At 39.4% G+C, this 288,358-nt stretch overlaps 5 protein-coding genes across 15 annotated transcripts; 2 read left to right on the forward strand and 3 right to left on the reverse strand.

Annotated features, from left to right (window-relative positions):
• Window positions 1-4,899: 4,899 nt before the first annotated feature.
• cftr (CF transmembrane conductance regulator) lies at window positions 4,900-54,218 on the forward strand. The gene is made up of 27 exons (XM_028449134.1): window positions 4,900-4,952; window positions 6,878-6,988; window positions 11,894-12,005; window positions 14,034-14,249; window positions 14,425-14,514; window positions 16,184-16,347; window positions 16,810-16,935; window positions 18,602-18,848; window positions 18,927-19,019; window positions 23,169-23,345; window positions 23,425-23,616; window positions 30,619-30,713; window positions 32,368-32,454; window positions 33,908-34,697; window positions 34,799-34,927; window positions 35,015-35,052; window positions 35,638-35,924; window positions 36,152-36,231; window positions 37,006-37,156; window positions 40,789-41,016; window positions 41,728-41,828; window positions 44,978-45,208; window positions 47,189-47,344; window positions 49,188-49,277; window positions 50,338-50,510; window positions 52,621-52,726; window positions 52,943-54,218. The coding sequence occupies exons 1-27, from the start codon at window positions 4,900-4,902 to the stop codon at window positions 53,156-53,158; spliced, it is 4,539 nt and encodes a 1,512-aa protein (XP_028304935.1). The 3' UTR covers window positions 53,159-54,218.
• Window positions 54,219-60,502: 6,284 nt separating this feature from the next.
• Window positions 60,503-175,400, reverse strand: cttnbp2 (cortactin binding protein 2). Of its 2 annotated transcripts, XM_028448957.1 has the most exons (24): window positions 175,188-175,400; window positions 159,821-159,928; window positions 116,562-116,792; window positions 104,398-105,787; window positions 99,396-99,662; window positions 94,313-94,412; window positions 88,833-88,983; window positions 80,739-80,927; window positions 79,065-79,182; window positions 78,243-78,548; window positions 78,032-78,115; window positions 74,315-74,410; window positions 73,027-73,106; window positions 70,805-70,891; window positions 68,227-68,326; window positions 67,607-67,774; window positions 67,167-67,339; window positions 66,902-67,080; window positions 66,499-66,731; window positions 64,596-64,778; window positions 63,389-63,440; window positions 63,208-63,304; window positions 62,883-62,981; window positions 60,503-61,818 (listed from the first exon to the last, which is right to left on the reverse strand). In XM_028448957.1, the coding sequence occupies exons 1-24, from the start codon at window positions 175,308-175,310 to the stop codon at window positions 61,531-61,533; spliced, it is 4,902 nt and encodes a 1,633-aa protein (XP_028304758.1). In that variant the 5' UTR covers window positions 175,311-175,400; the 3' UTR covers window positions 60,503-61,530. The 2 variants fall into 2 exon arrangements, with proteins under 2 accessions (XP_028304758.1, XP_028304759.1); XM_028448958.1 differs by lacking the exon at window positions 78,032-78,115.
• Window positions 175,401-188,079: 12,679 nt separating this feature from the next.
• On the reverse strand, window positions 188,080-193,395 carry LOC114464201 (high choriolytic enzyme 1-like). The gene is made up of 7 exons (XM_028448257.1): window positions 193,318-193,395; window positions 192,336-192,384; window positions 190,800-190,952; window positions 190,009-190,126; window positions 189,660-189,838; window positions 188,891-188,972; window positions 188,080-188,378 (listed from the first exon to the last, which is right to left on the reverse strand). Exons 1-7 carry the CDS (start codon window positions 193,390-193,392, stop codon window positions 188,252-188,254), a joined length of 783 nt encoding a protein of 260 aa, XP_028304058.1. The 5' UTR covers window positions 193,393-193,395; the 3' UTR covers window positions 188,080-188,251.
• Window positions 193,396-195,285: 1,890 nt separating this feature from the next.
• On the reverse strand, window positions 195,286-214,569 carry gtse1 (G-2 and S-phase expressed 1). 4 transcript variants are annotated; one of them, XM_028448255.1, is made up of 13 exons: window positions 214,536-214,569; window positions 210,208-210,388; window positions 209,924-209,965; window positions 209,788-209,845; window positions 208,121-208,718; window positions 206,430-206,591; window positions 205,090-205,213; window positions 202,613-203,014; window positions 202,476-202,530; window positions 200,356-200,592; window positions 198,746-198,974; window positions 197,497-197,613; window positions 195,286-195,556 (listed from the first exon to the last, which is right to left on the reverse strand). In XM_028448255.1, exons 3-13 carry the CDS (start codon window positions 209,943-209,945, stop codon window positions 195,470-195,472), a joined length of 2,091 nt encoding a protein of 696 aa, XP_028304056.1. In that variant the 5' UTR covers window positions 209,946-209,965; window positions 210,208-210,388; window positions 214,536-214,569; the 3' UTR covers window positions 195,286-195,469. The 4 variants fall into 4 exon arrangements, with proteins under 4 accessions (XP_028304056.1, XP_028304057.1, XP_028304054.1 ...); XM_028448256.1 differs by having other exon boundaries at window positions 209,924-209,998; XM_028448253.1 differs by having other exon boundaries at window positions 202,679-203,014; window positions 209,924-210,388.
• Window positions 211,672-236,863, forward strand: LOC114464199 (bromodomain-containing protein 1-like). 7 transcript variants are annotated; one of them, XM_028448251.1, is made up of 12 exons: window positions 214,745-215,036; window positions 219,189-220,582; window positions 220,656-220,812; window positions 220,918-221,046; window positions 221,177-221,305; window positions 221,390-221,702; window positions 222,142-222,873; window positions 224,045-224,192; window positions 226,943-227,067; window positions 233,200-233,294; window positions 233,606-233,760; window positions 235,391-236,863. In XM_028448251.1, exons 2-12 carry the CDS (start codon window positions 219,207-219,209, stop codon window positions 235,581-235,583), a joined length of 3,552 nt encoding a protein of 1,183 aa, XP_028304052.1. In that variant the 5' UTR covers window positions 214,745-215,036; window positions 219,189-219,206; the 3' UTR covers window positions 235,584-236,863. The 7 variants fall into 7 exon arrangements, 6 of the variants coding, with proteins under 6 accessions (XP_028304049.1, XP_028304047.1, XP_028304048.1 ...); XR_003674173.1 differs by lacking the exon at window positions 235,391-236,863 and having other exon boundaries at window positions 233,163-233,504; window positions 233,606-233,712; XM_028448249.1 differs by lacking the exon at window positions 233,200-233,294 and having other exon boundaries at window positions 235,391-235,540.
• Window positions 236,864-288,358: the final 51,495 nt, after the last annotated feature.

Genomic DNA, 288,358 nt, shown 5'->3' on the forward strand with positions numbered 1-288,358 from the left:
TTTAAAGAAATGTAATATATGTTTCATTTTTATCAATAAAACATTTGAATTGCAAGTAAATCTTACATTTATAAAAGCTTCTATAATTGATGTAGTTTTACCTTTTTTCCCCCCAGTACAATAACTGATTAACTGTCATAGTGTAAGTATAAAATACAATAATGAAAATTTTACAGCACTTGTAAAATGTAATAAAATAGGACCATAGGATACATTTGTCACAATTGGAAGATTTGTTTAAGTTTAGCTTCAATCATTTGAGTTTCTGATCGTTGTTGATCTTCTTTACCAAAACGTTCAAAAATATTCAGCAAATATCAGATTACAAAAGAGTGAACATAATAATGATTCAACGCTTTCTAAACTTTAAGAGCTCAAGGACACAAAAAACAAACTCCCACCACGAAGTCATTAACTTTTCTTTTAATTACTTGATTAGTTAATATAAAAATTTGATTTGAAGTTTTTTACCTTTAACTGTCAAAGAGAATATTTATTTCCCAGATAATCTTTTTGAATGCTTTCCCTGTATGATTTTACTTGGAAATTAATAACATCATGCTTACTGTGTATCCAGTGATATGTCCTTTTGTTTTTGTTTTATTTATTTTTTGTTTTAATTTGATTTTTTTTATGCTGTCATTGGTCTGATTTTTGTCGTTGCATTATGAGGCCAACTTAATGAATGGCTATGACCTGAACAGTATTTCAGGGTGAATTTAAGTGAGACATTTCAGATGGAATAAGGGGTTAAACTAGATACGTTTTTTTACTTCTTTCTACACCTGTTTTCAAACAGAATTTGGTTTTGAAAGAATGAACGGTAGTAGAAATATGTTGTTACAACTACCTGTCTTTCTTACTATCATATATATATTTTTTTACTTTCGTTAATATGTATATATGTGTTTTTTTTGTTTTTGTTTGTTTTTTTCTGTTTATTTCGCTTTCTTTCCCTCATTCAGGTTCGAAATAAACACACTTTTAAACTTTTCTGGATTCATTTATTCACCCTTTTGAATTGCATTTATGATATAGTGATATATTGAAATATTGTGAATTTGCACAAGCATTCTGATTCACGTTCTTTGAAAAGTGAATAATTTCCCCTGACACTGTTCCCTATTGAACATGTAGACATTCTCTTTTAAAGATCCCAAACATTGTACTGTTGTATGTTTAAGGATTGGCTTGTTTATCTGCAGAGAGTTCTGATATAATCTACTCAAGTAGAAATACTGTTACTTTATTGAAGTTGTACTCAAGTACAAATACAAGTAAGTCATACATAAAATACTCAAGTACAAGTAAAAAGTAGCTCGAATAATTAGTACTCAAAGTAAAAGTTACTAGTTACTTTCACCCCTTATGTTTATTGTTGGTAATAAATCTTGCCACGGTTCCCTTCCATACAGTAAACATTTCATGTATAAACTTAAAAAGGAAGAGAGCAAATCTTGCACAATTGCTGTAACTTAATGTATTTTCCACAAAGGCGTCTATATGAAATAAAAGGTTTGTCAAAATGTACAATTCTTTTTGAAAATAAAATAACACCAATTAGATTCATTCAAAATTCAAAAATAATTCTTAGGCTCTAAGTATAGATACATTTATGAAAATAACCGGTATTCAATGCTGTTTTGGTGCTGTGCATTACGTTCAATCTGATTGGTTGACTATGATGTGATACATTTGATTGTCGTCTGGACATTTCATTTTTTTTGTAGTTTCACAATGTCCGTTGATCATTTTAAAACAACAACAAAAAAGAAATGTACTCAGTAATGGTTGGGTGTAGAAATGTAATGAATAACTTTACAAATTTTAAAATGTACTTAAGTACAAGTAAAATGACTGATTTAGAAATATACTCAAAAAAGTACAAGTACCCATAAAAGCAACTCAATAACACTAACGTGAGTCTTGTAATACGTTGCTTTCACCTCTACCTATAAGTATATGTGTGATGATGGGAGTTTATAGCTTGTCAGGTTAACCTGAAAAATGGTCCTAATCCTGACAAATATAATTGTCTGACAGCAACAAATGTGTGTGTATTCCCTATATAATACACACATTTATTCAGACTTGAATCCCACCACAGTGCTGCACTACTTCACCTGCCTGCTATAGTTTGTGTTTGATTTATGAATTTAACAGTTGCTCGTCGTCATCGGTTTTTCCCACACGCTGTAAAGTTCAGTAGTCGAGCTTTTATCTTTGTTCCTCTCAGGAATGTCTCACACTTTTGATCCTCCCTCTGGTGATACGGTGTGAGCTGAAACTGATATAAAGTTCATTCAGACATGGCCAGGACTGTTTCTACTGTTCTCTGATTGATGGCAGTACATGTGCCGAGGGAAACAAAAGGCTGGGACTGACAAACCTCAAACACAAATACCATATTAGCACTGAAACTTCTTTAGACTGTAACATTTATCATCAGGAAATACTCTATATATACAATTGATAAAAGATATCATCATTCCAAAGATTTGTTTAAACTATGTTGATGGTATAAGGCAGTGGTTCTCAACCTTTTCAGTCCACCGCCTCCAAAATAAAGGTTCCAGAGACCAGGGACCCCCACTGTACGTGAAGATGGTTGAACATGAACATTGAAGAACAGTCATGTGGAGACAGCGCCATCAATAAAGGGGAATAAAAGGGAGAGCTTTTTGGGGCCCATCCATAAAGTCTGCAAAATGATGGTCAATTGTTCTATTAATTTATTTATCTGAATAATAACCACTGTTATCCAGGAAGTTTATCATTATTTGGGCCATAGTATATAGTCATCTTAAAAATGTAAATCCTTGTTTTATTCAGAAATAAAATGAGTTAAAAGTGACCAAAAATGGTGGAAAATGTGGAGAAATGGGACTTTAAAAATCACAGAAACTAGTTAAACGTTGCAAATTAGAGTGGGTACAAACGGACAAAATAAAGTGTTAAAAAAAAGGGCTCAAACTGTCAACATTGGCTTAAAAGTGGCAGAAATGGGGGGAGGGGGGTTGGAGTAATGTAATTGAAAAAGTAGGAACATTTAGTTTAAATTGGCAAATAATGGGTGTGACAAATGGTGAATGTGATTAAATTGGCAAAAAGAGGTAAAAGTGAAAATAATGGGTCAACATATGTGACGCTAGCTGGGAAAAGTGCTGAAAATGTCTTGAAAGTGGAAAAATGTGCAACAAAGGCATCAAAATTTGATGGAGAAGTGGCAGAAATTGGAGTAATGTAGCAAAAATGCATTAAAAGGAGCCAAAACATGGCAAGAACAGGTTAAAATATGGCAAGTTTGGTGTAGTTAAAGAAAAAGGGTAAAAATAAGCAAAAATGGGCTCAAATTGTTCTAATAATATTCTGTTACTTGATGGCATCTGGTGACCCTTTCCCAGTGTCTTGTGACCCCAAATTGGCTCCTGACCTAAAGGTTGAGAACTCCTCACCACCAGCCGTGGTGTACGAAACAAAGTAAAAATATAAGCTTCACCTTATTTTACTACTTTTTTTCTCAGTCAATTGTTACTTTTACTTCATTTACTGAATAAAACAGATACTTTTTTTGCTTTATTGTTTGTTACTGCAGCCGATAATGTTGGTTCATAGGTTTTTCAGGTTAATCATGTATAAGGACTGTATAGGTCAGAGGACATTTCTGTTATGGTACCAAACACCAATTCGTTTATATGATAGTGCTGCTCTGAAATGATCTACTTCAAAAATGTGCAACTGGTGGTCTGTGGGCCACCTGTGGCGATCAGTCTAGATTTGATCAGCGCACAAAACAAGCACACAAAAGGACAACAAAAATACATGCAATGACACAAAAAACACACAAATTACAGTAAAGAAAATTACACAAAATGGAAACAAAATTTCACAAATTGACTCCAAAAAATAGCGTAGGACAGCAAAAAAACACAAAACGATCCAATAACTTTCAAAAATACACAAAATGAGTCTATCTGCTAAAGTTCACCACAACACATTTCCTTTGTATTTCTTGCAGTTTTGTTGAGTATGTATGTATGTTTGTTTATATTGTATTTAATCTGCAATGATTTAATTATGTTTATGATTGTCTTGGTAATTTTATCTCCCTAAAAAAAAAGTTCAATATTTAATTTGATCACATAAACCAGTATACTTTGCATGCTATTTTAAAGTTTTATATAAACTTGTTAATATACCAGTTACAAATTATCCACATAGACAGACAGACAGACAGACAGACAGACAGACAGACAGACAGACAGACAGATAGATAGATAGATAGATAGATAGATAGATAGATAGATAGATAGATAGATAGATAGATAGATAGATAGATAGATAGATAGATAGATAGATGGTGTTTGGTTGTTTTTTGTTTTTTTTTAAACTTAATTTGTAATAAAAATGTAAGCTGTACTCTCTTAACTTCTACTTTGGATACTTCAGTTATACAGTAACTTAAATGCTTTTGCTGAAGTAATATTCTTATTTTGATAACTTTTACCAAAGTCTTTTTTTTACTGAGATACTATAACTTTTAATCAAGTTTGTAGCTTTTCAGGGCCTACTTTACTGTGTTCATCTGTCGCTCTTGTTGCCACAATACGCAACCTGAGGCTCGTCTTGGTGGAAATGACGTATCCTTGTGAGTTTGGCAGCCCATAAAGGATGAAGTGTCCTCTGGGTGTCACTCACTGGGAGCGCATGCAGGCCCGGGACATCCCGCACACTCAACACCCTGTGGCAGCTCAACCGGTGAGAGAATAGGCATCGTCCCTTCATCAGGGTGGAGGTGGAGGAACATCCCGGTGATATCACGCCATCATCGTCCGTGTTATCGGCTCCACGCCGATGTGACTCTCAGGTGCGGGAAAGCACTCAGTCTGCGCCCTAAGGATGCAGAAGTCACCCGTTGAAGATGCCAACTTTCTCTCCAAGTTTTTCTTCTGGTAAGTCACTGACTTTTTGAAGCTGACTGTGAGTGTAAAGTTATATAAAGGTCCTAGAGCGGGAATGAGCCATGCGTTTTTACGCACAGGTTGCGCACCTTCTTGGGGTCAAACGGTGGATGGATGTTGAAACCGCAACCTCCACATCTTTTCAACATAAACGTGGTATTTTAAATGTGTTGTGGGCATAATAACATATATCTCAGAGGCTCTCATTTATTGCCATTACGCAGTAGTCCAGTGTTTTTCAACCTTGGTGTCGGGTATGGAGGTAGATTTGTGTCGTTATTATTCAATAAAAAAAATTAAAATAAAAACCTTTTCAATAAAAAAGGTTTACTTCAATCAAAAATAAATATTTTCAATCAAAGAAAAAAGTGTTCAAATGCATTTGAACACTTTTTTCTTTGATGTGATTTTTTATTTTTATTTTTTTTTTTTTTTGATTGAAAGGTTTTTTTTTTTTATTAATTATTATTTTTATTGAATAATAAAGACACAAATCTACCTCCATAGTCAGGCCCTCTTGTGGAGTCACCTGAAATGTCTAGTAATTGGGGAAAAAAACAGATTTTTAATTATTATTATTATTATTATTATTATTATTTAAATTAAAACACACAATCTTAAAGAATTGTATATTTATACTTTCACTTTGCCAAATAGGAATAGTTTTTTAAAAAAAAAACCGTAGTAAAAATAAATGAATAAAACTGAGCTGGCACAACTTGTCACTAATCCTATAGTTACTGTATTTATAATACAGTATAACAAACTTCAAAAACTAATTATATAATAAAATGTCTTTGGGGTCACCAGAAACTCTCTTTACCAACATGGGGTCACTATCCAAAGGTTGGAAACCACTGCAGTAATCCCTATAACTGATTTGGTTTTGTGGCCTTAAAAAAAAACACAGTGGCTGAAATCAATGAAAGTTTTTGGTTCCAACATAAAAATATGCTGTAGTTATACATAATATATAACAATATTACTATCAATCACTTCAAAGGGTTGACACTGCTGATCAGTTGTTTGAAATGTATACAGCTGCAATGGTGTCACATCACACCATCTCATTATTGTTAATAATATGCTTAGTTTGACCTTCTATGGGGTCTTTACGCTGGTGTGAACATGTGTTTGAGCTTGGATTCAGTTTGGTGAGATATTTCAGGGAGTCAGAAATTCATTTGGAGAAAGTCGGACAACAGCCTAGCTGTATTTCACACGATAGGATTAGGACAAGGTGCAACACAGTTATGTCATAACACACCAGTGTGAGACCTCCACCTCAGTGCACGACTAACACACGTAAACAAGCACCAACACATGAGCTCACATGGCCAGTTTATCTCCACTCAAAGCATTAACTAATTATCTTTGGAGGAAAATAGTGAAAACATTTGCACTCCAACGTTTCCTAGAATTAGTTATAATTACTTCTTTAGCAAGTATTAAATGTTTCCCAGTATTATCAGGACTTTAGCGATCATTTCATTTTATTTGGGAATGCTTGAGCAGTTACGTGTTAACATTCACGTGCTTGTGCATTATTGTTCTTTCCCTATGTTTTTCTATATACAAAGACATTATATAGATCCATAGATAGATAGATAGATAGATAGATAGATAGATAGATAGATAGATAGATATAGATAGAAACTGATGAAGGATGGTATATTTTGTCCTTTAAATTGTAAAAATCCCAATAATTTTTGATAATTACATTTTATGATAGGAATGTCTCAAGAAAACTGAATATCGTTCAGATGAATTTGGCCCCGTGCTTTTAATTTGATGAAATCTACATCTGTATAAGGAGGCGTGGCCTACACCATAATATATGCTGAGTTTTTGCAACTCATCAGGGGTTTTAACTCTGGTTGAAAGTCAGAGGGCTGATGTTGGGTTTTTTCCCACAGTTGGATGTCACCACTGCTGAGGAAGGGTTTCCGGATGAAGTTGGAGCTGTCCGATGTCTACAAAGCTCCTTCTTGTGACCTGGCTGATGATCTCTCTGAGAGACTGGAGAGGTTCGTGCAACTAGGAGTTAGATGTGTGATGATGTAGACCAGTGGTTCTCAAACTTCTTTGGCTTAAGTACCCTCTTTCTCTAACTTTTTAGTCCAATCCCCCCCATCCTTATGCCATGTTATGATCTACCACATTTTGCTTAGAATTCTGTGAAAAAACAACTATAGAGATTAATGATGGAATGAATGATGATAACACACATTTTAAAGAATCTCATTTTGTAAATAAGTGGAAAGAAACAGTATTTAGTGCTCCATGAATAGATTTTTTATATGGTTTTTTATCATGTCTGGTTATCTCCTTCCTGATGTGGGAACAAGACTTTTCAGTTCATGTTCTAATGAAGATAATTTATATCTTCAGTTTGTGTGTTTTTGGTGTCATTTTGTGAATTTTGTTGTTGTGTGTCGGTTTGTTTTATTATTCAATATATTTTTCAATTATTTTGTGTGTTTTTGTTGTTGGTATTACTTAAATTATTCTGTCTCAGTGTGTGTGTGTGTGTGTGTGTGTGTGTGTGTTTTTGTGTCGTTTGGTTGTTTCTTATGTCATTTTGTATGTTTTTCTGTTATTTTTCTGTATTTTGTAGTGATCTTGTGTGTTTTTCTCTCATTTAGTTTGTCTTTGTTGTCGTTTTGTGTGTTGCTGGTTAAAATAGTGTGTTTTTCTGTCTTAGTGTGTGTGTTTTTGGTGTCATTTTGTGTATTTTGTTGTTGTTTGTCTGTTCTTTTTATTATTCAGTATATTTTTCTCTGATTTTGTGTGTTTTTGGTGTCATCTTGTGACTTCTAAGGGTTTCATTTGTTAATTTTCTGCTCTCTCAAGTACCTTCGGTAGTGCCGTTGCGTACCCCCATTTGAGAAACTGCTATTGGCCCCAGGAACACAATACCCTGAAAGTCATGCTTTATGCCACTGGGGAGTCGAGTATTTCTCTTTGTGGGACTTTATACATCACTTTGTACACCAATTAAACACGTACCAGGATGCGTTCTCAGGGGAGGAAGTTGATGCAGAGCCTTACCTCTTATCCAAGAAAGAAAAAACAAATAATGATTAAAATGAATCAAATGTGGTGGCAGTAGGGCTGGGCAATATGGAACAAAACTCATATCTTAATATTTTTTCTCAAAATGGTGATATACGATATTGATTTAAGTCAATTCTGAGTAGAAATTTGCTAATGAAAAATGCCAAACATGCACATTTATTATCAAACAGCTGCACAATATATGCTACTTTTGGCTTTTTCTCATGTTAGGGACAGCATATGTGAGTGAGTTCTAAGGGAAGGTCTGGGTTAGGACTCAGAAAACAACCTGACTGAGCTTTTCTTTATGTTCTGAGAAGTATCGAAAGCAACGACTCCTAAAACTAGTTTTTCAATACAAAATAAGCTCTAAAATAAAAATATATTGATATTGGCGATATTGTAATTTTCTATAATGCCAAAATAGTAAACTCACACAAGACACAGACAGGAATCCTTTACCAACAGACAGACAAAATTAAGAGCTGAAGACATTTAACCAACTAAAAGACTAACAAAACTACAAAAACAGCCCAAATGACACTTGAACCAATAACCCACTAACAACATGACGGAAAGTATCTCAATTCACCACTAATCCTCCGATAAAAACATTATTAAAAATAAATTCCAAACACACCCATCTGCCTGATCATGACAGTTATGGGGTGATTTGATAAACTCAGCAATTCACTGAGATACATTCTGATATGGAACACATGGACAGAATCATCGAACACACCCACTTCCGCAACTTTTATTTCATTTTAAGAGAATAAATTAGTAATTTTGTCAGCAAATAAACATGCAGTGGGAAAAAAACAGACATTAGAAACAAAATGCATACATTTGTTTATATAAACCAAAATAATAACCATTGATTAATTACTAACTTGTGTGTTTTTGCACTGTATGCTATATACATGTTAAGCTATAACCAAAAAATATGCAGTATATATGTAAATACAGATATACGTACATAAATTAATACAGTAAAACGGTAAATCAGTTATTTTAAACAGTTACGGTGCAAATATTAATGTGAGCCTATTATACAGACTTCATCAGTGTTTCTCAAATGGGGTATGCAATGGCACTACATGGGAGAGAGAGAGAGAGAGAGAGAGAGAGGGGGAGAGAGAGAGAGAGAGGAAAATTAACAATGTTTTAAAATGTTTATTTTTAGTTAAAAATGATGATCACACTGAATATTACTAGCAACACACAAAACGACAACAAAGACGCACTAAATGAAAAAAATACAGAAGATCACTACAAAATACACAAAAATAACAGAGAAACGTACAAAACAACATAAGAAACACACACATTGAGAGAGAATAATTTAAATAATACCAACACACAAAAACAACAACAAAAAATGAAAAATAACAGAAAAATATACTGAATAATAAAATGAACAAAAAAACAATTAAATACACAAAATGACACCAAAAACCTGCAAAACAATGATAGAAAAAATCTTGATTAGAACATGAACTGAATAAAGGTTAGTTTCGATCCCACATCAGGAGGGAGATGACCATAAATGATAAAAACTATAGAAATAAATTTATTGGGGAGGCTCTATATACTGTTTTATTCACTTATTTACAGAATTATTCTTTAAAATGTGTGTTATCACTCATTCATTCCATCATTATGCTCTATAGTTGTTTTTTTTTCACAGAATTCTGAGCAAAATGTTATAGTTGGACAAAGGGGGTACTTGGATTCAGAAATAAGAGAAAGGGGGTAATAGAGCCAAAAAAGTGTGAGAAACACTGACTGGACTATATGACAAACTAGAACTCCAAAATGGGGTGTTTTTCTTATATCATGTTTGATGTGTTTACAGTAGCAGGCAAAGGGCTGTTTTCATCCTAGTCAACATAAAATATGGGCTGGCATTTAAAGTCGGCTACACATAAACTCACGTCTGTGTGGCAACAAACAGGCAGCAAACAGCTGATGGAAAACGTGAACCTCTCTTGTTCTGCTTTGAGTCTCCAGTCCTTTAGTTTCTAACCAACAGTCTGTATTTTGCTTCAGTAATTCTGTACCAGAGTTAATTGTAAGGCAAGTATCCGTATTGTCAATGAAGTAAAGGATGTGTGTACCGCTGCCACCATGTTGCCGTGGTGTCAAAGCAACCCACGTCACACTGAATGGTGCCAACCAGCCGGTTAATGTACCCTGGCGTTAAAAAGTCAACCTTTAGAAAAGGCTCCGAGCCGAGCCAGTGATAAATGAGAAGTACTAGCTGATGTTTCTTTCATTATTCCGATCAGGCACAACACTGAGGACTTCTGGGAATGTGAACTTTAACGTCCAGATTAGGGCAAGTTGGGTTTGGGCTGCTTTGTCACAAAGTGTTTGGATCGAAAACGGTCAAAACGTTTAGCATTTGCAGGTCTTTACCTCCCAAGGCCTGAAATACATTTTGTGCAGAAAACAAAACACTTCCTAAAATTCCAAAGTAGGTTTTAGATGGAGATGGAGACAACAGGATTTGGGAAGAAGCTGTTCAGCTTCCTAATGGGTGGGATGCCCTGGGTGGGTGGGGTTTGGGAAGACATGTAACCCCACAATTCACTACGCGGTCTTTTCAATGTGCGCCAAAACCCCCTGTTCTCAGTGGGGCTGCTGGAGAACTAAGCCATGCTGCAGAGGAACCGCACCCTGCTGAGGTATGAGTGCACTATGCTGTAGTAGAACAAAGTAGTCCAGCAGTAGAACAACACCGTGGTGCAGTAGAACAACACCGTGCTGCAGTAGAACAACACCGTGCTGCATGAGAACCGCACAGTACTGCAGCAGAACCATACCACACTGTAATAAAACTGCACTGTGCTACGGCAGAACCACTGTGTTGCAGCATCATTGCACCTTGCTGGAGTAGATCTCTTCATCGTGATTCTTTAGAAGTTAAGGAGATCAAGGTACTTGATGTTACTGACATACGTAGATTTTACAGAGGAGCAGGGGGAGCATTGCCTCTCCTCATGGTCAAAAGATTTCATCACAGTTTTCCCAAATTCATTTAAAAAAAAAAAAATCTAAAATAGTTTTCTGCTGCTTTGATTCAAACATATTACTGTTAGTTTCATGTCACATACTGTGTGTTAGTTCTACCTCAGGTGTGTAGATTATAGTTTTCAGTGAAATGGTCCCAAACTTTTGAGACTTTAGGTTGGTTCTTCTTCTGTTGCGCAATTCTTCTTCACAATGTAAACGGTGAAGCAACACTGCACCCAGCAGTTCATGTTATGGTACTGCAGCAAAAATGAAGCAGAAAGTGGCCGCCAGTCTGATTTTATCATGAATTTACAACATTAAATGACCCGTTGATTAATTTTTGTCGTCAACATTATCAATTATGTTACTAATCATTTTTGCATTAATGTTACACACATTGTGGTTGGCGCGAATCTTGAGACGGTCTATTTATTTAATTCTATTTTTTCTTTTGCCCCTCCTGGCAAGAATCTCAAGCTCCGCCTATGGTTACTGACCCTCTCCTTAAGATCAAGATATATCGCTTGACAAAATTACAAGCTCTTAAATGTATGCAATGCTTGTGTTAAAAATGAGTCCAAAACAACTAGTAGTCTCAATACAATATCTGTTTTTTTATTATCTCTACTGTAATTTAGAGAAGGTTTAAATTGTCACAAAAATGACAAAAATATCAAATGGTTTATTTATCCTGGGGCTGAATCATGCAGATACTTGTAAAGCAGACAGCTGGTACATTGTCAAAGCAGTAGCAAACAAATGAAGGAGTCCCTGCCAAACCACATGGCATTTGACTGCTACTTGTGCTTTTCTCCAAACCTGCTCTTTAACGGTGCTGTAACTCCTTCTTCCTGCAGAGAATGGGACAGGGAGGTGGTGTCAGCCAAGAAAAAGCCCAAGCTGATGAGAGCGCTGGCCCGTTGCTTCTTTGGCCAGTTTGCCTTCTTTGGTGTCCTGCTCTACCTCGGGGTGAGTCTGTTGTTCTGCCTTTCCCAAAGCTACAGATGTTTATTTTTAATGAACACCAATTCATGTCCATTATTTACCTATTAATGCATTAATATAAATGCTCCCCTGAAAATGCCAATCCAGGGCTAAGCTACAACTTAGTTAGAATGGATGCTCGTCTTGCTGGAAACTATTTAATACGATGATCTTTTTGCAGTTTGTTGGTCAAGTGGCTCATTTTGATCATATGAAGGGATGGACTTCCTCCAACATACAGTATGGTCAATGTATTGGAGAGGTTATGTATTATATTCACCTAAAAAATAACATTGGCATTTTATGGCACTTGGCAGCTATTTATCTACTTTGTAAACACGTTTCATGTTTGATGAGTGAAGATGTGGTGATGAACCCATATGCACAGGGAGTGGCAAGTAGAAATACTGCTCAAAGCAAAGTCCTTTTAATGATATATATATATTGAAAAAAGTTAATGAAACCATAACAATTTGATGCAACAAACCATATGGCACTGGGGACCACAAGTAGAGAGAACCAAGACAATCTACTAGTAGCCAATCAGTGTGAAAGCCCTACCTAAACAGTGAGGGAAATCAGGGGGAGGGGCTTCACCTGTGAGAGAACAGAGCGAAAGAGAAAGTGATTAACACACAGGGTGCGTCGGAACAGTCCCTCCTACCTCCTTGCCTATCTACTTTTCCTTAACCCCCGGAAGTGGCTGCCATGATAAGGAGCGCTCCAATTCTCTAAAAGCTATAACAAGAATGGACGATAACCCACACATAGACCAGGAGACCAGGAGAAACACGGAGAAACAACAAAACAGACCAGGAACTAAAATACAATATTGTCTTTTAGAGTTAAATTCAGTCTGTGTATTGCAACTCATTTCCCCTTGGGAGTAGCTTTGGGCTGCCGTATTGGGGGTACCTGGGGAGCATTTCCAGGGTTAAAGGTCTTGCTTAACGAATCGGTATTTCAGCTGTATTCCAGTCCTCTTCTTTGACCTCCATCTCTCATCTGAAACAAAAAAGGTCCTCAACTTAAAAAGAGCCAGACCAAGGCTTAAACCTACGACCATCAGACTTCCATCATCAGTAAACACAGACAGGATTGTTTTACTATTGTATAGTTGAATGGTGATCTAGGGCCAAGTATTGAGAGGCGGGAGGTGGGTTTATTGGACAGAAACGTAATGCAACAGTTCCACGTTACCCTTAAATCCTTACATGAGAACCATATTTCAGAAATGCATGCAGCACCTGTATCAGCATCCACATCTGTTTACAGTGTCGTCTCACCACAGTGGTTCAATAAAGCCACAGCGTGATAACATGCACATTCACAGGTATGTCGCACTTCAGTGGCGCTAACCCTCACGCTGTCACAGAAGAATGGAACAGAGCCAGTTTCAGTCTCTGCATGAGTTCAGAAAGTCGTCAGGACAACCCGTATGCATTTGTTTAGGTGATGAAAGTAGAAACACTTGGGTTTGTGATGGGATGTGACATTATTTATCATACATACGTAGTTGATAACTTACCCAAAATGTTTTTGATATTGGGTGGACACAATGCACATTAATCTTTTAGTTAATGTTTGTGACCCACAATGTTTGATGACTTTTAGCAACGTCGCCATGTTGATCTTTAAATGGTAAATGGACTAGATTTATATAGCGCCTTATAACCACACTGAAGCAGTCCCAAAGCGCTTTACATATCAGCTCATTCACCCAATCACTCTCACACCAATGGGACAGGACTGCCATTCAAGGCGCTAGTCGACCATTGGGAGCAACTTAGGGTTCAGTGTCTTGCCGAAGGACACTTCGACACATAGTCAGGTACTGGGATCGAACCCCCAACCTCTCGATCAGAAGACGACCCTCTACCACCTGAGCCACGGTCACCCCAAAGCTACTTGTTGGAGTTTTGGCTCTTAATCACTGTTCATCATAATGTTATTTGAGTATTTTGAGTTGAAGACTGAGGTGATGTGATGTTTGACTGTTTGTTTTTCCTGCAGGAAGCTTCTAAGACGGTGCAGCCTCAGCTCCTGGGACGAATCATTGCTTCCTTCGATCCATTTCATGCTCCAGAGAGAAGTCAGGGATACTTCTTGGCTCTGGGCCTCTGCCTTCTTTTTACAGCCCGCTTCCTCCTGCTGCAGCCCGCCATCTTTGGTTTGCATCACCTAGGAATGCAAATCCGCATCGCACTTTTCAGCCTCATATATAAAAAGGTCAGAGAGAGCAATAACTGACAACTGATGTACTGAAAATTGATTTTTAAAAGGTACAGTTCAGATTCTTAAAAACCCATTCCAGTACAGTAAAGTATTCAACACTGTAACTTCCATCTCTGGATGTGTTCAGAGGTCTGAGCTTTGAATGACCCCTGACCTCTGACCTTTACAGACCTTAAAGCTGTCCAGCCGAGTTTTGGATAAGATCAGCACTAATCAGCTAGTCAGTCTGATGTCCGCCCATCTCAACAAGCTGGACGAGGTAAGAAATAGTCCACTATGAGTTTATATTGATTGTTGTAGAAGAAATGCATGTTTAAGATGCAGCAACTTTAGTTTTCTTTGGCAGTAGGGAGATTTACTCCAATGCTTTGACAACAATATACACGTGGATTTGCAAAGCTCCCTAAAAAAATTAACCTTGCCTGCAAAATGGATTCTCTTGGTGTTCACAAACACCAGAATCCATCTTGTACTGTTCCCGCCTTGGCCTTTTCAAACCGAACCGAACCGGTTTGAACCAATCATAAGGCAGTGTTGTGGTTTAGGGTGGGATATCCGGGTGTGATGAAGGCAGAAGTGCCGAAGCAAAACTAACCCATGCACAGTTGAGGGAAGAGGAACTAGCTGGGCTACCGCTATTAGCATAGCTCCGAATTAAAATAGAAAGATGTCTACGCAGGAGGATGAGCGTGTGGAAGCTGCTATAAACTCAGCTTTAGAAGAATCCAGCATTCCAGCAACAGCGAGAGGCGTTGCTGGAATGCTGAATGCTGATTGGCTGAAACAAATCATGGTGGTCAGGCGCTTTGCCCCAATCAGCTTCAAGCATTCTGTTTATGTTCCTCCCTGGTTCCAAAAGGATTCGCCAGACACAGACACAGATCGATGTGGAGAACTCGAGTTAGAGGGAGGGGCTACACATCAATCTGGCTCTTGCCAGTGTGTGGGTGTGTGTGTGTTTCCTAGAGGTTGAGGTACGGATGTCAATAAGTCTTCGCAGTATTGTTTTTATCAGTGCAATGACAATAAATTATTACTATTTTAAATTTTGTAAAAAGATCCAGAACAAGCCCCCATTATTATGTTCGGCCTAATACCCAACACAAGAATAGACCCAGGACAAGGAAAGAGCTTCGATATTGATTTTGGCCGAAGCATTAACTACGTGGCTGTTGCTGTTGTTGTTATTGCTGAATAAAACAGAGACCAACTGAGTTCAGAGGCCAGCCTAAAATAGGCTCGGCCCCCTAGCCAGCACAGGTATCAGGTAATGAAGGGCAGGATCATCATCACAGCAAAAACACAAAAACTAAAATATACACAGGATGTAACAATAGAAATCTCTAAATCTACAAAGACAAAGAACATCTTCTACATCAGGGCATTTAAGCCACCAATCGCCTTCGCTCGCGTCATCCCTTAGTCGACAATATTTCTCTGCTGACATATATAACTTTAAACTCCTGGAAAGCTGAAAAACGACCAAACAGACAAAGTGACCACAGGGTGTTGGATGAACCGCGTCCATCCTCGGACTCTCACCCAGCTGTTGAATGTGAAAACATTCTGTGACCTGGTTTAAGGCAATTATCACCATGCTTGGAAGTGCTCTCCTCATCTGTGTGTATGTATGCGGGTAATGTGTGTGTGTGTATTGGATTATATGTAGCCAAAAGTAACGGAGTAAAAGTACATATTTCTCACAAATTTACTTGAGTAAAAGTAAAAGTATTATGCAAAATAACAACTCTGAAAAGTACAATTTATCAAAAAAAATTACTCAAGTACATGTAATGGATTAAATGTAACACGTAACTACCCACCACTGGTTATAGTGAGCAGTGATTGTCATCCGCTGAATGGCGAGTAGAGGATACTCTTTACACGTGTGTGATCTCTGATCTATGTTGTGTGTGTGTGTGTTGTAGAGTCTGGGTCTGGCCCACTTTGTGTGGATCACCCCTCTGCAGTGCATTCTGTGCGTGGGTCTTATCTGGGAGTTGATCGAGGTGAACGGCTTCTGTGCGCTGGCAGCTCTGACCCTGCTGGGCATCATCCAGGCTTGGCTCGCTCAGAAGATGGGTCCTCACAGGTATAGCATATACAGGACACACACACACACACACGCAATTGGCCAAAATGACAAAATGTGTTCACCCTCCCTCGCGTTTTAGAGGTCCAACACACTTGAGTGCAGTTATTGGTTTGTAGTTAGGTCTTCTACAGGATGGATGCACATTTATCAGATTCAGGCAAGAATGGAGACGTTTGATATTTGCAGAACCGTATACTTGAAGTCAACATCCAATGGGAACATTTCTAAATCCAAGATAAAGGCACTCTCTTTCTCTACTGCATATGACTGAGAAGGAGATTTTAAGTCATATCCTTATTGTTTTAATGTTTTTACTGCTGATTTTAATGTTCTTATTCATTTTAAAACTGTTAAATGTTTTCTGTTGCTCTTTGTAGTCACGTAAAGCATATTGAATGGCCTTGTGTATGAAATGCACTAAACAAATATATTTGCCATGCCTTGCTTTCCTGTAACCAGAGTGAAGCGAGCAGGGATGATCAGCCGCCGCCTGGCTCTGACCTCAGAGATCGTGGAGAACATTCACTCTGTGAAGGCGTACGGCTGGGAAGAGGTGATGGAGACCATCATCAAGAACATCAGGCAGTATGACATCACACATCACACTCAAGCTCACGTTAGACAACTTCCTGCTGACACAACTTTACGAAATGAGAAGCAAAAGTATAACTGATAACTTTAAAATCCTGATTTGTCTCAGTTTGCATCATTTCTGAAACCTGACAGGAAAACCAGAGCTGCTGGTTTCTGATGCTGTGACTCACATCAAACACTTGTCAGGAACAATAATGTATTATAGTGAGTTCTGTAACATTAATACATTATCTTCAGCTCAGGTAAAGGTTCAGTGGACACACATATGTACATGACAGGTGTGAGGAAAAAAAACGGCTGTAAAGGAAATCATTTAATCTTCTTGCAGCACATTGCTCCTGTCGACTGGTGTGTGTCGAGCTGGGTTTCCATTACAGATTTTTTTAAAATAAAAGCAATATTTCTAAATGTCAACAAAGTATAATTGCGCATTAAATGTGTTTCTATTGAATGTTGTTTTGGACAGGGGCCTCGTAACTCCTATGAAATCTCATCCTGTGAGACTTTGCTGCAGGAAGATGGATGCTCCAAACCTCCTTATAAAACTCTGTATTTCTTTATTGTTTCACGTCTAATGTGGCACTAATAATTTTTAAGTATAATGCTAAGAAATGTCCCGGTCTTCTCTTTTGTCTACACGTACCGCGTCATGTTTTCTCGGAGAGAAGTGGTCATGTGACCAGGTATAAAGTGTTTCCATGGCACTTTTGCGACACATTTCATTATTGAAACATCTGAAATTCCTCCTCATGAAAGCGTTAAAACGTTTTAGTGACATTTGAGTGATTTGCTTGAAATTCAGCTGTTTCCATTACCAGTTTTTATTGGCTATTTAGATTTTGTGCATTTCTAAGAGTAATGGAAACAGTTTCTGTCAAACACCAGTGCCAGTTCCAGCCACCGATATAAGATCAGAGGAGTAATTAGCCACTTTGCTAAAGCTGTGACTGAACAACCCCTATACCGCCCACAAGATGACTTTTGCACAAATACGTCTGATCTCAGTTAATTAATGAGTGATTTTTATTTATTTTTTTGCTCAAGCATAATAAGGAGCATAATCAGAATAATTTATAAAGGCAAGTTGTGATAAAAAAAAAAAAGGAGTAGAAAGAAGTTCTCACTTTCTGTTGAGAATTGTGTGTAGTGTTTTGAAAAAAGTTTGTTTCACAACTGAAATGTAAATGTAAAGCAGAAATAGTGCTTATAGTTTAGCAGAATTGGTTCAGGGTGTTGGTGCATGAGTTATCGCGTGCCAGTGTTTGTGTGTAAAGTCACGAGTCATTTTTCAAGTCGAGTTGCAAGTCCTTTGTGATTTTGTCAAGTTGAGTCAAAAGTCATCAAAATTGTGACTCGAGTCCACACCTCTGTAATCAGGAAATGAAGTGCAGGATCGATGACACAGGAAAAACACAAAACTAAAATATACACAGAGGATGTAACAATAGAAATCTCTAAATCTACGGCAGGGTATTTAAGATGCCAATCACCTTCACTCTCGTCATTCTTTTAGCCAACTATATTTATCTACTGACATACAATATATAACTTTAAACTCCTGGAAAACTGAAGAACGAGCAAACAGACAAACTATCCACAGGGCGTAAACGTGTTGGATGGAGTTCTCACTTTCTGTTCATCTACCATCCTTCCTCAGAGACGAGATGACGTTGACAAGAAAGATCGGCTCTCTCCGATACTTCTACAGCGCAGCGTACTTCTTCTCCGCCATCCTGGTCATCGTGTCCGCCATCGTGCCGCATGCCCTCAGTAAAGGAATAATCCTGCGTCGGATTTTCACGACCGCCTCTTACTGCATGGTGCTACGAATGACACTGACCCGCCAACTGCCAGGCTCCATCCAGATGTGGTATGACACGCTGGCACTCGTCAAGAAGATTGAGGTAGGTTGTGATATGAGCAGTGAGTTAGATAAGACTTCATGCTGCTGGACAATTCTCTCTCTTTTGTTAAACCCTCAGGATTTCTTGACAAAGGAAGAATACAGAGTGCTGGAGTACAACCTGACCACCACTGAACTAGAGCTGGTTAATGTGTCCGCGTCCTGGGATGAGGTTTGTTAGTTTATCTCCAATTCGATAAGCAATTAAGTTGTGTTTCAATATCATTTAGAGCAGTGGTTTCAAACCTATTTTGTCCTGTGTACCTCCTTTGCATTTTTGTCAAATCAAGTGTACCCCCTCCTAATATCATAAGTAGCCCCTTTAATAGTAAGTAAATAGTGTCCTTAGTAAAATATAGCTAACTAATAATTGTGAAATGTGATTAAATGGCCTCTATAGCAGTTTTTTGGCTCAAGTACCCCCTTTCTCCTATTTCTGAATCCAAGACTACAACATTTTGGTTAGAAAACTATTTAAAAACAACAATAGAGCACAGTGATGAAATGAATGAGTGATAATGCACATTTTACAGAATCTCATTTTGTAAATAAGTAGAAAGAAACAGCATTTAGTTCAGTGGTTCCCAACCTTTTTTGGATCGTGACCCCATTTTGATATCAAGAATTTCTGGCAACCCCAAAGACTGTTTTGGATTGGTTGAGCTCAGATATTTATTTATTTTTACTGCATTTTAGTTCAACTAGATTTACATTTCATAAAGTGAAAGTATAGAAATACAGTTGTTTAAGGTTGTGTATAGCTTCTATAATTTCTGGTGGGACAAACACTGACACTTTATTTGATAATTTTCCACTCTCTCTTTCAAGTACCCCTAACCCCCCTAGGGGAACATGTACCCAAATTTCAGAAACACTGCTCTATAGCATAAATTTATCCTGTTTCAATAAGTTACAAGAAAGGCAGTATTGTATTGAGTGATATAGTGTTTTGTTTGTTGTAAATTTGTCCAAAAAATACCCAAAGAAGGCAGTAGGAACGTTTTTCTATTATTTTGAAATAAATTGAGAACTGTTTACGAGTATCGCCTGCAATGTGCTCCTGTACCCCTTGGTGGGTTTGCTGGAAATCACTAATTTAGAGCATACACATGTCAAACATGTTGGTGGTTTCTACCCCTTCTGAGTTCAGCAAGGGTGTAAAACGTACACGCAACTCATAATTCATTTCAATATATCTGCATCTGAATGCATATGTTTTGTACTAATTAATTCCTTAAAGGTGTAATTATTTAAAGCAGAGAAATCAAACTCGCTCTCGTTGACATTAGTGACCACTGTAGTGATGGATGGAGTAGTGCAGAGAGAATGGTGCAGGGATTGATGGGGAGAAGAGTAACTATTGATGCTTTCATCTCGAAAGGCTCCAATACCTTAGGAAAAGTTACTTTTTGGAGCCTTTTTAGTTGTGAGCAATGGTTGTTCTACTACATAGGCAAGGAAAGGCATAATTGTTTAATATTACGCAATTCATGCACATGGTAAATGTAAATTATTTCTAAAATTGTCAAATCTGATGTGAAATTAATCAGTAAAAACAGAGTTTACAATACGATGCAATAGACGATAATGGGCTCTCATTAACGATACGATACGCTATATTTGGAAAGGAAAAAAGAGGAAAAAAATTGTAGCAGAAAATATAGCCATGCTTTTATTTGACGTTAACTCTGGACATATACCTACATACTGTACTTACTCTGGGTGTGACCTTTTCAACTCAATAGGAACATAGTTAAAAACATTTTTTTACCTGAGCAAGTTTGAATCACTTGTTTCTTATCTTATTTCAGATATTATATCAAAATTTCATCACAATCTATTCATTACTTTTTGACTTAGACAAACAAACAAATAAATAAATAAATGCCAGCAAAAACATGACATCCTTGGCGGAGGTAATGACTAATAAATAGTGCTGTCAAACGATTACAATTTCAATCTTGATTCATTGCATTTTTTTTTTTTAGCTGAATCTGTGTATTGTGTCATGGCAATATGGAATGTTGTGACATATATAATCTGAGCTAGGGACAGTATGTAGATCTTAGAGTCACATGACTGGGATCACCTGCCTGTTATCAGCTCTACAAGTGTGACTAAACAGCCCACGGTAATATATTGACCATCAGTCTGGGGTTGACATGCGGTACCGTGAGAAAACCAGTGTCCAGAATTTTGTTTTCCTCCTTCCCTGTCCATGCTTCATCAAGATCACGTCTCTAATTGTGGCCTTTGCCGAGAACTCTCAGGATCTTTGTTCATCACCTCGTGCCTAAATTCTCCACTTGTCTTCTCCTTTTCCTGGAATGTGCCATTTACAGAAGAAAAGAAGGGGTGTTTTTCTTTATTTCCAGCTTTAAGCATGAGCGTCATCTCATTAGAATCAGAATTGTGCCGGTAAAGCCTATACAAACCAAAAACCAACACTGGACATTAAAGGAACGGTGACCCATAAAAAGTCATCCAGGGCAATGATTAACCCTGTGAGACAAGCACAGTTCCCCTTTTCCCGCTATGAGATGTGTGAACTATCAGTCTTTACAAGGGCAGTGACAGATGAGGTGAAACCAGGCTGTTGTGCAACCCAGGGAGGCTTCTCCTAACTTTAAAGCATTCTTTGTTTCTCACAACGAAGACAAACTGTGACAAACACACACAGCACGGAAACATTTCTTTTAGCACAGCATTAACTACCAGTGACAATAATACACATCATGCTTGTTCAGGAGACAGAAAAACATTAAATCCGAGGACCTGAAACAAAACCCAACATGTGTTTTAAAAGTAGAGGAAAATACAGCATTAGAGTCTTCAGCAACAGTAACACCTAAGCAAAATAGTCATAGTTTTGGTTCCTTTTTAGCAATTTAATTAAGTTTTAGTCATAGTCTTTTAACTAAAATACAAGGTAGTTTCAGTCAAAATGTAGTCATTAGGACTATTTCAACTATTGTCAAGTTTAAGTCAATGAAAATCTATATTTTAGTCAACTAAAATATACAGCATAAGAGTTTATGCATTTTTTTAAAAGATTGAATTACAATTTATCAACCTGATATTGGATTAATGTTTGTAAATACACATACAGATGAGATTACATATTCACATGAGTTCTGACTGGATTTCCTCTCGTGTGACAAAATTACAGTTTCAATTTTATTAGTCGACAATAATGTAAATATATCATAATATAGTGTTGTTAAAGCTGTTATCCGGAGTTTCTGAGAAACGTCTCAATGTCCCGTCCTAAACAGCCTCACTTCCTCCCACTGCCTCTCCCAAACTACCAGAAGCAACGCCTCTACTTTTCTGCACACGCATTGCGGAACATAACAAGGTCACATCGGGTCATATTGATATAGGTCTATGGGTCAGGTAAGAGCCAAAATCATATTTACCTGTTTGCTGTTGTGACGCGGCTTTGTTTCCGTAAACAGTTCTGTATTCACTTTGATTGACAGTCTCAAAAACAGGAAGTTGAAGCCTATTGGCTGGGCACAGTCAACGATCGTTTCCATTTGTATAGAGGTCTATGGGATGAAGGAGGGACGTATATACATTAATGTACTGTATATGAAAAACCACCGGCAGTAGATCATAGTAAAAGACTAGTTAGGTATTTTTTCACATTTCAAAAGAATCATACATAAACATATTTCCCAGAAACTTCAGATATCAGCTTTCACATGTCTGAAGTCTGAAAGTAGTGAAAGTGTTGGGAAACCGTACTAAAATTGCTGAACCTTCTACTTTTAGACTCTCGGGAACATCCAGTAAACCAGCAACCTGAGATAGAAAGGTTCTGTTGGGACAACAGTGCACCAACAGGTCTTTAAGATATACAGAAGCTGATCACTGTCAGTGAATGAATGAATGAAAAGAAGCTAATACTGCAGAGGTCTGCTCTCTCCTCACTGTATCTGTTTGTACTTTATGCAGGACACTCACTGTCTAGGACAAGAACGAGGAACCCTACTGATCTCTGCAGATTATAGAAGGAACATGTTGGTTCAGATTGGGGCTGAAAAATTAATCCATGCGTGTATTGCGTCTAGATTTATAGATGACTGAAAGTCGTTTTTGTCAGGATGTCCCCGTGACTCCAGCTGATTCAAAATGCTGCAGCTCAAGTACTAACAGGTAGAAGGAGAGCATGCATTTCTCCTTCAAACTCCAAAAGACCTGTTGGGGTATTTTCCTCCCAGTAAAGAACTTCATTCCCAGTCAGTTCCAAGCATGATATAAAAGTTTTTCCTCTCTATTGTCGCTGATGCATTTGGCACTTGTAACTTTTCAACAGGGGATTGGTGAGCTTTTCGAGAAGATCAAGCAGGAGAACAAAGCCAACGGACACCTGAATGGAGACGCTGGGCTTTTCTTCACCAACCTCTACGTCACACCAGTCCTCAAAAACATCAGTCTGCATCTGGAGAAAGGCCAGATGCTGGCTGTGGCTGGGTCCACGGGCTCCGGGAAGGTGGGTTGAGTCCACCGGCATCCCAGTGCAAGGGTTCCGACTTTGATGTTTCTGAATCAGGTTACTGTGTTTCCTCCAGAGCTCGCTGCTCATGATGATTCTTGGAGAGTTGGTGCCGTCGGAGGGTAAAATCAGACACAGCGGTCGGATTTCCTTTTCCCCGCAGACTTCTTGGATCATGCCGGGAACAATACGGGACAACATCCTGTTTGGCTTAACTTACGACGAGTACCGCTACACCTCCATCATCAAGGCCTGCCAGCTGGAAGAGGTACAGTCCTAGTCTGCTTTATCAGATTAAATCTGAGGCTGAATTCATACCCACTTTGGCTCACTTTAACAATGCCAGGGTTTGATTCCCTAGAAAGTCCTTTTTGTTTGTGCAGATTGGAATGCACAACCGGACCTTGGTCTAGGCCTGGAATGTGGGATTGTTTATGAACAGGGTGGGTGATGGTGTACATTGATTAAAACAAAACATTCATGACTATCACCCATTTAAAGAGGAACTAAACCCCTGCCTTCTCCTGACCTGCCACTTGGAGGGAAATTTTAAAAAAATGCCTCGATTATGGGCGGGGCTCCTGGAGCAGTTAAGACACGCCCAGTCTATACTATAAAATTTCAAATGAACAATCTCTGCTATGCTAACTAGCTACTCATTACTCAATATACGTCTTTATTCACTTTTTTCTCAATCTAACCTACTCATCACAGATTGCAGAGCCCACAGGTGCTAGTTTTTATAAAAGGGGCGGGGCTAACAGTGTTCGTTTGTGACCCAAGATGGTCCCAAAACATCACATGATCTTGTTCTCAGCCAATAGCAAAAATCAATTGTAATAGCCTGGTTTCAACCCATAGAGGGCAGTCACTCTGACATCTTACATCTAAATATAAAAATTGAAATACTTTGACTAAAATGTTGAGAGTTGGACCAGGATCAATCAACAGCACTACTTCATACCAAAATACATTTGTATTCAGCAGAACAAAGTGGTTTGGGGGTTTAGTTACTCTTTAATATATGTGTCAACTTCAGGCAGTGGTGAATCAGAAGAGCAGTGACATCCTATTTTAGCGTAGTAATGCTAAATCCAGTCCTTTTGAGTGTTTTGTTGTACACTGCTGTACTTTTAGGTCTCTTAATGATCCAGTCAGAGTACTGAATGCTTCTGTCAGCACTCTCATGCTTTTAGATAATGTTAGAACGTGGTGTTTTTTTCTGAACATGTGTAGTTCCCTCTTATCTGTGACTCAAAGGCAACATCCAGTAAACAGCTACTGCTGGCCTTCTTTCTTTTTTTATGAATTTGTTTTCCATACAATTTGAAAACGGCCTTATTACTGTCTTTAACTTTAGGGTGGGCTGTGATGTAAGGGCTGTGTTATTAGGTTGGGTTTATTTGGCTTGAAGTATATGAGGTTTAGGTGAAATTTTAGTGGATATTTAACTGTTTGTGGGCAGAATTACCAGCTGTATCTAACAGCTAGGGATGTCCTGATACAACTTATTCACTACCGATACGATACCGATATTGCAGCCTTGAGTATTGGCCGATACCGTCATCGATCCGATGCAATATCAGCGCGAATCATACATACTTTTATTACTTATTTTGTGGTGTGGAATGTTAGAAAAGGCTTGATCATGTGATGTTACTCAAACAGAGAACAATAGTCAGCAACAGTAGGTATGAGAAAAACTGACTTATTTATTATTAACCAATTGGTTACATAAATTTTAACCTTCAACGTAATATCTACAGTATTCTACAATTGAATAAATATAATATAATATTTATCAGAGATTTTAGATGCAGTCCGATAAAATCCGATATTCGTTTTCTGACTGATATTGGACCGATATCCGATATCAATATCGGTTTGGGACACCCCTACTAACAACACAGAGCAGACAGCTTTCTGTGTAAGATATTACATAAACATAGACACATTGGTGGAAGAAACAGAGGAGAAAACAGACATTATAAACTTATTAAAGAGTTAATTTAGCGCTCTGTGATTTAGAATAAAGTCTTAGTAATGATAACTTAAAGCTCGGTATTGATTAGTTTATTAGCATTGGTATATTGAACAATGAAATATTATTAATTTAATGTAGTTGAGCCATTTTTCAGTTGGTTTTGTTTAACAGTAATTTGTGCCGGATGTAAAGAGGCCTACTTTAGTTTGTTTTCTGGGTATTTCTGTAACTCTGTTATTAAAGTAAAGGTTGTAAGCTGAGGATAATGATGATAGTGTTACAGCATCAGCGCAGTAAAGTTGTCCTACTATGTATCCTCCTGAAGGTAAATCGTCCTTGCGAGAATCTGTTTCATCAACCTGTTGCTTTCATTCATCTCAGGTTCCCTGTAATGGCCCATACACACACCTTCTGTCCCTTCCACTCACTCACTCACGCACACACTCACATTTTCATAAGCCTCCGTGTTGAGTGACGGCACCTCACCACAATAATGTCTCCTCTGTTGCCATGGAAATCTCCAGTTTTTGCTAATGGGATGCAATATGAGCTGGTTAGCTCATCAGAAGTGGATGTTCATCACTGAGCTGGAAGGATCGAGAGAGAGAGAGAGAGAGAGAGAATTGTTGAGCATTACAAAAAGCATGACTCAAAACACTTCACATCCAAACATCATCAATAATCAGAGATATAAGACAGGCTGTGTGACAGCACTGTTGAGTGTAGGGGCCCCTGACGTTGTAATTTTGCACCCCTACGGGGTGATGTCGCCATCTACGGTGGCAACGTTGGGGTGATTTTCTGTAGTTTTTTTCCTTTTTAATCGGTACCGCCATAATAATTGTTGCACACTCGGACACAAAAAGGACTCCCAGGCATGCACGGGTTGTTTAAACTCTATTTTTAATCTGCATAACCCAGAAACACATACATCAGCCACACCGTCTATTTAATACCGGCGATTTACTCGGATGCTCTCGTCTTCACCCGAGGACTCCGTGGACCCCTGCCGCAATTTAGCTGCCCCAGATTTTGCCTGTGTGCATCCTCTGCATGGTACCTGAAATTACCGTCCAATATAAACAATGCTTCAACCAGACGTAGCGTGTAGCGGTAGTGCTGCTCAATTAATCAAAATTCGATTACGATTACGATTTATACACCCAATGATTACAAAAATAACATAATTGAGAAAAAACTATATTTTACATATGTTTTATTCACTGAATAAAACAAACCCACGATTTCGGACATCTACAAATAATAAAGCTTTGCACACACATTTTATTAATACTAACTTTGAGTTGTTTAATCCACGCACATGCAAGCTAATCCCCTCCGCCAGGGTTTGAAGGATTTTATTTATGTTTAAAGAATATTTTTTTGTACAAAAAATAAATAACTTTTTGGTTGACAAATAATCATTTGAATAATCGTGATTTCAATTATGACTAAAATAATCATGATTATAATTGTTTCTATAATCGAGCAGCCCTATGTAGCGGCACATGAAGCTGCTTGTCATGTTTCTAACTTGTAATGGATCATTCTACATGCGAGTGCACGGATGTGATTACCTGAAATGTGTCTGGGCTTAAAGAGACATTATTTGGGGTGATCCACATATGCTGTGAAAAACTCCTGGTTCAGATGTATCAGAAGTCTCACATACAAAGCCGTCTGCTCTGTGTTGCCAGATACAGCTGATGATTCTGCACATAAACAGGGAAAAATCCTCAAAAAGGCCCATTAAACATCCTCCATCAGACATGATTAATCCCACATGGAAACTTTTGTCTTTTCTCACTGCATTGGTTTTTCTTTACACTGCTGTTACTTTTCATCTTTGGAAACCTGTAATACCATCAGCATGTATCGATGACCTTAGAGTAGCGCTGCACTAGGTTTGATGAAAACACAACATGTTATCACATCAAACAGGGCCGCCCTGTGATACTGGTTTGTCCATGCAGAGGAGCCTGTTGTCTGGCCTTTAAGCAGCCAAAGCAACACAATTTAATACAATGTGATAAAAAAAACCCAGGCCGTTAACATTATTTACATAGTGGGGGGGTTACAAAAAGATTTTTTTTTTTTCACAGTAAGAATTAGAATTCATTTAAGACATTAAATTACACCAAACTAATGTTTTTTTTAATGACATTTAGGGAGATGAAAATGAAATACATACAAAATAAATTGATAAACATGTAAAAAAATAAATAAAAATAAAATTGATATGAAAAATGTAAAAAAAAAAAGAAAATTCACAATAGAAGCTTTTTAAACAAATTAATGAATTTAGGAGGAATGTGCACAGGTGCATGCTAAATAGGTGGAGGCTAAATAACTCATAGTCTGGACTACACCCGGGTGTAGTTTGGACCCGTTTACACCCTGGAGAATAAACTGTCTGAGGCTAAATTAAACCCTGTGTTTAAAATAGCCCAGGTCAGACATACACCTCAGGTGGAAAGTTTGTCCGGGTCACAGGGGCAGATTCCTCAGCAGAGAAGCCCAGTGTGCTGGCTCCCCAGTTAGGGTCCGCATCACTAAGGACTCCCATTTAATCCAACTGTCACTTATTAACAAGATTTCAGGGTTCTTGAACTCCTCGACCTAAGGCAAGACCTGTTCTCCGACCTGGAGTTAACCTTGACTATAATAAACCTAGGGTATATTCTATTCAAGGTCCCTGTAACCCCATGTATTGCATAGAATGGGGGGTGAGTGTGGCCCATTATACGGGGCCTCAGGTGTCACCAGGATGTAATGATTACCTTCTGCAGGTGTTACTGGATCATGAGATACCACACGTCACTTACACCACCAACAACCCAGGGCTGCTACATTCCTTTTAAAGAGTAACTAAACCCCATTCTGCTAAATATACAAATGTGTGTGTGTTTAAAGTAGTGCCATTGATTGATCTAAATCTCAACGTTTTAGTCAATGTATTTCAATTTGGCTTATTTAGTTAGAGTTTAGTTAGCTAGAGTGACTGCCCTCTATGGGTTGAAACCAGGCTATTACAATTTTTGCTATTGCCTGAGAATAAGATCATGTGATGTTTTGGGACTGTCTTAATAAACACTGTAGCCCCGCCCCTTTTATATAAACTAGCACCTGTGGGCTCTACAATCTGTGGTGAGTAGGTTGGATTGAGAGAAGAGTGAATAGAGAAGTATATTGAGTAATGAGTAGCTAGTTAGCATAACATAGCATAGCATAGAAGAGTGAATAGAGAAGTATATTGAGTAATGAGTAGCTAGTTAGCATAACATAGCATAGCATAGAAGAGTGAATAGAGAAGTATATTGAGTAATGAGTAGCTAGTTAGCATAGCATAGCATAGATTGTTCTTTGGAGATTTTATAGTATAGACTGGGCGTGTCTTAACTGCTCCAGGAGCCCCGCCCATAATCAAGGCATTATTTGAGTTTCCCTTCTAGTGGCAGGTCAGGAGAAGGCAGGGGTTTAGTTATTCTTTAAGCAGAAGTTTAGTTTATTTTTGGTCCTTTTTATAGATTTATCATCACCACTTTGATTCACTGAACGTGATCTCAGCTTTAAAGTTTTAAAGTTTGATTAAAATAAATATGAATTACATTTTTTTTTTCTTGTTAGGGTTGCATCTTGTTCTTGAGTCAGACAGGATGAGGATCACGAATCCTATGTCTGTGTCTGTTCATCATTGTTTCCTCTGTGTGTGGTCTGGTCCTCCTCCATCAGTAGCCTCTGCTCTGCCACTGCTGGAGCTCTTTGTTAAAGTCAGACACATTAGCTTTTTCTTCACTGTGCTGCCTTTTTTTCACAAGCTGTTAAGCACCCTGTTAACTCTACCCCCTCCATGCGCTCCTATCAGGACAGCGGAAGTTGCATTGAAAAGGTAGGACGCTGTGACAGCGGCGACCTCATGCACTCGCTTCATCGTGGGATGAACGTCTGTTGTCATCAAATGAACCTGTTTGTGTTTGTGCCATTCATCGACACATCATCTCCTTTTTGTATGACTGGAATGACTTTAGTCCCTATAAATAATAAACACACAAAAAGATTGAGCTTGCGTAACATTTCAATAATAATTTTGCATTTTTCAAACTATTCGTGTTAAATTGTGATGCAGTATTTTGCTACAAGTGTTGCATATTGTTTTTCTGACAGTTAAAATCCATTGATTTCATTCTTTTTGGCTCTGCTTATTCACATCATGTTAAAATTTATGTTAATTATCATTGTCACGTAAAGAGGAGAAAACTGCAACAAGCCCATGGTCCTGTAGCAACAAGAGAAACCACATAGTTGGTGTTTGGTTTTGTATTTCAAAATAAGTGAAGGTCATGTTGTTGTGTTTCTATGGGGCGCCGATTGTAAAGTGGCACATGCTAAAATAAACAGTAACTTTTTGCAACATTTAGCAACTATCCAAAAATATGTCTGAATTTTTTATGTTACTTTTGACCAGATTCACAGCAATATTTGTGAAATTTGTAATTTTTTTCTCTCGTAAAAATATAATATCAATGTAAAATCTAAATCTGAATGTAAAATCTAAATCTGAATGTAAAATCTAAATCTAAATGTTAAATCTAAATAACACGAGTGAAACTAAATATTTAGCTGATATGCAAATTCACTGGAAGTACCAACATTGAAGCTCATTCTGGTGAATTTGCATCTTAGCTAAATATTTAGTTTCACACGTGACATTTAGATTTAACATTTAGATTTAGATTTTACATTTACATTCAACAATGACTTGTATTTTTAGGAGAAAAAATCACAAATTTTACAAGTAAATCTGGTCAAAAGTAACATTTAAAAAAATTCTCATACGTTTTAAACGTGGTTTGTTGCTAAATGCTGTAAAAAGTTGCTGTTTATTTTAGCATGTGCAACGTCAATCGGTGCCCCATATGTTTCCTGTTGCTTTAAGTTAAACAAAAACGTCAGTGGCTGTAACATTGTTTTCTAACTTGCACATTGTTTAGCTTCAGTTTTGTTTTTTGATTTAGAAAATGTATTAATTTGTTTACTGGTTTATTTAACAGGGACAGTGTACATGTAATATCCATTACATTACATTATATCCATACAGAAAATGTACCACATTTAGCCAGAAGGCTATTTTTCATCTGCAGTCCCTGGACATGATATCATATTATTGATGGAGTCTCCATCAATTTACTTTTGGTTAAATATTTTGAAGTTGAAATGCTTGTATTGTCCAGCAGTGCCAGTCTTTTTTTTTTCCTTCTCTTTCTCACCTCTCTTTCATCTCTGAAGGACTTTGCCTTGCTGCCAGAAAAGGACAAGACACTCCTGTTGGAGGGAGGAGTGACTCTCAGCGGAGGACAGAGAGCACGACTTGTCCTTGCCAGGTAAACTAACAACAGGGGCGGAGCCTAGGGGTCGGCAACCTGCGGCTCTTGGGCTATACCTGGTTCATCGGTCTCTCTACTTCTGCGAAGTGGTGGAAATTTCTTGAGAAATTCCCATTCTAAAAGAGGAAACTATCTTTTTCTCTGCATGTCAAAGAGAATTCATCTTACATCATTAAAGGATCTTTGGCAGTAGAGCTACAGTGAAGCCCCGCCCCCTCAGTGACAGCGACATAACTCATGCCATTGAGTATCGACTAGTTTTCTAGTTGCATTTGAATAGAAAACAAATAAGGTTTTTAATAACTTAAAGCTGCAGTGTGTGTTTTTTTTGGTGTCATTTGGTCAAAATTCCGTGATCATCTTGGAGCATATTGTAATCCAAAGTGTTCTGAGTGGACATTGAATCTCTGCTCCTTCTCATGGCTCTGCAAATGAAGTTTTAGAAATACAGGAGCGTGACGCTTGATTTCAGCCAATCAGAGATCTTTCTACCAACAGGGTGATCCATGAGTTGTTTTAAGCATTACTATTGGCTGTTTGAGCTCAAAAGTCAATGCGCGTTCACATTCTGAGAGTAGTCTCCACTTTTGGCACAGCGGTTACACGGTAAAGCAAGAGGAAAAAGTGAAAAAGCCACAGTCTAAACCCACAAATGTGTTTGGGAGGAGCACACTCCGCGGAGGTTTCTCTGATTTGGTATGTGGGGGACTGCGCGCGATCGGCTTTCAGTCCGTATGCAGTCTGCCCCACAAAGCCAGTCAGAGAGAGAGTGATAACAGATGGGATAAATTGCTTATAAACCTAAGATAAACATTATTTAAGGTGGAGAGAACATTTGCAGTCTGGATGTGGAGTCTGTCTGCTCTGATCAGCGGGGCTCGGTGCAGCTGCTTGTGTGTGGAGAGGCTGTGTCTGTGAGTCTCTTACTGTCCTCACAGCAGAGAGTGATATGTGCTTACATGTCTCTAAAACATCAGAAAACTCTCCAATAACACAAGATAAAGTCACTACATTTGATACTAGTCTCTATTAAGAATAAAGTCGCTACGAGCTTTACAGTTGTGCGCGTTTGCACAATCGTTAACAAGAAGACCAGTAAGTTTCGTTCAGGAGGGGAGGGGGAGTGTGGAGCATCTCACTATTCTACATACTGCAGCTTTAGGCATGAAGTATCCAAGCCACTACATGGCCAGATGAGACTTATTTGTTGGTTTGTCTAAAAACATCATCTAATTACCGCAAAGTGACCTATACTCCGGTCTAACATATATGTTGATTGTTGAATACTATGGTAACTAACTGTAAATGCTTAACACTTACTGTTGCATGGATATAAGCCTTTAAGGCTGCTAAGGATGTGTTGTGCCTTCTACAGCCCGAGCAGTGTTTTTATGTCTCTCTTAAATCTCAGTGAATATTACACTGACCTGACACTTCCTGTATTTGTGGCATTATTTACTGCTTATGCACCGTGGCATCAGTTTGTGGCCGGTAATTGCGTGTTTCTCTATAAATTTTTGCTGAAGGTTATACTCATATTCCCATAAAGAACCTGCGACACCTCTTTCACACCCATAGAATGTTCAGTTATTTTTCTTTCATTCTTCCTCTTGCTGTATTTATTTTTTTTCCGTGTGTTTTTGCATGACAGAGCGGTGTATAAGGATGCAGACGTCTACTTGCTGGATGCCCCGTTCACCCACCTGGACATCGTGACAGAGAAAGAGATCTTTGAGAAGTGAGTACCACAACACATTCTTTCAGGGATGGGGAGTGGGGAAGTGTGAGGGTGGCTGGGTGGGGGGGGGGGGGTGGGGGGATCAGGGTCATTGATCGTTGCTTTTCTCTTATGGCTGAGTGAAAAGCCAATTAATCTAAACATACCTCAGATGGGTGATGAACGTTTTCTAACGAAAATTCCCTGACAATATAAAGCAGCAAGAGGGTTAAACCACATTTTAAAGGTTGTCGATGACATGACAAAACATAGAAATATTAATTGTTAATTTAAGTTTTTTTTCAATGAAAAAAGGTGTTGTCTTCAGAATAAAAAGGATCAGACGTTTGATCGCACTAAAAACTTGGCCCTGGTTCTATAACAGAGGATCACCTCATGGAAGAAGAGTACAGTGTATATATATAAATATACATGCATTTTTGTCTTTGCAATAACCCATCCCTAAAGAGCAGTGAGCAGTCACAGTCAAGGTTAAAGGTCTTGCTCAAGGGCCCACAGTGATGGCAGATTTGAACCTGTGACTCTCCTGTTAAAAGTCCACTTCTTTAATTTCTAATTCAGATGGGTTAGGGATGTCAGATATTAGCTTGTACGCTGATACAGCTCTACGCCTAATTTCCAATTTCTGTATCAAGTGATACTGATATCTCTAGCTCTTGGAATGACCAAGATTCAGTGGCGTAAATATTGACGATGCAGTCGGTGCGACTGCACTAGACGCCGTCAGGGGCCCATGAAGGGGGAACAAATTGCAGCTGTGCTAATTTGCCACAGGCCCCTGTTTTTGTGAATGGAATAGCTTAGGGCAGGTTGGTAAGGTTACGCTGAGTAGCTGGCGTTACGTGAGGGGATGAAGTTGATGAGGAGCATCATCACGTTTGGGAAGACCAAAGAAAAAGGCGGTGCGTAAAAGTAAAAAGGAAAGAAAAGGGCAGGATGAGAGGAAGAGAAAAAATACCACAATAAACATGTTTTTAATCAAACACAGGCAAAAGCTATCGGATCCCACTGATGGTTATCTGCAGCTTGCCATCTAGTTCCATAAATGAAGCGACATTGCTGCTACTGCCGTGTCCTGCTTCTCTGGGTGGCCAGAAGGGGATCCTGGAGTAGTTAAGACATCCGCAGTCTATGCTACATAATCTTCATAGAGTAATTTATGCTGTCATGCTAACTACCTACTCAGTCCACAGGTGCTAGTTTTTATTGGAGGAACGGGGCCAACAGTACGGTGTGTGATATAGGAAGCCACCAAAATGTCACAAACTACCATTCTCGGCCAATAGCAAAATTTGATTGTAATAGCTAGATTTCAACCCTAACTTTTTTTTTTACATCAAAATATGCCAAATTCAAATACTTGGACAAAAATGTCAAGAGTTGGACGGTAATCAACAACACTACTTGTACAAACATCTCATACAACTGTGGTTTTTTTTACTATACTCTACAGATGTATCTGCACACTTATGGCCTCCAAGACTCGAATCGTGGTCACAAACAAGTTGGAGCATCTCAAACGAGCCGACAAGATCCTTCTGCTGCACAACGGGGATTGTTACTTCTACGGGACCTTTTTTGAGCTGCAGTCCCAGCGGCCAGACTTCAGCTCACTCCTGCTAGGACTTGAAGCGTACGACAATATTAAAGCAGAGCGGCGCAGCTCCATTCTAACAGAAACCCTCCGAAGGGTCTCAATCGATGAAACCGCTGGTTTCCGAAGCCCAGAACCAAACCGCCAGTCGTTCTGCCATTCGCCACCTTCAATCATTAACTCTGGGACTCCAAGCTCTGCGGTTAACGACTGCCACCCAGAAAAACGCAAACATTCCCTCATCCTCAATCCTCTGGCAGCCGCTCGCAAGTTTTCTTTTATCGGGAATTCTCAGACAAACTCAAACCCACTTCAATCCACTACCATCGATGATGGGGTTCGAGAACTGTCAGAGAGAAGGTTCTCTGTTGTGCCGGAGGATGATCAAGTGGAGGAGGTGCTCCCCAGGAGTAATCTGTACCATCACGGCTTGCAACATCTCAACGGGCAGCGACGCCAGTCCGTGCTGGCATTTATCACTAATGCTCAGGATCAGGAACGAAGGGAGATGATTCAGTCGTCCTTCAGAAAAAAGCTGTCCATCACGCCGCAGTGCGACCTGGCCTCTGAGTTGGACATCTACGCTCGCCGCTTGTCAAAGGATAGTGTCTATGACATCAGTGAGGAGGTGGATGAAGAAGACATGGAGGTAGATCATGGACACGATTGATCAGAACAATAGAAACAAGGAAATATGATTATTCAGACAAATTTAGTGCAACTGAAAAAATAGCTGGTGTTCTTTTCCAGCACTGTTTTGCCGATGATCGTGGGAACGTGTTTGAAACCACCTCATGGAGCACTTACCTACGTTACATAACTACCAACCGGAGCTTAGTCTACGTCCTCATTTTCATCTTCTTAGTCTTTGCCATTGAGGTATACCCACCCCATTACTCTCCCATTAGTTGTTGGTTGGGTTTGTGAAATGCATTAGCATAAAGCGTGTTTTTCTTCTATCAAAAGGTGGCTGGGTCAGTCATTGGCATTTTCCTCATTACAGAGTAAGTACCATGTAAAGTATAAGAAAATAATCATTTCTGAAAGATTTGTACTTTAAGTGTTCTTAAATAACCTTCATCCTTAACATCTCCAACAACAGAAAGTGTTTACAATGTATTTTAAAGTTTTCTTCACTAGTGATGCCCCAATATGGATTTGTGTCCAACCGATACAATAATTGATTCAAAGATCAGGGGGGGTGGGGTCTGATCTGAAATGCTGGTCTGATTACATCTCTCTTGAAACCCTAAAATGTATTTGTGTCTATTTAAAAAAAAAAAAAAAAGACGGAAAATGACTCTCTATGAACAAAATTGTTTAAAGGTTATGAACGAAATAGTGTAAAGATGAATGCGTGATTAGCGCTGTTAACAGAAAGAAGAACCAATATCTTTGTTACGGTTACTGTTAAGGACCCGAATCCAAACTGGGCCATCACTGTGGGATGTTGAGCAAGTTTGATTTTTTGTGTTTAAACAAACAGGTTAGAGGAAAAGTTAGAGATTAGGTCTGTTGTGTGTGCAGTATCTCAGAAATAAACCCACTGTGTGTTTTCTATGATTCTGCCCTTTGCCTGCTTTCACCAGTACAATTTGGAGGGACGGTGCAAACCCATCGTCACCCAACTATATTGACGAGCAGCAACAAAATGCCTCGTCCACGCCAGTCCACCTGGCAGTGATCGTCACACCTACCAGCGCTTACTACATCATCTACATCTTTGTGGCGACATCGGAGAGCGTACTGGCTTTGGGTTTCTTTAGGGGTCTCCCTTTAGTGCACACTTTACTCACCGTATCCAAAAGACTGCATGAGCAGATGTTCAGCGCTGTGTTACGTGCACCCATGGCCGTGCTCAATACCATGAAAACAGGTGCTTGACTTCTCATTTAAGCCTTTTCTTTTTGACTTTGACTCAAGTAAATGTGGGCCTTTTTTATTACCGTGGAAAACAACAAATAGGATGTAGTGTTTAGATGTACTTTGGTGTAAGTTAAACTACTGGTTAGCCTTCTTGAATTAAATAAAAAGTGCATGCTTGATTGTATTTTCAAGTTTGACACCTCTTAACATATACAATGTTATCTGATCATCCTGCAGGTCGCATCATGAACAGATTCACCAAAGACATGGCCACAATAGATGACATGCTCCCGCTGGTGTTGTTTGACCTCATACAGGTAGATATTATAGTACAATAAACATGATATTTGTGACGCGCCATTGACGCACCATGCAAAAACCAGGAATAACTTCAGATGAGAGAAATGGTGAAAAAGGGGGAAAAAAAACCCTTCATTTTGTGAGAAAATTTTATTTTTATTTTTTTTATATATGCTAGTTGAAGTTTTAAAGACAGCACTACATGCTTCAAACTAGAGTATTGAAGGTTTTTAAACAGTAAACTTTGTGTTAGCTTGTTTTAGTGCAGAATCCCACAGCTGCAACTTACCGATTTTCTTTGGTTATCCCCACACTCTTATGGTTTTTAGCCAATAAACTGCACGTGGAAGTAAAACACATGGCAACTTAAGCATCTATTCTGATTATGAGTCCGACTAATGCTGCTTTATGAAGTGTGTGTGCAGCAGCAGTTTAAGTCATATAACTTAATCCAGCTGTTTCAAACACTCACCAGAGCTGCTCAGTCGCTTCCCTTGTCTTCCTCATCTCTTCTAGCCACAGAAATAGTACATTTAGGATGATAGTCCATTGTTTTTCCCTACCGCTGCATCACATTGAGTCACAAACAACACGTCAGCTCATACGATAAAGGCAATACGAGCAGAATTTGTAAATCTGTAAATAACAAAAAAATGCCCCCTGGCCGACATGTTTCTGTTTTTTTTCGCAAGAAGCTCTTCTGTGTCTAAAAAGAACCATTCATTGTGTATGATGCAGGTATTGTAAGATTAACTAGGATCTAATTATAATTCCCTTGTTCTCTGGCACAGCTGACGTTAATTGTCGCCGGAGCGATCTTCACTGTGTCCATCATACGCCCGTACATCTTCATCGCCGCCATCCCATTGGCTTTAATCTTTGTAGTGCTCAGGAAGTACTTCCTACGAACCGGACAGCAACTCAAACTGCTCGAGGCTGAAGGTATTTCCTTACAATGGTAACAAAGGCTTGATTTGTTTATCACAATAACCTGATACATAAAATGTCCAAAGATGTGGTCTTTATTTGGACCAGGAATATTTAAGGCTGAAATAATTTGTGGTTTGAGAAACTTATATTTTTGTGCATATAACATTAAACAATCCCTTCATCAATAAATGGCTCCATGCAACTCTGATGAGACATTAATGAGTAGGCCTTGCATTGCTCGGCATTGAAAAAGGGTGTTTGGATCTTGGTAGACTGATCGTCTTATGGTTGAGGTTGGGCTTGTTTCATTGAGTGGATTAACTTTCCCTTCCAAACGTCTCCAATAACGCTAGAAAAAGTCACAAAGTGGGCAATACTTTGTTTACCACCGAATAAAGAGAGAGGATTGGCAGCATCTTAACATTTGGTACAGTTCAGGGGTGGACTGGTCATCTGGCATCCCGGGCATCATCTCGGTGGACCATCAACCTGAAGTGGGCAGGTGCGGTCCGCGATGGTTTTTTTTTTTTTATGAGCGAGTGGAGGCAGACATGGCAACGCGTGGCCAACAATGGTCCAAAGGTGGCAAAAACATGGCAAGAAAAGAGTGAAAAGTGACTAAAATGAGCCAAAAGCAGTCAAGAGTGGCCAAAAAATGAGCAAATAAAGATGAACCAGGTTAAATAGGCAAAATGTGGTAACAAATAGTGAAAAACGGCAAAAATGTGGACCAAAAAGAGGCAAAATGTAGGGTAAAAAAGAAACAAGTGGTATTTATTGGGCAAAAGTTAGCTCATTTGGATGAAAAGCGCCCAAAAAGTTCAAGGACAACTTGCTAAAACTGACAAAAAATAGGAAAGAGTATTTTTTCCTAGAAGGTAGCCAAAGTCTGAAAAAAGTGTCAGGCAAAAATGGGACAAAATGAGTATCAAAATGGCCAAAGGAAATAGTTAAAAGGGGGTGAAAAATGTTCCCCCTTTTAAGGTTTTCTGAGGGAATAATAATTAGAATTAAGGCATAAAGAGCCACATGTTGAGCATCACTGACTTATTAACAGCTTCTACATGGTGTCTCTGATATTGTATTGGGCTGGTCTGGATAGAAATGTTTTTTTCTGAAAAAAGAAATAATGTAATTTTGATGCATAAGAAAAGCTGGAAAAGAATCAAAGTTTTAAAGGGTTCAAAAGTGTTAAAGACAGGACAATAAACCAGCAGAAAAGATGGCAGGAAGAGGGGGCAGACGATACAGTCATCTGAGCTGGTGGCGTCGCACCGAGAAATAAAAACATCAGGTCTGCTCAGAGAATTTGAAAACAGGTCAGTGGACTGTTGACGAAAATCCAAGAGTATTCTCCGGGCTTTCCTGCTCTGCCCTCGGTTCAGCCTCTGAGTGTGTGTGTGTGTGTGTGTGTTTGGGTGATGACAGCCGAGGTGTTTCCGGAGTTGCTGGAAGCATGTTGGTGTCCGAGAGATGAGCTGAGCTGGGATTTCCTCCTGCTCCATCCTGATGTCGCTCCGAGCCTCACGCCAGACCAAAGACCACAGTGAGAATGATGTGAAGACTGCGTATTAGTCAGCATAGCTCTGTTTGTGTTACTCCATCATATCCATTTAAATACAAGTCTCAGCTGATGCTATACATTCCAATGAAACAAGTATTTTCCTGTTTTCTGAATTCATTGTGTATAGGACAGTTCAGACCTATGATCACATTTCCATTTTTAATGGATATTAATCACACTGACAGCTAACGTAAATGTGGTTATCTGGCAACCCCCTGCATCAACGGATGAGCAAAAAGCTCTCCACAGAAACCACCACTTTAAGACAAAAACACAAATGGACACTAATCCTTATTGGAAACAGTCCCTTCAGCTTAATGGCACGTTCAAAGCACTGCGCATCCCGTGCCTCCTGCTTGGCACGTTTTGAAGCTTTTTTTGCGTGGCCGGCGCTGTGTGTTTTTAGATTTTGAGCTTTTGACGTGCGTCCGGCGCCTCCAACGCAGCCGACGCTGGAATTGGGATTGTTGAACTTTTGGAGCATATCGTGGCACGTCGACCAATCAGGAGCTTTCCCCAACCGTGACGTATTCAGAACAATGAAGGAGAAAAAAAAAAAAGAAACACTAACCGAAGGCAGAGACAGATGGACAGGCTCTTCTGCTGGAATAGAGTGCCCGTAGTTGTGTCCTGATAGGGGATGCGAGGGCTGATGCTGGTCAGCAGGTCGTCAAACTGGGCACAGGAGAGGCGGAAGTAGTGCTGAAAGTGACTCTCGTCCGAGCGTGAATCCAGAAACGGCGCAGAGGCACAAATAAAGCCAAGCCACTCTCTGGATAATGTAGAGCCGATGAACGGGAGTCGGAGGCGGCGTGTTCAGCAAGGAACTCCAAACTTTATTCTCCATTCAGCCACACTTCTCTATAACCTCTAACATCACAGTGCACACACAGAGTCACACCAAAATACATCTGACCGGAAACATCGCCTTCAACACAATAATGTTCCACCACTTCACACTCACTGGGTGAATTATGAACGTAACTGATCGCCACAATATCATCCATTGTATGAACACCACCGGCAACAGAGAAGCCCCTCCCTTCCCCAATTTGTTTGGACGCGTGTCCAGAGCTTCTTCGACGCTGGTGACAAATGTCTGATTCAATGAGCACTGAGCGACTAACTACGGCCGTGAGGCACGATTTTGACACTCGAAATGCGTTTGGTGTGAACGTACCACAACAGAGAGTCCTCTGTCAGTGCGCCAGCAGAATCAGCTAATCTGAGTGGTACCAACAAACCAGCGTCAACCACTAATCAAATGGATCACATGGCCAGTCTCCCAGCAATCAAAATCTGAGTACTAACAAAGAACCATACCAGACAAAGCATCCCGGACAAGCCCCCACTAGTCATGACTCGAAAGGGAGACAAGACCAAACAGTTCAAAGCATCTTTATTGTTTAATTAAGCCAAAAAAATGTGTATATCAGTAGAGTCAGTAGTGTAAATGTGCATGAGTGACAATGTTGTGAGTGTTGGAAGGTGTAAACCAAGCTAACCAAGCTAACATAACCACATCAAACCAAGGTTGGTTTGTACCTACTGTATGTGGAGGCTGGAGCAGAGAGTGAGTGAAGGAGTCTGGGAGCTGAAGTACCCTCAGCACACTGGGCCCAGGTGTCTATCAGCAGGCTGGAACACTGAGCAATCAGCACATGATGCCATGGGCATCACATTACCATTTAAAAAATATGTAAATCAAGGTAACCAATAGATAGGAAACAAATTAGATGTTAGTTATTAGTTTTTAGTGATTTTACAGCTGATTTAGGACCCGTTATCATGAGAGATGCTAACAGAAAGCTAACACAAGAGGAAGGTTAACTTTTATTAGGTTATTTATTTCAGGCTTAGTAATTGCGATTAATTGTAATTCAACTTTAGTCGTTGAGAATGTAATTGTAATTGACTTTCTGAGGATAAAATTTTTTTTAAAATAATAATAATAATTTAAATAAATAAAATAAATAAATATTTTTTATGAAACCTTACAATAACACTGGCCCTATTGATAGACCAGTGGGTTTTTGTAAAACTATAGTAATGTCCTCAATTGGTGTTGTTTCTCCTGCAGCCCGAAGCCCCATCTTCTCCCACCTCATCACCTCCCTGAAAGGCCTGTGGACCATCCGGGCATTTGGGCGTCAGACCTACTTTGAGATGCTCTTCCATAAAGCTCTGAACACTCACACAGCGACATGGTTTCATTACCTGGCCACGCTGCGCTGGTTTCTGTTCCGCTGCGACATGATCTTTGTTCTGTTCTTCACCGCCGCTGCCTTTATCGCTGTGGGCACAAACCGTAAGTCATTTAGTTTTTTCACTGCAGCTTGGGCTTGAAGCCATTTCTAGTGTACACGCAGACACACACAGACACACACATGGTGGAGGAGGAGGAGGAGGAGGAGGAGCGCTTGGCTGTTACCCTGGAGATGATGGCTTCTTCTGCACGAGGGACGACCACAGTGTTCCAGAGTCGGGCAAGCCACCTATGAGAAAACCAGCTCCAGGGTCAGACCGTGATTCACCATAGATTTATTTTATTTACACCTCAACTGTGCCACACGTTGGCCCTTACACACACACACACACACACACGCACACACACACACACACACACACACACACACACACACACACACACACACACACACACACACACACACACACACACACACACACACACACACACACACACACACACACGTAATGTATGTTGGCCCTCAAACACACGTACGTTGGCCCGTGCCCGTACACACACACACACACACACACACACACACACACACACACACACACACACACACACACACACACACACACACACACACACACACACACACACACACACACAGCTGTTGGATGCAAATCAAAGGATCATTTCACAGCTAGTTTGTCTCTAATGAGGTTATAGAGCCCTGACTTGACAGAAGTCATAACGTGTGTGTGTGTGTGTGTGTGTGTGTGTGCGTGTGTGTGTGTGTGTGTGTGTGTGTGTGTGTCTGCTCTGTAGAGGACAAACCAGGGGAAATCGGCATCATTGTGGCCCTGGCCATGCTCATCCTGGGGACTTTCCAATGGGCTGTCATCACCAGTATCACAGTAGATGGACTGGTATGTGACACACGCACGCACGCACAAATAAATTCCTATCTTTTTGTGGGGACAATGTCATTGTTACCTAAAGTTGAATAAACAAATAGTCTGGCATTGAAACTGCAGCTTTACAATGTTATCAAACATAATGATTTTTCTTGTGTCACAGTCTGTCCTTTCTTTTCACTTTCTCCTCCTGTTCCAGGGTTGGGGCCATTTATAATTGTAATCGGGTAATTGATAATTAATTACAATTATGGTGTAATTATAATTGTAGTTGTAATGTAAAAAGCCTGTTGCTGCCGTAACCGTTATTAAATTGTAATTGAGTTTAGATAATTTCCTTTGTAATTGTAATTGCAATGAAAATTCTATGAAACTTGTCAATTATAATTTAATGCTAAACTAGGGAACCATGTTACAGTTCTATGTACAGTTTTACACATACGTAGTTAACAATTATTAAAATATTTTTCATATCAAGCTTTCCCACATTTTACTATTTAAAAAAAAATGAAATCTAGAGCTACACTGACACAAAAAGAGCTCTGACACCCACACCAAAAATATTAAAACCTATACTTTCATTGATTAGGGAGCCTAACAAGGTAAACAATAGATGGGAAAGAAATCAGATGATAGATATTTGAATCACTTTATTATAGGGAGAATATAAAAAGAGAGGGCAGTGTTACACCTAGGTGGGGGGAAGGGAACAGGGAAGAGGGAGTCAGGGTAGGAAATGGAAAGGGTGGGAAGAAGTGACTGCTTTATAGTGAGAGTGAGCTGTGATGTTATAGTTGTGCATATTGTGTTGTGTAATCAGTTCAGCCAGTCTGGTGACAAGTGTAGAGCTTAGGTATAATGGTGGTGGTCGTGAACAGAGGGAAGGATTGAGTGGTTATACCTAAAATTGGTATTTGGGATCAACGTGTCTAAGGGTAAGCCCAGTACGAGTTTATCCCACAGCCCAAGACATGCCAGTGCAAGAACCGCTTCTGCAAACCAAGCGCTGCCCTAGGCCCGAGCGGGGGCCAAGGAGCCCCAGGCCACCCCCCACAATCGAGCAGCCCACCAGACGCCCCAGAGATCCCAAGCCGAGAGGCAGCCACCGCCCCCCACATACACACCCGAGAAAGCCCCAAGGAGCCGAGGACCCATCCAGCCACCGACCCCAACCCCCAACCCCAAGGCCCCTCACCAACACCCACCCCCTCACCCCCACCCACGCTCCAGCACCAAACCCCCCAAGGGGAGGGCCCAGAAAGCCAGCGGAGGAGCAAAAGCCGACGACCAGAGCCACGCCGAACAGGCAGCCAGCGGGCGCCTGAAAACGTAATCGTAATTGACCCCAACCCTGGCCTGTTCCTTCTGTCTCCTACTACTCATGTATTGGTACGATGTGCTCTAGGTTTCCCTAGTTTTTTGCCTAAATGCTCCTTGTACGTCTGCAGTACCTGAGTTAACTCACTGCCTGTCAGCCGTGATCCACCTGCTTTGGATGTTTATAATGGTTGGACAATGACATTACATTCTGCCTGAAATGAAATAAAACAAAAAATAGTTTCACATGCAGTGCCCTCATATCTTACACATTTTCTTAAAATTTCCAGGATTGCTACTTTAATCAGATAAACTCCAAAGGATTGTGTGTTTTATTAGTTTTGGGTTGTCTGATGGCGCAGTGTTTCACGAACAGATAAGAGCCGCTCTCAGCCAAGTATGTTGGGATTTCTTCCTTATCTTCAGGATATTACAGCTTCTTTCTGAGGTGGTTTGAAGCTTCTCTAAGTTCTCTCTCATCTAGAGGTTGTTGGAGCTTATCACAGCACTGAACGCCTCGTTCACTCACGGTGGAGGTGGTTCTACAAACCTGGGAGGGTTTTCTGACACGTGTGAAACATGAGCTCTCTTAGTACCGAGACATTTTGTATTGTTTGCTTTAGATCTTCATTTTTGTCTTATTCAGACAGGGATTCAACCCAAAATCACAAACACAGGTACTCAGATATAGTCTCAGGGTAAGCAGTTACACACGGATGCCGAGTCAGCAGCAGGGCAAGAGGGCATTGGACAGCGGAGGCAGGAAATGAAACATACCGACTGTTAAAGATCCGTCTGAGGTTAAAACAGGCCAGACTTGGGCTGAGACCACAAATAAAGACCTGCTCCTCGGGCACAGATGTATGGGCTTTTAATGAATGTACAATACACGTGGCCCACTTTGGTCTTTGTCTCTACCCCCCAGTTTCCACCGCATTCGTAACTGCTCCAAAACTCCTGCGGAACCGCAACGCAGCTGATAGTTTTCCATTAAAGTCAATGTGCCAATTTCCCCCGCATCCGAATCTGCTCCAGCACAGCTGCGTAACTGCTGCAGCTGGAGCCCTCTGCAGCAGATATGCAGACCTTCTATTTTTACGGGATGCTGTGCTGCAGCAATTTAACAAAGATAAGCCCGTGTGGGACAGGAAGTAGTGCATAGACACAGAATGAAATATCAGGATTATTTTCAAAATAAAATACTCTGTGTTCAAGGCGGATTGTAATTCCATTGACGAGGTTCACCTATAGATATTGCACTTATCCATGGCTGAATCACATATATATATATTGCGTGATTACACATGAAATAGCGGGAACTTCTGAGTCTTTGCTGCAACAGATATGCAGCAAAACCGAAAGCAGTGGGGACTGATGGACTGCAGATTGTGCTGCAGTTATGCAGCGGAGCAGTTACAAATCCAGTGGAAATCCGAGATAAGGGACAGCACGTGTGAGTGAAGTGGGGCTTTTTATTAACGGCAGACTTCATTGTTTCGGTTGCCGCAGCAGTTGAACAAACTCTTCTTTTTGTAGCTTATTCTGCTGTTGGAGGTGCTGGAGGAGCTTAGTGGTGCTCCAACCGTCAGCAAGAACTGGTCTTCAGGAATCTCTAAGTCTAATTTGAACATAGCCTCACAACCCTGAAAAAGGAGCATGCGGGTTGAAAAATGGATAGATGCCATGCACGTTAGATCATTAGGAATGTGATTTTTTTTCAAGGAAAGTTGTTGAAATTTGAATAGTTGGTCATATATTAATATATTGATGGTTGGTTTCTCTAAACTGTAATGAACACAAGGAGCTGTGTGTAGCTGATCTACTCCCTCTCTTCCTCTCCTCAGATGCGCTCAGTAGACCGAGTGTTTAAATTCATAGACCTGCCCTCTGAGGAGCCTCTACCTGGGAAACCCAGCAGCAAAGGAGGGCCCGACCTGGTCATTGACAACCCTCACGCCCAGGACTGTTGGCCCAACCGTGGTGAGATGAACGTCCATGGCCTCACCGTGAAATACACAGAGGCCGGCCGGGCCGTCCTCAGCGACGTCTCCTTCTCAGTGGAGGGGGGGCAGAGTGTGAGTTGGAGCTGTAGCTGTGTTGAGTTGGTTTTTAATGAAACTCTGCAGAATGATGATTTTTTTCTCCCCGACAGCAAGGTCACCTATGAGACAGCAGGCGATGAATGCTGCTCTAATGAATATTCCTAATCCTTTACTCATGGATCACTTACTGGAGGTCGTTTGTAGTGACGACCTTTTCGAGTCAAAGTAAAGTTCAGAGTTTTAATAGGTTTGTGGCTCTGGGACAACAGACACGAGGGGACAATGTCCTTGCTGTGTTCACATCTTGAATTCATTTCTTCTTTTATTATTATTTTATGCCTCATTGATAGATAAACATTCAGTATGTTAGTGAGAAGAGTATAAGATATTTAGGAAAGAGCTCTCAAATATTTCAAATGTGTTCAGTTTCAGTACATTAAAGCTACAGTATGTAGAATCGTGAGACTCGTATAGAAACAACTACGCTCACCCTCCCCTCCCTGTTTTGAAACCTATCGTACTTTACCGGTATCCTCATGAACGCGCACAACTGTGGAGTTCTTCGCGACTGTTTTCTCAATGGAGACTACTGACAAATGTAGGGACTTTGTCTTGTGTTATTGGAGAGTTTTCTGATGTTTTAGTGATTCTGACATGAATGCACATATCACTCGCTGTAAGGACAGTAAGATGCTCACAGCTCTTCCTCTGCCACAAAGCTCATACACAAGCAGCCGCAGTGATCAAAGCAAAGCAGACAGACATTTCTGCAGACACGTTCTTTCCTACTTGGATAAGCTTCTCTTAAGTTTACAAGTGATTTATCCCACACGCAATCCGCCCCACATACAGAGTCAGAGGGACCTCCGCGAGTCTGTTCCGTCTGAGTATGTTTAGGACTTTAGACTTTTACTTCTCCAATGCCAGTCTTCCTTTTTTGGCTTGTCGTGTAACCGTTGTGGTTTAAGCTGCGATGGAGACTTCTGCCGGAACGTACTCGTACTTCTACTATTAATGGTAAACGTGCATTGACTTCAGTCAGGCAGCCAATAGTACCGCCTAAAACAGCTCATGGAGCACTCTGTAGAAAGATCTCTGATTGGCTGAAATCCAGTGTCAAGTTCCTGGATTTTTAAAGCTCATTTACAGGGCCAGGAGAAGGAGAAGAGATTCACTGTCCACTCAGAACACTCTGAAATACAATATGATCAAAGATGATTATGGATTTTTGACCAAATTATGCCAAAAAACACATACATACTGCAGCTTTAATTATTGACATGATAAATATCAGAGGTTAAAAAAAAAATTTGTGAAGGTCAACTATCTTTTAATACTGGTGTTCACAGATTCTTTTAATTATTTCAATAAATTCACCACATGTGGAACAGACTCTTACATTTTACAGGCAGGTAGGCCTATAACGTTCAGCTTCACGCTGCAGCAGCCTGTGAAAAAGCTCACAGTGCAGCCTGGCTGCAGAAGTGAATGAGGAAAGACGATAAAAAAAAGACAACACGAAGGCGTGATTATTGGTTGATTCAACATTGCGGGCATCAACATAATTCTTGGAGGTGTCAGTCCCAGGGCTGCGCGGCTGAGTCAGAAAGAGGCTCACAGACCCCTCACTCTCACACCAACAACCAACGCTGCACTCACTGCAACACACACAATACGACACTGTGCTCTGGTCCATATTTGACATCCCTGATCTAACAGGACCTGCCTCTCACGTTCCAAAAAAAACTGCATGCTGACTGAAGTTTAATACTTTGTTTGAGTCAAAGGAATCGATTTGGAAAAAGTGCTACTGGAGCATCTCTACTAACAACCCTAGTCTGTAAAGTTTGTAAATTGTGTGTACAGATGTTTGAGATGTGGAATACTAAATCAGGATGGAGGAATACAAGGTTATCGCTTTGAGTGGAAGCGCTACAAAAGTAACACTTGACTTTAGGGGTGTTATGGACCACTTGGTTAGGATGATTCATAATGTATCTGTGTGTTGTGTAGGTGGGTCTATTGGGACGAACTGGCTCTGGTAAAAGTACCCTGCTGTCGGCTCTGTTGCGCCTGGCCTCCACTGAAGGAGAAATCTCTATCGACGGCGTGTCGTGGGGGTCTGTGTCCCTGCAAACATGGAGGAAGGCCTTTGGAGTGGTGCCCCAGGTAGGGTCAGGGTGGGTGTGGGTGGGTGGGGGGGCAAATGGAACTGTGTTGAGTGAGTCTGACTGACTTCTGGCATGCTGTACTTTCTTGCTTGACAGTAAGCTAGTTATTGCACCATCTTGTGGTGTAATGTGGTTTGGTCCTACGTCACAGCTCAAACAAAGAGTTTAAATCCAACTTTTTGAAACATAATTTTCCTTTCCTTGTGCTAGTTTGTCCATCACTGGAGCGTCTTTCAGCTTCAGTCAGAACACATACATTACTCATATTATCTACATTACTATTATTATATGATAATAAATTGCACAATAATCTATATAATGTATTGCACCTGTCCTCTGAACATGCCATTTACGTGAACTTCAGATTAATTGAGTTTTAGAAATTCACTGAAACCCCTTAATGAGCTAACATTATTTGTGACACAAGAGGACTAAAATAAATTAAAACAGTAAAGGGAGCTATCATAAGAAAAGGGATTGGCTCTTAAAGGGATACATACTAAAAACCAAACGACAAAGAGCTCAGCTGAAAGACTATTATGTGAAACCTTTACTTTTAGAAATAAGTGGGATTTAAAACAGTAGTAAATCTGTAGTAATATGGCTAATAGTAGCATCCAAATGCTGTGCTGACTGTCATTTTCAAAGTTCTATTTCTCCATTTCAGTCAGGATCACTTTAGTCACATTGTTTATTAGATTTGGCAGTAAGGCTCTGTTGTGGGCCCTCTCTCCCATTCCAGCAGCTGCGTGGAAAGCACGATGCAAAGGGAGCTCCCCTCGCTCTTCCTTGAGCTACATAGAAAGGCATAAGCAGAGAGAGCGGTCAGCAGGACCCCCTGGAACAGAAGCATAGACATTAGATGCAAACAGAAGACGAGATGAGTAGCTGAATTAGGAGCTGGACGCTGTCAGTTATTAACAGCTACTGTCGATGATGGGATTGGGCGAGCTTGACTTCTGTGCCTGTCTGAACTAATGCGATGCTCAATGTCTAGCAAGTGCAATTTTAAAATCTATCCACCGTAATGTTTCGAGTCTTCTTAGGAATAAAGTCCAAGAAAGTGTATGACATGTACGGAAGCACTAAAACTAAAATGGCTTCATTTATGTGTTTTTAAGGCAAAAACTAGATATACTGTAAACAACTCCAAAGACATTCATGACACAAATTAGTCACGAGGTTTTATTCTTCAGCTTCAGACCTATCGCCTAGGGCAGGGTTGGGGTCAATTACATTTTTCAGTTACAATTATGTTTTTCAATTACAATTAATCACAATTACTGAGCCTGAAATGAATAACCTAATAAAAGTTAACCTTCCTCTTATGAAAATAATCTTAAATCAGCTGTAAAATACACTAAAAACAAATATCTATCATCTAATTTCTTTACTATCTATTGATTACCTTGTTAGGCTTCCTAATCAATGAAAATATAGGTTTTTATGTTTTTGGTGTGAGCGTCTGAGTCTTTTTTGTGTCAGTATAGCCCTAGATTTACATTTTTTAAATGATAAAATGTGGGAAAGCTTGATGTGAAACACATCTTAATAATTATTAAGTACATATATGTAGAACTGTACACATAGATTAGTTTAGCATTAAATTATAATTGACCAAAGTAAATTATCTAAACTCAATTACAATTGAATTACATTACAACAGCAACAGATTTTTAAAATTACAGTTAAAATTATAATTATTCCATAATTGAAATAATGATCAATTACGCGATTACAATCATAATTGACCCCAACCCTGGCCTAGAGCGCATTGATGTGATGGGTTGAACTTTGCTTTAATTGGTAACTATCCTAACACAGTCTGTGTGTTTTCTCAGAGAGTTTTTATTCTTACTGGAACTTTCCGCATGAACCTCGATCCTCACGGACGTTACAGCGACGATGAGCTGTGGCGAGTGGCCGACGAGGTAAAGCAATCAATTCTTTTTGTTTTTAACATCAAATGAACAAAAGTGACAAAGCTGACACAAACACCAGCTGGTCTAACTGTATTAGTGGAAAGAAAATACTTGACTTGACGTTAATGACTGTTTAATCAGTGCTAAGCAGTTACTGCTCAATGCAGAGCGATTTGCATTGGATAATAAACCTATTAGTTAATGAACTTAGGCACATAGCAATGATCAAGATGATGAAATGGCCTCAGAATTTAGAGGAACTTCATAAGAACTAATTCTAATTACAAATAATGTATCAAATTATACCATAAAGTGGACATGGGCAACTGGTGGCCCGGGGACCACATGCGGCCCTCGGTACAAAGAATTACAACATTGCCGGAAAATACAGTAAAAGACAAGAAAAACACAGAAAATACTCTTAAAACACACAAAACTACTATAAAAATGAACAAATTGACAATGAAAATACTCAAATTTTGTCCATATAACACAAAACGACAACAAAACTACAGAAAAATTACAGAAAATGACAACATAAACACACAATATTTTTGTTTATGTAATGTTTTGTAAACAAAAATTGTATAATAACATGAAATTATATGACATGAACAAATAGATAAATAAATTATAATAAAAAAATATACATATATGATTTAAAAAAAACATACATTTTACAGGAAAAATACACCAAAGGACTACAGAAATGCACAAAATGCAATCATAACAAACAAGACAACAACAAACAAACACAGAATGACAGAAAAACACACAAAATCTCTATAAACAATCTTTTTTCTGTCCTGTGTTAACGCTCAGATTGCTCCTTATTCTAAATGCTGACGTGAATGTTGATAATGTGGCCCTTTGATCAAACAAACACATTTTTGTGGGCCCTGCTGTGATAGAAGTTGCCCATCTCTGCATTAAAGTATTCAATAGTATTATTTTTATACTGAAAATTAAATATGTTTTTAACTGTACACACGTAAGATGTCATTCACAGCTGCGTCGCTCGTTGGAATGGAAGGTACAGTGATGTTAAAGCTGCGGTGCGTGTCCACAGGTGGGTCTGAAGTCGGTGATTGAACAGTTTCCAGACAAGCTGGACTTCCAGCTGGAGGACGGAGGCAGCGTGCTGAGCTACGGACACAAGCAGCTGCTCTGTCTGGCTCGTTCCATCCTCAGTAAAGCTCGTATCCTGCTGCTGGACGAGCCCTCGGCCTACCTCGACCCCATGTCAGTATTTATCCTCACTGGGAGAACGCTGGGATTTTAAAACACTGATTTTCAGACATTTCAGGGGTCCCGCCCCTAAGGTTGAAAAACACAAATTTAGTGCCTCCTGAATAGATACACTGAACAAAAATGTAAACGTAACACTTTTGTTTTTGCTCCTATTTTTCATGAGCTGAACTCAAAGATCTAAAACATTTTAAATACACAAAATACCCATTTTTCTCAAATTTGTCTAAATCTGTTAGTGAGCACTTCTCCTTTGCAGAGATAATTCATCCCACCTCACAGGTGTGGCATATCAAGATGCTGATTAGACAGTATGACTATTGCACAGGTGTGCCATTGTGGCCCGTGAAATGTGCAGTTTTGCTTTATTGTGGGGGTCTGGGGAGGGGGTCAGACAACCAGTCAGTATCTGGTGTGACCACCATTTGCCTGACATAGTGCAACATATCTACTTTGCATAGAGTTGATCAGGTTGTCGATTGTGGCCTGTGGAATGTTGGTTCACTCCTCTTCAATGGCTGTGTGAAGTTGTTGGATATTGGCAGGAACTGGAACACGCTGTCGTATCCAGAGCATCCCAGTCATGCTCAATGGGTGACATTATGCTGGCCATTAAAGAACTGGGATGTTTTCAGCTTCCAGGAATTGTGCACAGATCTTTGCGACATGGGGCCGTGCATTATCATGCTGCAACATGAGGTGATGGTCGTGGACGAATGGCACAACAATGGACCTTAGGAACTTCAAAATGCCATCAATATAATACACCTGTGTTCCTTGTCCATAACATATGCCTGCCCATATCATAACCCCACCGCCACCATGGACCACTACATCCACAACGTTGACATCAGAAAACCGCTCACAATGCCACACACGCTGTCTGCCATCTGAACCACGATTCATCCATGAAGAGAACACCTCTCCAATGTGCCAGACGCCATCGAATGTGAGCGTTTGTCCACTCAAGTCGGTTATGACAACAACCTGCAGTCAGGTCGAGACCCTGATGAGGACAACGAGCATGCAGATGAGCTTCCCTGAGATGGTTTCTGACAGTTTGTGCAGAAATTCTTTGGTTATGAAAACCAATTGTTGCAGCAGCATCTGTTCAGGTGGCTGGTCTCAGACGATCATGGAGGTGAACATGCTGGACGTGGAGGTCCTGGGCTGGTGTGGTTACACGTGGTCTGTGGTTGTGAGGCTGGTTGGATGTACTGCTAAATTCTCCGAAACGCCTTTGAAGGCGACTTATGGAAGAGAAATAAACATTCCATTCACGGGCAACAACTCTGGTGGACCATCCTGCAGTCAGCATGACAATTGCACGCTCCCACATCTGCAGCATTGTGCTCTGTGATTAAACTGAACATTTTTATTGTGGCCACCCTGAGGCACATCTGTGAGGTGGGATAGATTGAAGTGCTCACTAACAGATTTGTGAACGATATTTGTCTTTTGTGTATATAGAAAATGCTCATGAAAAATGGGGGAAAAAACAAAAGTGTTGCATTTATATTTTTGTTCAGTGTATATTTCTATAGTTTTTATAATTTCCAGTCATATCACGCCTGGGGTGGGACTGAGACCATCACTTTATTTGTTCCTTTTCCACTCTCTCTTTCTCTCTCCCTCAAGTACCCCCTGTAGTGCCATCGTGTACCCCGTACCCCTATTTGAGAAACACTGGTGTAGAGCGCTATTAAAAAGTGTCCTTTTAATCTCTTAACTCTTAAAAACAGTCACCATGCAGCATGAATCCAGCATGTGTAGCACACCTGTTGCTGCATACGGTGGTGATTAAGGCTGATTCCAGTAACTACTGTGTGTGTGTGTGTGTGTGTGTGTGTGTGTGTGTGTGTGTGTGTGTGTGTGTGTGTGTGTGTGAAACTGAGTGTATCTTAGCACAGAAAGCCATACTGATGGTAAATTAGACTTATAACAATAAGCAGCTCAGACTAGCAGCAGTCTGCAGCCTCAGGCCAAACTAATACATTAGTGGTAGAAATATGCTTTGATGACAGTAATGATGATGTATGTGTGTGTGTGTGTGTGTGTGTGTGTGTGTGTGTGTGTGTGTGTGTGTGTGTGTGTGTGTGAACAGAACCCTAAAGGTTCTGAGGAAAACTCTGAAACAGGCTTTTTCCGGCTGCACTGTCATCCTATCGGAGCACAGGGTGGAGCCACTGCTGGAGTGTCAGACCTTCCTGGTAAATAACACACATAAAGACACACACATACACACATAAAGACACACACATACACACATAAAGACACACACATACACACATAAAGACACACACATACACAAAAAGAAACATTCAAAAACACACAAAGACACACACAAACACACGTAAGACAGAAATAAGTACTTGAGCCCAAATAGTTTGAGAACCACTGACCTAGAGATGATTTCTCCTGTTCAGATGATCGAGGGCAGCTCCCTGAAAAGCTACGACACCATCCAGAAGCTGATGAACGAGAGGAGTCACCTGAAACAGGCCATGAGCCCCGCCGACAGGCTCCGCCTCTTCCCCAATCTTCATAGCCACAACGCCAGCAAGAGGGCGCCAACGCAGACCGCCAAGATCTCCGCCCTGCCTGAGGAGGCCGAGGACGACGTCCACGACACCCGACTATAGATAATCAGCAGAAAGCACAGAAACATGGAAACTAGACTTTTCAACAGATGTTGACCAAGAAACGAAAACAGCTTCAAGTCTAAGGTTGAAACATTGAATAATGGGGTCGGTTTAAAGTGCACGTATACAACTATTTTTATGGCATCACTAGAAAAGGCAATAATGAGATTTTAATCCTGATCTGAGGCGTCACTAGTGGAATGATGAGGAATTTTAAAGTAATGCTCCCTACGACTCACACTTACTCTGTTGTTCCCACACTGGCAACTATAGAACGTTCTCCATGGGGTTCTGCTGCAACGTTCTCACCTGTAGTCCAGAACTCGCTCCATTGGACAGAGAAAGGCTGATAGTCAATGTAGACTTGATTTGTCTGAGTTTGTGTTCAAACTGCAGGAAAAAAAAACCCGTCAGTTACAGAGCTGCTGCTTTTTAATGCTCGACTTAAACTTAAATCATACAGTGTTGATATGATTTCAGTCAGTGAGTCACAGACCTTCATGGTTTTATATCTGTGTGTGACTCCACAGCCTCCATCGACCTGCTAAACATGTTAAAAACCTGCTTATTTCTGTTGGTTTCTACAAGCATAGAGACACGCTGCTCCTCCACACTGCTCCACGTCTGCATACCAGCCTTTTGTTGCAGCTGTGTGACCTTCAGCTCCTCAACCTCTGTCTGTAAACAGACCAGAGTCACTGCTTTGATCTGCGCTACAGCCTGATTGTTTCCCGGTAAACAAACTGTTTACCACAGAGTGTGTGACAGCTGTGTGGCCTTTGATCAAAAAACACCATTATTAGATTAAAACCTTTGAAATAAGTCCCTAGTGTTGTAGTTTGACTTTAGTCTGTCAATGAAATAAGCAGCGGCAACACTGGTAGGAAAAAAAATCCAACTTGTGAACATTTCTGTAACTTAAAGGGGCAGTCCGTAACTTTCAGATCCCTTTCTCCCCCTCCCTCAGAGGAGCTAACGTGAGCCCAACAGCAACATCACAGTAATATAACATGCTCTGGTAAAAGCATGTTACTGCAGCGCTTCTCTCTCTCAATGTGCACACACCTCAGCAGCAGCAGCAGCAACACAGTGTCACTTACAGCAGCCACACAGAAGCTGCTGCGCGCACATGAACAACACATGCACTACAGAGTTCTAGTGTAACAATTACAAATCAAACGTAATGTAAATCAAACAGCAGTGATTACCTTTCAAGCAGATAAGTCACCAATTCCATCATCTACTCCTCTAGAACATACACAGTAAAAATTACGGCGCTCCAGCCCGGGAAAGGGGCGGGGCCTGTGAGCAACAGCTGTCAGACAGCCCATCAAACACCATCCTGGCTCTGATTGGTTCTTTTTGCTCGGAAGCGGTGCCAAAGGCAGCAGGAGCAGCAGGGGGCGTGACTCAATGAGTCTGTTTTTTTTAAACAAACTACTAGTTTGATGTAAAGCTGTCCTTAGATAGTGACAGCTTTAGAAAAAAAATGACAAAAAGGCACTTTTAAAAGAGTTGCAGACTGCACCTTTAAAAGTCATCTTTCAACAGTCTGAAGACAGACCAGATTCTGGAGTTACTTTACACAGGGACAGTATATTCTAACTCCATCCAGCTGCCCTTTAGTGTGAGAAAGCTGTACATTGAAACGCTGGAATTATCAAACAAATGTTTGTACGTAGCAACAGATGAGGTCAGCCTGTGTCCTTTGATGTTAGTTAAGTTCAAGGTTTTTCAGGAATTTTTTTATCTCCTCCCGACACGTTTCAATTGCCAGTCTTCGTCTGCTGATCGCCTTTAGCTGGGTTTCCATTATCCTTAGAAATGCGCGAAATCTAAATAGCGCAATAATCACTAGTAATGGAAACACCCGAATTTCTAAAAATTAGATTTTACGTTTTCATGAGGAGGAATTTTAGACGTTTCGATATTGAAATGTGTCGCAAAAGTGCCATGGAAACAGTTTTTACGCAAATATACGTCACAGAACGTGACGTACCTGGTCACATGACCACTTCTATCCATGACGAGGTACTTGTAGACAGAAGAGAAGACCAGGACATTTCTTAGCGTGATACTTCAAAAATTATTAATGCCACATTAGACGTGAAACAACAAAGGAATACAGCGTGTTATAAGGAGGTTTGGAGCGATTTCACAGGAGTTACGAAGCTTCAAAACAACGTTCAATGGTAACACGTTCAATGCGCAATCACACTTTGCCGACATCTAGAAATATCGCTTTTATTTTGTGAAAATTTGTAACGGAAACCCAGCTTTTAATGAAGCATTCTTACTCTCACTTTATTATTGATTCATGCAAACATTTGAACATTTGACACAGACATGAAGAGAAAACTTACGCACAATGTTTTCCATAGTCTAGACCAAGACTCTCCAACCTTTCTGTAACTGTGAGCTACTTCATAGGTACTGTACAGTCCAAAGGGCGACCGGTGAGAAAAGCACTTATTAAATATTACATTTTCACTTTAATTACAGGCTACGATAATAAAGTAGGCTAGCACCAGCAGTAACTTATAAAGGTAAATATGAAACATTTTATTTGTCTTAATTTATGCAATTGTTTCATTTTTATCACATTTTATAGAAAATCCTCCTTGCATTTTTTAAATTATTTCTTTTAAACATCATATTATATATATATATATATATAACATACCACTGACCATACACCAGATCTGTAACACTTAAAAACATTTGTCACAATGTTTTAGTAAAAACTTGGTCGCTTAAACGCTTAAAAAGGACATCAAACAGTAAGAAAAATACAGTAAAAAAACTCCCAAACAACTGTTGTGTAATTTGACACCTGCCTCTTTTATCTGATCAGCCTCATCGTAGCACCTGTAATATTAATGTTATTATTATTATTATTCTGATCTACAATAGGACTCCTCCTCCTACACTGCTCTGTGGATGCACTTTAGGAAACAATGATATGATCAAAAACACACACGTATAAAAGGAGGCGTGTCTTTTTCTGTGTGTGATTTTCTACGTTGGCAGACGGAGGCTCTTCATAGACACAGAGAAATAGTTTTATAAAAAGAGGAAAAATAAGGTACCATAAAAGTTGTGATGGACTGTTCTTTGTGTAAAATAATAATGAATGTTTGTTTTAGGAAAAGGACTTTGGTGTTAAAAAATGTACAAATGTGTTTTTTTTTTTGTTAATCAAGAGATTTTAATTTTAAGTAAAATAAATGATTTTAAAGCATCAACTTGGATTTTTTCTTTTTTCCACAAAATACGCCAAATGACACCAAAAACACACAATAAGAGCGAAAAATACTTACTATTACTAGCGACACACAAAACGGCAAAAGACACAGTAAATTAAAGAAAAACACACAAAACACACCAAAACACACAAAACACACACACTGAGATAGAATAATTCAAATAATACCAACACACAAAATAAGAGAAAAATACACTGAAGAATAAAAACAACAGACAACAAATGAAATCAAAAATGAACAAAAAGACACAAAATCATGATAGAAATCATTTTTAAAACATGAATTGAAAATACAAAGGCACATGATGAGGGAGTGGGAGGAAATGAAAGAAACGATTCAGGAAGCATTAAATAGAGTTTAATTCACTTATTTACAAAATGAGATTATTTAAAACAGTGATTCTCAACTGGTGGGTTGGGACCCGAAAGTGGATGGTGGACCTGTACTGGGTGGCAAACAGCTGGTCAAAAATAAATAAATACTTAAAGTCTCTCATGTTGGACTTGTCTTTTATTTTGGCGGGCATGCTGTGAAGTGCATGTTGCACAGGAAAATATATAGATTTATGCTAAAAAAAATAAAAAAATAAGAGAGAATGTGTGTTTTCAACAACTATTTTTGAAAAACATGGGTCGCGATTTCATGGACGTGGAAAAATGTGGGTCCCAGGCTGAGACCAGTTGAGAACCCCTGCTTTAAAATGTGTGTTATCACTCATTCATTCCATCATTATGATCTACAGTTGTTTTTTCACAGAATTCTGAGCAAAATATTACAGTCGGACATAAGGGGGGATACTTGAACCACTGTTTTAGAAAACCTGGAGTTACTTCACAGAAAGTTTGTTAGATTCTACATTCGACCACTAGTGGCAATAATAATAATAATAATAATAATAAACAGCAGAAGCATTGTTTCCTCAATGAAATGTGAAACCAATGGACAGATGTTTTAAGTATCCTATATACATATATAATGTGAGTATACGTACCTGGAGTGTCTTCACAGAAAGAAAAAAAACGTGTTAAAAGTGAGTTAGCTTTGAAAATAAAATAAATAAGATGAGCAAAAACTATTAATTCACTTTGAAAAAATAAAAAGTATTTTAATGAGGACATAGAATGAACAGAAAACGTATGTCAAAAATGTCCTAATTTTTGTGTTTGTTTCCTAATTTGGCCACTCCAAAATTAAAGACGATCATAAAACTGTTGACACACGTACACTTTTTTTTATGAATTTATGATGAATTAAAATATCCAAGACTTTTGACTTTTAAGCGTTTTGAGATTGACCGTTACATTAACCGTTTTCATTAAATGCTGAGAAAAGTAAAGGTCTTTTTGTCTTTCTTAAATTGAACTGTTTTTAGTTTTCTGCTCTGATTAATTTGGTGTGTGTGGGGTATTATTATATAATTAACTTTTTATTATTTAAAAAAATACATTTATGCATTTGTAAAAATGTAAATATATTTAGTTTTACAAAGACAACTAATGACCATTATTTTTTTAAATGAGCCACTCACATCAAGGCTGTTTCAGAATAAATTAAACAAAAAAACCACAGTAAAAGTCCGTTGAGTGGCTTTTTAAACAGTGTCATTTTAATGTGCTCAAAAGACAAATCTTTAAAACTCAAACAACTACTGTACAATCCATATCACAAGTTGACTGAAATCTGCTGTACATATGTATAGATATAATTATATACAATCTGTGCTCCATCATCATTAAAAAGAATCCTCCAAAATAAAAGCGTAACACAGTGGTGATGGAAAGCAGGAACGAGACGTCTTGGATTTCACTGCAGAGCCTTTCAAAGTAAAAGTCTAGACATTTTCAAACACTCATTATGGCTTAAAGTTGACAAAGGACATCCTTATGTTTGAGTTATTGCCACATTCCCATCGCTCAGGAGCGGGATTTACAAACACTATGTACACAGCAGGTTAAGTATTTAGTTACTGTACAAGCATCATATACCACGTATACACCAATCTATAGCATTTAGATCCACTACTTCTTATTTACACATAGATTTGGTAAAACCCTGATTAATTTCAACAGTATAAACAACCTTGCAACTATTTGAAGAGAAAACACTTGAATATCTCAAAAATACTTCACAACCAAAAACTAAAGACCATAACTTAAAACAGGTCAGTGTATGTTTTGGTCAGTCATTGAATTTTATGTTCAGAAAAGGAAATCGAAAAACAAAACAAGAAAATGATTGGTCATTTGATTCTTGTTTGAAATTCAAGGCATATTAATCCAGGCACCCTTCGTTCTTTGGTTATTCCGTTTTAAAATCAAATCAAAATAAACAGTGTGGTTATTTTGTTTTATTGACTTAAAACCAAAACAGAAAGACAGAAAAATCAAAAACTGAGAAAAACAAGAGCTTCATGTTTTAATCTCACCACACAGAGGGGACCCACAGACGGGGCTGGACTTTTACTCTGCTGCGTTTGATAAAATGAGTTGGTATCATGTATCAATTCCAGACTTAATGAATATTGTGCCATTTACCCAACAGTGTTACGGTCCACAAGGTATCCAGATAAACAGGTGACCAACTATCGACTGTGAGGAACAATAGATGTTAGAACTATTTTGCAAGTTATAACACCACTAGTCTCTAAAGGTCATAAGAAACGAGAAGCACCAATAGATTCATTACACCACATCTGGTTCCTTTAATCACATATCGTGTTTTACGTAACATCTTTTTATTTCTTCACATTTATTCATGTATTAATAACATCTGAATTTATCATTTATGCGTTACTCTTATTTTTTGTCTGGGAGGAAAAGTTCGCCCCCATCTGTGGGTCTCCTCTGTGTGGTGAGAGTAAAACATGAAGCTCTCGAAAATTGAAAATCAACCGATTTTTAAATCTTTGTTCATCCCTTCTTGACCCTGATAAAGAAATATGCCTTGAATTACAATTTCAGTTTTTCACTTTCAAAACAAAACTGAAATAACCAATGGCTTCTTGTTTTTCAATGTCTTTTTCTGAACGGAAAATTAAATGACCAAAACATACACTGAGCCTTATAACTGCATTCTTCCTCATTCTCTCTTAAAAAAAGCTCTCGTTTGCAGCAAAATACCAGGATTACAATATTCCACCACGCACAATGTGTAAGGATAAGGAATACCATTTTATACACTAGATGGCAGTAGTGAGTCACGTCAGTTAGACGTTCTTTCTTTTGTACACGACTAAAGATGAACCGTTTAATATAATAACACTGACTTTACCCTAAGTTACTTTAGTTACGCAACGGATCTAATAGCCAGGGTTGGGGTCAATTATAATTACAATCACCTAAAAATTGTGGCATAATTATATGGTAATTGTAATTTTAATAATCTCTCGCCATTGTCATTGTTTGTAATTCTAATTACCATGGAAATTCAATAAAAAACATTCAATTACAATTTCATTAAACGCAAAACAGGTCTATGGCTTACACATAAGTGGTTAACAAATATTAAAATATGTTTACCACGACCTGTTACACACTCATACAGTTAGGGTTTAGAGTTATGATATAAGTTTTAATCAACAATTTTACAGAGTAACAATAGTATAAATGTTACTGTTGTTTTGTACAAAGAGTTTATATCTGTTGCTAAATGAAAACTACTGTCCCTAGTTGGACTTTTACAAAAGATATTATGATAAATGAACTAAAATATAAATGTAAAGATGCTAAAACAACATCGTACACACAAAACCGCTTACAATCATCGCAACGCTATATAAATAAAAGTTTGTAAAATTGTAATTAGTAATTGTAACTGACTTTTAGGGGGAAAATAGTAATTGTAATTTATTTGTAATTGGAAAAAGAATGCTGGTTGCTGTAATCATAATCGAATTGTGATTAAACAAGAATAATTAATTACTTGTAATTGACCCCAACCCTGCTAATAGCGCTAGTCGCTAGGAGCTAATGCTACGTAGCTCTGTGGTGGTGTTTGGGTTTATTTTGGGTTCAGTATAGGAAAATATGCAAACATCAGCACATCTATTACAGTTTTTTCTCAGGGTGCAGTAACTATGGTAACTAGGGAACACGTTTATCACCTATAGTCTTGATTATTTAACTAGTTTAAATGCAACCATTCTGGTCACAAATATGCAACACATCACAAAATTAATTTTCACCAAATTTTGCCAGATCGCTTTTTGCCTCGTTAATATTCACATTGTAAGCATCCGTTACCAAAAATAGAGTCAATTACTGCACATTTCAACTGTTCTAATGTTCTTACTCATTTAGGGTAAATACAGGGATAAACTATTAATCCCCATATTTATCTTTATATCGTTAAAGTTTCTGATATCTGTGAAAGTTACGCATTCTTCGGTTGAGCAATAAAAATTGTGAAAAGTAAAGTGTGCCACCCTTTACGGACGTTATATTGGCTACGTTTTTGGTAGAGATGTTGAAAATGTCCCCGACCCCTACAGTTTAATCTTAAACAGAAAAACCATGTTATAGAAATGAGTAAATAGAGCTTTAAGCTTTAGACATCCCATAGTAAAAAAAAAAAACTGATGCTCAAAATCAAAAACTCAGATTAGGAGCTAAAAACAATGATTGTGACATACCTACTTTATAGAGTAAGTATTAGCGCGAGGACGTTGGTCCAATATAAGACTTCTGACCCTTGACATTAAAGCTATTACGATTAGTTTAAGCCAGATTTAAGATCAACTCACTACACCATCTTGTGGCAAGAAGTAGTATTACAACAACAAATGTTTAATATTATTCTATGATACTGTATATATCACCATTGTTTTGAACCAACACACTGTGCAGAGACACTTCTGTTCCTACTTTGAGCTCATTACACTTCATGAAACAAATCCTCTTTTCCTCTGACGCACTCACACTATTTAAAACACTGCATTAGAATAAATCTATGGTCCCCAAGTACACAACCGCAGTACAGTGTAATAAGTACGGATAACGAGTACAAATACTAAGAGTCAAGGGTCGTCAGGTGCAGAGTCTTTAGTCTTTACAATATGAAGGAGGATCACAGTGGAATCATGGGGAGGGGGCGGGGCTAAAAAGACGACTAGTGGTTATTGTTTTCATGCACGTCTCTGTGGAGGATCCAGATGTCCTCCACTAGATGGTGGTTGTCGTTGATGTTGTGGTAGTTGTTGCTGCTGCTGTGGGTGGAGGTTTCCTGGATTGAGCTGCTGCTGCTGCTGCTGCTGCTATTAATATTATTGTTACAGGGGGGGTAGACTCTGGGCTGCTGCCCTCTGCTGGGGACGGGGAGCTGAGACCGGCTACGAGAACCAGAACCTGAACGTGGGTCTCTGCTGGGGTCGGCTGCTGGGTTTGAGCTGCTGACAGCCTGCAGGAGGAAACAGGGAGGCTCAAAGGTGGAGAAACGCTGAGTCACTCTACATGCCTTTGAATCAGTCCATGAGTGTAAATCCTTCCTCTGATCACATGATCACAGAGACTCAGCAAAGACCTTACAGCTGTGTCTCAGGCTGACACTAGAGATGTGAGTTAGTGTTGAGTGAGATAAACGGGGATGACAACAGTGCATTTACTCTTTATATACTACGTGTGTCAAACTCATGGCCTTGGGGCCAAATCCGGCCCTTTAAAGCATCCAATTCAACAAAATTCCTCTAAATGACACAAAAAATGGTTAAGTGAAGATCCAACAGGGACTGATATAAAAAAACTAGGGCATGATTGATGTTAAAATTGTTCTTTTTGATAATTAAAGTAGCAAAAGTAAGTCTGCACACCAGGTACAGCTCTAAAAGACAGGTGGTTCTATATATATTACATTAATTTAATGATATGAATTATATATATATATATATGTTTTGCAGTGTGTTTATCTTTGTCACATGACCACACAGGTGTTTTAGATGTTTTAGACAGCTCCACTTCTAATTACTGTTTAAATGATCAACTTACGGAGTCACTGAAGGAATATACTTAGAATTTAAAGGCTTATTCAAGGGGTATGCCGTGTCCATTTTGCCCCAGTAAGGTGAAGAAGTGTACAGCGACTTTGGGCGACTTCCAGCGACCCAGGACACAAGACAGTCGCTGGAATCGTGCAAGTCACGTCACGTTTTGTAACCATTTGTTCTCTCTTCGCTTTGTTTGATTTATTTCTTTATCTTTTTTTCCTTGTGGTAGATGCACTGCTGTTGTGTTCATGTTCGAAATAAAATGAAATCAATCAATTAATGAATTTACAGTGATTATAAATGTAATATAGTAGCTAGAGTCGCTTCAGCAGTAACGCACCTTCACACTTGCAGCTACACATATACACGTGTATGGGTGAGGTGAGCTTACACACACAGTTTCACGCTTGTACCCTCAACTGTGTGCACATGCACACTCATCCTACATATTCACACACACGCACACAGAATCAACACTCACTGCTGGTGCTCTCTGATGCACTGCAGTGTCTACGTGAGGCTCCTGAGGAAGCAGCTCCTCAGTGGATGGACCAGAGAACAGGATCAGGTGGTCTTTGGCCTGTGAGATCAGCAGGAAGAGAAAAACAAAGGCTTTGATGAGTCTGTAGGAGAGATCACTACACGATACATAGGATATCAACACACTGATTATCAAAGTCCAGTGTCTACCTGCTCTGATTATCTGATGTAATCCACGTTTAATATTACTGAGAGGAAAGTCTATAATATGTTCAAAGTCAGTCTGAGCTTTGTGACAGCTCTGACACACGCACGGATACACGCACCTTAGTGATGTCCGGCTCTGACTTGCTGGTGCACAACTTCTGCAGCTCTCGGATCAAATCTGTCTCATCGTCGGAGAACAGCGACAGACCTGCAGGCCTGAACCAACACAGGAACACACACACGCTACCACAGGGACTCAATCTCAGAAGTCTTCAGTCAGTGCAAGATCAGTCTACAGACCTTTGGAGTTTCCCATTAGTGATGAAGCTGACGTCAGTGCTGGACAGAGAACCTGCACGCGCACACGCACGCGCACGCGCACACGCACACGCACACACACACACACACACACACACACACACACACTTTGTTCATGAGACATTGTGTCCATTCAATGTAAAAACTCCTTTGGTTTGAGATGTGGGCAATCAGGAAGTCTAGGAAACATTCACCTGGTGAGCTTTGGTATGGTGTAATATTATAAATGTGTGATGATGATGGTTATTCATCATTGTTTCTAAAGCTTTTTTTTATTTTTTTTACATTTTTATCGTTATCACTGAATTTCTCCACGGTTGGACTAATAAAGTATCAAATTACCTAATAACAGATGTAAAGTGACACCTTTCTACCAGCACCAGCATCTATTAAGGCTGCGGTTCTCAACATTGGGGTCACAAAACGCAGGAAGGGGGTCGCCAAATGCCTTCAAGAAACTAAGAATATTTTTTTTGAACAATTAGAGCCCATTTTTGCTTATTTTTACCCATTTTCTGCATCTACACCAGACTTGCCATATTTCATCCTATTTTCATCACTTTTTCTTGCAATATTTTTGCTCCTTTTAATGCGTTTTTGTGACATTTTTTGTATTTCTGCCACTTTCTCCATCAAATTCCAATGCCAAAGTTTTTTCCACTTTCAAGATATTATAAAGCCTTTGCACCACTTTTCCCACCTAATATCGCATATGTTGACCCATTTTTGTCACTTTTAACCTCTTTTCACCATATTTCATGCTTATTTTTGCCAATTTAACCACATTCACGATTTGTCACGCCAATTATTGCCATTTTAACCTAATTGTTCATCCCTTTTAAATCACATTAACCCAACCCCTCCCACCAAAATCATTTCTGCCACTTTTAAGTCAATATTGACAAAGAACAATTTTTACAACTTTTTCTGTCCGTTTTTGGCCACTCTAATTCACAACTTTTAACAAATTTGTGGTTTTTTTTAAAATCCCATTTCACCATCTTTTCCACTTTTAACCCATTTTATTTCTGATTAAAACAAGGAATTACATCTTTACTATATACTCTGATGCAAATAATAATATATTATATTATTCAGATGAATAAATAAATGTGGTTATCACAGATTCATAGGACAATGGACCATTATTTTTTGCTGACTTTATGGATGGACCCCAAAGAGCTCTCACCCTCTCTGAAGGAACCCCCACTGCTCCAGTTCTCCTTCTTCCGAGGGCTGGTGTTGGATCGTCTCAGCTTCCCACCGTCCCGTCCTCTCCTCCCCCCTACATTAGCTCCACCTCCTTTATAAGAGCCGATGGCTGACAGAGGGAATGTGCCGCCCTGAAATTCCAGCAGGTATCGGTCCATCTCTGAGGATTTGGAAAGGGAAACAACACTTAATTGCAATGCTCCAGTATACAAGATAGGCTGATATAAATTCTTATTTTCCATGAATGCTGATTTGCTGACAAAGTAAACGTTATATTTAGTGTCTCATCCACGCAGCATGCTCACTTCAACCATCAGTAAGCAAGAATTATTGCAGTTTATTCACGTATTTCTGATGTTTTAGCCATTTTAGATGATGAAATGTACTTTTTGATGCATTTTAAAAAGCTGCGCCACAATGTCTTATTCACACATTCATAAATGTTTGAATGTAGCCCCTGAAGTTCATCCATATACCCAGGGTTGGAAGCACTCATCTAAAACTGTTATGGGCCACGTGTGATCACATTTTATGTTCAAAAACCAGCTTTGGATAATATGGGAAAGGTGAAAGCTCTCACAACTTTAATAACAGGACGGATGCGTCCGAGTGGAGGGAGTGAGTGACAGCAGAAGTCATACATCTGTTGAATATTTATTTTTATTTTCTGGGTCTAAAATAAGATTGCTGATTGTTTAAATAAAAAGCAAATACTGTTAATAAATGGAAGTTTCTGCACGTATGCATTTATGGTTGGAAGAGCGAATAAAAAGTACAATTATGTTTAAAATGTAAGATATCTCAGCCAGTTTTTAATAGTAGGAAATAATAAATGGCATAAAGTTATCAAATCACCATAATAGGTTTATTCAGGCGTTGAAACTCATCAGAATACACGAAAATACACGGAAAACTCTGTTAAACCGAACAGAGTATAGCAGCCCGCCTACCTGCCCGTTCTGATTGGCCGAGTCATTTGAAGGGCACCCTTATCAGCCAACAGAGCCTCTGTGATGGTCTGGCATTTAAGTGGATTTTTCTTGGAAAATTGTTAAATTATTGGAATGCAGCCAATACAGCTACTGTATATACCAATCATGGCTTTAGAAAACTAACTGAAAAAACTTCAGGAATAAAACAAACAGTGATATTTTCACATCCGTTTTGCTTGTGTGAACTTAATCACCTCAAGTTCATTAAAAATGGGTTGCATTTAGTAACTAAACCCCTACTTTCTGCTGAGCTGCCACTAGGAGGGAAAATAAAAAAAATGCCTTGATTATGGGCGTTACTGCTACCGCAGGAAGACACGCCACACCACGGCCTCACTCACACACACACAAACCACATCCACGTTCGCACACAGGCAGAGACAGACGGGAATACACACACTATGTGTCTGTACATATACCTCATTGAGGCTGTCAATCAATGCTCACTGAGGGCTGTGATTGGAGAAAAGCCTCCTACCTCCTCTCAGCTTTTATCGGAGGGGCGGGGCCAACAGTAAAAGTTGATGACGCAGGGGAATCCAAAGAATACATTTCAAATTAAATTGTACTATCCCATAGAGGCCAGTGACCCTGACATTTTACAACTAAATACATAAAATTAAAATACTTTTACTAAAATGTTAAAAGTTGAACTAGGATCAACCAAGTGCACAACTTAATACCCAAATACATACTGTATGTATTCAGCAGAAAAAAAGTGGGTTTAATTATTCTTTAAGAAAAATATATTTGTAAGAAATATGAAACAAAAGTATTCCACTGTGTAGACTCAGAGCAAGAGCAGGAAGCTACCATTGCTATCTATAGTTAGTTGTCGTAACACACATTTCTATCATGAATCTGCATCTCTCACTGCTCCGTGCTCACCGTGTCGAGGCAGTGGACATCCTGGGAGCACAGCCTTGTTCAGCAGAATGCTGAGGGCGGCTTTCACCACCGCCTGCTGTCCAGCACTCAGCTTACGGCTGCAGGGTGACTCTGCTCGGGGGCAGGACGGAGACATGGTGGAGGAGGAGGAGGAGCGCTTGGCTGTTACCCTGGAGATGATGGCTTCTTCTACACGAGGGACGAGAACGGCGTTCCAGAGTCGGGCGAGCCACCTATGACAAAACCAGCTCCAGGGTCAGACCGTGATTCACCATCTTGATTTATTTAAGTTACACCTCATCCACACGTTGGCCCTTACATACACACACGTACGTAAGCCCATATACAAGTGCATGTACATTAGCGCGCGCGCGCACACACACACACGCACGCACGCACGCACCTGACAGTGGTCTGACAGTTGTTGGGAATCACTGGGCAGGACAGGAAGAGCTGTGGGCCCAGCAGAGCCTCGTGGGTCCCTAGCCGTGACAAACAGGCATTCAGCTGTTGCCACACGTGACCGACCCAAAGCATGGAGCGCTCCGTCACGTCATCAGGTGACCAGTCACCTGTTCCTCTCTGAAAAAACATTACATCTAACAGTTTATACGTTGGACTGAGGAAAACCAACAGCTTTTCTGATGTACTACACTTCTTCTACCCACCTTATGAAGCAGCTTCCTGCGGAGGTGCCGTCCCAGCAGACCGTGCAGCGGCTCCTGGTCCCAGCGAAGTGTCACCCAGCGGAAGTGCTGCTGGAGGCGGAGCTCTGAGCCCTGGAGGCGGGGCTTGGACAAGGTGGCGATGAGGAAGTTTCCTTCAGAGAAATAGTGCGGGCCTGAAAAAGAGTGAGAGAGTTTTAAAAAGCCCAGGGATAGAAAGTAAACTGTTGTCTAATGATAGTCCTGTGTAATGTGAGCCTATAACGCAGGAAATCTGCAAGAGTTCCAAACAAAGACTGTGTAGTTCACCAATTTACCACCAGGAGGAGCAAAGACTCTTGAGTGAAACTCAACAAAACATTGTTGTGCCAAGTTTTCCATGTTTTCTGAGGTCCTCACGTATCAAATTAAAAACATTGTGTCAAGCTCCTCTGTGGTCGTACCAGTATTCAGAACCAGTGGCGAGGTACAGCCTCTGTTGTCCAAGCTGTGGCACAGGTCACCCAGCAGGCCGCTTAGAGACGAAGCCTTCTCCAGTCCTTCCAGTAGAACCACCACACAGCGGGTCACCATCACCTCCCGCCCAGCACCGAGCACAGGCACCAGGAAACCTAGAGAGAAAGAGAAAGAAAGGGTTGAGTCATATTTAAAGGATTAAAGCAATATATACATCTATAGTAGGTGTGAGACGATATCTCCCACTAATAAAACGTTTTTTCCCTTCATGCTGACTCTCTTTACCCTCCATTGTTGTTGTTGTTCTACTATTAGACTAGATGCAGCAGTTCAAACTCAAATTAATTTCAATACAATAAATATGATACTCATAGATTAAACAAAAAAATTTAATCAGATTTTAGATGGAGCTCAATGGTGACTAGAGCTGCTGTTAGAACAGGCCATGGGGCCCCTCACCTGGTCCATGCGGGCTATCTGGGGCCCGCGGGCACCGTGTTGGTGACCCCCAGTACAGATAAATAGATGATGTCAGACAGACAAACACAAGCAGATACACAGATTGCTAGATGTGTCATCCAGCTGCCCTGATGAGTTTTCTTCTCACCACATGTGATGAAGATCTCCAGCAGCTGCTCTTTGGTTAGACTCTCCTCCACCTCCACCCTCACCACGTCACAGCCGAGCCCCCCTGCCTCCTGCTTGGACTGGTAGAGGGAAGAGAAAAGGGTGAGGAGGAAGAGGAGGAGGAGGGGGAGAGAAAGAGGTAAGATGGGGTCCCGTTGTCATGGAAACAGAAACTGTACTACTATGCATGGACAGAAATAGAGCAAGAGGAGCATCAGAAGGCAGAAGACGACTCAGTCCCAATGGAGGAGACGCTTCTTTGTTATTCATGTTGTGGAGTGGTAAACATGCACATTAACATTTGATCCAATTAGACTAATGTCACAGATATGGAAACCACATCCAACTAGAAGTCAAAGATCTATAGTGATGCTCTGTTATGTACAATGTTTAGTGTACAGAATGGACGTTAATGGAACATGTAGAGCTGCAGTCGAGCAGGGACTGATTAATCATATGTAGAGAGAGCTCAGGGTGATGGATCTGATTATGTTCAGGATAAATGTGCAAAATGCTAAGTATCATCCTTCATTATGTGAGACTGTGGTCGGTGTAGCCAAGCAGAGAAACACCCGCCTTCATTTGGTGGGATGTTCTCTCCCTGATCTGATTTCTGGTTTCCTTTGCCATGGAAACACCACCACCACACTGCAGTGACTCAACCCCAGCTAACAGCTAAAAGCTAACGGCTTTACAGGAATGAGGACGCTGCTGTGTTGCATCCTATTTCTGTGGCGTTGCATCATTGCAGTGAACCTGACTGATGGAGTTTTGATAACTTACATTTTTATTGGGTATATTTGGAACACTATTACACAAACAAATAAAAATAACAAAAAAAAAGATCCACTGTTTGAGAGCTTGTCTCACTCAGTTCCAGCATTCTGTCAGTTTTCACACAAATCCTTTCCAGTTTCTTCCTTCAGTCGTTGTCACTGTGTTTAGCCTTGAATAGCATCTACTTCTCCCATTTAATCTTAATTTGTGCTTCTTGTAGTCTCAAGTGATGTATCAGTTCTTACATGATGTAGATTTCCTCTACATCGTGATAGATTTCCTTGCCGCTATCAAAAAAGATTTTTACCAAATACCTGTCCCTTATTCTGATGTCCATGAGGATAATTAAAATTCCTCAGATAAGGTGTCATGAAGCTCAGTGGAATATCATACTGTATATTAGAATTTTTTTCATGTTACAGTGCAGTTTTCCAGATTTTTTTGTTGTTGTTGACATTTTCAGAAAATATGTGAATAATCTGGTTCTTGAACCCCACATTCTCTCCAGCATGGTAGACTCTTATTGAGATATTTACTCTTGACCTTGAGTGTAAAAAAAAAAAACGGACCAAATACTTCAAAGAGAATTCCCTCCATGTCTGTGAGTTGGTGGATGTTTTATGTCATTTCCATATGTCTTGCCAATCATCATCTGATATTATTAAATTCTGACTCCCATTTTCCCTTTATACATCGAGTTAAATGCTTATTTAAAACTAGTGTTTGTCTGTTTGATATAATGTAGATATGATATTAATCTTAATTCCTTTATGCAATTGTATTATTAGAGGAATCACACCATTCACTTCCTTGGTGGGATCTACTTTGATTTCCTTCCTGTAGTAATCTTATAGATAGATAGATAGATAGATAGATAGATAGATAGATATGGTATGGACAATGAGTCTGAAAAAAAGCCTATTTCTATCTATCTTACTTGTAGGTTTCTGTAGAATTTACGTTTGTGCAAATTATATTTTTTTCTTAAACTTTGGAAACTCTCCAATTCTCCATCGTTCTCTATGGCAGTGTTTCTCAAATGAAGGTATGTGTACCCCTAGGGGTACGCGATTGTACTACAGGGGGTACTTGAGAGAGTGAAAAATTAACAAATAAAGTGTCAGTCTGAGAGGACCGGAAATGATAACATCTATAGAAATAAATCTATTCAGGAGCCACTAAATCAGTGGTTGAGACCCCATGTGGGGGTCGCTGAAATTTTGGAAGAATGTAAATAGATTTAAAACAATCCAAAAGAACTGTATGCATTTCTATACTTTCACTTTGTGAAATATAAATCTAGTTAACATAAAATGCAGTAAAAATAAATAAATATCTGATCTCAAACATGATCAAAAACAAATTCTAGAAAAAAAAAATGTCTTTGAGGTCGCCAGAAATTCTTGATATCAAAATGGGGTCACGATCAAATAAAGGTTGGGAACCACTGCATTAAATACTGTTTCTTTCCACTTATTTACAAAATTAGATTCTTTAAAATGTGTGTTATCATTCGTTCATTCCATTATTATGATCTATAGTTGTTTTTAAACAGTTTTACAAGCAAAATGTTGTAGTCAAACAAAGGGGGTGCGGGTACTTGGATTCAGGAATAAGAAAAAGGGGGTACTAGAGCCAAAATAAATTGAGAACCACGGCTCTATGGTATGCCATGCAGTGATTCCCTTATTCACGCTTTCTGCGACTTTTGACAGAGCTCTGAATGCACAGATACGGACATTAAATGATGGTTGGCTCCTCAGCGTTAATATGTGACGTACCTTTAAGCAGTGGGAAACCAGAGTGGCGATGTGCTCCTGACAGCTGCCTTCCAGTCCGTGAAAGATCAGGTTTCTGTACTGCTCCACCTACACGCAGGACAGGACGGGAATAAATGAGATTGTGTTTAGCTTTGACTGTGCATCGGTAGCAGTAGTTAGTGTCCTAATGGCTGCATTGGTCATGGAACAGATCAACCAGGGTTGGGGTCAATTCTAATTGTAATCGTGTAAATGGTAATTAATTACAATTATGACATAATCATAATTGAAATCATAATTTACAAAAATATGTTGCTGTTGTATTCATAATTGAATTGTAATTCAGTTCAGGTAATTGAGTTTGTATTAGTAATTGGCATGGAAGTTCTACAAAAACTGTCAATTATACTTTCATTAAATGCAAACCTGTGGAACCGTGTTACAGTTCTATTGCTGACACATACGTAGTTAATCTTATTAAAATATGTTCCATATCAGGTTTTCCTGTCAGTTCTCTTGATGATCATTTATCATTTAAAAACTATTTTTTATCGAGGGGTACAGTGACAGAAAAAAGGTTCAGACGCCCACACCAAAAATATGAATACCTATATTTTCATGGATTGTGATTATTGTAATTCAAACTTTATTAATTGAAAACGTAATTGACACTCAGGGGGGAAAATAGCAATTTTAATTGTAATTGGACAAAATTCCAGTCCACGTAATCGTAACTGAGCCATAAATGAACATGGATAATTAAAGAAGCAATTGTAATTTAAAAATGTAATTGACCGCAACCCTGATATCAACTAGAAGGATGAAAACAAGCAAACATGGTGTTCTCTTTCCATCTTTCCCAGTTGTGTGTATCCAGACTCTATTAGTCGCACACAGAGTAAACAACATTCCACACTCAGTCACATGGTCAAAATTAAACCCTTTTTTCTAATCAGAGACTTGTTTATAGTTATCATTAGCATTAGCAAAATAGATTTTTCAACACATCTTGCAAGTTTATTGATCATTTATTGGTAAAAAATTTTGAAGTGATGTTTACTGTATTTTATGGAATGTGAGTTACATCCAAGAAAATGAAGACGTTTCTTGGAAAAATCCACAGTTGAGCTGCTCCAGCTACAAGTCACATGCCTGGCTGCTTAGAATTGGCTCAATGTAATAGTGATTAGCATCTTCTTTAGCTAATAGCATGCCTCTTATTTTTAACTCCTGATTAAACAGTCAGCCAGTCTGATTGTGTCTGCTCCATGTCTGCATATCTGTCCACTTACAACTTCATTATTGTCATTGTTTACTGTAATCAGGCTGCTGTGCCACTATCTGTCTGTCAGCTTTATGTCACATGGTGGACACTGTGTCGACGGGGTCAGGTATTACAATCTGGCTCTGATATTTAATAAATTAAACCTTATCGCTTTTCTATTTACTGTTAAAAACGAGCAATTCACATTTTTAGGCACTGCTGGCAAAGAAAGCCACACATAAGTCGCTGCAGTCTATAAGTCTATAATAATCTACATTACTTAAATGGTCAACTCTGAGCCTGAACCATTTACGTTACTAAATACACAAAGACAAAGGTTACAGCTGTGATGAATGAAAGAATCTTAGGATTTATACCAGGATATAAGCTAACCCAATAGTTTACGCTTTGAATATATACGCACTATTGCTGTTCTATAAAAAAAAGGCTTGCCTAATATTTTTCCGTCTATAACCCAAAAGTAATGAATAATTTCAGTAAAATACTGACAAACCCCGAACAAATACTGAGAACTACATTACTACTGTTCAATAAAATTGCTTTTCGTTGCTTTTTTCCCACAATAATGTTTGAAAACTACTAAAAAGAGGAAAGAATGCAATGACTAAAATTATAGAACCAAAAATGTTGTATAAATGTTGATCCGTTTGCTTTGCTCGGAGTAGAATCAAAGTAAATTTCCTGAAAAACAGTTGTGTGAATAAATGAAACCTTAACGTAGTTTAATTTCCTTGCTCGTGTCCTCCAGTTCTCTCTTCTCCGTACAGCTTTCCTTTAAATGACATGTTCACTGCCACCAGGGGGCAGTGAATCAGGTGTTACTGATCGGCCCTATTTCCTTTCTTTCTCCCAACAGACTTCAATAACGCCTGACTCATGTGACGCCTCCATCCCTCGCTGCTCTCTTTCTTTCTGTGTGTGTGTGTGTGTGTGTGTGTGTGTGTGCGTGTTGGCTCACCAGGCGGACACAGTTCTGCAGCAGCGGCAAAGGTAACAGGGTCTGCAGAGCCAATTCATCGAGGCAGGACTCGGAGAGACCTGTCAACACATGAACATTTGTCAATCAACCCAATGATGTGCCACAGAGGCTGTACGTGGTGCAGGTTTAAAGGCCAACACATCCATCAGCAGCTGATCTCGGGCTGCAAACTCTCCAAAAAATTAATAAAAGACATGTAGGTGGACCGGGGGTCTGTTAAAAAACATGGAAAATTACTGTACCTTACTAGTGCAAACGTGGCGCTATTACAACAAAAAAAGTCCACATTTACTTACAGTATACCTTAGAACAGTGTTTCTTAATTGGGAGTACATAACGGCCCTACAGGGGGTACTTGAGAGTGAGAGTGTTAAAAATTACAAATGAAAGCATAAAAAATATGAGGTTTTACAATGTTTATTTTAAGTTTTAAAATGATAATCACACAAAATATGGCCAGCAACTCACAAAACAACAACAAAAACACACAAAGTAGGAGAAAAATATTCTGAATAAAAAAAAGAATAGATAAACAACAACAAAATACACAAAATTAACAGAGAAACATACAAAACGACATAAGAAAAAATCAAAGGACACCAAAAAAACACACACACGCACACACGCACCCACCCACGCACGCACGCACACGCGCACACGCACACACACACACACACACACACACACACTAATTTAAATAATACCAACAACACACAAAAACAACAACTAAAACACACAAAATAAAAGAAGAATAGACAGAATAATAAAAAGAACAAAGACAACAACAAAATACACAAAATGACACAAAAAACACACAAAATGATTGAAATTTTCTTGATTAGAAAATACAAGGATCAGTCTTGGTCTCACATCAGAAGGGAAATGGCAGGAAACAAAAAAAATATAGAAATAATACCATTTCATTCTAGTTATTTACACAATTACATCAAATGTGTTATAACTCGTTCATGCATCATTGCTCAATAGTTGTAGTTTCATAGATTTCTGAGCAAAATGTCTTAGTCGGAAAAAGGTGGCACTTGGATTCAAAGGTTAGAGAACCACTGCTTTAGAATGATAGAGTGATTCAGCCATACTCACAAACCCAACTGAAGAAAAATATCATCCTCAACACCAATAACCACAAATATAGCCTTACACGCCGTGAAAGCATCCTAACACACACAACGCCTCGGTATTGGAGACAGTGATTCTGATTGGCAGGAAATATGAGGAGGACAAAGGCTGGAAGTTTCCAGGTGTTTACCTTTAAGCCTGACGCTGATGCCCTGGCCAAAAGGCTTTCTCAGCAGGTCCCAGGGGGACAGAGGTGGCTCCTGGCCTGACACACACTCAGTATCTCCTGCAACAGAAAGCAAAGGGAAGGCAGTGTTACACAGCAGCAGGAAGAACCTGCAATCAATACAATATTATAGACTGCCTTACATCCAAATAAAACCAATACACATTACATTAGTAGATACAGGAGGCCAGTCCTGGAGAGCTCAGATATCTCCTGAATCTAATGATGATGTCATCACAAAGCTAAAAACCAGCTACACTTTACGATCAGCTGTGGTGGAGTGGGGTTACATGTATAACAAGACAGGAGCTCTCCAGGACCAGTCTTGAACACCCCTGCAGTAAAACATCCACAACCAATGCAGGCCAGTCATTTATCATCAACTCATCTCACCATCTGCTTTAGTTTGGTTTGCATTCAAATTTGTTCTGTGTTTATTTTCATTTGTTTGAAAAAACTGCTGAGATTTTGTTTTCTATCATTTTAAAGGTCCAGCGTTATTCTATTTTTCACCCCAACAACAAAGTATTTGAGGTTTGTTTTCCCAAACTCCCCTGTTTTCTTGAGTTTTAGCCCTCTGAAAAGTCACTTTCATGACGCTTCTAAAAACAGGCTGTTTTGGGGCCTTCATGCATTTGTATGAGTGGGCGTGTCTGTAGACACATACTTCATGCCTCCTTTTTGGAGAGGGTGACCCATAGCGATTGTCTTTTGTTATCCACACACTCTTGTTACTGTTTTCATCCAAAAAACTGCACATTACAGTAAAACACATGGCTATTTAAGAGGCCATTGTGATTGTGAGTCCGTCAAACGCTGCTCGATGGTGTGTGTTTATCACATCAGCAGCAAATGTGAGCATTTTTAAATCAAAGTTAAAGGCATTCTTTTTCTCTACTGTGTATGAGCGAGAGGGAGATTTATGGTCATGTTGTTGATGTAATGTGTTTGTTGATGATTTTAACTGATTTTACTGATGATTTTAAATGTTCTTATTGATTTTAAGCTGTTGAATGTTTTCTGTTGCACTTATTGATCATGTAAAGCACATCGCGCTGCCTTGTGTATGAAATGCGCTATATATACATTTTCTTTGCCTTGCCTTACATCACTGTCTTGTCATCCTCTCCTCTTCTAACCACAGGAATAGTCCATTTAACTTGATAATCATTTGTTTTGTCCAACCGCTGCGTCGGATTGTGCCACTAACACGTCAGATCATGTCAAAGGCAATCTAACAGCTACTAAAAATAGAACTGATTGTGAGCGCTCACGCTGTGCTTTGAATTATCTACACACTGGATTATCTATATACTGAACGTAAATATATTATCTGTGGATAAAGGGACTAGTGGTTAAGGGAGCAGGGTGTAATCGTAGGCTCACTGATTCTAATCTCCTTGGTCCATCACTGTGGGATGTTGATCAGTCCCTTATATTAACCCTTAATGCTCCCTGGGTGCTACAGTGTGGCTTCCCACTGCTCCTCAGAGAGGGGTTAAATGCAAGAACACATTTTATGTATGTAGCTTTACATATATGACAATAAAGTATAATGTATATTGTTTATTAAAACGCGGTGTTTGTTTTACCTGTGAAGTAGTTTGAGAGGGAGGAGCTCACATTCGCACTTTTTTATAGGGTAGGAGGAGCCAGGATTGTCAGTAGGAGGAGTTTCTGCGATGTGACGTCACAATGTGACATTTGGAGCTGACTTTTTACAAAATGTGGAACAGCAAGGGAGGGAGGAAACAGAAATTTTTCAACTTTGGCCCTCTGAATGAGGCGAAAGAGATGTATAGCACTGTAGAAAAACCATTATAAAGTCAATGTTTCATTATAATGCCCCTTTAAATCAAAGCTTTATGATGAAGCAACTTCAGTGTACATTCTTTAAGGAGGCTTAACGAGTGTTTCAGGTTGGCTTTAATCACTCCAGAATCCAAGTGGTATCTGAGTGTGCACACCTCTGTAGGTGGCTGATAGCAGTGTCTCTGTCACAGCTCGTTCACAAAACTTAGCACAGAAACAAGACACATGATAGTTACACTGCATCAGCAAGTATTTCTGTAAATACCCGTTTCTGTATAAGACCTGATACAGGTCATAATATGGTGAGTTTAATCATCATGAAAAGCCAAAATCCAAAAAGTGTTTTTACATTCACTAAAGCATGAAACACTGAGTTATAGGAGACGCTCACTCACACTCATACAAACTAAACCCTGACACCAAAGAGTCTGTGTGTCTGTAATCTGATCCCACTTCCACTGAGAACAAGGACATTTTCACCTAAATTGGCATCTTCCTCTCCATCACTCTCTTCCCTCCCCCCCACCTCATCCATTATGTATCCGCCCCCCACGTCCCCCGTGCAGCTGCAGATGTCTCTCCTCATCATTTTTAAAAACACACAAGCTCTCATATTTCATTTGCTTAACATACAGTAAAAGACGATAACAGTATGAGCAATGGCTAGAACTAGAAGAAAGACAAGCCAGTGCTTTTAACATATCTAAGCACAAAATACACACACGTGCACACAAAGACACACGTATGTAACCTGATGCCTTATTAATGAGGCACGCCAGCAACATCTCATCAACACAGAAACACAAACGTGGTAGCCACTTATACATCAGATTAATTATTCATAAATTAAAGAAAGCAAACATGCATCATGTGTGAAGCTCAAACAGAGAAGATCATTATTCCGGCATTATGTAATAATATTGTAATAATGTAAAGCAAGCAACATAGTTTATTGATCTCATGTTAGATTTATTTTGCCCACTATCAGCAAGCTTTTCCCTCTGTGTGTAATTCTTAATATCAATAATTAATTATTAGTGAATAATATGTGCTGTTGTTTGGTGGGCGGGGCTAAAATGGCTTGTTAGATTTTGCCTGTAGCCAGGGTTGAGTTCAATTACATTTTTCAATTAAGCCTCCAATTATCCATGTTCAATTACAACTCAATTATGATTACGGTGACCAGCATTTTTACAAATTACAATTAAAATTACAATTATCATTTTTCCACTAAAAATCAATTACAATAAACGTTTTCAATTACTCAATTTTAAATAATTACAATTACTGTGCCTGAAAAAAATAACCTCAAAAAACATTTTTATGCCTTATCTCAGAAAAAAGTTCCCAAATGTTTCCATTATTATGCTTTATGATAGCCTTATTTAAAAAGAAATGTCCTACATTTTTCTATTTTTTTGCTTTATTTCAGAAAAAAATTCCCAAACTTTTCTATTTTCATGCCTTACTATTAACCTTGCCTGCCAGATGGATTCTCCTGGTGCTGTTCCCGCCTTTGCCTTTCAAATCCGAACTGAACCGGTTAGAACCAATCATGAGGCAGTGTTGTGGTTTAGGGCGGGATGCGACGAAGGCAGAAGTACTGAAGCAAAACTGGCACATGTGCAGTTGCGGGGAGAGGAACTAGCAGGGCTACTGCTATTAGCATAGCTCCGAATCAAAATAGAAAGACGTCGGTGCAGGAGGATGGTTAACGTGCCCTTAACTCACATACTCATGTTGCAAAAACGACAAAAGTCACTCAACGACATAATGGCCGCAGCATTACTATCCCAAAAATAAAGTTTTCACCAGCGGAGCCTTGTTGTTATTGTAGTAGCGTCTGAGACAGACATCATCATTTGTTACCGTGTGATTGACTAAAACAAATCATAGTGGACAGGATCTTCGCCCAATCAGCTTCAAGCATTCTGTTCATGTCCCTCCCTGGTTCTGAAAGGATTATCCAGATACAAACCCAGATCAATTTGGAGAACTCAAGTTAGAGGGATGGGCTACACATCAATCTGGCTCTTGCCAGATTACTTTACCTAACCTATAGAAACACTGCTTTACGCACCGATACAGATGGAGGTGATGCTGTTAGGGCTGAGGCCCAGTGGGGGGCGCTGCTGCTGCTGCTGCGGCTTCTCCTCTCGGACCAGTTGAGATCCCCCACAGAGGATCCCCAGGTAAGAGGTGAAGACGTGGCCGATGGCAGCGCTCAGCTCCGTCCACTGCATGGCCCGGTGGACCGACACTCGGCCCAGAACCAACGAGTTGCCGGAGAATCCTTTGTTAGCCTCTTCCTCCAGGGAGTCCACGGGACACATGAGGCCCAATCCTCCCCCTGAGAACTGGAGCCGCACCGCCACCAGGTACGTACCTGGATCAGATGAGGAAGAAGCACACGGAGGAGGCGGAGTTTAGAAACAGACAGACAGGAGTCACTGTAAAACAGGAGGATCCAACAGAACAATAGACGGTTATCAGAATCAGAATTAGAAATACTTTATTTTTCCCGGGGAGGAATTACTTGTGTTACAGAGGCTCGAGAAATATTACAAAGAAAAAGAATAAACACTAAAGAAAGAAAGAAAGAAAAAAGAGAGAAGAAAACGTACATAATTAAGTAAAAGACTGTTAATTAAATAAGGATTAAATGCAAGTGCAAACATTACAGTAGAACAAAAATAACAAGATAAAATAATAATAAAAATACAAATATAATACAGATATATACAAGAATTAAAGCTATCAAGCAAGAGTGAATGCGAAAACAGAACAGACCCAACAGGACTGTGGATTGGCTAAAGAAATAATGTGAGGGCTAATTTCACAAAGCCTGTGTTACAGCTGTGTGGTTTCTCCATCTGATCGTGGAGCTAAACGTTTCACTTACTGAGGTTTTCCAACAGATCTTTGCAGTCGTCGGTCGCCACGTCGTGAATAGTGCGGTTACAGTTATCCCTCCTGTCAATGTCCTGCTCACTGTAGCTGCACAGCACCTCCAGACACTCCTACACACACACACACACCACACACATACAAAGCTCTACATGATAAAGCTCCCGTGTATCTTAGAGACCTGTTAGTGCCCCAGGCAGAACACTGGTCTTCTGGAAGTTCCTAAAGTGTCTAGAAGTAGAACAGGAGGCAGAGCATTCAGCTACCAATTGCCTCGCCTTTGGAACCAGCTCTCAGTCTTAGTACGGGAGGCTGCAACTCTCTCTACTTTTAAAAGTAAACTCAAAACCTGCTTATTTGCTAAAACATATACCATATAATAGCGTTAACCTAACCACTTGGAAAAAAGCCCTAAACCTAAAAATAAGAACTAAAAACGAGGATTATGTAGTAGAACACCAATATTATATTCAAACACGATCCACCATCTACACATAGCTCTAATGGGCTGCAATGGGATGATGTCCAGTCAGACACAGTTGTGCCTGGTTGTAAACAACCCCCCACACTTGTTGCATAACCCATCATACTGCTCACACTGCTTCACACCATTTACACTGATGTCCACCCCATATATGATTACGTGCGACCAGTACAAGACAAATCTTTGTCTGTAGTGGTAGCATTTCAGAGCATGGAACACGTCGCAAGACGTTTTATGTTAACCTAATCACTAGGAACGAGTGTATCATGTTTTTGCTGCAGCCTGTGCCTTCTCCTCGACCTCCGAGGGCTCACTTTTCTGTTTCAGGTGTTTTGATGCTGGAGCTGGCGGTTCCTGATCAATGGTTCGTGGCTCAACTAGTCTTGAACACTTGGATGGACTATTCTTCTATCCTATTCTGTTTGTCCTTCTGTTCACTAACCACAACCAGTCAAAGCTGATGGATGCCACCTCTGAACCTGGTTCCGCTAGAGATTTCTTCCTATAAAAAAAAGAGGGAGTTTTTTCTTCCCACTGTCGCTAAATGCTTGTTCTTGTGGATCTTGTTGGGTTCTTTCTTTCTTACTATGGACTTTATATTTTGTTAAGCACTTTGTTGTAATTTGTGCTATATAAATAAAGTTGAACTGAATTGAACTTGTCATGCACACACACAACAATACAATATAATAAATAACAACGTTGCTTTTAATGCAGGCAAGTTTTTAATCTTTAATTTTCACCAATCTAATTTTCAAAACTAAAACAGGGCTCACAAACTCAATTTAGTTCATACGAGGCAGTTTGTTCTAAACTGCAGATTTTAGGTGGGAAAACAAGTAATTTTATCAATAATGTGCCCTAGTTTGCACTTCCACGTATAAATGATTATGTAAGACACTAACAATATACAAGCAACAAATTTCCTTTATTTTTAACCAATTTTCATTTAATTTAGAGATATATTGTCGAATGATTTGGGGAAAATGGCAGGATTTTGGGAACAAGAATAAGAGTTCTTTCATACAGTTTGAGATAAAAAATGACTGCCATCATGTGATATAAACATTGAACAACTGTGAGCGCTGCTATTATTGTGCAGTTTCATTGAATTTGTGTATTTGTAGGGACTGAGATATCTACAACTGAATTGGTTGGTGATTGATGTTCTTCCTACATGTTTACCTTGAGGCCTAAAGCAGCAGCCATGTGTGCAGTGGTCCAGCCATCACTGTTGGTGTGGTTGAGCAGAGCAGCAGGAAGTCCCAGTGCTGCAGGGCAGGCAGGGGCCAGGGCAACGGAGGGGTTAAGGACGAGACGCAGGGTGTCCACATGTCCTGAGCGCACTGCAGCGTGCAGGGCGGTGCAGCCATCCTGCAGACAGGGCAAGGTGAGATTAGTTTGAAATACGGTAATTCAAGGACAACTTATGGATAGGGAGCAACTCTGTATCGTTCCTCTGGGCTGACGTAGTATTGTCCTTCCTCTCACAGAGAATGTGGAAACAAAGGATGTCAAACATGTTGGTGTTTGCTAAAGGAAGCAGGGATGTTGTTACTAAAATGGTAGAAATTATACAAATTCATAGTTTGGGACAAACGCACCCCTGTAAACTTTGTCCGAAATCACTTTTTGTTACAGATAGCAGCTCCACTAAGTAATGTTTATCTCATGTGTTAGTGCTAATTTAGTGCAATAACATTTTGTGATACTAAAACACTACTCTACAATTACCTAAACATTATATTAATATGTTGATTCTCAACTTCAATACCAATATATGAAAATATGTAGCAGTTAATAGCAAAGATAATAGAGAATACCACAGCAGGGAAGCAGGAAATAAGGAATAGTCACACTATTATAAGAGTTAACACTCAAATTTACTGAATTTATGAAACAAACAACAATAAAGTAAAGTGAAAGTGCACTTTGTATCTACAAAACTCAAATAAATGTCTCGAAAAGTTCAATTTAAAAAGGGAGAAACACCCAAAATCATACAAATATATTCAATAAAACGTCCTTTAGCTTGTAAAACATAACATCTGCTGTCATAGGTAAAGAGGCCAACTGAAAATGGGAGTGTGACCCTATTTTGTGACACGATCCACGAGTCGAGAACCACTCTTGTAAAATAAATATGCAGTGAGTAGGTCAGTGAGTAACAATCATGGGTAAGGTTTGAAAACGAAATGTTATGTCTATAACTTCTGTTCCCTGAAGGAGAGGAACGAGGTACAACACATATAGTATGGGATATCACGCCCCCGCGTGGCCTACTGAAGAAAACCTCTAATCACGCCTTTAAGGCAGATGATCTGTGATGACGTAAATGAGGCTCCGCCTGCCTCATAAATACGCTGTCATCACAGTCATCCTTCAGTTCAGTAGCCGCTCTTCACCGAGCCCATCTGTGTAGCGGGGCAAAGAAGTGTTGTACCTCGTTCCTCTCCTTCAGGGAACAGAAGTTATAGACATAACATTTCGTTCCCTTTCAGTCGATTCACTCGGTACAACACATATAGTATGGGACATGTATACACGCCCCGCAGAGCAGCTATGAACCGGAAGCCAACCTCCAGCACCTCTAGTGCATGCTAGACCCAGTGGAAAGAACCGAATGGGCCACCGAAGGGGCCGTTACATCCAGACGGTAAAACCGAACAAAAGTGTGTGGTGATGACCAACTGGCAGCACGACAGATGTCACTCAAAGATACCCCCCTAAACAAAGCCCACGATGTACATACGCCCCTGGTCGAATGTGCTCTTACACCCTGAGGTAACTGAAGACCCCTGCTGTTGTAGGCCAGGGAGATAGCCTCCACAATCCAGTGAGAAAGCCGCTGTTTAGACAGGGCTTTACCCTTAGCTGGATTAGCAAAACACACAAACAGCTGGTCACATAAACGCACACTCCTAGTGCGGTCTAAGTATTCACGTAGAGCACGTACAGGACACAAGGAATGTAACCTCCTTTGCTCCTCAGATGCAAAAGGAGGAGGGCAAAAACTAATTAGCTCAAAAATCATGGAGCTATGAGCTGAAGGGATGATCTTAGGCACATATGCCATGTTTGGGCGTAATGTGACCTTAGAACCATCTGAAGTGAACTGGGTACAAGAAGGATGCACTGATAAAGCATGAAGATCGCCCACTCGCTTAGCGGAGGTCAAAGCGAGAAGTAGTGCAGTCTTATATGACAGAAATTTCATATCTGCTGACTCCATAGGCTCAAAAGGGGGGCCACAGAGAGCATCCAGCACTACAGTTAAATCCCATGAGGGGATGATGGATTTCACCACAGGCCTCAGCCGGCGAATTCCCTTTAAAAAACGCATGGCCAGCGGATGCGCACCTGGCGTCACTCCATTGAAACCAACATGGCAGGCAGATATAGCCGCCAAATAAACCTTAATAGTGGAAAAGGACAGACCTTTATCCAACAATTCCTGAAGAAAAGTCAAAATCTCCACAATCGAACACTGAAATGGGAGTACATCTCGGTCCTGACACCATTGCTCGAATGCTCGCCATTTATAAGCATATAAGCCACGAGTGGATGATGCCCTAGCACTCTGGATCGTTGCCACCACACTTGGGGGCAGACCCTGAGCCATTAAATTTGACCGTTCAACAGGTAGGCATGTAGCTGCCACAATTCCGGACGTGGATGAACCACTTCTCCACCTGCCTGCGAAAGGAGGTCCCTGCGTAGAGGAAGCTGCCACGGCTCCGCTGCCAGTAGATTGATTATCTCGGCATACCATGATTTCGCAGGCCACCGAGGGGCCACCAGAATCAGGGACAGACCCTGACGACGCACTCTCTCCAACACAGGCAGTATCATTTCTACTGGGGGAAACGCATACAGGAGCATGTTGGGCCATGGGTGCGCTAGCGCATCCATACCCAGAGGTGCATTGTGGTCTGTTATGGAAAAGAACAGGGGGCAGTGGGCGTTTGCCCTGGAAGCAAAGAGGTCCACCTCCGCCCTGCCAAATCGAACCCATATCTGAGCCACTACCAAAGGGTGTAATCTCCACTCTCTCACAAGGGGACCCCCTCTGGAGAGAAGGTCTGCACCCAGGTTCAGGCGTCCTGGAACATGAGTGGCTCTCAGAGACAGAAAATGAACGCTGCCCCACATCAACAGAGAGTGAGTCAGTTTTAGCAGGGGAAGTGATCGTGTACCCCCTTGCCTGTTTATGTACGAGACCACTGTAGTGTTGTCCGTCCTGATCAGAACATGTTGGTCTGATAGCACAGAGCGAAAATACTTCAGGGCCAAGAAAGCTGCCAGCAGCTCCAGATAATTTATGTGAAGCCTGCTCTGTACTGAGGTCCAGAGTCCTCTCACTGCTGCTCCGTTGCACAGAGCCCCCCATCCCATCAGGGAGGCATCTGTGGTCACCACTTTGCGAAAGCACACCCTCCCTACCGGGGAGCCCTGGCTTAGTAACCCGGGATCCCTCCAAGGGTGGAGAGCCATCATACAAGACGGAGTTATTATCAACATCCGCTGGAGGTGACGCTGTGGACACAGCCGGTGTGAGCGAGACCAGCGCTGAAAAGCGCGCATCTTTAACAGTCCGAGCGGCACTACAGCAATCATAGACGCCATCATGCCCAAAAGCTGCAGGACCAATCGGAAACGTAGTTTGCGTCCCAGTTGAAACTGAGCGAGGCAGCGGTGAAACGCGGCCACCCTGCCCTCCGACAGACGCGCTCGGCCGGTTAAAGAGCATATCTCCAGACCGAGGAAAGAAAACTGCTGACTCGGGGTCAGCGAGCTCTTTTTCATGTTCACTGAAAAGCCCAGAGCTCGGATATGGGACAGAACAAGAGACAGATCTGCTGCTGACTGCTCTCTCGAACTCGCTAACAGAGCGCAGTCGTCCAGATAGGCTAAGACACGCACGCCTTTCTCCCGCAGAGGAGCTAACGCCGCCTCGACACACTTGGTAAAGGTGCGAGGGGCGAGCGACAAACCGAACGGAAGCACAAGGTATTCGTAGGCTACACCTTCGAATGCAAACCTTAGAAACTGCCTGTGGTCCGGGTGTATTGCCACATGAAAATAAGCGTCCGTGAGATCTATAGTTGTGAACCAATCCCCCGGATTGATAGCGCTCAGTAGCTGTCTGAGTGTTAGCATCTTGAACCTGTACGTCCGCAGATACCTGTTCAACACTCGCAGGTCTAATATAGGACGGAGTCCCCCCCCTTTCTTCGGAATAATGAAATAACGGCTGTACCAACCTCTTTTCATCTCCGAAGTGGGCACCACTCTCACCGCTTTCTTGCTCAAAAGCGTGTGTATTTCCTCCCTCATTACAGCTGCAGCCTCCTTCTTTACCACTGTGTTTATTACAGAAGTGAAGCGTGGAGGTCTGACCCGGAACTGTAACCGGTAACCCATAGCAACGGTCCTCTCTACCCAAGGGGTGAGTGCGCATGCGCGCCACCTGGGAAGGTGGGCAGCGAGCGGACTGACCTGTAGCACTGTGGGTGGAGTGCTGCTGCCCTCTAGCGTGCTGGGGGGTAGCAGCCTCACATGACCGACCAGGTTTACATGAGTTGGAGCTTGTGTTGTTTTTCTTTGTTTTTGTATACAAAATGCACTTTTTATTGAGTGCCACATGGGCATATTTGCAGTAGGCACAGAGTGAACCTTTAAAGGGGCACCAAGAAAGTGACGAACATTGCAAAACTTTACAGTAACCTGAGAAACATTCAACACCCCCGAACTGGGGTTTATAAACAGAGGTAACAGATGTGCATTTGTGTGCATGGGGGGATTGTGCTTGGGAGACTGTGTTAGGAGAGAACAATGCCTTTTGGGATTGGGCCCCTGAACAGAACTCGGCCGGCGCCTTTTCGGCGGCAACAAAATAGGGACAGCAGCGTCTCCCTGCTGCTTCAGTCCCTCTCCACTCAGTCCCACTGCTAGGAGGTGTGTGGCTTCTTCCGCCTATGCGCTGGGCCCTTTTGGAAGCCCTGCGGCGGACCTTTGCTCCAAGCCGAGTGGTGTGGAGCATGACGAGGAACCTGCGGCGCAGGAGGCTGCACCTTCCCCGGTTGTCCGAAACCTGACGGAGGTGTAGCCTTCTTGTAGGGCGGCGGAGGTGGCGCTGCAGGCCTGCGTGCACCTGCCGCTTGTTTGGGCTTAGCGTCACGCCTGGGTATGATGCTGCGCAGGGCTTCAGCTTGTTTCTTCCCTAACTCAAAACGTGCCTGAATGGCGTCAAGAGATTGCCCGAACAAACCCATGGGAGATACCGGCTCGTCCAAATAAACGGCCCGGTCTCTCTCTGGAACATCCGATAGAGTCAGCCACAGGTGTCTCTGTGACACCACGGTAGACGCCATTCCTCTGCCGAGGGAGAGCGCTGCACAGCGGGACACCCGGAGGATATAATCCGTGGCGACCCTCACCTCGTTAAGAAGAGGAGCCAGAGAGCTGTCGGGGGGAAGCAGCGAACTGAGCTCAGCCAGCCGCATAGCCTGATAGGTCTGCAGCATGGTGACAGAGCTCAGTGCACGAGCGGTGCCTGCCTGTGCTCTGTAGATTTTATCCAGCTGCGAGGAGGAAAATCTACAGTGCTTGGAAGGAAGCGATGTGGGGCCGCTCACGCCATGGTTGTGAGAAGGCGCCAGATACGCAGCCAGAGAAGGCTCCATAGGTGGAGGGTTGACTAAGCCAGCCTTTTCCGCTCCATCCAAATCCAAAAACTGTCCATAGCCGGGCACCGTGACGCGGGTAGACAGTGGTTTGTTCCATGTTGATGTCAACTCCGAGATAAAATCCGGGAACATGGGCAGGCTATTCTTAACCACCCTAGGCTCGGGAGGGAGAAAAAATCCCGCAAACCGTGACGGTTTTTGAACCGGGGGAGGAGAGGGCCACTCCACTTCCAGCCTCTCAGCTGCACGGCGGCACAGAGAGTAGAAAGATGTGTCGTCCTGGTTAACCGGCGCAGCAGCGGCGGCACATTCTCCAGGCGACAACGCATCTAGCTCATCCTCCGACAAACCATGAACGTCCAGACCGATGTCCAGCACGTCATCGTCCTCACGGTCGGCTTCTAGTCCTACCAGAGGCAGGTTAGAGCCCTCGGAGAACTCCGGCTCGACCTCGGCCAACCCGTGCACGTACTCCATGTGGTCAGCCCAGCTAGTAGCGGGGACTTCGACCACAGGTTCCTCATCACCAGACTCGGACGAAGCCGGGTCCCTAGACTCGGATAGGAGAGGGTCATGCCGTGCGACCGCAGCTTTTCCCAGAACCTTCTCCACGAAAGTGACCCGCCTTTCCAAGGTTGAACGCCGAAGCTGGCGACAAAACGCACAGGACTCGGGCTGTGTCAACGCTCTCCTGGCGTGGACTATTCCCAGGCAGACGGGACATGCTTCGTGTAAGGAGAAGCCGCACCCCTGAGGACAGGGGCGAACAGAAGACTTCTTCCTTGCGTTAGCCTTCGTGCTCATTTTGATACACCGAAGCTTGTTAATAGAACTAGCGCTCCGCGGGCAGCAGCAGCAGCTGCTAACACCAACAGGAGCAGTTAAACTAATTCTAAGTAGGCAGTAGCCAAGGCAGAGACAGAGCTAACTAGCAGCAGCTTGTTAGCTCCACTCGGTAGAGGTGTTCTTAGCGAGGTGAAGAGCGTAAGAACTGAAGGATGACTGTGATGACAGCGTATTTATGAGGCAGGCGGAGCCTCATTTACGTCATCACAGATCATCTGCCTTAAAGGCGTGATTAGAGGTTTTCTTCAGTAGGCCACGCGGGGGCGTGATATCCCATACTATATGTGTTGTACCGAGTGAATCGACTGAAAGGGAACAGTTCTTTTTCTCTGTTCGTTCTGTTTAGCCAAACCTGCAGTTATTTGCTCTCTTTCTTCACCCTTCTGTTTACTAAGCTGACACCAAAGAAAGTGGATTATATCATATTGTGAAGCACATCTTAGCTTTTCAGAGGCGAATATTGAAGAAAATACAATAATTTAAAGTCATGGGAAATGTGGCCATTTGAATGGATTTATAAGAATCAATTTTCACAGAAATACAGGACACGATGCATCCCTTATCGGTGTAATAAGGGATAGGTAGTGTTGTGCTCGAAAAGGGAAAATCTGTTTTTCAAGGGATGGTTGGCATTGGCAACCATCTCTGCATCGGGATCTTAAAACATCCTAAAATGCAGGATAGTGACTTATTCACACTCCACATTTAGCATGTGCCCTTAACCCAGTTTGAGGCGTCCTCAAACTGTTAAATCATTACATTTGACCTGACGCACACTGGCCAACATTTTCCTGTGCACTAAAAATAGCTGAGCACTGGAGATGTTCTATACGCTATGGAGACTGTGGCAGCTCAGCAGGAGAGCTCAGCTAAATGTAGAACAAAGAAGCTAACTAACTACAATCACATGCTACCACAGCAACCAGCTACAGGACCCCTATGGTTACCGTAGAGACACAGGAAGCTGTTACAGGAATGAACATGCACGACGCAGGAGGGCTGTGAACTCCTCATGTGAATCAGGTCAAGATTGAAATGAGAGATTAACTTTATACACAAAGAGCTCATACAGCAGCAGCCGGTTCATGCTTTTCCTACCAAACAGTTTTGTTTTAGCGAAATATGTTAGTAAGAATTTTCCATGATGACTTTGAATGCACCATCATGTTAATCAGTGTTCATCTGCAGCAGATCTCCTGCTGTTCAGACTCAGTCTGATATTCTTAATGGTGCTTCTTTCATATTATGATGCCGTTATATAAACTCATACTGTGCACTGCAGTCTGAAGACCAATCAAAACAAGCATTACAACATTTGATCTGTGCACTCTTGAGTAGACGTACAAGAAGCAACCAATTTCAACGCAATTTCAAGTGAAAAAAGATGTAACTTGTACTCTGGAAGTTACTGTAAATAAAAGGAGATGAAGCCTCTATTCTCTAATTGCTACATTTTAATACAATAAAAAAAACACCAAGTGTTGCTATTACAAGGTATGAAACAAACACATTGCAAGTACAGTAATTTTCTCTTCAATGTTTAGTTTTCAGAAAATAAAATAGGATTTTATGTCTCGTTAAACCACCTATTGATAGTTTTCAATATAAACCTTTAATTTAGGAATCAAACCAATGTTTTAACGTTATGAACATGTTGGCTGGTTTGGTATACTGTACATTTGATGGATTATTATGGTTTTCTGGATGCATTAATAAAAGATTACATGTTAAGAGTCAAACATACCGCAGTGGTGAGTGAGCGGTCTGCTCCGGCACGCAGTAGAACTCGTGCACAGTCCAGTTTTCCCGCCTCACAGGCCAGGAAGAGCGAAGTCTGTCCTCGAGCAAGCACAGAGTCCACAGCAGCTCCAGCAGAAAGCAGCGTTTCCACACAGCTGGAGGGAAAGAATTACTCACATTTAATTATTTTTTATCTGTTTTTAGAAGTTAGTAATGGTTCAGAAAAGAAATCAATAATTCATTAAGTTAGAGGTTCACAGAAGGCGTAGGACAAATTAACCTCATATTATTCACTGCATTTTCCTAAATACTGTATCTCTTTGGATATTTAGAATAATCTGCTGTAAACTCCCATGCACTAACTAGCAGCAAGGACATAAACTCATGGACCGGGGGGCCAAATCCGCCCTTTAGAGCATCCAATTCGGTCCATAGGAGAAAACATAAATCATTGTATAAATGAAACTTTTTGTTTTCCCGGTGTCGTATGATTTTTACTGTTAAACTGTTGAAAAAAACTAAAAACTAACAAAATCCTGTAATTTTCCTCAAATTATTAGATACTATTGCCCTTAATTAAATAGAGATTGGTCGCAAAATCTAGGAAATTTAAATTGAAGATCCTTTTGGGACTGATATCTGTCACTTATTGCTTAGATATTGTCATTTTCTTACATATTCTGCTCCAGGGCAGCTGTGGCTACAATAGTAGCTTACCACCACACGTGTGGAGTGAAAGAATAATGCCTGAATTCTGTGAAGCGCTTTGAGTGTCGATGATAAAGCGCTATATAAAATCCAATGCATTATCATTATTATATTTAATATTTTATGTACACGTAGAAATGCAAACTAGAGCACAATAATGTTGAAATTGCTTATTTTCCCGCTGTGGCCCGCTTAAGATCGAACTGCTCCGTATTTGGCCCTTGAACTAAAATGAGTTGGACGCTCCTGACAGACAGTCCATTGTTATTTTTGTTCTCAATAACACTGGTTTACAGGTGTTTTAGTGGATAGGCAAGAGGGTGCATATATAGATAAATATAGATATATATAAAGTAGCTCTGGGAGATTTGTTATATGTATCCAGGATTTGGCATAAATTATTTACAACAAGTCAGTGTGGTTTATGTATTATATATATATTCAGAGTGCCTACTCTCCCTGTTTCTTCCCTAACCGTCTGCCTCTCACATAAACTGCCCCGCCCACACTCAGCTTTCCACAGACAACATGGAGGCGCACACGGACGACAAGTGTGTGTCCATGTGTGTCCGATGTGCAGGTTCAGTTCCAAGACACAGGCATCGAGCAGTCTGAACTAGAGCTTTAATCAGAATCGGTTTTATTCACCAAGTATAGTTTAAAAACAATACAAAAAATGTAACTTGATGGATGGTGCGAATAACAAAAACAAACCAGAAACACTATAATAATAACAATAATAATAATAATAATAATAATAATAATAATAATAATTTCAACCCAACACATCCGTGCGCGCATGTTGATCCGATGCAAATTGCTTTAATATCAGCTTTTTTTTTTACTAGTTCCTCATTCTGCATAAAACTATAAACATGACAAATGACAAATTTACGTACTACAACAGACAGTTGCAGTACATAAACAGTGTGTCTTTCTTGCGCTAATCGAAATACGACACCTGACCATTTATTTACTGTGCAGCGTCCAAACCTGGCCTAAACTTGTGGAATAACGATCGAAATTAAGCCCAAAAAATGAGCTTCATTGGGGAAAAATGTTAAGCTCTAGTCTGAACAACCCAGTATGGTTTTTGATTACCGTAATTTCCGGACTATAAAGCGCACCGTAATATTAGAATCATTCCAATAATTTAGCAACTTTCTAAGAAAAATCCACACAAAACCTGCAGCTTAACATAGGCTGCACCCTTTTGGCTGATGATGGTGCCTTTCAGACAACTCGGCCAATCAGAATGGGCAGGTAGGCAGGCTGCTGTACTCCTGTTAATGGAGGTTTCGTGTGACGGAGCACAATTTTGTGGTGACATGAAACTTGTAGAACTGGGAAAATTCACAAATTAGCCGCATCATTGATTAAGCAGCAGGGTTCAAAGCGTCGGAAAAAAGTAGCGCCTTATAGTCCAGTAATCTTATAGTCCGGTAATCTTATAGTCCGGGAATTACGGTAGTTTTTGAGATTGTGCAAAATTCCTATCCTGAACTACTAGAACTGTTGGATCTGCAGTAGGCTTCATTTAATCTGAGCACTGATCCTTTCTGACAAAGTAAAACTCTGATTAGTAAAACAGGCCCCGGAATAATTGCCAATCAACTTTGTGATCATAAAATTCTCCTACAGAAGTGAATGACATCATTAAACCAGTGAAAAAGCAGAAATCCTGCAGTTTGGATTCCCAGTGGAAATCTGAGTATACTGAGTCACAGCTACTAAAAAACTCAGGAAAACAGGCTCCTGTTTGTTTGTGTGTATGTGTGTGTGTGTGCGTGTGTGTGTTGGATATCACACTCTAAATAACTTGGTGATCAGATGTTACAACACTGCACATTCCCCGGTGGCTTCTGGGAATCGGGTTCATTTGGCAGGGCTTTAGCTCCACTCTCTGATATGGGGGGGTGGGCGGCTGGTGGGACACACTGCGGTTCGTTGAGGCAATGCATCCAGATCAATGTGAGGGATCAGAAACAAATCCTAGCCTGCAATAAACCAGCAGATATCTACATCTCCTCAGGGATTGCTGATGATGGAATGTGCCCTCATTCTGTGCAGAGTTCGCAGGTTCTTCCAGTGTGTGTTTGTGTGTGGGACTGATTGCAACCCTGGAGAATTATGATGAAATATAACTATAAACTAGAGTTTTCACCTATAATAGTATGCTTCAGTGCAGTTTTTCTCAAACTTTTTTGGCTCAATTACCCCCTTTATCGGACTACTCAGGATACTATGGAAAAACAACTACAGAGCATAATGATGAAACGAAAACATTAATTTTAAAGAATTTCATTTTGTATTATAAATGGAATGAAACAGTAATTAGTGCCTCCTGACCAGATTTATTTCTAAACTTTCTTTCCTGCTGTGGGACCAAGACTCACCTTTGTATTTTCAGTTCATATTCCAATCAAGATCATTTCCATCATCATTTTGTGTGTTTTTGTTGTCATTTTGTGTGTTTATCTGTTATTTTTATGTATTTTGTAGTGATCTTGTGTATTTTTCTCTCATTTTGTGTGTTTTTGTTGTCATTTTGTATGTTGCTGGCAATAGTAATTAGTGTTTTTCACTCTTAGTGCATGTGTTTTTGGTGTCATTTCATGTATTTTAATAATAATTATAATGCATTGGATTTTATATAGCACATTATCATAGACACTCAAAGCGCTTTACAGAATTAAGGCATCATTCTTTCACTCCACACTTAGTGGTGGTAAACTACTATTGTAGCCACAGCTTTCCTGGGGCAGACTGACAGAAGCGAGGCTGCCATAGTGCGCCATCGGCCCCTCCGACCACCACCAACACTCACTCACTCACACACTACATTCATACTAAGCAATGTGGGTGAAATGCCTTGCCCAAGAACACAATAACAGATACTGTCCACCACTGTGGCACCTGGAATTCTCAGTGGTCTCCCATCTAAATACTAAGACCTCATGAGCTCGGCCAATGACAGGCTGGCATGGCCACAATTTTGTTGTTGTTCGTCTGTTCTTTTCATTATTCAGTATATTTTTCTCTTATTTTGTGTGTTTTTGTTGCTGTTTTGTGTGTTGCTGGTGATATTTAGTATGAATATCATGTTTAACTTAAAAAAATGTAATACGCCATATTTGTAATGCTTTCATTTGTTAATTTTCCTCCCTCTTTTTCTCAAGTACCTGCTGTAGTGCCATCGCTTACCCCTATGGATACACGTACCTCCATTTGAGACACACTGCTTTAGTGCGACCCTTCTGAAGTATTTTCAACCTCATTATCTCCACGTCGTTCTCAAACTCGTAAAGAATCGGTGACGGTATGCAGCAGACACGCCGGCAAAGCTGCTGGCACTGAAACCCAACTGTGTTAAAGTCTTTGGCACCACACTAGTGTTTGACACGTGGGAGCTTCCAGCTGTGCTTGTCTCACAGCAAAGTAGGAGTGATGAGTCATGAAGTGAAAACATCCACACGCTTCTTTATTGGCTGTATCTGCCCTTGTTTAAGTGATGTTTACTTCAATAACGCTTCAGTCACTGTGTTCAGTTTTTATCTGTCTTTGTCCATGTGTGGGTCAGGGTCACTTCTTGTTTACATCACCCCGTCTGTCCTGAATGAGTAGGAGTCTCTGCTCTGTCTTGTCTCCACGCAGGTGTGTCCTACCACCTGCGTGGAGACAGGTGGTAGGACACAACACTTTCACTATCTAAAGCAGTGGTTCTCAAACATTTTAGCCCGCAACCCCAAAAATAAAGGATCCAGAGCCGGGGACCCCCACTGTACCTGAAGAACACTGAACATTAAAGAACAGTCATATGGAGACAGGGTCATCTATAAGGGGGAATAAAGGGGAGATATTTTTGGGGCCCACCCAAATTGATGGTCCATTGTTTTATGAATCTGTGATAACCACATTTTTTATTGACCTGAATAATATCCAATCCATGAAGTTCATTATTATTTGCTCTATAATATATAGTCATCCTGGAAAACGTGGTGAAATAGGGTTTTAGAAAATTTAGTAAAATGGTAAAGAGGTTTGAAAGGGTCAACATTGGAACAATTTGTTGAAAATGGCAAATAATGGGCATGGTAAATTGTGAATGTGGTTAAATTGGAAAAAATAAGCATGAAATATGGTGAAAAGAGGTTAAAAGTGACAATAATGCGTCAACATATGTGACATTAGGTGGAAAAGTGTAGAAAATGTTTAGAAGTGCTGAAGATGTCTTGAAAGTGGGAAAATGTGCAGCAAAGGCATTGAAATGTGCTGAAGAAGTGGCAGAAATGGGAGTAATGTAGAAAAATGCATAAAAAGGAGCAAAAATATGGCAAGAAAAAGTGATGAAAATAGTTAAAATATGGCAAGTTTGGTGTAGTTGGAGAAAATGGATAAAAATAAGCAAAAATGGGCTCAAATTTACACAATATTCTTAGTTTTTTGGAGGCATCTGGCGACCTCCTCTCAGTGTCTTGCCACCCCAAATGGGTTCCTGACCCCAAAGTTGAGAACCCATTATCTAAAGGAGTGTTTGAACAATAGGAATGTCTTTCCCTTTCACTCATTCTTTTTCTTTTGGGCTCCTGTCGGTTCTTTGTATGACTGTCGTTTGTAGTTTTATTCAGTTAATGAAGCAACTAGGTTAAAAAAAATGCCAATCTTTGTAGTGAATTAGGACTCAAATAACAAGCCCTCGTCTCCATTAACAGGGATTATAGGAATCCTTGGTAAGTGGGTGTTAAGAGTAAGTCAGTGAAATGCACTGGGTCTCACCTGGTTCGTCCGTGGGCAGCAGCACAGTGTAAAGGTGTGAATCCATTTTCATCCGAGACATCAGCAGGTGTTCCCGCAGACAGCAGCAGCTTCACACACTCTGACAGAGAAACACAGAGAGGTTTGAGTAGTACGCTGAAGCAGGGATGAGTGGAACAAAGCATGCTGGGTAAGAAAAGAGGGAAATACTGCAGTGAGCTGAGTAACAACTTTATTAATAATGAACACTTACAGGTTTTAGGTAAAAAACTAAATTGGAATTAATCTCTCAGAAATTTCAGTTTCTAATATGACTATTAGGTCAGTGTACAACATTAAGGAGATAAAGATAGAGTTGAAGAAAGAGAATAAACTCCTGCTCACAAACTCTTGTCTCAGGGTTTGGATCTCGTGCTTTTATTGTGCTTTTCCAAGCACGTTAATAAAAAGTGCCTTTTTAACAATAGTAAGTATTAATTCATCGTTAATACATGTAAATGTCCGCCAACATGCTGACACTAATTATTCCTAAACTTCCCATGAAGGAGAAAGTTCATCAGTATAGTTAGAGGCTAGGTAACCTAAGCTGCCGTAAACCTATTGTGCCGTCTACAAAACAGCAGAGTTACAACTGTCGCCCCCTGCAGTCATAGATTTTTTTGGGCCACGGATTTTGTTTATCAAATTTTGGTAACAAAAAAGCTTTACATCAACTTTTTTAACTTTTACTAATTTTTATAGCAACCCAAAGCAGCACAGGTTGTCATTTTGACTGAAAAATCTGCTAAATGATCCTGAATGCTTGACCTCCTATAGAACTCAATGGACTAAAGGGGCGATTGGCGTCAATGACGTCATTTCAACATGGCGGCGGCCAGGCTCTCAAATGGTAAACTAGTGCCATTTTTAAAGGTTAATAAAATGCGTTTTTTTAGGCATGTATAGGCCTTTGATCCTCAGTAGAGGATCCCTTTAAATGCTAGCAGCTGCTGTAAAAAATGCTGTTTCGCCAAAAATTGCCTGGCCTCGACCATTGTTGCGAAGTAGCTATAATTATTTTATTAACACAGCTTTACCAATGCTACAGCAGCTTTCATGGACACAAATGTACACTGTATTCATATACAGAAGTACCTCTGTTTGTGTTAGATTTTGAGAAAAGTAAGGACTGACTGACTATAAACTGTATCTAGCCTTTTTGTTGCACTTGATGAAGTCTTTAAAATTGGGTTGAATCAAAAAAAATTTCCAATTATATACTCATGTTTTAGTTATTTTGTAACAGAACGACCAACAAGACATTTATCTTCTTTGGTAACAATAATAATATATATTACTCCCATGGGTCTCCTCCACCATCACAGCCTTTTACCTACAATGGTCCTCATCATAAATCTAAGGTCCTCTGCTGACAGACGACAGTTATTAAATATCTCAGCGATGCGACACATGCAGTCTTGTGCCCCGTGCATCTGTATGCATTAACTCTTCCCCGTGTGTGATGCATGAGCATCAGGCAGAGGTTACAGTCACAACATGACAGCTCACACACGGAGAAGATGGCGCCCAGCGTGATGGGATCAGATGCAGCTCATATTGTACAGCAGCTCAATAAAAGACAGTGTATGTACGATTCTCATGTGCTGCCTTTTCTCCATTAGTGCTTTGATCTCTTTTGGTTTTATAATGAGCTTGTTTGGTCAAACTGCTTTAGAGTAACAAACTACTGATTACTAATTACACCTGTCAATAGCAAGAATAAAGTGTCAGGAAGGCTGTCATTAAGTGGCGTTCGTTACCCTAACCCAGGGGTCTGCAACCTGCGGCTCAGAAGCCACATGTGGCTTTTTGACTCCTTTGCAATAGCTCCCTATATAGCTATAAAAAAATTTGAAATAAAGAGTTATTTTCTTACAGAGGCGATTAATAATTAATGACAAATAAAATCATGATATAACAATTTGTTAACCTAAAATGAATCACGTTGTGCAATGACTCAGCACCTTGCTACTTCACCTCCTGCAACATCTACAGACCATCAACTTTCCTGCACCTGTGGCTAACCTTAAGTTTTAAATCCCTGGTACGATAACTAAAACAAAAATACTATTCTGGAAGAAAATACAGATTTTATTTGTGTGGGGACAGATTAATTTAACCGCCAATGTGCAGGTTAAATATGCATGTTTTATGTGTGGCAAGAAATTAGCAGTTAGCATGTGTTGACATGCGTTATCAAACGCCAAGTTACTTTTTGTGGCCCTTTAAACACATTAAATAAAACAAATCTTCTTTATATACCATTGTGTTCATGTAAACTGAGATTAATATAATTTGAAGATGCAAGATACTGTTTTGTTGTCATTTACATGATCAATATAAATCAAATCAAACCAAACATTATTTTATATAGTTTTAACTGTATAGAATTTAATACACTGTATTGTCTTCATTGAGAAGGTATTTTTTCGGCTCCAGGAAAACTTTGATCCAGGTGAGATGAGGCAAAATGGCTCCTTGTAAAGTAAAGGTTGCAGACCCCTGCCCTAACCCATAAGTGAGACTTTTATCACAGCAGAGCCACAAAACTGTGATTTTTCTGATCCGAGGGCCACATTATCAAAATCTGTGCCAGCATTTATAATAAATTCATTCAATATGAATGTGTTTTTTGGGTGTAGTTTATTGTTTTGTTCTTAGTGGTCATTTTGTGTAATTTCTCTCTCATTTTGCTTTTTGTTGTTTTCTTGTCTTATTACTGTCATTTTGTGCATTTTTTAGGTCATTTAGCGTATTTTCTTTCCTTTCCTTTGGTTTGTTTTTTGTCATTTTATGTGTTATGAGCCCAATTGTGTATTTTTGACATGATTTTAGGAGACTTATTTTGTGTATTCGTTTTCTACTTTTTGTTGTCATTTTGTAATTTTTCTCAAATTTTGTGTTTTTTGTTTCGTTGCCATTTTGCTTGTTTTAGCAAACGTTTTGTGTATTTATGATGTCTAGTGTATATTTCTGTAATTAGGGCCCCAGCACCACAGTGCGTAGGTCCCTATTATAATAAACCTCTTTTTTATTATTATAATTCTTCCTTGCTTTTATAAAGAGATACATCTTGCATCCAACACTGCACTGTTAAAGTACTTCACACATTTATATTTTTATTTTAAACATACATGTTTATTTGGTTGTTATAAAACAATCTTGACAAAGTTGAATCTTTATAGATTGAAATATTCCTCTTAGCAGCCTGTTCACTTATGAAAGTTATTAAGAGTTTGTAGCGCTAAGTAGATGCTAATTAATTATAGCAGCTTTCATTTATATGCCAAAAAAATAGTTATGATTTAACCAACCATCATTCATGACAATAGCGTTACCAATTGGTAAAAGGAAATCATAGGCATTATATTTGCACTGCACATTGCAGGAAAGTAACTGATATAATCCTTGAAAATGGTCAGCTACGTCTCAACACTTTCTGGCACAGCCCGACATGCAACACACCTCAATGTGTGCCACGTCCCGACATGCGTGTGGTTTCGAGGGCCCATTCATCGCTGTTTGCAGCTTTAATTTTGTATGTTTTCTTAAGTCAATTTGTGATTTTGCTTTAGGGGTCGCTCAAAACTAGAGCGACGGCCACATGTGGCCCCCGGGCCGCCAGTTGCCCATGTGTGCCCTAACCCTTAACCCTAACCTTAACCCTATATAACCCTAACTAGCCCCACTAGATCAATCCACTTAACCAGAAAAATGCCAAAATAGCTCCAATAGTGTCATAATTTAGCGAACAACACTTAATGACAGCCTTCATGGCACCTTATTCATGCTAATGAGAGGTGTCACATCATAATAGTAAGAGTGAAATGTTAGCCTTATGTATAAAACTTCAAGTAAAGTGTTACCAGAGATTCTATAGCAAACACATTAAAGTGTATTCTGTTTAAGTGCTTCTCATGTCAAAGAGAGATAAACTGTTTAACATGACATGACAAACTGCAAATATAAGATATATAACCGACACAGACTGAGGATGACGTTATGAGGTTTGCTACATTAACTGTCGATAGGAATAAAGTAATAGAACAGGTGGAGCCAGGAGCACATGCTTAATGGCCCCATTTAACCTCACCACAGTATCCTCAATTGAGTTAGTCCAGGAATATCCTGTCTGAGGTCAGAATGAAGCTTTTAGCCTCAATTCCCTCACTAGAACCTTTTCTTTAGCAGAGCTGAAACTCCAATAGAAAAGCAGGTCTTACTGCTCATCCACGAGCCACTGACAGTCATCATCGTCGTCTAATAGAGCGCAAACACGGTGACTGACCCTTCCTCAGAAACAGTGTCAGAGGCCTCTCCAGGGATCGGACACATTATTATAGTAAGAGTGAGGGAGTGGATTTCAGTCTGTAATGTGCCATAAAAACACTTTGTAAATTTCTAGAAGAGCATTTCTGCTTCTCTGGAGATCTTTTATTTTATCGCCTACATGTGGACAACTCAGTTAGCTTGAAGCCGGTCCTAGGACAATTTTATGCTCACAATGCATCATGGGGCGGTTGAGTATGACTTGTGTGCCACCGTGCATACTTAGGAAATATCCTGATAATAGTATACATCCGGGTGTTTCTCACTTTCCATACTATCTAATATGAACGCACTACATACTCGTTTTGACGTCAGACTTAATATGAGTAGCATGTTAGTCTGACATTTACAACACAGCCATGGTCTGACTATGGATCTACAGTGCCTAGACCTCTTCGTTGCTCTACAATTTCTTCTACTTTCAAGCTGTGAGCAGCTATTCTTCCTACCCACAATGCTGTGCGCTCTAAATCACATTTGATTTACTTACTATGTTCCATATCGGGAGGGGTAAAAGAACACACCAGAGTATAATTGACAAAAACCCATTGAACCCTGACACACAAACAGCATAGAACAAATATTCAAGAAGGTACCTATTATAAATGTGTGGAGACACTGCTACGTTGGGAACTATGTGTGTTGAGTTCAGATACTGTAGACAACCAAACTTCATGTCAGAGCAACCTAATCTAACCAGGTTAGAAAGCTGTAGTGTTGATAAAGAGGAACTCACCGGTATGTCCGTTTTGAGCAGCAACAATCAATGCAGAGGTTTGGTTGTGAAGGAGGTCTGGATGGAGAGGGTTGGGTTGGTTGTCCGTGGTAGTGGTAGAGGTGAATGTGTGGTTGGTGGTGATGGTGGTCGGGTCTGGTTGGTTAAGCAGCATTGACAATAAAGTGACATTTCCCTGGGAAGCAGCTTGGAAGAGCAGGGGGAGCCCACCGTCCAGGGCAGCAGGCTCACTGCCGCTGGGAGAGGGGGCTACGGAGGGACACCAGCCTGCAGGGAGGGTGGGGAGTAGGAGTGGGTTAAACCAGGGCTACCAGGAGGGACACAGAGAGGCTAGAAGTACTGAGAGTCGGAGAACATGGGTGCAGCAAGGAGGAAGGCAGGAAGAGACTCTGAGTTTCTTAAAGTATCACAGGCCATTTAGTCAAAGATAATAATAAAGTAGGGATGTCCTGATGCCAAAGTGTGTATGCGTAAAACATCCACAGTGGATCTAATAATGAGGTAGTTTGTTGGTGAGAAAGATCCTAATCAATAAAAACAGCTGCATTTGCATCAATAAGTACTTGTATAGGTACTCTGTATCTATGATAACCCAAATCCCAAAGTACACATTCTCCTTTGGGAAAATGTGGTATCAATACATCCCTAAAAAGAGCCTTACAGCGGGTTTGAACTGTAAAACGTTTAAGGCTCCTTGCTAGCTAGCACAATCACAATTTCTCTTATTACATATCGGCTGCTGGACATTAGCATTAATCACAAATATGCGGAAACTTGTCAAGTGTTAATTCAAATTTAACTTGAACTTTACGATTTACACACATTGAGGTAGACGGCTCGACAATGACTGTCAGACAGCGAGGTTTAATTTGAAACAATTATGGTGTCAAAATGTAATGGTCAGAAAAGTCCATAAAATCTCTCAATACCCATAACTACCGCTACTAAGATACTGTATGAGCAGCCTGGACTAAACTGAGTCCAGCAGCTCCAGCAGCTCGTTAGATATGTATTCATATTTTTGTGAATAATCTGGAGAAAAAAAGCACATATTCAAAAGCATGATTTTGGAACTCTACAAGACTTTGTTTAAAGGGATTCCAACCCAACACATGAATGCACTGTAGATGATAAGAGCTAAATAATGAAACTGATACTCATTTTTTCAGAAATATACCAGTATTTAGAGTCATTTATATCAACTTTTAGCCTCAAACACAGATGGATATTTCAGTCAATCAGCGCTCAAAGATTATGTTGTAGTCAAGTAAGGCTAACTCTTCGTATTTCTGCTCCCATAAAGAGTGGATGTTATGACTCATTTCCTAAGAAGACCAGGAACATTATGGTGGACAGATTTTGATGTTGCACTTACCAGGAACGGAGAAATAGGTCTTTGTAAATGCTGGAGGGGAAGCAATTGGATGCCACTATCATCCATTTTACTACAGATCCATGCATGCATTACCAAAATCAATATTGTAATCACGATTATAATCACAATTATTCATCTCGTTAGGAAAAAAATCTGTATTTCTCTTGCACTACTTTTAAAAAAAAACAATATACAGTTTACAGTGCAAAATGAAGCTTTAAAAAAAAATTATACAAAAAAAAAAAAAAAAAGAAATTAAGTCAAGAATTTAAAATGTACCAAGGGTTAATTGAATAAATACACTATTACAGAGTGCTTTCACGAAATGCAACTCATTGGAAACAATTACATCTCTCATCAATCCACCAAATTAGTCAAAGCTGCCGCTGACTAATGGTTGAGAAAGTGCCAGATTTTATTGGCAGCAGAGCACACATTTTAAATGTAAATATTGCCAAAGATGAGATAAATTTAATCTTGGCAACCAAAATCGTGATCACGATTAAAATTCAATTAATTGCGCAGCCCTAATTCCAGCTGAATAAGGAAGACTACACTACCATCAGAACTATTGAATGCCTTTAACCTCATTAAACCAGTTGGAGTAATGACTACGTCACAGTTTGTCAAACATGTCAACCTCCACAAGCGTGCGTTTACACTGCTTTTTATTGCATCTGTAGCTTCTAAAATCACCTTAAATTTCTACTTGTAAAGGTTACATAGAATAGTATTTCAGTTGAGCTGTTGCTGCCATTTAGCTTGAGTTACCCTTTAAAACTAAATATTGGTGACAGTAACTAACTATTCAGTGCAATTTGGATTATGGTTAGGCATTCGATAATCTTGGATTTGTCTTCCATCCCTCTTGTTTTTAAAAATCACATTTGACATCACTAACCATCATAAAACCTTTGTCTCAGCAGTTGACTGTTCAGACCTGCAGACAGAGGCTGCCTGTGGCCTCTTCGCTAGGAGGCACTGCTGCAAGTGTTTGAATAAAGTTAACTGCCACAGTCTAAATATAAGCTAAGGTTACTGTCAAAAGATTAATGCGTGCACACTGCATTGAAAGATTATTGCACAAATTAAAAAATTCAGACAATTTTGCAAGTTTTCATTTCAGAATGACAGTGACATCACAGTGACATTTTCTTCCTGTAAATCAAAACTACAAGTAAAGATCTGCAATGTAAATACCGCAAACATGGGAGATACGGAGCAAAGTCAGATATGGTATCTACAGATTATGTATATATCATTAATATATATCATTTAACATTTTTAAAAGACATTTATAAAGACTTTTTTAGATGGAAGCCACAGTTACAGTTTGAACGCATGAAAGGTATCTGCATTGCACATCTTAACTCGACATAATGCCTGTGACCTCAGGATGTAGTTAACATTCACAAATAAAAATCACCAAGTTGTGAAATCTTTTCAGTTGTGATATTTACATGTGAACAAACTATTAGTGCACAAATTACACGAGTGCCTGCCCTATTTGCGCATGAATGTCTACATGTGCTGCACTAATCCTGTGATACTAACCTAATCTTCTCTAATATCTAATCTTCTTTCTCTCTGGTCTGATCCAACAATCTGTGCTACAACTGTTTTTTGTTCACCTGTTTGTTAAATTATACAGAACCACATTATAGTGCTCCATTTGATTTTGATTTATTTTTTATATATTTTTTAACAACTTTTAACAAGTTCATTTTAATATATTTTTTCTTTTTAAATGTTATTATTTGGGGGCCAAGCCCGCGGGGCCTGGGGACCGACCAGTGGTGCTGGGAAACCTATTGTTTTTGTTCTGATCTTTATTATAGTTGTAACCTTTTATATTACTGTTGGTAAAAGTGGTGCTGCAGGCTAAATCGTGCAAGGGAGGGTGGTGCAATTTGGAGGGTAGGTCTAGACCCCTCCACGTACTTCGGACGCAAAAACTCACATATGTCCGCCAGCAGGTGGCGCTATAACCAAGGTCAACGCATTTTGACCTGGAACTCCCACACCGTATGTTGCACATTCAAAAACCTCATATCCACAGATTGCCTGAATAGCATTGAATCGCCTGGGCTGGGCCACACCCATTTCCGACTATAATTGGGTGACGCAAAATTGCAAAAACCTACTTTTCCGAACTCCTCCTTGGGGTTTAGTCAAATCAGCATGAAACTTGGCGCATAGAGTCTGTAGTTGGACCTAATCTAAAATTAAACACATTTTGGCCTGTAATTTTCACATTTTAAATCACATCATTTTATATCCACGTGTTCCCTGAATAGAGTTGCATCTTCGGCCATAGGCCACGCCCACTCCTGAATAGCACTGAATTACCTGGGCCACACCCATTACTATTACAACACTGCAAATAACACGTTGGCCTGTGTCTTGACGCTCACCCCAAGCCAGTTATCCTTCGTGACGTACTTCCATGGGCTCCGCAAAACCTGGATGCCGAGTCGCGCGGGAAAGTTTGGCCCCCTTTCAAAACTGCTTACAGTTCTACTCATTTTTTTTTACATTCTTTTTATATTTTTATATCCTTTAAATAGTGCTACCTTAAAAAATATGTAGGATAGAAATTAAATTTTTGTTTGTTTTTTGTTTTTCTTAGTAACCAGGGGGTGATGTTAAAGTCTCTATACAGTTGGCAGTCTATGTAGCGTTAATCTACGACCAATGATGAACATCTGCCTTTCTGTCTTTAACAATAGGATACAGGATTTTCCTATAGAGCTCCATTTGATGGGTAAAAATTAGCAACGGAAAGACAAAAACAACTTCAGGTTTGACATTTGAAAAGAAAAAGAAGCTACACAAGAGCAAAAATACTCACAGCTTAATGGCTGAGCACTAGTAGGAATGGTATAAAGGCATATTTTAACAATAGTAAGTAGTTTAAGTAAAACTCATCCTCAAATTTGAAGCTTTCTTTAAATAATTAAAACAAAAAATGCATTTATTTGACTTACACAACATCACACATCTAAAAAGCACAAGAAAAGATAGACACACACATTTAGTGTACATCCAAACAGCGTGATTTACACACAGAGCGCAGGTTAGTGGCAGCTGAGTGAAGAAGGAGTGCAAGGGGTTGATGGAGCGGTCATGACATGCTACTGGTGAATGGAAAATGGAAGGAAAGGATAGAGCAGCCTCTGGCATCAGCTTCATAGAGGACAGGGGTTACTGGTAGAAGGGCTGACAAACCAGAGGGGAATCTGTTCTGCCTCAGTCCACCCTCAACGCCTGCTAACCTCAAGCCTCTGAACAAGAGTTGGGCACGTGTCAATGCCTTCTGCTGATTGTGACATTGACATATATAACATTACAACACAGAATAGAAAAGGTGCTCACAGGGAGGAAAAAAGTGGAGAAGAGAAAAATGAATAAAGAGAAAGCGGCGAATAACAGTGGATCTTTCAAGGTAATTTGGCGTTGAGGGACATTCAGTTGCATGAACTGAAATGACTGGAGTGCTATTTTATGATTACTGTCTTTTTACCTAAATCTCTTTGCAACTTTATCACTGAGCTAAGAAAGAGAAAGCATAAGGAAGGAGGGAGCAGGGAGAACCAGAGAGGTTTGAGGTGGGAGGAACCTCTTTACCTGATGCTGTTGCCAGGGGGCTGCACGGTGAGGCATGGGGACTACGAGAGGATGGAGCACTAATGGAGGAGGGGGTGGTAGAGGGAGGATTTATGGATGAGGGGCTGATGACGGGGGGGCACTCTGCACATGCTGCTGCCAGCTGAAGCTGAGGGCCCCGGCTGGGCACCGAGGAGCAGGCACCCACCTGAGAGGCCGTCAGGGCTGGGACCAGGTCCAGGGCAGGCTTTGGCGGCAACTGTGGAGTAGCCGGTTTTAGCCCCGCCCCAGACGAGCGGCTGCTGTCCCCCGCCACCTTAATAGGTGGGTGAGGAGGAGAAGGCGTCTGGGAGAGCCCTGGTTTTTTGGGAGGTATCGGAGGAGGGTTTCCCCGGTCGATCCTGGCCACAGTGGGAGACTTGAGGCCAATGGGGTGGCTCAGGCGGCTAGGAAAAGGGCCACCCTCTGAGGCAGAGTGAGGCAGGGTTGGGCGTAGGGATCCTCCTGCTGGGGGGCTGGTGAAGCGGGAGAGGACCTGCGTGACAGTGTGTCGCGCTTGCTGCTTGGCAGTAAAGTTATCACGGTTAGTGGGCGAAAGGTCCCGGGCTGGAGGACTCTGTGACGCAGTGCCATTTTGGTCCTGTTCCTGGAACTTGTAGCGAGCCGCCTGAACTCGTGGACTGACCCCACTGGGTAAACCGTGGGGATTTTGGCTCTCTGAGCCATTCTCTGTTTGGGCTAGCCCTCCTGAGTTGCTGTGGACAATTCCTCGGCCCGTCGTCTTCGGGAGGCTCAGGCCTACATAGTTAGCAGGGGTTGGTTTGACTGGAATCGTAAGAGGTGTCTTCTTTGGACCTTCCACCTCACTGGGCGGCAGATCGGTTTGGCAAGATGCTGTTCGAGAGCTGATGGGCTCTGTACCTACTGAAACAGACATTAGAGCTTTAGGCTTAGTCGTCTTACTGGTGGTAGCAGCAGGTTCTGGACCAACAGCTACAGGTAGACCAACATTGCCCTTTGCATCGCCCCGTGCAGTCCTGAGCTGCTCCACCTGCTGCCGCAGAGCTAGGCTCTCAGTCTCTTCCCGCCCGAGTCTGGCACGCAGCTGTTCGCGCTCGGTGTCAAACTCTGACAGCTGTTTCTCCATCTTAGCCTCCATCTGCTGGCTGTGCTGGTGCTCGGTGCTCAGCTCCTCCTGCAGCCGGCCGGAGGTACGACTCTCTTCGTCCAGGCGAGCTTGAAGCTCGTCAAAGCGCTGCGACTCCTCCACCAGGCGCGTAGCGAGCTGCTTGCACTCACGCACCAGCATCATGACGATGTGTTTGTTCTTTTCCCGCTCATCCTTGAGCTGTGCCGTCAGCTTGCGGTGATCCTGCTCCAGGCTCTGAAGCTGCAGCTTTTCCATTTCCAACTAGAAAAATAAATAAAGAAAAAAGGTTGAAATGATGTCAAAGCAGTACAACACCGTCAATGCACTGGAATGAAGCTGACAAATCATGACGACTTAGAAAGGATTTGACATGTTGATGCCAGGATTGGAGTCAATTACATTTTTCAGTTACAATTTAATTTTCAATTACCCATGTTTAATTACAATTAAATTACAATAAACAGCATTTTTTTCTTAAGTACAATACAATTTTAATCCTCAGAAAGTCATTTACAATTACATTCCCACTTACTAAAGTTCAATTACAATCACAATGAATGAGCCTGAAATAAATAACCTTAAATAAAAAAAAGTTAACCTTCTTCTTGCGTTAGCATCTCTTATGATAACGGGTCCTGACTCGGCTGTAAAATACACTAAAACCAATCATCTAATTTCTTTCCTATTTATTGGTTACCTTGTTAGGCTTCCTAATCAATGAAAATATAGGTTTTAATATTTTTGGTGTGGGCATCCAAGCCTTTATTGTGTCAGTATACCCCTCAATTTCAATTCTTTTTCTAAATGGCAAAATGTGGGAAAGTGTGATATGAAATAATTGTTAACTAAATATGTGTAGAACTGTACATATAATTGCAACATGGTTCCACAGTTTTGCGTTAAATTATAATTGACAATTTTTATAGAATTTTCATGGCAATTACAATAGCGAAGTCAATTATCTAAACTAAATTACTATTTTATCACAATTACAACAGCAACAGATTGTTTAAATTACAATTACAATTATATTTAATGCCATAATTGTAATTAATTATAATTTATTTATTATGTGACAATAGTTTTAGTAAAAAAGGAGCCCCAAATAAAAATCTAACCTCTTCTGAAGAATAAACACATCAAACTAATTACAGATAAAACCTGGATGTTGGTTTGAAGTACAAACACAGAAAGTGCTGAAGTCGCTGTTTCTGACTGTTTATGGACGATAAGAGGGAACAGTGGGATATTTCGAGAGAGGGCAGCCGTCTTGATGTTCCAGGTGTATTGGAACATCAAAGGATTGGCAGATTTTGATTATCTGGCAATCCCTTGTTTGTAGATTTGTTTGTAATTTACAGAAGCAAAAGGTAAATAAACACAAGGAAAGCATTAAGCTATGTTTACAGAAGATTTAAAAGCATTACACTTCACTCTAACATGGTTTCTATTTAGGATCAAACCAACAGTTACATGCAGAAGCACCATAAGACCAGCCATCTCATATGACCTCGGATCAGAGCTACAGACTCGGACTTGAGCCGTCAGTCATTAGGACTGCTTTCAGTGCTTTGGAACGAGAAGGTATGGACAGAAGTGTAGCAATACAAGTTTTCATCTCCAGTAACACCAGAAAAAGCCAATAGATTTTTGATCGTCTCTCTTTACAAGATAGTTTTATAACTCACTGTGTATTGGTAACACTAACATGCCGTGGGGTGTTTACTAAACATTACAAGGTAGAAATCTATATAAACCACACTTCCTTCCTGCATGTTGCAATTAACCTCTGTTGACCAGCTGTCGTAAAAAAGCTTGGATGCCGTATCGGCTCAATTGTTCCAATCCCTGATCTCTGACCTTTTGTGAAATTCTGCCCTATTCCGATCAGGACATCCCTAGAAATCAAGACAGATCCCATGAACCATTAAATGCATACAAGTAAAAGAAGTACAGAAAGACTAAAAAAAATAAAATAAAACAATGCTAAAAGATAAATACATGAAGGGGGAAAAATGGAAGGAATCTGAAATAAACAAAGAAACTACCAACAATGGTTGCAAAATAAACAATACTGTATATGAAATGCACCACGACAATTTAGCTTAAAAAAATCTGATAGGCTACTTTATTAGTCCCATAATTAAATGTAGGGGTGTATTGATGTGTGTTCTTTGTAGTGGTAAACAATGTTTCAATACTCTAGTCAATTCCGAAGACGCGACAGTAGCCAAAATAAATGACATTTAATCTAATAACGAGGCCGTTTGAAAGTGAAAAATCATTTTTGTAAATATAATTAATTGTTTGCGTTTCAAGAAAAGATGAAAAAATAGAAAACCAAAAAGTCTGTTTTCTGTTCTTTACATAAGTCTGATTATTGTCATCGAGTCTGACTAAAATTAAACAGATGAAGCATGTTTTTTTTTTTTTTCTACCTTGTCTGCACATGCTGTCGAAGGTTAACACTACAAGAAGTGCAATCTTTTGACAGCAATGCATATTTTATTATTGCAATTAAATAAATTTATTTATTTCATTGCATAATTGTGACCGTCACCAGCCCTCCCTAGGGAAGGGTAAGAAATACTTTATTAAAGGGAGGATGTAAAAAAGAGAGGGCAGTGTTACACCAAGGTGAGGGGTTGGAGGGGGGTGGGGAAGTTAACAGGGAAGAGGGATACAAGATAGGATATGGAATGGGTGGGGAATAGCTTTAAGTGATGCGATGTGAAATTGTGGTTGTGTATATTGTGTTTATTGTTGTGTTGTCAAGCCAGTTTGGTGACCAGTGTGTGGTTTAGGAATAATGGTGGTGGCTGTGAACAGAGGAAGAGGTGAGTGGAAATTCCATAAAACAGGTATTTGGGAACAACGTGTCTAAGGTTGAGCCCAGTATGAGTGTTATCCCACAGCCCAAGGCCAGTGCATCCATGACAAATGTATTTCCAAGTACCGCCACTGCATAACCCAAGAGCCGCCCCCGGGCCCGAAGAAGCAGTCAGGCCAGCAGCAAGAGCAGGCAGCCTAAGGGCCCCCGGCGACCACCCCACGGCCAAGCAGTCCCCCGAACGCCCCCAAGATCCCAAGCCGAGAGGCAGCCATCGCCCCCCCATACACACCCGAGAAAGCCCCAAGGAGCCAAGGACCCAGCGCACCACGCCACCGATCCAACCCCCAACCCCCCAGACCCCCCACCCCATCGACCCCCCCACCCCCCCACCCCACCCCCGCGCCCAACCCCCCGAGGGGAGGGCCCAGAGAACTCCCTGCCCGAGGCCCCAGCGGAGGAGCCGAAGCCCACGCCCAGCAGACGACCAGAACCGCGCCGAACAGGCAGCCAGTGGGCACCCGCCGGCGAGCCCAGAGCCAGCAGGGGCCCGACCCCAGGCCAGAAGGACCCGGAACGGATGCAGCACCAGGAGCAGCCCGCCCAGGGAGGACGACCACACCCCAAGCCGCATAAGGCACCAGGGGGCCGCTGGGAGTCTCCCCGCCGGCCCCCAGGCACCCCAACCTAGCCCCCCACGGCGCCCCAGATCACCCTTCACTGATGCCGCCCGCGCCACGAGCTTCAGTTTTTTTTTTTTTTTTTTTTTTTAAAGCCAGGGCCCCCTCCAAGGGCCAAGCCAGACCGCCCCGCCGGGATGTGGCCCCCTATTCCGGCCCCCGACACCCTACCTCACGGGGCACTGCCCAAGCAGGGGCCGTACCAGTAGGTACGCAAGGGCGCGGCACGCGCCACCCGCCCCGAAAGACCCCCGCCAGGACCGGCCCGGCCAGCAGGCCAAGCACCCCGGGCCCCAGGAGCACCCCCCCGGGACCAGGACCCCCCAAGGGCAAGCCCCCGGGCCAAGCCCCCCGGGACGCATCCCCCACCCCCGCCCGGGACCCGGCCACGGCCCAGCAGGACCGCACAGCCCCGGACAGCCCACGGCCAGCAGCCCAGGGCCCGCCGCCCCCCGGACAGCGCCAGCCACGGAGCAGCGCCCCCCGCCGGCCCGCGAGCAACCGGCGATCCCCACCGCGGGGACGGAGGCACCCCAATGGCACACATCAAGTGAAGCATGTTAAAGGAGATGTGAAGAATTGCAGGCACTTCCATATTTTCAGGCATTTTGGAAACATTTGCACCCTAGTCCTCGATTATATGAACATTTGATTATGGCATAGTGCTGTACATTAATCATATTTGAGCAGAAAATAAACAAATGACTGAGCAATACCTTGCCATACTATCATCGACAGCTTGGTGAAATTGCTATTATTAGGAAATGGAGAGAGGACAATCCTCCAAAACTGGAACAATGGACACAAATCGTTGATGACATTTACTGTAAATATCGGACAAGTCAACATCACCTTAGTCTACGAGATGCCCATTGTACGGACAAATGCACAACCTAGACTAGAGAACGAAATCTGACAAAAGAACGAGACAGAGTGAAAAATTATGGAAATGTGGCACTGGATCACTTATTTTAGCTGTAATTAGTGAATTACAGGACATTTTGTACAGGAGGAAATTTCACTTTGTTGCCTGTGATTGAATGTCTTGTAGGTTAATTAATCTTCAGCCTAAAAAGGATTGAAAAACACTGCACAGCTGTCCTCTGTCTTACTGACAATAAATATGCCATGACTATAATCTTGAAAGGTGTCAAATAAAGGTGATAAAGGACCCACCTTGAATCATGAGTAATTCTCCAATAAGATAAGGTTATTTTCTCAAGAGCGAATATCTTGATTTATCTTGATAGGTGATACGTACAGTATATACCCAAATAAACAAGACGTGGAGAAGAGTTTTACTTATGCATACAGAGATGCGGTTACATTTTGACGACTTGTCAAATCCTGGGCGTCTATATATGAAGATGCTCTTGCTATTGTTCGAACAGTGGGGGGTTTCACAAAGAGTGACAAGGGGCTTAACCAAGGCTCGGCCCCCAAGTGCCAAGACCATGATGCTTTAACAAGCAAAGAATAATAGTCTAAAGCACACACCACGAAGCTTCAATCTTTAAGTTGAAGTGAATCATAAGGGAGCAAAGCATGATGCTGAGGAGGAGCAGAGAGGTTTAAATAAAGAAAGGGGAGCACCGAGGGAACACCATTGGCATGCTTAGGGAGGTGCTACGACTAGCTGCTAATTGGCTGAAGATTATGTTTGTTGTAAGTCAATCTGATGACTCAAAAGAACAAAAATCCAACAGCGGATATTCAAAAAATAATCATGTCTGCTGAAACCTAATAATGAACAGGACCCGTCTTAGCCAAAAAGGTGACGAAATCCGGAACTGATGACTTCAAAGAATATTAATGCCTCATCGTCTACACAAACAGGTTTCTCTGAAAGAAGAATTTTTTTATCGTTTTAGTCCATTATGCACTTTTTCCACAAAGATAGGCGTTCTCTGTTGAAGAGTAAACAGATGAATCTATGGAGACAAACAGGAGCGAAGAAATAAGGACGTATAGGAACATCCTGCGAGCCCCAGTGAGAATGCTACCCGACGCACTGTGGGTAGAGAGTAAGGAAAAGTTCCCGCCATTAAATTGTTGATAACATATACAATATCCCACAGATTTATAGTTTAATGTACTAAATATGAGAACTTTGTCTTTTTTTATATGAAATGGCTTACTTGAAATCTCCTGTTCTGACAACAAAGTATTTTTTCTAATGTATGCAAATGCAAAACCATCTCTTTGCTTTCTTATCAGTCCATTACAGGAATTATTTCTCTCCTTCACAAAGTATCAACATTTTGCGTCTTTTCCAACAACTAATGCTCCATATTTTATTCTCAAATTTGGGTGCAGTTGGTAAAAAGTTTTGAATAACAGACATTGGTAAGGTAGATAGAGAATGACGGCTGTTGTAGCACAGTGATTTTACTAGAATGAGAAATTGTTCAGTAATGGTGAGGGTTAGTGTTAGTGAGAGTCATTTAAATCATAAATTGTAAAATATTAAATATATGTAATATTCATGCATGTAACAAAATGCAAGACCATACACAGGACAGACAGACAGAAATTCCTTGTTTTTATAGAGATTTTTCCAACAAAATTTACAGCCAATAATAAATGCTTCATTCACCTTTCAATTTCAATTTCATTTAAATGTTCAAATGTTCTTTTCATTCACCGACAACCTCTTTGTTCTGTTAAACAGAACAAACTCACATAATGTTGCCAATAAATATGATTAACGGATGATTAACTGACGCCCTATTACTGAGCCTTGTGGAACTCCAAAGGCTGTCGGTGAGTGGTTGAGAATTACTTGTGGCCCTTTAAGCATACCAATTTTGCCAGCGTATGCCCACATAAGATAATACACACTGCTCCTGCCTAATTCCACATAAAATGTCCCAACGATGGGGAGGGTAAGTGGCACAGCTTTTCTAAACTCATGACTGATTTATGGAGAAGATGGAAGGCGTCAGTGTTACAGCTAAAGCACTTCCAGTGTGTCAGACCTCTTGGATAATTCAACAATATAGTTACAGGGTGACAACTAGAGTGGAAACGGATGACTGGGGTAAAGATAGCATGGACAGTCCGGGTCATCTTCACTCTACCCAGCAACCACAAGAGCCAGTGTTACTCAATCCATACGTCCCACCTGTTCACATCACTACGCTAAAGCCTGGGGAACAACTGTGTAATCAACAGTGACATGATGATTTATTCTGTACTTAAGAGGGTGATTTGAGGGCACCGTAGCACTTTAACACATTTTCAGGATTACATACAACAAAGCCTCTTCTGGTCAAATCTATACACCTGGGTTTGATCTTTGCTCAGAGGGAGAATACAGCTTGGAATCTTTACGGTCCTCCGAGTTCTCATCCAACAAATGAGGCTCTAGATTGTAAATCTAAAGGGGGTCTTTCTGACATCTACTTTGATATTTGCACTACTTATTGAGCCCATGGGCTGACAGATAAGTAGGAGCAAACAACACAAGGTGGCACTGTTCGCAGTCGGCAGTTTTAGTCGACTTAGTAGATCTTGAAAAATCCTTTCTGGGACTAAGCTCTCTGGCAACAAACTCAATTGTCAAACAATATGTAAGAACACGGACATAACGCTGCAGACTATGAGCATTGCAGGGAACACATTCAAAAGGTAGAAGTCTCTCTGTCATATTTAGTGTACTTTGTAACAACTGTGCTTTCTTCCAATCAACCAATCAGTCATGTTTTTGGTTTGTGGGAGAAAGCCGGAGTACCCGGAGGAAACCCACGCAGCATGGGGAGAACATGCAAACTCCACAAAAAAAGGACCGAAGTGTCCACCCCATGGCTTGAACCTAGGACCTTCTTGCTGTAAGGCGAACGTGCTGACCAGTAACCCCTAGTTACCACCACATCCATAACTGCTCCAGCACAGCTCTGTAACTGCTCCAGCATGCTGGAGCCCTCCGCAGCAGATACGCAACCCAATCTATTCCTGCTGGACGCTGGAGCTGTGCTGCAGCAAATTAACAAAAATAAACCCGTGTGAGACAGGAAGTAGTGCATAGACAGAATAAAATATCCGGATTATTTTAAAAATAAAACACGGATCGTAATTTTATCCATTGACTGAGGTTACCCCTGGAAGAGACCTTTCCATTGATACCACGTTCAAGCACGTCCGAGCATTTTTAAAATCGTATTTCACATATAAATATTGCATTTATCCATGGTTGAATCACATATATATTGCATGATTAAACGTGAAATAGCAGAATCTTCTGAGTCCTTGCAACAGCAGATACGCAGCAAAACCGGAGGTGGTGGATTGCGCTGCAGGTATCTATTGGAGCAGTTTCTGAGCAGATATGCATCCAGTGGAAATCCAGGGCTAGCCACTGTGTGCCCCTGTGCTTACTTTATTTTTCATTTTCAATAAAGTGACTCAGCAGTAAAGAGCCCACCACCAAAGCTGCTAATGACTGAGACCATAGTTGAACAATGGCAGTTTATTCCTGTTTTTAGCACCCACACTTCCCATAATGCATCATCATTTAAGGTGACGCCAAGCCTGCAACGTTATGAACTAACCTCTGATGAACCACAGACGGCTTAAAAGAAAAAAAGAACTCGATCCATCTTGAATCTCAATATATTGCCCAGCCTTAATCTGCTACTTATTTACCGAGCAAGGCGTTTAGTTTGAACATTGTGACTTTGACTTTAATTATAGTTTTTTATTTATCGACTACTTGAGAATATGCTTAATATCTATGTTTGTACAGCCATCTTTACCTGCAGGTGTAATTGATGCAATGGCAAAAATGGAAAACCACAACTCAAAGTGGAAATTGTCAAAACAACCAACGTCTCTCTTGCTTCCCTCATTTCATCCTCAGTGTGGATGTGTGTGGTGGTCACACGCTGTACCTTCCTTGGTATTATCACACAGAGTTCAGGGAAAGGACACATGTCTGCGCTGTATTGTATTTGTGGTGTTGAAAACACACATTGCTTCTGTCCGCTGAGTATTCGAAACACTTCCAAGTGCAAATCCCTCAGCACAGAGCGGACACAGGAGGAAGACGTAGCTCATCTTCAGGAGACCTGAGGCTATATAGCAGTTGGCTGCAGCAAGACCTCTCATTAATCGTCTCAATTGATCAGTTTGTAGCTTTTCTAGGGTCAATTTGTGGGAAAAACTTTACTAACGTAAAATAACTTAAGCAACATAACTACGGATTTGTTACCGGAACAACCTAATCTGGCTGTATATCATACATCTATCTACACAGAGGTTTTAAACCTTGGTATATTTGTTAATATATTTGTATGGGACCATTATAGTACAACTGGGATAAACTGCAGGTTCTTAATAAACCTTGTGGTAAGGCGAACCAGTGTGTAACAGTGCATTTTGTTCTCATCAGTAGACAGTTTATATATGAAAGTAGACCTGTTGCAAAATGGGAGATCTTGTAGGATGTGATGCAAGAACTTAATTAAATATAATAAAAAATCCACACCCATGTGAAATGAATTTCATGTCACAAAGGATGATTTCAAATGTAAACCAAATGTACATTTAAAAATTTAATCAGTCCAAAAATGTAATTTGTAAAAAAAATCCCTTACATTACTCATAATTACTTCCACATTAAATTTTATTTTTTAACTGTACGAATGCAGCTATCATTAAGTTGAATAAATACAACATCCTCTATAGGTGCTGTTGGTGACAATACACTTGGCAGTAATAACACATACTCATTATAATCATCTGTTTTAAATGTTATGTGTGAAGTCTAAGAGTCTATTCAACAAACCATGTTACCACACCATAAAGAACTTGGTTTGTAAGGAAACATCAGACAGTAGGCTATCTGTAACTAACCGCACATTAATAAGTAAATAGAGATTAGGGGCGTTGCTAACTGACTAGGGATGTAACAATTAATCGTAAGGCAGTTAAAAAGCAATTCATAGGTATCAAGGTTCACGTCGATGCTGTGAAAATTGAATCGCAGTACTTTTTTTAACCAGCAGAGGGCGCTATCCAGAAATCATGGCGGCGGGCGAAATCTGCTAATACTTTCTTTCTGGCCGCCTTCTACTCTTAAATATGTTAATAAATGATTCATTACCCCTTTAGCACCAAAAGAATATCTGTAATATTACGTGAATATCTGTAAAAGTCACGTTTTTCTATTAGCTCTGTCTGCTAGCGTAGCATCTCTTCTTCACTACACTTAGCTGCATCCCAACCGACCACTGGGTTTTTTAAGGTCCAATTGTTAAGGCACAAAATACATTTTCAGTTGCACTTTTAAAAAGAAAAATAACTATTATGCAGTTTTTTATTGTTTACTATGGAACCAGAATTTAAATGGATAGGCTTCCTCATTTGTATTATTCCTTTATTTATTTCATTCAAGATGTATTTTTAGTTAAATTGCATTGTTTGAATAGTTCATCAAGGGATTCTTTTGACAATGAAAAATAAAAGGAAAATAGTAGAGTATTTTCTAGTTTTTTTTCCCCCCAAAAAATAAAGGAATATTTTTCAGTCATTTAAGTACAGTCCCATTTTGTAAAATGAATCGTGAGCGAATCGTATCGTGAACCCAGTATCGTGAATCGAATCGTATCGGGAGTTGAGTGAATCGTTACATCCCTATAACTGACTATTATCCTTGTCGACTACACTGATGTTTCCTTATCGACTCGCCCAGTGGTTCTCGAACTTTTTTCACCAAGTACCACCTCAGAAAATACTTGGCTCTCCAAGTACCACCATAACGACGAACATTAAAATACAGTAGCGTAGTAGGCCTAAGTATTCAATAAAAACAAGGCAGAGGTTTTGTCTAGCAAGTATATTTAATATTGTTGGCCACTGTAACATTACACACAGTTTGAACAGTAACATTTTGTTTAATTATTGGAAAATAAAACACCGTACCTAAATAATGACTTAAATAAAATTAATTTGGCGTACCACTAGATGGAGCCCATTAGTGGTACGCGTACCACAGTTTGAGGATCAGTGGACTAGCCTGTTATCAAGATTTTTCTAGAACAGTTCAATTCAAGCACAAAAATTACCATGTTGAGAGTGAATAAACCCGCGAAACTGCGGAGTAGCGTCGTGTAATCCATTGATTTTAACAATGTACCTGTAATCCGATTACCAACTATTTAAACTGTAAATGTAATAGATTACAGTTACTTATAATTAGTAACATTCATTACTCCCTAACACTGACCGCAGAGTTGCAGTTGTACGCGAGGCTACACATTTGTGAATATTTTCTTTGGGTTTACATTTGAAATCTCCAGGTTCACATTTTTTCCCATCATTTTGACATGAAATTCATTTCACGCGTGTGTTAATTTTTTTATACACAAGCTCTCATCATATTCTACAAGCTCCTCCATTTTATAACATACCTACTTTCATATTTAAACAGCTAAAACTACAAAAGATAACATTGCATCATTGTTATCATGTCACAGTTTTAGTTTCACAGTCTTAAAGAAGTCACTCTCACAGGCCGCCGACTTACCCGTTTTTGGCGGCTCTCGGCAGCGGCCAGCTGTGCCGACATGCGCTCCTGCATCTTCCGACAGTGCGCCATGACAGCCTCCAGGACGGAGATGGGGCTGGACCCCAGGGGCCGTCGTTCCTTGTCCCCTCCCGGAACACCAGTTTCAAAGTCCCTCTGCAGAGCCAGGAAGGGGTCGGTGAGACTGTAGTGGCTGTAACGCTCTTGTAGAAAAACCTCCTTTCTTTGAGCCTGAGGAGAACAGCACAAACAAAGAGGGATGCGTCACATTAGTCCTGGAAAATTAAAAGGCAGACGTTTTTTAACATAAAAAGGGACTGATGATCACCCAGGGCTGGATCGCCTTGGTGAGGGTGTGAGGGTGTCACTGATGATGTGTCCAAGCTATTCCTTAAAGCAGGGCTTCTAAACTTTGGGGTCGCGAGACACAATATAGTCCCATTTTTGCTAATTTTTACTTTTTTTCTGCAACTACACACAAATTGCAATATTTTAAACTACTTTAATCAGTTTTTCTTGCCATATTTTTGCTCCTTTTAATGCATTTTTGCTACATTACTCCCATTTCTGCCACTTCTCCATCAAATTTCAACGCCTTTTTGCAAAATATTTTCCAATTTCAAGACATTTTTGGCACTTATAAACCCTTTTTGACCACTTCACCACCACTTTTCCCACCTAATGTTGCATATGTTGACCCATTATACATATATTTCATGCTTATTTTTGCCAATTTAACCACATTTACAACTTATCATGTCCATTATTTTCCAGTTTAAAATTGTTCCAATATTGACACTTTAAACCCCATTTACCGAAACACGTTTTCTGTCCTTTTTTTGGCCACTCTAATTTGCAATTTTTAACTAATTTCTGGGGTTTTAAAATTCCATTTGACTACCTTTTCCAACATTTTTAGTCACTTTTAACCCATTTTATTTCTGACTAAAACAATGCTTTACATGTTTAAGATGACTATATACTATGGTGCAAATAATAAACTTCCTGGATAACAGTGGAAATTCCTCAGATCAATATATAAATGTGGTTATCACAGATTAATTTTGCTGACTTTATGGATGTCTCCCCTTTATTCCCCCTTATAGATGGCTCCGTCTCCACATGGCTGTGTTCAACCACCTTCAGGCACAGTGGGGGTCCCCGGTCTCTGGAACCTTTATTTTTAGGAGTCGTGGCCTGAAAAGGTTGATAACCACTGCCTTAAAGTGTTGATCTGGCAAATAAATATACTTTCTTTTTTATTTTATAGTGGAATGTTATTTTATCTACAATAACTGTAATATACTAGAAGTTAGCTTTGAAGATTTCCACTCTACAATTAAGAAATACAATGTGATCCATTTATCAGTTTATTGTGAAACTGTTTGTCACGTATAACTCAAGCTTTTAATAACAAATACAGCTTAAACTTTTACATTTTTGTCATCATCAACCTTCTTCATTAATATCAGATTTACTGATGAGTATAATCAGTTATGACAGTTTAAGATCATTTTATCAAACTGTATGTGACATTAAAGGAGGGAGCTTTACTAGTGTTACGGTAGAACTGGTTTTAATGATTTAACAAATTAAATCACCATTCTTGAGAAGATTGTTCCCAATTTTAAAGGATTGCAATTGTTTTGTACTAAAAATTGTGGGATTTGAAAATATTGTTTAACAAATAAGGACTTAACTTGTTTTTTTTAATCACTAACTGTTGTAATGTTTGTAAAACTTGAAGCTACATCACAATTCTTGTGAAGATTTGCTGCAAATTCAGGGATTTTTGACTAAAGATAATGATAAAAACAGACCATAAATCCTCTGTGATGCTGTCACTCACTATTTGAGGCTTTATTTTGTCCATGAATCTGTATTTCCTTTATTGTACCTGTTGTTCAAACTATTCTTAGTGTTCATAATGGCCTCAGGGAACAACAGTGGTCGTGTTAAAGAGTCCTAGGTTACTACCTAAGGGTCTAATAGACAGATGAACAATAAAAACTGATCTCTGATGTGATACAGCATCGTTTAAATCCAAAACTCAGTTATCACAACAAGCATTCTCTTTGTGAGTTATCCTCCATCAGGGCTCAACATTCTCCCACTGCTCAGCTGCTGCCTCTAATGTTTATCATCCGTCTTCCCAGAGAATGTAAACAGAGTGCCTAATGCTGGAGCAGATGGACTCGCTCCGATGTGGAAACGTTTCAATCAGCATACGAACAGAGAATTGTTAAAAAAAAAAAAAAAAAAACTGCAGCAGTGTAAAAACCTGTTGTTTTCCCACAGTAATGAGAACCTGATACGACCCAGACTCTCCAGGAGGTCCAAACGCCCATCAGCACAAACACTGAGTGTGGATGATAGGATAGGAAAACCGATGACAAATGAACATTTTAAAAGGAATGCATCAATAGTATAAAACCCCCAAAAAACAGTCATCAACACCCCCCCCCGGAAAAAATATTTGCACACTTGTCATTTTGGAACTCCATCAAGGGATTGATACCCTGAAGCCGGTTTCTGAGAAAAGTTGTCCCCTTTAATTCGGGCAGACAAACGCATAGACGGACAGAGTTCAAACCTATATCCCCCTTCACACTCTGTGGTGGAGGATAATAATAGGAGTAAAAAAGTGACAAACTGTGAGATTTAAGAAAATCTTTAAGACTGAAACTCTGATACCATCTTCATCGCTACATCATAGAAAAGTCAGTTTTGGAGGTTTGGACTTGTTTACAAGAGATGGATGGAGGCTGACAGGAATGTGGTGGGAAAAAAATATATAAATTCAAAAGTGTATTCCAACAAAGGAAACTAACACCCTGAATTAAATACTAGCCTAAGAGCAAAGCTACAAAGTTCATGAAACAGAAATACTCAGTGGGAAGGAAGAAACAAAACCTCTGAGAGTGGGAATGAGCACATGAGGAGTGATTTTCAAAACAATTCACCAACCAACACGCAGGCCCCTATTTTGGGCAGCACAGCCACCAGCACGAAAAGATAAACCTGCCTGCAGAGAGAGGCAGAAAGGGAGCCGGCAGTGATCCTCAATAAGAGCTCATTCAGATTCAGACAATCTTGCAAATATACAACCCATGAGCACGGACTGGTACCGGTCCGCGGACCATTTTGTACTGGGATGTGCACCCGAGTTAATTAATATTTATTTGTAATTAGCAAAAACAGTCTGTGGTTGCCTGTGAAATTAACTATGCTGTTGTGTGCTGGAGTAGCAACATTATGCCAGTGACTAGTGCTGTGCAACATGGAGAAAATGTTATATCACAATATACTGTATGTAGATTTATATCTTGACGTGACGTCATCGTCAACAAAGACTCTGATTGCATTCAGCATCATTGTCTGATGGCTAGCAGTGTGACTCTGAAGCGCTGTATGTTTAAAAACAGGTTTGTTTTAAAAACTACGAAGGTTTGAACTTTGAGAGTGTTTGAACAACAGAAAAATGTTAATTCCTGTCTGAGAAAAGTGTATAAAGTGTGTGGTGAGGGGTTTTACAGCCTTAAAACATGTAGAACAATTGTAAAAAATAAAGCTGACTACTTCGCGGATTTTGCCTATTGCGGGTTATTTTTAGAATGTAACCCCAGCGATAAATGAGGGACTACTGTATAGTATTTCTTCCTTAAAATTACATGAAATTATTGGAAAATTGATACTCATATTATTATATATAAAATTTAATCATGAAAAAAAATACAAAAAATAAATGGTACTTCTCCTTCAAGAATCTTCTCAATGAAGGAATATTTGTGACTTTTGCTAGATATACATTTTAAAATCAGAACAAATGTGAACACGGTATATGTGGAAAGGCCACCAGGGGACGCAAACATTTTAAACCGTACCTGTAGTGAATTTTACTCGCTAACTCCATCATAAATCATATATTGGATAGGTTATATTCTCCTTCCTTCTAGAGCAGCAGGAGCTAAATTAACACTTCCCTTTATGAGACGTGTGTGCAGCTATTTTGCTTGAAATAGTCATAATGGCTGTAGTGACACAGTTTGTAACCAGACTAATTGATGATTCCTGTTCGCTAAGAGGAACCCAAACTGGGTGAAAAAATCAGCGTTTCACCTCCGCTTACCATAGTATCCATTTTCTGTATCTTTGTAGTGCTAAACTAAACACTTGCTCATAATGGGCATAGGAACCTATTGTTCTTACTTTTCTTGGGTATTTTCATTTTTTGCCCCTTAGAATGCCCAAAGTCTATCCAAAATTTGCACACACCTCACGCCTGCTGAACAATAAAATATTTTTGCACAATAAAAAAAAAAAAAAAATAAATCGCTAAAAAAATGCGCGCACGACGCACATTATAGATGCCAACAACACGACGGAACCGCACGACCGGCAGGTTTGCCCGATTGATACGAAATTCACTACGTGTATTCTTGACCCCAAGATGAACTAAAAGTTACCGATGACCCACGCCCAAAACCAAACAGGAAGTCGGCCATCTTGAGTCAAAGGTCAAAATTGGCAAAACGCATTTGCGTTGGCTATTTTTAAATGGATTTGCATCAAATTCACCGAGAAAGATTTTAATGTGGTTTTCTTTTTCATACTGGGTTTTTTCGACTGGCGCCATTTTGCATGCCATAATAGAAAAACCACTATAACTCTCATATACAGCATTTAAACAGCTTCATATCTGATACACATGATCCAGCCCTAACCAAGAATCAATGTGAAAATTACACATCATGCTTTGCGTTCTCAGATGGCGCACGCCATATTTGAAAACTGCGATAACTCATTTGCAAAGTTCAAATTGTCTCATATTTGATACACATGGGTTACCGATACCGGCCACTCCTTCGGACCCTACGACGCCGCTTGCGGCTTTAATTTTATTATTATTATTTTTAACATCTTAAACTGGCTCAATGGAATATTTCCATTGAATCCATCGCTGGCATTACGAATCACGATGCCCTGATATTATGGGGCATGATTTGGAAAATGGATGAATAGATTCTACAGACTTAAATTAACTTAAATTAAAGGCCTCAGCAGTAACAGAAAGCAGGTAACAGATTTTCAAAAATTCCCATTTATTAAGACCTGACATTGTTCCCTGCAGGTGATGGAATAACAGGTGGAGGGAGTCATGATTATGGAGTATTTACTAAGTCTATTGAGAGGAGGAGTGAGGAGCTTTTCCAAATAAGGAGAGCAGACACTGTTTAGATGTGAACGGCAACACACACTCGCACACGCACACGCAGGGTGAAAGATTGACGGTGACAGCTGACGCAGGCCTCTACACTGACTGCTGGCTGTGAGCCCGGCCTGTGCACTGATCAGGAGAGGTAGGTGTGTACAATGAAGAGTGAGGGCTTGATGAAGAGGACAAAGTGAGAGGAACAGAAACAATGGAGAGACTAGCGTAGGAGGATTGTGTTGCTCTGCACATTTCTATCACATTGGTTTGGGACAATTGCAGCGGTTGTTTGGTGATGCAACAGATAAATAAATAGACAAATCATCAACAGCAAAGAAAATATTACCCACACCCATATTTGCGTGGTCATCTTTAATCAGAATCAGAAATATTTTTTGATCCCAAAGGGAAATTACTTGTGTTACGGAGGCGAAAGAAAGAAAGAAAGATGCACATAATTAAGTAAAAGAATGGTAATTAAATAAGGATTAAATACACATTACAGTAGAAAAAAAAAAAAGATTATCAATAATTAAAATAATTCAAATTAATTAATACAAATATATACAACAATCAAAGCTGCCAGGTTACAGTGATGAATTTTACAGATTGATCACCACAGGCAGGAATAATTTCAGCCAAAACAAAACAAAGCCTTATTTGTTTTCTATTTAGATGCAACTCACCAAAGGGCACTACTGGCCCTTAAAATTGACCTTTATAATAATGCATCAATTTTATATAGCGCTTCTTTTGGGACTCAAACCTGCGTTACAGAATACAGAAAAATAAGTCGCACTCTCAATCTTTAAACCAGAATAAGTAGTTGTGTTTCCATTACAGATTTTCGCAAAATAAGTGATTTTCTAAATATCGACTAAGTATTAATTGCGCTTTGAACGTGTTTCTATTGAACATTGTTTTGTAGCCTCGTAACTCCCGTGAAATCTCTTCCTGCGAGACTTTGCTGCAGAAAGATGGATGCTCCAAACCTCCTTATAACACTCTGTATTCCTTTGTTGTTTCACGTCTAATGTGGCAGTAATAATTTCTAAGTACGATGCTTAGAAATGTCTCTGTCTTCTCTTCTGTTTACACGTACCGCGTCATGTTTTCTCAGAGAGAAGTGGTCATGTGACCACGTACGTCACACTCTGCGATGTGATTGCGGAAAAAGTGTTTCCATAGTGCTTTTGCAACACATTGCAATATCAAAACGCCTGTAATTCCTCCTCATAAAAGCGTTAAAACCTTTGAGCGATATTTGATTGTTTTGTCGAAATTCAGTTGTTTCCATTACCAGCTTTTATTACGCTATTTAGATTTTGCGTATTTCCAAGGGTAATAGAAACACTGCTATTGACTCAAACACCAGGAATTACAGTGAATCCCAGCCAGTGGCAGACTGTAAAAGGCAGATTTAGAAAAGGTTTTTATTTTAGCTCAAACGTAAACAAATCTGTTCCCACCTGCCTGTAACTCGATTGATTTTACATGAGAGGCAGAGGTGATGGTTTCTGAGAGAGATGTCAGTATTATTAGCATCAACCTTTATAGGCATGCAGCACTCAGTGGGTGAGAGGGTTCGGGGAACACAGCCAGAAACACAGAGAGAGAGAGAGAGAGAGAGAGAGAGAGAGAGAGAGAGAGAGAGAGAGAGAGAGAGAGAGAGAGAGAGAGAGAGAGAGAGAGAGAGAGAGAGAGAGAGAGAGAGAGAGAGAGAGAGAGAGAGAGAGAGAGAGAGAGAGAGATTTTTTTGCTTTTACAAAAACACTTTATTTTCACAGGTTTAGTTTTCACAATTCAATCCAATAAAAGTGCTAATGCATTAAAAACCCAGTATGTTTTTTTTATTTTTTAAAAACAGTTTAAGCCATAAAAACATGCATAAAAACCAACTCATCATCAACAACTGAACAAACGTTATTGTTAAAACACCATCGCTGTTTAAAAGCGTCCAAGTCTCCAATGTGTTTATAAAATCTAAAATCTAGCCAGAGTCCCGCCCTTATATTGACCAGCCATACTGCCTCAGCCTCTTGTCCTTCCCTGTTCTCTACCCTGTTCTTTCTGCTTATATAAATGGCCATTTTAGCTTCACCTGAGAGGAAATTGAGGAGCTGCCACTTTTCTTTTTGTTCTTTTTTGTACTTAGTTCCCATGATAAAAACCCTTTCAGTAAAAACCACATCAAAGAGACTAAAAACCAATGTTAAAAGAGAGAAGAAACTCGTGAGAGAGAGAGAGAGAGAGAGAGAGAGAGAGAGAGAGAGAGAGAGCAAGAGAGCAAGAGAGCAAGAGAGAGAGAGAGAGAGAGAGAGAGGGATGTCTTCGTGAAAGAACAGCAATATATGCAAAGGTTGGTGAAAAGGACAGGAGGAGCTGTGTGGAGTGCAGCCAATAGAGAAGAAGAAAAGGAGGATGACACTGGGAACTCTACATTACAAACAAAGAAGCAGTGTGTATTCAAGCGTCTCATTTAAGTCTATTCATGACTCCATTCGCTCCTCACGCAGAAACCATGTCCAGGAAATGCACAAGTGTTTTCCCTCCTAAGAGGGAAAAATGTTTCAGAGAGTGCTATACTGGAGTGTCTGACGTATGAGCCGCAGCTCCAGCGTCGAGGGCTGAGGAGAGTTGTTTTGGAGGGTTACCTAAATTTAAACAAGTGTAGTGAAAACGACAGACAGATGTGGCTGCTCAGGGATGGAGAAAACAGCTGGGCACCCAAGAGCCTCAACGCCAGGCTTTACCTCAAAACAATAAATAAATAAATAAATATCCATCCACTCAATGACCTGCTTACTACTTTTAAGGGTCACAGGAAAATAGATACAATTTAAAATATAAAATAAAAATAAAAAAATTATAGGAAAATTAAGAAAATAATAATTCTTCTGACTTGTTTGCTCCTTTTCAAAGTTGTGAAAAATAAAGCAAAAAAAAAAAAAAAATAGTAAAAATACAAAAGAAAAAGAAAAACTGATAATAAAAAAAAGAAAAGAATGATTAAAAGATCAAAATAGGCTACATACACAATTTGTGATAATGGCCAAATGGATCAAAATTACAAACAAAAACTTGGAGGTAGGGCTCCTCGATTATAGAAAAAATAATAATCACGATTATTATAGTCATTATTGAAATCCTGATTATTCACATGGTTATTTGTCAACCAAGAGGGTTTTTTTTTGTTAAAAACATCGTAAAATATATTATTTAAACATTAATAAAATCCTTCAAACACTAAAATCAAGTATGTTCACTTTTGCAAAAAAAAAAACAGTTCTTGCGCGTGATGTGTCTTTGCTCTAGGTCTTAATCATCAAACCCAGTGTTCCCATATAAGAGACTTGCCTTGCTTGTTCACCAAGCATTTCTCCTGCCATGTTTCAAAACCGCTAGCAACAACTTCCCTAGTGTTAGCCTGCAGGCTAGGCTAGCTTTAGCCCGCAGTTTGATTTATTAGGCAAATAAAAGATGAAGCTTCATCATTTTCCTTTACAATGTTAACTTCAACCTTTCAGTGGTTTGTCGTAATCTTGTTTGACTATTACAGGTACAGATATTCCATCATGTAAGAAGGTTACAAATCCACCCAGACATTCCTTAAAGAGTAATGGTTCTGATGTTAAATATGATTACTTACTTTTCTTATATCCACTTGGACCCATCAAGGGGCTCTTGAAACCTATTTCTAAAAGGCTGTGGTTTAAATCCCAGCTCTGCCCATCCCTCCATTGTAGAACAAAACAACAGTCATCAACATCCCCCGCCAGATTGGTTGTCATTATAACTCACAACCTTTTCCTATATGTGCTAAATCTAAGAACTTAGATGTACGTATACATAAAAAAATAGTATTACATCAGAATATAAAATTACTATCTTAAACGGTTTCTAAGAAAAGCTGTCCCATATGAAGATACCTCGAACATAGTAAAGAAAAACAGAAGGGCAATAACTCTGGAAAAAATAACTGCGCACGTCTCATTTTCTAACTCCATCAAGGTATTGATACCGTGAAGCCACACATCGAATTTGGTTATCCTATCTTAAACGGCCTCTGAGAAAAGCTGTCAGAGAATTTGGCTATCTTATCTTAACTCACTCAGTGCCATTGACGAGATAACTCGCGATACCTACAAAATACCCCCAACCTGTGAGCCAGATAGCAAAATAAAAGGTGACATGTAGGAGGTAGTAGCGCACCTTTGGATGAGAGATCATCCATGCTCAGCAGAGCTCAGAGGGAGAGGAGGAAAGGCGTTTACGAGACAGAAAATGGCGCTACGTACGAGAGTTAACGTTCCCAGCAGCGCACACTCGACCAGAGCATGTGTGGAACTCATGGATAGTGTGGCGATGGTGAGATAAAACCATAAAAAAACGACGAGGAACGCAGTGACACTCTGCATGTCCGGGAGGAAGAGGAAGTTGCGTTTGTGCAGACTGACGAAGGAAGGAATGCCAAAATACAGTAAGAAATCCATTCAACTCTGACCCATAGCAATTTTTTTTTTTTTGTTTAATATAAGGAAACAATGTTCAGATGTTAGAGTTGTCACTAAAGCAAAAAAATAGCTACTGACAGGGTTTTTTTTTTTTTTAGAAAAAGGCTTTTTTCTCAGCTTTTTGCTCTGAAACTGAAGATTTGTGTCAAACTTCAGATCGTCATAATAGAAAATATTTTGTGGGTCTTTAAAATGCTCAAAAACGGCTGGCACTGAAGGGGTAGAAAATCTGAAAATGGCTGGCACTGAATGAGTTAAACTGTTTGAGAAAATCTGTCCCTTTTAACTAAGATGGACGGACAGAGCTCAAACCTATATCCACCTTCCACTTTGTGGCAGGGGATAATAAGTATACATTTTACAGATCAGGGTAAACATCCCTCACAAGCAAACCAGAGTCCTCCTCTAAACAAACAAAGAACACTACCCAAGGATTGAACCCTGGCGTCGTTACAGCCAGCTAAAGAGGGCTGGCGTGATCCTGAGTGAGTTTTTCTCCAAGGTGAGAAAGCAGAATGCTGAGATCACCACTGTCACACAGACACCAAAATATCGCTGACTCATGGCAGGCCTAGAGTCACCCTGTAAACAATCTAACACACACAGCTCAGACAAGCAGTCACGCTAATACAACCAAAAATCTGAGCCGGCCTTTGAATCATGCTTCAAACTGGAGCTTCAAAAACAACAGCCGTTCAATTGAAATGTAAAACGTTCAGTGTGGGTTTTAAGGATCATTTCTTTGAAAGGTCCTTTAAAGAGCACACTGTAACAATCGAGGCAAGATAACAGGCTGATCACAATCAAAGGTCAAAGCAGACAGAAACCTGTTGTACATGGCTCTGCTTCTGGGAACAGTGAGGGAGGAATTCATCCCCACTTACATAAACAAAAAGCTCTCCTCTGTGTTTTCAGATACCTGTGAATCAGATCACTAGTACTTCAATGCAGCATAGGATGAGGCCTGTGGTTTTTAATGAACGCTTCCTGTCAGTGTGTCCTCTTGGTGGTCCCTGAACCAAGCTTGTCAATATATCGAGCCATTGCTTCCTGCTGCAGCCACATGAAGTGCAGTCTGGGAATATTTCACTGTTCTGGATTTTAAAAGTGTTTCCATGCAGGAGTTGCAAGTAGATGTGATTTTTGTGACATAACATCATTTTTAGAAAGAGAAGACCATGGTGTATGAACACATTATGGGATGTGTAGTCAATGAACTCATCTACATGGTCGCACACAGGGACTGTTAGTTCCAATGCAAGGACCTGTTTAGAAAAAGCAGATGTAAGCAGCACGTATGCTCTTTACAGAGACTGATGATACGTACGTAGAATGGTCATTGAATTTACTCATTTTCCAAGTGTCCACATTTTGTTAGCCTGGAATCCATCCTAATCTCCTTGTAATATTCAATGTTTAATACAGGTGATTAGTCTGGAAGCACTCACAAACCGTTTGAGTTCTGGGTGGCTGAGTGGGGCGGGACAAACACATGCAGTAACCAATCAAAGAGCGGACGTGATGACAATAGAGTAACAAGCGTAGATCTTTTTACCTAAACAGAGCCGGCAGAGGAAAATGGTGCGTAGTACCGTTCAGACTTACTGTTTCAAAGCCTCTTGAGCAGAGCAGCAGCTCCGAGCAGCTTCTCCGTGTCAGGCGCTATATATGTTTTGATACCGCTTGGCGCAGGACAAATGACGTTCTTTCTGTTCGGCTCTCATTGGTTCGATTTCTTTCAAACCAAGGAAGTGAGCAGAAACGGTGGCATTACCATATCCACTTTCTTACAAAAAGTAATGAAGTGTGTGTGGCTTATTGCCAGGCTATCATTTTGTAGGTGTGTTCAACAAAATCTCTTCAATAGCTTGTTCTTCATCTTCTGTGCAGATTACGGCAGTTGGCCACCAAGGCAAGGAGCATTACCGCCCAAACTCCTCAATAGCAATTTGTCTGTAACCTTGAAGGTAGGGTAGGTGATTTTCAAAAGCTAGCATGATTTTGAATGTAGCTTCCTCGTCGGCTCTGCCTTTACCCCCCTGCCCCCTCCTCTCTGTGCTCTGCCTCACTTACATGCATACGCACAGCTGCTGCAGAAGAGGAGCTCAGTGCTTGTATTGTGTAGAAATGTCATTGTCTCATGTCTCATTCAGCAATAAGTAAACAATAAGCTTCACCATTATATATGTTTAAAAAATGACCAAAAACTCTGTTTTAATTCTGTCAGCGGTGACACGCTTTCAGTTTGAGCTCGTGCATGCGAGGGGTCGTGCATGAGCAGGGAGACAGGGAGACGTGATTGGTTAAAAAAAAACAAAAAACGGTTCGTTTTTTTCTATTGGTCGAAGTTATTACAGGTTTACAGCTGCTACAAATGATGGATTTTCTTCGTTCCCTTTCCAGAGCACATAAGATCTTGATTTCTCTCAGGATATAAAGATAATTTCAATCAAAAACTTAAAAAGTGTATCTGGAGAAAATCACCTACTCTAGCTTTAAGGACTCATAGCTCTTGGAAATAGTTCCCATAGATGATTGATGTCCTTTTGATTTAAACTTAAATAATCCGCCATGTGCATTATTTGTATTTTTGCAGAAATAAGTTACAGCATCCATCCACTGACGCAGGAACACATATGGGCTTCTTCTTTTTTTTTTTTTTAGATAGGTCTATAAAATGCAATGCTATAAAAAGGTCTTTGACATTTTGTACCAAGACCACATCACATAACAGAAGTAGAGTCAGGGCAGCTATCGGACTACATGACAGCCTCCTTTCAATGGCTAAGATTGGGAAACTAAAATGGTACAGCCACATAACTGGATCACACAGACTATAATACAAGGCACTAAACAAGGTGGAATGAGGCAAAAAAAATGCTGGGATGAATGGACAGATTTACCAGTTGCCAGTACCATGAGGACAAAGACATGGAGGAGGGCTGTCAAGACGTCAGTGGTGCCCTCAACAGCTAAGGGTTGGATTTGATTAGATTAGACTAATCGTAACAGTGATAACCAACAGTTCACACTATCCATACTCAAATGTCTTCTTTTTCTCCATCAGTTAAACACAAAACGACCAGTTAGACTCAGTCAGAGCAGCCTTGACTCGACCCAATCTACACCATTCCCTTCAGTTTCTAGGCCAGAGGACGAGGAGCAAATTGGGAGGGCTGGGATAGGATGAATATTGGGGGTAGTTGGAAAAAGGATCTTTGTTGGATCTGTTTCTGCTCTCTGGAGATAAAAACGCCTCCCAAACCACTGGAGGACCCTCAGCCAGAGGGCAGGCAGTCCCTTGGGGGGTCAGCCGACCCCTGAGGAGGGATGACAACAATCCTGATGTCCATCTGTCACTCACACATGGTGCCAAAATGTTAGTCAAGAATTGCCTCTCAATGCAAGCCATTGGACACCAAATATGTTCAATAAAGCTATGATATCAACGTAGCAGCAGCAGCGTGCCGACTCTAGGCTTATTTATTCCCACGTTATTATTATTTAATTACTGTCTGTGATTACAAGGATTTGATCCTGATAAAGTCTTCATTCAGAGATTTGAAAATACCTTTATTAAGATGCCAATGAAAATGTGGTTAATGACTCATCTCAATCCTGCAGACTTCAGTTTAAAAAATAAAAACAAGAATCCTTTGATTCCTACTAATTATTCTTACTTGGTAACAAGCTACAAAAAGAAAACGTGTTTTTATTTCACCAAAAGTCAGGTTAATACAAATATAAACAGATCTTTGTGGCTTTCTATTGTCAGTGGAAAAAACTGGGAAATAATTTGAGTTTTCAGTATTTTGCCAGATTTTAGAGATTAAATCCCTTTGACATGACACAGATTAATGGTAAACAATGTCTGTTAGTAGCAGAAACTTAGTTAAGTCTGGGTAAAGCTAGATAGTTATGATACACTGAAGAAAAAAAAATGACGAGAAATATCTGTAAAATAAGATAAGGGGAGGCCCTGTTAGCATTTAACGACACAATAAGGTTTTAGAAATAAAATATAGGTGCCCTATTGTAATACCTAAAAATAATATCTAGCATGAAATATCCAAACCACTAAATTTCGGTGAGTCTGTTCATGTCCGATTGTGTAACCCGGTAAAATAGATCAGTGGTTCTCAAACTTTTTTGGCTCTGGTACCCCTTTCTCTTACAACATTTTGCTCAAAATACTATGAAAAAACAACTATAGAGCATAACAACAGATGAATGAGTGATAACACAGATTTGAAAGAACCTAATTTTGTAAATAAGTGGAATGAAACAGTATTTAGTGCCTCCTGAATCGATTTATTACTATAACTTTTCTTTATCATTTACAGTGATCTCCCTTATGTGCGAACAAGACTGACTTGTATTTTCAGTTCATATTCTAATTAAAAGAATTTCAATCATCTTTTGTGTGTGTCACTTAGTGTATTTTGTTGTTGTCTGTTCTTATTTTTTGTGTTTTTGTTGTTGTTTTTGGTATTATTTGAATTATTCTCTCAGTGTGTGTGTTTTCAGTTGTTTCGCTGTTATTTGGGGTATTTTGTAGTGATGTGTGTTTTTCCCTAATCTAGTGTGTCTTTGTTGTCGTTTTGTGAGTTGCTGGTAATATTTAGTATTATTATGATTTTTAACTAAAAATAAACATTAAAAATCCCATATTTTTAATGCTCGCTCTGTCTGTCTGTCTGTCTGTCTGTGTGTGTACTACCGTCACGTACCCCCACGGGTACACTTACCCCCATTTGAGAAACACTGTTTACTGTAATCAAGCTCCTGCTGCTAAGTGCTTTATTTAAAAGGTAATTGACTGTAAATAGGCTGATATGCAGACGTGGAACAGTGAGGAAGAGCATTTCAGTGGAAGTGCAATTAATAATCCAGAAATTACACTACTTTCCTTACCTTGATGTAAGTCGGTGAAGTATAAGTGTGTCTAATGTGTTTGTGGTCAAACGATGATGGCTTTGTGCAGCTGTATCAATCACAAGTTTTTCATTGTTTGATTTTATTGCAAATCGAAAACAAAAGTGCAAATAAAATTAATTAAATTTGAGACCTTTTTTGGCTTTGCAAAATGTGCAAACAAGAACAGCTCTGTTTGCCATCTGACTGTGGGAGTATCTGGTGAGTGGATCATGAGCATTTGAAATTAATTTTGCAACAGTGAAAAAAAAAATATTTGGAAACAACTTCAGGCAGTAAAATAAACTGTAATAGTATGGTCCCATTGCACTGTGGTACAAATTATGCAGTTAATGAGATGTGCTGTTGGATTCTTTACACACAGCTCCATGTCTAACCCACATGGACACTGTGACCAGCAACCACGGGGGATTTCTCATTGCTGAATCGATGGATGTGTGAAAAGCATTAGAGCATTCAAAGAGAAACAGATAACTGTTAAATGCAGCAGGAGCCGTGGATGGAGGAAGACTGGGTGGTTAAATTAGATTCTGATGAAAGCAATGAGAAGGGCTGAGCAGCAGAGAACAATAACAATGCATTCACACCAGCCCCTCGGTGGCTTGCTTTAGATCTCTGCACTTCTGCAATCAAACTCTAGCTTGATTCCTGCCTAGGGATGCAGCGCTGACGTACAGACAAGAGCACAATTCAATTAAAAACAAAAACCTGCTTTATTCCTAAAAACTGGATTTTTGATTACTCTATTAAATAACTTGATTTTTACTAATCCTGAAAACTTTAAAGGATTTCAAACATGTTTTTATTAACTACAGCATATAAATCAGGATTGTGTCTTTACAATGTGAAAAGTCACCACATCATGATCCTTTAGCTGGGTTCTCTTTCTCCGTTGCAGCCCGCAGAGCAACACACTGCTAATGTTAGCAGTTTTCTTACTATGGACTTTACATTTTGCTAAGCGAATCGAGATGACTTTGTTGTAATTTGCACTATATAAATAAAGTTGAGAAGTTGAGTTAAAAGTGTAATAGCCTAAATAAAAAATCCCAGTAAGTTTAATATGACAGAGTAATGTTATAAATCAGAGAAAGAAATACAACTAGAATATTGCATTTTCTGAAGAAAAAGCAAGTGAGGATGCAGGTGCTGGCCCGTGTTGCATTGGCATATGTTAGCATTTGAATTTACATATGTTAGCATTAGCTAACATTAACATTAACATAAGTTTGCATTAGCATTAACTAGAATTATCTAACATTAGCATTAACATTAGCATAGCACTAGCATAGCATTAACATTAACCTACCTTTGGCATTGGCTTAACGTTAACATTAACCATGCTTTGGCATTAGCGTAAAGTTAACATTAACCTAGCATAAGCACAAACCTAGCATTAGCATTCACCTAGTATTAGCGCTGACCTAACTTTAGCATTGAATTAGCATTAACCTAGCAATAGCATTTAATTTTGCATTAGCACTAACTTAGCATTAGCTAAGTAATAGCATTAACATTAGTAATAAGGTTGAAAAAGGTTGAAATGTATTGACCATCTTAGTTGAACATTTTAAAGGTTGAATGGTTTGTAATTTGTTTGAAACGATTTGAAAGTAAAAACTGGAGCAGCTCCACTCTAGCTGAAAAGTCAATGCAGTTTCACAAAAAATGAATAACTCGAAAAGTTTAAAAGTTAGAAATTTATTAAGTCCAAGCATAAATCTCAGGAACTTTCTGAACATTTTCATAGCATAACATTTGTCAAAATCGGACAAACGGTGTAGGAGGAGTGAACGACCGACGGAAGAAAAAACATTAAATCTTAATAATAAAACGGTTTGAAAACGAACATCAAATCAATAAAGAAATCAATGTTTATTTCTAAAAAAGCTCCTAAAATGCACCCACCCCGTACAAACCCCGTCCACCACACATAGATACACAAGTTAAAAGAAGGACAATGGCACATAGCTGGGTAGAGAGGATCTAGGTAAGGAGAAATCGGCACCAGGAGCAGGACACAGACCGTAGGCACAGGGTGCTGAGACAGAGCCCCCAGAATAACAAAATAGCAAACGCTATTCACCAACACTGAGGGCCACGAGACAGACAGCACCACTGCAGATCATGGCCCATCACAGCCCCTAGTGCAGAGGGCCCCCACCCCCAAGGAAACACTGGGATAGTAATCCTAATCATTATAAAAGATACCAATCCTAAAGTTATAAAAACAACAAAAGATAACAATAAAAACATAAAATATAACAATCCTAAAATGAATAAATAATGAGTTAAAAGAAGATTTGAAAAGGTGGGTCTTGAGCCTGTTCAGAAAATATATAAACGGTCTGTGCAGCCCTGAGGTGCTCCGGCAGATTGTTCCACAGACGGGGGCCGTAATACTGGAACAACGCCTCACCGTGAGTACGTGTCCTGACTTTTGAGATTATTAAAAGGCCAGTGCCAGAGGACCTCAGGGCCCGGGAAGGTTCATAGGGTTAAAGTAGTTTTGAGAGATAAGAAGGCCCAAGATCATTAAGACACTTAAAAATCAGTAAGAGAAACTTAAAATCAATCCTAAAACACACAGGGAGCCAATGCAGCGATATTAAAATGAGTGTAATGTGTTCCCGCCTCCTGGTCTTCATCAGGACACGTGCTGCTGAATTTTATAGTAATTGTAAAGTTGAAATAGTCTTTTTGGGAAGACCAGAAAGCACCTAACTTTGCTATAGTTTTAATGTGAGGGATAAAAGTGAGCTCAGAGTCTAAAACAACGCCCAGGTTTTTAACTTGTGTAGAGGGAATCAAAGATGCAGTTTGAAGTTTAATTAAAAGTTTCTCTTTATGGGCCTCAAGACCGAGAACTAAAACTTCAGTTTTGTATTGATTGAGCTGGAGAAAGTTTTCTGCCATCCAGGATTTGATATCTAAAATACAGTTAAAAAGAGCATCCATTGGGCTGGTGTCGTCAGGACACAGAGATATACAGCTGTGTATTGTCAGCATCAGTGGGGAAGTTCACTCCAGTGATATCATCAAGAGGAAGCATACAGATGAAATAAAACAGGGCCTAAAATCAATCTATGATGGGGGAAAGGATTAATAATAGGATAAAAATTTTGTTAATTTTACTTATTATTAAAACACTAACATCAGTATCTGTGATCTACTAGGTTTGTCTGATCTGCTGGTCTTAGAATTTGACTGCTCTTGCCTTACCCTGGAAACTCACTGTCTCTTTCCTTTTCTGAGTAAATAAATGTCCTACTGAGGAAAAGCTGCACCACGTTCCTGAAGAACCACCAGTAGCACAATAAAAACATTTAGGCCTGATGGGCATCTGTGAGATTTGCTGGTTTATCTTTCTAGGGCTGTATGGGGGGTCCACCCCTAGGGCAACGATGCAGAACACAGCTGACAGTTCACTGACATCAGTGACGATTCAGGTCAGTATTATATAACCAGTGTTGGGAACGTTACTTTAAAAAAGTAATAAGTTATAGTTACTACTTGTTCCAAAAAGTAACTGAGTTAGTAACTGAATTACTCTATAATAAAAGTAACTCATTACCAAGGAAAGTAACTATTTGCGGTACTGTAATGTACACTTCACATGCACGTTCTTGTTTTTGACCACAATTAATTTAAAGTAGTGTTTGTATCATCACCTTAAAAATGCCAACTTTTCATCAGACTGCTCCACTCTCGCCATCTCTGCTGCTTCATCCAATTTGTAGTGTGTGTGTGTGTGTGTGTTGGCACATGAGTAAAAACACTAGCTCTGATTGGCTACCATGAAACATGACGCGGCCTTAGCCAATCATAATCGCTCACCTTGTTTTTAACCCACCTCCTCACGACAGCTGAGTAAGAAGCCGGGGATGCTTTCGGATCACAGTTTATTCAATCAATGCATGTAACGCATTTAACGTTCAGTAGCGATAACGGCATAAAAAGTAATTAGTTAGATTACGCCGTTACCTAACGCCGTTATTTTAAACGCTGTTATTCCAAACACCGTATATAACCAAGCACAAACGGGGGTGGGGTGATGGGGTGGAGGGGAGGGGCGAGAGGAAATAAAGCGGTAGCACCGCTATGATTGGTTTTCACCCTGTTTAAGCTGGGATGCATCTTTAGAGGTTAGCAACAAACACAAGATAGAAAGAAAAACTGTATCTAAGAAAAAGAAAAAGTCGTAATCACAGGCTTCAGTTTCTCTCCCAGGTTGTAACAGTTTTCTTTTAGTAAATGAGTGCAACGAGATGACTTGTATTTTTCAATGTATAAATACATTTTAATTGAAATTAACGTACATTTACGAGTAAAGTATCTCACACATGAAGACATCTTGTCCGGATGATGGTTCTGCACAGAAACTGTCAATAGTCTAGGGCAGGGGTGCCCAATCCTGGTCCAGGATTGGGAACCCCTGGTCTAGGGCTGCCAACTTTGGTAATTTAGTCGACTAATTGGTCGATGCTGTCGTGGTGGACCAAGATATTAATTGGTCGACCAGACTTATTTAACATGCAGGAACTTTGACTTTCAATTTCAGCATTAAAAGTTGTTCATTATTTGCAAAATAATAAAATTACAATGGGTGACATTTGTGTGATTTTAATAATGTAGTCTACTGATATATTTTGTAGGTAAACAGGCTTTTTTTCCCTGTTAACTCTCGCCGCTGTCAATCAAGTATATGACGCAACGCCGCATGTGCCCAGTCCACACGGCAGTATCAACCTGACTCTCATCCGCACACTCATCCTGCTGTGCAAAGAGGATCCAGTTTCGACGAAATGAAGGATTACATTCAAGACCGAAGCCAATGTGACACTACAGGGCCACTGGTGTGTTGGAAACAAAATCAGGGCAGATACCCCAGGCTCCTTCTGGCTGCGAAGCGACTCCTCTGCATCCACATCCACAGAGCGCATCTTCTCCAAAGCAGCCTTAATGCTCATTTCCGATTTTTTTGTTCATCCGTTCACATTACCATTTAAAATGTGACCTGTATCAGATTCCAGTGTGAATGGTTTGTGGCTCCAATCTGACCCGTGTGAGCATTGTTGCGTTCGTCAGAGGAGATGGATAATGAATGAGCAGGTGCAGAGGAGGACGTGGGAAAAGAAAAAGAGAAACAAATATTTTGTCTTGGTTTTTGGTGGTTAAACAGACTATTTATGACATGAATTTTATTCAAGCTTTGACCCGAACTTGAAACTGAAACCTTCGGGTTTGACAGACATTAGGTATTTATATCCATGCCTGACCCAAAACATACAAGTAAAACCTATTTTTTCCTCATACAAATGACATATTTACGTTTGTTTTAGTGGTAAGCCTGCTTTTAATAACTGTTAATGTCATCATCAGATCAGCGCACGGGGAAACAAGTGCACGTCAAACACACAGAGATGGCTCTAGTTACATAATCCACGTATCAAATATAAGGAAAATACATGTTCATGTGAAGAAAAAGGATTGATTAAACAGTGGATGCTTCAAGGGTGTCTTAATTCTGTCCCTCTGCTCCGATCAGAGGACAGTGCACTGACAGCTGCAGCACGGCACTTTTTTTTTGGTCGACTAATCGCTATGTGTGCCATAGTCTTGGTCGACCAACCTTTTCCTTGGTGGGCTACTGCCCTACAATAATCATTCATTAAGTGCAGTGGATCTTCAATGTTTTCCTCTCTTTTTTCCCCAGATGGACAAAATTTCAACAGAATGGGTAACCTTTATTGAAATAGGTACAATCACATATATTAGAAAAGCAATGATAAAGTAATAAAGACATCCAATTAGGGAGAGCTGATGAAACGGAAACAAAACAGAAATGTGTAAGCTGTAAAATGGAATAAGTGATATTTTAAAAAGGAAAATAGGAGGCTCTACTTATTTTATGCCAACATCAGAGTGTCTACTTTGCATATTTCTTCCCTAACTGCCATCCTCTCACATATGCAACAGAATTGGAAAAGTCTTTGTGCAAAGAATGCTGAAAACAGTGACGTCTGTCCAGGCTCGTGCCTCAAAACAAGCCACACTACACAGCTCACTCACACGTGCTGTCCCTTAGAGAGACACTGATTTAATTGGGTCACATCATGTTTACGTTGTGCAGGCCTTCTGAGCTTACAGACAAAAGGCGACATTCTAACCATAATCAACACCTATACGCTTCTGAAATTCAGCAGCTTCCAGTTTTTTTTATCTTTATAATGTTACACTTAAAACTAAGCACTGTAGTGTATTTTAGATTGGGCTGGGTAAGGGGAATAGAAACTCCCTCTCAGTGCGAGGCTTTAACACTCAACACCCACACACTCACTGACACACAAACACACTCAGAGCTCATAAGCTTCGTAAGCCTTCAAAGTAAATCTGCCTCTTAAAAACATAATGCAGAAGGAAACAAAACACACACAGAGCCTGACTTGCAGCTGTGTGGAGCTTCTTCTGACCAGAAGAGTCAGCTCCTTACAGGCTATTTTTATCCTGAATGCCACATGAACCAACAGAGGCTTGTGCTGCTTAATTAAAGCACACAGTCCCTGTGGGCACCAGCACCAAAACCCCCCAAACATGATAGGGCCCAAGTGTTTATTACTCCATGCATCCCTGTGCATGTGCGGGCACATGTGGGCCTGGCCCTAATTGTGTCTCTGTGTTTGTGCATGCCAGTGTGTTGTGCAGTAACGTAAATACAGCAAATAAATGTGTGTCAGTGCATTATGTGCAGCTGATTTAACCCCATTCTGAAAAAAACATCCTTCCGGCACAGAGAGCACATGCATACACACACTTAATTTAGAGCGTGCAAAGCAAACAAACTCAAGACCGACGTGTGTGTGTGTGTGTGTTGTGTGTATTTACATATTACAATCAGGTCTGGCAACAGAGGCAACATGTAAAAGTTACAGGATGAAGCCCAGCAGCTCTTTTTATATCACATCAATTTAAAACTACGGAGCTCAGCAACCACACCCCCACCCAAAAGGAAAAAGCTGAGGTGTCATCCTTGTATCCCCTACAAAGTTATTACACAAGGTTATTACCCAATCCCTGCTGAAGGTCGGCTCAAACTCCTTTAATTTCATTTACATAAAAAACAAGATAGCAACAGAAGTAGGGATGTCCAATATAGATATTATCTGCCCATTATTAGCATAATAATTAAATAGCGGCACATGTCAATATCAGGTTTTCTGCCAATGATGAAAAACCAGTAATTTAACGCGTGGATTGGATAACTGAGATGTGACAAAGAATAGTTTTTCGGTTTTCGGTATTGGTTGGTAAAGCAGCACAATTTATCAAATTTTGATCGTGATTATGATTTTGGCCTCCAAGATTAAATTAACCTGATCGTCTGCGATCTTTACGTTTAAAATGTGGCATCTGATGGATATAAAACTGGATAAAACTGGAATTTTAGGGGTTTTTTTTTGGTGGAGTGCTCGTGTTGAACATGTCCAGCAGACACTTTATCAGCAGAGGCGAAGGAGAAGCAGCTGAGGAGACAAAGAAATACATGAAATAACGCAGATAAAGATGAAGTGAAAAGAAAGAAGCAAATTCAAAACAACGTGCCACAAACCCTAAACCTACACAACTGTGATAAATCCAACCGCTGCTTTAATTGTGGACTGGTGGGACTAAGATAACCAGGGTTGGGGTCAATTACATTTTTCAGTTACAATTATGTTTCCATTTACAATTCAAATACGCTTACAGTGACCAGCATTTTTTCCCCAATTACAATTGCATTACAATTATTTTTTTATCATCAGAAAGTCAATTACAATTAAGTTCTCAATTACTGAAGTTCAATTACTTTATTTCAATAACTGAGACTGAAATAAATAACCTAATAAAAGTTAACCTTCCACTTGTGTTAGCATCTAAATCAGCTGTAAAATACACTAAACACTAGGGGTGTGACGAGATCTCGTGCCACGAAGTCTCACAAGATTCAACTTGACGAGATTTCTCGTTGTGGTAAAAATCTCTCGCGAGATTTTTTTATGTTTTATTTCTTTTTTGTGAGCTATCCAAACTTCCATTTGTGACCTGTGGCAGTAATGCACCTTTGCATATGTCTAGCATGCCAGAACCTAAAGCAGGAGAAGGAAAAGAAGAGGAGGAGGAGGAGGAGGAGTACATTTTAGTTCTCATTTCAATTTGTGGAAGAAATGTATTAACAGAACATGGCTGTGTAGTTGCAGCATGTTGTTAATGACTAATACTTGGTCAGGCTCTGTTTGCACTATTTGCACTCTGTATCGACAGAGCAGAATTTTGATTTGGTTTTGCACATAATATTGTTTGCACTTGAAAAAAAATATAGTATTTAATTTATTTTATTTTAACTTTTATAAATTTTAGTTTTAGTTTCAATTTGTGGAAGAATAAGTTTAATAAAAGCTCATGCTTACATTGTGCATGTAAAGAGTTATAATAAAAAATTTCAAAATGCATGTGGTCCAGTCATATTTTGTCATTGTAGTTTACTAAAAACAAATATCTATCATCTAATGTATTTCCTATCGACTGATTACCTTCTTAAGCTTCCTAATCAAGGAAAATATAGGTTTTAATATTTTTTGGTGTTATTTCCCGGTCGTTACATCACTGGAGCGATGAAGCGAGCAAAAAGCGCGACAACGTTCAAGCGACTCATCACGGGCGATTTTAATGACTATTCGCGTTCGGTGTGAACGCACCTTTAGCCCCTCAATGACTGATGTCTCCTACATAACCTAGAGCTGGATTTGCAACACGTTGGATTAACGTTGTAATTAAGTCTTTCACAGAAACTCCTAAAGTCTACTTAGTTAGTGTTTGTCTATAACTCACTCACTCATGTCTCTGAAATGAGATGTGTATGGTTTGTTATGGTATATTTCCATATTTACCACTGAGGACTGGGATAGCTTTAGAGGGGAAGATGGAACTTTTAATGGATTTGTTTGTTACATTGGTACACTGATTGGTTAAGGCTGAGTGGTCCCTAAATTAGATAAAGAAGTGTTTCAGGGTGTTAGATTTCAATTTGCTGATGTCCTTTTTGGCACCATCCAATGACCTTTGCTTTTAAGATCTAGCCTTAAACTCAAACCATAGAAATTCAAAAGTTTTTATTACAGTAAAATTTAGGGATTTGATTTTATTTTCAGACAGAATTGGCGCGGCCCTAGTTTGGACACAGTTCCTGTAAGTCCAGCCTGGTCTGGTGCCCTGTTGGCAAGGTGAGAACAAGCGCCCGGTGTGAAACAGAAGGGTCGAACACACCAACAGGACCCAGGCAGCAGGTACTCGCTGTAATCTCTCTGTTCCACACACACGAGTTGGCACTCTGCAAAAAGTCATTCCCAGCCCGGTGTCATTAAATCCGTGTAGTCTGCCGGATTTCATTCCAGCTAGCCACCCATTTGCCTGATTAGAAAGTCTTTATCTACGGAGGAGAAGCTAATTAGTTAAATGAGCTCGACGGAGAAAATGAAGGCACACACTCAGGCCTCCAACAGGAAAACAGGAGCTAAAAGTCTCAACAGGTTTGTTCAGTTACTATGATTTTTTTTTATTATTCATAACCAGGAACATTTTTTAAATGTGAAAATTGTTTGAAAAATAGACAGTTTAGATCAGTGGTTCTCAAACTTATTTCTGAATCCAAGTACCCCCTCTTGTCTAACTACTACATTTTGTATAGAACACTAAACTCTAAAAACAACTCTAGAGCATAATGATGGAATGAACGTGTGATGATACACATTATAAAGAACCTCATGTGTAAAAAAGTGGAAAGAAACCATATTTAGTGCAGTGGTTCCCAATAGGGCTTAACGATTAATTGCATTTGTGATATTATCGCATAAAATGCGATTTTCTAAATGCAAAGGCTGCATTTTTTTTTCTTGTCCTGTACTAAATTCAGAGTGTTTAAGAAGTGCAGTCCATATGTTTACACGTTTCATGAAACGTGAAGTTTGTTAGATATGTTGAAAAGGTAAAGCCACAGATTTGTTTGCTATGTTGTTTTGCAATCTGTGCTTTAAAATTTATATTTTATATTTATTTAATGTTTAAAATAAATCTGAAATTGCTTATTATGAAACAGATTGATTAATTGCTTGTGTTCATTGAAAAATACATGACAAGAGGCCCTTGAAAAAAATTATTGCATATTAAATTGCAATCGCAATATTGACGAAAAAAAATGCAATTAGATTATTTTCAGCCCTAGTCTCATCCTTTTTGGATCTGGACCCCATTTTTTTTTTTTTTTTTTTTTACTGCATGTCAGTTTAACTAAAAGGGGGGCATGTATGGGTTAGGTCCCTCACAGTGGAGCACTACGGCAGATCTGTGAGCTGAAGGAGCTCCTGAGTAAATGTAAGAGCTTTAGCTACAATGCATTAATGTGAAGCCAGAGGAGGGACAAACAGAGGTCTCAGCAAAGGCACCATCAATTTAACGTCTGCCATGGGAAATGAAGCCCATATTTACGCTCACGCTGAAGTAACAGTCAGTAAGCATCATCAGGATTAAAGAAGAGTAGTACGCTACCCAGAATATTTAAAACTGTGAAAGCACAGGTTTCTGACATCTTTAACACTATTATGAAAATTGATGCATTTCCACATTGACTGCTTTATGAAATGTATTGTTAATAAATGTAATTTTAAACCACAGAAAACAATAAATAAAATGTTCATTGTGATTCAACAAAAGAAAACATGCAACATGCAGCCCTCAGTCGAATTTGATCATCCAAAAAAGAAATACACAACAGCTAACAAAAAAAAAAAAAAGAGTAAAAAGCTGCAGAAAACACACAAAACTACAACAAAAACACACAGTACAAACCCTTTGTTCTTTCCTAATGTTCAAAATGGTCATTATTCTATATGCTGACATTAAGACATCACGTATCACGTCTGATCTAATGCTTTATCGCAAAAGAAATATTTAAGACTTTGTACTTCGACAAGATTATTGACCAAATTTCTGCTGCCCATTATAAACAGGTGGCCCTCGCCTCAAAACCAATTACAATATTTAATTATTTTGGGATGAAAAAAGTGCTGAAAAAAAACCCCAATCATTAATGACCAGTGTTCTTCTATCCGATTTCTGGACAAGCGTAATCGCAGTGCTCAGTGTTCTTTTGGCCCCAGCCCACACTCTCACAGCAAGAACATGAAGGACTGAACAGCCCTCCATGTTTCAGTGACTCAGAGGCGCTGTTTGACATTTAGATTAGAGCGTCCAATCCACTCGCTGCCTCTCGCACACACCTCCTCTTTCGTTTCGCACGTTGAGAATCAGCCTCCATCTTTGTGTTTCACAGCAGACCAACAATCTGATTCCTGCCACAGATCTCTGAGACATGCATGGAGGTGTTAGGACTGATGACGGATCATTAATCATCATTCAAGTTCCTAATCTAGTCTGCTCCCTTTTTAAGATTGTAAGATGATAATGGTCAAATTTAGCAGCCATTGTTTAAATGCATAGTTTGAATACATGTGGCTCTCATGTTTTATTTTCTTTGGCCCCAAAACAAGCACAAAAAAAAGGTTCCAGGCATAAAACGAGAACAAAAATATACAAAATGACAAGAAAAATACACATTAGTAACTGCAGAAACACACAAAAATATATTTATGATATATTTATGAGTAGAAATGCAAAACTGGCGGCCCGGGGGCCACATTTGGCCCTCGGTCTAAAGTTGTGCGGCCTCCAAGACAAATTCACCAAAAACTGTAAATCAAGAAACTAGAATTAAAATGAAGCCCAACATACAGTAATACCCAAAATAACACAAAGCAACAACAAAAAGGCAAAAAAAAAAATCTAGAAATTCACAAAAAAAAAACCTTATTAAACAAACAAAAACAACACTTATACAAAATGATTCAAAAGAGGTACACTGTTAACACATTTACACAAAATAACTTAAAAAAATACCTAAAAGCCATAAATACAGAAAAACTACAAAAAGACACTGCAGATTGACACATTAAACAATATGCAAACACAACACGAGAAATAACAAAATGCAAAAACACAAAAATGGGCAACAATGAGCAGAAATGGGCAACAAAATTTGAAGAAAGCCCAACATAATACACAAAATAACAAATACACGAAGCATCATAAATAAAAATAAAATAAAATCACTAAACACACAAAAGTACACCAGACACACAAAACCACCACCTAAACACACAAAACAAAAAGAAATAAAAACACACATAAATACACAAAATGCCAGCAGAAATTCCCAAAATGACAAATAAATACACAAGAAAAACACACAGCATTTCTAAAAATTCAACAAACAACAACATAAGTAGACAAAAAGAGAAGAAAGAAAGATAAAACCCTGTTTTCTCATGCTTAGATTGGTCGTTATTACATGAATGTTCAGATTATGAAATAAGAGTTTCCCATCCCTGCTTATGAGTTTGCCGTCTCGTATGGACTGAGATTTGTGCCACTAGAAACTGAATTTGAATAGTTGGTATTGAATTTGAAAGTAACAACTTGAAATTGAATTTACTGTTCTGAAACTGAATTAATAACTTGAAATTGTATTTTTTCCTGCTGAAAAAAAAACACAAGTTCCAAAAATTATGTAAAAAAAATGCATATATATTTCTGCTTCTCAAATTCAATTGCACCATGCATTTTCCATGCAAATGTACTAGTCTGAAATTTTTCAGGGCTATAATAGATATAGATGATAAATGCCTTTATGATGTATATTTATGGTCACACCCTCAATGGGCCGTGAAAGGAGTTTTTGTAGATGTAAACAGGAGTTCCATGAATCAGTGCTTGATTGCTCAACCTTGCGGACCAGAAGTGTGTCTTTGTGTAGTAATTGAGTTTGAGAAGCAGAAATATACTGAATTTTTGGATTGTACTAAGATGAATTTAAAGTTACTAATTCAGTTTCAAAAGAGTAAATTCAATTTCAAGTTGTTACTTCCAAAGTCAATACCAACTATTCAAATTCAGTTTCTAGTGGCACAAATCTCAGCCCATAGTCTCTGGTCTAAACGCTGAAACCAAGCTTGGTTGCTGCTGATATAATTCATCCACTATACGTAATTTAGGACAAATCAATTCTAAGTGATACGGTAGATTACACAAGCCTCGACAACATCAAGCACAACAAAAGTGGAATATTCTAATCTATAGACTCATTTCATCTTCTCAGTGGTGAGTGATGTGTCTTTAACTCTATGAAAGCACAAAGGTGATTTCTTGTTCTGCAGAGTTCCCGTTCGCTGGGCTCCTCGTCGCTCTGCTGCCGCTGAAAAACTCCCACGCTCTTCTGTGCGCCGCCTCTGGCAGCAGCAGCAGCAGCAGCAACAAGAAGCAGGTTAACAGGCCACACAGGAACAGGCAAAAATAGTGCGATGTGTGGCGATGAAGAGGGAGAGAGGAAAGCATTGAATAGATGAAAGAAAAAAGCCCTGACTGTTTTAACATGAAATCAGCTGCAGCTCCCACACTCTTACAGTGGCGCTGTCTGTGTCGGTGGGACAGAACCAATGTGCAACTCAAACAGAGCTGGTGGGTTAAAAAGTCGAATCTTTGTACTAAATTAGGGCTGCAATCAAATTTTAATCATGATCACCATTTTGGTTGCCACAATTAAATTAACCTGATTGTTGGCATTATTTACATTTGAAATAAGGGCTTTGCACTCTGTAATAGTGTATTCATTCAGTTAAGGCTGGGATACACTGCGATTTTTTCTGTCGTTGAACTCAGCTCCAGCTCAAACTGTGCGACTCGTGTGCAGAGCCCGAATGTGCGCAGCTCACGATTCATGTTCTCACACTGTACAAACCGACACTGACACAATCTGACTGCTCACACGGTACATTCATACACGACACGTCGGGATCTTGTTCCCGGAAATGCAATGTACAAATTAGAAGAAGAAGAAGAACTCTGAAGCCTCGCCATTAAAACAGACGAAGAAGAAAAACCCAGAAGTGGAGAGACACTCGCAAATCTCAGCAAAAAGAGCTTTAAAAAAGAAAAGACGGAGATGTGATGGACCAGGAACTGGCTGGACAGACGTGGGCAGTAAGGTCCGTCAATTTTACAGTGGTCTTACGGTGTTCACGCATGCGCAGTGTGAGTTTAAGGTAAGCCGGTTTGTGGTAATGCTTCAACTGTGAGATACCCTCACAAAGAGCGACTGGATTTCAAACATGTTTGATTTCCTTACTACCATACGATTGCTGATCGGGAGCTGGTCGTGAGGTGTTCATTGCTTCTCGTGACCCCAAGTATACTACACCATGCATGACACACGATCTAGCAGAGACTCGCACGATCCCAAAAATAGACGCACGAGTCAAAAATCAGCTCAAAATGGGCCAAAAATCGCACCGTATGTGCCTGCCTTTAGCCCATTTTAAATTCTTGGGTTTATTTTTTTTAATTATATTTATTACATACATAAAAAAACAAATAAAATTTACTGGCATTATTTCATATATTAATTTCAGTGTTCACGTACCAAAGGTCTGAGGAATGCTAACTGAGACAGGAAGCACCTTTTAGTAGTGACATGCTGATACCGCCATCGGATGAAATACACAGGCAACATAGAATGGACTCTGCATAAAAGCACATAAGAGTGTTTGGGTCAGATTTACTAAAATATCAAATAAAGGGTGCTAAATCACTTGTGTGCTGCCATTTCTTCACCTGCTGCGCCTCATTTACTAAAATCACAGCGCAAATTGGTGCACGTGCACAAGTGGTTGAAACCGCCCTATTGTAAATGTGCATTTAGCAAGTGTCACATTTTCATCATGGAGACTATAGGAGAGCTGAGTGCGTTAAAGCACTAAGCCATTGAATTGGAGGTGATTGTGCAGCAGGGAGGGACGTGAACCTGCTGCTCTATTGCACAAATGTTATTTTAGTGAATACACTAAATTTCCCATCACAGATTACATACTGTGTCAAACTCAAGGCCCGGGGGCCAAATCTAGCCCTTTACAGCATCAAATTTGGCCCGCTCAAGAAAATGAAAAAGATAGAAAAAACATGAAACATTTAGCAAATAACAAACTAATTTAGTTGTAGATATCGCAGCCACTCTAAATACCTAAATTTTATTTAAATACACAATATTTGGAGAGCTCTGTTTTCCAGTTCTTATATCACATAACGACAGTCTTTTTTAATTTACTTTTTTTTTTATATCAAATTGTTGAAATAACAAAATGTTTCAAAATCTAGCACATTTTTCTCAAATTATTCCACAAAATTTCCCCAAATTCCAAAAGGAAGTGCAAACCAGGGCACATTAATGTTGAATTTCCTCTTTTACCCACCTAAAATCTGAGGTCCACTTAAACTCAAACTGGTCTCTATTTGGCACCTGAAATAAAATGAGTTTGACACCCCTGACATACACTCATCAATCCTTCACCAGGGGAGAGTTTACTGGTAGTTCTGTCATAGATTCTTAAAAGAATCAGGTCACAAAGTGATACGAAATCATGCCTTTACATGAAATGTAGATTGTTCTGTTGGCTGCACATTGTGATTGTTTTCCTTTAACACAGCGTCAGGGCAGAGCGGTTGTGCTCCAATAACTTCTTTACAGAGGGTCAGAGCAGGTTGACTATTTATATATACATTGCACCAACTCTCATTTCTTCCTCCACCTCGTCACGTGGAGCTGCCCAGTGTGTGCGAGTACATGTCGGATGGAGAGTCAGAGCATTCATGACACTTCTAGGCCCAATCTGAGAGCAGCCATGTCATCAAATCAACTGACCGAGAAAGAAGCAGCGCGAGTGGAGAGGGAATGTGAGCCCTGTGACACCAATTGAGTTCAATGCAGTCTAACTAAATTCCAACATTTTCCAGTGAAAAGAGTCGACTAAGAGAGTGGAGAAAGGATCGAAAACAAACCTCGTCCAACATAGACGTCCTTTTGTTTGAACGGAAGCTTGAGGGTTGGCATATCATAATTTAACCAAGGAAACACATTTAGGGCCAAATTCGAATTTGTCCAGTGAAAGCACAATGTCAGGGTGTGAATATTCAAGATTCTGTGTCTTTAGTATGGATGATATCTAATAACCTTTGTATATTAAAGAAGAGTTAGCTGTCTTTTATATGAATTAAAGAAATGCTTACTAAAAACTAGGGATGTAACGATTCACTCAACTCCCGATACGATTCGATTCACGATACTGGGTTCACGATACGATTCTCTCACGATTTATTTTACAAAATGGGACTGTAGACAAATGATTTTTATAATAGAAAATACTGTATTATTTTCCTTTTATTTTTCATTGTCAAAAGAATTTCTTGATAAACTATTCAAAACAATGCAATTTAACTAAAAATAAATCTTGAATTAAATAGATAAAGGAATGATACAAATGAAGAAGAAGCTTATTAATTTAAATTCTGGTTCTATAATAAACAATGCAAAACTGCATAATAGCTCTTTTTCTTTTTAAAAGTGCAACTGAAAATGTATTTTGTGCCTTAACAATTGGACTTAAAAGAAAAAAAACCGTCATTGCACTGATTTACGTCAGATATTTGTTTAGACCAGCAGAGGGCGCTGGTAACCCAGTGGTCGGTTGGCATGCAGATCTCTTGCAGTGAAGAAGAGATGCTATGCTAGCAGACAGAGCTAATAGAAAAACATGACTTTTACAGATATTCACGTAATATTACAGATATTCTTTCGGTGCTAAAGGGTTAAGGAATCATTTATGAATATATTTAAGAGTAGAAGGCGGCCAGAAAGAAAGTATTAGCAGACTCCGCCCGCCGCCAACACTTCCGGTTAAAAAAAGTACTGCGATTCAATTTTCAGAAAATCGATATCAACCGTGATACCTATGAATCGATTTTTAACTGCCTTACGATTAATCGTTACATCCCTACTAAAAACAGTTGGGGGCAATTGGTCTTTGATCAGTGCTTCAATGGCCATAGTTACATGATGCTTTTTAATTTGAAGTAAGTTATTCCGAATTAAATCATTCCGAATTAAAGTGTCCTGCTTTGTGTTTACATGGAAATAGTAATTCCGAATTGAGGTTTACATGGAAAACAGGTATATTCGACTTTATTTAATTTCGCTTTCAGTCTGGGGGTTGGGAAGGCTTGATTAGGACAGCGGGTGAACGTGAACGTGTATCACGTCAATCGGGCAAAACACACAACAAACCTTTTATTTTTGGCTACAACATAGAAGGCCACATATGAGAACTTTCAGCTTTATTTTGATTGTAGTTTTGAAGCAGCAGCTAGACAATGACAGTTTCACTTTGCTCCATGAAGCAGAAGAGAGATAGGAATTAATCAATGACAAGAACGCCCACACACACGGAGAGACAGATGGGAACGCACACATGATGTGTCTGTAAACACAGATCGCTTGATAAACCCTCTGATTAGCGCAGAATCTGTTCTTTATAGAGCACAGAGTCAAAAACTTCACCGCTGAAGAGAACAGTTCTTCATTAGAACTGTCAATAAATACTCAGTGAGGGCTGTGACTGGAGGAAACCCCCCTCCTTCCTCTCAACTTTTATAGGAAGGGCGGAGCCAACAGTGAAAGTTGATGATGCAGGGGAATCTTAAAGAATCCATTTCAGCCAATAGCCAACTTAACTTCTCATAACCGGTGTTCAACCCTTAGAGGCCAGTAACTGACATTTCACAACTACAGTAAATACGCAAAATTGAAATACTTTTATTAAAATGTGAAGAGTGGGACTAGGAGCGCTACTTAATACCCAAATACATATACATTCAGCAAAAAAAAATGGGTTTGGGGTTTAGTTTCTTTTTAAAGCAAAATTAAGTATTTACAAGATAGAGGAATTATTTAATGCGGAATTAAAATCGAAATAAACCAGCCAGATTTAATTCGGAATTACATTTGCATTAGGAATTAAGTGTTTAAACGATGTTTTAACTTTTATTCTGCTTTAAAGAGAGATTAAAGCTCTCATGTAAATATGGTCATTGAATACCTGTAACAGAATGGGTGATATCTGAATCTGCGTTTTAAATGTTTTATAAAATTCTGATTTGTAGCCATCTGGAACAGGTGCTTTTGAGCTTTGCATTTTTTGAATGGCTATTTCTATCTCTTCCCTCGTTATGAGTTTTTCTAACTGTTCGTTATGCTCATTATCGAAACAATACATTTGGATAATAATTCCTTGACTTAATATAATATTTGGTAGAAGCTTTTAATGACCTTTTCGTTCCCATCTATGCTTCTCCCTCACTTCCTTTCTGACTTATCTAGTCAGAAATTTGCACTTTTGGGCCAAAATTATCAACCATAGCCACTAAACATCACTATAACAACACATATGATGATGTTCAACCTCTACCGTTTGAATCCACTCTTCTATGATGCAAAGAGTGAGGCAGGAGAAAAGAGAAGGGACGTACGCGCTGATGTGTTTATAAAAAACCGTGTGGGAAAGGATTAAGAGAGAGACGTGCTGGCTGCGACCTACTTCCACAGCCCTTCAGTAACAGGAGAAAGATCGAGCTCATGTTAAAGAGCGAGCATGTCACAGATCAGCACACTGCTATCACTACAACAGGAGGCGGTTAACAACTCTACATTGATTCATATGGAGATTTTCACTCATTCACAATGAAGAATAAAACAGAATAATACTATAGAAATAGATCAAATGTGTATTATAGTTAAACAACAATCTAAAACGTGAAAATACATTTGCTTTGTGTGAATGAAAAAAAGATAAAATGTCTAATAACAGACAATGGTTGAACAGAATACTGGTCCACACAGAAACTCTGTAATACATTAGTGGCCTACAAAGCATATGAAAAATGCAAAAGCCCATTTCTCAAGCTGCTTCTCTGCTCGAAGGACCAACGATCATAAAAAATACATAGTTTACTGGTGTGCACGCTCACACAGCGCGAGGTATTCAGACATATTTACTTTGGCATTTCTAAGCTAAAATACACCTTGTGGTATATATTTTTTCTTTGTTCGACATGGGTTTCCTTCCTTTTGTTTATTTGTCATGGTCGTGTGTGTGCTTTTGGATTTAAAATCAATACTTTATTTAGGAATGTAACGATTAATCGTAAGGCAGTTAAAAATCGATTCATAGGTATCACGATTGACATCGATACTTTGAAAATTGAATCGCAGTACTTTTTTTTAAACAGCAGAGGACGCTATATATTTATCCCTTCTCTTGTCCAGCAGTGTACCGGCGGGCAGAATCTGCTACTATTTTCTTTCTAGCCGCCTTCTACTCTTACATGTTAATGATACATGTTAATAAATGATTCCATACCCCTTTAGCACCGAAAGAATATTTGTAATATTAGGTGAATATCTGTAAAAGTCACGTTTTTTTAAAGTCCAATTGTTAAGGCACGAAATACATTTTCAGTTGCACCTTTAAAAAGAAAAAGAACTATTATGCAGTTTTGCATTGTTTACTATAGAACCAGAATTTAAATTAATAAGCTTCTTCTTCATTTGTATTATTCCTTTATTTATTTCATTCAAGATTTATTTTTAGTTAAATTGCATTGTTTTGAATAGTTTATCAAGGGATTCTTTTGACAATTAAAAATAAAAGGAAAATAATACACAGTACTGAAAAATATTCAGTCATCATTTGACTACAGTCCCATTTTGTAAAATAAATCGTGAGAGAATCGTATCGTGAACCCAGTATCGTGAATCGCATCGGGAGTTGAGTGAATCGTTACATCCCAAACTTTACTTAATTTCTTATTTTTTGTAATCTTGTGGTTCGATTAGGGCTGGGCGATATATCGAATATACTCGATATATCGCAGCTTGTAGTCTGTGCGGTGTTGAAAATGACCATACCGTTAAACTCGCGGACTTTTTTTTTTTTTTTTTTTTTTTTTTTTTTTGAAATGTCATCTTAATGACAACATGCACAAAAGGGCACTATTTGTTTTAAAATATTGTAGTGGCATTATGTACAAAAAGTGCACTTTAATTTTGTGTTTTGAAATGCCATGTGAGTTGCATCCTGCACTAATGTCTTGTTTTGAAATGTCTCTGTGACAATTTTGCACAGAACGTGCACTTTCTGTTGACAATTTTATGTTTGAGCCACTCACTGTTTAATAAATACAGTTATGTCAACTTTGACTTAGTTGTGATATCCCCTTTTTTGCATGAAAGTTTAAAATTGGCATATATTAATGCAGTATGATCAAGAATGTTTTAATGTAGACATATAGAATCATCATACTGGTGTGATTTTGTGCATCAAAGTGTTAATTCAAGGGTAATGCAAAATATCGAGATATATATCGTGTATCGTGACATGGCCTAAAAATATCGCGGTATTTATAAAAGGCCATATCGCCCAGCCCTAGGTTCGATATTATATTACATGAATTTAACGATATGAATTATATATCATGTTTTGCAGTGAGTTTATCTTTGTCACATAACCAAACAGGTGTTTTTAATCACATTACCTTTATAAGGAAGTGTAGCCATCGTTACACTTTCACTGTCTTTTAGAACTATATATGGTGTGTGGACTCACTTTTGCTTTTTTTAAGCCAAAAGAGATTGAAATCGACCAAAACAGGAAGACAATGATTCTGATTGAATAATAAAGGAAGAGTAAAGGTTTGCGCTGTTGGTAATTTCAAATCAAAACAGAATGAGCCATCACAGAATTACAGTAACATTGATTATTTACTAATAAATATTCATTAATATTTCCCAAAAGCATTTATTCCTAGGATAAAGATTGTCGTATGATCAGCATGGCCTGTTAAACATGTCACATGATTTGCAGAACAACAATTTATAGGACAGTGAAGTTATTGATTTTATTGTTGAAAGTTCTTTACAGTGTTGCACTTTGTAGACGGTCCCTGCTCACTCTGTTTTTGATCTGCAGCTCAATTACATCACTGTATGGTTTTAGCTTAGCAGACAGACTATAATGAAGGAAACGACTCTATTGTGTTCTGTGTTACACTGAGTACAGAGAGGTGTAGCGTGTGCTTGTGCCGCCTTTTGATGGTGAAATAATGTGAGAAAATTGAATCTGTGAAGATCTTTGTGACTTATTATAACTCCGGTGCACCGCCTGGTACCAAATTGTCCATGGACCAGTATGGGTCACAGTGGTTATCTATGTGGGATGGCAGAACAAGCTCTTAATGTGACTCCCCGTCGTCACCCTTTCCACCTCTCCCCTCAGGCAGGTTAATCTTACTGAACCACGGCACTGATTAATGTGGGCTTAATCAAAGGTAACCCGCCTCTCTTTTCGTGAGAAGACACCTTCTGACCACGCCTTGAATAATGAAAAAAAAATTACCAAAAAAGCGGCCTGTGTTTTGGTTCCCTTCATACTTTGTTTATGTAATAAACAGGCAGTTGCTAACTGAACATTATTTCTTCTTGGTGCCTCATTCTGTGTTTGGGTCCTCCAATTCATCACTGCCATGACACTTACACAATAAACTATGTGGGGCAGTGATGCCTAAAAAAAAGGATGTCCTAAAACTGCTAAAGTCAAGGTTAAATCAGCCTAAAACTTAGGGAAAATGGATAGAAAAACTGCAACAATTTAGTCCATGTACCTAAAATAATAAAGTTGGCCTGAATGAGTGTTTGTGACGGCATAACAGAGCACAGTACAGTACCAGTGCTTAGTTTGAAATACAGTGGAGAATCCTTGCATTAGTTCTGGTGCCGTTTATAGATCTGCTCATACTCTTTCCCAGAGAACAGCAGTGTTGCTTTTCTGACTCATTCAGTAATGCAGAATCGAAGTCTGCACACACAGCAACGCTACGTCTGAGGCAAAAGTGGTCTTGCATGTACAGAAACAAAAGATACAGCCCCCACAATCCATTGCTCGTATCTTGTTACTGAACTCGTAGCATCTACAGCCATCAATGTGATCGACACTAGTCTATGTGTATACAGAGCCCTGTATTTTAAACATCAAGTTATTGTTGAAAGAAGAGATGCCTACATTCTAATGGCTCTTCCAACAGCTACGTAACGACAAATGAATTAAGGTTTATAGTATATACCAGTGTTTCTCAAATGGGGGTATGTATACCCCTAGGAGTACGCAATGGCACTACAGGGGGGACTTGAGAGGGAGAAGAAAATTAACAAATGAAATCATTAACAATATTGGGTTTTATAATGTTCATTTTTAGTTAAGAATTATTTCATACTAAATATTACCAGCAGCAACCCACAAAACAACTACAAAAAACACACAAAATAAGAGAAAAATATACTGAATAATAAAATCAACAGACAAATAACAAAATTGCACCAAAAAAAGACTATGAGAGAAAAATACACACACAAAAAACAGAGAAACATACAAAATGACATAAGAAAACACACACAGAGAAAGAATAGTTTAAATAATACCAACAACACACAAAAACAACAACAAAAAGACACAAAGTAAGAGGAAATATATACTGAATAATAAAAAGAACAGAAACAACAACAAAATGACACCAAAAACACACAAAATGATAGAAATTATTTTGATTAGAACATGAACTGAAAATAAAAGTCTGATAGAAATAACTCGAAATACTGCTTCATCCACTTGTTTACAAATTACGATTCTTTAAAATGTGCGTCATCACTCATTCATCATCATGCTCTAAAGTTATTTTGCCACATAATGTTCTAGTCGGACAAAGGGGTACTTGCATTCAAAAGTTAGAGAAAGGGGGTACTTGACACTAAAAAGTTTGAGAACAACTGGTATATACCAACATCTTCCACTATATTTGAATGTAAATGTACACTACTGTTACATTACTGAGCACTGAATTGCAGCATGTCTTGACTCAAAATCCAGTTTTCACAAAGGTATTGGTTTTAAATTCAATATGTTAGCCGTGACCCAACTCTGAGAACACTCAGATGTGTTCACTCATTAAAACAAAGACTGAATCAGAGATCAGAAACCAGCAGAAAAACTTTAATTTAGCTAAATATTTTAGATCAGGCATCTAGACAGCAGGGAGAGGGGAGACCCAGCAGGAGAAACACAAGCCAATCAAAGATTTAAGTGGAAAACGACAAGCGTGCGTCATTTAAAATGAGAAATGAGCTGCTGAGCTGTCTGTCTAGATAAAAAGAACAGCTGATCGTAGCAGCACACGACCAGGAAGCTTCACAAAGAGGGGGTCGGACGTCCAAAGTACAAAGATTTATGAGAACAAAGGAGAAAGAGAGGGAGATGCAACTAGGAGAGAGTGTGTGCAGGGAGGGCAGCAGGAAAAGCCCAGCAACAGGGCATGCCACAAATAGCGAGATGGTCCCAGATAACGTGATGCTGGAAAAAGCCTGATGGCTCGAGGCATATGCTGTGGTGCACTGGAACATGTATGACTCTCCGTGCTGACAGTAGCTTTGACACTTTGTTCCCTTCTAGTCATATCATTCATATGTTGGATGATATGGCCTCCAGAGGAAGTGTTGGCCATGTGAGCTTAGATACTGGAGGGCAACAAACACTGACCGCTTCGACCACCCATCTGCAAACGGCGTCTGAGAGGACGTTACCCATGTCCACCCATCAGGAGACTTTAAAGGTCCAGTAATATGCCATTATTTTTACCATTCTCCATTTGTTCTAAGAACCCCAACAACATAGTATGAGGTTTATTTTAACAAACTCACCCATTTTCCAGAAAAGTCACTTTCAGAGAGCTCCTAAAAACAGGCCTTTATGCATATGCATGAATAGGCGTAAACACATGCGCTCATGTGTTTATCACTGCAGCAGTAAATCATTAACAGTCTTACTTCTCCTCCTCACCTCTTGTGACCACAGAAAGTCCATTTAAGCATTGGTCATCCCATAAAGGCGATATGAGGCAGTATAACAGTTACTAAAAATGGAACTGATTGTGACAGCACGCGCCGCAGGGAATTAAACTCTCAACTATCAGCTGAGTCAGTGGTTTTCACCTTTATTTTGATAGTAGTTTTGAAGCAGCAGCTGGAGAATAACACAAGGTTTTGCTTTGCTTCATGAAGCAAAAGAAGAGAAATAGAGCATCGGAGGAGAGAGAGATAGAAGTCCATACTTTGGTCAATCAAAGCCAGCGGTTAATGCAACAGCTGTTCTACCTCCACTATACAGGACATTGAGTGAAACATTAACTTTATAATGATCTGCGTGTCATAAATGAAGCTCTGGTGCTTCATGCCCCAATGAAGCCTCTCCGTTTGTCAACATCCGTGTGTGCGTAATAAGTCTGTGTGAATGTCTGCATGTTAATGCTTCCATCCATCCACTCTTTTCATTATATCCACTCGTACAGTGCCCGTGGGAAGTATGTATTCATGTGGGAGCTTTAGTAGAGTTGGCAATTGTGGCCAAATGAGTATGTGTTTGGATGGATGAACAAAGAGGTGTACATACTCTGTAGTGTTATACAGGGGTATATTTGCAGGTGCAAAGTAAAATAGCATGTGCAGTTTAATTCTATGGGACATGCACATGATGAATTGCTCCCACCAGCGCGGATGAACAGTCAAAAAGTATGTTTCCTCAAAAGAGAAGTCCACAGGAGCAAAGAACTTGTAAAAGAGCCTTAAACTATCTTCCTCTCTCTCCTTCGTGTGTCTTCTCCGGTCATGTAGCTCACATAGCTACTCCAGCTGTTCAGTGATTGGCTACTCCTGCTCACTTCCGGCAACTATTTGTGTCACGCTGGGGTTTTTATGAAATCATTCAATAATAGTATCATTACAGTCCATACAATAGCTCTGTCTGTCCCTGAACAGCAGAGATATTTGAGCCACAGGCATACTGACAGACAGGCAGACTCACAGACTTTTATAGAGAGATGTTTATTAATGCTCTTATTAAATAAATAGTCTCCGCTCCAGTACGGGCGGCCATCCAGGACTAGGTCATCACCAGCGCGTCATCGCTTCAAGTCGCGCACGTGCAAAAGGACCGGTATTAACTTAAAGTGGAATTAAGTGTTTATAAAATAGAGGAATTATTTAATTCAGAATTAAAATTGGAATAAACCAGCCACCTAATTCGGATTTAACTTTTATACTGAATTTAAGAGGAATTAAAGCTAACATGTAAACGTGGCCATAGTCACACTTTGCCAGAAACAATAGAAAAACTCAATTGATTTCTCTGTTTTTAAAAAAGAAACTTTTTTTTTTTTAACAGTGGATAAAAAAGAATTCACACGATTGTTTCTGTCGCAATTATTTCTGATCCTCCTCACACTCTCTCTTTAATCCTCTGTCTCTCTGTTGCTCTTCAACTGGGCTTATCTACGACATACCAAATAGGCTCATTGTGTGCCGTGAGGGCCACACAAAGGGAGAATCCTTTTATCCAAGCCTGGATAGGGTGTCACTCCCTTCTCACAGATATACAGACTCTTTAAGGGCACACTCACACTACCATGAATACTCCGACACATACATCATCACGTTTATAATGAATACATCGCTCACACTTTAATGACCATCTGCTGTTGGGTCCATGCTGAGTATTAGTAACACCTGCACATGTCTACATTTATTGTGGAGGGATGCAAGCATGTTTGTAATGCTGTCTGATATAACGATATATATCGTAATGCAAACATCTACCGTACTATATAACTTATCGTTTTTATCGCAAATGTAGTGTGTGGTGTTGGTCCCACTGTTACTAAAATATCAGCAATCAAGCACAAGAAAGACTTAAAAAGAATGTAACCTAAGGAAACCTCTACTATCATATATGAGCTTGCAAGTAAAATTCACTACAGGTACGGTTTAAAACGATAGCAACGGCCATTATTGTTGGTTTTGTGCTCCCTGGTGGCATTTCCACATACAAGTTTTCAAATCAGTATACATGCGACAACAGTAAATGTAGCAAAAGTCACAAATATTTATTCATTGAGAATATTCTTCAAGGAGAAGTATCATTTATTTTGTGATTTATTTATTTTTTATATATAAAGTATATAATGAATAGCAATTTTCCATTCATCTCATGTAATTTCAAGGAAGAAGTACTATATGGTAATATATATCGTTATCAGAATATACATCTACCTATATCATAATAAAATGTTCTCATATCGCACGGCATTACATGTTTCCCTACGTAATTATTGGTTTGTTTTATTTAAATTTAATTCAGTTTTGTTCTGTATTGTTAAATGTTAAGAGCATAAAACTTGATCCAAAGGCAGCTATGGAGGGTTGTGACGTTAACGAACCAAAACCTATTAAATAGCTCATTGGCATGAACAATGGGAGCCAAGTTGCAGTAGTGAACCATTCTTTTGCTGCAAAAACATAATGAAATGCGACATGTGAAACATTAACTCCAGTGGGATGTCATCCAGCGGTGCCTCAGATTACCAAAACAATAGGGGGTGGTGGCCAACTACGAAGCTAACCATAAACACGTTATTCCATGTAGTTGTTGCAGCAATATATGAGCGTAGTGCAACAAATGAACACAAAAACTATGCAGTGTGGATGCTGCAGACATGGAACGACAACGAACAAAGAGCTGCAGGTGGGAGCAGCAGCGAGCATTTAGCATGTTGCACTGTGTAAATTTGAATAAAAAGCAGAGCTGCACAATGGATTCAGTCTAATGCTTAATCAGATTATTCATTTAGGATGATTTTTTTTTTTAAAGAAAATTTTCAAAAATCGATTTTCTCTATAACATAACCCTGTAAGATCGTTACGTTGCAGCTCTATTATCTTTCACCAGGTTGGGACTGAGTCAGAAGTGATTCACCAGTGATTCTAATAAAAACAAATGCATAGCTCTGGACTATAAATATATCACATTATACTTTTCCTCCACAGAGTGAGTTATAGATGTTGATGCGAACACTGAGTTCTGAATCATCTCTCCATGTGTACACCGAGTTAAAAACAGTCACAGATTAATCTGGCTACAGTCATGTCCTCTACAACTCCCATTTTTAAGAGATGTTAGGTCTTTATATCAGCAGCTGCTGGCTGAGTGCTTATGACAGTTTTCCTATTTAATGTGATGATGCACAGAGAGCAAAGTAGTAGCGTGGTTACAGGCTTTTTATGACCATGAAAAGCTACAGTTAGACTGATACAGTATGCAGACGTAGGGCAGAGCAAAGGAGATGGAAACTCAACAGTTGAAAACTCATCAGAATACAGTGATACAATACAATAGGGGTGGGTGATATGAAAAAAAATTTGGGTCACGATCATAATTTTTACCCCAATTTGTTTCATTCAGATAATTTTAAAATTATTTACCAATAAAACAAAACAATTCACCTACTCAAAATAATCGCCCTAAATGGAAAAAAGGGATAAAAGGTCATTATGGGCCAATATAAGCAATTTATCAAACTGGTTCCAAGTTCAATTAACATCAAACAAAAAGGCTGACAAGTTATTTTAGTCATACGGAGTATTTTACTTTCTTTGCAAAAAATTGCTACATAACACTTATACACTTGCTACAAAACAAAGCAGCAGATCAGTCTCATGGTTTCCATTTGTTGTGTATGGGCCATAGACATATGGAACAGACAAGGCACCACGACGGATAAAATGCGCACTACGGATGTTTCTATGATTTGGCAGATCGTCGTCATGTTTTAATCAGATCTCACACCCTTACAATACAGCAGCACTTCACATCGTAAAAGACAAGGTACCGATATACTACGTAAAAAAACAAAACAAACAAAAAAAACAATCCTTGATCAAGAAATTCTCATCAATATCAAAAATGGTGTATATGACAAATTGTATTTTCTAGCCAAAATCATATCTGCACTAATAAAAAGGTCCTGGGTAGGTAGCACCAATAGCATTCAGGACAGTCTTAAATCTAAAGATTCTAATGAAAAGGTGATGAGACGTCTTTAATGGGAAGTACATGCAGCAACTTGGACAACGGAAAACCTTCATAGATGCAGAGACTCGATAATGTTCAAGGGTGGAAATGCTTCTCACCCAGTCTCATCACCCACCCATCATGTACCTTTAACAGCCTTGGAGTAGAATGTGGAAAAACTGAGACGATCCTAAATGAAGACCTGAAGAGTAAGCAGGAACTGACGAATCGGCTCAGAAATAAATCAACATTCCTGCCTCAAGCACAGGACAGGCGACCTCCGAGACTCAGTGAGCATAGATCAATTCATGAGCCGTTAAAGCTCCTGGGCCTAATGTCTCTGCCTTAATGTATACAAGCATTGACAGACAGGGTTATGACCAAAGGCAAAGTCCTGGTAGTTTTTCACTTCAGTCATTTCTTCATCACTACTGGTTAAGCAGTGAACAACAAAATGATCAAACAGGATCTTCTGGAAAGAAAGTGACGACCAATTGTTCAGCCAGTTCCCTTCAAACAAATGCAATGACGCCTCAAACAATTGAGCATTACATCCTCTTTTCATTTTAACTTCTCACCATTCATCACTAATAAGTGCATTAATGGGATATCCAGACTCACCCTCATGGCCTCGATGACCAGATCCCGAGCTTCTAGCTCCCCTTCCATGATACTCAGCAGGGTGAGTAGCTCCGGTTTGCTCAGGTTATCCATGTTGAATTCACATTTCTGTAACACAGCAGGAAGGCTCCATGTTAGAGTCATTAATCAATACCAACATCACATTAAAAGTCCATGAAAATGCAGGAAATATAAACTGTTGGAAGTTCTTAAAAAGATGCATTTAATCATCCTGTCTGCCAACATGTATTTATGTATATATTTATCCTTCATATGTATTATTATTGTTTCTGGTTTGTTTGATTTTTGTCCTCTTATTCTTTGTTAAATTCCTTACTGTTTTTAACTATTTGGTGCAATGGAAGCCTATGCTACATTGTTAGAATTTACTGTAAATTTTGATTTCATTATTGTCATATTCAGTTGACTAAAATGTTTTTGTAGAATATTTAGCCATTAGTACTATTTCAGTTTTTGTCTAGTTTTAGCTGAATAAATTACATTAAGATTGTAGTTAACTAGGTAAATATGTTGCATACAGTATGCAGTATAGTGACTATAATATAAATCATAAGAGTTTTTTTCGGTTTGATTGACATTTTTCAACCTGATAAGGGATGGTATGAAGGTTTCCAAATGCAAACAGATAGATTTGTTTTCCGTGGTGTTGAACACCATTGATTTTAGTGACCTTTCCTTTCATACAACAGAAAAGACTTTTATGGATGTGTTTTTTTTTTTTTTTTTTACTGACGTCTGTCCGGCAGCTCAACAGCAGGAATCAAGCTAGAGTTTGCTCGTCAATCGAGACCTCCTGCTGCAAGCCAGAGTCTGGTTGCACATTTAGACCAAAGGAAGCTGACTTTGGTCTAAATGTAATGGAATCAAACTCTAGCACAGTTAAAGTAAGATGAAGACCTACTGCATGCACGTAGGTCTGGGCGATAAATCGAGATTCAAGATGTAGAGAGGTTTCTATTTTGCCAATATAGAAATTTACAATATCACCAATATCGATGTATACTCTTATAGCTTATTTTGTTTTGAAATACTTGATTTAGGAGTTGCTGCTTTCACTACTTCTCAGAACAACATGAAAAGCACAGTTAGATGGATTTCTGAGTGCGTCCTAACCCAGACCTCATTCACACGTGCTTTCTCTTATAGTAGTCTTGTCTGTTCGGGGAAAATTGTGCAAATTTGTCTACAAGCATGAAATTTGGCATACTTGCAGTTTGTGACCTACTGAATTGAAATCCGGCAGGAGCCGGAGCCAATTATCAATGTGGTCGCTATATCGACCACTATAGCCACCCAAACACAGGTTTTTCTGTTACTAGCCAACCAAAAGTCACATAATTAAAATTAAAAACACATTTCTAAGGTTCTGGAGCTCAGGGATTCTAAATATGATGCCTATTACATATCTAAATCACATTTGTATATTTGTATTATTTTTGTAAATATCTGAATCATATTGGTATATATTTGTATATTATTATTATCTATCCTACTATGTGTGTGTAACAAAAGCAATTTCCACCTCCGATCAATAAAGGAATTCTGATTCTGATTCTATTAGGCAGTAGCCTTGACTGGCATGGCCAGATTAGAAAATCCAACATTGCCACCTGTGAATATTTAACATTGAACATTTACAACCAAAAAAGTCTTCATGTTACAACATAGAAGCTTGGCATCCCAGATCAAGGTATCCTTAATTGATCAACCAAGTCAACTGTTTGTTAATAAATGTGTCTGTGTGGCATTTTGCATCAGCAAATTTAACCCAGATCTGTCTCACTGGTCAGACTTCATCAGAAATAAAATTATCAAGATTAATACCGTACATTGCCATTTTGAGAAAAAGTACAGAGAAATGAGTTTTGGTCTAAATCGTCCAGCCCTACATGCACAGTCTGCACATCTATCCAAATAAAGCAGACTCTGTATTGCATTTTAAAGCAGCCTAAACCGTTTTCTCATTCTTGAGATAGTCCAGTAGTCAGGCTTGGACCAGCTGAACGCTACCTGACACAAATAACCAAGTAAATAGTCTGAGTTAGGCCCTAAATGACTGATTGAGGTCTGCTTCCTTGAATAACATTTTTAGCTGAGTTTTATGAAGGTCAAGACCGACACATTGGAGGTACTCTGGGAGACACGTGATTGAGCCAGTGTTAAAATGTCCAATATATTAAATGGCCAGTTACTGACAAACTGACAGAGTGGAGAGTTCAGGGCGGGCAAGCTCTCCTTACAAATATAAAGCAGGTAAGCTTCTCAATAGCAGTAACTACAAGTGTAGAAACATAAACTATGTCTGTAATGTGACAGAAAACTGACTCGCCTCATACATCATAGAAACTCTCACTATCCACGTGCCTCTCATTGATAGCATCCTTCACATCGAGCATGTCTTGTCTTACTGTACATCAGAGCCACAGTGTGAAATTACATTTAGTCAGGTCATTAGGCGTCTATTTGGTCAGTACCACCACAATCATTTGGACTGACCAGACCACCTCATGTTTCGCCCCATGTCCACTAAAGCCTCTCCTGATCCATATTTAACATATAATTGTAACCTGCAGTGACTCGTGTCCATGAAGCAGCTGGTTATCTTGCATAAGCAGCAGATTTGCCATTTTTATCAAACTTTGTGATAATACATTCCAGATTTTCTAGGCATTGGACTGGGTCCAATGTGCCCCCTCAACTAACATGAGTTTAACACACCAACACAAAATCATTAATGTAATTTTCATTTTGTGCAAAACTGCCCCCCAGATCAGATTGAATACCCCAGCTCTACCCTAACCCGAATTAGGCCTATTAGCCTTGAGTTTGAAACACTACTGATTTAATGGATTAAAAATCTCTCTATGTAGTTTGGGGGGCCCCACAAAAAGCATCCTGCAGCGCCTACAGAAAGGAACTTCTCTGCTCTTTAGTTTCAAGCCACCTAACAAAACCCTAGCCCTCGTCATTTTTTCACTGGAATTTTGTCCTGTCACCCTGTCAAAAGCATGTTGTCTTTTTACATACAGGCATGAAGTAAAAAAACTACCTGTGCAAAGGTGAATGTACCCTTTCATTAAGGCCATGGTTCCCATGGTTTTTCTGTTGCACCCCCCTTTGACAAGTTTTGAAACCCCCTTGCAACAAATTTCCACCAAAATAGGGAAAAAAAACTTAACCTTTCTTGAAAAAGGTAACAACAATTTGTCTTCTTTACAACTCATAAAAATAACTAAATGTGCAATCATATATTATATATTTTAGAACAGTAATAATAAAATTATTTGAGTGCAAAACATTTATTTTCTATTTATCAAGCTTAATGCTTCTCACGCCCCGACCCCTCCCCTAGTTTAGGAACCACTGCTTTAAGAAAAGGTGTATTAAATCTCGTGGAAGTACTACAGGAAGCAGTTAGTGAGGAATCCTGTGTTTTCGTGCTAGGATGTTAAAAGTTCAAGCCCAGTTGTGAGAACCCAGTGAGTCGCGTACACCTCCCATTACTGACAGGAAGGCTACACTTAGCCTGCGTTTCCTTGGTCACATCCCGGCACGCTGCAACCTTGTCTGGTCAAGCTGCATTCCAACGCAAAGTGCCAGATTGTTGTGGTGAGAGGCCTTAAAAGCATTGTCCTTCAATGCAAACCTAACATAAGGGGGGGATGAGTAGAATTCGTTGGCAGAAGACTTCTCACACAAAAGCAGAAATAGAGACAGCAGTAAAGACACACAAGGTAGAACGAATTGACCATAAAATATATGACGAAGCTCATGTCTATATGAAGAGCATATATAAAAAAAGAACTGGCTTCATAGAAAGATCAATGTCTGGCCAGACATTTCTGTTCCCATGATGTTGGTACCCGCACCCCCCGGGGTACATGAGGACATTGGAGGGAGTAATTAGAACCCAATTCCCAGATAATGTGAAATTGTTTCTAGTTTCTTCATAAAGCAAATTTCTAGAGTTTTTTTTAGAAAAGCCAACAATAAATTTTTCCCTTACTCTTAGTAGAGGGCAGAAACAATAAGTAGCAAGAAAGGTTGCGTTTGATTCCTGGGCGGAAAACCAAGCTAAAGACCATTCTGCCTTTTCCTCCCACACCAAAACACATGCATGCTTGGTTATTAGGCATCTCTAAATTGCCTGGAGTCAATGGTTATTTGTCTCTATGTGGCCCTGAAAGAGACCAGCATCCTGTACCTGCACTCGCCTTATGGCCAATGTGACCTGGAGATAAACAGCAGCAGACCCTGAGTGCAGGAAGAAGTGGACAAAACAGATGAATGGATGCGCTAGATAATAATAAATATGAACATAACTTGATGAATGAAGAAACATTGTTTTTCTAATTTCTTCCGCTCTCATCTGTCTTGTTACAATCAAAGGCTTTCTATTGTTGCAGCACAACATGTCAAAAAAAACCTCATTGTTCCAGTGACTTTCTACATGCATCTACATGCGCCCGCTCCTCCTCACTGCTCCATGTCTGCACACAAGTTCTTTTACAGCTTTTCTTTCTTTACTTTAATCACGCTTCCATAAGGTCTACGTGACCAATGGGAATCAAGTCAAGAGTTTGACTTCAACTATCCCTAGTTCTAGTCGTGTTGCATGCCAATGAGAGCTGGTGTGAATTCACCCTAATTTGTTCCATGAGCTTGGTGTTGCATGGTCTGAGCAGCCTGGCCAGCATTTAAGGATTCTGCCGTTAAACTTGATCCACTTATTAAGGCTGGTGTCATTTCAGCTCAAACCACAGAGGAAGGCAACAGCTCGGCCTGTGAGAAAACTCACCGTGTTCCTGAAAGGAAAACTTGCTTAGGATGGCATGTTTCTGATGTGGTCATGTCCCGGAAGTGCAAACACGACAGAAAGACAGAGGATGACTTTATGTGAGCAAATACTCAGTTATACGCAGAAAATGTTCAATAATAACCCAATGAGTGATTCATTAATGACGAAGCTGGCTTGATGCTGTTGTATTCCTCTCACACATACACACAGATCATTTTGTCATTTATGCAACTTTAAGTTGAAGACAACCCAAATGCAGGGATCAAAAAGGAATGTTCCTCCAGGTATTCAGCGTCTACTCTGATCCACAGGAAATGGTTTTGCATTTTTCTGTGGCTTAAAACTAAGGGTTTGTCTAAAACAATTTTCAGATACGACTGCTGATAAACAGCAGGGTTGGGTCAATTACATTTTTCAAATACAATTACATGTTCAACTACAATTAAATTATGAATACAGTGACCAGCATTTCTTCCCAATTACAATCAAATTACAATCATTTTTATCCTCTGAAAGTCAATTCCAATTACGCCCTCAAATACTAAAATGAAATTACAATTAATCACAATTACTGAGCCTGAAATACAGTAAATGACCTAATACAAGTTAACCTTGCTATTGTGTTAGCATCTCTTATGGTAACGGGTCTTAAATCAGCTGTAAAATACACTAAAAACAAATATCTATCATCTAATTTCTTTCCTATCTATTGTTACCTTGTTAGTCTTCATAATCAATGAAAATAAAGGGTTTAATATTCTTGTTGTGGGAGTCTGTGCTTTTTTTGTGTCAGTATACTCCTCAATTCAATTATTTTTTTATGGTAAAATGGTTCAAAAAGTTTGAGATGAAACATATTTTAATAATTGTTAACTACATACGTGGAAAATTGTACATAGAACTGTAACATGGTTCCACAGTTTCACGTTAAATTACAATTGACAATTTTTATAGAATTTTCATGCAATTACAAATGAAATAATCTAAACTCAATTATGATTACGATACCAACAGATTTTCAAAAATACAATTATGCCATAATTGTAATTACTTGTTAATTACACGATTACAATAATAATTGACCCCAACCGTGATAAACAGTCTGCTTACCTGCCTTTGTGACATGCTCCACCATTAAATGAAGTTTGCAACAGTCGACCGAGAAAATAATATTATACAAGGAGAATTTATTTTGCGCTTCAATTGAAATGGAAAAGAAAAAAAACCTAGACTAACTGACTTATCAATAAGGATACAGTCGGTTGCCAACATCTCTAGACAGTTGCTTTTTTTTTGTAATATATTATATTAATCAGCTTTACAATAGACGTTTGAAGCTGGCCAACAGAAAGGTTATGATGAGGTAATCAACTCTTCTTTCTTCCACAGCGGTGTAAAGCCTCATGCTTAGTGTGAAAAAAGGTGCAACTATAATGGTTTAGCGACACGGATTATCCCGTACAATATAACTTTCACTCGTACAATCAATATAGAAAAGTCTAGCCAAACCTGCGACCTTCTCACTGTGAGCCCAGCTGCTCATTATCACCAAAATAAGCAAGGAGGTGAAACTTTAGCTCTCTACATACCAACACTGTGGTTATTCAATCAGAGTTAGTTCATTCTGTGTAACTAAGGCACCAGACGTGTGCAAAGTCAGACACTTATGAGATCACACAGTGTGTGATAAGCAGACATTTGTTCCAGTTAATCAGCACTCATCTCGGACCATCTGATAAACGCAGCCCCAGCTCTAAGATAAACAAAGGAAAAACGCTTATAGGAGGCCAACGTCAAGCTTTATCGACCAATCAATGAAAGATTACAAACTCCTGAATCTGGCTTTCTTTGAGTGCTGGAAAACTTAATTATTGGACTTTTCCAAAGAGCTTTGTGTTGTCTTTTCCAACACGTAGGAAGCCTTACTCAGGCCTCCGTTTAAAAACTAGCATTTCACACAAACTAAATACATGATGTTTTGCTGGTTTGCATAGAGGAGACACTAATGTGAGCGACAAGGCCCAAACCTATAAGCCCCTCCTTCAACGTGTAGAGCTTCTAATTTCTGTCACATTTCCGTCACAGCTGAACATCCAACCAACAGATGTGAATTCATATCTATGATCTGTTCACGGGTTAAATAGTGTGTAAATGATTGATCTTCTCCCAAAACACGCATGTGATGATGTACAGTATTTGGTGTCAGATTGGCATTTACGCCTGATTTTGTTTATATAAATAAAAATGATTGAATGGGGAGAAAATAGGTTAGAGTAACTTTCACATCTGAACTGATACTTGGTACCTGTGAATTGGTATCAGCATCGGTACCAATTTTTGGTATTTTTGTATAATAAATGGTAAAGAATAAAATCTCAAAATGTACCAATTTACTATATTTAGTCTTCACAGTAGGTCTGAACGATTTTGGAAAATAATCGAATTGCGATTTTTTTTTCCTCAATATTGCGATTTAATATGCAATTATTTTTTCAAGAGCCTCTTGTCATGTATTTGAACACAAGCAATAAATCAATCTGTTTCATGAAAAACAATTTCAGATTTATTTAAACTTTAAATAAGTATAAAATATAAATTTTAAAGCACAGATTACAACAATAAAGCAATAAAGCTGTGGCTTTACCTTTTCCACATATCTAACTACCATATTTTTCGGACTATAAGGCGCACTATCAATAAATGGGTCTGACTGGGTCTATTTTCATACATAAGGCGCACCGGACTATAAGGCGCACTGGTTTGTTATTATTATCAAGACACATTAAGCGAAATAAAATAGTCAGATAAGTCAAACTTTATTCAATTCATTAACAATAACTCAACATTGTTCAGGTTTAACACAAAATACAGAACAATACACTCACTTTTTCAGTTCAGTATGTTGAAGCACAGTAGTTAATTTCATACATAAGGCGCACCTGATTATAAGGCGCACTGTCAATTTTTGAGTGCGCCTTATAGTCCGAAAAATACGGTAACTTCACGTTTCATGAAACATGTAAACATGTGGACTGCACTTCTTAAACACTCTGAACTTCACAGGAAAGTACAAGAAAAAACAAAATACGATTAGAAAATTGCGTTTTATGATATTGTGATAATATCGCAAATGCAATTAATCGTTCAGCCTCACTTCACAGTTATAATAAACTTTAACCAACATTCAACTGTTTGTATTGTATATTGTAACATTTGTTTCACAATTTTCTTCATCATGAAAACTCTTAAACTACAACTAGGCAGTGTTTTTTTCTTAATGCACAAATTAAAAGCCAGCTTCATATGTGACAGGACGCTATAGTGAGAGTATTTCCCTTGCATTTGTGCACATAGGTGAAAACCTCAGCGTCTGTACCCCCTTTTTGACCAAAAAAAAAACAGTGCTATTGCCAGAACTTATTTGGTTCTAAAAACCATGTGTGCAGCCGTGAGGTGAAAGAGAGTCTGATTAAAGTGCAGAGCAAGGCGTTCCCTTATACTTTCTCTTTATGGTAAAAAAATTATATTTTTATTTCAGGAAGTGAAATATTTGTTTTCCATCTGTTTTAAGAATCACAGAAAATTGTACTTTATTTATTGAACTATAAGTTGCACCGGTATATATGTCGATTCCAAAAAATGTATATGTATAATTTCCTCAAAACATCCACAGATAAGAGGCATTTGGTGTCCTGGAAGCAGTGGTTGTCTCATCCAATTAACTTTTGGTTTTTGTAATGTGTTGTTTAGAAGTATCAGCTGACTAGTGCAACAGTAACACAGTAACTAAGCTAATGAGTCGGCTAATTGTGATTACATAACTTTGTTTTCAGATGTGTTTACAAAAGTGTGTGCAACAGTCTATTATTAGTGGACAGTAAACATGTCAGGGTGCATCATAGAGCTGGGCAATATATCGAGATTCAACATATCGACATAGAAAATTACAATATCACCTGTATAGCTCATTTTGTATAAAAAAAAAAATATTAAATAATATTTTAGGAGTTGCTGCTTTTGCTAAGCAGAGTTTGATGGATTTCTGAGTGCGTCTTAACCCAGACCTTCCCCAAAACAAGGCACACTACACAACTCACTCACAAGTGCTGTCTCTTATAGGAGAAAAGGCCAAAAGCGTCACATATTGTGCAGTTGTTTGTTAATAAATGAGCCTGTGTGGCATTTTGCATCAGAAAATTTTACCTGAATTGTTTTTCTGGTCTGACTTTATTCAAATTAAAAAAAATTGAGATTCATATTGTATATCGATAGGTAAATAGGAGTTTTGGTTCTTAGGAAATCTGTTCTCTAATGTTGGATATCAACTGACAAATAATTCCACATGCTGTCTGTAACACTAACGTTAAAGTGGACATATCATGGTTTTAAATCCTTTCTTTTTTACATATGAATTATACAGTTGTGGTCTATATAAAGCGGAACTGCAATGCTTGGGTCTGAATTCCTCATTATTATAGCTCCACAGGCCCCTTTTCTGATGTGCTTCTGAGAGCAACTCGTTTTGGTGCGGTCTCTTTAAATGCAAATGAGACACTCCATACCCCGCCCCCTCTTCAGGTGACACTCGGTTCAACTCCACCCTGCTCGGCCATTTTTGTAGTTTGATAGAAGAGATACGGCTATGTAGCGGTGCATAAACTTTTTATTCAGAGGTTATTTACAAAATGTCAACAACAGAAGACTTGTCCATCCAGCCTTACATGTTCGAGCCAGAGTCTGACCCGGCGGAGCGAGATGAAAATGAAGATGATGAACCTGCAGAACCCTAACAAGTGAGCTAACACAAGCACCGAGCAAACGCTAGCGCCAAGCTAACGTCACAAAATGCATTTTAATACAGTCTTTTCAAAGACAAATGGCAAAATGAAATGACTAATGAAAACTTTAGACTTAAATTAAATCACGTAGGCCATATCATCAAGGATGTAAAACGAGCACACAGCGCTAACATATGAAGTCTGAAGACGGTGCAACTGCTAATGCTAACAAAACAATGACAGGGACGTCTTATCATCACACTTTTTAGCGTTATTTACAGCTTACCGAAGTGCTCTGTTCGTCGTCTCCAAAGATAGAAGGAATTGAACCCTCAATCAGACAAAGTCTCTTGGCAAATCCTTCTTTATACTGGCGGAGGTTGCTGAAGCAGTCATCCTTGAAGTGCTTCGTGCACACACAAAAATGACCTTACCCACAGATGTGGGTACATTTCCAAAAAAAATAAAACTCAACCAGGCACTTTGAAAAGGTTCTGATGCTGGGAGACGGTGTAATGAAGCGTGTGGGTTACTACATCCAACAACCGAACATTTTGACTTATCCTCTTGTAACTTCGGCATCCTTGAGCTTGGACTACAAAATAAAAGCGAGAAATAAAAATGGCGGATTGCTCGAAGTGTTGGGCCTGAATTTGATGTACTAATTTGGCAGTTCTGCTGCAAATACTGTGATGTAATAGTTCAAAAAACGTAATAGAGAATAAAAAAATCAAAACAGATTGAAAAATATGAGCAAAACAGAATATAAAGATATCTACGGAGCACCTGAAGAGATTTTTTCTGTACTTCTAAGAACTCTAAATATACAACAAAATGCATTTAAGGGCTAAAAAAGTGGATTTAGCATGATATGTCCCCTTTAAACAAGCACAAGATGACTTGCAGAAAGCCTCTGATTGACCTGTGACCCCGATCCAGGTCGCTCGTACCCACTCCCCCCCACCCTCGGCCCAACAACAGAGTCTGACAGGGGCGAGGAAAGAGCTTTATTTAACCATTCCAGGCATTAGGGTGGAGGCCTCCAAGGCAGAAGCCCCTTCCAAGCAGCTGGACCCTGAGGAGGAGGAGTGCACATCGGATAAGTGACAAGTGAACCCAGAGCACTGCTCCACCTGTTCGCCTAAATGTAAAGGAGCCCCGGGCAGGTTTGGAGCTGGCTGACATGGTACTCTGGGTTATGCTAGCTGAGTCACTGAAATTAAGACCAATTTAGAAAAGTGTCTGGTGAACCTTGAGGCCTTCAAACTCTCCTACAGCTCCTTTTCTGCTCCCTCCACCTTAAGAACACATCAACAGAACAAAAACAAAACCAACAACTGAATGACCTACACACACTCCCAGAAGCCGAGTGTGGAGACCCAACTGGTTTTAACACATTTTAAATCAACTCAATTTGTAAATAAGTGGTATTTAGTGCCTCCTGAATAGATTTATTTCTATAGTTTGTAGCATTTCTGGGCCTCTCCCACCACACGCCTTGTATTTTCAGTTTATATTCTGATCAAGATCATTTCCATCATCATTATATAATGATTATCATTTTTAACTGAAAATAAACACAAATCTCCATATTTTCATGCTGTCATTTATAATTCTCCACTCTCTTTCTCTCTCTCTCTCAAGTACCCCCTGTGGTGCAATTCCGTACCCCCATTTGAGAAACACTGCTCTAAAACATGCAGGACAGGGGTTCTCCAGGACTGGACTTGAGCACCCTTGTTGTAAGGGGACTCAGCCGGGACACTTTAGTAGAGTAAAGCACAGGTTATTTTTAGGTTGAACTATCTGACCTGTGCATGTATTCATGAGTCTACTCAGAGAGCTCCTAACTTAGCCTAAAAATTCCTAGCAAGGAATCTTAGCTTAAAAGTGATTCAGGAAGTTTCTGAGAGCAACTCTGAGCAACGAGTTCACAGAATGTAATGCAGTCTGTTAAGAGGCAGGGCAAATTTATTTGTATAGCGCATTTCATACACAAGGCAACTCAATGTGCTTTACATGATCAAAAAGTGCAACAGAAAACATTCAACAGCTGAAAAGCTATCAGAACATTAGTCGGCAAAAAAAAAAAAAAATTCAAATCATCAGTAAAATCATTTAAAATCAACAACACATACATTATATCAACAACATGACCAAAAATCTCCCTCTCGATCATACGCAGTAAAAAAAAAAAAAAAAGAGGGCCTTTAATTTTGATTTAAAAATGTTCACATTGGACGCTGACTCCACTTCTTTGCACCATAGCAAATAAACACAGCATCACCACATTTACTATGTGCTCTGGGCTCCACTATCTGACCTGTGTCCATAGATCTGAGAGACCTGCTGGGTTCATACCTGACTAACAACTCACTGATGTATTCTGGACCAAACCCATTCACAGATTTATAAACCAGCAGCAGAACTTTAAAGTCTATTCTGAGGCTGACTGGGAGCCAGTGTAAAGACTTTAAAACTGGAGTAATGTGTTCTGACCTCTTTGTTCTGGTTAAGACCCGAGCAGCAACGTTCTGAACCAGCTGTAGATGTTTGATGCTCTTTTGGGGGATTCCTGTCAGAAGACCATTACAATAGTCCAGTCTGCTGGAGATAAAAGCATGGACCAGTTTCTCCTGATCTTTCTGAGTCATTAAAACCTTTCACTCTGGAGATGTTCTTTAGGTGGTAGAAGGCTGTTTTGTGATAGATTTGATCAGATCTGAGCCAATCAGAACACCAAGGTTTTTCACTTGGTCTTTAGCTTTTAAAGAATGAGACTCAAGATAATTGCTGATAGCAGTCCTCTTTTCTTTGTTACCAAAGACAATCACCTCCACCGTGTCATGATTTATATGAAGGAAGTTTTCACTCATACAGTAGTTTACTTTTTCTAAGCAGTCACACAACATCTCTATGGGACCATAGTCATCTGGGTTCAGTGATATTTATAGTTGTGTGTCATCTGCATAGCTCTGATAATCAACCTTACAGTTCTGTAAAATTCATCCTAAAGGAAGCATATAAATGCTCCAAGAACAGAGCCCTGAGGAACCCCACAGGACATTGGTAATCTGTCAGATTTAAAGTTTCCAATGCTTACAAAATAACTTCGCTCCTCCAAGTAGGACTTTAACCACTGCATTACTTTTCCATTTAGTCCAACCCATGTTGGCAATCTGTGCAACAAAATTGTATGATCTACAGTGTCAAATGCAGCACTTAGATCCAATAGAATGAGAACAGATACTTTTCCTGAATCAGTGTTCAACCTTATGTCATTGATCACTTTGATAAGATCAGTTTCTGTGCTGTGATGAGAACGAAAACCTGACTGAAATTTATCAAATATTTTGTTGAATGTTAAGAATTGACTCAGTTGGTTGAAGACCACCTTCTCAATGATCTTGGCTAAGAATGGAAGGTTGCTGATTGGTCTATAGTTAGCCAGTATAGAGGCATCCAGTGTTCTCTTTTTTTAACAGAGGTTTCACAGCAGCTAATTTCAGGGATTTTGGTACGGTGCCTGATTGGAATGAGCATTTAATTATCTGAGAAATCAGTGACAATTGACTTTACAACAGTTTTAAAGAAATTTGAAGGTATTGTGTCAAGGCAACATGTTGATGGATTCAGCTGCTGAACAGTTTCCTCTATACTGTAATAAACTCAAAGAGCTGTGATTGGTTGTTAGAGAAAGGGGAAAAAAAGAAAAGTTTAATAATAATAATTAAAAAAAAGCTCTCTGTGCTTCTAGTAATAAATGGAGAATAAAATCAACAGATCATACTTGGACTGCATTAAGAAATGTGTAATCATGAAATTAATTTAATTCAGCAAAATAAAATGTATTTGTACACAGCATAAAATGTTTGAACCTCATTCACATGCCGATTATTACAGATTCACTTATTGTAGTTAACTGTCCACGTTGGTAATTTTACCGCTTTATGTATTTGAAATTAATGGTGGAGCAGACACAGCTGTCAGTGATTACTGGCCCTGCTAATCAATGTATCGTTCCCTCTCCAGTGTGGCACAAGATACGAGTATGAAGCAATGTTACCTGCAGCAATCAAAGCGAGGGCAGAGATTACAGTACACAGAAAAGGGAGCGAACAAATCGCGCAGAAATACAAGGCTGCTATTACGTTACGCTGTGTAAGAAAAGTCAGAATCAGAATACTTGTATTGCCAGTTAGAGTTTAAAACAATACAACTTGGCGGATGGTGTGAAAAAACTAAAACAAACAAGAAGCGCTATAATAATAAAAAATATACGCAGGTAGCATCTCATTATATCACTGTCATTAAACACCCAGAGAATATATCGCCGTCATCTTTGTTTCTGTCTAAGACACTTTTAGGCTTCTTAAAAGTCTTGCTCTCTACTCCGAATAGATTTTCACCTGAGGAGCTCTCTTAGGGCCTAAGATGCTTTGTGAATTACTTTTATCCAAACTAAAAAATTCTAAGAAAAATCTTTAAATTCCTTTGCCAAAAAATGGGCAAATAAAGATGAATCAGGTGGTATGTAGTGGCAAAGGGTGGCTTCAATGAGCAAATTGTGGCAAACAATACTGAAAAAGGGCAAAATGTGGGAAACAATAATGAAAAAAGACAAAAATGTGGAACAAAATGGGGCAAAATGAAACAAGTGGTATTTATTGGGCAAAACTTAGCCTATTTGGATGAAAAACGGCATAAAAATTAAAAGACAAAAAATTGGATGAAGGTGTCAAAAGAACTTGCAAAAATGGATAAAAAAGGGTATTAATTGGCAAAAGTAGCTAAAGTCAAAAAAAAAGTGCCAGAACTTTCTGAATAGAGGCAAAATGGGACAAAGGAAATGGTTAAAAAGGGGTTAAAATGTTCCCCTGTTTACGGTTTTCGGGGGAATAATAATTAAAATGAAGACATTAAAAGCCAGATGTTGACCATCACTGACTTAATAAAATAAAATCTATCTTTATTTATAAACCGTGTTTTTCATGCCATAAAATGCAGCTCAAAGTGCTTTTACAAAGATAAAAATAAATGTAACATCCATAACTGCTTCTACATGGTGTCCACTGATAATGTAGTGGAATGGTCTGGATAGAAAATGCCAGGGAATTTTTTGTCCCATCTCAGCCCTGGGTAAAGGTATAGGATTATTAAAATGTGACCTGGCTATAGGTGAGGATCAACCTGCCATGGTGGACATTAGAACCTGTGGAAGGGGCAGGAAGTAGCAGGAGGCATGGAACTGGTACACAAGGGAAAGTCACCTGGGCTGGAGAACAAAGGGCTCCTCACCTGTTATCGTGGGGAAGGACTTTATCAGCCCTTAATAAGTAATAACAGTGTATTTATAGGGAATAATGGGAGTAATCGATCACAAAGAGGAATGGAGGAGCCGCTTTAGTGCGTTAGTGCAGCCAGCGGTGGCTCTGTGCGCAATTAACCCGTTTACAACCTGTACAGATACTATTGATAGGCCGCTGGAGGAGCACACACACACACACACACACACACACACACACACACACACACACACACAAAACAAACACACACCACACACCAAACACCACACACACACTCCACACACACACACACACACACAACACACACACACACACACACACACACACAAGCCCTCAGTCTGAGCCTCAGAACCGAGTCGAAGCCCGTTTTTCCACGGGAATGTGCGTCGCTGCTCCCGCAGATGCGCAGCGTTTCCTCCTCCGTTCCACTGACACCGAACACACACACACACATCGTCCGTTACCGTGTCCAGGCTGCCCAGCACGGCGGCTGCCAGTGTGTGTACTGGGGGTAGCTGCTCACCGCTGGCTCCCTCCGACGCCATCTTCGTCCTAAGGCGGTTTGCTCTGCTGGAGCGGAGGAGCATCCGGAGCTTTTTAACTATTGAGCTGCTGCGGCCATGGAGGAGCCGCGAAACTACACTGCTCACTGCTCTGCGCGTGTGTGTGCGCGTGTACAGGGCTGATGCAGCTGGGAAATGGACAGAGAGGGGAGGGGCTATCAGTAGGCGTGGTCAGACAGACTCTGATCGACCAACAGATGTGACGATGATTCTAAGATAAACATCATGTGTTGTGTGTTAAAGATAAGCCACTGTCTTCATGGAAATACATAAAAACTCATGTTTCTCTTTATTATTATTCATCATAGTATTTTGTTCTTCGGTCCTGCATTAACTAAGTTTACAGCGTTTGTCTGATTTTGACAATTAAACTAACTTTTTGAGTTATTGCGCGTGCAATTTTTCATTCTCATCCTATTTCATTGGAAATTTCAGCTTTTTAGACCTTCATCCCAACCATTCTTCAACCAATTTCAACTCATTTAAACTTTTCTCAACCTTATTGCTAATGTTCAGCTAAGTTAAGTTAATGCTAGGCTAATGTTAATGATAGGTTAGTGCTAATGCTAAGTTAATGTTATTTTTAGGCTAATGTTAATACTAGGTTAGTGATAATGCTAAGTTAATGACATTTTTAGGTTAATGTTAATGCTAGGTTAGTGCTAATGCTAGATTAATGCCATTACTAGGTTAGTGCTAATGCTAGGTTAATACTCATGCTAGACTGTTAATTCTAGGCTATTGTTATTGCTAGGCTAATGTGAAACCTAGGTTAATGCTATTGCTAGGCTAATGCTAATGCTAGATCATGACTAATGCTAGGTTAATGCCATTACGAGGTTAATATAAATGATAGGCTGATGTTAGGTAACTGCTAATGCTAGGTTAATTTTATTGCTAGGCGAATGCTAACATTAGGCTGATGTTGAAGCTATGTTAATGTTATTGCCTGCTAATTCAAAGGTAAGTGCTAATGCTAGGTTAATGTTATTGCTGGGTGAATGCTAACATTAGGCTAATGTTGAAGCTATATTAATGTTATTGCCAGCTAATTCAAAGGTAATGTTAATGCTTGCTCATTTTAAGGAACTGCTGTGCTAATATTAATGCTAACACTAATGCTAGCTAATTCTAAGCTAATGCCATGGCTATGCTAATATTAATGCTAGCTAATGTTAGGTTATTGCCAGCTAATGCTAACTTTTTCTCTTTTCACCATATTTCATGCTTATTTTTACCAGTAACTAATGCTACTAATGCTAACTTATTTCAATGCTCTTATTTCAATGCTAAATGCTAATTTTATTTTAAATGTAATTATTTATTTATTTTGCTGATGAATCAGAAGGTTGTGGGCAGTTGTGTTCATTTTGTGTTTGAATGTATAGATATAATAATCAAAATGAAAATGCAAATGACTGTACATACTTCTCTCTGTCAACATTTCTAAATAAAATTAATATTATTTGCTTCCAAAATTTGCAACCAATAAAATATACCCCAAAATTGTTTCTTCCCAAACCACAATTTCTACCTTTATCTGATTCTAACATCCTGGTTTTTCTTCATTTTTAATAAACACAGCATCAAAAAAAACCTGACAGTGAGGTTTATACTGTCTATCTACTGTTTCCACTCTCATTTTCTGTTCCATGATATGAACCAAAGGCAGAGAAGCAAAGGATTTCAAACCAAAATCCTCTCTGTTAATCTTACATAAGTCAACGTTCAGAGTTGAAATCTAGCAGTTGTGTGCTTGTTTATCCCAGAGTAGCAGATAGAGAATGGGACCCTCCCATTTCCCACATGTAGCAGGGAGGATTAAGGGCCTCTGATCCAGAATGAGGTTATTACATCTCTATTTAGGTCAAATGTTGCACGATGGATGGATGGATGGATGGATGGATGCTGCTTTATGGACTTAACTGTGCTTTAACAGTGAGAATGCTGTAAGAAATATATATATAATCTTTATGATAGTTTTTTATTATTCTGTTTCTGTATACACTCTCCTCCACAGAGGTATAAATAGAGGCTGTGAGCACATCCTCAGGCTCAGTCTGTCAGAGAAATCCTTCAACCTGCTGGTGCTGGAGTAACTCTGGTGTAGCAGCTTTATCTCCGGAAATGCAATATGTGAAGTTAGAAGAATTTCTAATACTTTGGTCTTTTATGTGAGAAAAAATAAATATACCTGTATACTTTAAACATCTTCAGAAACACACATGCCATAAACAAACCAGAAACCTCTGAGCAGGCGTGGACTGGCAATCTGGCATACCGCCATCATCCCTGTGGGCAGTCGACTCAAAGTGGGCCAGTCCAGTTCGCTACGTGTTTTATTTTTATTTTATGTCTTTACAAATCTTGCAGCATCTCTTCTCATGCAAACTATAAAGTACAGTCATACTTGTATTCCATGATAGCATTGTCCCGAAGTGGGCTGGTCCGGTGTGATTTTGTTTTTTTTTTTTGAAGAGTGAGTGGAGGCAGACAGGTGGCCAAAAATGGTCCAAAAGTGTCAAAAACGTGGCAAGAACAGAGTGAAAAGTGACTAAAATGGGCCAAAAGCAGTCAAGAGTGGCCAAAAAATGGGGGAAATAAAGAGGAACCAGGTGGTATGACATGACAGAGGGGAGTTTCAATGGGCAAAATGTGACAAACAATACTGAAAAAAGGCAAAAATGTGCAACAAAAAGAGGCAAAATGTAAGGAAAAAAGGAAACAAGTGGTATTTATTGGGCAAAAGTACCTGTATATATGTATATACGTATCCTTAATGTATCCCTTATCCTTTTTGTTTATCATTAATATTGTTATTGTTTCTGGTTTGTTTTTTGTTTCTTGTTCTTTGCTGCCAAGCTAAATCCCTTGTGCTGTTTCAAACTTTACATGGTGAATAAAAACCTTTCTGATTCTAATTCTGAGATGTGGCCAAAAAAATTAAAGAAAGGACAAAAGTGTCAAAAAGAACTTGAAAAATGGACAAAAAATAGCAAAAAAGAATATTTGTTGGCAAACAGTAGCTAAAGTCTGTTTTGAAAAGGTGCAAAAATAGGACAAAGAAAAGAGGTAAAAAGGGGTTAAAATTTTCTCCTTTTAACGTTTTCTGGGGGAATAATAATTAAAATTAGGACATAAAAAGCCACATGTTGAGAATCACTGAAGTGGCACAACCCCACACCGACGGAACCCCCCCCCCAAGAAATTCTTTTCTAGGGATGTTTGATATTTCCTTTTTGCCAAATTGCCAAACTTATTTTTAAAATGTTGTTACAAACCAGCACACATTGGTTTCTCCCATATCAGTGGAATATGGATACACAGAGGTGAAAGTAACGGATTACACGTACTCACGTTACTGTAATTTAATTGCTTTCATGGGTGCTTGTACTTTTTTGAGTATATTTCCAAATCTGTAATTTTACTTGTACTTAAGTGCATTTTAAAAGAAGGTCATTTGCCGATAGAGATGTCAAACAATATTACATTTGAGGGCAAATATCGTCCGATAATATCGGTGGGCCGATAATATCACCCATCTCTATTCTTTGGTTTGGAGCTTCAAAGATGTGTCAGTGTGAACAGCTACTGTATGTAACACAGTCAGTTTGAACCATTTTACACACCTAGTGCAGCATGCTCTCTAGTTGCATAAATAAAAACCCGAGTAGTAGCTCATCACTGTCTGTGAGTGTTTCCCAACCAGGGGTACGCGTACTCCTAGGGGTACGTGAGCACATTGCAGGGGGTACATGGAAAAATTAAGAATCTATTTCCAAGAAAATAAAAAAAATATTCTCAGTCATTTCACAAGTTCGTCAATAAAACGGTACGTGTGAAGTTTAAATGCCTGTTTAAAGGAGACATATTCAAAGAAGCTCCTTTTGTGGTAAATGTCATCAAAGTTATATATAACACACGTTATTGATTTGTTTTGTATTTATTTATATTTTTATTTTTATTTATTCTTATTTTTTTTTCTAATTTCAACTTTATTATTTTTCTTTAATAACAATACAATCATAATATATTAGTTTTAATAATACAAATGTTTACTATAATATTATTTCTTATATTTATTATTTTTACTGCCTTAAAGGCAACATAAATTTATGTTTAATTTGAGTTAAATAAGAAGATAAAGCCTGAATATTGATTGTTCAATTTAAGAAGATGAAATAAAATGACTTGCGTTGAATATTCAGTTGTGTTATGTTCTACTTTTGGAGAATCATGAAGGGTCAAGGGTCATTTAGATGTTTTAGTTTTGTCCTGCAGAAAATAAAAGGTTTTATTTTGTATTTAAAAATAGCACTTTCTTTCCTTTTATAGTATTTCAGTACGTTTTTCACATGTAAATATACCGTGGTGGTTCTACTCTGGGGTCAAACGGACCCTGTCTGGTCTGGACTGCAATGATCTGAGTTGAGTTAAAGCAATAGTCAAGTTCAACCCATCACATGATGACGCTTTGGATTTTAATGCTTGGTCTAAAGTTGAATAATAACACTTTGTTAATGATTTTGAGTAAGAACATTGTTGATTCATTTATAATAGTATAATACATTTTTATTTGAAAGCGCTCTTACAGGTGCTCAAAGACACTTTACAAAGTGAGACTAAATAGAACAAACTTAATAATAGACATAAATAAGAGAACAGTTGAATATGAACAGTATCTTCCCAAAATCCATCCACTCTCTAATTAATAAACACACACCATAGACACCAGTATCACGACTAATATATGGATATGTATCTTTTTTAAATTAGTCTCTTCTCTAACATTTTATAACCATGCACTTTTATATTGATTCACTTTTATACTGATGGGACTTTTTATTCCGACAGACTTTTAATGTAACCTTATGTGTTTTTTTATGATAACTGTGTGTGTGTGTGTGTGTGGCTTGAATCTTTAAAGCAGGCGTTCTCAACCTCCTCTCACCCTGGGACCCATTTTTTTTTTTTTTAGAATCAACCAAAATAGCTGTTGAAAACACACACATATATTTTTCAAAACATAAATCTATATATTTCCTGTGCAACATGCATTTCACAGCATGTCTGTCAAAAGAAAGTTTCTCTCAAAATAAAAGACAAGTCCAACTTGAGAGGACATTAAGTATTTATTTATTTATGACCAGCTCTCCGAGACCCACACAGTACAGGTCCGCGACCCACCAGTTGAGAATCCCTGCTTTACGTGTGTACTTGAATGTTGTTGGGAGGGCATGTTGCAATTTCGTTGTACTTCGTGCAATGACAATAAAATGATTCTATTCTATTTCTAGAAGAATGTAAAAAGGCAGTAAAAAACACATTTATGTAATTTTTTAGTTTATGTTTATGTGCACCTTAAGGAAACATGCCTTCCTATACACCGAAATTCTGACTTATAATAATAATGAGTTAAAAAATAAATAACTAAAATTGATATATATATCTGTACAGTAATTGTAGATAAGAAAATCTATCGATAAAGTGTATTGTGCAGTGGGGGTAGAAGAATGAACAGTCCATGTTGGGACACACCATATTTAAATGAAATAATAAAATAGCATTTCAATCAGACATTCCCTTAAACACATTTACATTATGCGCTTTTTGAAATCACACCAAAACCCTTGTATTAATCACAATCTGGAGTCTGAGAATGTTTTAGGGGTTTTTTTGCTTGATTTTTCATTTATAGTTCATTGAACGCACTGTACAACTGGCTCAGTTTCAGTCAAGGTCATGAGTTCAAACCCTGCTGTGCCTCTTTTTCAGTTGAGCTTTTGTTTTATTTATTTTTAGGTTACGTATATAGTAGAGTGCCTTTATTGATCCCACAGTGGGGCCATTTACTGTCATGAAACCTCAGCTCAGATAAAGTGCAATAAAAAAAGACAAAAAAGATCCGAAAAATAGTGCAATGAAGATAAAATAAACAATTACAATAACCTACTATATGAAATACAGATATTTACATATTACAGACAGTACAAGCAGAGAAGCCCTAAGACTGGTTTTATTGTACATTTTGTGGTTTCTCCAAGTCCCTTGTTGTACAGTATATCCCTTTTCTTTTTTGAACAAAATAACAGCAATTAATTCAATAAAAATAAAAAATAAAAAAAATACCCATGGCTCTAAGTACAGCTACATTTATTAACGTTTATGGAGAGACCATAAAAAAAAAAAACAATAATTGTGTAGAAATGTAACGAATTACATTACTTCTTTTAAAACGTACTTAGGTACAAGTAAAACTACTCATTTAGAAATTTTCAAGCTCTAGTTATAGCTACATTTATGAACTTTAATACTGAGAAAATAATCTCCATTCAATGCTATTTTGGCGCCCTGTATTACGTTTAATCTGATTGGTCGGCTATGATGTTGATGCATTTGATTGTTGTCTGGTCATTTCATTTTTTGTAGTTCACGATGTCCATTGATCATTTTCAAAACAAAAAAATAAAATTTACTCAGTAACTTTTGGGTGTAGAAATGCAACAGATGAATTTACTTCTTTTAAAACGTACTTAAGTACAAGTAAAATGACTGATTTGGAAATATACTCAAAAAAAGTACAAGTACCCATAAAAGCAACTCATTTACAGTTACGTGAGTACTTGTAATCCATTACTTTTCACCTCTGGTTGAGGTCATCACTTGAAGCATCCGGAGGCTGATGGGACAGACACTGATGGATGGAGTCACAAACACTGCTTTGATTCTGTGGGAGATACTTGGCTGGTATTAACTCAGCCATTGTAGGACACAGCGAGCTCAGCACAATGGCTGCCTTTCTGTTGTCCGGGCCATGCTGGACGTCAGAGGCCAGCTGGGCAGACAGGAAGTGAAGCACCAAAGGAGTGAAACCCTGCATCCTGCACATGTGTTTGATGAAGCTCAGTCTGCCAACGAAGAGAGTGGACAGGAAAGGAAGAAGAGGATGAGGGTCTTCCAGGGGATGACCAGACCTTTGTTAGTCAATCACTGCTCAGCCAGGTATTAGGTCCACTCATCTGTGGCTCAGACCTGAACAATGAACCAGAAGTGAAGTAATGGATTAACAAGTACTCACATACTGTAATTGAGTTGTTTTTATGATTACGTTTGACTTATGAGTATATTTCTAAATCAGTAATTTACTTGTTCTTAAAGCTTGCAGTTTGTGAGAATCGTGAGGCGCTCCACTCTCCCCCCTCCCCTCCTGAAAAACTCACCCATCTTCTTGGGAATGGCATACTGTGGAACTGTTTTCTTCATAGAGGACTAGTAACAAATGTAGGGACTTCATCTTGTGTTATTGGAAAGATTTTTGATGTTTAGAGGACATGAAACCCTGCATCACTCACCGCTGTGAGACAGTAACCCTGAATTTCACACTGGATACATCGCCGCTGCGTTACAGCTTCAATCACAGTTTTGCTCAGCTGTCACCGTCCGGCAATCCCCCACCGGTTGCATTTTGAGTGCGCCATGGCGCAGTTCCGGTCAAACGACTACGTCACAAGGCCGAGGAGTTCTCGCAATATTTACATAATCACGCGAGGAGCGCAGTAGTAAAAGGTTTGGTTTATAAACACAACAACAAACACAATAAACAGTGTCACGGTGTTGTCACTGACCTCTGAAAACCTCTTACCTGTTGACTGCATCTGCTAGAAATAGACGTCTGCTCCGGACTGTTGGAGCCGGGACGTAGCAGACACGCAGCAAACTGGACCCGGTGGTAAATTAATACATAGACTAACAAATCAGCTCTGCTGGCGTGGCAGAGACATAACGCACACAGCCGCTCCTCACACAAGCAGCTGCAGCCGAGCCCCAGCTGATCAGAGCAGACAGACAGACAGACACTGCAAACGAATGTCTGTTGTCTTCACCTTAAATACTGTTCTCTCTTAGGTTTACAAGTATTTATCCCGTCTGATAACACTCTCCCCTCTGACTTGGTATGTGGGGCAGATTGCGCACTGAAAGTGGAATCGCGGCAGCAGTCACCGGAGTCTGTTCCTCTCGAACATGTTGTGCCTTTATTCTGTTGCTTCTCCACCTCGGTCTTCCTTTTTTCCCCTCTTGCTTTGCGTGTAAACGCTGCGTTAAAAGCAAAGTTCTTGAGACTACTGCCATGGACTCTCCCTACTCTCAAATCATGAACACACATTGATAAGCAGCTCAAGCAGCCAATAGTAATGTTTAAACAGCTCATGGGCACGCCCTGCTGTGTAGAAAAGATCTCTGATTGGTGAGTCCAGCTTTACGGTCCTGTATTTCTAAAGCTCCTTTACAGAACCAGGAGAATGAGCCGGAGATTCACAAATAACACCAAAAAATACTTACATACTGCAGCTTAAATTACGTTTTAAAAGAAGTAAAGTAATTTGTTACATTTCCCACACCGAACTGTACTGAGTAAATTATTATTTCTTTGGTTTTTAAATGATCAACATACATTGCTGAAACTAGAAAAAATGAAATAAGACAACAATCAAATGCATCACATCATAGACCGACCAATCAGATTAAACGTAACGCACGGCGCCAAAACAGCATTGAATGGTTATTTTCTCAGTTTTAGAGTTTCAGAAATGTAACTATGCTTAGAGCCTGAGAATTCTTTATTATTTTTAATTGAATTTCATGGTGTACATTTTGACAAACCTTTTTATTTTAAACAAATTGCCTTTGTGGAAAATACAGTAAATTAAGTTTCAATGTGCAAGATTTGGTTCTCTTCCTTTTTAAGTTTCTACATGAGATGTTTACTTTATGCAAGAAAACCATAGCAAAATGTATTAGCAAAAATAAACATGGGGGTGAAAGTAACTAGTAACTTTTACTTTGAGTACTATATAACTGAGCTACTTTTTACTTGTACTTGAGTATTTTATGTATGACTTACTTGTACTTGAGTATGATTTCAATCTAGTAACAGTACTTGTACTTGAGTAGATACATCAGTACTCTTTCCACGTCTGCACTGAACAGCCCCAGCATGTCTGTAGTGTTTACCTTGGCAGAGACACAACAATGCACAGTGTGCTGAGGAATCTGTCCCTGGTGCTCTAGTCTGCACACATTACACTACAGAGGAATGTAACTATTCCTCACACACTCACCGTGAGCAGAGTCCACAGGAGGAATGTAGAGATGCAGGAAAACAGGCGTCCAAACTCCAGCTATTGGTCGTCCTCTCCTGTCTTACCAGTGTGAGGCCCCGGCGGGGTCACGACCCTGATACTTGGCACCATACTCTGACTGCAGAGCTAAATGAACATGTCATTCCCCGCAGCGTACATTCTCCTCCTCAGCATTTCTTTCCCTTGTGTCACCCTGATTAACATCAACGTTTTGGTGCAGGTCCTTAAATGGAGAGCACCCTAGAGATATTATCATCAGCACGGTCTTTATTTCTGTCCTTTTCTCTTTCTTCTTGTTTTTCCGAGGATGTCGTACTTCTAATTCACAATCACCAAATGTTGTAAAAAGGTCCAGTCCAATGCCAGATTGGCTCAGCTGCACTATAAAGGATAAGTTGACTTTACTTACCCGTATTTTTCGGACTAAAAGGCACACTTAAAATCCTTTAATTTTCTCAAAAATCAACAGTGTGCCTTATAATCAGATGCGCCTTATGTATGAAATTAATATGTCAAAATATTTTAGTACAACTTTGGTAAACTATGAAGCTGCACTGCTTGATGGATTTTTGGCGCTTTAGGGCTACCGTAGTCAGGCGCCTCGCGGAGTGATATGTACCAGTACTGTGCTTCAACATACTGAACTGAAAAAGTGAGTGCATTGTTCTGTATTTTATGTGTTAAACCTGAACAATGTTGAGAGTTATTGTTAATGAGTTGAATAAAGTTTGACTTATCTGACTATTTTGTTTCGCTTAATGAGCCTTAATAATAATAACAACAAACCGGTGCACCTTATGTATGAAAATACACCCAGTCAGACCCATTCATTGACAGTGTGCCTAATATTCCGGTGCGCCTTATAGTCCAGAAAATACGGTACACATTATTCAAACTTGTTGCCCTAAAAAAAAAAAAAAAAAAAAAAATGTTTTACTAAGATCAACCTTTCTGAAACTGAGCTACTTCATAGTCACTGTATAGTCCAAAGGGCTACCAGTTAGAAAAGAGCTTCTTCAGTACAACATTTTCACAATTTTACTTTAATCAGAGGGTAAGATCATAAGGAAGCCTAGCAAGCATTTAAAAAGGTCAACATGTAACACTTTATTTCATTTTCTACATTTCTGAGAAAATTCCCTTTTTTTTTTATTTTTTTTTTTAATGACAACAGACATGGAGTAATGATCAAAATATATCTAGGCTGCGTCCGAATATTCCCTCCTATCTCCTTTCCTATCCACTTTTCTAGGGGAGGAGTTAGGAAAAGGTGGTCACGTTATGTTGGGGCTCCATCTAGTGTCTAGGTGTAGAACTACACCCACACCTGACCTAAGGTGTACTGGACAGAACAGGTGAGAAGTGAGAGAAGGTTGAGTGTGTTTTCTTCTGGAGTGTTGGGAGTGCCATTTGTTCTGTTCTTCATTTTTGGCAAAGCAATAAAATCCTTAAAACTAGTTTAAATATGATGAGAACACTTAAACAGGGGTGAAAATCCAGTAAGGCATGAAAAAATAACAAAATAACCCCAAAAAACACACAGAATGGTAGAAAAATATACAAGAAATTTGAATAAATAAAGAGAAAATAGCCAAAATAAATAAAATTACTGTAATACTAGATTACAAATATACAATATATATATATCATGTTGGTGATCGTGATTTCACAAAGAAAAAATCGTGAAATGATATTTTTTCCCATATCGCCCACTCCTATATTATATAAAACATACCACAACCCATACATCAAATCTGCAGCATTGAAAACAAATTGCCACAATGTTTCTGTGAAAAAAAAAAACCCCAAACATTTAAGGATTTAATATTAAAACTTTATCAACTGCAGCAAGGTTTAACTCTACTAAGTAATAACTACATCTGTCATATCTGTATTTATCTTTGTGAGTTTGAATCTTGGAAAGTAAATCACATTTTAGATGGAGCTCATTGGTGACTAGAGCTCCTGAGGGCCCCTCACATGGTCCATGAGGTCTACCTGGTGCCCACGGGCATCGTGTTCCATCGTCTATTCATAAATGTTAACTACTAAATTATTACAAACTATCCATCAATAACATTATGTTAGATTTTTTAGATGGATTTTGCTACTTACATAAATGTATTTACACAACCTGACTGTATTTCACAAATGTACCATCACAAGGTGGAGAAAGTAAACAAATGCTGCAGAATCTGTGTTGCCAGGTTGGGTTTTTGTGCGCTAATGAGGAGATTATTGGACAGTTTCTGTGCAAAATCATCATCTTTATTTGGAAATGGCAACACATCTGCCTCTCAGTTATGTGTGATAATAAGCTGCTATGATGAAACACTGGCCAGTGTGAACCAGACCTAAGTATCTGTACTTTTACTGAAGGAAATCATGTGTATTTTCCACCTGTGTTACACAATACCTCAAAATATCTAAGATAACTGGCAAACGCTGCCTGTCAGTGCAGTGTGTGACTATGACAACACAGCATTGTTTTTCCTCTGAGACGACCAACACATCCAACACATCCAACATGTTTAAAGGCCCTGAGGCTAACACGCACACTCTGCCTGTCAGTCACAACTCAGGGCACACTGTTGAAGAGCAAGTGGGTTTGACTTCAGGTGACTTTCACTGCCAGGACCAAAGGTTATCCATCCGTCATACATCCATCTATTCATCCATCCACCCACCCATCTACCATTCATCCATCCACCCACCCACCCATTCATCCATCCACCCACCCACCCACCCATCCATCCATCCATCCATCCATCCATCCACCCACCCACCCACCCACCCACCATCCATCCATCCATCCATCCATCCATCCACCCACCCACCCATTCATCCATCCACCCATCCACCCATCCACCCATCCATCCATCCATCCACCCACCCATCCATTCATCCATTCACCCATCCATCCATCATCCATTCATCTATCCACCATCCATCCATCCATCCATCTTATTTTAGATTGCTAACTGAAACCAAGTTTTTCAAACCCACAGAGGAGTAAAATAAGTCAATTCCCATAATGTGTCTCCCTCTAGTGGTTAGTTTGGAAACAGCTCAAACACAGGGTCTATATCTTTCTGGTTTTATCCTTTTATAAGCTTATACATGAATGTTATCCACACTGTAAATGAAACACTAATGAGTCACTGACATGCAGTGTGTGTGTGTGTGTGTGTGTGTGTGTGTGTGTGCTAGACCAATAAAACTATACAGTTGGTATTAAAATCCTGAATTAAACATGTTTTAAAACTTCACACACTTTCACAAAATGTGGCTGTTTATGTTTATGAATTTGTCGTAGATATGAAATAGTACAATATTAATGTTATGTACATGTCATGTACATTCATGTGTATGTCTGTATATGTACGTATATATGTTTGATGTGCATGTATAAACTGTATATATTTAACTTGTGCAGAATATATATTTTATTTAAAAAGATTGTGTGAATGATTTTATCTAGAGAACCTTGTTTTGTTTTGCTGTGATGAGTTACTGTAGGTACTGTATGTATGTAATGTATGTATACGCTTTGCTTCAACCTGCAGCCTTTCTGCTGAAGAATTAGACAATTGAGTGTTTGTTTGTTCTGTTTTGTTTTTCTGAAAACTGCTGAAAAAAAATTCAAATTCAAATTTGTTTTCATCATAATGTTTTTAATATGTGGAAGTTAAACTTTTTTACCTCATCATCAAAACAAACATTCAACAGGTCACAGAGTTTTTAGAAGCTCAGAGAATTACAGACATGAACCAAAAAGGCTTTTGTTAAAGTGAGCCTGCTGAATGTTTTCTGTTTCTAACCTTTTTAACATTTGTACAGTCTGTTGAGTCGAGTGATGTCGTTCTGGCTCATCTGTGTGGCCTTGCCAAAGGGCACGTTGGCATTGGGGATGGGCACCATGGTGGGTTGGTTGTTCCCAGAGAAGGCGTACCTGAAGTAAACACATTTTAAACGACTGAGTGAAATCCTGAAACCATCATCCATCCATCCACCCACTCACTCACCCATCACCCATCCATCCACCATCCATCACCCATCCATCCATCATCCATCCATCCACCCACTCACCCATCCATCCACCATCCACCCACCCATCCATCATCCAACCATCCACCCATCCACCCATCCATCCATCCATCAACCCCACCATCCATCCACTCACCCACCCATCCATCATCCAACCATCCACCCATCCACCCATCCATCCATCCACCCACCCACCCACCCATCCATCACCCATTCACCCACCCATCCATCATCCATCCATCCACCCACCCATCTACCATTCATCCATCCATCCACCCACCCATCTACCATTCATCCATTCATCCACCCACCAATCCATCCACCCACCAATCCATTCACCCATCCATCCATCCATCCATACACCCATCCATGCATCCATCTACCATCCATCACCCGTCCATCCATCCATCCACCTACTTGTGGTACTGCATGACAGAGTTGTAATCATAGGGGGTGTTCAGGTTCAACGTGTTGAGTTTATCGAAGGCGTATTCCCAACCTGAGAGAAAAACAAGAGTTACAGGAGGCTGGAAGACTTTCTTTGTAGTTTTTTCCAGAGGTGTAAAGAGTACTGATACTGTACATCCTCCTCAAGTAGAATTACTGTTATTTGATTGAAATTGTACTCAAGTACAAGTAAGTCCTATATAAACCACTCAGTACAAGTAAAATATAGCTCAATTAAATATTACTCAAAGTAATAGTTACTGTAGTTACTTTCACGCGTTTATTTTTGGTAATAAATCTTGCCACGGTTCATGCAGTGCATACAGTAAATTTGTTTATAGTTTCACAATATACATTGATCATTTTAAAACAAACAAAATAATAATTTACTCAGTAACGGTTTGGTGTAGAAATGTAATTAATTACTTTACTTGTTTTAAAATGTACTTAAGAACAAGTAAAATTACTCATTTGGAAATACTCACAAAATAGTACAAGTATCCATAACAGCAACTCAATTATAGTAACGTAAATACTTGTAATTTATTACTTTCACCTCTGTTTTTTCTCAAGTTCAGGTGTCGTGTGAGGAAAAAAAGTGGGAGATTGGTTGATGTGCAAAGATAATGATTTAAAATGTTGGTTTACCACCAGTGTGTGTGTGTGTGTGTGTGTGTGTGTGTGTGTGTGTGTGTGTGTGTGTGTGTGTGTGTGTGTGTGCGTGTGCGTGTGCTCTAACCAGACTGAATGTTATGCCACAGGATCTTGATGTGTTGGTCTCTGTCAGAGCGACACTGCTCGTGGTTGAAGCCCAGGGCGTGGAGCAGCTCATGTTGGACGGTGTTGTGGTACATACAACCCTGACGATCCAGGGACAGCGTCTGGGAGTAACCACGGCGACCAACGTAGGAATAGCAACTGTGAAAAGACCCCAGGGCTCATGAGTTGAGGGCAGGAGCATCAGCATGTGGACTGGGTTAGGGTCACAGTCGCTACCACATGATTCAGATACATGTTGGTGCTGTTTTAAAGGTTTAGTTTGATGAGTAAAACTTGTGACGACGCTTTGATCTGACATGTTGTCCTACCCGCTCTTGGACTGGATGCTCAGGTAGTCTCTCTGGTTTGTTCTCTGAACGAAGCGAATGCAGGAGACGCTGGTGAAGGACTGCAGGCCGCGCTCAATGATGGAGCGCTCCCTAGAAGCTGGAACACACAGCACAGGAACTCATACAGTTGTTAGCCTGTGTGCTAAGGTGACAGCAGCACAAACGCATCACAGCTTTACTCACAGATGGCTGCAGTTAATGTTGAGGGAGAAGCAGTGAATAAAAGATAATGTAAACATTTCCTATGAGCTGTTCATCTTTTTTTGACTTCATTTACACTTCTTCTTGTTTTCTTGACTTTCTCACATGTATTTCTCCTTTTCCACTCACACCTCCAACATCTCACTCTGTTCTCTCACATGCTCCATGTTGAATGGAGGAAGTCTCTCCCACTTCAGTGTCTGTTGCATCTCATATGCACAGGCAATCTTAGTAAATCCCCAACAACAACTGAACACAATGTATGTTTGCATGTGCACCAAATGTAGCGCTCTTCATTCTCCTAATGTAAGATCTTAGTAAGTCAACCACAATATTTGCTGAGTGCATTTTTGGACTGTTTTAACGTTTTCATGCTTTTTTCTAATCTATTCAATTATATTTGTTTTATATTATATACAATATAATGTCTTATATTGTATTTCCATGAATTCAAATGATTTAATTGTGTTTTTTGTTATTCAAACCCAGATTTAATTTGAAAAATCAGGATTTGTTTCAGTTGAGTACAGGTTTCAGACTAATGTTCTTGTCCACGCTGTCTCACTTACAGAAGTGTGAGGCGATGACGTAGGGCACGTAGACCTTTCCATCGTTGGACTTTCCCCACAGGCAGCCCTGGGACGTGCACTGATCGGCATTTCTTTCATTCTCACTGTCATACGCGATGTCATCCATGACCAAAGGCTCGTCATCTCCACGGACTGTGGAAAGAAAGAATCACGCACTGCATTATGGGAAAACACTGCAGCAGACTGGGCTTTACTACAGATCAGACTGCATGATTACACTAAGCTGGTTTATCTAAGTCAAGGTATTGAACCAATATTTTAGTTTATGAACTTGTTTGGCAACTGGATGGTTCTCGTTAGAGCACAAGGTGATAGGAATCAAAAGTTATATCTGATTGGCTGATTTTGTTTCTCACTAAGGTTTCACAGAAAGAGGATTCACACACAGGCTATACATTATTAACATGGGACCCACTGTAGTCTGTCTCTCTCTCAGGCAGTGGTTCTCAACCTTTTCTGCCCTCAACCCCCAAAATAAATGTGTCAGAGACCCGGGGACCCCCACTGTACCTGAAGGTGGTTGAACACAGACATGAACATTGAAGACCAGTCATGTGGAGACAGGGCCTTCTATAAGGGGGGATAAATGGGAGAGATTTTTGGGGTCCATTCGTAAAGTCAGCAAAATGATGGTTCATTGTTCTATGAATCTGTGGTAACCACATTTATTTATTTATTTATCTGAATAATATCCACTGTTATCCAGGAAGTTCAGTATTATTTGCACCATATATATAGTCATCTTAAAGATGCAAATCCTTGTTTCAATCAGAAATAAAATGACCAATTAAAAGTGATCAAAAATGGTGGAAAAAGTGGGGAAATGGGATTTTAAAAACCACATAAATTGTTTAAAAGCTGCATATTAGTCATAAAAAACGGACTGAAAATGTGGTAAAAAGGTTTCAAAGTGTCAATATTGGAACAATTAGTAGGAACCACTAGTTTAAACTGGCAAATAATGGGCATTACAAATCCTGAATGTGGTTAAATTAGCAAAAATAAGCATGAAATATGGTGAAAAGAGGTTAAAAGTGACAATAATGGGTCAACATATGTGACATTAGGGGGGAAAGTGGTTTAAAGGCTTTATAAGTGCTGAAAATGTCCTAAAAGGTGAAAAAATGTGCAGTAAAGGCATTGATGGAGAAGTGTCATGAATGGGAGTAATGTAGCAAAAATGCATTAAAAAAAGCAAAAATATGGCAAGAAAAAGTGATGAAAATAAGTAAAATATGGCCAGTTTGGTGTCGTTGCACAAAAAGGGTAATAATAAGCAAAAATGGGCTGAAATTGTCCCAAAAATATTCATCTGGCAACCCCAAGGTTGAGAACCACTGCTCTGAGGGACAGCACATGTGAGTGAGTTGTGTAGCGTGGCTTGTTTTTTGGGGCGGAGCCTGAACAGACTTCATGGTCTTGGTTGCAGCAGCAGTTGAACTCACTGGTTTTCATTATCTGCACAGTGACTTGTTCTAACAAACATTGGACACACACGGGCTGTCACACACTCACCAACATCCTTGTTGGCTCTGTATAGGAGCTCAGACACAGACAGATCCTCCTGAAACACATCACAGCAACTTTTAGACTCACAAACACTGTTTAATATCACAATTCTCACAGTGAATGATTAAACAAGAGCAGAAATATGATTTAGGAGAAATATCAATATATAGTATCTCATTGCTGCTCATTGAAATCATAGATATAGACTTAGTTCAGTTTACACCTGCAGGGCACATTGGAAAATGGCTCAGAGTGGTGTAGCAGCATAATATAGAAGCCCATTTCAGCCACTAAAATAAATAATCATTATAGCAAGTCAGAATTATGAGTTAGTAAAGACAGAATTTTTAGTTAGAGTCAAATTTTTTAGAATATTATTTTCTATGTAAATTTACAAAGAAAGACTTATTTGTGTACTGTACTTCTACTGGTTTCTATGCAAAATGTGTTGAATTCTGAATAAAACAGCCAAAATATGTGTTTTGAATGAATTATTACTCAAAGTGTCATTAAGAATGGTAACAGTGTAAGTAGATTTCTGCAAATGCTGAGTTTGTATCTCATTATCATGACTTTCTATCTTTTAATTATGGCTTTACTAACTCAAAATTATGATTTTCCGAGGTGATTATTTTTGTTTTTTTTTAGTGGAGGAAACGGGCTTCCATAAAATTACCAGAGTGAGAAAAAATATTTTTTAAAGTACAAAAAGGGCATGAACACTTAGCCCACCAGTATTGCGTTATTTTAGAATAGTTATTGTATTTTATTGCTTAATAACGCAATAATTAATTTCCTTGTGATGTCCCTGGTGGGCTTCGTACATGACAAATCTGTCAAAACAAAATAAACACATTAAGAGAAATAAAATGTAAAATAAATAAAACAAGTAAAATCAAAAAAGAAAATTAAAGAAAACAAAATAATGTATGAAATGAATAAATGTAAATAAAAAAATTAAAAATAAACATTTCTGATGTGTCCTTACCTTCTCCTCAGCCCTGCAGTGGTCAAAGACGACCAGCACGACCAGTAAAGCCAGAGCGTACCTGAGGGATGCCATGGTTTAAACCTGTGAGTGAGCAGAGCTGCAGCAGCTCCTATTTATAAATACACCTGCAGCAGCTGTATCTGTTCACACCTGAAGGACATGTTGTCCATTCCCACCTTAACTAAACTAAATACATGTGTCCCAGTGCAGGACTGTGTGGGAAAGCTGGGCCTGATCACAGCTGGTGCTAAAGTCCTTGCATTATTCCAGCATCTATGTTGAGCTTAAATAAGGAATAAAATGATCAATATGTCATTAAATATCACAGCATGTCAGAGCTGACACACAGCTCCTAAAGGATATTTTAGAAACCATGGTAACTGGAGAAAACATGCAAAATCCATACAGCTAGGATCCAAATGTCCATTTCAGTGGTTAAACAAACCCAGGACCTTCTTACAGTGAAGAAGACGATCCATTGAATCGTTTCAACCAGGTGAAATGAACAAAAACATTTATAATGTACAGATACTATACATTTATCTATAGATATATAATGAAAAGATTCTGCTTTGGAAAAATTAACTGCACGGAAATTAATACTGTCATTACATTTCAATTTTACATTATGTATTAAACATCTGATATCCACCATAAGTTACAGATGATTAAATACATTAAAAAAAGAACGTGTTTTCTTTCACCCCCGAAGATGTTCAGTATGTTAAAAAAAGATCAAAACCTGTTTCCACTGAGTCTCAGGAAAACCAGTGAAACTAAACTAGGAACTAGAATCCCTGAGTTCCTCACTATAATATAATTATTAGGATAAAATGATCAACTACAATAAAATATAATTATACCCATTAAACTTATAATTGTTTTCATCAGTGGAGAGAAAACTAAGCTGTAAATACCATTAATAATCATATTTATAAATTATGGAGGTAGATTCATAAAACAAAACCTTTTCAATCAAAAAAAAAAGTTTACGTCAATCAAAAATAAATATTTTCAAAAAAAAAATATCATTTTTTCAAAGGCAAAAGAATATTTGAGACAAAAATAATAGCTTTTGAAAACTTTGAAAATATTTTTTTTTGTATTTGGGCCATATTATGGGTATGTACATTTGTCTTTATTATATGCAATCAAAAAATAAAACATTTCAATAAAAAAAACAGTGTTCAAATGCCATTATTTGGGTCTCAAATATATATATTTTTTGCATTTAAACACTACCTTTGATTGAAAATATTCATTTTTGATTGAAGTGATTTTTACTTTTGATTGAATAATAAAGACACAAATCAACCATTTCATTTTTTTTGTCAGAAGTCTTTTCCTCTTGCTGCTGTAAGGCCCTATATAGAGCCATATTTAATCTAATCTACTAGATGAGCCTGAACAGCTGACAGAAAGGAACACATTTCCCCGTCATTCACTGCTAAAGTCAGATTAAAGGTTCACCTGCACCTGATGAACGTAGACCTACGTCAATCAATCTGAATGAAAAATATTACAGATTTTTTAAAATCCCTTTCGTTGCTATCAAGAATCACTTAATATGCTTTTCATTACATACCTTTATGATATTTATTCTACAATTAAAAGCACATTTTCACAAATACAATTTCCCTCCCTAAACAGAAATCCTCTCCGGTGCATTCTTCATAAACCATTTTTAAAAAAATAATATTTTTCTCGAGTTTTTTTTTAAAATACGTTTAATTCCTGATTTCTAACATCGTTGACTTCTCTTTGCATAGATATAAGAATTAGAAACATTTGGTTAGATCACCCGTCACCTACTTCTATATGAACTGAATGACTCCAGAATAGAAGGAAAAAATAAAAAACAAAAAAATAAAAAACAGTTTACCTTTATAATGCATGTCTAAGCTGAGTTTTGAGATTGTCTTTGATATCATATCATGTGGAGATGGAGGTAAAGAGGCAAGTGCGTACAGTAGTAATCACGACATTTATTTAGAAAATAAAAGCAGCGACAGGAACACAATTAAAAGAAACATCAGGTTCTGAAGAACTTCAGTGACCTGAAGATATTTAATCATTTATTTTACAAACACCAATGGGCTTCTTCTTTTTCATGGAAAAGGTCTGGACACAGTTTGATCTGAGTGGTGGATCAGAAGGACAGGTTGATGAGAGGAGCGTTGTTTTCTCCTTTCTCTTCAGGACTCCATTTAATAAGTGGGGAGCTCAGATCGATCAGCTGCATAAACAAACACATTCACTTTACAGCTGCTACAGTCATGGGGTTCACTGGTGCACTGAGTCACATGGTTTGTTTTTATTGTGGATCCCCATTAGCGCAGTCAAGCTGACGCTATTCTTCCTGGGGTCCACAGAAAAAGTATCTTCTTCCAGTACAATCATTTTACATTTACATCATCAAAACAAAAATCAGTTCATTATACTAGTAATAAGTTATATATAAAAAAAATATCATAAAACATGATCCCAATACAAATTCCAATTTCAACCATAATACAATACCGTTAAACATTCTCAAATCTCTGCTATTTTTAATAGTTCAGATAGGCTCCTTAATGACACAAATAGAATATTTCATACATGTATGTCTAGAAGGAACTGTTTAATAATATTCTAAATGCATTTACATTTTCCGCCTGTAATATTCCATTTGGTAGTGTGTTCCCTATAAGTGAACGTTTGTTGTAGGCATTTTGATTTGGCTTTTGGTAGAGTAAACTTCCCTGCAGAGCCATGCTTCGTCCTATAGTTGTGTTCGTCATGACTAAATAACAGGTTTTAATAGAGGATTTGTAGACATTTGTCATGTACAATATTTTTAAAGAATGAGAGTAATGATTACAGTAACCTGTCCTGCACAGATAACCACTTCAGTCTGTTTAACATGAGTTTAGAACTGGTTCCATACTCACAGCCCAATACTACACGCGCTGCTCTATTTTGTATGAACTGTAATTTTTTTAATCTGAGCTGCTGAACTATTTGACCATATTGATGGACAGTAGTCCAACGGCAAAAACACCAATGCTTGTGTAATTTGTTCTATTTACTTGCGTGTCAAACAATATGAATAACTTTTTTCTTTTAATCATAGTTATAGCTCTTGCCATTTTCGCACTTATGGATTCAATGTGTTCTGTCCATGTCAGTGTATGGTCTACAATGATTCCCAAAAGTTTTGCCTCATGTAATTTTGACCCCTTGAATTTCCAAAGTAAGTTTAGGATTTGAATTTATACTGCGATCTGACCCTATGACCATTGTATGCGTCTTCTCTGTTTAAGACCATTTGATTGTTATTAATCCAATTTACAACTTCTTTTAGCTCATCCTACAAAACATTTTTTAAATCCCTTACATTGTTTGCTGATGTATATAACGTTGAGTCGTCAGCGTACATGACAATATTTGCTTTGTTTAAGACTAAGGGCATTTCATTTGTAAAAATGGTGTAAAGCAAGGGTCCTAAGCAGCTGCCCTGTGGTACTCCACATGTTATAGACTTTATGTCTGAGTAGCAGCCATAAAAAAATGCAACTTTGAAACCACGCTATTGCTCTCCCTTTAATCGCCATTGAAGTCTATTTGCCATTCTTATAGTGGTGGGTTACCGAGTGCTCTTATAGTGGTGGGTTACCGAGTGCTCTTATAGTGGTGGGTTACCTAGTGTTCTTATAGTGGTGGGTTACCTAGTGTTCTTATAGTGGTGGGTTACCTAGTGCTCTTATAGTGGTGGGTTACCTAGTGCTCTTATAGTGGTGGGTTACCTAGTGCTCTTATAGTGGTGGGTTACCTAGTGCTCTTATAGTGGTGGGTTACCTAGTGTTGTTATAGTGGTGGGTTACCTGGTGTTTGTTATAGTGGTGGGTTACCTGGTGTTCTTATAGTTGTGGGTTACCTAGTGCTCTTATAGTGGTGGGTTACCTAGTGTTCTTATAGTGGTGGGTTACCTAGTGTTCTTATAGTGGTGGGTTACCTAGTGTTGTTATAGTGGTGGGTTACCTGGTGTTGTTATAGTGGTGGGTTACCTGGTGTTCTTATAGTGGTGGGTTACCTAGTGTTGTTATAGTGGTGGGTTACCTGGTGTTGTTATAGTGGTGGGTTACCTGGTGTTCTTATAGTGGTGGGTTACCTAGTGCTCTTACAGTAGTGGGTTACCTGGTTTCCAGTGAAGGACTTTGTGCTGGTCCTGATGAGGTCAGGTGTGTTGGTCAAATCTATCAGCAGCTTCTCCTGAGGATGTAGAGACGGAGCAGGAAGATCCAACAGAAGAACCTGATACAGATACAAGAGGGATGTAAAGCGGCAGTGTTATGAAAAAGATCACATTATAATGGTTTTGCTACAGTGATATACATTCCTTTAGCCTCATTCAGAAGGACATAGTTGAAAAAGTTCCGTTTCCTCCCTCCTTTGTTATTCCACATTTTGTAAAAAGTCAGCTCCAAACAGATGAGATGGATTTTTGCCCCTTATGAATGATTAGGGGGAAACTCCTCCTCCTGACAATCCTGGCTCCTCCTACCCTACATAAGAATGTGAGCTCCTCCCTCTCGAACTACCTCTAACAAACATAGTGAAGGCAGGGCATAATGTGGGCTGCATTGAACAACGGAAAAATAGGGCTGGGCAATATATCAAGATTCAAGATACATCGAGTTTTCCAATTTTGGCGATAAGGAAAATGACAATAACGCCTATATTGAGACACAGCATATCTATTTTTTTTTTTAAACTTGTTTTTATTTATACAATCACACAATAAATCACTTGTTCTGAGAAGTAGCAAAAGCAGAGACTCCTAAAACAACATGAAAAGCAGTTAGATGGATTTCTGAGTGTGTCCTAACCCAGACCTTCCCCTAAACAAGGCACACTACAGAACTCACTCACACATGCTGTCCCTTACAGGTGCTGTCCCTTAGAGGAGAAAAAGCCAAAAGTGGCACGTATTGTGCAGCTGTTTGTTAAGGGTGTTTCTCATCAGCAAATTTAACCCACAATTGTCTCTGGTTAGACTTTATCGAGTTAAAAATAGAAATTTCTATCGAATATTGCCATTCTGTAAAAAAAAAAATATTGAAATACGATTTTTGGTCCAAATAGCCCAGCCCTAAGGACAAATATATTTTTACACAATGGTTGGTATTGACCTTTGCTGGTCATGTACCAAGCAAAATGGGTGGAGTCCTGGTAGGCGGAGCCTGGAAGTCACTCCCATAGATTTTCTAAAAGTGCTTGGATCGGACCGAACAAGCCATCAGCGGAAAGGTCTGACAATATTATTAACTTTTAATAACCCACTCATGTGTACATTAAATAATAATAATGTACAGGCTTATAACTGACTGACAATAATAAGAAAAACAGACAAACAGCAGTCTGTAGTGTTTGTGTGACCTCTGACCTCCTGTCCTTTAGTGTTACCCTCCACAGTTATCGGTGATTTCTGCAGATTTTTCCCAGTTTCTGAATCACTCTGACAGAGAGCGACCGGGCTCCTGCTTTCTGATTGGTTCGGCTCCTGAGCGTGTAAAGGTGGGGAAGTAGGAAGCTCCGCCTCTTCCTCCAAACAGAATGGTTTAACATCAGAGACATCAACAGCCTCCTCATCCTGTGCTTTTAAAGGGGCTGGACTACAAAGATCAGAAAAAAGAAAAGTATCAGATTATTATTTAAGGAATGACTTCTTTGCTGATACTGTTCAACACTTAATTTCAGTTTTCAATACAGATATATGCAGCATTATCACCACTTTTTGATAACATTATTATTCCTGCCTTGGGTTCAGCGTGCAATTACTTTTTTACGTAGGACAAAACAGAGGCACCGTTACTCCCTTAATGAGTAAAATAATTTAGAAAATGCAGTTTTTATTTGGTTTGGTTGTCTTGTCGATTTTAAACGTGTGCTAAATATTTCAAAAATAATCATAAATTAGAAAACAGTGTGCCTATAAACAGCCTGCGTCAGTATTATTTTTTCCTCCTTCGTTTTTGCAAATATATCCTTTATATATGATATGTGTTGTGAAATGTGCAATGTCCAATTATTTCACAGAGCTGTTTTTAATTTCATCCTTCTCCTGTTGGGGTCGGAGTTTCCCGTTTCTCATGATGTGCGTGTAGGTGCGCACATTATATCGCCAAGTTGTTTTTTTGTTTAATAAGTCCCAAACCGTGCGCATAAGTGGCGTATGCTTTCTTTTTTACGTACGCAGCGATTGATAACGTAGTGAGCAGGGGCCTCATTTACAGAGACATCACGTAGAAGCCATTATTAAGTCAGTAGTTCTCAACATGTCGCTCTAAATGTCTTCATTTTAAATGTTTTAACGTCTTTAACTTTTTCCTTTATCCCATTTTTGGCCTTTTTTAAAAAGTTCTGACACTTTTTTCAGACTCAAGCTTCCTTTTGCCAAAAAATATCAAGTTCTATGCAAGCTCATTTTGACACTTATCAAATTTTTGTCCTTTCTTGAATTTTTTTGGCCACTTTTTATCTCACTAAGCAAACTCGTTTCCTTTTCCCTTTCATTTGGCCTCTTTTTGTTCCACATTTTGCCCTTTTCACTATTGTTTGCCACATTTTGCCCTTTTCACTATTGTTTGCCACATTCTGCTCATTAAAGCTACCCTCTGAAATACATACCACCTGGTTCCTCTTTATTTGAACATTTTTTGCCCACTCTTGATTGCTTTTGGCTTATTTTAGTCTCGTAACTCTTTTCTTGCCAAGTTTTTCAGAGTTTTGGACCATTTTTGGTCACCTGTTACTGTCTGCCTCCACTCGCTCATCTAAAAAAGAAAAGTAGCGGACCGGACCACAGGGACGATGCCCAGTATGCCAGATGGCCAGTCCACCCTTGACCCTGAGTCACTACAGCATTTGCTAGAGCACCTGATACCAACACTTCATTATTATGCTAATATTAAGCCTGATGTTATGGACACACATACTCGAACCTGCAGGACTTACAGATGCCCTGTGTTAAAGCCGTGGCTGAAAGTGTATCACCTGCAAAGGATCTGCATCCTGGCTGAGCTGTAGGTGGTTTCAGGGTCCAAAACAGGAGGTTGTTTGAACGTTCTGGACAGGTTGGTGGACAAAGGAGAGGGGATGGCGGATGTGCGCTTCACAGGGGTGGGGAGGCCAGAAGGACGTTGTACCTTTAGCTGCACTAACTTGCAAAGGCTGGCAGACGGTGTCAAAGGCCCAGCTGAGGGTTTATGAGGAAGACTGGTAGACTTCAATCTGGACAGAAGCAGAAATAAAGCCAGAGGTAGGAGGTCAAAAATGTTTCAGTCACATAGAGAATTACATAACTAATCAATAGCTGGGTATTCATTACACATTTTGACAAAATAAAAGCAATATTTCTAAATGTCAACAAAGTATAATTGCGCTTTGAACGTGTTTCCATTGAAGGAAGACAAACGCCTTAAACCTCCACATAAAACTCCATATTCCTTTGTTTCACGTCTAATGTGGCAGTAATAATTTTAAAGTATAAGAAATGTGCATCCACTCTTCCGTCTAAACGTACCGCTCCATGTTTTTTCGGAGAGAAGTGGTCATGTGACCCAGTACCTCACGTTCTGTGACGTGTATTTGCGGAAAAAGTGTTTCCATAGCGCTGATGCGACACATTTCAATATCGAAACGGTCTGAAATTCCTCCACATAAAAGCATAAAAAGTTTAACAATATTTGAGCGATTTTTCAAAATTCAGGTGTTTCCATTACCAGTTTTTATTGCACTATTTAGATTTTGCACATTACCAAGGGTAATGGAAACACAGATAGAGATAGTGAGGTTCAATGTGCCTATCATTCTGGACAAATACAACAAAAAAGTCCTTTTTTGCCAAATACCAATGTGTTATCCCATTATGTCAAACAAACACTGACTGTTACAAATATAACCTATGAAAACATTTGTTATGACAAAAGAGTCAGTTTGGACAAAACAAAAACCCTGATGTTGATTATGAAAAAGCAGGTCCATTGCACTAAAAAAACATTAAGACAAAAAAAAAAGCATCCATTACGACAATCAAAGATCATGACAATAGACATTAATTTCGAAAAAAACATCAGTTACGGCTGATAAATGTATCACTGCACTTAACTAACCACAAACTGAAATGGTAGCGTGATGTACAGCAGGAGACTTTTTGGGCTTTTGATAGGATTTTCTGATCTGAGAGCCACGTGATCGATGTCAACATTTTAAACAATGACCATTAATACAGAAAAGATAAAAATAATTGTTTTTTTTTTCTATAATTTTGCATTGGTTGTGATTTTGTGCATTTCTGATGATGATTTGTTTAATTTTCTGTCATTTTGTGAGTTTATTTTGGGGGCCAAGGCATGGGCTAGTTGCCAATGTCTGATTTAGATCATGGAAAGTTTGGATGTATTAAAGCAGACATAAGCAAACTACATGTAATCCTCTGCCTAATTTGTGCGACCCCCAAAACAAAATTGTAACTCAGGAAGTTGGAAGTTATACGAAGCCCAACATAGCACACAAAACTCCAGAAACACAGAAAACAATAGCACAATGTCAACAAAAGTACACACTAAACAACCACTACAAAAGTCACTACAAAAACAATAACATATACAAAAGACACAAAATGCCAATGAAATTGCACAAAATAACAATAACACAAAAAATATAACAAAAACACACACGATGACTTGAAAAATAAAGGCAACAAAAAAAAAAAAAAAATCACCATATTGTCAAGGAAATAGACAAAATGAATTAAAAAACACACGAAATGTGTAGAAACTCAAAAAACACCACGAAAACCCATACAAAAGGATTACAAAGACAAAAACGCTTTTTTGTTCTGTGTTAATGCTCAGATTGGTCTTTATTTTAAATACTGACATGAATGTTAATGTGGCCCTCAGATTAGACAATCATATTTTTGTGGCCCCCCCTCCGATAGAAGTTGCCCATCTCTGTATGAAAGGATGGTTTAAAAACATTATGTTGACAAACAAATATAACTGTTGAGATTATGTGGAAATGTAATAGACGAGTGAACTAAAGTCAACACGTGATAATAAATCATGCTGAGCTGATAATCAGTCCAGTGACTACATATGACCATCATTTACCTCTCCAGGCTGCAGAGTGACGCCAGCCTCTTTGGTCTCAACACTGGTGATACCCCTGAAAGTGACACAAACAAACCATCACTTACACACTGTGCAATAGAACATTAGCTCAACAACTTCAGTATTGCACAACAAACCATTCAGACGGTTTTCTGCAGCACTTCTGCTCCCTGCGCTCAGCGTCGGTTGTACCTCAGGTTTACCTTTGGTCTTAACGCAGCTCTGAGGCCGGCCGGGGGCGGAGCTTCTGATGGAGCAGCTCAGATCAAAAGGTCTCTTAGTGGGCGTCGGCTGTACGGCTGTAGCTTCAGCGTGCTTCTGAGGCGTCGTCTTAGTGACTTTGGCATCCAACAGTTTTTTGGTGTGTGTGGACACAGAGCGGCGACTGGTCGACATCACAGTCGTTTCAGTCGATGGGCGTGTAGATGTGGATGCTGTGGAGCGACGTACGTTGCTGCGCATGGCTGGTTTGGTGATGCTGCTGGGGGTGGGTCCAGTGGAGCCAATCACACTTTGATTCAGAGAAGAGTTCAGTTTACCTACAAGAACAAAGAAAGCACTGGTGATGTCTGGACAACGGTTTTGTGTGTAGAATTGTGTGTGAACAATAACAGATTAAGGTCATCATTTAGCTTTGTGGATTATGTGATTGACAGAGGATTATAACTTTAAAGGGGCAGTATTATGAAAAAATTATTTTCTCCCTCCCTTGCTATTCCACATTTTGTAAAAAGTCAGCTCCAAACAGGCGAGTTGGATTTTTCTCGCTACTTGACGTCACATCGCGGAAACTCCTCCTACTGACAATCCTGGCTCCTCCTACTCTATAAGAATGTGAGCTCCTCCCTCTCAAGCTACCTCACAGCTGAAACAAACATTGCAGTTTAATATAAAATATACATTATACTTTATTGTCATATGTAAAGCTACATACACAAAATATGTTCTCTGCATTTGACCCCTCCCTGAGGAGCAGTGGGCAGCAACGGTGTAGAACCTGGAGCAGTTCCTTTTTTAGTAACGTTATATCGCCTTGTATCGCCTTTGACTTGATCTGACTTGTTTGTGACCCAATGCGAATAAGCAGTTGGACAAAACAAATGATTATCACCTTAAATGCACTATTCCTGTAGTTAATAGAGATGAGGAGGAGAAAAAAGTAACTTTGCAGCTGAATGACTCCGCTGCTGCTGTGATAAACAGACCCTGAAGCACTGACACGGACTCACAATCACAATAGCAGGACCCGATAAAATCCACATTAACGGAATCAACCAATGAACTGTGAAAACATGAAAATTGGCAGAATGTGGATGAAACGCCGTCACCGTGAGGCAAGGAATGGGGAGTACTCATTAGGTGCACCGCCCGCCCCCCTCCAGTCTTGGCTGCTTCAAACACCGTCTAAACCGGACTAAACACCGTCTAAACTGCCAAAAAACTACACAACTCATCCCTCACTCTAAAATATGGAGCCACCAGTGCCCGCTTAACTTTAATGTGTCTGTGAAACTCCGCCTGTTTCTCATGAAGCGCTGAGCGGCGCTCCATGAAAACAAGATCAGCTTTACCGGCTCAGAGTGTTTGAAAAACACATCTAATCAGTGCTACAGAAGATCTGTGGATAAAGTTGTTCTGTTGTTGTGAACGAAACCAGCGTTGCCAGGGTTTGTAGGGTCTTAAACAGCGTCGGCTATTGATAGCTTCTTGATACTGCCAAATATTGTGGCCCCGAGTGGTAAAATAAAACATTTGTTTTTGTTTATTCATTACTGTCTGGAATGATGTCATCAGGACAATTTAAATTAAGTTGATCAAAATTTAATAAACCTGCTCAGATTTAGTAAACCATTGATCCCTGAGGGGAAATTAGGTGACATTAATGCTGCTCTCATACATCTCTATAAGACATAAATAATTAAAAAGCAGTCAGAATAATCCATGCCAGGACATCTTACAGCATATTTTAAATCACATTTTTATCTTTGACATACATTTGTTTAATTACGGCTTTTTTTAAATTTGTTTCCTCACAGGAGTTAAAAACTAATATTTTCTGAAAAAATGTATCAATATTTCTAAAAAACAGATTAAAAAAAAAAATTAATGTGCAAAACACGGAATTTGGAACAAAATAAAATTGATTTTATAGGGCCCAACAATAGCTGCATATATATCCATGTGTTTTACTGTAATGTGCAGTTTTTTTTGGCTGAAAACAATAACAGTGTGTGGATAGCAAAAGACAATCGCTTTGGTGATCACTGATCTCCCTCACAAGAGTGAGGCATGAAGTCTGTCTATAGACACGCCCACTCATAAATATGCATGAAGGGCCGAAAACAGCCTTTTTATAAAAGCTTCATTAAAGTGACTTTTAAGAGGCTAAAACTCCAGAAAACAGGTTAGTTTGGGAAAATAAACCTCAAATACTATGTTGTTGGGGTTCTTAGAACAAATGGAGATGGGTGAAAAATAGGATGATACCGGACCTTTAAAAGAATTGTTCATGGACTGTTTGTTTGGATATTTTTGATATGTTCAGTACCAAGTGGGATCACTTTAAAACCAAAAACGCAGATGCGTTTCATAGGTTTCCTGGTTCTTGGCCTACCTTTAGCAGGAGACAAAGACAAACTGGAGTTGAAGCTGGACACGGAGGACGAGGAGGAGGATGTGTTTCTTCTGTTAGGAAGGGACGGTGGCTTCACAGCAGACGTCTTCCTCACTCCGACACTCTGCTCATACATAATATTAATAAATGATAACGTAGAACAGCATCAGGGACAGTACAGATTTATGGCTGCAGTGGTTGGGGTCAATTACATGTTCAATTAAAACTCAATTTTGATTATTTTGACCAGCATTTTTTCCAATTACAATCATTATTTTTCCCCTGAAAGTCAATTACAATTACAATCTCAATTACTAAAGTTCAATTACAATTAATCACAACTAGTGAGCCTTTAATAAATAATCCAATAACGCTTAACTTTTGACTTGTGTTAGCTTTCTATAAAATACCCTAAAAAATATGATCTACCAAATAATTTGTTTTTCATCTCTTGGTTATCTTGCTAGGCTTCCTTATCCATGGAGGTACAGATATTAATACTATAATAATAATTTGGAGTGGGTGCCTTTTTTTGTCAGTATACCCCTAGATTTACATTTTTTATTTAAATAATAAAATGATCCTTAGGGAACTGACAGGTGAACTTGATATGAAACATATTTTAATAATTGTTAACCACGTAGACCTATGTGTAAAACATTGAACATGGTTCCACAGTTTTGTTTTTAATGACATTGTAAATGACAATTTTTTATAGAATTTCCATACAAACCCAATTACCTGAACTCAATTACATTGAAATTGTCATAACTGTAATTAATTATCAATTACACTATTACAATTATAACTGACCCAAACTCTGATGGCTGCAGTGGTTTCTCACCCATTACCCATCCTGTTGTCTTTAGATATTCTTCTAGAAAAAGCCCTTGATTGAGTTTAAACTAAAGAAAAAGGAATAGATCACTAAACTGTGACTGTTATACCTTTCCTTCATGCCTATTCCTCTTTAATTCTGTGTTGTGTGTCTCTTGGGGTGTGTTCACATCTGCAAGACCTGAAGCTTTTTAACAACTCTAGGATCCGTTTGCCCAGAAAGTCGACTGCATTTGGGCCAATGTGAATGCACAAAAAAAGTCAAGAGCGGATCAGGCAGGCAAATTGTAGAGCATTCCTTGTCATGATCAAAAAAACAGATTTAATGCAAACTGAGTCAAATCATCTTTTCTCCACCCATTTGGCTTGAATCCAGGATTATACGAGTGTGAAAGCAGGCTAAGAAGCCCTAATCTGCTTTTTGTTGCTGTATTTAATGTGGATTAAATGTGATGTGACACACACACACACTGAGTATACGTGTCTATACTTTGTTAACTAACCTTAGTGGGCGGGGGAAGTGTGCGTTTCCCCAACTGGCTGCAGTTAAGTGAGGAGTCGCTGACGTCAGAGGCTACACTCGCCGAATCTGAGGCCAGGTCGTCAGATGATTGTTCTCGGTGGGAGACGCGTGAGGAAGGGCTCCGTTTCCAAGCCGACGCCACCTGAATTTAAAGATTTAAAAAAAGAAGAAAAACACAGGAATAAAACTATTTAGAACTTTAACACAAGAGATGATCAAAAGTTTCCAATGTAGTGCAGAACTTTGTGGAATATATAAAGAAATTGTTGGGCCTACAATTTTCCATATTCACAGAAAATAGATGGAAATCATGTAATTAACTTCTTGAAATGGAAATAGCTATAAAACAAATTTGGGGTGCAAATTTGACTGATTTATGAAAGATTCTACATGTTTATATTGGCCTCAGTTGTCCGCACACTTGAGGCAATAAATAACACATTAAAAGGCATTAACGGAACCCTTAAAAAAGGACTAAACGTTGTCCCATGTCTGTTTATTATGTCTTCAGCATATTTCTCCTATACTTCATCATAATACTGATTTAATACTGCAGCATATTTGCAAAAGTTTATGGTATCATTTACATTTTAAAAGCATAAATGAGGTCCGGTCTCCTCCGTATAGATCCCAGTGGGGTTACACGGTATTCCGTAGAAGGATAACCAAAAAAAATGGGTAGCAGTAATAACATGGGCCTTTTAAAATTCAATTCATTTTGTGAATATTCTACAATTTCATTTATCAGATGTTTTTATATAGTAGCGTACAACACGAGCAGTTAGTGTTAAGGGTAGAGCTGGATATCATCGATACTGAATCGATTCGAATAAAATTTTGAATCAATTAATCACAATTCGATCGTCTTACCTAGCGGAGCTTCGTCTGTATTGTTCCATATTTGCACTGAATGCACTCTTGCGTTGCACAGGTGCAGTAGTCGTCGTTGCTCACGCAAGATTATCGTGAGACGACTGGGGATAAAGTAAAAAAAATAAATAAATTGATTCAGCATCTATGAATTGATTTTGGAAAACTTAAATAAGATTGTTTCTAAAGATTTTTTTTACTCAGCCCTACTTAAGGGAATTACTCAACATCCCACAGTATAGCTGGGTTTCCATTACAGATTTTGGCAAAATAAAAGCGATGTTTCTAAATGTTGATAAAGTATAATTGTGCTTTGAACGTGTTTTAGGCAGGAGCCTCTCAACTCCTGTGAAATCTGATCCAGTGAGAAGTCGCTGGAGAAAGATGGATGCTTCCTTTAACACGCCGTATTACTTTGTTGTTTCACACCTAACGTGGCAGTAATAATTTTTTAAGTATGAAACTAAGAAATGTCTCAGTTTCGTCTTTCGTCTACAGGTACCACGTCATGTTTTCTGGGGGAAAAGTGGTCATGTGACCAGGTACATCATGTCCTGTGACGTGTATTTGCAGAAAAAATGTTTCCATAGCGCTTTTGCGACATCTCAATATCAAAACGTCTGAAATTCCTCCTCATGAAGGCGTAAAGACTTTAGCGATATTTGAGCGTTTTTTCGAAATTCAGGTGTTTCCATTACCAGTTTTTATTGCGCTATTTAGATTGTGCGCATTTCCAAGGGTAGATATGGCCCAGGTTGATACATGAGGCTCAAAGTGAGGGGAAATCATTTTCTATCTTACTTTGCTAGGTGGCTGCAGCCTGGTTGGGTCCTTCCTGTTTTTGCTGGCTGAACAGGAGCCCGTCAGCACTGATGGCCTGTTTGGCAGCACGCCTCCAGCACTCGCTGCAGCCTTTCCTCGTAGTGCCATCCTTGGGGGCGCTCTGCTGCCTGCCATGGGGCTGGAGGTGCTGAGACGGGCTGATGAAACCTTGGTGGTAGCTAGAGTTGAACTAAAGCTCCTTTTCTGCAGTTGGCGCTGGATGGTGGGGGGCAGCTGCTTCATGGGACTGTCCTGTACGATAAAGGTGTCACGTCTGATGGGGCTCAGCACTCTGCTGCTGTTAATAATCACATCCAGTTTAGCCTTGGTGTCCTGGACAAACTCTTCAGTCTCTGCCGTGGGCTGATTGGTCTCCTCAACCTGCGGTTTACTGCTCTGCAGCTGGGCGGCCAGTTTGAGTGCTTCCTCACACACAGCATCCAACTGGTCTTCAGTTAACGTGCTCCAGCTTCCACGCTCCTCAGCACCAGTGCTTTCAGATGCCACACTGGTAGAAGCAGACCTCTCATTATGGCCAATGGGATCCACAAACACCTCATCTTCTTCACTTGAGGAACTGCAGGGCATACAGACACAAAACAATAATTTTGGTTTTACAGTGTGGAAAAGAGTTGCTGAAAACATCACTTTACTACTGCAACCAGAGTGATGCAGATAAAAGAGTCTTAATGGAGAGAGGGTTCATCTTCATGCTTGGACGAGTACATATCACTGCATTTTATGCACTGGACTAATACTAAAAATGTAGAGTGGATTATACCTTTAGTGCAAGACTCTAAAGAGGAGAGGTGCCAGGGCACTTTTCGAGCACTGTCGAGGTGTCCTTGAGTAAGGCACCAAACCCCAACACTGCTCTGGTGCGCTCCCTTCGTTGTAAAAGCAGCCCCACTCTGACATCTCCCCATTAATGCATGTCCACAGGTCCTGTTTGTGCATGTGTGTGATTCGGGCCTATGTGTGTGAGAAGCATGTCCCTAAAAATAACAAGAGTGCAATGTAATTTCCCTTCAGGGATTAATAAAGTAATTCAAATTAAAAAAATAATTAAATACAAATGTAGAAAACACGGAAAACGTACCCATAGTCAGTTAGGCTATTGATACGTTTCCGTATCAATAGACACATCGTTGTTTTAATTATGAAAGTGTCTATTTGTACAGTTGCCGTACGGACAGCTATTGGTGCTGTTACCAAAGTACACCTACGTAACTAACAATTTTTAGAGTTAGGTTTAGTCTTAGTCACGGGACTTAAACTGGCCAATGACTGACCAATCACGTGACCTAAACTGGCCAAATAGGGGCGCTGCGTACGGATAGAATGTCCGTATATTGATACGGCAACAGTACGATAGCCACTGCCTTTAATTATTATTGCTCAAAAAAAATGTTTAAAAAATTCAGTTTTGCTTAAATCATTAATTATTTAAGGAGTACTTTTTACCTCTACTTTTGATTAAGTACAGAAAACAAAGTTAAGACATTTAACAATGTTATATTCTCATATATGACTTATTCTTTACCAAAGTCATTTTTCTGTAAGGTGCTTCTAATGAAGTGTGGCTTTTTCAGTATTTTATTCAGTACAGTCTAAAACAGTGAGTGGCATGTTGTGGTGTTTCCTACCTGGAAGGTGACAAGGACACATCGAAGTCGAACTTATCATCGGTCAAAAAGGAGAAACCTGCAAAGACACGTGAGTTAAACGATTAATACTGAGTGTTAGACTTAAAATATATAAACCAAACGATGGAAAACGTACTGTTGTTACTTTGACAGTCCATTCCGAAGTCTGTTCTTCCCTCTGTGACACAGGTTACAATGGCACGATTACAAACTATCATAAAATCACCCATAAATAGTAGAAGGATTTGATAAAACAACGTAACTACGGACACCACGCCTATTAGCTAAGATAGCTTTAACGTTAGCATTCAACCAAATTAGTCCTTCAACAGTAGATAAAGAAGATTTAAACTTTGACAGGCGTGACGACACTTTATTGGGGGTAAAATGTTACGTTTCTGTCCGAATAAAAGCACCAACCTGTGGTCTTACTCCGAGCTCGTCGATGTTTGCCTGTTTCATTAAAAACAGACAAAACTCACCGACAATTCAAATCTGCTGCGCTCGGGTCACGTGCCCCAAGAGCGCTCAGCAATTGGTCCAAAGGGTAACAGAGACGCCCAGGTACTTTGTGGTAGTTGTAGTCCAAAAACTGCGGAGACTACATTTTTATAAAGAAAGGACAATATGTAAATAATTTAGTAATTATTTATTATTAACTCTTTTTTGGGGGCGGAACTACGGAACTGTATGGAGGTATATTTGAGTATTTATTATTTATTAAAAAAAACCCTCAAAAAACCGTTTTAATCAAAAGTAAAATCACCAATAAAAAATGACTTTTCAATAAAAAAAAAAGTTTATTTCAATCAACAATAATAATAAAAAAAAAAAAACCGAAACTAAAACAAAAAACCTTTTCAATCGAACAAAAACAGTGTTTTTGACCCTGGGTTTCTACCTGGCTCCGCCCACCTGAATGCCGTTTTTGAACACTTTAATAAACCTTAACACTTTTCTCTGAAACACATTAGTAACATCACACACCACAGACGTGTTCACATCATTAATAATGTTGTGTTGATTTACGTCTTTTTTTGTTTTTGTTTTGTGCAAACGGTAGTTTTCTTTCTAACATTGTGGATACAGATCATTAAGTGAAAGTCACTGAGAGGTTGATCTGCATTAAAACATCTACTGATGTCTGTAGTAAAGTTCTCTGAATACAAACCTGTGGATAATGTAAAGGAGGAGATGAAAATTTAAATGAATCCACTTTTAAGGCTCCATTGTTGTTTTATATTGTTATACAGTTAAATCTGTAAATCATACCTATTTGAAGTTATGATTGCGCAGTGAATTGTGACGCTTCGCTTGGAAGTGACGGGTCGCGGGTTCGCGTCTCGCTTCAGTGTTTTCTTATGACATTAACCCACTTCATACCAGCTGTAATGGAATCCGATACCCAGAGTTTCTCATCGCGGGGTATGTTGACCCAGAGTTTATGGACAGACTCAGAGTTTGTTAACCCTCCTTTATGGAATACCCCTCAGTATGAAACAAAATTGGTCATAATTATATGCAAACAAAATGAATAATGACTTACAAGTCAGTTGGCTTCATTTCAGCATAATTGAGGAGAATAACTATGCAGTGCTGAGAGTCTGTCAAAGGGGTACATTTGCACAGTTTATAGGGGAATTTAGACCCTTTGATTGTTTGTAAACATTGTGATGTATTTTGTTGGGCGGGGCTTAGCCTGGAAGCAAAACCACTTAGTTTTTCTGAACTTTAATTTACGTCCACTAACGTTATTCCTCCTATTCTGGCACCCAAACACACAAGACAACATTCTAAAGCTGTAACATTACTAGCCTCCACAGTCTTTAACCAACGGCGTTTCCTGTTTTCTTTCAAAATAAAAGTCCAAGATGAGAGATCAATTCTTATTTATTTTTGACCAACTGTCCGCGACTCACCCAGTACAGGTCCGCGACCCACTTTTGGGTCTCGACCCACCAATTGTGAATCGCTGGACTATAGTGTAAGTATATTTACTTCATTTATCAACACGGAATGCCAATACAGGAAATAGTTTGATGACGTCATCATCAGTTGTGTACGGTTCCCGCGGCTGCGAGATGCAGAAAAAAAAACAAAAAACAAACACGATACCTTCAATATAACTTCACTTAGTGTTAGTGATTGAGTTGGATAAACGCTCTTACTGATCTGAGTACACAGAAGTAAAAAAAAACAACAACAATATTTGTGTATTTTAAAACCTGATTCTGAAATTTAATATAGTGACTTAAAACAGGGAAGATTGACCAGCAGACGTCATGAGGAATCAGAAAAAGTAAGTAGGTAACTTTAATGAATCATTCAGTGATAATCAAATGAGTAAATATTGCTTGTTTTATAATATTGTAAATTTAGTTATTCAGCTAAATTCATAAATCAAGTAAAAAAAATAAATAAAAAACACTGCTTGTTTTACAATATTGTAAATATTCATATTCAGTGATAATCCTGTGTAAATGAGTTGATATTGTAAAGCGCTTTGGAACTACTTTGTCATAAAGGTGCTATTTAAATCTAGTCTATTTTAATGTATTTATTATTTAATCAGAATAGGCTAATCCTATTAATTTCGATAACTCCGCTGCTTTAACTAGGCCTCACATGGTGTATAATGCTGTCTAATTTTGCTAATGGTGAATGTTAATGTCAGCTGAAATTGTCTATTCGTACGGTTTCCGTATGGACAACCCCCGGTGCTATTGGTACATTTACCAAAGTACACGTCAGAGTCATACCTGTCAAGTTTTGGATTTGAAAATAAGGGAAATTTTCTGTGCCCACTACGATCCGTCCCACCCGCCCAACCAAGCTCCAGTATCCCTTATATTTTAAGATAAATATACAATAAATCTAAAATAGCCACTTGTCAACCACTTACTAAATACAATTATGTGATTATAATCTGGTAGGTCGACCTTTATGGGGGTGGGTCGTCTTCTGATCGAGAGGTTGGGGGTCGATATCAGTACCTGACTACGTGTCGAAGTGTCCTTGGGCAAGACACTGAACCCTAAGTTGCTCCCAGTGGTCGACTAGCGCCTTGCATGGCAGTCCTGTCCCACTGGTGTGTGAATGTGAGAGTGATTGGGTGAATGAGCTGATATGTAAAGCGCTTTGAGACTGCTTCAGTGTGGGGATGAAGCACTATATAAATCAAGTCCATTTACCATTTATTAACATTAAAATGCTGTGAACATTCCTACTAGGGCTGGGCAATATGAACCAAAACTCATATCTTAATATTTTTTCTCAAAATGGTGATATATACGGTATAAATCTAGATAATTTTATTTCGAATGAAGTCTGAGAAGAAAGAGAATTCTGGGTTAAATTTGCTGATCCAAAATGCTGCACAGGCTCATTTACTAACAAACAGCTGCACAATATGCGCCACTTTTGGTTTTTTCTCCTGTAAGGGACAGTATGTGCAAGTGATATGTAATCTGTAATATGGCTTGTTATGGGGAAGCTCTGAGTTAGGACTCTGTTCTGAAAAGTAAAAGCAGTGACTTTTAAAACTAGTATTTTGATACAAAATAAGCTATTATATATAATAGAAAACTCAATACATCTTAAATCTCGATATATCGCCCAGCACTAATTCCTAAATTATAATAAAACCTAAATAAAAACATAAATGGATATATTAAGTACATGTTTATTTATTATACTTACAGTTTATATACAAGTCAACACGTTGCATATTTACTGTTAATTTCACATTGCTTGTCTTTAAGTTAGACATTTATATATTATTTTCATTATATATTTTATTATAATTTCTCACGATCACTCATGTGGTTCTCTGGTATTCACTAATGACTTATTAGACACATTTATTACAGACTTTACATTCTTTAACACTTTAAAGCAGTGTATATTTGTGGGGCTTGTGATTGGCTGATTTTTCATGGCGGTTCCTTCCGCTGTGGTAGACGTTAAAATCTCAGTTATTAATCTAACATAATGTCTAACTGTGTCCCATCCTGGTGCTCTTTAGGAAGGTAAACTCTCTGTTCCAGTTTCCAACGTATTTACAGCAGTTCTTTTTTTTTTTTTACCAGAACGTCTTCATTCATCATCTCTTTTCTGAGTTGTTTTCGGGTTTGTTGCCGCTGTCGACACTAATAACGCGAGAACTGTCGCTCAGGCCATTTCAGGTGGAAGTTCTCGCGAGGCTAGTGACGGCGTTCAGTGTAGTAAGGCATTTTATTATTATTATTATTATTACATTAAAATACGGGATATTTACGGGAAAATACTAATACGGAAAGATGGCGGGAAAGAGGGGTAAAATACGGGAGTTTCCCGGCTAAAACGGGATACTTGACAGGTATGATCAGAGCCGTGACCGAAACTGGCCAATGAGGGGCTCTGCGTCCGGATGTCAGTACATTGATACGGCAACCACTATGGATAGCCATTTACAGCACATTTTAAAAAAGCCAGCAGCATTCCAAAGTGCTTTACAGTGAAGATAATACATATATAACACCATAAAACATAAGACATTAAACAACTATAAGACACCACGAGTTAAATATTTCAATATTTAAGAATCTATTTAAGCTCTGCCGAAGGCCAGGCCAAACAAGTGAGTTTTAAGCTTAGTTTTACAAGAAGACAGGCTGTTCCAGAGGGTGGGAGCTGCCACAGAGAAACAACGGTCACCTCTGGATTTTAAAAAGGAATGAGGAACGTCTAAAACCATCTGGTTGACTGACCTCAGAGGCTCTGAAGCCTTTTGTTACATTGTCACGTGTATCTCGTTTAAATACATTGTGGTCCATCGGTAGGTTTAGGTGTTTGAGGGGAAATTAAATGTCTGTGGCCAGTCTTTCGGTATCCCCTCTCTAAAGAAAAAGAAAAAAAAACAGACAGGAAAAAAAAAAACAGGAAACTTCCTGGTTCGAGTTGTGCGTGATGACGTCAGAGCACGACGCCTCACACAGCCGCATTGTTGTGGGGGTAGAGAAGCTTCGGACGCCTGCAGACGGCCTTTCCTACAACCTTTCACATTTACCTCCGTGATCCCCAGAGGATTACCCAGAACCAGTCCCGTCGCCCTGGATACTTACCGGCTATTATCCACTAGGAACCGGTTCAGCGCGGACCGAGGCCGACGCTGGAAGTGCGGAGCGAATGTGGATTTAACTAGTGCTCGCTCCACAGGCCGCGCCGCCATTGCTGCTGTTTTAATAAGCTGAATACAGGAAAACACCAAGGTGAGTGCCGCTTCATTGCACGACCAATGTGTGAGTATCTAAACAAGCAGACCACAACTCAAAAGCACATCGTTGTGCCTCGGGAAAAGGCCAACTTTCTCAGTGGAAGGAGGTTCTTGTGTTGGTCGCCATATTTCCTCTCCCTGTGCTGTGCAGTGCAGGCTAACATTAGCCCGGTTGGTGGACGGAGTGTCCTAGTGCGTTTAGCCGGTCACTGGGAGGCCTCCGCCGGGACTGAGCAGACACTGGGCCTCGTCTGTTCCCGTCAGAGCCCTGCGCGTCACCGTAGGGGTTTAAAGAGACTACCACGAATCATCAAAAAGCGTATAAAAATCGGGTAGTGAGCGCTAAAGCTAACAATAATAATGGCTATCAGACACTGTAGTAGGAACTAGGAGTAGCTGCTGCCGTAGACTTTTTATTTAATAATAAGCTGCTGTTGTTGTTCATTCATCCAGTGAACTCTGTGCTTCCGCCCCCACCTCCCCGGTTCCCACCCCCCGCTCTTAGATGTACAGTAGTGTTTCTCAAATGGGGGTACGCGATCGCACAACAGGGGGTAATTGGAATAGAGACTGAAGAAAAGTAACAAATGAAAGCATTACAAATATGGGGTTTCATAATGTTTATTGTTAGTTAAAAATTATAATTACTCTAAATATCACCAGAAACTTACAAAAACACACAAAATAAGAGGATATATAATAATGAATTAAAAAAAATAAAAAATACAGCCAAACAACAACAAAATACACAAAATGACACCAAAAGCACACACACTATGAGAGAAAAATACTTACTATTAAAAATATAATCACACTAAATATTACCAGCAACTTACAAAAACACACACAAAATAAGATGATATATACTAATGAATTAAAAAAAAGTCAAACAACAACAAAAAACACAAAATGACACCAAAAGCACACACACTATGAGAGAAAAATACTTACTATTGCTAGCAACTTGCAAAATGACAACAAACTGCAGTTAATAAGTTATAGGAAGTGTCTCCTAGTATGTAATATGTATCCATATACCGGCATTCTAGCCATATGAAAGATGAAGTTACCGGGAGTCATGTGACCATTCTGTGCAGTTAGGGTTAGTTAATCCGTAATGTAGGTTAGGGTTAGTTTGTCCGTAACGTAGTTGACGTATTAATACAAATGCAAGTACAAATGCGTAGCGTCTCATTGGTCAGTTTAGGTCATGTGGTGCACCTATCATGTTACCTAAACTGGCCAATGAGGGCCGTTGCGTACGGATAGAATGCCGGTGTTACGTATTGACAGACACTACCTGAATTATACACAGACAAACACATTACCATGTTGTCATCAGATGTTCTCATTTGTTTCTCATAGCCTTTTCCTTTCCAACCGAATCAACTTGTATTCAAAGGGTTCGACAACATACTGTAGGTTATCACTGCAGTGTTGTCATCAGGCAATGCAATGTACTATATGTAGAGAAATATCAAACACCTATTTTTAAGGACTGGACAAGGCCCCTTTATACCAAGTGAAGACTAATTGTAATTCTTCTGCGTACACTGACATTTTGGACATAGTCATGTTTCCAACTTTGTGGTAACAATTAGGAGAAGGCCCTCAATTATTCCAACATGTCCGAGAGCACAATGCCAGGTGTATAGATAGAGATCACAGCCCAGGCCCTCTTGTCCAACATCAATGCCTGACTCCATAATTATTCTACATTTTTTGTGGCATTAATTTCAACATAAACACTCCAACATATTATTCCAAGAAGAAAATAAAGCTGTTCGAGCTGCAAAAAACCATGTCAAACTTGTCAGATTTAGAATCTCCCATCTCCAAGTAGTAATGAAGTCCATGATTGACAAACTAATGCACAACATACAGTATATTGAATTTCTCTTATGGAAAAAAGGCAAAGATTTTCCGGCACCTGATTGTAAAACTGGGCTCACTGTAGCTTTTACATTCAGCATTTAGTCAGTCATTTGTCCAAATACTTTTGTTCATATAGTAGTGTACTACATTCTAATCGTAATGGGACAAAACAGTTGCCTTGTATATGTGCCATTAAGCAGGTGTATTATACACACATCCATACACTAATTCAGTGGTTCTCAAACTTTTTTGGCTGAAGTACCCCCTTTCTCAAACCTTTGAATCCAAGTACCCCCTTTTGTCCGTCTACAACATTTTCCTCAGAATTTTGAGGGAAAAAAACAACTGTAGAGCATATTGATGGAATGAATGAGTGATAACACACATTTTAAAGAATCTCATTTTGTAAATAAGTGAATGAAGCAGTATTTAGTGTTTCCTGAATAGATTTATTTTTTCAGTTTTGACTATTTCCTGTCACTCCGTCCTGATGTGGGACTAAGACTGGCCTTTGTGTTTTCAGTTCATGTTCTAATCAAGATCATTTGTATCATCATTTTTTGTGTTTTTGTGTCATTTTCTGTGTTTTTGTTGTTGTTTTTGTGTGTTGTTGGTGTTATTTAAATTATTCTGCGTGTTTTTTCTGTCGCTGCTCTAATTCATTGTAGCATTGAGTTTTCCCACTAAAGATCATGCACCTTACTAACAGATCTCTGCTGCTGCTGCACAATACATTTGTCAGAAACTTTTGCTAAATGTTAATGTTGGAAATGGTTTAGAGAAGAAGTAACCAGTCATCCACACAAGACCTGGCTGTTCCTGGTACAAATACCCACAAATCCCTGTTGTCTGAGATGCTGTTAGTGAGTTCATGTTTGTGGAGCTTGTTCAGCTTTAGTTCCCTTTTTCAGGACTCCTCCCATTTCTGGATTGAGACTTCTCACATGACAACAACAAACAAGAGCAGGCCCATCCCTCAAAATACAAAGCCGTTACTATATATTGCCAAAATCAGGGACGAATGGCTATTTGTTCTCTTACTATCCTTGTCAGTGATATAAAATGTACAAGTTAGATTGTAGATTAGTTCATTTGAAAATAGAGGCTTAGCTGTATAAACAAAGCTCGTCATTAACCTCTCCTTGTTCTTGTAAAAAGCTTAGTAATTCAGTGTTTGTCCTAGCAGTAAAAGAGGTTGAAGTTTGGTCTCCTGTTTTACACAGGCATATATACACATTGTAGTCCTTTGTATTTGCCTTTGAAACAAATATGATCTACTAGAGCAGGAGTCTGCAACCTTCACTCTCAAAGGAGCCATTTTGCCTAATCTCGCCTGGATTTAATTCCTTCCGGAGCCTGAAAAAAAAGACCGTCTCAATGAAGACAATACAGTGTATAAAATTCTTTACAGTTAAAAAAATATTGAGTAATTTCACGAGTTACTGTTTTTGAACGGCTACAAAAACTAACTTGAATTTGATGACACACGATCATGTCAGTCAACACATCCCTCTAATTGCTTATTACATGCAACATATCAAGCATGCATATTAAAGCAGCATGTTGGTAGTTAAATAAATCTTTCCCCACACAAATAAAATCTCTATTTTCTTCCAGAATAGTCTTTTTGTTCGTATAGTTAGCTTACCAGGGATTTAAAACTTAAGGTTAGCCACAGGTGCAGGAAAGTTGATGGTCTGTAGAGGTTTTAGGAGTTGAAGTCGGAAGGTGGCAGAGTTATTGCACAATGAAATTTATTTTTAGGTCAACCAATTGTTTATCATAATTCTGTTTGAAGATGTCATTATTAATCATCAATACCCTGTAAGAAATAACAATTCATTATTTATTTATTTTTTCTTTAAAGCTACAGGGAGCCATTGCAAAAGGGTCAAAGAGCCACATGAGGCTCCAGAGCCTCAGATCCCTGTACTAGAGCTGGGCAATATTTTGAGATTCAAGATATATCGAGGTTTCTATTTTGGCAATATAGAAAAAGACAATATTGTCTATATCGAGATATATCTTTTTTTTTTACTCGTTTTTATTTATACAATCACACAATACAAATCACATCATACAAGTATTTAATATTATTAAAAAAAGATATATCTTGTTATAGGCAATATTGTCATTTTCAATATTGTTAAAATATAATATTCAATATATCTTGAATCTTGATCTATTGCCCAGCCCTATGATGCATGCTTAATTGTGATCCCTGTAATCATTCAAAACAATGACATGCTATTGTTTTCTTGGGTTTTTCCAGCGCCGTTTCAGCTTGACCATGAAGAAAAAAGGTCGAAATTACCGCCTGGCGGCGATAAAGAGGGAGTCCTCTCCCATTAAACCATCACCCAACAGGGAGACGCTGACGTATGCTCAGGCTCAGCGAATGGTTGAACTGGAAGTAGACGGCAGGGTGCACAGACTCGGTATCTTTGACAGGCTGGACGTCATCACAGACGATGACCCCACTGCTCAGGAGATCATGGAGTGTAACAGCAACAAGGAGAACAATGAGAAGCCCCAGCAGGTCCTGGTGCGCTCTGTCCGCCTCAAAAAGAACCAGCAGAGGAAGAACGCAGCACTTACCGCCTCCCAAAGTAGCAGCGCCAGCCAAGGTGTCACTAATGCAAGTGGCCTACTAGAGCCCAAGGTTCGAATGGTTGAGTATAACCTACCGGTAGTGCCGAAGCGGCCGTCTGCGTATTATGAATACACTGAGCAGACCGAGGAAGAGCTGGATGAAGAGGTAGAATACGACATGGACGAGGAGGACTACGCCTGGCTGGAGCTCTTCAATGAAAAGAGGAAGAGTGATGGCATCAGTCAGGTTTCACACAATCTGTTTGAGTTCCTCATGGACCGTTTTGAGAAAGAGTCGTACTCGGCTACACAGGGTCAGAATGACCTTCAGCCTATGGTGGACGAGGATGCCGTGTGCTGCATCTGCATGGATGGAGATGGAGCGGACAGCAATGTCATTCTTTTCTGTGATTCATGCAACATCGCTGTGCACCAGGAGTGCTATGGCGTGCCGTATATACCAGAGGGTCAGTGGCTTTGCCGTCATTGCCTGCAATGCCCATCGCGACCCGCAGAGTGCGTCTTCTGCCCCAACCGAGGTGGAGCTCTGAAGAAGACAGACGACGGCCGCTGGGGCCACGTGGCCTGCGCTCTGTGGGTGCCTGAGGTCGGCTTCTCTGACACAGTCTTCATTGAACCCATCGACGGCATCCGCAACATTCCTCCTGCTCGCTGGAAACTCACATGTTACCTGTGTAAAGAGAAGGGGGCCGGTGCCTGCATCCAGTGTGACAAGATCAACTGTTACACAGCCTTTCATGTCAGCTGTGCTCAGAGGGCTGGTCTTTACATGAAGATGGAGCCCATCAAGGAGGTGACGCCTTCAGGCACCACTTTCTCTGTGATAAAGACCTCGTACTGCTGCAGCCACACGCCCGGTGGGTCTGACCGCAGGCCGCTCAACATTTATGAGCAGCGGCATCCTAAAAATGGAGCCTGTCACAAGAGGCCCAACAAAAGGGCAAAGCCTCGATCCAAAGCCTGGCACAAGAAGAAGACTAAGCGAGTAGAGCCAGATCCACAAACAGAACCTGAAACTCCAACCATACCCGGGCCCAGTATCACTGCATCGAGGTAAGCAAAAAATAACTTGGGCATGTTTTGGTTTCAGAATTGATTTGGGCTCATATTTTTTTCTCTTCCTCAGTTTTGACACTATCCTGAACCAGGTGGCTGTTCAGAAGAAGCGTCCATTTGTAGAGCGTGTGCTAAGCTATTGGGTGCTAAAAAGGCAGTCAAGGAACAACGTTCCCCTGATCCGCCGGCTGCAAGCCAATCCTCAGCCACCCAAAGCCAAGCAGATGGTCAGTGCGTTTGATAGGCTCACTTCAACTCACACCAACAATAGAGGTGTACCATCCTTCAATTTATCTTCGATTGATGACCCGCTACATGTTTTTTTTTTTCAGGATGTTAAGGAAACAAATCAGGCCTTGAAGGAGCAGCTGAAAGAGTGGCATCGCCTTCGTCACGATCTGGAGAGAGCTCGTCTGCTGCTGGAACTCATCAGGAAGAGAGAGAAGTTGAAGAGAGAGGAGGTAATAGAGTCTTTTTCATTTAAAATAAGGATTTCACACAATAAACATAAAAAGTGACTAGAAACAATCCCCCCCTTTTTTTTTTCCAGAAATGCCAATCAGTTTGTAAATGTTTTTTTTTTTTTTTCAGGTGAAGCTGCAGCAGTCGGCCCTGGAAACTCAGTTGACACCTTTCAGCATTCTGCTAAGAGCCGTGCTCCAACAGCTGCAGGAAAAGGACCAGTACAGCATTTTTGCTCAGCCTGTCAACGTCGCAGAGGTCTGCAGCAGTTTCTTAAAGTTTTTTTTTTATTGTCATACATTTAATGTCAATGACACATTTTACTTTCTGCACCATCTGCAGGTCCCTGATTACCTGGACCATATTAAGAATCCCATGGACTTCTCCTCCATGAGGAGACGCATCGATGCACATGACTACAGAAGCTTGGAGGAGTTTGAGGCTGACTTCAACTTAATCATTGCCAACTGCATGTCCTACAACTCCAAGGAAACGTTCTTTTACAAAGCTGCTCAACGAATGCTGCACCATGGGGGAATCATCCTGCGGAGGGCTCGCAGAGAGGCGGAGAGGATCGGTTTTGACTTTCCCAGTGGGCTGCTTCTGACCGAGGTCCCAAAACTGGAAGCACCGCCCCCCTTCACCTGGCAGATGGGTGAGTAGACCAACCTTTTAGGAGGTGGAGATTTCTGATTAGGTTGCTGGAAAACAATAACACCCTGTGGCTGAAAGGGTGTTGTTGGTTTCCATTTGGAAACGCCTCTAGTTGGTGACATGGTCCTATTTCAGTCTGATTTAAGTGCAGATAACATCGACTAAATGGTTTCAAACTGAAACATTAGCCTGAATGTGAAGAATTAAAGGCTTTAGCTAGGGTTAGGGTCAATTCAATTTTTTAGTTCTATCATCTAATTTGTTTCTCATTTATTGGTTACCTTGTTTGGCTTCCTAATCAATGAAAATATAGGTTTTAATATTTTTGGTGTGGGTGTTTGAGCCTTTTTTGTTGCTTTAGCATTTCTGAACTAATTAAACGGGTAAATGAAGCCTGTGTTCATGTTAAATAGTGACTCAAAAACTGTGCTTTTCCCCAGTGGACCGCCTGCTCACCCCTGCCTATCGAAAGCTGACTCCGCTTGAGGACCAACTGAAAGAGCTTCTGGAGAAATTTGACCTGAGTACAGCCATGAAGCACAGCCCGTCACGCAGCAAGAGGCTAAAGCTGCTGAAGAAAACCATCATGGAGGTCCGCAGTGAGATCAGCCTAAAAAAGTCCCTTCCATCACTCCCCACACCAACGCCCTTCCAAAAACCATTACCAGAGCCTCCAGCAGGCCCCTGCACTCCTGATAAGGAGTTATCAGCACAATCGCCAGTGTTACAGTCTTCTACCCCTCCAACCCAGCATGAAACTTCAACCAAGGACCCGGAGCTTCCACATCTACAGCCTGTTACACCTGTTCTAGACCAGACTTCAACAAAAGTCCACAGTGACAGTAACACATCTACCTCAGAGCTCCCAGATACCCCCAATGGGTACCTTACAGAGCCACTCATTCCCAACGGGGACCTTCACAGTGAACCCTCTGAACCTTGCAACCCACGTTTCAATGGCCTGTTCCGCAAGTCCAAGAGCACCAGCCCTCGGAAACCAACCAACAGCGTGGAAGCAGCTGTCGTCTCCCAGCAGTCTACACTAGGCACTAAAACATTCATGTCTGTGGTGATCCCCCGACTGGAGACACTCCTGCTGCCAAAGAAGCGAACACGCAGCAGCAGGATTGACGGCGAGACGTTGCCGCTCAAACGCCTCCGCACAGAACCTGGTTTGTGATTTTATCAATAAAAGACATTGACTAAATCTCCTGTGTATGGCTGCTACTAACAACTATTTTAATAGTCGACTAGTCATCGATTGTTGAAACGATCAATCGTCTACTCAGACGGTAAATCAAACAATTATTTGCTCTATGTTGCTACAACCTTTTAAATTTGGCTTGGGGCAGGTAAGCTTTTTTTTACGACAGTGTGTGTGTGTGTGTGCGTGCGTGCGTGCGCGTGCCGTAACGTGCATATAGCTCTGAGCAAATATATAGAAGGTGAGATGAGCCACTCTAAATGAAAAACAATGTTCAGCTTCGTCCACAGCTTGACAAAAGATGATGACGTAACCAGGGTTGGGGTCAATTACAGTTTTCAGTTACAATTTCGTTTTCAAATATCCATGTTCAATTACAATTCAATAACAATTACAACGACCAGCCTTTTTTCCAGTTACAAATAAGTTACAATGTTTTTTTATCTTCAGAAAGTTAAGTACAATTACGTTCTCAATTACAATTAATCACAATTATTGCGCCTTTAATAAATAACCTAATAAAAGTTAACCATCTCTTATGATAACGGGTCCTAAATCAGCTGTAAAACACACAGAAACAAATATTTGTCATCTAATTTCATCTATTGGTTTGTGGTTTCCCTGTTAGGCTTCCTAATCAATGGAAAATATAGGTTTTAAAGGGGACATATACCAATTTTTCACATTTTAAAACGGTTCCCTGTGGTCTAAATGACATATCTGTGCTGGTGTTTGGTCAAAACATAACATGAATTAAGCAAGAGGGGAGGTTTAAGACCCTGTATTATCGAGGCCTTTGAGAGCGCTCTGTTTTGGGGGTTATGTCCCTGGAGTTGCAAAGACTTCCCTCTTTCCCCACCCCTCTCGGGGTGGCACACACTAAAGGTGCATTCACACCGAACGCCTGAAGTGACTAGACACACACACACGATTTTTAACTACATGTGTAGAACTCTACATAGAACTGTGACATGGTTACAACGATGATTTTGCCATATTTGTAATTATCAATTACAATTATAAGTGACCCCAGCCCTGGACGTAACCGACAATTGTCGACAATTACATTTGTTGGTGACTAATTCTGTCGATTAATCGTTGCACCCTTACGTCCCGTGTTGTCCTATGAATTTTTTCAGGAGTAGCCAATGGGTTTGTGGTGGAGGAGGAAGAGGACGAGGAAGATGAGGAGGTGGTTTCCCGCTCTCCTTGTTTGCTGGAGCCTCGGCGACGCTGTGCATCAGAGTCGAGCATCTCCTCCAGCGGAAGCCTTCTGTGCAGCCCAAAGTGAGTTCAGGAGGAACCTAAATTAAGAAATAAACAGAAATAAATCAATAAGTAACACACGGATGTCTTCAGCCCAGTTTGTGGCCCTGATGGGTTTGTCAGTATGTCTCTCTCAGATGCTTAAATTTCCAATGAGTCATTATTTAAACTGCTTTTTATGATATTTCTGATTAGTCTATAACAATTTTCCTTTTCCCCAAAATATTTGTTATTGGAAAAAATACCAACTTCAAATCACAAAAATACAATATACATTTTTCTTTTTAAACATGAATGGTCATGGACACATTTGAATAGTAATTAAATTAGATTAAAGAACACCTTGTCAAACAATGAGTCACCACCAATACACGTCTTACTGGACATTTATAGTGTAAGGAACAGCAACAACAGGCACACTCAGTTTGTGTATCATTTGGGTAATAGTTTTAAATTAGTGAAATAGGAAATAAATGGTTGCCATTATCCTGACATATGCCGTGATCTGGAGTTTGTTTTACGTTAGTTGTGAGAGACCTGATAGTAGCCTTCAGCTCGGCGATGTCACTGGAGCATTCGGTGATTGCGGGTTCCATTTCTCTGACCGTGCCCTTGAGCTCAGACATGGCAACATCAGTAGCAGCTTTATCATTCACCAGCTGCGTCTTCACCGCCTGCAGGTCGAGTTTGATATTGGACAAAGCATCCCTGAGAGTATGCTGAAGTTCTTTCTTTAAAGAGATCAGCAATATCTTACCTCAGCGAGGTGAGCAACTCCAGCTGGAGAGCAGCGGTGTCAGGAACAGCGTGCATTAAAACGACTTCTGCAGTAGCCAACTGATCACTCGAGGATGTGGTCACAGTTTGTAGGTCAGGCCGCTGTGTCTAAATAGGTTTTAGAGTTGTTTTCAGACATTTTTCAGCATAGCCACATTGTGTAAAGATTCAGCTTTATTTGTATAGTGCAATTTATAACAAAGTCATCTCAATGTGCTTATCAAAATATAAAATTCATAATAAGAGAAAAAACCTAACAAGATTCACATGAACAAGCATTTAGGGACAGTGGGAAGAAACAACTCAATTTTAACAGAAGAAATCTCCAGCAGAACCAGGTTCAGAGGTGGCAGCCATCTGCTTCGACTGGTTGGGGTTAGTGGACAGAAGGACCAACAGAACAGGATAGAGAGATAGAACATCAGAGTGTCCCAGGCGAGTTGAGCCGTGAACCACAGATCAGGAACTGCTATCAGCTTCACGACACCTGAAATAGAGAAGAGAGATAGAAGGACGAGGAGAAGGCACTGACTGCAGAAAAACATGATACAGTATATCAAGTCATAGGTTATGTTATGATTCAGTCCTGTTTATGCGGACTGTAAATCATAACCAGCTACATCAGAATTGAGACTCTTCCTGTTTATTGAACCAGAAAATGTGACCGTTTCCGGACGAGCCCATGTTCGCTCTAGCGATCAGATTGTGTTATGATTCTGTCCTGTTGATGTGGACTGTAAATCATAACCAGCTACATCAGAATTTGAATCTCTTCCAGTTTATATGAAATTTAACAGCGACTCTAAGGACTCTAAAATGCGATTGCTTACGGATGAGCCCATGTCCGCTCTAGCCGTTAAGTTAGTGCTATTATACGGTATACGCTTCAGCATATAAGTAGGTTTTGAGTTTAGCCTTAAAGGTGGAGAGAGTAGCAGCCTCCCGTACTGAGACTGGAAGCTGGTTCCAAAGGTGAGGGGCCTGGTAGCTGAAAGCTCTTCCTCCTGTTCTACTTCTAGACACATTAGGAAGTAGGCCTATATAGACACAAAAACACATACATAAGCCTACCTTAAAGAAAATAAATGCATCCAAGCTTTTGTAAGTCCTCATCTTCTCCATTGTGGAGACGCCAGGGATTTTAACGAGCTACTCGTAAATAGCAGGCCATTGGAGATCTGGCCATGTCGTCGGGTCGTTTTTCCATGAACCTTGAGGTGCTTGGTATGGACATGATTCCAAACCAGCCAGATGTAACTTCCCTTCATATCGGTGCCTTGCCTTTGGCTCTAATCTGCTGAAATGTCACTGCGAAAAAGTGTATTCAAAAGACTGATTCCAAGACGCACTTTTCATTCAATTTAAATGCATTATTAAGTAGGTCCTGCAGTTTTATTGGAACAAATGAAATTAAACCGATGTCTCTTTAAGCCGGGACACGTTTCAATCAGACGGTATTCACACCCGAGCGCGCAATGTAGAATGATCTGTCAGCAGCTTCATGTGCCACTACACGTTACGTCTGGTTGAAGCTCACCTTTTATATTGGATGGTAATTTGCAAAGGATGCTGACAGGCAGCATCGGGGGCAGCTAAGTAGCGGTATCAGGTATTGCCTGTATTAAATAGACTGTGCGGCTAATGTGTGTTTCTCGGTTGTGCAGATTCAAAAGACTTAAATCAACCCGCTAATGCCTGGGAGTGTGCAATAATTATTATGACAATACCGATTTTAAAAAGGAAAAAAACAACATACAATCCCCCCTTCTTTTGCTGAAAATTAAACGTGTGGGGGGGGCAAGGCAATACTGACTGTGTGACCAAAAAGCACAGATTTATTACAATTTTAATCTAAGCAGGAGTTCCAAACTCGCGTCCTACTTCATTAAAGCTCCGCCCTCCCTTCAACAATTAACCTTTTGATGGCTTATTTTTGTCTTCATAATGATCACCTGTCTCTTCGTCTCAGCCTGGGCTTTTGTGTTCTCCTGCAGCTCCCTCATTACATCTAAAAATGGAAAGGGGAGACCGGCAGCAGCTCGTAGAAGCACTGTGGACGACAAAAGTGCCCTGATGATCAAGAACGGAGAGTTCACCACATCCAATAACATCTCCTCTGGTGAGCTCGCCACCCGCCTCCTCTCCTCCATCTTCTCCTGTGTGCGCATGAAACACTTTATCAGTTTGGCCTGCCTCTGTCACTGTTTGGATACTAACACTGATTTCTCCCAGCATGCCATGTTTTTTGGGCTTTTTTCATTTTTCTCTGACACTTTAACCCTTGGGGCACCTTTGGGAACCATACGTGTACCTTCTGCTTATTCAGTGTTTTAAACTCTCAGTTTAAGGCCTAATTTTATATGAACCTTGGATAGGAGTTTTTTATTGTGATGTTCAAAATTCCATGATCACTTTTATTGCAACATGTATAGAACAGAAGATATATAATCTCCCGACACTCTTTGAGTTCGGGACCGATTTGGTCCCATTGACTCCCATTATAACCACATATTTTGGATATAATGTTATCCATGACATATAAAAATAGTTTTTCCAAAAATACATAATAAATCTAAGCATCAACCTTCAAAATATAGGGAAAACAGGTTTTAGGTGGGGTGACCCCCCCCTCAGACACCAAGGTCAACAGAGCTTTATTACATAGTTTTAACGGAGGACAGTTATTCTTACCCTGCAAATTGCATGGCAATGAAAAAGCTGAAAACCATACAAATGGCATTGATGTGTTGGGATACACATAAAGGAGTGGTGTGAATGTGGTTGAGAACATATTTTGTGTGTATGTGTGTTAAGGTGTGCGTAAAAGTCGAATAACAAAAGGCAATGAACTGGATCATCAGGGGTTTATGACAAAAAGGGCATAAAACATGAAAAATGTAATCAAAAACTTTAGATTTATGCTTAGGTCTGAAGTTCTGACATGAAAAAAGTGGGAAAAAATATTTATGTATGACATAAAGGGTAACGGTGCCATTGTGGTATATAATCAGAGTGTAGTTTTTTCAATAAATGCTCATAGCTCTAAAAGTTATAATGCCTCAAAATCAATGTTCCTATCAATTATTGACCTACTCAAGGCTGTAATAACTTCTTACCAGATATTTCATTTTGCATCTTATGTTTTGGGAAAAAAAAATTTTTATACATGATTTTTTTTTTTGATCAAAGTCTTGTTATTTATTTTCACAATGTTAAACATTTTGTTAGACATTTTGTAAACACTTTTATGAAGGGTATCGTTGTGGTACATAAGCTCAAAGAGTGTATGTTTTTTCAATAAATACTCATAGCTCTAAATTTAATAATGCATCATAATCAATGTTCCTGTCAATTATTGACCAACTCAAGTTTGTAATGACTTCATATCAAATGTTCCACTTTGAACCCTTCTTTTTTGTTTTTGTCATTGGAAAAAAAATGTTTTTATGACAGAAAGGGCATTAAAACGCACACAAAAAAAATACAGAAATGTAATGAAAACTTTATATTTATGGTTAGGTCTGGAGTTGATGTGAAAAAAGTGAGAAAAACTATTTATGCTCAACATTTTTACGACTGTGTAACATTTTGTAAATAAAGGTGCTCCGAGGGTTAAGGACACCATCTTCATCATCATCATCATGCAGATAACCAGTCACTTCCTAAAGGTGTTCCTTCCCCCCAGGTTTTCTGGCTGAGGTTAATCAGTGATCCCAGGCAGTCAGCAGAAACGTAGAGCGTAGCTTTTAACTCCACAGGAAATCTTACAACAGCAGCAGGAAGCCAGTGATGAACGTGGTGGAAGTGCACTGACAGCCAGTTCTCTCTGGTGGTTCAAGTGAACCAAGGAGTTACATACATACAAAACACAAACCTTATTTTGTCAGCTTGAAAGCTTCCCTTTGACTCTCTTTGTGTAACTGGTTCATTGTAATGTCAACACTTCTTTGTCTGCGTGCGTGTGAGTGAAAGTTGAGAGATATGATCTTCTTTTTTTTTTTTTTCTTTCTTTCTTTTCTTTACACACAGTTGGCATCTTCAAACCAACATTTCTCATGAGTGCGTCATAAAGTCTCCTGGAACAAACTGAGTGTAAATGCTAAATCAAACTGCAAAAAGCAACTACTCAAGATCACTTCAGAAAAACACAATAGGACAACAAAAAAGCACAAAATGGCACAAAAATATATTTAATAACTGTGAAAATGACAACAAAACCACACATAATAGCAACAAAAAACTAAAACCCTTTGCTCTTTTCTGTATTAATGCTCAGATTGTTCATTCTCTATTATGATAATATGGCCCTCGTATCAGATACTGTCACATTTATGTGGCCTCCGCTGTGATAAAATGTCAATGTCTGATCTGAATAGATCAAGTGCAGACGGTGGATGACTCTGCTTCGATGCAGAGACGTAACATATTCGATTCCAAAGTTACGTAATGTTGCATTCCTTATGTTTGCGGCAGGACAATAAAGTTGTGAAGTAAAAAAAAAAAAGACCTCAGATTGAATTGTGGGAAAACGAGTCTAGCACAGTATGATGAAGGAGCCAAAAATGAAAAGAAACTGATTAAAACTTACGAGGGATCTGCTAAAATATTGATGCAACGATATATGGCGAGGTTTCGTCTTGCGATATGTCATCGATTCGCTTGCGCCAAATATTTAATTTAAAAAAAATTTTTTTACATTTTTTTATTGCAACATACAATACATGACAAAAACAATATATACATATACACAGAGATAATGCAGTACATACACTGTACAATGAGACAATAGCTGAGTGCATATTTACACATTTACTGTGCGTGCGTTCTTCAGTGACACAGATATTGTCTTCTATCATGGATGTAATTTCCCGAGATGTATCGATTAATGCCGTATCGTGATATCGTTATTGTGGGAATAAATATCACGATATATCAAATCTATATACTGTATGTATCGTAAATACCTTGCCCTAAAACTGACTTATTATCTTAAAAGCAGATATTTGGGCATATTTTTGATTTTATGAAGGAAACAGGAGAACCCTGCTTTTCACTTCCTGTTAAATAAAGACGCTGTAGCCTCGGTTTAAGCAGATTTATAGAAACTGTAATTACCTGCTCTCTGTGATGAATCCAAAGCCCAGGTAAGAGCTTTAACGAGCCGAGCCAGTGGAGCTGCGCATACACTTTAATCACAGACGTCTGACTCGTATTGAACGGTGATGCTACGCTACGTTAGCAAAGACTTGACAGAGTTTACCGCACGTCCTGTGAACGAGAGACGCTCATGGGTGTAGGAGGAGCTGATCTAATGGAGCGACTGTTTTATATCTTCACACTCAGTGTGATATTTGTTCTATGGAACCATTAGTGAGTACATTATAGATTACACTGCTATGTTGAAGGATTGATGATTTGTTTTGTGAGCATAAACATTTTCACACCAATAATATGTGCAGTAGCAAGGCTAGGTCTGTACTGATTATATTGTATTAATTTTATTTATTATTATTTATTTATTATTTTATTTTATTTATTTATTTGTTCCTTTCATGAAAATGCAACCCAACATAGATTATTACATTAAATAATATCAGTCTAAATGAAACATTTTCATTATTTGTATGAAAAAAATTCTTATATTTCTGCCCCTAACTTAATAAATACATAATGAATGAGCCCACCAACCTTCCCCTGTCTGTCCACATGAAAAAGTGACCACGGGCAGTAATGTAGGACATAGAAGAAGAAACAAATTACTATGCACTGTGGAATCGTAATCGAATCGAAATGTGGCATGAGATGCACAGCTCTAAGGGGCACTAATATATAATATAATAGGGGATTCTAGTTGGAGATGTAAAGATCCACACACACATACAGGTCATTGATGTGTGTGTGTGTGTATTTATTCTACACACAGACGACTGATCAATATTTATTTTTGCTCATCTCTTTGAATTGGATTAATCCAGCCTCACCATCAGCATCAGCCTGTCTCCTCCTCTTCACACAAGCTGTTCATAAACCACGTTTTTAAAGGTATTAAGGTGTTTGCACATTTAAAAAAGTGAATATTATAACAATTAACATAAAGTAGATTTTATTTTTTAATTTGGGTTAACTGTTTGGGTTTATTGTTCTCATAAACAAAATAAGATAAGATAAATTGTATATGTCCCGCTAAGGGTACATTTGCAGTGTTTCAGCAGGAATAGATAAATAAGAGCGAGAGAAAGATGGAAGACAATGGTGGAAGACGGGCATTGCACAATAAAAACAAAACAGAATATTTACTGTATGTACACTAAAATTGCGGAATGTAGAAAGGAGCGGCCGAATCTCTCTTTCACACAGCGCGGGTGTAAAGTTAAAGTGTAAAAAGTGGCTTCACCTCTTTATAAATTCATATAAATCCAACTCACTGTTTAGGATCCAGAAATAAAATACAATTGACAAAATAAGCAGAAATGTTACATCCACAGTTTATAGTAATGTCCACAAGATGGCACCAGCTGCCATTCTATGCAATTTAAAATGCTTCAAATGTTCTTGGAAAATCCTTGAAAGTGGTTGTGTACAGAGGTGGCAAAAGTACTAGTTTTCATCACTCAATTAAAAGTATAGATACTTGAGTAAAAATTACTCTAGTAAAATTAAAAGTAGTGAAGTGGCTCCCTTACTTGAGTAAAAGTAAAAAAGTACATCCTACTAAATGTACTTAAGTAAAAGAAGTAAAACAAATATCCCTTCAATAATAAGACAGGGTTTTAAAACCAGTAAATTCCATATATTTTATCTTTTTAAGAACTTGTAGAATACTGGTACATGGAAACACGTTAAATCTGTTGCCTTTGAGCACCTGGAGAATTTAGCACTCATTAAAATACAGTTTCTAGATAAAATGTTTCAAGAAAAAAAAATGTAAATGCTCAATAAAACCCAGAACAGCTTTGATTTTTATAAAATGTTAACTATAAATCCAAGCGACCTGCCTAACAGAAAAAAAGCTTTTATTTAGCCGTAATAAAATCATGTTCTTCAGATGTTTAGAATGGAGACATTTTGCCCTTTATGGTCGTGCTGCTGAAAAACCTTCACAAGCAGGGTCGCGGTTGTTAGTTTGAGTTTTTTATGTCGTGGTGTCATCTTTGAAGGTCTTAAAAGTAACAAACACATTTTTAATATGTGAGGAGTAGACAGTGCAGGCATTGGTTTAAAAAAGTAAAGAATAAAAGTAAAAAGTCGCCCCAAAAAATAAATGCTCAAGTAAAATACAGACATGAGAAAAAAAACTACTTAAAGCTGCAGTTTGTACAATCCTCTTTCCGCTTTGTTTTGAAACCGAAACTCAACCTCCCTTACCGGTGTCTTTTGTAAACTCTTAGTGACTTTTTTTCACAATAGAGACATAGTGACAAATGTGGGGACGTTATCTTGTGTTAGTGGAGATTTTTCTTGTGTAGAAACTCTGACATGAATGAAAGAAGTATTACTCTGTAGTTAACTGCTCTGAGCGGCGGCTGCTGCCGTCAGCTTGTGCCCGCCAGAGAGCTCACAGAGAGGCGGCTGCTCTGAGCGGCCGCCGCATTCAGACTGTAAAATTAATTCACCTTGAATAAGATTCTCTTCTCACTTTCCTCTGAAACCGGCAGATCATGGAGGATATGCGAGGACGCAAAGCAAAAGCGATCCGTTCTTCAGTGTTTGTGACTTTATTCTGTTGCTTCTCCACTTAAGTCTGCCTTTTTCTGCTTGATTTGCTGTGTAACTGTTGTTCCTAACTCTGTTATGGAGACTTCTGTTGGAACGGCCGCAAATACACGTTTGCTACCGATGGTCCGTGAACGTGCCTGACTTCAGTCGAGCAGCCATTAGAAACACCCAAAAAAATTCAGATTGCAGGAGTGTCACACTTATAAACTTTATTTACAGAGCCAGGAGAAGGAGAATAGATTCACTGTCCTCTCAGAACACTATGGATAATAAACTGCTCAAAGATGATTATGGATTTTTGACCAAATGATGCCAAACAAAACTTACAAACTGCAGCTTTAAGTACAGTAACAAAGTATTTGTACTTTGTTACTTGTCACCTCTGGTTGTGTGCCATCTGGTAACAGCTTTTAAATTCCACTCTTTATTTTTTATTTTGTGTGTGTGTGTGAGTGTGTGTGGCCCCTGTGTTCAGACTGGTTGTGCTCTCTGTTGCAGTGAACCCTTCATAACTTGCTTGTCGTTGTTCCTGTAGAGGTGTGGAAGTCTGCCGCTGCTTCTCCTTTTGTTCTGGAGCCTCATAAAGTAGTTTGGGCTAAATGTAGTGGATATCCCTCCTTCCCCGCCCTGGTGAGTGAGTGTCAGTCCCCCTTTGTATCTCATCTCCCATCCTGCCCCAGCTCCCATAGTGCGTGCCGTAGCTCGTGATTTGTGCCTCATAGCCATGCAGGAGCTTCCCGGGTGTCTTGGACTGGTTGGTGTGTGTGTAGAGTTGAGCCGCTTCGCTCAGAGCGTTTTGGACTCCACTCGGCCCTTTGCATGCGTGTGCCTCTGAATGTGGTGCGTCCCCATGCAGCCGACGCCACCAGGATACTGGGTTACCCACAGAGGGGGGGCTGCGTGTCTTAGTGCCTCTGTGTGTGTGTGTGCTCCCCTCTCAGATCACGGAGCCCAGACCACGGAGGACGGCGTGTCGACACAACGGGGTGGAGCTTCCCCAACCGCCTCTGGACGTCCTGCGAGCCGGAGAGCGGATGCAGTTCAGGTCCGCAGAGAAACTCTTCCTCGTCCACTTCTTCGACAGCAGGCGCAGCTGGTGAGGGACCCCTGCACCCCCTCCACTGTTAGCCAGGGCCCCATCAGTAGCAGTTAAAGTTGTAACCTGCTCCTCCTCGCTGCTCCTCTTCTGCATATCAGTCCTTTTATAGATTTTTTATGTGACTGAGGTTATGTTTTAACCTGCATTTGTCTGTCCGTCTTAAGGCTGGGCGATCAATATTTTTTCTCAAAATGGTGATGTATACGATATAAATCTCGACACATAAGCCCATTTATTAACAAACAGCTGCACAATATGTGCCACTTTAGTCTTTTTCTCTTCTAAGGGACAGCACGTGTGAGTGAGTTGTGTAGTGTGGCTCGTTTAGGGGAAGGTCTGGGTTAGGACGGGCTCAGTTATTCAGATTAGACTCTTTACTTTCATCAGAAACATTTCTTTTTGTATAGTTGGTATCGTTCTTCCGTAATCGGCAGTTGAATAGAGGCAAGTTTCACACAAATCGCCAGTTTGTGACAAAAAGCTCTGAAAAATACCTTTTTCTGACAACACTGAGACCAGGTTTTTGATGGCAAAATTATTATTATTTTTGCTAATCTTGGTCAGAATTTAATGGTTTTCTTACTGTATTTTGGCATTCCTCCAAGTCTCTCCCCCCGTCAGTCTCCACACACCACTTCCTCCTTCTTCCGGACATGCCGAGTGTCACTGCTTGCCCCGTTTTTTGGATTGTTTTTTCTCACCATTGCGACACTCTCAGTAGTCTACTTAGTTCTACACATGCTCTGGTGGAGTATGAGCTGCTGGGAGCTTCAGCATCAACTCTGGTAGTGCCATCTTCTGTCTTGTAAATTCTTTTCCTCTGAGCTCTGCCCATCATGGGTGATCTCTCATCCAAAGGTGCGTTGCTGCCACCTACATGTCACCAGTTGGTCACTACATCATTGTACAAGCTTGATATTCACGGGAGAGCTTCGTCACACTGTCTCCTAGCAACCCCAGTCAAAAAACACAATTGATGTCTTTAGACGTCAATGGCAGTCAGAGTTAATGTGGATGTTTGTTAGCAGTTCATCTAAAAAAAAAAAAAAGTTGTGAACGGATTTAAATGAGCTGATAGAAAATGTCAAAGGGAAGAACAATTTTGACTTTGGAGATGATCCGTTTGGTATTGTGGGTACAGTATCCAGAACAAGTGTTGGAGCATAATGTGAATGTTTGGCTGGTTTTACAGTACCACCTGCTGGTGACTTTGCAACCGCATTGGAGCTGATAGGTTTCCATTGAAGTCGGTGTGCCAATACAGTTTAGTTTCAAAATAAAGTACTGTGTGTGGATCATATCCATTTTTCGATTCGGGGATCTGCTTTTTTGTTTCTCCTCAGAACCCAATCAGACATGAATAAACCTAATGTGTTGATTTGAATACTCTATGCTTGTTACTGTATTATTTTTTAAATCAAATGTAAACAAGCTTTTGATAGGTTATTTGCAATGTGTGAAGTGATTCGCAATTCACATTTTTACTAGGTGGTGGAGCTTTGATTGTCCCTTCCTCAATTAAAAAATAAATTGAAAGAGTATGCAACTTATACCATGTGAAAGACGGTATGTTGATATATGTATCTCTGAAGATTGATTGATTAGTTGTGTTCTCCTCTCTCCCCAGGCAATGGCTTCCTAGTTCTAAAATGGCACCGTTTGGTGTCAACAAGATGCTGGACCAGTCGAAGCTGACGGAGGCGCGCTGCTCCTCCACGCGTAGAACTGTGCAGCTAGCCTTCGACAGAGCCATGGCTCACCTGAACCGCATCAGCAGGGGGGCGGAGCCTGCGAGCAGCAGCCCTTCTGTCAAAGACTAAGCTCCTCCCCCTCATCATCAACAACCTCTAACGCTCACAGTTTTTAACTCGGTCGCTGCAAAAGCTGGTTTCCAACCTCTCTCTCTCACACACACACAGACACACACACACACACACCAGGGCTCACACTTTCCTGTCCTATGAACTGGATCATGTGTCTGCCTCCTCACACAGCGGTTCCACCCGTCTGACAGACTGTAGCTGTGACCACCACGGAGCTATGCAATGACTTCACCTGGAGCCGCCGGTACAGAGAGAGAGAGGGGCGAGTGAGGGCTGACAGAGTGGCAGGTGTCGGACTGTTGAATGTGTCAGAGCGTCACCTCTGACCTCCTTTAATGTGCTGCAAGACTGCTGCAACAATCTCACTGCCATTAAGACGACTTTTAGTTGTGTGTGTATGTGTGTGTGTGACATCAGCAGCTCCTGTACCGGGTCTAAACACTAATTTATGGTTGTCTGAATGTGGCTGTGATGTGTGGAGCTCTTCTGCTGGTGCTATCTCCACTCAAACAAACATACTGTACGCCACCTTTTCATTTCACCTTCTTTTCTACAACATTTTGTAACTTATTGAACTTTTACGCTTCAAGTTCATGCTCCTTTGGCATTAATCCATTTCCTGTGTTCACACCATTTTTTTTTTTTTTTTACCTGAATGTTTTTACTGGACTACTTTTTCTGTTTGTACATATTTATATGAAATTATATTGAAGCTGTCATCGTGTAAAAGGCCTGAAGTGCATCATTCAACACCAAAACCAAAAAAAGTGCTGTCCCCCCAGATTCTCCACTGACGTGTGTGCGTCGGTTTATTTTTAACGGTTGGGTTGTGTGTGTTTTAGGTTGTGAGTGCTGTGATGATCAATTTCCAGTCAAATGTCCCAATCTTTTCCGCCTGAGCCGACGCGGTTGTGCCTGTACTAATTTATTGTAAAGCAGAAAATGTATATGCATCACTTTATAGAGAGACTATTGTAAGAAATCCAACAGGCACACTATGAGCCACCTATACTGGCCACTCCCCCCTCTGTTTGCTCCTCCTGTCGTTTTGTTCTCACTTTTTGTTAACATTAGTGTGAGCGGTGTGGTATTAGTTCTTTGGTGCTTTTATTTTGGCGGGATAGTGATGTGGATGTTGCGTGTACATAGATTTGGTACTTTAGATGATTCTCTGGGAAAAACCACGCTATAGCCAACGGGAGTGTAAAGCCGCCTGCTGCAGGCCGCTAGGACTTTTCTACTAAAACACTGAAAAATTAAAATATGCTATGAAGTCACTGACTCACCATGTGCTGGCCTTTGTTTTCTTTTTTCATCTAGCACAGTGATTCACTTTTTTGGCTCAAGTCCCTCCTTTGTCCGACTACAACATTTTACTATTAATTCAACTTATTTAAAAACATTTTAGTTGAACTAGATTTATATCTTACAAAGTAAAAGTATAGAAATACAGTTGTTTTAAGATTATTTTAATAATAAAAATAAAAAATGTATTTTAAATTTTCAGGCGACCCCACATTGGGTCCCTACCCCAAGGTTGAAAAACCCTGAATACATGTATTTCCATAGTTTATCATTTTCGGTCATCTCACGCCTGGGGTGAGACCAAGACTCACTTTATTTGTAAATTTTCCACTCACTCTCTCCAAGTACCCCCTGTAGTGCCATCGTATACCCCTAGTGGTACACGTACCCCTTTTTGAGAAACTCTGATTAAACAAATCAAACTTTCTACAGCAGAGGTGTCAAACTCGTAGTTCAGGGGCCAAAAACGGAGCAGTTTGATCTCAAGTGAGCCATAGAGTTTATGCATGAAAATGAATAATTTCAACATTATTGTGCCCTAGTTTCACATATACATAAAATACAAAATATGTAAGAAACTGACAATATTCAAGCAATAAGTGATAATATATCAGTCCCAACAGGATTTTCACTTTAAATTAACTAGATATTGTGACAAATTTCTATTAAGAGAAATTTTATGTAATCATTTGAGAAAAATTGAAGGATTTTGTAAGAATTTTGAGTTTTTTCAACATTTTAACATTAAAATTAAAAATGACTGTAATCATACACCAGGACAACAGCGTGTGAGCCCCTGCAAATATTGTTGAGTTTCTTTACACAATAATTCTTTGATGTTTTCTTTGAATGATCTAAAGGGCCGGATTTGGCCCCCGGGCCATGAGTTTGACACATGTGGTCTACAGTGTGATGTATCAAAAAAAACTAAAATAAAAAAAGCAGAAATTGACTTAAATGAAAAGAAAAAGAACAAAACAATGGGATATGTGACCAACAGGTCTTTTCATTAGCAGTTTTATCACATACTCCATCTATCCTGTTGGGAACACTGCAGTGCAGTGTATGTGATAAAACTGCTCATAAAAACGATCTTTGATTGAGCAAAGGTTTATAGGAAGAGAAAGAATAAACACCAGATGATAAATCAATGCTTAACTTTAGTCTGTGGCATGCAGTTCCCTGAACAACCAGCAGGTAGCGCTGTTAATGCAGAGAACACATGGAGCATGTCTGCTGAATCTAAAGATGGTGTCATTGTGCAGCTCTATAGAAATCCTGATTATATCATATGCTATGATGGTAAATCCATTTATATAGTGCGTTTTTGACGACTAAAATAGTCCCAAAGTGCTTTGTAGACTAGGCTCGATTCTCAAAAAGATTGCTTCAACTAGCGGCAAATTGGGGTAAAAGCAGGGATTATGTTGGTTTTAGACAAATTTCAGATGCTGATTCTGGTTGTCCATGTTCCCAAGCTGAATTTCAAGTCCTTCATGTTGAAATTCACCATTTAAAACTGCTTATGGCATGAGTTAGTTTAGAGATTATTTCATGTTCATGCCAACAACTTTGCGATGCAAATGTCGTAAAACTCATCTACGATGTACAGCTCTATGCAGGTGTAAAACATGGAGGGAAGCCTGTGAACAACTTGTCTGCATGAACACAAATGACTGACTTCATTCACAAGTATTGTTGATATCATCAAGGATTATTTTTGCACAATATGTTGCGTTGCGGGGGTAGGTGCTCCGCAGAGTTTTTCCTGTGACTTTAAGGACATTCCAAATTGATTCGACTAAAATTTGACCGAATAAATCAACATTATATCAAACTCTGAATATCACCGGTTTGTTTGTAAAATTCTCAAGATTGGCCAAAATTTGCTGTTTTGGCCTCAATTTTGATTTGTAATTTAAAAGTTAGAGGGCTCGAGTTACAGCTTGGGATCATTGATATTCTGAATCAGCATATCTAAATTGTAAAATCAACTTTTACTCCCAAATGCTGCGAACATTCACCTTTTTGAGAATTGTGCGTCTATTATGATATTAGCTCATTCACTCACCATGAACCCGTTGGTTCAGGGTGTTGCTAAATATTCCGAAAGTGGAATAAACAATGGCCGCACATTAACCAACCGTGGCCCGAAGAGGAAACATTTAATCTAGATGGATGTAATTAATACTTTACAGGTGCTTGTGTCAACTTACAAAGTAAATCAGAGGAAAGGGAAAAAGGGAAAGAAATGCAGTGAGAAAAGACGGATTGAGCTTGGCATCCTACAGTTGTTGAACTCAAGGGGCAAAGACTGACCAAAACACGCAGACGACAAGAAAATAAAAAGTATTCAAGATATATTTACAACTCAGTTGTCCTGAAAACTTTTTCTACACCACAAGATGCAACACTGTCATGCAAGGCGCTAATCAACCATTGGAAGCAACTTAGGGTTCAGTGTCTTGCCCAAGGACACTTCAACACGTATAGCTCTGGGGATAAAACCCCCAACCTTTCGATCAGAAGACGACCCCTCCACCACATGAGCTACGGTCGCCCCAATAAAAGATGAAAAAGGTGATAAAAGATGCCCATGTCTGCTGTAGACAAATGTAAGTTTTTCTCTCTACCTTCACAGATCTTTTATTGAACAGCTCGAGGACAGATGACAAGATTATTACTATTTATTAGTACATTTTTAGCAGGCTGTGTGTGTCTCTAGCTCTCTATGTCTCTCTGTTCTCTGTGCATCTGTTGAAAAGTAAAAAAGCAAGCACTGTTACCTTCTGGGCTGGTACAAACATGGTTCAGTCATACTGTATATCACAGGGCAGACCAACTCTGCTGCATAATCTTGAGGTCGTGTGGAAACAGTGCACACCTTGTGTGATTGTTCGAACTGTCATGGCAGATTTTCAGTTCTCCTCGTTTTAGACCAAAATATTTACGCTCTGTGATGACGAAGTCCAGTCGGAGGCAATGTGACAAAAATGTATTAAAACTAAATAAATCAAAAGAAGTGAACACAATGGACTTCTCTGTGCAGAGAGGTGCGAAAGCTTGTGCTGATAATCTAAAAACATACCATGTCATTTATAATGTTCTAAGCTAGTGGGAGGAGAGAGGAGAAAAAAGAGAAAGAGAGAGAGAGGATGAGGAGGATGAAGAATGAGGATGGGAAGGGATGAGGATGAGGTTTTGCTACTGCGATTATTGATATATTGGTCAGAAATCAATCTACGCTAATCTATGACATAACATGAAAAAAAATTACAATTTTTATTTTAAATCTCTGAAAGACAATACATTGAAAAAGTGTCCTATGAACAGTGACACTATTTTAATGCAACATTTCTGTAAATAAGTGTCAACATACCAATATAAATGAACAAGTATCTCCAATAGTGCTTTATATAAATAAAAAATAGGGTATTTCTTACCAGTGACACCATCATAGTGCAATATTCCAGTAAACAATATATTGGTTCCTTCAACAAACAGTGACAACATTTCTGTGAAGACGTACCTGCACATTTTAGTGAAAAAGCAGAAAAGGTTTTGAAATAACTAAATAAATAAATAAATGAATTGATACTTAGCGCAAGCATATCGATAATCGAATGTGTGAATGAAATATTGCGATATATTGCCGTATCAAGATATCGTCACACTCCTAGTGTCACGGCCTATAAGAGACAGACATTAGAAAATACAGACATAAAATAAATATATTTTACTTATTGAAACTAGGGGCCCTCCTGTCATGACACGTCAAAGATTGAATACAGAAAAAGCCTGTACTCAAGTTCTGGTTTGCTTGTTTGGAATTCATTCATTTGTTTTCCAACCCACTTGTTCCTGTGCGGGGTCACCGGGGTCTGCCGGTGCCTATCTCCAGCTCTCAAAGGGTGCTAAAGGTGTGGCATATGCACCCTGGACAGGGCAAATGTTTAATCTAATGCAGGGGTTCTCAACCTTGGGGTCAGGGTCACCAAATACCTTCAAGAAACAAAGAATATTTTTGGAACAATTTGAGCCCATTTCTGCTGATTTTTTTACCCTTTTTCTGCAACTACACCAAACTTGTCTTATTTTAACCTATTTTTATAGCTTTTTTTGCCATATTTTTGCTCCTTTAATGCATTTTTGGTACATTATGCACATTTCAGCAACTTCTCTAAAAAATTTCAAGACCTTTTCTGCACATTTTTTCCACTTTCAAGACATTTTTGGCACATATAAACCCTTTCCACCACTTTTCCCACCTAATGTTGCATATGTTGACCCATTATTGTCACTTTTAACTTTATGTCATGCTTATTTTTGCCAATTTTTCATGCCCATTATTTTCCAATTTAAACTAATTGTTCCAATATTGACACTTTAAACCCATTTAAACACTTTTTCTGTCCTTTTTTGGCCACTCTAATTTGCAACTTTTAACTAATTTCTGGGGTTTTAAAATTCCATATGACCACCTTTTCCACCAATTTTAGTCACTTTTAACCCATTTTATTTCTGATTAAACAACGCTTTTAAACATAATAAAGCCTCATATTTTAAATGCTTTCATTTGTTAATTTTCCTCAGTCTCTCTCTCAAGTACCCCCTATAGTGCAATCGCGTACCCCAGACAAAACCCACTATAAACACAGGGAGAACATGCAATCAGCAAACCTTGAACCCATGACCTTCTTGCTGTGCTAACCACTGTGTTGCCCCTTATTTGAAGTTGATCCCTATAAGTAGCTTTTTCCTCCCTCAGCGTTCCAGAAAGATTTGCAAGTTTTTGTGTCATGGCCTTTTTCGTGGAAATGTTTCCACGTCAGTTCCTTGATTATTATGATGACTCATCATTATCTTCTTATTAGCTACAGATATTCTCAGCGTTGTCGTCCAACTCTGCAGCAGCTTCTGCAGGTCTCTGGAGGTTAAAGTTCTTTTGAAGTTGGACGTAATTATCCAACCTCCTGGGTAATTAACACACTCACACGCACACGCACACGCGCGCACACACACGCACACGCGCACGCACGCACACGCACACGCACACGCACACGCACACGCACACACACACACACACACAACCAGAAAATGGTGCAGAAATGTGTGTGGCATTAGATACATTTTGATAAATATATAATAATACAATTTTGAAAATGTATTTTTTTTTTGTTTAAAATTAGTATTAGTTATACTGCAAGTAATTATGATTAAAATGACTCCTAAAATATAAGATGATATGATTTTTTGGACATTTTTATGAGCATTTTTTGTGATTGTGCAGTCTTTTTCTTTATTTTTGTTGTCCATGTGTGATTTTGGAGTCATTTTCTTTATTTTTGTTCTTCTTTTGTGTAATTTTCTGTCCTTATGTGTCATTTTTGAGTCCTTTTCTGTATTTTTGTTGTTCTTTAGTGTGAATTTTGGTCCTTTTGTGTGATTTTGGAGTCCGTTTCTTTATTTTTGTTGTTCTTTTGTGTGATTTTCTGTCCTTATGTGTAATTTTTGAGTCCTTTTCTGTATTTTTGTTGTTCTTTGTGTTTTTGGATTAAATTTGTTTAGTTTTAAAATAGCAGGAATTAGTACTGGTCTCGAACGGTCTAGAGAGAAAATCCAGAGTCCGAGACAAGACCGAGTCAAAATGCTTCAGAGTCCGAGAAGAGACCGAGACCTTTAAAATTTGGTCTTGACTACCACAACACTAGGGAACAACGTGTCTAAGGTTAATGAGTTTATCACATGCCAGTGCATCGTAGACCAATGTTTGTGCAAGAACCACATCAGCGTAGAACTTTTAATGCTGGTGTTTCCAATGACATGGACATCAGTCAACGTCTTTCTTTCATTACCTCACACAGATGACTGGATTTATTAACATAATCAATAACCTGACACATGTAAAGCTACAAGCATGATCGTGGTTCTCTGCTTCCTTCACAGCAGACTGCTCTGGATCAAAAAGAAATCTTACGCTATGTGACTCCCGTGTTCTTCTGGTGCTTTTCCACCTAAGTTCAGAGTTCAGGTGTGGGGGTATGCCCCCCCCCCACCCACTTCTTCACCATTTGGTGGTCCTGTGATAACCTACGGCATGACTTTCTTGGTCTTTGTTCTCTTTTACAATTGATTGTGTGTGTGTGTGTGTGTGTGTGTGTGTGTGTGTGTGTGTGTGTGAGTGTGTGTTTACACATTTACTATGTCTAGTATTAGACATAGATTGCAAACATGGGTTGGACTAAATGGAAAAGTAATGCAATGGTTTAAGTCCTACTTGGAGGAGCGAAGTTATTTTGTAAGCATTGGAAACTTTGAATCTGACAGATTACCAATGTCCTGTGGGGTTCCTCAGGGATCTGTTCTTGGACCTCTTCTGTTATGCCTTTATATGCTTCCTTTAGGACAAATTTTACAGAACTGTAAGGTTGATTATCAGAGCTACGCAGATGACACACAACTATATCTATCACTGAACCCAGATGACTATGGTCCCATTGAGGTGTTGTGTGACTGTTTAAAAAATGTAAACTGCTGGATGAGTGAAAACTTCCTTCAACTAAACCATGACAAGATGGAGGTGATTGTCTTTGGTAACAAGGAAAAGAGGACTGCTGTCAGCAATTATCTTGAGTCTCGATCTTTAAAAGCTAAAGACCAAGTCAAAAACCTTGGTGTTCTGATTGACTCAGATCTTACATTCAGCAGTCAGATCAAATCTATCACAAAAACAGCTTCTACCACCTAAAGAACATCTCCAGAGTGAAAGGTTTAATGACTCAGAAAGATCAGGAGAAACTGGTCCATGCTTTTATATCCAGCAGACTGGACTATTGTAATGGTCTTCTGACAGGAATCCCCCAAAAGAGCATCAAACAGCTACAGCTGGTTCAGAACGCTGCAGCTCGGGTCTTAACCAGAACAAAGAGGTCAGAAAACATTACTCCAGTTTTAAAGTCTTTACACTGGCTCCCAGTCAGCCTCAGAATAGACTTTAAAGTTCTGCTGCTGGTGTATAAATGTGTGAATGGGTTTGGTCCAGAATACATCAGTGAGATGTTAGTCAGGTATGAACCCAGCAGGTCTCTCAGATCTATGGACACAGGTCAGATAGTGGAGCCCAGAGTTCACAGTAAACATGGTGATGCTGCTTTTAGTTGTTATGCTGCAAAGAAGTGGAACAAACTGCCAGCAGAGCTGAAGTCAGCATCACATGTGAACATTTTTAAATCAAAGTTAAAGGCACTTTTTTTCTCTACTGCATATGATTGAGAGAGAGAATTTTTGTCATGTTGTTGATGTCATGATGATTTTACTGATGATTTTAATTGATTTTACTGATGATTTTAATTGATTTTACTGATGATTTTAAATGTTCTTATTGATTTTAAACAATTGAATGTTTTATCATGTAAAGCACATTGAGTTGCCTTGAGTATGAAATGCGCTATACAAATAAATTTGCCTTGCCTTGCCTAGTTATCCCAATAATGATTCTACACAAGCATTCAGGATAGAAGCGAACATTCTGACAGTATTTAAAGTTGATATTCGGAGTTTCTGAGAAACATCTCAATGTCCCGCCCTAAACAGCCTCACTTCCTCTCACTGCCTCTGCCATTGTACCCGAAGCCACGCCTCTACTTTTCTGCATGCACATCTTAGAACATAACAAGGTCACATTGACATAGGTCTATGGGTCAGGTAAGAGCCAAAATCATATTTACCTGTTTGCTGTTGTGACGCGCGGCCTTGTTTACGTGCACAGTTCCGCATTCACTTTGATTGACAGTCTCAAAAACAGGAAGTCCAAGCCTATTGGCTGGGCGCACTCTGCAATTGTTTCCATTTGTATGGGGTCTATAGGACGAAGGAGGGGCTTATATACATTAATGTATATGAATGACCACCGGCAGTAGACCATAGTGAAAGACCAATTAGGTGTTTTTTCACATTAACATAGATTTCTCAGAAACTCTGGAAATCAGCTTTAAGCTTACCTTTTAGAATCAGTGTACAGAATATGACAGTATTATGCTATAGATATCAAATTTGATACATACATTTTGGAGATGCATTGCATCATCGTAGGAAAAAACGTTTCCAAAAATCCGGCTGTGTATACTAATAGTCATCTTCTGCACCCTGGAGCATTCCTTTTGCACTTTACGCAATCAGAGGTTTTACATTTCTCAGTCCAACATGACTTGAGAAGCAAGTTGATATTTTAAGGACTTTAGAGTGAAATATTCATTCAAACATTGACCAATGTTTGAAGATCAATCAATCAATCAATCAATCTTTATTTGTATAGCGCCAAATCATAACCAATGGTATCTCAAGGCACTTTACAGTAGAGCAGTCTTAAGGACGTACTCTTCATTTTATGGATACACACATATGCATATATACGTATATACACATACATATGTATCCCACACCCAACATGAATTCATCATGGCGGCAAGGAAAACCTTCTGTTAAGCAGCAGGAACCTTGTGTGGATCCCATTCCTATGATGAACAGCCATCCACGTTATGCTGTGTTGGGTGTGTGCAGAGGAGAGGGTGGAGACAGAGCCGCTGAGTCTCTGTAACTCCACACTGAGGATCCCACGGACCTGCAAGACAAAAGCCAGAAGGAGTACAGGAGCAAACACACAAGGGAAGAAGCAGACATAGAGGGAGTGTTTGAGAGAGGAATGGGACCCTCTCCGGTCCCTCTCTAACCTAAATGACCTCTCTCTTAACGCCCTCTCCAACCTCTCTCCAACCGAGCATGCCAGACCCCCCCCGGCAGTCTATGCCTATTGCATCTTAACAATGAGCTATGAGCTGGTTCCTAACTAAAAGCTTTACCAAAGAGGAATGTTTTGAGCCTAACCTTAAAGGTAGAGAGGGTGTCTGCCCCCCGAACCGTGGTTGGTAGATGGTTCCAGAGAAGTGGGGCCTGATAACTGAAAGCTCTTCCTCCTATACTACTTTTAGAGACGAATGGAACAACGAGTAGTCCAGCATTTTGAGAGCGTAGTGTTCTGGGGGGATTGTATGGCACTACAAGCTCCTTGAGATAGACTGGTGCCTGTCCATTTAGGGCTTTATAAGTGAGAAGAAGAATCTTGAATTCTATTCTATATTTTATGGGAAGCCAATGCAGAGAGGCTAATACAGGAGTAATGTGATCTCTTCTCCTAGTTTTAGTCAGTACACGTGCTGCAGCATTTTGAACCAGCTGAAGTGTCTTAAGCGACTTGCTCGGGCAGCCTGCTAAAAGAGAATTACAATAATCCAGTCTAGAGGTAACAAAAGCATGGACTAGCTTTTCGGCATCGCCCTGAGACAGGATAGATCTGATTTTAGCAATGTTACGGAGATGAAAGAAGGCAGTTCTTGAAGTTTGTTTTATGTGAGAGTTGAAGGATAAATCCTGATCAAATATAACGACTTACTTAGTTGAAGCCACTTAAAATCATGACATTTCTGCCATTTTCTTCCTAAAAGTGCAAGTCTAGAAAACGTCTCAAATCTGATACAGCAGGACGTTCATGTTAAATCCTTCATTTCTCACGTGTGTAAAATACATTACTTCCACCAAAGTGTACAACACACGGTTTTGATTAATCGTTGACTATAGGTAAAGAGTAAAATGTAGTGCTTAGAATAAATAAAAACCAAATACAGTGTGTCAGAAGTATTGGTGCACGCACTGCAGAGAACTTTGTAACTTTTCCCACGTGTTCTGCAAAAAAAATACAATTTTTATCTCTGCCTAAACAAGAACAGAAACTTTTTTCACACTTACCACCCAGCAAAATAAAAGAAAAGGGAATAAGTAAAGGTTGATGTCAAAAAACAAACCAAAATAAGCAGTATACCAAAAAGTTTTGTATCTTTCCCCATCACATTTTGTTAAAGGGCTTCTTCTTCTTCTTCTTCTTGGTAAATTACACACAACAGGTGAACAAATCTCTTTATGTTTGCACTCAATTTATCCTCTTTTATTTTGGATCTCAGTAAATCAGGCCCTTAGATGATCAGTGAACCCAACTTGTGGTGGTTCACACAATTTTAAAGACTAATTATGAAATCAGAAATATGAAAAGTGATTCGTTTGGCTGAGATAACCTCTGTGTGTCTGCAAAGGACTGACAGTAAATCACTCCCACACACAGACACAAGGACAGTCTGCAGTAATCAACCAGTTGTTTCCGATGTACAACATGTTATTATAACTAATTGTGTTTGTGTGTTTGTGTGCGTGTATGTTTTGCAGAGGTATGAATATTTTATGGAGTGAACTCATTAGACGCCCGGCCTCTCGGGAGCTGGGAGGAGAGTTTGTTTTGTTCCAGATTATTTGTGTGATAAATTATACATTTCTGGGACGGGACTCGACGATATGAAAACAGCACGGCTACAATTAGAGAAGGATGGTGGAGGGCTATATTTACACTGTGCACATCAAAGACAAGCCTGGCCCACTTCAGTGTCCACCACAACGCACTGCTGCTCTCTAGCCTCCGCCTGTGAAGGACACTTCAGCTGTGCCGCTCTTTATAATAATAAACCATATAGCTGACCTGAATATTCCATCATACGTCTGTCAGAGCTTCTCCTGAACACATGGATCTGTAATGATCACGTTTAGGTTTACAATTGTCTCAAGCTGAGGAGTGTGTCCCAAATAATGGCCTCCTCCTTTCCTCGAAGGACAACACATTCTCACTCCCAACTCGTCACACACCGACGTTCGGGAGGGTCCTTTAGTGACGCCTTAGTGGCCCGTGGCAAATTGCCTTATTTCAAGATAGACTGTGGCTTTACATTTGTTTTTTTTGTTTTTTAAAGTAGTTAATGAACCCACAGCGTTGAAAATGAACGCCAAGGGGTTAACCCGTGCATCAAATACTGACGTGTTTGACTGGTTTTCTGATGAAACTGATTCCATTTCTAACTAATCGACATCCACATGAGCTCTATGTGTGTTCAGCAAACAGACTGTGTAGCACAACGCACTTTTTAGATGAGAGCAGCAGCTCACAGAGGGTCAGAATGAGGCCGTTACTCTGTGAACAACTTTATGAACAACATTACTCAGCAGCACAGACTGATGGGCGTAATATGCTGTTGCAGGGCCGGATTTAGTCATTGGGTGGCCTATGCAAGAGTGGACCCCATAGATAAATAAAAAAAAGTCAATAGAACCTATTTAAAAAATTTGAATAATACACTACAATACAATATAACACTTGCGGGTATAGCGCTAATGTCCCGAGGGAACAGGAACAACAACAACAACAATGGTACAAAATCCAAAAGCAATGCAAAACAGTGCAATTAAAAGTTAAAATGAAATATGACACTTTCAGTGCAAGGAAATTTGTACTTTCCTATTTGGTTTTAATAGTCAGTAACAAAATTCTTCAAAACCAAAGAACACAATGTGTAAACAACACAACAGAATTATATAATTACTACATATGTTATGTTGTGGCTACAAATACCTTCTCATTGCATCTCTCTATAAAAGCAAGAAAGTTCTGCATTTTGGAGTAATTTGGTGTTTCAAAACATTCATTTTAAGGTTACTTTGAGATAACGGCTTCCTTGTGGTATTGAGCATGATACTTCTGGTTCTCAGTTTGTTTGGGTTTAAAAAAGAAGTTCAATATTAGAACGTTTTTGTACTGCTAAAGGTTCTTTGAAATAATATTTCATGGTTATTTAAAATTATTTCCGTGACCCCAAAGTTCCTTTAAATTATACTTCGTCCGGACGGCACATTCATGTTTATCCACAAGTGAAACTTATTCAGTTTTGACCTCAGTGTGAGGGGGCGCTAGCGCACCAATCTGTTTATTTACAACCTCTAATAATCAGTAGAAGAAGACCACATGGCTCAGTGTCCCGTCAGGGGCTTCCACTCTCTGGCTGCAGCTGGATATTATTGATTACTCTGGACTTATTTGGTGTTGCAATTTCAACAACCTGTGACGGAGTATGTGCTTGCGCGCGGCTGATGCGCGTGCGTGTGTGAGACAGGATATGGAGAGAGTCCCACACTGCAACCACAGGTAGCCACACACACACACACACACACACACACACACACACACACACACACACACACACACACACACACACACACACACACACACACACACACACGCAGTATTTATAATAAAAATATACTGAGAGTAAAATAAAACAAAAAAAACCTAAACATTTTTACAAAAAGTACACAAAAAGACAACAGAAATGCACAAAATATACCAAAAGGCTCCAAAAACACACAAAATGACTCCAAAAAACATACATTTTAGAAAAATACACAAAATGACAGCAAAAATATCAAAATGACACAAAACACACAAAACTAAATATTTACAAAACACAAAACTACACCAAAAAAGATACGAAAATACACACAATGACTCTAGAATCACACTACAATGGCAACAAAAAACAATAATTATACAAACAAAAAAATGCACAAAAAGACAACAGAAAGATGCACAAATACACACGACTCTTAAAAACATACATTACAGAAAAATACACTAAACAAAAACAAAAAAAAGTTAATAAAAAACAACCAACAAACACATTTATCATGTGCATGTCCCATAGAATTAAACCAGGGAAATCATACACACAATTTCACGTTGCACCCACAAATATACCCATTTATAACACTACAAAGTATGTACACCTCTTTGTTCATCCAATCTTCAGACACATAGTCATTTGGCCATAACAGACAACACTACTTAAGCTCCCACTATATGAATACATACTTTCGACGGGCACTGTACTAGTTTGAATAATTGGTTTCGTTACATTGCAGGCAACTGCCTTGCTACACACTCACCGCAGCCCAAAAGAGGCACCGCAATACTAATCTACTGGCTGCAATACTTTCAATAAATGAATAATTTACGTTGGGTTTGCTTCGGGCTCGGGCCTACAATTTAAGTTAATGGGTCGGGCTCGGGCCAATCTAAACTCTAGTTTGGGAAACAATGATCTAAACAGATAGTGTGCATGAGATCAAAAGCTATTGAAATGAGCCACTGACTTCTCAGACCTGAAATTCAACAGTAACTGAAGCTCCGTTGCTAAAGTTTGGACAGTTATTCCCACTATAGTGGACTTCTCTTTAGCAGTGGGATGGCGGTGGCAGCGAGGATGGTGTCGGTTAAGTGCGGGGTCTCCTCCAATCTCCCCCGGCTCCATTAGGCACCTGACAGGCCTGAGAATGGGCTGAAGGGCCCGTGGCCTCGGAGCAATCACCACGGTCATTTCACACCCTGCTGAACCTCTCATCTGTTGCTGAGATGAGAGAGGGGGCTGCCCGGGCCCCCGACGGCCCTTGATGAAGTCCTGACCTCACTCTTGGGAATCCATGAGATTAAAAGAGGACACTCAGAGTTTGGACATTCACAGCCTTTGATGGGCACAAAAGAAAGTGTGTCGCTGATATCAGTGCATGAAGTTTGTGAGATGACAGTTATTGAAGCTATTATTGCACTGATTTCAGTTTTGTTTTTAAAGTGGCCGGATAAAGCTCTGAATTCACCTCCTTTAGCAATCTGTTTATTCTAGACTTGGGCCACTGTTACATCAGCAGGGGCCACAACAAGCATTATTACAGGAGAGAACAAAGGGTCAGAGTGTTGTTTTATGAATTTTAGTTTTGATTATGTTAATTTTTGGTGTCTTTTAGTGGTTTTGCAGTCATTTTGGGTATTTTTCTTGTAATTTTGTGAATGTTTGGAATTATTTTGTGTTTTGTTAAAATATTTTTGTATTCTTCTGCTGTTTTGAGTATTTTTTGTTGTTGCTGTTTTGTGTGTTTAGTCAATTAGTATTATTTTCTTGCCTAGTGTGTTTTTTTTAGTAATTTTGTGTGTTTTTTGCATTGATTTTGTGTGTTTGTTGAGTCGTGCGTATCCCTGTTCATTTCTGTATTTCTTTGTATTTTAGTCATTGTTTAGGGCAGTGGTTCTCAAACATTTTTGGCTCAAGTACCCCCAAACTCTTACTTTTGAATCCAAGTAGCCCCTTTTTACTACAATATTTTGCTCAGAATTCTGTGAAAAGCATAATGATGAAATGAATGAGTGATAACGGACATTTTCAAGAATCTAACTTTATAAAATGGTAAGTAAGTGATGTGTATTTATATAGTACCTTTTACAGACAGAGGTCACAAAGTGCTTTACATATCCACTCATTCACACACCAATGGGACAGAGCTGCCATGCAAGGCGCTAGTCAACCACTGGGAGCGACTTGGGCTTCAGTGTCTTGCCCAAGGACACTTCGACACATAGACCGGTATAGACTGAGATCCAACCCCCATCCTCTCGCTGTTGTTTTGTGAGTTGCTGGTAATATTTAGTGTGATTATCATTTTTATCTAAAAATAAACATTTTGAAACCCCATATTTTTAATGCTTTCATTTGTTAATTTTCCTCAGTCTCTCTCTCTCTCTCAAGTACCCCCTGTAGTGCAATCACCACGTACCCCCATTTGAGAAACACTGGTTTAGGGTGTGCTTGTTTTCATGTTTGTTTTTATTAATATTTTGTTTATTGTGCTGTGTTTTATATTCCTTAAAACTTTTTGAATCACATTTTTGGAGTAATTTATAATTGGACCAAGGGCCACATGCACTGGCCTACCTTCACACAGGGACTGTTGGACTCTTTTAAAGTGCTACAGCCACACCTCCTTCGTTATTAACATGACCTACTGTGACTGATTATTGTGCAGCGGTGCAAATGAAGCAGCCGTGCTCCATCGGCATAAATGAGCTCATCGCCCTGACTGAACCTCCTTTGTCATCAGTCCACGGCGCACGGACACAAAGTGATGACACGATCACTGCTGCACCCAAACGTCCGGTCGAGTATAATTGGCCATTGCAGGAGTCGGGAGGTTGGGTGTGGTTGGCCTTTAGGTGAGCAGACAAATGAGCACAACAAGGTAAAGCTGTAGACTCAGCAGTTTTTGTTTTTGGCAACTTTTAGAAATTAGTGAGAAAAATTCAAAGAGCTACAGTTTTTAACTCAAACTGACTATTACACCTGAACTTTTCTTCTCTTGTCAGAAGATGTTTTTACTCAAGTGATGAGTTTGTGCAGGGCTCGAGACTGAGACCAAAATGGTCGCAAATGCCAGTATATTTTCAGTGGGTGCGAGTGAAAATTTCATCTGGTCGCATCCGTGCGAGTGTGTATGGATGACATTATTTTGGTCGGAGCGGCTGAACGCTCCGTCACCTCCCTGTGTATTCAGTGGTTAACTGATGCTGAGATTTCCCATGGCCGAGAAGGCATCATAGTTACGTGCAGCTTTCTCTGCCAATGTGTGTCTTTGTTCACATGTGTTCTGAGTGTTGATTGGCTGGGAGGCTGGGGAAAGGGCGGGCTTAAGTGGGAAAAAGACTAGTAACAATTCTGTTCCCACGGTAGTGTGAGTGTATGACGGTGTAAGACAGTTCTTTGTGTATTCTTGGCGTGTTATTACGACCTCCAGCCTGTAAAACTGTGATAACGGCCTGAGTCACGTCATTACAATACCTTTTGGGCTGCGGTGAGTGTGTGTGTGCGCCCCCCTCTCTCCCCCCTCTCTGTGCGAGGCACCGCACTAATAATCTACCGACTGCAATACGTTCAATAAAATAATAATTGACATCGGGTTTGCTTCTGGCTCGGACCTACAATTTAAGTTAATGGGTCCGGTCAGGCTTTATACCCGCGGGCCCGGGTGAGGAGACGGTGCGCGCTCACACAACTTGGCTGCAGGTAATTGAACGGTGAATGCACCGAGTATAAACACCAACGTGCTTCTTTGGAGTGCGCGCGGTTCGCAAACAGAGCCAGGCATAACGAGCCTTTCACTGACAGTGGGCGCTCACATTGAGGGCAGCAGTAAAAACGAAAAATGTGCCGAGCGCAGAGATAGAGCGTACATGCTCATCAGAATCAGCATGGAGGGACCAGAACTGATGGACTATGATGCCAGGCCTGATGTTCAGTTGTGGTTCTCCCAGAGCAGGGGTCTGCAACCCATAGCTCTGGGGCCTATTGTGGCCCTTTGACTTATTTGCAATGGCTCTCTATAGCTTTAAAAAAAGCTATTGAAATGAGGAGTTATTTTTTACAGAGGCTATTAATGATAAAATCAAGATATAACAATTTGTTAACCTGAAATAAATCACGTTGTGCAATGGCTCAGCACCTTCCTACTTCACCTCCTGCAACATCTACAGACCATTAACTTTACTGCGCCTGTGGCTAACCTTAAGTTTTAAATCCCTGGTAAGATAACTAAACAAACACAAACACTATTCTGGAAGAAAATAGAGATTTTAATTGTGTGGGAACAGATTCATTTAACCACCAATGTGCAGGTTAAATATGCATATTTTATGTGTGGCGAGAAATGAGCAATTAGCATGTGTTGACCACATGATCATGTGTTATCAAATTCAAGTTACTTTTGTAGCCTTTCAAATACATTAACTAAAAAAATCTTCTTTATATAACATTGTGTTCATGAAAAATGAGATGTGTAAGACTTTGAAGATACAAGATACTGTTTTATTTCTTGATGTCATTTTATTTTATTTTATTTTAAACTGTTTTTAAGTTTCAACTTAAATCAAATCAAACATTATTCTATATATTTTTAACTGTATAGAATTTAATTCACTGTATTGTCTTCATTGAGAAGGTATTTTTCTGGCTCCAGGAGGACCTTAATCCTTGTGAGATGAGACAAAATGGTTGCAGACCCCTGACCAGGGGAAGAGGGTTAGGAGACCCCACTATAAGAACCGGTCCCTCAGATTGAATTCCATGGGGTGAAGCAATGCAGATGTTAAGTCGGTTATGTTACTGTTAAGTTAATTCATGTACAGCCTTTCTGCAAAATAAAAAAAACAGAATACATGTGACCTGTTGTTATGCTTTGCTGTTTTTTAAAGTTATATAAGATAAATGACCTGTTATTTCAGCCACTGCTTGTTGCAGAAAAACTTAATATTGAGACTAAAACATTTAGCAAATATCTCAAGTCATTGTCAATCTTACCCCCCCGTTCCGCTGATACCTCTTACGGCCCATTCCAAGCACTTTTGGAAAATCGATGGAAGAGACTTCCAGGCTCCACCAGCCAGGACAGTCTCTACCCATTTCGCTTGGTACATGGCCTGAGATGAGGGTAGTAAAAATATATTTGTCCATTGTTCATGCAGCCCAACGAGTGTCTTCAGTGTCTTAGACACACAGAATGTTAGAGGGTTAATCTCCTCTATGAAACTCTATAGTTATTGCATTAGCTTTATTATCCCCCACCACAAAGTGTGATATAGGTTTGGGCTCTGTTTGTCTATGTGCCCGTCCATCTGACAGATTTTTTCAGTAACTGTTTAAGATAGGATAACTAAATTGGGTGTGTGGCTTCAGGGTATCAATACCTTGATGGAGTTTGAAAATGAGAAGTGTACAATTTTTTTCCCGGAGTTATTGCCTCTGTTCCGTTTTTCTTTACTCTGGGTGAGTTTGTGTGTTTTGACCTTGACGTAGTAGGTGGAAGTTGCCATCTTGAAAGCCCATGGCCTACTGGTCTCTACTAACTTCTTATATTTTTGGCTTGAAAAAACATTTGCTTGTGAGTATGTTTATGTGTACGTTTTGATAACACTGCTAAGACTGTGTTTGTGAAAGTTAAGCATAAACAGTGTGTTATATAAATCACTGCCGATCGCGGGAAATGTTAGCATGAGCATATACATGGATTTTCCCATAGACGTTAGCATGAAGCTAGCAGACTTTTTGTACAGTGGATACAGGTTTGAGCTCCGTCCGTGCGTCCGTCCATTTGAGTTAAAGGAGACAGCTTTTCTCAGAAACTGTTTAAGATAGGATAACCAAATTTGGTGTGTGGCTTCAGGATATCAATACCTTGATGGAGTTTGAAAATGAGAATCGCGCAATTATTTTTTTCTGCAGTTATTGCCCTTGTGCCTTTTTTTTTAGGTGGGGGACGTTGATGACTGTGTCTTCTTGTTGAGATGAGGCTGTGTATAGAGGGTTGATCCAGCAAAGACCATATGAAGAAGTGACCCTGGTATGGTATACAACCAACTAGAGTCAAGGCCTTGGTGCTCTGGCTGTTGTGTGGACCTCTAACAAACACCTTTGTGTAGGAACACATCATTATGTGCATCAAATGACAATCTGCTGCCTGACACCAGAAAAACGTTTGGCGTTCAGTGCCATTCTGCTCGTGTAATGATCTCCAATCAGAGGCCAATAAATGGAGCGTTTTCCTCCTCAGGCTTTAATGTGTGATGCTCATCAACCCCGTTGCTTCAAACAGGACCTGATGTGCTCGCTCTCCGCCTTGTTTCAGGGGAATGTGAGATTTTCAATTACCTCACCTCGGCGCCGGCCAATCTTAATAACTTCTCCCTTAATTCATGTTCGCATCAGCGTCAAGCTGTTGCATCCAGGCGCTTTCCTTTCACAACGGGCCGATGAATATTGGACGGGCACCACTTAGCTCCGTCACCCCCGCCAACCACCCCCCTCCCTCACTCCTCCTTCTCTGCACCAACAGCATCACCACAGCCCGCTGGTCTGCCCAGCTCATGTGGAATAAAGGTCAAGTAATCAGGCATCTGGAAGGACAGCTCATTTGTCATCTCTTGATAAATGCATCAGTGGCTAATCTGTGGAGCAGGACCCTGCTGCGACGCCCTGAAAAGAAAGGTTAACTGATTCAAAACAAGCCGGGATGGAGGGCGGCGGCACACGGAGCACAAGCTAAATTCTTTTTGATTCACTGGTTCGGAGGCTGTTTGAGGTCCGGTCCTGATCGTAACAAGTTTCCAATAATAACCTCATTCCTGCTGTTCAATGACAGCACACGGACATGAGCATTAGGGCAAATTAACCATCGGGAGAACATGCAATTGCAATGGAAGTTGTTGCTTCTGGCCACAGGTGTAAAGAGTACTGATATATCTACTCAAGTAGAAGTACTGTTAGTTGATTGAAATTGTACTCAAGTACAAGTACAAGTAAGTCATATATAAAATACCGAAGTACAAGTAAAAAGTATCTCAATTAAAAAGTACTCAAAGTAAAAGTTACTAGTTACTTTCACCCCCCACATTTATTTTTGGTAGTAACTCTATCCTCGGTTCCCTTGCATACAGTAAACATCTCTTGTATAAACTTAAAAAGGAAAAGACCCTCGAATGCCCCCCAATGATGACAACACTGGTCAAATCCACCCAAAGTTCCCACAAACACGTTGACAGAGATGAACTTGCAGCAACAATTATCAACTGGAAAATGGACTAAAGCTAACTAAGCTAAGCTAACCCACCGCCACACAGACTGGGCTAAGAGCTAAAGCTAATGACTGCATAAAAAAGTCTATATTAAGAGAAACCTTATTGAGTTATTTTTGCTTTTCATGTGCTTTTTAAAAAATGTTATTATAAATTAGGAAATAAATTAATTGCATACAATAACACTAATAGAGTGACCCACATGCACAAATATATTTCCTTAAAATATTAGCCCTTGACCTCCTTGAGTCAGCAACTATTAAAAATGCTATCACTGAATCATAGGGGTGTGAAAAAAAATTGATTTCATGATATATCAATTTTTTTGGGTGCTGATTTTGAAATTTATTTTTTGATTAAAAAAAAATTAAAATGTTTTTTAATCAATATTTTGGTGTATTGGTGCAATTTTTCAGTGGTTACAATGCTTTCAATGTGTTGCAATGGTTATTTGATGCACTTGATTTTATGATGTGAATGCCTGGAATATTTATGTATGTACAGTAGGGATGTAACGATTCACTCAACTCCCGATACGATTCGATTTATGATACTGGGTTTCACGATACGATCCTCTCATTTATTTTACAAAATGGACTGTAGGCAAATGATGACTGAAAAATGTTCCTTTATTTTTTTCGGGAAAAGACTAGAAAATACTGTACTATTTTCCTTTTATTTTCATTGTCAAAAGAATCCCTTGATAAACTATTCAAAACAATGCAATTCAACTAAAAATAAATCTTGAATGAAATAAATAAAGGAATAATACAAATGAAGAAGCCTATTAATTTAAATTCTGCTTCTATAGTAAACAATGCAAAACTACATAATAGTTCCTTTTCTTTTTAAAAGTGCAACTGAAAATGTATTTTGTGCCTTAACAATTGAACTTAAAAAAAAAAAAAAAAAAAACCAGTCATTTCACTGTATTTACGTCAGATATTTGTTTGGACCAGCAGAGGGCGCTGATAACCCAGTGGTCGGTTGGCATGCATATATTCATGCAGTGAAGAAGAGATGCTATGCTAGCAGACAGAGCTAATAGAAAAACGTGACTTTTACAGACATTCACGTAATATTACAGATATTCTTTTGGTGCTAAAGGGGTAAGGAATCATTTATGAACATGTTTAAGAGTAGAAGGCAGCCAGAAAGAAAGTAGTAGCAGATTCCACCCGCTGCCTACATTTCTGGACAAGAAAAGGATAAATAGATATAGCGCCCTCTGCTGTTTAAAAAAAGTACTGTGATTCAATTTTCAGAGCATCGATATGAACAGTAATACCTATGAATCGATTTTTAACTGCCTTACGATTAATCGTTACATCCCTAATGTGCAGGCATTTTATTTTCATATATTCTGTTCAGATCAGTGCTAAAACTGACACAATAGGAGGAATAATTTTTTTCTGAGTTTTGTGCATTATCAGTAACTCAGGGTGATTTATCCTTAATGTTCTACAGTTGTTACAATGCCGTCATTATGTTGTCATGGTTACTTTAACATTTCTACACAGCAGTTTCAGTGAAAAGAAACTTGTTGCACTTTATTTTATGATGACAGTGTGTAACACCGTATTTTCTTTATCTCAGTGAAAACGTGCAAAAACACTAATAATAAATAAGATGTTTTGAAGCAAATAGTTTTGACTCAATTTGTCCTCTGAATGATCAATATCTTCTGATGAACATATGCAGCAACTTCATTTTTCATCTATACGTTTAATTTTGATATTATCTGGGTAGAATATTGCGATATATTGCGATAATATTGTATCACGACCCAAGTATCGTGATACGTATTGTATTGCAACATCCTTGCCAATACTCACCCCTAATGAATCAGTAGTAATATGTATTCAATTTAATTTGTGTTTGTAAGGAACATGTTTACACTTTAAGTTGGGAATAGTGTTATTCATTTATTTATTGTTTATATTTATCATAATTTTTATCATTCGTTACTGTGATAAATACCAGAAATGATTGGGATACATTTTTAGTCTGTATCACCCATCCCTAGTCTGGGAGCATTTTGCCCTTAACACAATAAAAAAAAAGCTTATCTGCCCCAAGCCAAGTTTAAAAGATTCTATCAACATAGAGCAAATAATTGTACGATTTATCATCCAATTATTCGATTAATCGTTCCAATAATCGATGACGAGTCGACTGTTAGTTGTTCGTTGCAGCCCTAGTTACTGGTAACACTGGTATCTTGTGAAAGAATTGTGAAAGAATTGACACTTTTTTAGGAAGAAATAACACTGAAGCTAAAAAAACATTTCTCATTAGGTTCATAATAGAAGGTTAAGCATATTCAAACAGTCCCTGAATGAAGAAGCTCTTTCTGTTGATACCCTGGGTGCAGTGTGACCATGTGCATTCATACAGGCCCACTTCGGTTTATTAAAAATCTCTGCAGAAAATAAGTTTCACAAAAAACAACCAAGGGTTTTGTTACTAGAAAAATGAAAAGGGAGATGGGGACACGCTTGGTATTAGACCTTTGACAGTGTTTTCAGTAAATAACAGACACATTTTGTAGTTTAAATTGTTTGGTTGCTTCACTGCTTTTTGAGTTTTTGAGATATAATCACATTATTGTAAATTATTGTATTGTATTCATATTTATTTATCCTTTTATTATTCATTCCCAATCATAGTGTGCTGCTGGCCCTGAGGCAAAAATTTCATTTTACGTGTCACATGAAAAATTACAATAAAGACCTTGAAATATTGGCTTCGTCAGGACATGATCCCTGGCTTCTTCATGAAAATCCAATACTACATGGATTTGCAAATTTGCACATCTATACTTTTGATAGTGTATCAGTCTTCTTCCAGACAGCTGATGAGGTCGATGGGTGCTGATGTAAGCCAACTTAGCATCCTTCATAAGTACTTGTGCTGATGGAAACAGCTGCTCTGGTGTCAATTGATGGACAAAACAGCAAACTGTGGGATTTAGAAGGGCAGTGTGAGCCACAGAGATAATATAGAAGTGCAGAAAGCTTGACCTAAAAACACCTGGACAGAAGATGTTTCAAAAGTCAGATGTTTGGGTCCACGACCAGATTTCAGGCCCAAGCCCACAAGTCAAGATGATCTGTTGTAATAGAAATATACAGTACCATGGTAAGTAGCAGGGGTGGCCTGGGATGTCAGAGGTGTCAGTGATGAAAATACTGAAACTTTTTAACCCCTTTTTATCTATTTCCTTTGGCCATTTTGCAACTTCCTTTGTCTCATTTTTGCCCTTTTTGAAAAAGTTCTGACACTTTTTTCAGACTTTTGCTTCCTTTTGCCAATAAATATCAATGCAAGTTCTTTTTGACACTTTTATCCAATTTTTGTCCTTTCTTAGGCCACTTTTCATTCGCATAAGCTAACTTTTGTCCAATAAATACCACTTGTTTCTTTTTTTACCCTACATTTTGCCTCTTTTTGTTCCACGTTTACCCTTTTTCACTATTGTTTGCTACATTTTGCCAATTTAAGCTACCCTTTGCCATTACACACCACCTGGTTCCTCTTTATTTACCCTTTTTTGGTCACTCTTGACTGCTTTTGACCCATTTTATTCACTTTTCACTCTTTTCTTGCCACGTTTGGACCATTTTCTACCTCCACTTGCTCGCCAAAAAAAAAGCGGACGGACCGGCCCACTTCAGGTTGACGGCCCACGGGGACGATGCCCAATATGCCAGATGTCCAGTTTTTTTTCTGCTGATATATATCTGCTTTATTATTTGCTCTCTTTACTGACACTATAAAACTCGGCTGTTTCAAAGGTTTCACGTGTGTGAGTATGATAATCCCAATGACATCCTATTGGCTGTAAAGTGTAACATCTTTGATTATAGAAGCTGTTAGATAGAGATTGAATATCTGTCAGACCACGCACTGACTTATTAGCATGTTTCACGCTCTTAATTAACTCTGACACCATTGGCTACTGAGCTAGCAAAAAGTAAATCTTTGCACAAGGTTACTGGCTGTGTGTGTGTGTGTGTGTGTGTGTGTGTGTGTGTGTGTGTGTGTGTGTGTGTGTGTGTGTGTGGGGTAGGGGGAGGCGGAGGGGAGGAATGTTACAAAGTGCAGTCAAAGCGAGTAATCACAAAACTGCTGATTGAATGAAATTATAAGCTTTTGTGGTGATTAAAAAAAGAACTAAATAACCTTAAGATTGAATTGAATTAGAGGTTAAATAGAATGTAACATGTGCAAAGCTTCCACCAAGTCTTTCCAAAATACCATCCAGCTGTATCCATTTCTCACATGAGTGAAGGCAGAGTTATGGTTTGAGGAGCAGCAGAGAAATGCAGCGGCACAGTAAATGGAGCTGTCAACCCAAGCGAGACAGCATGATAACAGAAAAAGATGCCCCGCCCCACCCCACCCCACTCCGCACCCACACCTACTCACAGACCGATAATATGACTTGACACGTCTGGATGACATATGACTGCTGAAAGCGTGATATCATCTTCAGCTGAGCCAACAAGGATCAAAAGGTGGTGCTGGGAAACCCACACTGGGGCTGGGCTGCTCCATGCTGGTGTACCACAGTGACTGGCCATGAGGTTCAGCTTCTACGGTCTTACCTTAAATTATAATTAAAGTCCATATAACGATCCCCCCTCACAAAAATCTGAGGGAATGTCATTTAGCGAAATTATTTGAATTACTAGAACAATTTATGCTTACCTGTCAAGTTTTGGATTTGAAAATAAGGGAAATTTTCTGGCGCCCACTACGAGCCGTCCCACGCGCCCAAACAAGCTCCAGTATTTCTTATATTTTAGGATAGGTGTACAATAAATCTAAAATAGCCACTTGTCAACCACTTACTAAATACAATTATGTGATTATAATCTCGTAGGTCACTGTGAACATTCCTACTAGGGCTGGGCAATATGGACCAAAACTCATATCTCAATATTTTTTCTCAAAATGGTGATATACGATATAATTTTATTTCGAATGAAGTCTGAGAAGAAAGAGAATTCTGGGTTAAATTTGCTGATCCGAAATGCTACACAGGCTCATTTATTAACAAACAGCTGCACAATATGTGCCACTTTTGTTTTTTTCTCCTGTAAGGGACAGTATGTGCGAGTGATGTAATCTGTAATATGGCTTGTTATGGGGAAGCTCTGAGTTAGGACTCTGTTCTGAAAAGTAAAAGCAGTGACTCTTAAAACTAGTATTTTGATACAAAATAAACCATTATGTATAATAGAAAACTCAATACATCTTAAATCTCAATATATCGCCCAGCCCTAATTAGACACATTCATTACAGACTTTACATTCTTTAACACTTTTTTAAAGCAGTGTATATTTGTGGAGCTTGTGATTGGATGATTTTTCCTGATGACTTACGTCGTTGATTCCCCCGTGGTAGACGTTAAAATCTCAGTTATTAATCTAACATAATGTCTAACTGTGTCCCATCCTGCTGCTCTTTAGGAAGGTAAACTCTCTGTTCCAGTTTCCAACGTATTTAAACGAGTTCTTTGTTTTTTTTGCCGGAACGTCTTCATTCATCATCTCTCTTCTGAGTGGTTTCCAGGTTTGTTGCCGCCAGGTCTGTTCCACCTGAAATGGCCTGAGTGACAGTTCTCGCGAGGCTAGTGACGGCGTTCAGTGTAGTAAGGCATTTTTAAACTATTATTACATTAAAATACGGGATATTTACGGGAAAATACTAATACTGGAAGATGGTGGGAAAGAGGGGTAAAATACGGGAGTTTCCCGGCTAAAACGGGAGACTTGACAGGTTGTTTATGTTGCCAGCAGAACAGACGTCAGCATTAAATGAGGTTAAAAACTAATTTTCTCAACAGCTTATGACTAAAGTTTTGGTGTTGTTACTGTAAATTTGAATGTTAAATTTTGTATTGTTTGATCTGGTGCACTTTAATCATATATGAAATATCCATCCATTCATTTTCAAACCCACTTGTTCCTTTTCAGGAGAATTCTGGTTCATTTGTATTATTATTAAAGGCGGAGTTATAAGGTTACAGTACATAGAATACAACACTTGTTCTAAGTTCTTGTGCCAAGCGTGCTGGCAGAAGAAGAAAGACCCTGGACAAAGCAGGCGAGTGGTTCTTATAGACTTTTGGTCAGCATAGCTGCTCAGATATGATTTTGGCTTTTACCTCAGAATGACTCATAGACCTATATCAATGCGACCCAATGACCCAATTGTTATGTTGTTATGTGATGTACGTGCACAAGCGTAGAGGCGTGGCTTCTGGTAGATTGGCAGAAGCAGGGGGAGGAAGTGGAGTTGTTTAGGGAGGGACATCAAGACGTTCGCTTTTGAATTTTCTCTCTTTTCATCGTCCGGATATTAACTTTAAGCGCTCACTTTGACCCATATATGAGAGCCTCTTCTTCAGGTTTGTGTTTTGCTTCTGAGAGAAGTCTCTACTCCAGTAACGGCCCTCAAATCAGGTGTCACTAAACTTTCTGAAACTGTGATCTACTTCATAGCAGCTACTGAATAGTCCAAAGCAGGGCCGGCCCCTTATATAGACAATATAGGCAAATGCTTAGTCACAAGTATTTAAATTAAAAAGAATACTTGATGAGCCAAACCGCTACTAAGGCACTTTAAATGTGTAGCATACGGCTTTATGTGGGATCAGAAATTAAACACTTGAGAGCACAGTGGACATTTGTGTATTATTGGATGTAACAAAACGTATCTATTTTTAGCAAAGTTACAGTGTGCGCTTAAGTCTTCAAGCTGCAGCTATTTCACTTCAATTATTGTTTTTTTGTTTATTTAGGCTAAGCCTTTTATATTTTTTTTTAGTTTTTTTGTGCAATGCCTTACTCTAATAATAATAATTAGTATTTTGAACCTGTTACTAAGTTGTATATTTAAATTTGCTTTTATTTACTTGTTTGTATTATTTTATATGTGTATGTGAAACCCTTTTATCCAAATTAAAAACAATGTCAAAAGTAATTTTGCTCATGTTTTCTCCTTATGTAAAGCGTCTTTGTGGGTATGGTGAAGACCACTATGCAAGTGTTAAAAATGATTCTGATAATAATATAAAACAATAATGTAAATATAAATTACTTGCTATAAAAAAACGCCGTATAAGGAGGCTCCAAAGAGGCTAGGGCTGGCATTGGACCAAAGGGCTACCAGTTAGAATAGCACTTCCTCAATACTTCATTTTCACGGTTTCACTTTAGGTGCAGCAGTATTTAACTCCACTAAGTAATAACTACATCTGTCATATGTATTTATCTTTGTGAGATCTGATTTCAGATGGAGCTCATTGGTGACGAGAGCTCCTGAGGGCCCCTCACGTTGTCCATGTGGGCAACCTGGGGCCCTTGGGCATCGTGTTAGTGACCCCTGAGCTACCTGGTTCGTTCACTCTGGTCATCTCCGTTCTGTGCACCTAAACCAATCATTTTTCTCACAGTCAGCAAGCTTTTCCATCACCGTCTGCTTACTTAGTCGCTCCCACCAATTAGCACCGACCTCGGGGGCGACTAACAAGGTCGTCTGCGATGGATTGCTCCCATATTTACTTACAAAAGCCCATCATCAGCTCACAAGATGAATTGCTCTGCAAACTGTTCTAGGCACGCCTGCTGGATATTAATTTATTAACTTTGATCCATATATTTATAACTGCAGTGAGTTACTGCACTGCCTCATAGAGCAGAGAAGTATCGAGGAATCTAAGGATGGCATGAGGAGGAAAGTTTTCTTTAGGAGTTTGTTTAATTAACCTCAGTTTAGCATCAGTGACCGTGCTAAATGCTAGCTAACAGTCCAGCTCCTGCCAACAGGTGCTGCTTATTAAACTTTTAGGCCCTCCTTTATACAGTATTAGCCTATATCGCTACTCTTTCTTCATTATCGGACCAGAATATGAGCAGAAAAGAGTACTGTATATCCTACTTAAGTATAAGTACTTGATTGAAATTGTACTCAAGTAGAAGTAAGTCATATATAAAATCCACAAGTAAAAAGTAGCTGAATTAAATAGTACTCAAAGTAAAAGTTACTATAGTTACTTTCACCCCCCATGTCTATTTTTGGTAATAAATGTTGCCACGGTTCCATTGCATACAGTAAACATCTCATGTATAAACTTAAAAAGGAAGAGACACAATCTTGCACAATTGGAACTAAATTTATTTTCCACAAAAGCATCTGTATGAAATAAAGTGTTCAATCAAATCAATTCAATTCAAAATAATACAAATCTCAGGCAAGTATAGCTACATTTATGAACTATAAAACGCATTACGTTTAATCTGATTGGTCAGCTATGCTGTGATGCATTTGATTCTCTGCTTATTTCATGTCCGTTGTTGTTGATCACTTAAAAAAAATAAAATAAAAAAATTTACTCAGTAACAGTTGGGTGTAAACATGTTAATTACTTTACTTCTTTTAAAATGTACTTAAGTAAAATGACTGATTTAGTTGATTTACTCAAAAAAGTACAAGTATTGGTTCCTATAAAAGCAACTCACTTACAGTTACATGAGTACTTACTTTTACCTCTGATTACAAGTTACTGTATAGCAGAAATCAAAACGGGAGCCACAAAACTGTGATTGTAATTGTTCGGAGGGCCACATTATTAATGTTTGTCAGCATTTAGACCAGGGGTGCCAGGGTGAAATTGGTCAGGGGGGCCAGGTTTTCAAAACCTTTTCTGCTTTTTCACTAAAATGTGCAGGTACGTCTTCACAGAAATGTTGTCACTGTTTGTTGAAGGAACCAATATATTGTTTACTGAAATATTGCATTATAATGATGTCACTGGTAAGAAAGACCCCATTTTTTGTTTACAAAAAGCACTATTGGAGATACTTGTTCGTTTACATTGGTATGTTGACACTTATTTACAGAAATGTTGCACTAAAATACTATCACTGTTCATAGGACACTTATTCAATTTATTGTCTTTCAGATATAAAATAAAAATTGTATTTTTTCACTTAATCTTTTTTTTTTTGTTATGTCATAGATTATCGTAGATTGATTTCTGACCAACATATCGATAATTGCAGTATCGTCATATTGTGAGATAATCGTTATCGTGAGCTTTGTATCACGTATTGTGAGGTACCCAGAGGTTCCCACCCCTAGTCATTACCAGTAAACTCCGACCCACATTTCCACACACCCATGCCTATGGCACTAGCCTACTGTACAGCCTACATCAGTCAACCCCAACCCCTTTTATTCCCTCCCACCCATATCACACAGGATTATGTTCAACGGGGAGACAAGCCTTCTTCAGCTACATTTTACTTGTCTAAGCCAGATACCTTTGAACTTTCACCAGCTTAGCTCAGCTGCAGCTGAGGCGGGCAGCATTCCAGGGATTCCACCAAAATTAAAGGGGAGATATGCTATTTTTCACACATCTCCATTTGTTCTAAGAACTCCAACAAAATAGTATTTGAGGTTTATTTTCCCAAACCCGTCTGTTTTCTGGAGTTTTAGCCACTGAAAAGTGACTTTCTTACCAATTCTAAAACCGGGCTGTGTGAGTGGGCGTGTCTATAGACGCGGACTCCACATATGACTCCACACAACAGTTGATCACTAGCAACTGTCTTTTGCTATTCACACACTCTTGTTGTTGTTTTCAGCCAAAAAACTGCACATTACAGTAAAACACGTGGCTATTTAAGGCGATATTGTGATTGTGAGTCAGAAAAACACAGTTTTATGAAGTGTATGCGCCGTGCAGCAACAGCAGCTTCAACAGCAAAAGCAGCTGAGTCAGCTGCTTCAAACACTTACCGGTGCTGCGACGTTGCTTTATTGCCATCATCTCATGTAGAGATTACAGGAATAGTCCATTCAAGGTGATAGTCCACTGTTTTGTCCAAACCGCTTTGTCGAATTGTGTCACAAACAGTGTTGCCAGATTCGTGGTTTGTGTTTGGGCTGTTTTAAGATGTGATTGGGGTGGAAATTGTCCATCTGATCTGGCAACACTGATTCCCGATTTCACACGTGACATCACAAATGTAGAAAATTTGAAACGGAGCAATTTTCTTTATGTTATAAGACTTAGACAGACCAAAAACAAATGACTGGATGGTTATATTTCACATATTGTGTGCTGGTGGACACAAAAAACTAAACATGAGATTAAAAAAATAGAATAAAAAATGCCCCCCCTATTCAACCACAGGCCGGATGTGATGTATAATCGGGCCGGTCCGCTGGCCGTAACCATGACATCCCTGATTTAGACCAACCTGAGCATTAAAACAGGAAAGAACAAATGTTTTTGTTGTTGAATTGTGTATTTTCATTGCCATTTTGTGGGTTTTTGTTGTTATTTTTTGCTTTTGGAAGTTTTTTTTAATTGTTTTACGCGTACGTTGTCTCGTGTGTATTTATCTGTCATTTTGTGTATGTCTGCTATAGAGCCAATAGTTTTAGTTACAGGTTAATTACAGTCGCTCTCATTTCCACACCTTTCTCACCCTACTTTTTAGTGTCCACCCTAACTCCTAGAAGAGAGAAATAAACAGCATAGGGAGAAACACAAGCATCAAATACTCACTAAACATCCCAAACTCGTGCACAAAATTGAAATAATTGTTTATTTCCATGATTCAGAATTTAAAACAGTGCAATCAATAGTTAGATTTTTTTAGTTTTAGTTTTTTGTTTTATGATAATCTTTGTGTTTGCGTCATCTTAACACCTACTACACGTCTAACCAAACGTTTATCATGAAATTATGGTGGAAATCTGCAATACTCTACCAAAACCTTTGGTTTATCGCGTCTCAGAGCCATTTCTGTCTCTGGAAATTAATTAATTGTGAATCAGCAATTGCTAGACAAATACAGATCACAGATAACACTGGTTGGTATTAAAGTTAAATTAAAAGAAAATTCTGAATATTTAAAATTTCTTTAACACTACTTTAAAGTTCTGGGACAGTTTATGCTTGCAAACAAACAGAAATCAGAGTCTGTTCAGGCTAGTGAGAGTGTGTGAAATAATCTGACATAATCACAAAGGCTCTTTAGGGAGAGAGAAACTATAGGAATAACTTCCTCATGGGAGCTGTTAAATAATATATAAATATATAGTCTGTGAGTCCAGCGTCTGAATAGATTCATGAATATTGTCATTGTGTGATCACGCTGAGCCACCATCTAATCCTTTATGATATGTAAAGTAATGAAAGGGTTGATGAGTGCTGATTGTGTACTCTGTGGGTTGACGGGCCCAGATGACGGGCTGCCAGGCAGATGATGAACAAACGGTTGCATGAGGAGGGAAGATAGTGAAGTGACAGCGAGTGTAGCACAAACAATAATCAGTGAAGGTCAGCCCCACGCTTCCTTTGACAGACAAAAGAAATGAAAAAGGGAAAATGAGCAATTCAATATAGCCCACATCAACATGGCTGGATTGTTTGCTTATGGTTTCATTACACAGAGGAAGAAATGAACACAGATTAAATGAGGAGATCATTCATGGAATGTCAGTGGTTGGCCACGCCCTGCAGGAAAGATTGCAGTTTGACCTCCACACAAGAAAGTCAAGTTTCAGTCTAGAACTATGAAATCCATTCTGTTTAAAAAGCAACAAAAAATACACCAAAAATAAATTCTACAGAAGCATTTAATATGTATGTGTTACATGTTTAGTCTCACTGATTGACCTCTGTGGAAAGGCACAAAGTAAGGCAGGCAGTGGTCCTGCATCATGGAATGTTGCACATCTATCCAACGTCTAACTGGTGTCTACTGAACTGGTGACAAGCAACATAATGGCCATATGGTTTATTTAACTGATCACCAGTTGAAACCATGAATTAGGAAATGGACAGTCTGTTAAATGCGATCAGAAATAAATGTAATTTGTTATGAAGCATCATGAGTAAGTATACGGTTACATCCCATTGGTGTGACAGAACAGGGAAACAGCAATCACACTGGTGACAGGCCGTCATATTCAAAGACACACTTTATATTTATAAGTCTCCCTCCTTCCCTGCCTGCAATTCGTAGGCAGCGCGACAGGAGGGATGCTAATGGTTTATTCAATCACTCTCACGGGCCGTCTGCCGCGCTATGACAACCTATTAAACACTAAATGGAATGCATTGTTTGGCCCCTGAGGGTGTGTGTGTTCACACTCACTTTCTGCAGCTGAAGGGGACGCTGCAGCAGTCAGCAGTGCTGAGGCTTTAAGTAAAGATGGATGGCCCCACGGAGCAAATGTAGTCACATGACCTGTGAAGGACAGCCTGATGTAAGAGTCAGGACGGTCCTTGTTGTCACGTCTGTGGTAAAAACATCACAGGTAGCCAAAGTACACACATCCTTTACTTAGGTTCAAAATAGGGTTACCAACGCTGAGAGCGCGTTCACACCGGCGAATCCAGGAGCTGTTGAAACAATTCTATGTTCACACGGCGAGCTGTGTAATGTAGATTGACCAGGTGTCCTGATCTACGTGGGACATTCCTGGTTTCCAAACCATTTATTTGTCCCAGTTTTTCACAAGCTCAGTCCGTTTGTCCCGTTTAAATGGACATCTGGTCATACGCAGAGTTCGACCAGTATTAATGGATCACCGCAGTCGACATTTGACCCTCCTGCTTCCTGGAGCAGCTCAGAGCTTTGATTCCAACATGGCGGACACCTCTGGTGCTCCGTAGACTCATTAGTCTGTTGTTTGTAATGATCCACAGAGAAAACAAGCTGTCTGGTTATAAAGTGGTTATTGTGCTATCTCCTCCCCCCTCCCCAACAAAATCGGCCTTCACTGGCCGCCAGGAGTGTGCATGCATTCAGCGTTCAACGAAGGCGGCGTAACGTTGTTAGACTTTTAATGCCATAATCTATGTTGTTAGAAGTTTTAATGTTTGTTAATCCTTATGTATCCCTTTTTTCTATCGTACCTGTGTCTAACTTAGTGATTTATAACTGCCAGCTCAGCTAGTCTATCACTCCATGTTTAAGGGGACAAATCATGGTTTTAAATCCTTCCTTTTTACATATAAATCATACAGTTGTGGTCTATATAAAGCGGAACTGCAATGCTTGGGTCTGAATTCCTCATTATTATAGCTCCACCCCTTTTCTACCCCTTTTCTGATGTGCTTCTAAGAGCAACTCGTTTTGGTGCGGTCTCTTTAAATGCAAATGAGACACTTCATACCCCGCCCCCTCTCCAGGTTCAACTCCACCCTGCTCGGCCTTTTTTGTGGTTTGATAGAAGAGATATGGCTATGTAGCGGCGCAGAAAAAGTTTATTCACACGTTATTTACAAAATGTCAACAACAGAAGACTTGTCCATCCAGCTTTACATGTTTGAGCCAGAGTCGGACCCAGCGGAGCGAGATGAAAATGAAGATGATGAACCTGCAGAACACTAACAAGTGAGCTAACACAAGCACCGAGCTAACGCTAGCGCCAAGCTAACGTCACAAAATGCATTTTAATACAGTCTTTTCTGAGACAAAAACGGCAAAATGAAATTACTAATGAAAACTTTAGACTTAAATTAAATCACGTAGGCCATATCATCAAGGATCTAAAACGAGCACACAGCGCTAACATATGAAGACGGTGCAACTGCTAATGCTAACAAAACAATGACAGGGACGTCTTATCATCACACTTTTTAGCGTTATTTACAGCTTACCGAAGTGCTCTGTTCGTCGTCTCCAAAGATAGAAGGAATTGAACCCTCAATCAGACAAAGTCTTTTGGCAAATCCTTCTTTATACTGGTGGAGGTTGCAGAAGCAGTCATCCTTGAAGTGCTGCGCACACACAAAAATGACCTTACCCACAGATGTGGGTACATTTCTGTGAAAAATAAAACTCAACCAGACACTTTGAAAAGGTTCTGATGCTGGGAGACGGTGTAATGAAGCGTGTGGGTTACTACATCCAACAACCCAACATTATGACTTATCCTCTCGTAACTTCTGCGTCCTGGAGCTTGGACTACAAAATAAATCGCGAATCTCGAGATGTACTATATATTTAATGCTTTTTTTTTTGCCCGCCCTTGCAAGAATCTCAAACTCCGCCTATGCATCTGGTCTGTTTCCGCTGACAGGACAGACCCTGAAAGCAGCAGCGCATTTTGCTTAAAAACATGATCTCTGTAGAACGTGAGCTGTCAATCACAACAGTTGCCATAGTAGCGCTTGCAATATAAACCAATTAAAAAGGTCAAAAGTTTTCCACACGTTTGCAACTCGATGCTGATTGGTCGATGTTTTTGCCAATATTACTCGGTCGCTTCCTCTCATGCGTTCTCCTTCAGCATGCCAGAAAGAAATACAAGTTTTTTTTTTTGCATTATTCAAAACAATTTTATTTGAACTTAAAATGATTTTTGACTGATGGCCATTTTAAATTTGGTTCAGCCGTTGCAATAACACATTTCATCCAAAAGGAAGAAATAAGAAGTGCTAATTTATGTGACCATTTTTCATTACAAATAAAATGTAAATAGTTTTCTTTGGTTAAATCACTGGGCTGATCACCCTAATCTATCTGACACTGGAACAAATGACAGGGACAGGAAAACTACACTAGCGTTAGGGTTGTGAGTGATTAGCGCCCTCCTGTTTTACACCCAGGTGTGGCCCGTTCCCAATCAACCCTCCCTCACTATTTAGCTGAGTGTTTGGACACACAATGTTTGCTGATTCATTGTCAATGTTTCCCTCCTCTTGTGCTGCTGCGGTTTTTCCCTTGTGCTCTGGTTTCCTTGTGCCTCATTTGGCTTTATGGATTGGGTTTTAGTTAGTTTATAATAAACATGGACTGGTTTTATGAATGCTATGCTTACCTAATATCTCCATCTTATTCTTCCCTTGGGTCCTCCACCACCACACCCTACAGTCATGACATGGGCTGCCAGTTGCCCATTTGATATACAGCTATATCTATATATGTAAATAATAACCTCACTCATCCTTGTCAAAAAATAGACACAATAATTTCATATCAAATCCTTTTCATACTCGTCAGAATAAAAACCTTGTTTTGGTTTCAAACCAGAGGAGCAGGTCAGTGAGTTTTATGATGAAATGGAGTCAAAGGCTGCGTTCACACTGCAGGCAAAAGTGGCCCAAAGCGAGGGTCAAGTGACCAGATCCGATTTTTTGATAGCAGTGTTAACACTCAAATCTGATTTTTTTCAAATCAGATTAAGACCACTTTCATGTGTGATCCTGAATCAGATACAGATTGGATTTTTTTCAATGAGATCTCAGTGTGAACGGCCAAGGTGGATTTGATGTGCTTTTAATAAGTTGACGTTACTTATACGTTACTATAGTAACAGCTGTCGTTTGCTCACCATGGAACCAGAGACGGACAGGCTTGAAGCATCCACTGTTGACACAATCCCTTTTCTGCTCAAGAACATGGATTATCCTTGTATTTCATACATGGATTATGTAAATAGATCCACTGTCTCTTACGTGAACTGCGTGCCGGTGTGTGTTTGACGTGCGCTTGTTTCCCCGTGCGCTGATCTGATGTTGACAGATAAACAGTTGTCTGTTAATAAAAGTGGGTTTACCACTAAATCAAGCGTAAATATGTCATATGTAGGAGGAAAAATTAGGTTTTAACTGTCAGGTTGGGTTTTGTTCTGTCTGATTCGGGTCAAAACTTGAAGGTTCATATTATAACTGGTCTGTATTTAAAAGCAAATCAGCACTACAAAAAGCCAAAACAAAATATTTGTCTCTCTTTTTCTTTATCCCCGCCCACCTGCTCATTCATTCTCCGATTCCACTACATTAAAAACTTTGAGACAAACGCAAAAATACGCATGGGAGTCAGTTTGGAACCGCAAGCATACTGGAATCTGATACAGGTCACATTTGAAATGATAATGTGAACTGCCAAATAAAAAAAATCAGAATTGAGCATTAAGGCTTGCAGTGTGAACGTAGCCTACGAGTTTTACAAATGGTCGAACTACCAATCAAGACATCTCTCTGTGATACTTCTATCTCAAAAACCCAAACTGAGTCACTCTGCCTGCATTTTGCTCCTGGTGCCCATTGAACCCTAGAACCCTATACCTCTATTATGGAAAGGTGCACACATGAGGTATTATTTGTTTTTCTTATTTCTTCACCGGAGAAGTAAAGAAAACTTAAGACTAGAGAGCCTGCTCTGTGTCCCCGTGTGTTTGCGTGTCAGTTTCATGTCCTTCGTCATCCCGTGGCTGCATGTCTGGTTTGTCCACATTTAATCACAACTTGATAACCTTTACCTCTCGGGGGGGGGCACGCATGAACAAATACAAGGGCCACCCTGACCCTCCACCACCAATTCTTCTTCTCCTGATTCGCTACTCGCCATGACTCCCACATCCATCACCTCTGAATGTAGGGCAACATCCATCAGACGTCAAGTTAGGCTTATGGAACTCTGGGAGGGTGAGGTGTTGGTTCCTGGGCCGCAGAGTGACCAGTTTGAACACGTAGAGCGGACACAGGAGGGAGTTTATCATAAGGTTATGTGTTCTGGTAATTAAATGTAAAGCCATATTTTGAATATCTTCAATATGAAGATATACAAAACATACACCAATCATCCAAACCATCCTGATTCACACGTCCTTGACCTGTCAATATACTCAATAATACTCGAGTAAAATATAAATAACTAGCAGTATACACAGGATGTAACCTGATAATAATATTTTTAGTAGTTGGTAGTTAAATAAGGTTATTTGTGTCATGTTACGACCCTTTTCTTCACAATCATAACACTACTGTGTAACTGTAACTTAAAGAAACTTAAAAATCACTTTTAATCACTTGTTGTTCCAGAGTTTATAAAAAGTAATCTCCAAACGGGCCAGTTGGATTTTTGACCCAACATTATGTCATTAGGGGATACAGTGGCAGTGGGGGACCTAGAGGGCTTGTAATCGGAGGGTCATTGGTTCGAATCTCACCTAGACCATCACTGCAGGATGTTGAGCAAGTCCCTTAACCCTAACTGCTCCTTGGGCGCTACACTGTGGCAGCCCACTGCTCCTCAGTGTGTACTTGAACATATCTGACATTATAGTATATTAAAAAAAAAAAACTCCTTCTCCTGACAATCGTGGCTCCTCCTCCCCTACATGAGAATGTGACCTCCTCCCTCTCAAACTACCTCACAGGTAAAACAAACATAGCAAAGGCAGGTTGATATTACAGTCGATTTATAGATCAACCGAAGAGCGCTCACAACAGTTCCACTTTTAGGAACCATTATATCACCTTTATTGGATGATCTGACGTTTGTGACCCAATACAACGCAATGGTTGGACAAAACAATGAACTATCGTCTTAAATGGATTATTTCTGTTGTCAGATGAGTAAGTATGATTTACTGCTGCTGTGATACAACGCTCCTTCAGCGTGTGTGTTTATAAAATAGCACAATACTGGACCATTAACAAGCCGTATCAAAATCTGCATACCTGTATCTGCAGTAAACACAATTATTATATCAAACAGAAAAACCTTTTTGTTTTATTCCTTGACGCATATGAATTATTTTTATCCTAATAATTGTAAATGAAATCTTGGTTCTATTGGAAATAACCAGCTGTTTGAATTTAGTTTTAGTAGCCTACATTTGAGTGTTGTTTTGTTGTACCCCCCCTAAAGTTGGTCTTTCAAACTATTCCCTGTTTCACGTCTCCCCAACAACAAATTTGGATTTTTGTGGTTGCTCTACCTGGTACTTGAAAAAAGGCTCGCTGCCACAGGAAAAACTATACGGTAATACTTTTCTCTTAATTCAATAAAGCACACGTTTCTGATTAAAGTGCCATTAAAGACTATTGATTTCACTTAAATGGTTTTGAAATACGGATAATCTATTATGCTCGCATGCTGATTCAGTTTGACCCAGTTTTTGCCACCTCAGCAATTACTGAGTTTACATTAGTGGCCTGATCTCAGAAGTACGTATAAAGAGACGCTTGCTGTAATTACAGCTAGCGCATACAGTTATCGTGCTTATAAATGAACCAAAAGGTTTTGTCATTAGGCATATACAGTGATGGCTCAGAGCGTGAAGGACACATCTTTGTTAACTGGAATCTTCTGATAATTTCTGCTAATAATTTGGATTTAAAGATTGGCAGAAAGTCTGGCATTTTTACTGTAAAGGTGCTAAAGAAATGTCCTTGAATTACTTTTCTTTAGTAGTGCTCTGTGTTTTAGAAAATTCCTGCCAAACCATAATAAAGCCTACCTGAGCGTCCCTTGTTGGAGCTGCTGGTGTCACAAAGAGGGAAGAATAACTTTTTTTAGGTCAGACTGTCCCCTCTGGTTACAGAGGATCTTCTCGCTGCTGTTGCTGGAACAGATTGTGCAGGGATTTCAATAGGATGCCTTTAATTCAAAGGAGATTAGACAATTAACCTCCGTGTCAGTGTAATTATTGAGACACTTTAACAAAAAATGAACTAATTTCCCAAAAGGTTCAACTTGTACTGATGCTCGGACACAGACTCGCACAGAGTGACATGAAGCCCGCGGGTAATTAGGACATGAAGACTAAGGCAGAAAGCAAAGGATTAATGATGCTAATGCTGAGTCAAAAGGATGCTAACAAACCACCACCTTAAAATGCTGTGTCTATTCTTGCTTACGTAATTGTTCGTGACACTGATAGGTTGCTGGTCTACAGAGCCCATCAAAGGGTTCCTGTACTAGTCATCAACCACATCACTGGCGTTTCATGTCGTAAGGTTTTCTCTACTTTCCTCCCAGTTCTTTTGATTGAACAGCTTGAGGACAGGTGACAAAAGTCGTACTATTTCAACGGGGTTTATTCTAGTTCTTGTCGTAAGTAAAGTTTTTAGCAAACTAAGCCAACACGCAGGTTGCCCAAAGAAATGTCTGTTAAAAATGTGTCCTTGGGCCAAACATTGAACCCTAAGGGTGCATTCACACCAGTAGTCCTGGACTCAGTCCAAATAGGTGGAGGACAGCGTTTCTATACCTTGGATTGGCTCGGTTTGCATTCAGAGCTGAATCGCTAGAAACAGCTTCTGGTGCAGTTATATGAGCTAACCACTTGAGGGGGCCATTACTAGAGTAGAGACTTATTTAGATAGAAAAACAGAAACCCAGGAAAGATCCATTGGTCAAAGAAAATAAGTTAGGCTTTTTCCGTCACCTCTTTGCGAGTAGCAAATCAGGAGAAGGAGAATTGGTGGTGGAGGGTTAGAGTGGACCTTCATGCGTGCCCCCCGAGAGGTAAAGGTTATCAAGTTGTGATTAAATGTGAACAAACCGGCCACAGGTGTCTCTACTGTTTACAGTATTGAGCAAGAGGTTGTTACAGCCATTAATTAGATCAGGGACGTCCAATTCCGGTCCTCAAGGGCCACTATCCAGCATGTTTTAGATGTTTCCCTCTTCCAACACACCTAATTCAAATGATCAACTCCTCATCCAGCTCTGCAGAAGCCTGATAACGATCCTAATCATTTGAATCAGGTGTGTTGGAAGAGGGAAACATCTAAAACATGCTGGATAGTGGCCCTCGAGGACCAGAATTGGACACCCCTGAATAAGATAATGAAAGACGAATACATCAAAACTCCATCTGAGACCTATTGTAGGAATATCGTCCACCTTTTTGGGACAAATGGAGGTTTCTCCAGGTTGTCGGTGCAATAGATACCACCCATACTGGCATTCTGGCTCCCACTGAGTATTACAACACCAAAGGGTTTTATTCGATCCTGCTACAAGCAGTTGTGGACCACAATCTGAAATTTGGGAATATTAATATTGGTTGGCCAGGCAACGTACATAATGCTAGAGCTTGTGCTTATTCGTCTTCTTACCATGGAGCACAGAGTGGCACATTGCTCCCAAACTGAGACATTTGAAGGTGTGGATGTCCTAATTTTATGTGATGCAGCTTACCCACTGCTGCCATAGCTTACTTAACCTTTCAGCTCATCCAATGAGCATTCAGAGTTTATGTATAAAATGGCTTGTCCCTCCTTTATCCAGCTCTGACTGGCTAGGGCTAAAGCCCGGTCCCATAGTGTTTGATATCACCAATATCTACAGGCTCTGAGCTTTGCAATGCTGTGTCAAGCATTCTGATTGGTCAAAGCAATGCTGAACTAGACCCATGTGTCACAGCACCAAAGAGTGGAACCCAGAATAGCATTACGCATGACACTGCAGACTCAGAGACGTGAATAAAGATTGATAAGTTTATTTCAAGCCAAATGGCAACACCTAGTGGTAGAACATAAGACTAACAATGACTGGAATCAATTTGACTGACATATTACACAGTTACACACTTGTTTCCAAACTTGTGGAAAACTTTGGCACAGTTGTGGCACAGTGGGCTTCTGCCTGAACTTTTTTGTTCAAAAACATGTCTATCTTTGGCCTATTGTTTATTATCACCAAACCTGCTGCAGTTGATGTCCATACATTAGTTCAAATATTTCAGCTTTTTTAGCCTTCGCTATTTAGAATTGGCTTTATATTTGATGTAAAATCTCCAGGATTTTTTTGGGCAGACTACATATTTCTATATTTAAAACATGATTTACTGTCACTCAGAATCATATATTTCCAAAATTTCACGTCATCTGTAACCATTAAGGGTCCTCCTTCAATCTCAACAAAAATTAGACATGTGGGTCATGTAGAAGCTTAGAAAAACATTATTTGTTATGGGTATGTGATTTTTGGAGAAAAGTGGCAGGGGCTTAAGAGGTTAAGGCATTTCCAGAGAGAAGAGATGCAACTCAGGTCCAAGCAATGTTTAATCATCGAGTCAGTCAGGCCAGGATGACTGGAGAGGGCCTTCGATCGTCTGAAGGGCAGATGGAGATGTGATGTGCATATCACCTTTGTCAGCTGCATTGTTTCAGCATGTGTTACATAACTTTTCTGAGATTCACACTGAGGCATGAGAGGATGAAGACCCTGTTATTGAACAGCAGGACAATGGTAGAAATGCACACGTTACTCTACTGCTTGCTAAAGGTTTTCTCTCACCAAAAATCTATTTATTACTATGATTTCTTCTTTAAATAGCAATACATAATATTTATACTGGTAATACCACATAAATTATCCTTCATTTGACATTTAAACAAAAAGGAAAGGTTTTAGTGTTGACTTTTAACCAACAAACCTATAGTATTATATATGATCTTTAATAGAGCTGTAATTAAAATTCACTACAGGTTTACTTTAAGCAGCTTCCTTCCTAGTTTGCTTCTTTCTGTGACGCACACAGTGCTCATGAAGTTCACATTGATGTTTTTACACACCACTGCTCACTTAGTGAAATCACAAGTTTCTATTTGTAAAACCCAAACTTAAAACCCACTCAAATAAAATCGCTTTCACCTCCGCTGTCATCCGAAACCGAGCAGAAAAGAGCCTTTTCTGTTAAAGTGGCTCAGAAATAATTAAAGCTCACATCATGAAGTAAGCGGGGATGTTAATATTAACATTTCCTACACTCCGCTCCCTCCGCTGCCACTTTGCCTTTGACTGACAGGCTCGGTCATGTGGGAGGATGGAGGCGCTGCCACCCACACCGTCACCACTTCAATGATTGAGATTCACCTCCGGTTGCTCCATCGGCACGTTAATTACATCTGAGAGCACGGAGGATTAATGAAACCAGTGTCAGGCTGGGAGTCAAAGGTCGGAGGGAGAGCAGAGGGAGCAGTGTTAGTGACTCAGGAGTGCTGGGGGAGGTGCTTCGTAGGGTTTGATGGTATTTTAATTAGTATGGTAATACACGACAATGCCAATGTTTGAAGCTCACTTTGGTTCCCTCATTTACAGAAGCGTGTGGGCGGAGATGACAAATCCTAAAGACTGTGAGAACAACGCATACACTACATCTGTTCATTTATCACTTCCCATGCTGTGGATTGAAGTATAATTCCCCTAAAGGTACTTTTTTGTTTAAATTAAGGACAGAAAGCCACTGTGTAAGATGCTATCACGCTCTTTGTACTCTTTTTTTCTCTTTTTGTTAGCTAGACAAAAAGTTAATTACAGTCACTGCTAACACAGTGTATGTCACGGTAAGTGGGTTCGGTCACAATTACTTTCTCAATTGTCCATGTTCAATTAAAATTCAGTAACGATTACAGTGACCAGCATTTTTTCCGATTACAGTTATTTTTTATCCTCAGAAGGTCAATTACAATTACTAAATTACAATTAATTGTAATCACAATTACTGAGCCTGAATTATATAACCTGATAAAAGTTTACCTTCCTCTTGTGTTAGCTTTCTGTTAGCATGTCTTATGATAACTGGTCCTAAATCAGCTGTAAAATACACTAAAAACAAATATCTATCATCTCATTTATTTCATATCTATTGGTTACTTTGTTAGGCTTCCTAATCAATGAAAATATAAGTTTAGAATTATGATATTTTTGGTGTGTGCGTCTGAGCTTTTTTTGTGTCAGTATACCTCGATTACATTTTTTCATATAGTAAAATGTGGGAAAACTTGATATGACAGACATTTTAATAATTGTTAACTACATATGTGTAGAACTGTGACATGGTTCCCCAGTTTTGCATTAAATTATAATTGACAATTTCTATAGAATTTTCATGGCAATTCCAGTCAATTATCTAAACTAAATTACAATTTATTTACTATTACAGCAACGACATCATTTTTCAATTATAATCACACCATAATTGTCATTTTTTTTTTTTTTTTATCAATTACGCGATTACAATTATAATTGAACCCAACCCAGCTTCAGGGTTTCTATTCATACAGAAGATTACAAGTTCATTTAGCAGATGCTTTTATCTAAAGTGACGTACAACATGAGCAGTTGGGTTTCAGGGACTTGCTCAACATCCCACAGTGATGGCCCAGGTTGGATTCGAACCGGTCACCCTACATATAGATATACACATTAATACTATGTTTTCAGTTGTTCATATTTTTGCCACATGGCGATAGCATCTCAAGATACCCAGCAATCCTTAATGCGACTCATTTATAAAAGAGTACTGACAACCAAACTTTATGAGCTCAAGATCCAAAACTGAATTTTCTTTCTCCTCAAACCTCAATTTGAGCATCACTACATTTATGGACTACTGATTAAAAACAAACTATTTGAAGTCCCTCTTGAAATTTTAGGCATCATATGTTATGTTACTACGTTATTCTGTGGATATCCTGAAAAAATCCAGTAAGAAGGCTCCAAGCTGAAAATGCTCAGTTGTTCAGTAATTATTAATGAAACATCATGGTTTCAGATTCCAACAGCATTGGTTTAATTTATTCCCTAAATCTGAGCTGCTTTTTGATTGTGTCAGAGGGGAGGCGTACAGCTGTGTAGTGCACCTGTACACCACAGTATGTAAACTAACAACATGAAACGTCTCTGCTGGAGAACTATGGTACATTTCTTACATCTTTCATGTTGGATGCCAAGTTAACCATATCAGTATGAACCCTCTGAGAGGGTTATCAGCGTACAAGGAGGGCCTATTATATTGTTTCATAAACCCACAGTATACGCTTATACACAGACTAAACTTAGCTTAGCCTACAATATCACATAACAACTCACCAATAGCACTCTAGGAAACAACTGCAGGATTCCGGTGCCACGGGTATGGAGCGCCGATTGTAAAGTTGCGCATGCTGAAATAAACAGCAACTTTTTGCAACATTTAGCAACAAATCACAAAAAAAAGCTAATTTTGACCAGATTCACAGCAATATTTGTGAAATTTGTGATTTAGAAATTTGTTACTCTCTTCTGCTTCTCAACGAGGGCGGTCGCATTTTCTCTGCTCCCTCTTTCCCACTGTATCTGTCCTTGCTGTTGCTTTGTTTTGTCAGGTCTTGTGAATCTATTAGGAGCCTCTGGAATTATGGATCTGATCAGTTCATCTCTCAATGCAATCGACCACATTTTTTTGACAAAAAGAACGAGCAATGGTGAGCCCGCCTATCCGAGCGGTACGTTTGTGGCTGGATATGGGTTTGACCTTTGGAACAAGTGGCAAGTTGTCTGTCGATTCTTTTTGTAGAGCATGTGGAAGACCTCTACATGATTGGAATTATGGTAGTAGGCTTGCTACTGATTGGAGCTGGCAGCTTTCTGACCTATCACAACGTCCGTATTACGTCAGCAGCTTTTTATGGGAAGAGTAGTGAATTTGTATATTGGCTAAATATTTAGTTTCACCGTGACATGATTTTGAATGTAGCTTCTACGATGGCTCCGACTTTACTACCCTCGCCCCTCCCCTCTGTGCTCCTTCTCACTCACATGCATGCGTACAGCTGCTGTAGAAGAGGACCTCGGCTCATCGCTTGTATTGTGTAGAAACTTCGTTGTCTCATGTCTCATTCAGCAGTAAATAAACAATAAATTTTACAATTATAAATGTTACAAAACATGATCAAAAACTCTGTTTTAACTCAGTCAGCAGTGATGCGCTTTCAGTGTGAGCTCGTGCATGCGAGGGATTGAGAACGAGCAGGGAGACAGGGAGATGTGATTGGTTAAAAAAAAAAAAGTTAGTTTTTTTTTCCATTGGTCGAAGTTATTAGAGATTTCCTTGCGTTAAATTTATCATTTACACTTAACGTTGACGTTCTATTTTTCACGAGAAAAAAATGTACAAATTTTACAAGTATTGCTGTAAATCTAGTCAAAGGTAACTTAAAAAAAAATCACATGGTGTGTTGCTAGAAGTTGCTGTTTATTTTAGCATATGCAACTGTACAATTGGTGCCCCATACTTGGGGGCATTACTGGCCACACTGGCTCCAGGTACAGGTTAGGGGGAATAATCTTCAGCAGTGAAGCCCAGAGGGAGGCAATTGGTCTTCATATTCCCCCCAGCCAGACATTGACTAGGACTCGGCTCTTCCCTCTTTGTTCCATGCTACTGAGGGAACACTGGTTCCTTTCTCATTGATATCCAGGGGGTCAATTTTAGGTTTGAGTATTTTGAACACAAGCACCACTTGTAGTGAATTAAAAAGGCATTATTAGACCACATTTGCTTTAGCAACTGCGGTTTCAAGTTCCTGGGTGAACTAAATATAGGTTTGAATGTCAAAAGTTTTTGAATATTGCTTTTATTGGCACATTTTTCAATATTCAAATGTCTAGTTTGCATATTTCACCTGTGTTCTGGAGCAGGTGCGGCCATCAAACATCACAGATCATTTTTATTCAGCAGGTAACAGTTCCATCCCTCTTGTTTGTTTATCCTGAATAGAGCTCTGTGATGCGTGAGCTCATTAAACGCTGTCATGATAATGAGGACACGCCTGCATTCGTCCTAACAAACACTAATTATGGCTACTCATTAAGGCCTATCGTGGGTGTGTGTGACATTAAAATGCACAAAGTCCCTTTGATGCTCAAGCTGGAGGAGGAACCGAGCGCTGTCCCTTCAGTGAAACAACCGCCCGCCATGCAGAATCTTTAAACTACGACAACTGTTACTGATCTGTGTTGCAGTGTGGACAATTTAAGACAATGGGAGAGCAGTAATGGTAAAAAAAACAAAGTCCCAATGTGACACAAAAAACTCTGGCATTAAATGACCACTCGTTGTTTTGATCTTTTTACAGTTACACAGTAAACACAACTGATTTTCATGCCATTTTTGCAATATGTATATAAAACTTGGTTTTCTGTTAACTACCAATTCTAGTTTTGTTATGGATGTGATTGTGGTTCAGTTTATTTACATGGACAGAAACTGGTTGCTGAGCAAAGTTAGTCTACAATCAGATGGTAACCGTTTTTTTGACCATTTGGATACCAAACAATACCTCCTTTCTTCATCTTTGCATTTGCGAAGTGTGTAGCTTCTATGATAGAACGAGCATTGATACACAGACCACGTTCACTGTTGAGGCTAATATCTTTAAAGCTTTAAAGTTATCGTGTAGGAGTAGAACAGAAAGTGTAAACATGGTTGTTCCCACATTCCTTTGGTCAGAACTCATTTACAGGAGTGGATGTTGATCTTTTTTAAAGAACGATCAACAGATAATGTATGTAGGAAAATATATCTTAATATTTGTTTGCATGATAATGTTGAATGCATTGAAATTGAATACAACAATAAGAATGTCTTGGTTTCCTTTGGACAAAGACATAATGTTACAATAAATCTTTGAAGTTTAGACATTCTTGTGCCACCCAGAGCTGAAAAACCGACAGAACTTTCAGTTTGTTCTAGAGCAAAGCAAAGCATGTGGCATGGAGGCCAAAGGAATGGTTTCAAACCAGAGACTCTCTATGGAAATGAAACAAAGTCAAAAGTTCCTGCAGGTCTACTGGATAAATACTAGTAAGTATATGGGAGCTTTAATTTCCCTTTAATTCAAAATAGAAGTTAAATCCTCTTTAAACTGATCTTGTAAACACCTATTCCGAATGCAAATGTAATTCCAAATTAAACTTAAATCTGAATTTGGTGGCTGATGAAACTGGAATGAAATTGTGTTGCTCTGTAACGTGCAATGACAAATAAAACTGATTCTGACATATTCCAATTTTAATTCCTCTATCTTGTAAACACTTAATTCTACTTTAAGTTAATATTGGTTGTTCTTTGACTACTTAATCCAAGATGGCGGCCCGGACTCGAGCTGATACTATTTATTTAATAAGAGCCTTAGAAGATATGGATACAATGAAAGGAGTGGATGGACGGATGCATAAATATGCAGACATGGACTTATTATACACACGGACATCAGCAAACAGAACAGGCTTCATCGGGGCAGAAAGCACCAGAGCTTCACTAATGATCCCTGGATCATTATACAGTTAATTTTTCACTCAATATCCTGTAGATTGGAGATAGAACAGCTGTTGCATTAACCACTGGCTTTGATTGGCCGAAGTACGGTTTTCTATCTCTCTTCTACCGCTCACTTGACCAAAGTGAAACCGCATGTTATTGTCAAGCTGCTGCTTCAAAACTACAATCAAAATAAAAGTGACATTTATTGTGTGGTCCTCTATGTTGTATTCAAAAATAAAAAGGTTTGTTGTGTGTTTTTCTTTGATAGACGTGATACGTCAAATTCTTCCCTTGTATAATCAGAACCCTTCCCAACCCTCAGACCTAAAGTGGAATTGAATAAAGCCAAATAAACCTCTTTACCATGTAAACCTCAATTCAGAATAACTACTGTATTTCCATGTAAACAAAGCAGAACACTTTAATTCAGAACAATTAATTTGGAAATAAAAAACATCATGTAACCGTGGCCATTCTGCTCTAAAGCTTTGCACCTTCATCCATCTCAGGAGTGAATCGAAACATAACCTAGCCGCTAGAGCGGACATGGGCTCGTTTGTAAACGGTCGCATTTACTAGTTCAATAAACAGGAAGAGATTCAAATTTTGATGTAGCTGGTTATGATTTACAGTTGGCCTAAACAGGACAGAATCATAACTAAATCATAACATAACCTAACCGCTAGAGTGGACATGGGCTCGTCTGTGAAAGGTCACATTTACAGACCATGGAGTTGCTGTTAGCTTACCAATAAACGGGAAGAGATTCATCACCTTTATAATAAGTATTGACTAGGCCACTGGGAGTGAGGCCCAAGGCCAAAGCAGGCTGACCTGATAATACTGTATCATGTTTTTCTGCAGTCAGTGCCTTCTCCTCACTCTTCTCTGTTTGAGGTAATGTGAAGCTGATGATGGCAGTTCCTGATCGGTGGTTCACGGCTCAACTAGTCTAAGACACTCTGATGTTCTATCTCTCTATCCTGTTCTGTTGGTCCTTCTGTCCACTAACCACAACCAGTCGACGCAGATGGCTGCCACCTCTGAACCTGGTTCTGCTGGAGATTTATTCCTGTTAAAAGGGAGTTGTTTCTTTCCACTGTTGCTAAATGCTTGTTCATGTGGATCTTGTTGGGTTTTTTCTTTCTTATTATGACTTTTATATTTTGAGCACATTGAGATTATATTGTTGTATTTTGCACTTTACAAATAAAGTTGAATTGAATTGAATCTCTGATCCCTGTGGTGAAACTCTGTGTTTGTGGCTCACAATTTGCCTGTGCACTGATTATTCCAGGAGGTTATCAACCCCAAGCAGTTTCTTATGACTACATTAAACATCTGCAGAACAGCAGCAGCCTCATGCTGAGCCAGATGCTCTGGTTGTATTAAGTTTAATTCTGGATGCTGCTGTCAGCCCAGAACAAAGTCATGTTTTAAGCAGAGTAGAGTTCACTTTCTGACTGTTCAGTCAGTACCGGTCCTGTGATTTGTGGTTCTCATCAGGGAGGAATGAAATGAGCCCCTCTAGGTTAAAATGTGCAAACAATGAGTCCATCTATGGGTGTGATGGATGACGCACATCCCGGCTCATTTGTCTGTGCTTTACTCTTGCTCGTATCAATTTTTGAAGAAACTTTACTTAACATGTAGTCCGGAGTGTTGGCTGCTTGCCATGAAGCAAAGACAAAGAAGAAACAAAGGGAGGAGATAAGATGGATGCTCTTTGGAGTCAGGACAGAATTAATAGAGTGGATTTTTGTAGTGGACATTTTCTTAGTCTATGTTTTTTTATGCGACAGGTTTAAAAAGTTAGGGTTTGCGTAGGGTTGCTGTTGGAGTGGTGGAAGGACCATTTTACACGACCCATCCAGGCCATCTCTGCTACTGCGTAGGTAAAGGTGCACGGACAATTGGATCTTTGTAGTTTAATGCTGCGTCTGTCGCAATCTGAGCCTCCTTTCCATAGCTTTTAGAGAATTGGAATGCTCGTTATCATGGCTGTCACTTAAACACTTCCGGGGGTTTAGGAAAAGTGGATAGAAAAGGAGATAGGAGGGAGTTTTCTGACCTCTGAGCCTCTGGCTGGTACTGTTTGGCCTGTAGTTTGACTCATGCTATCAGGATGTCACCACTTGCATGAAGGTTTAGGTACACATGCATGTTCTGTCAGACAAACCTGCCTAGTTAAGAGCAATTATAGAGATCTGATGACAGACGAGGCTTGATTCTGTCCTTCTTTTGCACAGATCTCTTTATCAACAATATAACTTCAGAACAAAGACACTTAACAGGTTGTACATTTGCTGGTTTTTATTTTCACAGTTCATGAAGTTATGTTGTTCTCCACTACAAGATTTTATTCCAAGTGCAGTCTGTTTTGTCCAGACTGCTCGTATTTCCCTCTCTGTTCCAGCCATCCCTGAAATATAAAACAAGTCTGATTAATCACATGCACCACACACAGAGTCCTTCCCTGAAGTACCGCTCCCCATCCTTGTCTCTGCTTGCTAACACAATACAGTACCTTGATATTTGTTTTACTGTGCACTAATTCAAATATCTAACTCGTCATCTTCTCGTATTTGTTAAAAAAGATTGTTAATGGTCATTTTTTCCAGACTTTACTTCAGTCAATTAGATTAAATTTGTAGTTACAGCTTACTGACGTTATTGTTTGGAAGTAGCCTGTGGTAATGCTATTAAAACAGAGCGTTTACTTGGCATTTCAAACAATGACTCAATGAATGACTTTTTCTCATTTACTTCTTCTAATATCCATCGTGTACATTTTTTGGTTGTAGCCTTTTCCACACACAAAGCCATTTGTTCTGCGTTGCCAGGTGCCGCTAACGATTCAACCCAGACGCAGTCAAAAATCTATCAAAAATAACACGCAACGCAGCTCTCACACGAAGCCACATTTCATTTCCTGTTTAAACTTTTGTTTTCCAACAACATTAAACTGTTGTCGTAATGCTCTGACTCAGCACTGAACGGCCGTATGTTTACGCTTTCAGAAGTTTAGTCTTTTAGCTAAAATTAGAGATGCTACATTGTCCTTCGCTTGTTGTTCCAGTCTATTCCTCGTCCAAAGAGCCATTCCACGTGCATGCCACCATCATAACAATTAAAAGTTTGTGCTGAAAAAACTTTTTTTTCTTTGAAATTCAGTAAATAATCCAAAGCTTTCTATTTTTAGTTTACATGCATGGACCTTTAACCCAATCGCCCCATCCTCGAGTAGCAATTTTCTTCATGTTCGGCCATTGTTGGGCTAATTGGACCTCCGGAGAAATAATTAGGTGACTCGATGAAAGCGTCAGGGCTTCTTGGCTTCACCAACCCATGTCACGTTTTTCTTTTAGTTCTGTGGATGATGGCATGTTGCCGCCGCCGCACTGGGCACCGTATGTTCAAGGATTATTTTAGGAAAATCCATTTGTTGTTCTCACCTGAATGTTGTTCTAGGTTTATTTCTTTATACAGCTGACAATGCTGTTCAGTCATTGCACGCTTACTAACACATAATATTTAACCACATCATGTTAATGTTGTTTCTTTGATTCTCAGATGCTTCAAACTTTTTACACAGCTCAACAAAACTGCTACGTCACACTTGCTATTTCAACATACAAACCTGGCAGAGAATGGAAAAAATATCCATATGTTTTTACTCAATAATTCACAGCTAACAGTTGAAAAAATCTATTAAAACTTTAGCTAGTGATAGCTAATAGCTTAGCTTTGAAACAGGTACTCTAATTGTCATGTAACTTAATATTAGTATTTGATAATATTAATCAGTATTTATAAACCAGCTACTATTAACCCAACAGGTTGGTTTGTAGCCTAAATAGAAGTGAAAGTTTAGAATTTGGTTGGATTCGAACTGCTAATCGCTAGCTTGGCTAAATTATCATGGATTAGCAATGAATGCCAGATCTCATTGTAGGCCTTTTTTTTTTTAGGTTTTCTAGATGTAACACAACAGTTTTCAGTGTTCCATGATTTTATAGGCCTTCAACTTAAAATGATAAAAAAAATTGCAAGATAAAGCAGTGGAGTTAAATTAAAATTATCAACAGCTAAAGATTGAACCGGATAAGAAAGGTGACTTAAATCGACGCTGAATCGACATTTCTGTGCTTTAAACATTACAATTCCCTCAATCGTTAGTTAGAGGGTGATTTGCTCCTTTCTTACTGCCCAAACACCTCGCTCCAATTTGATGACGCGTTCCCACTTTGATGACAAATTTGACGTGACACTGAGCTGGGGAAGCCACGCCTCCATGTAGCTCTCTGCCGTGATTGACATGTAAACAGACACGCCCACGAAGGTGAGCATTTCAGCGTCCTTTGCGCAGTGCTATGTATGTATTTTCTACAGTCGATGTATGTACCGGTGAATGCCCCGCCCCCACGCTCTGTCTCATGTTTGTAAAGCAGCATGAACTCGGCTACGGAGAAGGTGTTTGCTACATGAAATATGGCATGAAGCTTTACGCAAATAATCAAAGGACCCCAAAAACAGCACTTTGCATAGGACTACCACTTTCTGGATTGTTGTCTCTGTCTCTCTAGCTAGGTTTCCATTACAAATTTCGCAAAATAAAAGTTGCGCTTTGAACGTGTTTCCATTGAACGTTGTTTTGGAGCCTCGTAACTCTTGTGAAATCTCATCCCGCGAGACTTTGCTGTAGGAAGACGGATGCTCCAAACCTCCTTATAATGCTCTGTATTCCTTTTTTATTTGCTGTTTTATGTAGCAGTAATAATTTGTAAGTATAATGCTAAGAAATGTCTTGGTTTCCTCTTCTGTCCATACGTACTGCGTCCATGTTTTTTCAGAGAGAATGGGTCATGTGACCAGGTACGTCACATGTGACCAGGTACGTCACATGTGACCATGGACGTCACATTCTGTGACGTGTTTCCATGGAAGCTTTTGCAACACATTTCAATGTAGCAACATCTGAAAAACCTCCTCATGAAAGCGTAAAAACTTTTTAGCGATATTTGAGTGTTTCTTCAAAATTCAGGTGTTTCCATTACTAGTTTTTATTGCTGTATTTAGATTTTGCACTTTTGCAAGGGTAATGGAAACACAGCTTCTGTTGCATAGCTGCTCTCAGGATAAATCTGTCACACATATAGTCGACTAAAATATGAAGCATAAGAGTTTATGTATTTTTTTAAAGCTTCAATTACCATTTATCAA

This window comes from Gouania willdenowi, chromosome 6 (genome assembly GCF_900634775.1).
Source record: "Gouania willdenowi chromosome 6, fGouWil2.1, whole genome shotgun sequence".
NCBI classification, from domain to species: domain Eukaryota; kingdom Metazoa; phylum Chordata; class Actinopteri; order Blenniiformes; family Gobiesocidae; genus Gouania; species Gouania willdenowi.

Excerpts from the sequence above, each read along its gene's own strand:
- LOC114464199 (XM_028448251.1), top strand. The coding sequence starts at position 219,207 with ATGAAGAAAAAAGGTCGAAATTACCGCCTGGCGGCGATAAAGAGGGAG. Across the intron at positions 221,306-221,389 it reads AGCCTGTCAACGTCGCAGAG|GTCCCTGATTACCTGGACCA; the intron begins GTCTGCAGCAGT and ends CACCATCTGCAG. Across the intron at positions 227,068-233,199 it reads ATCCAATAACATCTCCTCTG|AGGTGTGGAAGTCTGCCGCT; the intron begins GTGAGCTCGCCA and ends TTGTTCCTGTAG.
- LOC114464201 (XM_028448257.1), bottom strand. The coding sequence starts at position 193,392 with ATGGCATCCCTCAGGTACGCTCTGGCTTTACTGGTCGTGCTGGTCGTC. Across the intron at positions 190,953-192,335 it reads CAGAGCCAACAAGGATGTTG|TCCGTGGAGATGACGAGCCT; the intron begins GTGAGTGTGTGA and ends TTCTTTCCACAG. Across the intron at positions 190,127-190,799 it reads CGTCATCGCCTCACACTTCT|CTTCTAGGGAGCGCTCCATC; the intron begins GTAAGTGAGACA and ends TGTGTGTTCCAG.
- cttnbp2 (XM_028448957.1), bottom strand. The coding sequence starts at position 175,310 with ATGCTCCTCCGCTCCAGCAGAGCAAACCGCCTTAGGACGAAGATGGCG. Across the intron at positions 116,793-159,820 it reads TGGTCATCGAGGCCATGAGG|GCTCAAAGAAAGGAGGTTTT; the intron begins GTGAGTCTGGAT and ends TGTTCTCCTCAG. Across the intron at positions 78,549-79,064 it reads AGATCTGTTGGAAAACCTCA|GTACGTACCTGGTGGCGGTG; the intron begins GTAAGTGAAACG and ends CATCTGATCCAG.
- gtse1 (XM_028448252.1), bottom strand. The coding sequence starts at position 210,017 with ATGGGTGATTTTATGATAGTTTGTAATCGTGCCATTGTAACCTGTGTC. Across the intron at positions 209,846-209,923 it reads GGACTGTCAAAGTAACAACA|GTTTCTCCTTTTTGACCGAT; the intron begins GTACGTTTTCCA and ends GTGTCTTTGCAG. Across the intron at positions 206,592-208,120 it reads GGCTGCAGCCACCTAGCAAA|GTGGCGTCGGCTTGGAAACG; the intron begins GTAAGATAGAAA and ends CTTTAAATTCAG.
- cftr (XM_028449134.1), top strand. The coding sequence starts at position 4,900 with ATGCAGAAGTCACCCGTTGAAGATGCCAACTTTCTCTCCAAGTTTTTC. Across the intron at positions 32,455-33,907 it reads GAGAAAGAGATCTTTGAGAA|ATGTATCTGCACACTTATGG; the intron begins GTGAGTACCACA and ends TATACTCTACAG. Across the intron at positions 41,829-44,977 it reads GTATCACAGTAGATGGACTG|ATGCGCTCAGTAGACCGAGT; the intron begins GTATGTGACACA and ends TCCTCTCCTCAG.